The 263,258-nt window shown below is 39.8% G+C and overlaps 50 protein-coding genes and 5 long non-coding RNA genes across 67 annotated transcripts; 22 read left to right on the top strand and 33 right to left on the bottom strand.

Annotated features, from left to right (window-relative positions):
* Window positions 1–66,292: 66,292 nt before the first annotated feature.
* Window positions 66,293–82,045, bottom strand: LOC145698809 (dynein axonemal heavy chain 8-like). Its single transcript, XM_081776031.1, is given in 12 exon segments — window positions 66,293–66,533; window positions 66,576–66,808; window positions 66,854–69,103; window positions 69,106–69,274; window positions 69,449–69,508; window positions 69,578–78,527; window positions 78,815–79,398; window positions 79,570–80,235; window positions 80,329–80,688; window positions 81,006–81,230; window positions 81,811–81,876; window positions 81,961–82,045. Coding segments are annotated over 12 exon segments (13,815 nt in total). The 5' UTR covers window positions 81,982–82,045; the 3' UTR covers window positions 66,293–66,302.
* A 232-nt stretch (window positions 82,046–82,277) lies between these two features.
* LOC145698810 (lysyl oxidase homolog 3A-like) lies at window positions 82,278–85,971 on the bottom strand. The gene is given in 9 exon segments (XM_081776032.1): window positions 82,278–82,382; window positions 82,592–82,645; window positions 82,689–82,868; window positions 83,067–83,302; window positions 83,347–83,898; window positions 83,945–84,123; window positions 84,126–84,187; window positions 84,236–85,139; window positions 85,804–85,971. Coding segments are annotated over 9 exon segments (2,337 nt in total). The 5' UTR covers window positions 85,933–85,971; the 3' UTR covers window positions 82,278–82,341.
* Window positions 85,972–86,315: 344 nt separating this feature from the next.
* Window positions 86,316–88,682, top strand: LOC145696186 (meprin A subunit beta-like). The gene is made up of 4 exons (XM_081773182.1): window positions 86,316–86,491; window positions 86,533–87,003; window positions 87,047–88,370; window positions 88,422–88,682. The coding sequence occupies exons 1-3, from the start codon at window positions 86,316–86,318 to the stop codon at window positions 88,134–88,136; spliced, it is 1,737 nt and encodes a 578-aa protein (XP_081629308.1). The 3' UTR covers window positions 88,137–88,370; window positions 88,422–88,682.
* An 892-nt stretch (window positions 88,683–89,574) lies between these two features.
* On the bottom strand, window positions 89,575–90,615 carry LOC145697772 (uncharacterized). The gene is made up of 2 exons (XR_014133896.1): window positions 90,447–90,615; window positions 89,575–90,379 (listed from the first exon to the last, which is right to left on the bottom strand). It is a non-coding gene; the product is annotated as an uncharacterized LOC145697772 (long non-coding RNA).
* Window positions 90,616–90,636: 21 nt separating this feature from the next.
* Window positions 90,637–94,790, bottom strand: LOC145697767 (cyclin-dependent kinase 1-like). The gene is made up of 7 exons (XM_081774980.1): window positions 94,562–94,790; window positions 92,884–92,909; window positions 92,456–92,538; window positions 92,239–92,414; window positions 91,987–92,184; window positions 91,507–91,838; window positions 90,637–90,874 (listed from the first exon to the last, which is right to left on the bottom strand). The coding sequence occupies exons 1-7, from the start codon at window positions 94,679–94,681 to the stop codon at window positions 90,820–90,822; spliced, it is 990 nt and encodes a 329-aa protein (XP_081631106.1). The 5' UTR covers window positions 94,682–94,790; the 3' UTR covers window positions 90,637–90,819.
* A 10-nt stretch (window positions 94,791–94,800) lies between these two features.
* LOC145698520 (integrator complex subunit 3-like) lies at window positions 94,801–98,880 on the bottom strand. Its single transcript, XM_081775720.1, has 11 exons — window positions 98,725–98,880; window positions 98,337–98,655; window positions 97,454–98,295; window positions 96,803–97,406; window positions 96,326–96,727; window positions 96,163–96,284; window positions 95,917–96,121; window positions 95,664–95,866; window positions 95,478–95,619; window positions 95,040–95,212; window positions 94,801–94,917 (listed from the first exon to the last, which is right to left on the bottom strand). Exons 1-11 carry the CDS (start codon window positions 98,878–98,880, stop codon window positions 94,801–94,803), a joined length of 3,285 nt encoding a protein of 1,094 aa, XP_081631846.1.
* Window positions 98,881–99,044: 164 nt separating this feature from the next.
* On the bottom strand, window positions 99,045–101,543 carry LOC145697764 (kelch-like protein 13). The gene is made up of 9 exons (XM_081774978.1): window positions 101,275–101,543; window positions 101,053–101,230; window positions 100,746–101,012; window positions 100,501–100,700; window positions 100,301–100,453; window positions 100,066–100,258; window positions 99,811–100,018; window positions 99,533–99,765; window positions 99,045–99,460 (listed from the first exon to the last, which is right to left on the bottom strand). Exons 1-9 carry the CDS (start codon window positions 101,405–101,407, stop codon window positions 99,283–99,285), a joined length of 1,743 nt encoding a protein of 580 aa, XP_081631104.1. The 5' UTR covers window positions 101,408–101,543; the 3' UTR covers window positions 99,045–99,282.
* A 186-nt stretch (window positions 101,544–101,729) lies between these two features.
* On the bottom strand, window positions 101,730–103,459 carry LOC145697770 (uncharacterized). Its single transcript, XM_081774982.1, has 5 exons — window positions 103,333–103,459; window positions 103,097–103,271; window positions 102,498–102,517; window positions 101,994–102,452; window positions 101,730–101,948 (listed from the first exon to the last, which is right to left on the bottom strand). Exons 1-5 carry the CDS (start codon window positions 103,372–103,374, stop codon window positions 101,883–101,885), a joined length of 762 nt encoding a protein of 253 aa, XP_081631108.1. The 5' UTR covers window positions 103,375–103,459; the 3' UTR covers window positions 101,730–101,882.
* On the bottom strand, window positions 103,435–109,834 carry LOC145697766 (putative aminopeptidase NPEPL1). The gene is made up of 9 exons (XM_081774979.1): window positions 109,690–109,834; window positions 109,424–109,647; window positions 105,903–106,148; window positions 105,401–105,540; window positions 105,225–105,357; window positions 104,784–104,914; window positions 104,495–104,734; window positions 103,772–103,903; window positions 103,435–103,683 (listed from the first exon to the last, which is right to left on the bottom strand). The coding sequence occupies exons 2-9, from the start codon at window positions 109,453–109,455 to the stop codon at window positions 103,592–103,594; spliced, it is 1,146 nt and encodes a 381-aa protein (XP_081631105.1). The 5' UTR covers window positions 109,456–109,647; window positions 109,690–109,834; the 3' UTR covers window positions 103,435–103,591.
* Window positions 109,835–111,638: 1,804 nt separating this feature from the next.
* On the bottom strand, window positions 111,639–112,939 carry LOC145697771 (casein kinase II subunit beta). Its single transcript, XM_081774983.1, has 6 exons — window positions 112,766–112,939; window positions 112,308–112,495; window positions 112,209–112,267; window positions 111,963–112,063; window positions 111,811–111,921; window positions 111,639–111,736 (listed from the first exon to the last, which is right to left on the bottom strand). Exons 1-6 carry the CDS (start codon window positions 112,907–112,909, stop codon window positions 111,692–111,694), a joined length of 648 nt encoding a protein of 215 aa, XP_081631109.1. The 5' UTR covers window positions 112,910–112,939; the 3' UTR covers window positions 111,639–111,691.
* A 4-nt stretch (window positions 112,940–112,943) lies between these two features.
* On the bottom strand, window positions 112,944–115,750 carry LOC145697768 (casein kinase II subunit beta-like). The gene is made up of 6 exons (XM_081774981.1): window positions 115,430–115,750; window positions 114,605–114,701; window positions 114,290–114,418; window positions 113,947–114,116; window positions 113,728–113,901; window positions 112,944–113,550 (listed from the first exon to the last, which is right to left on the bottom strand). Exons 1-6 carry the CDS (start codon window positions 115,514–115,516, stop codon window positions 113,416–113,418), a joined length of 792 nt encoding a protein of 263 aa, XP_081631107.1. The 5' UTR covers window positions 115,517–115,750; the 3' UTR covers window positions 112,944–113,415.
* Window positions 115,751–118,685: 2,935 nt separating this feature from the next.
* On the top strand, window positions 118,686–120,527 carry LOC145697486 (uncharacterized). The gene is made up of 7 exons (XM_081774696.1): window positions 118,686–118,762; window positions 119,030–119,155; window positions 119,199–119,350; window positions 119,423–119,503; window positions 119,590–119,717; window positions 119,837–120,200; window positions 120,249–120,527. The coding sequence occupies exons 4-7, from the start codon at window positions 119,449–119,451 to the stop codon at window positions 120,332–120,334; spliced, it is 633 nt and encodes a 210-aa protein (XP_081630822.1). The 5' UTR covers window positions 118,686–118,762; window positions 119,030–119,155; window positions 119,199–119,350; window positions 119,423–119,448; the 3' UTR covers window positions 120,335–120,527.
* A 2,992-nt stretch (window positions 120,528–123,519) lies between these two features.
* On the top strand, window positions 123,520–124,205 carry LOC145698519 (uncharacterized). Its single transcript, XM_081775718.1, has 3 exons — window positions 123,520–123,692; window positions 123,732–123,933; window positions 123,999–124,205. The coding sequence occupies exons 1-3, from the start codon at window positions 123,610–123,612 to the stop codon at window positions 124,203–124,205; spliced, it is 492 nt and encodes a 163-aa protein (XP_081631844.1). The 5' UTR covers window positions 123,520–123,609.
* A 416-nt stretch (window positions 124,206–124,621) lies between these two features.
* On the top strand, window positions 124,622–127,966 carry LOC145696278 (retinal Mueller cells isomerohydrolase-like). Its single transcript, XM_081773280.1, has 10 exons — window positions 124,622–124,860; window positions 125,095–125,223; window positions 125,288–125,445; window positions 125,550–125,807; window positions 125,853–125,962; window positions 126,010–126,093; window positions 126,884–126,987; window positions 127,033–127,151; window positions 127,193–127,525; window positions 127,572–127,966. The coding sequence occupies exons 1-10, from the start codon at window positions 124,653–124,655 to the stop codon at window positions 127,821–127,823; spliced, it is 1,755 nt and encodes a 584-aa protein (XP_081629406.1). The 5' UTR covers window positions 124,622–124,652; the 3' UTR covers window positions 127,824–127,966.
* Window positions 127,860–129,916, bottom strand: LOC145696277 (uncharacterized). Its single transcript, XM_081773279.1, has 2 exons — window positions 129,663–129,916; window positions 127,860–129,617 (listed from the first exon to the last, which is right to left on the bottom strand). Exons 1-2 carry the CDS (start codon window positions 129,914–129,916, stop codon window positions 127,943–127,945), a joined length of 1,929 nt encoding a protein of 642 aa, XP_081629405.1. The 3' UTR covers window positions 127,860–127,942.
* Window positions 129,917–131,913: 1,997 nt separating this feature from the next.
* Window positions 131,914–133,461, top strand: LOC145696864 (uncharacterized). The gene is made up of 3 exons (XM_081773967.1): window positions 131,914–132,086; window positions 132,129–132,279; window positions 132,531–133,461. The coding sequence occupies exons 1-3, from the start codon at window positions 132,044–132,046 to the stop codon at window positions 133,444–133,446; spliced, it is 1,110 nt and encodes a 369-aa protein (XP_081630093.1). The 5' UTR covers window positions 131,914–132,043; the 3' UTR covers window positions 133,447–133,461.
* A 273-nt stretch (window positions 133,462–133,734) lies between these two features.
* On the top strand, window positions 133,735–136,530 carry LOC145698518 (uncharacterized). The gene is made up of 6 exons (XM_081775717.1): window positions 133,735–133,959; window positions 134,394–134,531; window positions 134,575–134,749; window positions 134,789–134,914; window positions 136,216–136,344; window positions 136,391–136,530. Exons 1-6 carry the CDS (start codon window positions 133,735–133,737, stop codon window positions 136,498–136,500), a joined length of 903 nt encoding a protein of 300 aa, XP_081631843.1. The 3' UTR covers window positions 136,501–136,530.
* A 1,586-nt stretch (window positions 136,531–138,116) lies between these two features.
* On the top strand, window positions 138,117–139,112 carry LOC145700274 (uncharacterized). Its single transcript, XM_081777524.1, has 4 exons — window positions 138,117–138,247; window positions 138,290–138,459; window positions 138,502–138,592; window positions 138,976–139,112. Exons 1-4 carry the CDS (start codon window positions 138,136–138,138, stop codon window positions 139,086–139,088), a joined length of 486 nt encoding a protein of 161 aa, XP_081633650.1. The 5' UTR covers window positions 138,117–138,135; the 3' UTR covers window positions 139,089–139,112.
* Window positions 139,113–139,177: 65 nt separating this feature from the next.
* Window positions 139,178–139,941, bottom strand: LOC145699898 (uncharacterized). Its single transcript, XM_081777159.1, has 2 exons — window positions 139,667–139,941; window positions 139,178–139,325 (listed from the first exon to the last, which is right to left on the bottom strand). Exons 1-2 carry the CDS (start codon window positions 139,925–139,927, stop codon window positions 139,179–139,181), a joined length of 408 nt encoding a protein of 135 aa, XP_081633285.1. The 5' UTR covers window positions 139,928–139,941; the 3' UTR covers window position 139,178.
* A 1,622-nt stretch (window positions 139,942–141,563) lies between these two features.
* Window positions 141,564–143,252, top strand: LOC145699068 (uncharacterized). Its single transcript, XM_081776318.1, has 5 exons — window positions 141,564–141,678; window positions 141,809–142,000; window positions 142,043–142,436; window positions 142,481–142,618; window positions 143,083–143,252. The coding sequence occupies exons 2-5, from the start codon at window positions 141,907–141,909 to the stop codon at window positions 143,165–143,167; spliced, it is 711 nt and encodes a 236-aa protein (XP_081632444.1). The 5' UTR covers window positions 141,564–141,678; window positions 141,809–141,906; the 3' UTR covers window positions 143,168–143,252.
* A 2,828-nt stretch (window positions 143,253–146,080) lies between these two features.
* LOC145698517 (trimethyllysine dioxygenase, mitochondrial-like) lies at window positions 146,081–147,988 on the top strand. Its single transcript, XM_081775716.1, has 7 exons — window positions 146,081–146,261; window positions 146,492–146,670; window positions 146,708–146,972; window positions 147,107–147,249; window positions 147,298–147,571; window positions 147,610–147,843; window positions 147,887–147,988. Exons 2-7 carry the CDS (start codon window positions 146,577–146,579, stop codon window positions 147,945–147,947), a joined length of 1,071 nt encoding a protein of 356 aa, XP_081631842.1. The 5' UTR covers window positions 146,081–146,261; window positions 146,492–146,576; the 3' UTR covers window positions 147,948–147,988.
* Window positions 147,989–147,995: 7 nt separating this feature from the next.
* On the bottom strand, window positions 147,996–150,793 carry LOC145696520 (mu-type opioid receptor-like). The gene is made up of 9 exons (XM_081773568.1): window positions 150,572–150,793; window positions 150,033–150,135; window positions 149,776–149,934; window positions 149,495–149,724; window positions 149,112–149,221; window positions 148,941–149,072; window positions 148,780–148,901; window positions 148,253–148,396; window positions 147,996–148,213 (listed from the first exon to the last, which is right to left on the bottom strand). Exons 1-9 carry the CDS (start codon window positions 150,581–150,583, stop codon window positions 148,131–148,133), a joined length of 1,095 nt encoding a protein of 364 aa, XP_081629694.1. The 5' UTR covers window positions 150,584–150,793; the 3' UTR covers window positions 147,996–148,130.
* Window positions 150,794–154,650: 3,857 nt separating this feature from the next.
* Window positions 154,651–155,864, bottom strand: LOC145697388 (uncharacterized). Its single transcript, XM_081774582.1, has 3 exons — window positions 155,205–155,864; window positions 154,880–154,996; window positions 154,651–154,831 (listed from the first exon to the last, which is right to left on the bottom strand). The coding sequence occupies exons 1-3, from the start codon at window positions 155,832–155,834 to the stop codon at window positions 154,700–154,702; spliced, it is 879 nt and encodes a 292-aa protein (XP_081630708.1). The 5' UTR covers window positions 155,835–155,864; the 3' UTR covers window positions 154,651–154,699.
* Window positions 155,865–156,059: 195 nt separating this feature from the next.
* Window positions 156,060–160,220, bottom strand: LOC145697516 (nucleolar protein 10-like). Its single transcript, XM_081774742.1, has 9 exons — window positions 160,002–160,220; window positions 159,050–159,469; window positions 157,644–158,097; window positions 157,217–157,508; window positions 156,998–157,139; window positions 156,764–156,948; window positions 156,591–156,717; window positions 156,291–156,365; window positions 156,060–156,244 (listed from the first exon to the last, which is right to left on the bottom strand). The coding sequence occupies exons 1-9, from the start codon at window positions 160,159–160,161 to the stop codon at window positions 156,141–156,143; spliced, it is 1,959 nt and encodes a 652-aa protein (XP_081630868.1). The 5' UTR covers window positions 160,162–160,220; the 3' UTR covers window positions 156,060–156,140.
* Window positions 160,221–160,433: 213 nt separating this feature from the next.
* On the bottom strand, window positions 160,434–163,180 carry LOC145697510 (N-alpha-acetyltransferase daf-31-like). 2 transcript variants are annotated; one of them, XM_081774736.1, is made up of 4 exons: window positions 162,937–163,180; window positions 162,782–162,897; window positions 160,694–160,847; window positions 160,435–160,648 (listed from the first exon to the last, which is right to left on the bottom strand). In XM_081774736.1, the coding sequence occupies exons 1-4, from the start codon at window positions 163,144–163,146 to the stop codon at window positions 160,490–160,492; spliced, it is 639 nt and encodes a 212-aa protein (XP_081630862.1). In that variant the 5' UTR covers window positions 163,147–163,180; the 3' UTR covers window positions 160,435–160,489. The 2 variants fall into 2 exon arrangements, with proteins under 2 accessions (XP_081630861.1, XP_081630862.1); XM_081774735.1 differs by having other exon boundaries at window positions 160,434–160,648; window positions 162,782–163,180.
* Window positions 161,296–163,138, top strand: LOC145697511 (ras-related protein Rab-8B-like). 2 transcript variants are annotated; one of them, XM_081774737.1, is made up of 4 exons: window positions 161,296–161,434; window positions 161,475–161,752; window positions 162,075–162,510; window positions 162,580–163,138. In XM_081774737.1, exons 2-4 carry the CDS (start codon window positions 161,698–161,700, stop codon window positions 162,710–162,712), a joined length of 624 nt encoding a protein of 207 aa, XP_081630863.1. In that variant the 5' UTR covers window positions 161,296–161,434; window positions 161,475–161,697; the 3' UTR covers window positions 162,713–163,138. The 2 variants fall into 2 exon arrangements, with proteins under 2 accessions (XP_081630863.1, XP_081630864.1); XM_081774738.1 differs by having other exon boundaries at window positions 161,386–161,434; window positions 161,482–161,752.
* A 3-nt stretch (window positions 163,181–163,183) lies between the features above and the next one.
* LOC145697509 (putative 3-hydroxyacyl-CoA dehydrogenase B0272.3) lies at window positions 163,184–170,699 on the bottom strand. Its single transcript, XM_081774734.1, has 4 exons — window positions 170,688–170,699; window positions 163,833–164,276; window positions 163,545–163,794; window positions 163,184–163,495 (listed from the first exon to the last, which is right to left on the bottom strand). The coding sequence occupies exons 2-4, from the start codon at window positions 164,265–164,267 to the stop codon at window positions 163,278–163,280; spliced, it is 903 nt and encodes a 300-aa protein (XP_081630860.1). The 5' UTR covers window positions 164,268–164,276; window positions 170,688–170,699; the 3' UTR covers window positions 163,184–163,277.
* Window positions 164,283–164,815, bottom strand: LOC145697515 (DNA-directed RNA polymerase II subunit rpb-9-like). The gene is made up of 3 exons (XM_081774741.1): window positions 164,753–164,815; window positions 164,506–164,646; window positions 164,283–164,465 (listed from the first exon to the last, which is right to left on the bottom strand). Exons 1-3 carry the CDS (start codon window positions 164,765–164,767, stop codon window positions 164,310–164,312), a joined length of 312 nt encoding a protein of 103 aa, XP_081630867.1. The 5' UTR covers window positions 164,768–164,815; the 3' UTR covers window positions 164,283–164,309.
* Window positions 164,850–168,855, bottom strand: LOC145696180 (heterogeneous nuclear ribonucleoprotein L-like). The gene is made up of 8 exons (XM_081773176.1): window positions 168,749–168,855; window positions 168,289–168,416; window positions 168,106–168,237; window positions 167,658–167,936; window positions 167,482–167,598; window positions 167,106–167,432; window positions 166,870–166,969; window positions 164,850–166,823 (listed from the first exon to the last, which is right to left on the bottom strand). The coding sequence occupies exons 1-8, from the start codon at window positions 168,786–168,788 to the stop codon at window positions 166,771–166,773; spliced, it is 1,176 nt and encodes a 391-aa protein (XP_081629302.1). The 5' UTR covers window positions 168,789–168,855; the 3' UTR covers window positions 164,850–166,770.
* On the bottom strand, window positions 168,849–170,658 carry LOC145696181 (RNA 3'-terminal phosphate cyclase-like protein). The gene is made up of 5 exons (XM_081773177.1): window positions 170,499–170,658; window positions 170,054–170,229; window positions 169,784–170,003; window positions 169,281–169,591; window positions 168,849–169,176 (listed from the first exon to the last, which is right to left on the bottom strand). Exons 1-5 carry the CDS (start codon window positions 170,656–170,658, stop codon window positions 168,886–168,888), a joined length of 1,158 nt encoding a protein of 385 aa, XP_081629303.1. The 3' UTR covers window positions 168,849–168,885.
* Window positions 170,700–170,936: 237 nt separating the features above from the next.
* Window positions 170,937–181,415, bottom strand: LOC145697505 (protein transport protein Sec31A-like). 4 transcript variants are annotated; one of them, XM_081774718.1, is made up of 11 exons: window positions 181,205–181,415; window positions 175,462–175,628; window positions 175,363–175,416; window positions 173,958–175,043; window positions 173,848–173,886; window positions 173,717–173,791; window positions 173,421–173,576; window positions 173,242–173,373; window positions 173,100–173,198; window positions 171,371–173,054; window positions 170,937–171,219 (listed from the first exon to the last, which is right to left on the bottom strand). In XM_081774718.1, exons 1-11 carry the CDS (start codon window positions 181,413–181,415, stop codon window positions 171,053–171,055), a joined length of 3,870 nt encoding a protein of 1,289 aa, XP_081630844.1. In that variant the 3' UTR covers window positions 170,937–171,052. The 4 variants fall into 4 exon arrangements, with proteins under 4 accessions (XP_081630844.1, XP_081630846.1, XP_081630845.1 ...); XM_081774720.1 differs by lacking the exon at window positions 173,717–173,791; XM_081774719.1 differs by lacking the exon at window positions 175,363–175,416.
* Window positions 175,646–181,197, bottom strand: LOC145697508 (uncharacterized). 7 transcript variants are annotated; one of them, XM_081774728.1, is made up of 6 exons: window positions 177,556–181,197; window positions 177,256–177,513; window positions 177,134–177,204; window positions 176,760–176,839; window positions 176,617–176,715; window positions 175,646–176,558 (listed from the first exon to the last, which is right to left on the bottom strand). In XM_081774728.1, the coding sequence occupies exons 1-2, from the start codon at window positions 178,353–178,355 to the stop codon at window positions 177,369–177,371; spliced, it is 945 nt and encodes a 314-aa protein (XP_081630854.1). In that variant the 5' UTR covers window positions 178,356–181,197; the 3' UTR covers window positions 175,646–176,558; window positions 176,617–176,715; window positions 176,760–176,839; window positions 177,134–177,204; window positions 177,256–177,368. The 7 variants fall into 7 exon arrangements, 6 of the variants coding, with proteins under 6 accessions (XP_081630854.1, XP_081630856.1, XP_081630857.1 ...); XM_081774730.1 differs by having other exon boundaries at window positions 176,617–176,839; window positions 177,556–177,670; window positions 177,716–181,197; XM_081774731.1 differs by having other exon boundaries at window positions 177,256–181,197.
* Window positions 181,416–181,586: 171 nt separating the features above from the next.
* LOC145697513 (calcium load-activated calcium channel homolog) lies at window positions 181,587–182,676 on the bottom strand. Its single transcript, XM_081774740.1, has 5 exons — window positions 182,526–182,676; window positions 182,140–182,206; window positions 182,011–182,094; window positions 181,781–181,963; window positions 181,587–181,736 (listed from the first exon to the last, which is right to left on the bottom strand). The coding sequence occupies exons 1-5, from the start codon at window positions 182,594–182,596 to the stop codon at window positions 181,587–181,589; spliced, it is 555 nt and encodes a 184-aa protein (XP_081630866.1). The 5' UTR covers window positions 182,597–182,676.
* LOC145697506 (heparan-alpha-glucosaminide N-acetyltransferase-like) lies at window positions 182,636–184,740 on the bottom strand. Its single transcript, XM_081774723.1, has 2 exons — window positions 184,470–184,740; window positions 182,636–184,060 (listed from the first exon to the last, which is right to left on the bottom strand). Exons 1-2 carry the CDS (start codon window positions 184,613–184,615, stop codon window positions 182,665–182,667), a joined length of 1,542 nt encoding a protein of 513 aa, XP_081630849.1. The 5' UTR covers window positions 184,616–184,740; the 3' UTR covers window positions 182,636–182,664.
* On the top strand, window positions 184,687–185,814 carry LOC145697512 (peptidyl-prolyl cis-trans isomerase-like). The gene is made up of 4 exons (XM_081774739.1): window positions 184,687–184,790; window positions 185,075–185,313; window positions 185,361–185,574; window positions 185,624–185,814. Exons 1-4 carry the CDS (start codon window positions 184,787–184,789, stop codon window positions 185,740–185,742), a joined length of 576 nt encoding a protein of 191 aa, XP_081630865.1. The 5' UTR covers window positions 184,687–184,786; the 3' UTR covers window positions 185,743–185,814.
* On the top strand, window positions 185,813–188,967 carry LOC145697507 (uncharacterized). Of its 2 annotated transcripts, none has more exons than XM_081774725.1 (5): window positions 185,813–185,994; window positions 186,142–186,429; window positions 186,648–186,865; window positions 186,913–187,180; window positions 188,426–188,967. In XM_081774725.1, exons 1-5 carry the CDS (start codon window positions 185,847–185,849, stop codon window positions 188,950–188,952), a joined length of 1,449 nt encoding a protein of 482 aa, XP_081630851.1. In that variant the 5' UTR covers window positions 185,813–185,846; the 3' UTR covers window positions 188,953–188,967. The 2 variants fall into 2 exon arrangements, with proteins under 2 accessions (XP_081630851.1, XP_081630850.1); XM_081774724.1 differs by having other exon boundaries at window positions 186,621–186,865.
* Window positions 188,968–189,987: 1,020 nt separating this feature from the next.
* LOC145696494 (putative ATP-dependent RNA helicase DDX47) lies at window positions 189,988–191,975 on the top strand. The gene is made up of 5 exons (XM_081773541.1): window positions 189,988–190,243; window positions 190,286–190,992; window positions 191,039–191,179; window positions 191,569–191,735; window positions 191,778–191,975. The coding sequence occupies exons 1-5, from the start codon at window positions 189,992–189,994 to the stop codon at window positions 191,939–191,941; spliced, it is 1,431 nt and encodes a 476-aa protein (XP_081629667.1). The 5' UTR covers window positions 189,988–189,991; the 3' UTR covers window positions 191,942–191,975.
* Window positions 191,976–192,003: 28 nt separating this feature from the next.
* LOC145696495 (uncharacterized) lies at window positions 192,004–192,586 on the bottom strand. Its single transcript, XM_081773542.1, has 3 exons — window positions 192,418–192,586; window positions 192,196–192,355; window positions 192,004–192,155 (listed from the first exon to the last, which is right to left on the bottom strand). The coding sequence occupies exons 1-3, from the start codon at window positions 192,561–192,563 to the stop codon at window positions 192,042–192,044; spliced, it is 420 nt and encodes a 139-aa protein (XP_081629668.1). The 5' UTR covers window positions 192,564–192,586; the 3' UTR covers window positions 192,004–192,041.
* Window positions 192,587–193,791: 1,205 nt separating this feature from the next.
* On the top strand, window positions 193,792–197,282 carry LOC145696493 (uncharacterized). Its single transcript, XM_081773539.1, has 6 exons — window positions 193,792–194,830; window positions 195,073–195,321; window positions 195,777–196,279; window positions 196,549–196,767; window positions 196,807–196,941; window positions 196,982–197,282. Exons 1-6 carry the CDS (start codon window positions 193,819–193,821, stop codon window positions 197,102–197,104), a joined length of 2,241 nt encoding a protein of 746 aa, XP_081629665.1. The 5' UTR covers window positions 193,792–193,818; the 3' UTR covers window positions 197,105–197,282.
* A 28-nt stretch (window positions 197,283–197,310) lies between these two features.
* On the bottom strand, window positions 197,311–198,891 carry LOC145698515 (uncharacterized). Its single transcript, XM_081775715.1, has 7 exons — window positions 198,804–198,891; window positions 198,662–198,759; window positions 198,475–198,617; window positions 198,100–198,203; window positions 197,922–198,059; window positions 197,699–197,871; window positions 197,311–197,446 (listed from the first exon to the last, which is right to left on the bottom strand). Exons 1-7 carry the CDS (start codon window positions 198,828–198,830, stop codon window positions 197,311–197,313), a joined length of 819 nt encoding a protein of 272 aa, XP_081631841.1. The 5' UTR covers window positions 198,831–198,891.
* Window positions 198,892–202,342: 3,451 nt separating this feature from the next.
* Window positions 202,343–213,681, bottom strand: LOC145697048 (uncharacterized). The gene is made up of 7 exons (XM_081774184.1): window positions 213,519–213,681; window positions 211,912–212,045; window positions 207,679–207,811; window positions 207,079–207,137; window positions 206,241–206,505; window positions 204,960–205,092; window positions 202,343–203,120 (listed from the first exon to the last, which is right to left on the bottom strand). Exons 1-7 carry the CDS (start codon window positions 213,599–213,601, stop codon window positions 202,875–202,877), a joined length of 1,053 nt encoding a protein of 350 aa, XP_081630310.1. The 5' UTR covers window positions 213,602–213,681; the 3' UTR covers window positions 202,343–202,874.
* Window positions 213,682–223,761: 10,080 nt separating this feature from the next.
* On the bottom strand, window positions 223,762–225,321 carry LOC145700035 (uncharacterized). The gene is made up of 3 exons (XR_014134139.1): window positions 225,104–225,321; window positions 223,920–224,008; window positions 223,762–223,873 (listed from the first exon to the last, which is right to left on the bottom strand). It is a non-coding gene; the product is annotated as an uncharacterized LOC145700035 (long non-coding RNA).
* A 295-nt stretch (window positions 225,322–225,616) lies between these two features.
* Window positions 225,617–227,797, bottom strand: LOC145698514 (uncharacterized). Its single transcript, XM_081775714.1, has 3 exons — window positions 227,382–227,797; window positions 226,566–226,711; window positions 225,617–225,773 (listed from the first exon to the last, which is right to left on the bottom strand). Exons 1-3 carry the CDS (start codon window positions 227,436–227,438, stop codon window positions 225,617–225,619), a joined length of 360 nt encoding a protein of 119 aa, XP_081631840.1. The 5' UTR covers window positions 227,439–227,797.
* Window positions 227,798–228,428: 631 nt separating this feature from the next.
* Window positions 228,429–229,353, top strand: LOC145698513 (uncharacterized). Its single transcript, XM_081775713.1, has 3 exons — window positions 228,429–228,702; window positions 228,742–229,257; window positions 229,304–229,353. Exons 1-3 carry the CDS (start codon window positions 228,621–228,623, stop codon window positions 229,351–229,353), a joined length of 648 nt encoding a protein of 215 aa, XP_081631839.1. The 5' UTR covers window positions 228,429–228,620.
* Window positions 229,354–229,402: 49 nt separating this feature from the next.
* On the top strand, window positions 229,403–230,801 carry LOC145698512 (uncharacterized). Its single transcript, XM_081775712.1, has 4 exons — window positions 229,403–229,521; window positions 229,564–229,762; window positions 229,946–230,116; window positions 230,343–230,801. The coding sequence occupies exons 1-4, from the start codon at window positions 229,403–229,405 to the stop codon at window positions 230,745–230,747; spliced, it is 894 nt and encodes a 297-aa protein (XP_081631838.1). The 3' UTR covers window positions 230,748–230,801.
* A 21-nt stretch (window positions 230,802–230,822) lies between these two features.
* On the bottom strand, window positions 230,823–232,038 carry LOC145698511 (uncharacterized). Its single transcript, XM_081775711.1, has 3 exons — window positions 231,511–232,038; window positions 231,174–231,467; window positions 230,823–231,130 (listed from the first exon to the last, which is right to left on the bottom strand). Exons 1-3 carry the CDS (start codon window positions 232,036–232,038, stop codon window positions 231,032–231,034), a joined length of 921 nt encoding a protein of 306 aa, XP_081631837.1. The 3' UTR covers window positions 230,823–231,031.
* A 210-nt stretch (window positions 232,039–232,248) lies between these two features.
* On the bottom strand, window positions 232,249–235,330 carry LOC145698510 (uncharacterized). The gene is made up of 5 exons (XM_081775710.1): window positions 235,195–235,330; window positions 234,879–235,150; window positions 233,954–234,122; window positions 233,508–233,792; window positions 232,249–232,995 (listed from the first exon to the last, which is right to left on the bottom strand). The coding sequence occupies exons 2-5, from the start codon at window positions 234,932–234,934 to the stop codon at window positions 232,249–232,251; spliced, it is 1,257 nt and encodes a 418-aa protein (XP_081631836.1). The 5' UTR covers window positions 234,935–235,150; window positions 235,195–235,330.
* Window positions 235,331–235,601: 271 nt separating this feature from the next.
* LOC145699034 (uncharacterized) lies at window positions 235,602–240,126 on the top strand. Its single transcript, XM_081776285.1, has 12 exons — window positions 235,602–235,775; window positions 236,078–236,387; window positions 236,865–237,134; window positions 237,221–237,445; window positions 237,869–238,175; window positions 238,310–238,497; window positions 238,540–238,708; window positions 238,752–238,827; window positions 239,112–239,283; window positions 239,327–239,433; window positions 239,773–239,858; window positions 239,916–240,126. The coding sequence occupies exons 1-12, from the start codon at window positions 235,741–235,743 to the stop codon at window positions 239,975–239,977; spliced, it is 2,007 nt and encodes a 668-aa protein (XP_081632411.1). The 5' UTR covers window positions 235,602–235,740; the 3' UTR covers window positions 239,978–240,126.
* A 38-nt stretch (window positions 240,127–240,164) lies between these two features.
* On the top strand, window positions 240,165–242,293 carry LOC145697031 (uncharacterized). Its single transcript, XM_081774165.1, has 5 exons — window positions 240,165–240,588; window positions 240,634–240,744; window positions 240,843–240,954; window positions 240,999–241,878; window positions 241,920–242,293. The coding sequence occupies exons 1-5, from the start codon at window positions 240,190–240,192 to the stop codon at window positions 241,969–241,971; spliced, it is 1,554 nt and encodes a 517-aa protein (XP_081630291.1). The 5' UTR covers window positions 240,165–240,189; the 3' UTR covers window positions 241,972–242,293.
* Window positions 242,294–243,120: 827 nt separating this feature from the next.
* On the bottom strand, window positions 243,121–243,731 carry LOC145699125 (uncharacterized). Its single transcript, XM_081776377.1, has 2 exons — window positions 243,568–243,731; window positions 243,121–243,494 (listed from the first exon to the last, which is right to left on the bottom strand). The coding sequence occupies exons 1-2, from the start codon at window positions 243,696–243,698 to the stop codon at window positions 243,161–243,163; spliced, it is 465 nt and encodes a 154-aa protein (XP_081632503.1). The 5' UTR covers window positions 243,699–243,731; the 3' UTR covers window positions 243,121–243,160.
* A 426-nt stretch (window positions 243,732–244,157) lies between these two features.
* LOC145700379 (uncharacterized) lies at window positions 244,158–244,501 on the bottom strand. The gene is made up of 2 exons (XR_014134200.1): window positions 244,414–244,501; window positions 244,158–244,377 (listed from the first exon to the last, which is right to left on the bottom strand). It is a non-coding gene; the product is annotated as an uncharacterized LOC145700379 (long non-coding RNA).
* A 5,232-nt stretch (window positions 244,502–249,733) lies between these two features.
* LOC145698509 (uncharacterized) lies at window positions 249,734–251,122 on the top strand. The gene is made up of 6 exons (XM_081775709.1): window positions 249,734–249,912; window positions 250,100–250,473; window positions 250,519–250,589; window positions 250,687–250,853; window positions 250,893–250,987; window positions 251,031–251,122. Exons 1-6 carry the CDS (start codon window positions 249,734–249,736, stop codon window positions 251,120–251,122), a joined length of 978 nt encoding a protein of 325 aa, XP_081631835.1.
* Window positions 251,123–252,037: 915 nt separating this feature from the next.
* Window positions 252,038–252,302, top strand: LOC145698508 (uncharacterized). Its single transcript, XR_014133926.1, has 2 exons — window positions 252,038–252,143; window positions 252,187–252,302. It is a non-coding gene; the product is annotated as an uncharacterized LOC145698508 (long non-coding RNA).
* Window positions 252,303–252,358: 56 nt separating this feature from the next.
* Window positions 252,359–253,199, top strand: LOC145699897 (uncharacterized). The gene is made up of 4 exons (XR_014134105.1): window positions 252,359–252,489; window positions 252,533–252,607; window positions 252,650–252,726; window positions 252,768–253,199. It is a non-coding gene; the product is annotated as an uncharacterized LOC145699897 (long non-coding RNA).
* A 6,083-nt stretch (window positions 253,200–259,282) lies between these two features.
* Window positions 259,283–261,466, top strand: LOC145698507 (uncharacterized). The gene is made up of 3 exons (XM_081775707.1): window positions 259,283–259,637; window positions 260,681–260,751; window positions 261,283–261,466. Exons 1-3 carry the CDS (start codon window positions 259,521–259,523, stop codon window positions 261,464–261,466), a joined length of 372 nt encoding a protein of 123 aa, XP_081631833.1. The 5' UTR covers window positions 259,283–259,520.
* The last annotated feature ends 1,792 nt before the right edge of the window (window positions 261,467–263,258 follow it).

The following is a 263,258-nucleotide window of genomic DNA, read 5'->3' as shown; positions in this document are numbered from 1 at the left end:
TTCCTTGATTTTTTTTTGATTTTTATGACCTTTATATCATCTGCAAACGCCAAAAAACGCATCAGAATTTTTCTTGATTTTTTTTTATGATTTTATTGACCTGAAAATCATCTGAAAACGCCAAAAAACGCATCAGAATTTTTCTTGATTTTTTTTATGATTTTAATGACCTGAAAATCATCGGAAAATGCCAAAAACGCATCAGAATTTTTCTTGATTTTTTGATTTTTATGTTCTAAAAATCATCTGAAAACGCCAAAAACGCATCAGAATTTTCCTTGATTTTTTTTTTTTGATTTTTATGGCCTGAAAATCATCTGAAAACGCCAAAAAACGCATCAGAATTTTTTAGTTTTTTTTTGGTTTTAATGAACTGAAAATCATCTGAAAACGCCAAAAAACGCATCAGAATTATTCTTGATTTTTTTATGATTTTTATGACCAGAAAATAACTTGAAAACGCCAAAAAATGCATCAGAATTTTTCTTGATTTTTTTTATGATTTTTTTGAACTGAAAATCATCTGAAAACGACAAAAAACGCATCAGAATATTTCTTGATATTTTTTTTTGATTTTTATGCATTGAAAATCATCTGAAAACGCCAAAAAACGCTTAAAAATTTTTCTTGATTTTTTTCTTTGATTTTTATGACCTTAAAATCATCTGAAAACGCCAAAAAACGCATCAGAATTTTTCTTGATTTTTTTTGAAATTTATGAATTAATAATCATCTTAAAACGCCAAAAAACGCATTAGAATTTTTCTTGATTTTTTTTTGATTTTAATGACCTGAAAATCATCTGAAAACGCCAAAAAACGCATCAGAATTTTCCTTGATTTTTTTTTGATTTTTATGGCCTTAAAATCATCTGAAAACGCCAAAAACGCATCAGAATTTTTCTTGATTTTTTTGATTTTTATGTCCTGAAAATCATTTGAAAACGCCAAAAAACGCATCAGAATTTTTCTTGATTTTTTTATTTGATTTTTATGTTCTGAAAATCATCTGAAAACGCCAAAAAACGCATCAGAATTTTCCTTGATTTTTTTTTTTGATTTTTATTGCCTCCATCTGAGTCAATTTTGAATCCAAAAGTTCGCTCGTTCGATCAACAAAGGACGCAAGATTTGCTGACTCGATCGAGGAAACATTCACACTCAAAAACCGCTCCCGTGAGTCCAAAAATGTGGCAATTTCCTGAGCACTCTTTTTACTGACACCATGATCACGTAAAAACGACTTGTTCGCTGGCTCAAGGCTTTTCATAAAGTGAGCATTAATAATAAAGTCTCTTGCATCTTGTTTATCAGAAATAAGCTCTTGACGGTTTTAATTCTTGTCAAAAATGACGAAAACTTCTCATTCATTTCCGATCTTCGACAAAGATTTTCGAGTTCGACTCCCGCCCGCTCTCGCTTTTCATCCTCAGACTCACTTCCGAAAACAGATTCCAGAAAATCAAAAACTTCATCCATATTTTCGAAATTTGCCATTTCCCGCCCATAATTATTCATAAATTCGTGTGAGCAATTATTGCGAATGCAGTCTACGACTTGTCTGTCAAAAGCTTTTTCTAAATTATTACGGTCAGACTCTCGATTGTGATCCTTAATACTTTTGTCGAAAATTTTCGCATCGCGGATATTTTGTCGCTCAAATTATTCTTAGAAATTGTAAATTCATACGACAGCATATTAGGCCGAAAAATTGACGAGAATTGAGGGAAGGAAAAGTGGCAAAAGTAATTCTTCGGGCATTTTATTTACCTTGAAGTTGGAGTCTTGCGTGTTCACCATGATACCGTTTTGCTGCTCAAATGCTCTCTAAGCTAGAATCTTGCAAAGAATGACGCCAAAATTTCAAAACGTGGCTGTATTATTTTGAGTATGGAGAGAGTGATTTTTCAAATTTTCAAATTTTAATTTCGCGTTTCGCGCAGGTGCTATTCTTTCCAAATAAGGCGCAGCGCATTTCGCGCCGATGTTTTTCTTTCCAAATAAGGTGCAGCGCTTTCGCGCATTTGTTTTTCTTCGTTGATTTCGATTTCGGTCCAACAGCCACGTGCGCTCAAATTTTATCGCAAGAAATAAATCATATCAAAAAAGTTCAACTTCCCACTATGTGGCCGTATCCCTTTTTTGATAGAATTTAATGAATTTTTATCAATACTTTTCCAAAGCCAGTTCCAATAATCGTTGTCAGTCCATTGCGTAGTCGTCGTTGTTGTCAGAGAAGTCGCCGCCATTGTTGAAGCTGCAATTCTGTCGGTTTGAGGAGAGTGGTCAGCTTTCCTAAAGCGAGCCAGAAAGGTGTTCAATCAATATTGCCTACCTAGGAGCACTTACAGACAGCGCCATCCCGAGGAGCACGGGGTCACACTGTCAAGCCGCTTAAAGCGGAACTCAGCTAGAGGATGAAATTCATGCAACAGCTCCGTCGAAGTAGTAAAAAGCCAATTGATTTTTATCGTCAAGAAGAATTGCCATCATCGTTTTGAAGACATAGAAGAGTCAGCTTGATTCATCAATAATAATAACCAGTTAATAAATTAAACAAAAGAAGTAGTGAGCACTAGAAAGAGTTTAAATAAAGAACCGCCGAAACGGGTGGCTAATGTGCCTTTGAATTGTGAAATAACGCGTACGTTATGAGGGAAAGATAGAGATTTATGAATTCATGCAAGCATCCGAGATTTGGCTCCGAAAATCGTCGGAAATTATATCTGTGAAATTCATGCCTAATCAACCTAATTGGCGAAAATATTTATGTGACTAGGATATTCAATTTTTCATTTTTTTCTTGTGTTCTTTCCTCTATTCGTATCAATGACCTAAAAATCATCTGAAAACGCCAAAAAACGCTTCAAAATTTTTCTTGATTTTTTTCTTTGATTTTTATGACCTGAAAATCATCTGAAAATGATACGGAAGCGGCTGTCCTGCAAGAATTTTGCTCGATCTCTAACTCTAGAATGCCAAGCCAAAATAACGAGAATCAAATTTTAAATTTGCGTGGTTTTATTTGTGATTTGAATGACTGAAAAAGGCGCGACGCGGGGTTAAATAGCAGCGAGATTTGATCAGTGTTTTTGAACAAGCGGTTGTTTTTGAAAAACAATTTTTCTTTTGAAAACAAGGAAGAGAGCCCGTGGCTTTCTTTAGCGGTTTTTCTTGCGGGAAATCCTTTCGGATCGATTTCTTTTCGGAAGACGAGCTGATCGAACTTGCCAAGCAAGTTATTTTCAAAGGTTTCGGGAGCCGGCGCCGCGCGTGACGAGATAAAACGCAAATTAATTTTTTCAAAATAAAAAGCAGAAAATAATAACAGCCACTTAAACTTCTCACTATGTGACCGTAGAAGTGACTGTTAATTATGGTTGAAATAAAAAAAGGATGAGAAAAGTAAAAAGAATATATACAAAATTTTAACAAATAAATTGAATAAAATTTGGTCAGGATTTTATAAAATGAATTTATCAAAATTGAAATCACAGAAGAAGCAAATTCCAAGGAACATACCCGGGGGAAGTTACTGTCGCGGTTCGCACCGTATCTTCTCTTACGGATGAGCTAATTTGCGACAAGCGGACGCCCTGACATAGAGTTTGTCCGACCCCACGGCACCGAGATGATACGACGGTTTATCGGCTCCTTGGAGTAGTTGTTGTTGAAGAAGATGTTGACGACTTTCTTGTTGTAGAAGTTGAATCGTATGCACTGTCAATAATCGAACTTTAAAAATCGCAAAGCAATGATAAGAAATATCGATAAATAGATTAAACATGCAGTTTTGCAAATAGCATATTTTTGGATGAATTGACATCAGATTGCACTAGAAAAGTATTATGATGAGAGCATATGAGCATTCCAATGATAGAACGTATAGATCGTAAGGAGATGACATGATGATAAGACAATTTTGGGTCAATCTGGCTCGTTAAAACTGACCATCTTTTCATTTTAAGTAGAATATCGTGAAATGATTTTTGCAAATATGTCTGATCAATTTGGTGATACCAAGCTGACAAGACAAATTTAAACTAACGTAGAACCGAATTGGCGTAAATATTTGGCCGTGAAATAAAAATTTTTATTTGGCTTGAGGCGTTGTTCCCTAAGGATATCACTGTGACCTTCCATGGGTCCCAAACGAGCATCTTTATCGCCCATCTTTTTTTATATTTCAGTTTCAAAGTCCGGAAGAAAAACAAGAACATTTTTACGCATTGGATGATTTGGAAATTTTTTAAGCAGTTCTGTTTCGATAGATGCCTGTAAAATTGTTTTTGAGCAGTTTCGAAATTTACAGGGTAAATCATAAAATGCGCATACAGTTTTTAGCTCGGGGACAGTTAGTTCGTACAACGTTCGCTCTTTTTGCACTCTAAAGACCGCAAAAAAAAGGAGTTGTTCGTTTCTCGATTTACGCCAATTCGGATATTCTCTACGAATAGTTTCCTTCACTTTTATCTGAAGTTTTGCCCTTGATTCCTCAAGATCAAATTCCTGATTCATTTTAAAAAGAATGAATAAAAGAGAGTCTCTTGTTAATTCGTTCAGTTTGATAAATATACCATTTTCAACATAGGTCTCCTCTATGTCGTCTGTATTTTTCCATTTATCATTAAGATGTTCGAAAAAGTCAAGATCATGATTTTCCATTTTAATTAAAATTGACATGTTTTCCAAATTATTTTCAACTGTAAATTTAGCAATTTTACGCTCGACAACGGAATCATCAGATCTTTCCCTTCTACGTTTTAAAGCAACTAGCGGATCAATTTCGGGCAATTTATCGTACGATGTCAAATTAACAGAGAGCTCAGAATCAGAACTTGATTTCTCGGAATCAAGCACAATGTCTGATCCATTTCCTACTTGATTCAAATCACGTTCTTGATTACCATTTATATTCGGTACTGGCATTTCTATCAAAAGAGTCGATGAGGATGAAAAATTTTCTGGTTCTGAAGAAGAACTAGACCGCTCCCGATAAGGTTCCGATTGTAAAGACTGATCTGACCTTTCGGAGGAGAAAGGTTCATGCGCTTTTTCCGATTCTTTTTCTGTGGGGGAATTTTCAGCAAACCGGCCGAGGGAATCCTTCGAAAAAAGACAGTTTTCGGAAAAAAATTCAAAAAACTCGAGATCGTTCTCTTGTGGCTTTGTCACAATCTTGGAGTATTTTTCAACATCATTATTCGTCTCTAAAATTGAATTTCGCTGAGAATAACTTTTCATATGTTCCGCATGTCGCCTAAATTCGTCCTTATCATTTTTAACAGCGTACCACAGACCACTCGGGGATTTAAACGTCACTTCATAAGGACCTAAAAACGGAGGAAATTTTTCGCGGAAATTTTTAATAAGAACTTTATCGCCTAAATTGTATTCTTTGAAACGGGGATTTTCAAATTTGGTCATTCTTTTTTTGCTTTTCTTGTTCAATTTTCGCACGAATTTTCTCAAAGTCTACGTCGATTTTATCTCCGTATGTTCGCCAATAAGGGTCTTGAAAATGATGACTGCTTTTTATACCAGTTTCTACACAAAATGGGGTTGTTCCGAGTACTGTGTGTAAACTACTGTTTATTTCGTGAACAATTTCAAACAGAAAAATATCCCAATTCACCCAATTTGAACGAGCCCTGAGCCTGGCTTTTATGGTTCTATTGACGTTTTCAACTTGCCCGTTAGATTGGGGATGACGCGGGGGAATATAATGTACACCAATTTTATTTTCTTTCAAAAATTTTTCAATCAGAACGTGTTCCTTCGCGTTATCTAAAACCATATATTTTGGAAATTTTGGATTTCTAAATAATACGCTCCGGAATTTTTGCAGTAAATAATCCGATTTTTTGCACGATAGGGGCTCCGCGTAAACTTTTTTTGCTAAAACCGTCAATAACCACCATTATATATTTATGACCAAAATCAGTTTCTTGAAGTGGGCCAATTAAATCAAAGTACAAACTTTCAAAAGGGCTGCTTGGTGTTTCAGATTTGCCTAAAGGAGGTTTGTTAGGCTGTAGATTTGGTTTTGAAATTTGACATTTGTGACATGATTTTAGAAAGCTCGCGACTGTATTTTTTAATCCCGGCCAAAAATACTTTCTAGAAATTTTTTCGGTTGTAATATCGACTCCGAAATGAGAGTGATCATGATATTCGCTGCAAATTGTCTCTGTCAATGCCTCGGGGACGCAAAATCTTTTTTGATAGGCTGGAGAATTTATAGCTAGCTCACCAGACCCAAGGATTTCAAGGTCAGGTCTACGTAAAAGGAATGGGTAAAGCTCGCTTGGTGGGTTATTTGGCCATCTATCAATACTAACGAAACGTCTAACTTGTGATAATACTGGGTCAGATTTTTGAAACTCTACGAATGATTCAGGGGTAAATTTTATTTGATTGATCGAACAATTTAATGTATTACGACTAAGGCAATCACTTATTTTCATTTGATGAGTTTTCCTCTGTTCAATTCGAAATGAAAAGCCCTGAAGCTCCGTAAGCCATCTTTGAATTTTTAAATTATTTGTCTTGAAGGATTGAGCGTATTTAACACAAGAGTTATCAGTAATCCAAAGAAAATCGACATAAGCAAGATAAGCCCTCCATCGTTCCATACATGTCTTCCCACTATAAAGTTCTTTTTCCAATGTCCCGTATTTCTGTTGTGCCGGCGTAAAATTAAGCGAGTGGTAAGCTATCGGTTGTAGGCAATTATGAGAATGATGGTGATTTTTATTTCGCTCCGCGCAAAGATAAAGAACTCCACCAAAACTATGATTAGATGCGTCTGTCTCGAGTACGAAAACACCGTCATTTAGTGGGGGGATTTTGAGCTCAAGAGCGTTATGGCAGATGATACTTTTGAGCTTTTCGAGTGAAATCGTCGCCTCTTTTGTCCAACAAAATGACCCTCTGTACGTTTTTGAAATTTCTACTCCCAGGGGTGCAAAATTTTTAATAAATTTTCTGTGCTGCGAAAGAAGTCCGAAAAGTGATTGTGCCTCCTCACGGTTTCTCGGAATAGACAGATTTTTAACCGCTTCGATCTTGTCCTGTGATGGCCGTATTCTCCCTTCAAAAATTTCAAAACCCAAAATGCATGCTTTTCGCTCAAAAAAACTCGCTTTGTCGATGTTAATCCGTAAATTATTTTGGTCTAAAATTTGAAATAATTTACGTAAATTGGCTAAATGTTCTTCTTCCGTTCTTGAATGGACCACTAAATCGTCAAGATAAGCGCAAATTTGAGTTTTCGGCGTGTCTCGTAAAATAACATCCATGCATTTTGCGAAATGAATAGGGGCATTTTTGAGACCCATTGGAAGCCTTTTCCAAGTAAATTGTCCGTCTTCAGTCGAAAAAGCTAGTTTTTCTCGCGATTTCTCATCTACGAGGCACTGATGAAATCCTTTTCGCAAATCAACACAAGAAAAAATAATGCTATTTTCTAAATACCCTAAAACGTCTTCAATTTGTTGCAACGGATGATGCTGCTGGAGCGTAAACGAATTTAATTTCCTGTAATCAATACATAATCTGAATGTACCATTCTTTTTCCTTACGAGTAACGCGGGGCTATTATAGGGTGAATTAATTCGCATTATCATGTCTTGCCCAAGGTAGGAGGTAGTAGTACCGGTCATTATTCCCCGCAAGGCATATGGCGTTCTGTACATATTGCTACAAATCGGGCGATCAGTCTCTAGTTCAATCGAAAATTTTTCAAGGTTCGAAACAGGCAAATTGTCGTCCTCGTCTTGAAATAAATGGGTGTATATAGCAAGAAGACCAAAAAGTACCGGCTTATTCTTTTTCGATATATTGCCTATTTTTAACCGCGAAAGAAGAAAATTAAGATCTTTTTTTGAGGGCTTGATTTGGGCGATCTCAGCTATTTCCGCTAGTTTTGCAAAGGCCGTGCCAGCAGGAATTTTAACTGTAGAATTCAGGGGATTTATAACAAGAATACGAAAGAATGGATTCTCGGGATCAACTCTCTGGAATGATTCTATTAACTCTAGCTTCGAATTTTTAAGCTGGCTTTCTTCTAAAAAAAGATTCATTGATCTGTTCAAATGAGGAATTTTTAAATCGATAATTTGCTCACTTTTGCCTCGAAATGTGTAAGTTTGCTCAGAAACGGCATAAAAACTGTCTTGCTCAATGTTATTAACTGTTGGGCTTTTTGATGCATTATTACATAAATTCGCCATTCGCTCTATAGGACCAGATTTAACTAGACGATTTCGATGAAGATTGATAATAATTTCATTAGATTTAAGTGCTTCCGAACCGAGAATTGCCTGACAATTGTCATTTACAATATAAAATCGCGATTTACCCCATTTTTCCGTTTTAACATGAAAATCACATTCGACAAAACCAAGAATTTCAATACTTCCTCCACCGTAATTTTTAGCAAAAATATCAGGGGCTTGAATTTTAACATTATCGGGAATAAATGATTTGGGCAAAAGGTTAAGTTGGGAGCCAGAATCGACGAGCATTTTTATTTTTTTTGAAAAAACTGTCATTTCTACAAAATATTGTAATCCAATGCGAAAAATTGAACAAGTCCTTGGAACTGGTGCCTGACCAGGGCTTTCAGTTCCATTTACTCGTTTTTTGAAGTTTCTTCTCCCTCGACCCGAGCAGCTCTGTAAATTCTATCGGGATTATCGGGGCAAGCTGTTTTCATGTGGCCTTTTTTCTGACAAAAATGACAGGTAATAAAGGGGCAATGCGATCTAAAATGAGTGTCTGTGTTACAAAATCCACAAAATCGTCGAGGCCTTGGCCGATCCGGGTTTGGCGCGCCCAAATTTCGACTTTGAAAATTCCGTTGCTGGTTATTTTGACGCGTCAAACTCTGATCGTTGCGGCGATCAACTTCTAATTTTGCAATTGTTGCCGTTAGTTTTTCAATTTGATCATGAAGCGCACTCGCCCGTTTTTCCGCCGCCTCTTCTGATTTTTTCTGTTCAATTTTCAATTGAGAAATTTGATCCTCAAAGGACATTGTCGATTTTGAAATTAAGTCGGAAGTCGACTGGAAAAACGAGCCAAGTTTCGCGTCAATTTCGATTTGGGCAATTTTGGGGATAGTCTCATTTCGTTTTCTTTTGTCAAGAAATTTGGATATTTCCTCGGGTGTTTTTTCAAGCATACACTGATCGCGAAGAAAATTCTGCAGTTCAGGCGTGAGCGATTTTCTAAATTGCGCGTCGATAATGTATTCTCTCGCGTCCGGTTTCTGCGTAATTTTCTCCGCGACAGTTTTAACACGTGACAAAAATATCTCGAATTTTTCATTGTTCTCGCTCTTTCGGGTGAGATTTTCCATTTTTTCTTTGTTTCGAAGGATCTTTTCCTCGGGCGATTCGTCGCCAAAAACAGACGTCAAAAAAGACAATTTTTCCTCAGCTGATTCAAATCCATAAAGATCTTCCCCGTATTCCCTAAGAAATTCCGGCTCGCATGAATTATAAACAAAAGAGCTTGAAAGGCGCGAAAATTGAGCCTCGAGGTCCTCTTTGTTTTCGGGTTTATTTTCCGCCAGAGATTTTTCAAAAATCCATTTTGCACGCTGTAATTTGTCTTTAATTGTAGAATTAATCAAATTGAATTCGAAATTTCTCATTCCTAATCTAATCATCTGATTTGGGGAAACCGAAAAAAGCGCATGACTCTTGTACAGTACCTCTTCAGGAGTTGGGGTCACCATGATACGGAAGCGGCTGTCCTGCAAGAATTTTGCTCGATCTCTAACTCTAGAATGCCAAGCCAAAATAACGAGAATCAAATTTTAAATTTGCGTGGTTTTATTTGTGATTTGAATGACTGAAAAAGGCGCGACGCGGGGTTAAATAGCAGCGAGATTTGATCAGTGTTTTTGAACAAGCGGTTGTTTTTGAAAAACAATTTTTCTTTTGAAAACAAGGAAGAGAGCCCGTGGCTTTCTTTAGCGGTTTTTCTTGCGGGAAATCCTTTCGGATCGATTTCTTTTCGGAAGACGAGCTGATCGAACTTGCCAAGCAAGTTATTTTCAAAGGTTTCGGGAGCCGGCGCCGCGCGTGACGAGATAAAACGCAAATTAATTTTTTCAAAATAAAAAGCAGAAAATAATAACAGCCACTTAAACTTCTCACTATGTGACCGTAGAAGTGACTGTTAATTATGGTTGAAATAAAAAAAGGATGAGAAAAGTAAAAAGAATATATACAAAATTTTAACAAATAAATTGAATAAAATTTGGTCAGGATTTTATAAAATGAATTTATCAAAATTGAAATCACAGAAGAAGCAAATTCCAAGGAACATACCCGGGGGGAAGTTACTGTCGCGGTTCGCACCGTATCTTCTCTTACGGATGAGCTAATTTGCGACAAGCGGACGCCCTGACATAGAGTTTGTCCGACCCCACGGCACCGAGATGATACGACGGTTTATCGGCTCCTTGGAGTAGTTGTTGTTGAAGAAGATGTTGACGACTTTCTTGTTGTAGAAGTTGAATCGTATGCACTGTCAATAATCGAACTTTAAAAATCGCAAAGCAATGATAAGAAATATCGATAAATAGATTAAACATGCAGTTTTGCAAATAGCATATTTTTGGATGAATTGACATCAGATTGCACTAGAAAAGTATTATGATGAGAGCATATGAGCATTCCAATGATAGAACGTATAGATCGTAAGGAGATGACATGATGATAAGACAATTTTGGGTCAATCTGGCTCGTTAAAACTGACCATCTTTTCATTTTAAGTAGAATATCGTGAAATGATTTTTGCAAATATGTCTGATCAATTTGGTGATACCAAGCTGACAAGACAAATTTAAACTAACGTAGAACCGAATTGGCGTAAATATTTGGCCGTGAAATAAAAATTTTTTATTTGGCTTGAGGCGTTGTTCCCTAAGGATATCAGAAAACGCCTAAAAACGCATCAGAATTTTTCTTGATTTTTTTTGAAATTTATGAATTGAAAATCATCTTAAAACGCCAAAAAACGCATCAGAATTTTTCTTGATTTTTTTGATTTTTATGACCTGAATTTCATCTAAAAACGCCAAAAAACGCATCAGAATTTTTCTTGTTTTTTTTTTTTGATTTTTATGACCTGAAAATCATCTGAAAACGTCAGAGAACGCATCAGAATTTTTCTTGATTTTTTTTTGATTTTTATGGCCTGAAAATCATCTGAAAACGCCAAAAAACGCATCAGAATTTTTCTTGATTTTTTTTTTGATTTTTATGTTCTGAAAATCATCTGAAAACGCCAAAAAACGCATCAGAATTTTCCTTGATTTTTTTTTTGATTTTTATGGCCTTAAAATCATCTGAAAACGCCAAAAAACGAATCAGAATTTTTCTTGATTTTTTTTTTTGATTTTTATGTTCTGAAAATCATCTGAAAACGCCAAAAAACGCATCAGAATTTTCCTTGATTTTTTTGATTTTTATGGCCTGAAAATCATCTGAAAACGCCAAAAACGCATCAGAATTTTTTTTTGCGTTTTAATGAACTGAAAATCATCTGAAAACGCCAAAAAACGCATCAGAATTATTCTTGATTTTTTTATGATTTTTATGACCAGAAAATAACTTGAAAACGCCAAAAAACGCATCAGAATTTTTCTTGATTTTTTTATGTTTTTTTTGAACTGAAAATCATCTGAAAACGACAAAAAACGCATCAGAATATTTCATGATATTTTTTTTTGATTTTTATGCATTGAAAATCATCTGAAAACGCTTCAAAACGCATCAGAATTTTTCTTGATTATTTTATGATTTTTATGAACTGAAAATCATCTAAAAACGCCAAAAAACGCATCAGAATTTTTCTTGATTTTGTTTTGATTTTTATGGCCTGAAAATCATCTGAAAACGCCAAAAAACGCTTCAAAATTTTTCTTGATTTTTTTTCTTTGATTTTTATGACCTAAAAATCATCTGAAAACGCCAAAAAACGCTTCAAAATTTTTCTTGATTTTTTTTTTTTGATTTTTATGACCTGAAAATCATCTGAAAACGCCTAAAAACGCATCAGAATTTTTCTTGATTATTTTTGAAATTTATGAATTGAAAATCATCTTCAAACGCCAAAAAACGCATCAGAATTTTTCTTGATTTTTTTTGATTTTTATGACCTGAATTTTATCTGAAAACGCCAAAAAACGCATCAGGATTTTTCTTGATTTTTTCTTTATTTTCATGACCTGAAAATCATCTGAAAACGCCAAAAAACGCATCTGAATTTTTGTTGATTTTTGTTTGATGTTTATGACCAAAAATCATCTGAAAACGCCAAAAAACGCATCAGAATTTTTCTTGATTTTTTTTTTTGATTTTTATGACCTGAAAATCATCTAAAAACGTCAGAGAACCCATCAGAATTTTTCTTGATTTTTTTTTTTTTATTTTTATGGCCTGAAAATCATCTGAAAATGCCAAAAAACGCATCAGAATTTTTCTTGATTTTTTTTTTGATTTTTATGTTCTGAAAATCATCTAAAAACGCCAAAAAACGCATCAGAATTTTCCTTGATTTTTTTTTTGATTTTTATGGCCTGAAAATCATCTGAAAACGCCAAAAAACGCATCAGAATTTTTCTTGATTTTTTTATGATTTTTTTGAACTGAATTTCATCTAAAAACGCCAAAAAACGCATCAGAATTTTTCTTGATTTTTCTTTATTTTCATGACCTGAAAATCATCTGAAAACGCCAAAAACGCATCAGAATTTTTGTTGATTTTTGTTTGATGTTTATGACCAAAAATCATCTGAAAACGCCAAAAACGCATCAGAATTTTTCTTGATTTTTTTGATTTTCATGACCTGAAAATCATCTAAAAACGTCAGAGAACGCATCAGAATTTTTCTTGATTTTTTTTTTTTGATTTTTATGGCCTGAAAATCATCTGAAAATGCCAAAAAACGCATCAGAATTTTTCTTGATTTTTTTTTTGATTTTTATGTTCTGAAAATCATCTAAAAACGCCAAAAACGCATCAGAATTTTCCTTGATTTTTTTGATTTTTATGGCCTGAAAATCATCTGAAAACGCCAAAAACGCATCAGAATTTTTCTTGATTTTTTTATGATTTTTTGAACTGAATTTCATCTGAAAACGCCAAAAACGCATCAGAATTTTTCTTGATTTTTCTTTATTTTCATGACCTGAAAATCATCTGAAAACGCTAAAAACGCATCAGAATTTTTGTTGATTTTTGTTTGATGTTTATGACCAAAATCATCTGAAAACGCCAAAAAACGCATCAGAATTTTTCTTGATTTTTTTTTTTGATTTTTATGACCTAAAAATCATCTAAAAACGTCAGAGAACGCATCAGAATTTTTCTTGATTTTTTTTGATTTTTATGGCCTGAAAATCATCTGAAAATGCCAAAAAACGCATCAGAATTTTTCTTGATTTTTTGTTTATTTTTATGTTTTGAAAATCATCTAAAAACGCCAAAAAACGCATCAGAATTTTCCTTGATTTTTTTTTTGATTTTTATGGCCTGAAAATCATCTGAAAACGCCAAAAAACGCATCAGAATTTTTTTTGTTTTTTTTTTGGTTTTAATGAACTGAAAATCATCTGAAAACGCCAAAAAACGCATCAGAATTTTTGTTGATTTTTGTTTGATGTTTATGACCAAAATCATCTGAAAACGCCAAAAAACGCATCAGAATTTTTCTTGATTTTTTTTGAAATTTATGAATTGAAAATCATCTTAAAACGCCAAAAAACGCATCAGAATTTTTCTTGATTATTTAATGATTTTTATGGCCTGAAAATCATCTGAAAATGCCAAAAAACGCATCAGAATTTTTCTTGATTTTGTTTTGATTTTTATGGCCTGAAAATCATCAGAAAACGCCAAAAAACGCATCAGAATTTTTCTTGATTTTTTTTTGATTTTTATGACCTAAAAATCATCTGAAAACGCCAAAAAACGCATCAGAATTTTTCTTGATTTTTTTTTGAAATTTATGATACGGAAGCGGCTGTCCTGCAAGAATTTTGCTCGATCTCTAACTCTAGAATGCCAAGCCAAAATAACGAGAATCAAATTTTAAATTTGCGTGGTTTTATTTGTGATTTGAATGACTGAAAAAGGCGCGACGCGGGGTTAAATAGCAGCGAGATTTGATCAGTGTTTTTGAACAAGCGGTTGTTTTTGAAAAACAATTTTTCTTTTGAAAACAAGGAAGAGAGCCCGTGGCTTTCTTTAGCGGTTTTTCTTGCGGGAAATCCTTTCGGATCGATTTCTTTTCGGAAGACGAGCTGATCGAACTTGCCAAGCAAGTTATTTTCAAAGGTTTCGGGAGCCGGCGCCGCGCGTGACGAGATAAAACGCAAATTAATTTTTTCAAAATAAAAGCAGAAAATAATAACAGCCACTTAAACTTCTCACTATGTGACCGTAGAAGTGACTGTTAATTATGGTTGAAATAAAAAAAGGATGAGAAAAGTAAAAAGAATATATACAAAATTTTAACAAATAAATTGAATAAAATTTGGTCAGGATTTTATAAAATGAATTTATCAAAATTGAAATCACAGAAGAAGCAAATTCCAAGGAACATACCCGGGGGAAGTTACTGTCGCGGTTCGCACCGTATCTTCTCTTACGGATGAGCTAATTTGCGACAAGCGGACGCCCTGACATAGAGTTTGTCCGACCCCACGGCACCGAGATGATACGACGGTTTATCGGCTCCTTGGAGTAGTTGTTGTTGAAGAAGATGTTGACGACTTTCTTGTTGTAGAAGTTGAATCGTATGCACTGTCAATAATCGAACTTTAAAAATCGCAAAGCAATGATAAGAAATATCGATAAATAGATTAAACATGCAGTTTTGCAAATAGCATATTTTTGGATGAATTGACATCAGATTGCACTAGAAAAGTATTATGATGAGAGCATATGAGCATTCCAATGATAGAACGTATAGATCGTAAGGAGATGACATGATGATAAGACAATTTTGGGTCAATCTGGCTCGTTAAAACTGACCATCTTTTCATTTTAAGTAGAATATCGTGAAATGATTTTTGCAAATATGTCTGATCAATTTGGTGATACCAAGCTGACAAGACAAATTTAAACTAACGTAGAACCGAATTGGCGTAAATATTTGGCCGTGAAATAAAAATTTTTATTTGGCTTGAGGCGTTGTTCCCTAAGGATATCACTGTGACCTTCCATGGGTCCCAAACGAGCATCTTTATCGCCCATCTTTTTTTATATTTCAGTTTCAAAGTCCGGAAGAAAAACAAGAACATTTTTACGCATTGGATGATTTGGAAATTTTTTAAGCAGTTCTGTTTCGATAGATGCCTGTAAAATTGTTTTTGAGCAGTTTCGAAATTTACAGGGTAAATCATAAAATGCGCATACAGTTTTTAGCTCGGGGACAGTTAGTTCGTACAACGTTCGCTCTTTTTGCACTCTAAAGACCGCAAAAAAAAGGAGTTGTCCGTTTCTCGATTTACGCCAATTCGGATATTCTCTACGAATAGTTTCCTTCACTTTTATCTGAAGTTTTGCCCTTGATTCCTCAAGATCAAATTCCTGATTCATTTTAAAAAGAATGAATAAAAGAGAGTCTCTTGTTAATTCGTTCAGTTTGATAAATATACCATTTTCAACATAGGTCTCCTCTATGTCGTCTGTATTTTTCCATTTATCATTAAGATGTTCGAAAAAGTCAAGATCATGATTTTCCATTTTAATTAAAATTGACATGTTTTTAAAATTATTTTCAACTGTAAATTTAGCAATTTTACGCTCGACAACGGAATCATCAGATCTTTCCCTTCTACGTTTTAAAGCAACTAGCGGATCAATTTCGGGCAATTTATCGTACGATGTCAAATTAACAGAGAGCTCAGAATCAGAACTTGATTTCTCGGAATCAAGCAAAATGTCTGATCCATTTCCTACTTGATTCAAATCACGTTCTTGATTACCATTTATATTCGGTACTGGCATTTCTATCAAAAGAGTCGATGAGGATGAAAAATTTTCTGGTTCTGAAGAAGAACTAGACCGCTCCCGATAAGGTTCCGATTGTAAAGACTGATCTGACCTTTCGGAGGAGAAAGGTTCATGCGCTTTTTCCGATTCTTTTTCTGTGGGGGAATTTTCAGCAAACCGGCCGAGGGAATCCTTCGAAAAAAGACAGTTTTCGGAAAAAAATTCAAAAAACTCGAGATCGTTCTCTTGTGGCTTTGTCACAATCTTGGAGTATTTTTCAACATCATTATTCGTCTCTAAAATTGAATTTCGCTGAGAATAACTTTTCATATGTTCCGCATGTCGCCTAAATTCGTCCTTATCATTTTTAACAGCGTACCACAGACCACTCGGGGATTTAAACGTCACTTCATAAGGACCTAAAAACGGAGGAAATTTTTCGCGGAAATTTTTAATAAGAACTTTATCGCCTAAATTGTATTCTTTGAAACGGGGATTTTCAAATTTGGTCATTCTTTTTTTGCTTTTCTTGTTCAATTTTCGCACGAATTTTCTCAAAGTCTACGTCGATTTTATCTCCGTATGTTCGCCAATAAGGGTCTTGAAAATGATGACTGCTTTTTATACCAGTTTCTACACAAAATGGGGTTGTTCCGAGTACTGTGTGTAAACTACTGTTTATTTCGTGAACAATTTCAAACAGAAAAATATCCCAATTCACCCAATTTGAACGAGCCCTGAGCCTGGCTTTTATGGTTCTATTGACGTTTTCAACTTGCCCGTTAGATTGGGGATGACGCGGGGAATATAATGTACACCAATTTTATTTTCTTTCAAAAATTTTTCAATCAGAACGTGTTCCTTCGCGTTATCTAAAACCATATATTTTGGAAATTTTGGATTTCTAAATAATACGCTCCGGAATTTTTGCAGTAAATAATCCGATTTTTTGCACGATAGGGGCTCCGCGTAAACTTTTTTGCTAAAACCGTCAATAACCACCATTATATATTTATGACCAAAATCAGTTTCTTGAAGTGGGCCAATTAAATCAAAGTACAAACTTTCAAAAGGGCTGCTTGGTGTTTCAGATTTGCCTAAAGGAGGTTTGTTAGGCTGTAGATTTGGTTTTGAAATTTGACATTTGTGACATGATTTTAGAAAGCTCGCGACTGTATTTTTTAATCCCGGCCAAAAATACTTTCTAGAAATTTTTTCGGTTGTAATATCGACTCCGAAATGAGAGTGATCATGATATTCGCTGCAAATTGTCTCTGTCAATGCCTCGGGGACGCAAAATCTTTTTTGATAGGCTGGAGAATTTATAGCTAGCTCACCAGACCCAAGGATTTCAAGGTCAGGTCTACGTAAAAGGAATGGGTAAAGCTCGCTTGGTGGGTTATTTGGCCATCTATCAATACTAACGAAACGTCTAACTTGTGATAATACTGGGTCAGATTTTTGAAACTCTACGAATGATTCAGGGGTAAATTTTATTTGATTGATCGAACAATTTAATGTATTACGACTAAGGCAATCACTTATTTTCATTTGATGAGTTTTCCTCTGTTCAATTCGAAATGAAAAGCCCTGAAGCTCCGTAAGCCATCTTTGAATTTTTAAATTATTTGTCTTGAAGGATTGAGCGTATTTAACACAAGAGTTATCAGTAATCCAAAGAAAATCGACATAAGCAAGATAAGCCCTCCATCGTTCCATACATGTCTTCCCACTATAAAGTTCTTTTTCCAATGTCCCGTATTTCTGTTGTGCCGGCGTAAAATTAAGCGAGTGGTAAGCTATCGGTTGTAGGCAATTATGAGAATGATGGTGATTTTTATTTCGCTCCGCGCAAAGATAAAGAACTCCACCAAAACTATGATTAGATGCGTCTGTCTCGAGTACGAAAACACCGTCATTTAGTGGGGGGATTTTGAGCTCAAGAGCGTTATGGCAGATGATACTTTTGAGCTTTTCGAGTGAAATCGTCGCCTCTTTTGTCCAACAAAATGACCCTCTGTACGTTTTTGAAATTTCTACTCCCAGGGGTGCAAAATTTTTAATAAATTTTCTGTGCTGCGAAAGAAGTCCGAAAAGTGATTGTGCCTCCTCACGGTTTCTCGGAATAGACAGATTTTTAACCGCTTCGATCTTGTCCTGTGATGGCCGTATTCTCCCTTCAAAAATTTCAAAACCCAAAATGCATGCTTTTCGCTCAAAAACTCGCTTTGTCGATGTTAATCCGTAAATTATTTTGGTCTAAAATTTGAAATAATTTACGTAAATTGGCTAAATGTTCTTCTTCCGTTCTTGAATGGACCACTAAATCGTCAAGATAAGCGCAAATTTGAGTTTTCGGCGTGTCTCGTAAAATAACATCCATGCATTTTGCGAAATGAATAGGGGCATTTTTGAGACCCATTGGAAGCCTTTTCCAAGTAAATTGTCCGTCTTCAGTCGAAAAAGCTAGTTTTTCTCGCGATTTCTCATCTACGAGGCACTGATGAAATCCTTTTCGCAAATCAACACAAGAAAAAATAATGCTATTTTCTAAATACCCTAAAACGTCTTCAATTTGTTGCAACGGATGATGCTGCTGGAGCGTAAACGAATTTAATTTCCTGTAATCAATACATAATCTGAATGTACCATTCTTTTTCCTTACGAGTAACGCGGGGCTATTATAGGGTGAATTAATTCGCATTATCATGTCTTGCCCAAGGTAGGAGGTAGTAGTACCGGTCATTATTCCCCGCAAGGCATATGGCGTTCTGTACATATTGCTACAAATCGGGCGATCAGTCTCTAGTTCAATCGAAAATTTTTCAAGGTTCGAAACAGGCAAATTGTCGTCCTCGTCTTGAAATAAATGGGTGTATATAGCAAGAAGACCAAAAAGTACCGGCTTATTCTTTTTCGATATATTGCCTATTTTTAACCGCGAAAGAAGAAAATTAAGATCTTTTTTTGAGGGCTTGATTTGGGCGATCTCAGCTATTTCCGCTAGTTTTGCAAAGGCCGTGCCAGCAGGAATTTTAACTGTAGAATTCAGGGGATTTATAACAAGAATACGAAAGAATGGATTCTCGGGATCAACTCTCTGGAATGATTCTATTAACTCTAGCTTCGAATTTTTAAGCTGGCTTTCTTCTAAAAAAAGATTCATTGATCTGTTCAAATGAGGAATTTTTAAATCGATAATTTGCTCACTTTTGCCTCGAAATGTGTAAGTTTGCTCAGAAACGGCATAAAAACTGTCTTGCTCAATGTTATTAACTGTTGGGCTTTTTGATGCATTATTACATAAATTCGCCATTCGCTCTATAGGACCAGATTTAACTAGACGATTTCGATGAAGATTGATCATAATTTCATTAGATTTAAGTGCTTCCGAACCGAGAATTGCCTGACAATTGTCATTTACAATATAAAATCGCGATTTACCCCATTTTTCCGTTTTAACATGAAAATCACATTCGACAAAACCAAGAATTTCAATACTTCCTCCACCGTAATTTTTAGCAAAAATATCAGGGGCTTGAATTTTAACATTATCGGGAATAAATGATTTGGGCAAAAGGTTAAGTTGGGAGCCAGAATCGACGAGCATTTTTATTTTTTTTGAAAAAACTGTCATTTCTACAAAATATTGTAATCCAATGCGAAAAATTGAACAAGTCCTTGGAACTGGTGCCTGACCAGGGCTTTCAGTTCCATTTACTCGTTTTTTGAAGTTTCTTCTCCCTCGACCCGAGCAGCTCTGTAAATTCTATCGGGATTATCGGGGCAAGCTGTTTTCATGTGGCCTTTTTTCTGACAAAAATGACAGGTAATAAAGGGGCAATGCGATCTAAAATGAGTGTCTGTGTTACAAAATCCACAAAATCGTCGAGGCCTTGGCCGATCCGGGTTTGGCGCGCCCAAATTTCGACTTTGAAAATTCCGTTGCTGGTTATTTTGACGCGTCAAACTCTGATCGTTGCGGCGATCAACTTCTAATTTTGCAATTGTTGCCGTTAGTTTTTCAATTTGATCATGAAGCGCACTCGCCCGTTTTTCCGCCGCCTCTTCTGATTTTTTCTGTTCAATTTTCAATTGAGAAATTTGATCCTCAAAGGACATTGTCGATTTTGAAATTAAGTCGGAAGTCGACTGGAAAAACGAGCCAAGTTTCGCGTCAATTTCGATTTGGGCAATTTTGGGGATAGTCTCATTTCGTTTTCTTTTGTCAAGAAATTTGGATATTTCCTCGGGTGTTTTTTCAAGCATACACTGATCGCGAAGAAAATTCTGCAGTTCAGGCGTGAGCGATTTTCTAAATTGCGCGTCGATAATGTATTCTCTCGCGTCCGGTTTCTGCGTAATTTTCTCCGCGACAGTTTTAACACGTGACAAAAATATCTCGAATTTTTCATTGTTCTCGCTCTTTCGGGTGAGATTTTCCATTTTTTCTTTGTTTCGAAGGATCTTTTCCTCGGGCGATTCGTCGCCAAAAACAGACGTCAAAAAAGACAATTTTTCCTCAGCTGATTCAAATCCATAAAGATCTTCCCCGTATTCCCTAAGAAATTCCGGCTCGCATGAATTATAAACAAAAGAGCTTGAAAGGCGCGAAAATTGAGCCTCGAGGTCCTCTTTGTTTTCGGGTTTATTTTCCGCCAGAGATTTTTCAAAAATCCATTTTGCACGCTGTAATTTGTCTTTAATTGTAGAATTAATCAAATTGAATTCGAAATTTCTCATTCCTAATCTAATCATCTGATTTGGGGAAACCGAAAAAAGCGCATGACTCTTGTACAGTACCTCTTCAGGAGTTGGGGTCACCATGATACGGAAGCGGCTGTCCTGCAAGAATTTTGCTCGATCTCTAACTCTAGAATGCCAAGCCAAAATATCGAGAATCAAATTTTAAATTTGCGTGGTTTTATTTGTGATTTGAATGACTGAAAAAGGCGCGACGCGGGGTTAAATAGCAGCGAGATTTGATCAGTGTTTTTGAACAAGCGGTTGTTTTTGAAAAACAATTTTTCTTTTGAAAACAAGGAAGAGAGCCCGTGGCTTTCTTTAGCGGTTTTTCTTGCGGGAAATCCTTTCGGATCGATTTCTTTTCGGAAGACGAGCTGATCGAACTTGCCAAGCAAGTTATTTTCAAAGGTTTCGGGAGCCGGCGCCGCGCGTGACGAGATAAAACGCAAATTAATTTTTTCAAAATAAAAAGCAGAAAATAATAACAGCCACTTAAACTTCTCACTATGTGACCGTAGAAGTGACTGTTAATTATGGTTGAAATAAAAAAAGGATGAGAAAAGTAAAAAGAATATATACAAAATTTTAACAAATAAATTGAATAAAATTTGGTCAGGATTTTATAAAATGAATTTATCAAAATTGAAATCACAGAAGAAGCAAATTCCAAGGAACATACCCGGGGGGAAGTTACTGTCGCGGTTCGCACCGTATCTTCTCTTACGGATGAGCTAATTTGCGACAAGCGGACGCCCTGACATAGAGTTTGTCCGACCCCACGGCACCGAGATGATACGACGGTTTATCGGCTCCTTGGAGTAGTTGTTGTTGAAGAAGATGTTGACGACTTTCTTGTTGTAGAAGTTGAATCGTATGCACTGTCAATAATCGAACTTTAAAAATCGCAAAGCAATGATAAGAAATATCGATAAATAGATTAAACATGCAGTTTTGCAAATAGCATATTTTTGGATGAATTGACATCAGATTGCACTAGAAAAGTATTATGATGAGAGCATATGAGCATTCCAATGATAGAACGTATAGATCGTAAGGAGATGACATGATGATAAGACAATTTTGGGTCAATCTGGCTCGTTAAAACTGACCATCTTTTCATTTTAAGTAGAATATCGTGAAATGATTTTTGCAAATATGTCTGATCAATTTGGTGATACCAAGCTGACAAGACAAATTTAAACTAACGTAGAACCGAATTGGCGTAAATATTTGGCCGTGAAATAAAAATTTTTTATTTGGCTTGAGGCGTTGTTCCCTAAGGATATCAATTTCTGAATTGAAAATCATCTTAAAACGCCAAAAAACGCATCAGAATTTTTCTTGATTTTTTTTGATTTTTATGACCTGAATTTCATCTGAAAACGCCAAAAAACGCATCAGAATTTTTCTTGATTTTTTCTTTATTTTCATGACCTGAAAATCATCTGAAAACGCCAAAAAACGCATCAGAATTTTTGTTGATTTTTGTTTGATGTTTATGACCAAAAATCATCTGAAAACGCCAAAAAACGCATCAGAATTTTTCTTGATTTTTTTTTTTTGATTTTTATGACCTGAAAATCATCTGAAAACGTCAGAGAACGCATCAGAATTTTTCTTGATTTTATTTTTTGATTTTTATGACCTGAAAATCATCTGAAAATGCTCAAAAACGCATCAGAATTTTCCTTGATTTTATTTTTATCACCTGAAAATCATCTGAAAACGCAAAAAAAACGCATAAGAATTTTTCTTGATTTTTTTTGATTTTCATGAACTAAAAATCATCTGAAAACGCCGAAAAACGCAACAGAATTTTTCTTGATTTTTTTTTTATTTTTATGACCTGAAAATCATCTGAAAACGCCAAAAAACGCATCAGAATTTTCCTTGATTTTTTTTTGATTTAAATGACCTAAAAATCATCTGAAAACGCCAAAAAACGCATCAGAATTTTTCTTGATTTTTTTTTGATTTTTATGACCTGAAAATCATCTGAAAACGCCAAAAAATGCATCAGAATTTTCCTTGATTTTTTTTTGATTTTTATGACCTTTATATCATCTGAAAACGCCAAAAAACGCATCAGAATTTTTCTTGATTTTTTTTTATGATTTTAATGACCTGAAAATCATCGGAAAATGCCAAAAAACGCATCAGAATATTTCTTGATATTTTTTTTGATTTTTATGAACTGAAAATCATCTAAAAACGCCAAAAAACGCATCAGAATTTTTCTTGATTTTGTTATGATTTTTATGGCCTGAAAATCATCTGAAAACGCCAAAAAACGCATCAGAATTTTTCTTTTCTTTTTTTTTGATTTTTATGACCTAAAAATCATCTGAAAACGCCAAAAAACGCTTCAAAATTTTTCTTGATTTTTTTTCTTTGATTTTTATGACCTGAAAATCATCTGAAAACGCCAAAAAACGCATCAGAATTTTTCTTGATTTTTTTTGAAATTTATGAATTGAAAATCATCTTAAAACGCCAAAAAACGCATCAGAATTTTTCTTGATTTTTTTTGATTTTTATGACCTGAATTTCATCTGAAAACGCCAAAAAACGCATCAGAATTTTTCTTGATTTTTCTTTATTTTCATGACCTGAAAATCATCTGAAAACGCCAAAAAACGCATCAGAATTTTTGTTGATTTTTTCTTTATTTTCATGACCTGAAAATCATCTGAAAACGCCAAAAAACGCATCAGAATTTTTGTTGATTTTTGTTTGATGTTTATGACCAAAATCATCTGAAAACGCCAAAATACGCATCAGAATTTTTCTTGATTTTTTTTTTTGATTTTTATGACCTGAAAATCATCTGAAAACGTCAGAGAACGCATCAGAATTTTTCTTGATTTTATTTTTTGATTTTTATGACCTGAATTTCATCTGAAAACGCCAAAAAACGCTTCAAAATTTTTCTTGATTTTTTTTCTATGATTTTTATGACCTGAAAATCATCTGAAAACGCCAAAAAACGCATCAGAATTTTTCTTGATTTTTTTTGAAATTTATGAATTGAAAATCATCTTAAAACGCCAAAAAACGCATCAGAATTTTTCTTGATTTTTTTTGATTTTTATGACCTGAATTTTATCTGAAAACGCCAAAAAACGCATCAGGATTTTTCTTGATTTTTTCTTTATTTTCATGACCTGAAAATCATCTGAAAACGCCAAAAAACGCATCAGAATTTTTGTTGATTTTTGTTTGATGTTTATGACCAAAAATCATCTGAAAACGCCAAAAAACGCATCAGAATTTTTCTTGATTTTTTTTTTTGATTTTTATGACCTGAAAATCATCTAAAAACGTCAGAGAACGCATCAGAATTTTTCTTGATTTTTTTTTTTGATTTTTATGGCCTGAAAATCATCTGAAAATGCCAAAAAACGCATCAGAATTTTTCTTTTCTTTTTTTGATTTTTATGACCTAAAAATCATCTGAAAACGCCAAAAAACGCTTCAAAATTTTTCTTGATTTTTTTTCTTTGATTTTTATGACCTGAAAATCATCTGAAAACGCCAAAAAACGCATCAGAATTTTTCTTGATTTTTTTTGAAATTTATGAATTGAAAATCATCTTAAAACGCCAAAAAACGCATCAGAATTTTTCTTGATTTTTTTGATTTTTATGACCTGAATTTCATCTGAAAACGCCAAAAAACGCATCAGAATTTTTCTTGATTTTTCTTTATTTTCATGACCTGAAAATCATCTGAAAACGCCAAAAAACGCATCAGAATTTTTGTTGATTTTTTCTTTATTTTCATGACCTGAAAATCATCTGAAAACGCCAAAAAACGCATCAGAATTTTTGTTGATTTTTTTTCTATGATTTTTATGACCTGAAAATCATCTGAAAATGATATCCTTAGGGAACAACGCCTCAAACAAAATCAAACTCTTCTTTTTCACGGCCAAAGATTTACGCAAGTTCGGGTCTACATGGTTATAAAATCTGTTTTATCAGCTTGGTATCACCAAATTGATTTCTCAGTTTTTTTGATAAAAATCATTTCACGGTAGTTTTCTAAACACGATAAAAAGACGGTCAGTTTTAACGAGCCAGACTGACCCAAAACATCAATTCGTTATCATCTCATTATCTTATTCTTTTGGTCTTTTCTATCTTTCATTGGAATGCTCACATGCTCTCATCATAATCAACGGGTCGGAAATTAATTAAGGGTTCTGTCTAGGATTAATGTGTATGTACGCATACTTCGAAAAATCTTAATTTGTTTCTGACTTTTCTAGTGCAATTCGACGTCATTTCATCAAACAAATAGTACCTCGCAATACCGTGCTTCGTTTTAATATTCGATCTTTTTATTTATCACGTCTTGCGATTTTACAGTTCAATTATTGACCGTGCAGCTTACGATTTAATTTCAACAACGAGGACGCCTACAACGCTCTTAACAACTTCTACTACTTCAACGAACCGATATATCGCCGTATCACTCGCGATGCCGTGGGAACGGGTCCTTTTCTATGTCAGAAGGCCCGCTTGTCGCAAAGTAGCGAGTCGTAAGAGAAGATACGATGTGAACCGCGACAGTAACTCTCCCCGGGTACGTTCCTTGGATTTTTTCTATTCTTTAAATTCGAAAAAAAATATTTTAACTAGAATCCTGACCAAATTTAAGTTTAAATATTTATTTCTTATTTTGTACATATTCTTTATTTCTTTTATTCGTTTTTATTTTACAGTCATTTCTACGGTCACATAGTGAGAAGTTTAAATGACTGTAAATTTATTCTTTGTTTATTTTTATCAAAAATTATAATTTGCGTTTTATGAACTCTTCACACGCGGCGCCGGCTCGAAAAGATAAACGATCATAACTTGCTCGGCAAGCTCGACAAGCTCAGCTCTAAATCGGCAAGAATACGATCCGTAAGGATTTCCCGAAAGAAAAACTGCTTTGATGGCCTTGGGCTTTCTTCCTTGATTTCAAAAACAAAAGCTTTTCAAAAGCTCAAAAACAACCGCTCGTTCAAAAACATTGATTCAATCTCGCCGTATTTAACCGCGCGCCGTGCTTCTTTTTCTCATTCAAATCACAAATAAAACCACGCAAATTAAAAAATTTGATTCTCGTCATTTTTAGCTTGGCATTCTAGAGTTAGAGAACGCGCATAAATTGCAGGACAGCCGCTTCCGTATCATGGTGACCGCTACTCCTGAAGAGGTACTGTACAAAAGTCATGCACTTTTTTCGGTTTCTCCAAATCAAATGATTAGATTAGGGATGAGAAATTACGAATTTAATCTGATTAGCTCGTCAATTAAAGACAAAATTCAGCGAGCAAAATGGATTTTTGATAAGTCGCTAGCGGAAAATAAGCCCACAAACAAATCTGACCTTGAGGCCCAATTCGCGCGTCTTTCGAGTTCGTTTGTCTACAATTCTTGTGAGCCCTGCTTTCTCAAAGAATACGGAGAAGACCTTTATGGATTTGAATCAGCCGAAGAAAAATTGTCTTTTTTGACATCCGTTTTTGGCGACGAATCGGCCGAAGAGAAAATTCTTCGGAATAAAGAAAAACTAGAAAGTCTCACTCGTAAAAGTGAAAATAATGAGAAGTTCGAGATTTTTTTGTCACGTGTAAAAACAGTCGCGGAGAAGATTTCGCAAAAACCGGACGCAAGAGAATATATTATAGACACTCAATTTCGAAAGTCTCTTACTCCGGAATTGCAGAATTTTCTTCGGGATCAATGCATGCTTGAAAAAACCCCCGAGGAGATTTCAAAATTCCTGGACAAAAGAAAGAGGAATGAAACGGTTCCCAAAGTTTCTCAAATTGAGATTGACGCGAAACTTGGCTCGTTTTTTCAGCAAACCTCCGATTTAATTTCAAAATCATCAATGTCCTTTGAGGACCAAATTGCTCAATTAAAAATGGAGCAGAAAAAATCGGAAGAGGCTGCGGAAAAGCGGGCATGTGCGCTGCATGATCAGATTGAAAGGTTAACGGCCACAATTTCAAAATTGGAATTAGATCGTCGCAACGATCATAGTTTGACGCGCCAAAATCCCCAGCAACGGAATTTTCAAAGTCGAAATTTGGGCGCGCCGAACGCTGATCGACAACGGCCTCGACGTTTTTGTGGATTTTGTAATACAGACACCCATTTCAGATCGCATTGTCCCTTTATTACAGTTTTTTTCCTTTTTTGTGGACCCCAAGTTTGTGGATATTTTTTCCATTGTAAGGCCTTTAAGTGGGACACTTTATAAAAGATGCTGTTCCAAGTTTGTGGACATTTTTTCGCGGAAAGAAATAAAAAAGACAATTTTTTTTGTCTTGAGATTAATTCTTGCTAATCAAGATCGAGTTGTTCATTGTTTACGAAAAAAAAAACAAAATTTAAGGTTGAACTAGAGACAAAGGAGCCTTTGTCAGTCTTTCAGGAGCATAAATGCAAAGTCTAGAAAACCATTCGGCGTACTCAAATCTCGAAAAATTTTAAGCGAGTTCGATGGGACATTTTTTCGGAAGACGTTGCCCAAGTTTGTGGACATTTTTCGAAAATTTTGGGACAAAAAATGTCCACAAAAGAGGAAAAGAACTGTACCTGTCATTTTTGTCAGAAAAAAGGCCACATGAAAACTGCGTGCCCCGAGAATCCCGATAGAATTTACAGAGCGGCCCGAGTTGAGGGAGACCAATCTTCAAAAAACGAGTAAATGGAACTGGAAGCCCTGGTCAGGCAACAGTTCCAAGGACTTGTTCAATTTTTCGCATAGGATTACAGTATTTCGTAGAGATGACAATTTTTTCAAAAACAATCAAAATGCTCGTCGATTCAGGATCTCAGCTTAATCTCCTCCCAAAATCTTTTATTCCCGATAATCCCGATAATGTTAAAATTCACGCGCCAGATATTTTTGCAAAGAATTACGGTGGGGGCAGTGTTGAGATTCTTGGTTATGTTGAATGTGATTTTCATGTTAAAACTGAAAAATGGGGTAAATCCCGATTTTACATAGTTAATGATAATTGCGAGGCAATTCTTGGTTCAGAAGCGCTTAAATCCAACGAAATATTGATAAATCTCCATCGTAATCGTCTTGTCAAATCAGGCCCAATTGAGCGAATGGCTAATCTATCAAATAATTCATTGAATAACCCGTCAATTTTTGGTATCGAACAGGATAGTTTATACGCTGTATCAGAACAGAACTTCACATTTAGAGGCAAAAGTGAACAAATAATTGATTTAAAAATTCCTCATTTAAATAGATCGATGAACTTATTTTTAGAAGAGAGCCAGCTTAAAAATTCAAAGCTTGAATTGATAGAATCATTTCAGAGAGTTGATCCCGAAAATCCGGTTTTTCGTGTTCTTGTTATCAATCCCCTTAATTCCTCGATAAAGATTCCCGCTGGAACAGTTTTTGCAAAACTCGCAGAAATAGCTGAGATCGCGTCTATAAATCCTTCAAAAAAGGATCTTGATTTTATTCTTTCACGGTTAAAAATAGGGGATATATCGGAAAAAAATCGCCCAATATTTTTTGGTCTTCTTGGTATCTACACCCACTTATTTCAAGATGAAGACGACGATTTGCCTGTTTCTAATCTTGAGAAATTTTCGATTGAATTAGAGACTGATCGCCCCATTTCCAGTAATATGTACAGAACGCCCTATGCACTCCGTGGAGTAATGGGAAAAACCCTTACATCATACCTTGGCCAAGACATGATTGTGCGGATAAATTCTCCTTATAACTCTCCCGCGTTACTTGTAAGAAAACGTAATGGAACATTTAGATTATGTATCGATTATAGGAAGCTTAATTCGTTTACGCTACAGCAACATCACCCGTTGCAACAAATAGAAGACGTTTTAGGGTTTTTGGAGAACAGCTTGATTTTTTCTTGCGTTGATTTGCGCAAAGGTTTTCATCAATGCCTCGTGGACGAGGAATCCAGGGCGAAGCTTGCTTTTTCGACTGAACAGGGACAATTTACATGGAAAAGGCTCCCCATGGGCCTTAAAAATGCCCCGATTCATTTCGCAAAATGCATGGATATTATTTTACGAGACACGCCGAAAACAGAAATTTGCGCATATTTAGACGATTTAGTGGTGCACTCAAAAACAGAGGAAGAACATCTGGCTAATTTAAGTAAATTGTTTCAAATTTTAGATCAGAATAATTTGCGGATTAATATTGAAAAGGCGAATTTCTTCGAGCGAAAAGCATGCATTTTGGGTTTTGAAGTGTTTAATGGGAAAATACGACCTTCGCAAGACAAAATCGAAGCGGTTAGAAAACTGACAATTCCCAAAAATCGTGAAGAGGCACAATCTCTTTTCGGACTCCTTTCTCAGCACAGAAAATTTATTAAAAATTTTGCGCCCCTTGGTGTAGAGATTTCTAAAACGTATAGAGGCTCGTTTCGTTGGACAAAAGAAGCCACAGATGCATTTGAAAAGCTCAAGAATATCATATGCCAAAACACGCTTGAGTTAAAGATCCCCCCTCTAAATAATGGAGTTTTCATTCTTGAGACTGATGCTAGTCAGCATAGTCTTGGTGGGGTTCTTTATCTTTGCGCGGAGCAAAATAAAGAGCACCACCATTCTCATAAATGTCTACAGCCAATAGCTTATCATTCGCTAAATTTCACTACGGCTCAGCTTAAATATGGGACTTTAGAAAAGGAACTGTATAGTGGGAAAACATGTATGGAACGTTGGAGAGCTTATCTGGCCTATGTTGATTTTCTCTGGATAACAGATAATTCATGTGTTAAATATGCCCAATCATTCAAGACAAGCAATTTGAAAATTCAAAGATGGTTCACGGAACTTCAAGGGTTTTCGTTTAGAATTGAGCAAAGAAAAACTCATCAAATGAAAATAAGTGACTGCCTTAGTCGTAATTTATTATATTGTACGGTAAATCAAATCAATTTTACAATGGAGTCATTTGTTGAGTTTCAGAAAGCAGATTCTATTTTATCGCAAGTAAGACGTTTTGTTAGTATTGATAGATGGCCAAATAATCCCGCACGAGATTTGATTCCATTTTTTATTCGAAGATCTGACCTAGAAATTATTAAGTCTGGAGAGCTTGTTTTGAACTCATCTGCTAATCAAAAAAGATTTTGCGTCCCCGAGGCATTGACAAAAACTATTTGTAGCAAATACCATGATCGCTCCCATTTCGGAATTGACATAACAGCTGAAAAAATCTCCAGAAATTATTTTTGGCCAGGATTGAAAAATACAGTTGCCGATTTTATAAGGTCATGCCACACGTGTCAAACTTCTAAGCCAAATCTTCAGCCAAATAGAGCCCCTCTAGGTAAATCGGAAACACCTAGCGGACCATTTGAAATTTTGTATTTTGACCTTATCGGACCGCTTCAAGAAACTGATTTTGGTAATAAATATATCATGGTTGTGATAGATGGATTTAGCAAAAAAGTTTACGCAGAGCCCTTATCGTGTAAAAAATCGGATTATCTTCTGCAAAAATTTCGCAGCGTTTTATTTAGGAATCCAAAATTCCCGAAATATATCGTTCTGGACAATGCGAAAGAACATATATTGATCGAAAAATTTTTGAAAGAAAATAAAATCGGTGTTCACTACATTCCCCCGCGTCATCCTCAGTCAAATGGGCAAGTCGAAAATGTCAACCGAACCATTAAAGCTAGGCTTAGAGCACGGACGAATTGGGTTAATTGGGATATTTTCCTTTTCGAAATTATTCACGAAATAAACAGTAGCTTACATACAGTACTCGGAACAACCCCATTCTGCGTGGAAACAGGTGTTAAAAACAGTCATCATTTTCAAGACCCAAACTGGCGAACATATGGAGATAAAATCGACGTGGATTTTGAAAATATCCGTGCGAAAGTTGAGCAAGAAAAGAGAAAAAGATTGGCAAAATTTGACAATCCTTTTTTCAAGGAGTACAATTTGGGCGATAAAATACTTATAAAAAATTTCCGTGAAAAATTTCCCCCATTTATTGGTCCTTTTATAGTCACATTTAAATCTCCGAGTGGATTATGGTATACGGTTAAAAATGATAAGGAGGAATTTCGGCGTCATGCAGAGCATATGAAAATCTATACTGAGCGAAATGCGACCACAAAAACGGAAGAGAATTTTGACACAACCCAAAAGCTTGTTACAAAAAATCACAATAATGATCTCGAGCTTCTTGAAATTTTTTCGGAAAACCATCTTTTTTCGGGGACTTCTCTTGGTCTGTTTGGTGAAAACTTCTCTGATGAAGAGAAATCGAATAATGTGCATGAATCAGTATCCTCAGAAATATCAGAAAAATCTTTTTCCTCGGAATCTTGTCGGGAGCGGTTTAGTTCGTCTTCAGAATCAGATAATATTTCCTCATCATCGACTCTTCTGATAGAATTGCCACAGCCGAATATTGATCTGAGTCAAATATCCGATTTGAATCAATTAGAAAATGGATCAAATATTGCGTTTGATTCTGAGAAATCAAGTTCTGAGTTCGAGCCCTCCGTTCATCTGATGTCCTATGATAAATTGCCGGAAATTGATCCAATAGTTGCCCTTAAACGAACGCGTGAAAGATCTGATGATTCTATTGTTGAGCGCAAGATTGCTAAATTTACAGTCGAAAATAATTTGGAAAATATGTCAATCCACATAAAAATGGAGAATCATGATCTTGAGTTCTTCAAGCGTCTTAATGATAAGTGGCAAAACACTGATGATATAGAACAAAGTTATGTTGAAAACGGTATCTTTATCAAGCTCAATGAACTTACAAGGGATTCGCTTCTATTTATTCTATTTAAAATGAATCAGAATTTTGATCTCGAAGAATCAAGGGCAGAACTTCAGATAAAAGTGAAGGAAACCATTCGTAGAGAATACCCAAACTGGCGTAAATCAAAAAACGGACAACTTCTTTTCTTTGCGATCTTTAGAGTTCAAAAAGAGAGAACTTTGTACGATTTGAATGTCCCCGAGCTAAAAACACTGTGTGCATCTTATGATTTACCGTGTAAATTTTATAACTGTTCGAAAACGATTTTACAAGCATCAATTGAGACCGAATTGTTAAAAAAATTTCCAAGTCATCCTACACGTAAAAATGTTTTAATTTTTCTTCCTGACAATGAAACAGAAATTTGAAACAAAAGAAAGGCGAAAAAGATGCTCGTTTGCGACCCATGGAAGGTCACAGTGATATCCTTAGGGAACAACGCCTCAAACAAAATCAAACTCTTCTTTTTCACGGCCAAAGATTTACGCAAGTTCGGGTCTACATGGTTATAAAATCTGTTTTATCAGCTTGGTATCACCAAATTGATTTCTCAGTTTTTTTCGTAAAAAATCATTTCACGGTAGTTTTCTAAACACGATAAAAAAGACGGTCAGTTTTAACGAGCCAGACTGACCCAAAACATCAATTCGTTATCATCTCATTATCTTATTCTTTTGGTCTTTTCTATCTTTCATTGGAATGCTCACATGCTCTCATCATAATCAACGGGTCGGAAATTAATTAAGGGTTCTGTCTAGGATTAATGTGTATGTACGCATACTTCGAAAAATCTTAATTTGTTTCTGACTTTTCTAGTGCAATTCGACGTCATTTCATCAAACAAATAGTACCTCGCAATACCGTGCTTCGTTTTAATATTCGATCTTTTTATTATCACGTCTTGCGATTTTACAGTTCAATTATTGACCGTGCAGCTTACGATTCAATTTCAACAACGAGGACGCCTACAACGCTCTTAACAACTTCTACTACTTCAACGAACCGATATATCGCCGTATCACTCGCGATGCCGTGGGAACGGGTCCTTTTCTATGTCAGAAGGCCCGCTTGTCGCAAAGTAGCGAGTCGTAAGAGAAGATACGATGTGAACCGCGACAGTAACTCTCCCCGGGTACGTTCCTTGGATTTCTTCTATTCTTTAAATTCGAAAAAAAATATTTTAACTAGAATCCTGACCAAATTTAAGTTTAAATATTTATTTCTTATTTTGTACATATTCTTTATTTCTTTTATTCGTTTTTATTTTACAGTCATTTCTACGGTCACATAGTGAGAAGTTTAAATGACTGTAAATTTATTCTTTGTTTATTTTTATCAAAAATTATAATTTGCGTTTTATGAACTCTTCACACGCGGCGCCGGCTCGAAAAGATAAACGATCATAACTTGCTCGGCAAGCTCGACAAGCTCAGCTCTAAATCGGCAAGAATACGATCCGTAAGGATTTCCCGAAAGAAAAACTGCTTTGATGGCCTTGGGCTTTCTTCCTTGATTTCAAAAACAAAAGCTTTTCAAAAGCTCAAAAACAACCGCTCGTTCAAAAACATTGATTCAATCTCGCCGTATTTAACCGCGCGCCGTGCTTCTTTTTCTCATTCAAATCACAAATGAAACCACGCAAATTAAAAAATTTGATTCTCGTCATTTTTAGCTTGGCATTCTAGAGTTAGAGAACGCGCATAAATTGCAGGACAGCCGCTTCCGTATCAGAAAACGCCAAAAAACGCATCAGAATTTTTCTTGATTTTTTTTGAAATTTATGAATTGAAAATCATCTTAAAACGCCAAAAAACGCATCAGAATTTTTGTTGATTTTTTCTTTATTTTCATGACCTGAAAATCATCTGAAAACGCCAAAAAACGCATCAGAATTTTTGTTGATTTTTGTTTGATGTTTATGACCAAAATCATCTGAAAACGCCAAAATACGCATCAGAATTTTTCTTGATTTTTTGATTTTTATGACCTGAAAATCATCTGAAAACGTCAGAGAACGCATCAGAATTTTTCTTGATTTTATTTTTTGATTTTTATGACCTGAATTTCATCTGAAAACGCCAAAAAACGCTTCAAAATTTTTCTTGATTTTTTTTCTATGATTTTTATGACCTGAAAATCATCTGAAAACGCCAAAAAACGCATCAGAATTTTTCTTGATTTTTTTTGAAATTTATGAATTGAAAATCATCTTAAAACGCCAAAAATCGCATCAGAATTTTTCTTGATTTTTTTTGATTTTTATGACCTGAATTTTATCTGAAAACGCCAAAAAACGCATCAGGATTTTTCTTGATTTTTTCTTTATTTTCATGACCTGAAAATCATCTGAAAACGCCAAAAAACGCATCAAAATTTTTGTTGATTTTTGTTTGATGTTTATGACCAAAAATCATCTGAAAACGCCAAAAAACGCATCAGAATTTTTCTTGATTTTTTTTTTGATTTTTATGACCTGAAAATCATCTAAAAACGTCAGAGAACGCATCAGAATTTTTCTTGATTTTTTTTTTTTGATTTTTATGGCCTGAAAATCATCTGAAAATGCCAAAAAACGCATCAGAATTTTTCTTGATTTTGTTTTGATTTTTATGGCCTGAAAATCATCTAAAAACGCCAAAAAACGCATCAGAATTTTCCTTGATTTTTTGATTTTTATGGCCTGAAAATCATCTGAAAACGCCAAAAAACGCATCAGAATTTTTCTTGATTTTTTTATGATTTTTTTGAACTGAATTTCATCTGAAAACGCCAAAAAACGCATCAGAATTTTTCTTGATTTTTTCTTTATTTTCATGACCTGATAATCATCTGAAAACGCCAAAAAACGCATCAGAATTTTTGTTGATTTTTGTTTGATGTTTATGACCAAAAATCATCTGAAAACGCCAAAAAACGCATCAGAATTTTTCTTGATTTTTTTTTTGATTTTAATGACCTGAAAATCATCTAAAAACGTCAGAGAACGCATCAGAATTTTTCTTGATTTTTTTTGAAATTTATGAATTGAAAATCATCTTAAAACGCCAAAAAACGCATCAGAATTTTTCTTGATTTTTTTTGATTTTTATGTTCTGAAAATCATCTAAAAACGCCAAAAAACGCATCAGAATTTTCCTTGATTTTTTTTTTGATTTTTATGGCCTGAAAATCATCTGAAAACGCCAAAAAACGCATCAGAATTTTTCTTGATTTTTTTATGATTTTTTTGAACTGAATTTCATCTGAAAACGCCAAAAAACGCATCAGAATTTTTCTTGATTTTTTCTTTATTTTCATGACCTGAAAATCATCTGAAAACGCCAAAAAACGCATCAGAATTTTTGTTGATTTTTGTTTGATGTTTATGACCAAAAATCATCTGAAAACGCCAAAAAACGCATCAGAATTTTTCTTGATTTTTTTTTTTGATTTTTATGACCTAAAAATCATCTAAAAACGTCAGAGAACGCATCAGAATTTTTCTTGATTTTTTTTTTTTTGATTTTTATGGCCTGAAAATCATCTGAAAATGCCAAAAACGCATCAGAATTTTTCTTGATTTTTTGATTTTTATGTTCTGAAAATCATCTAAAAACGCCAAAAACGCATCAGAATTTTCCTTGATTTTTTGATTTTTATGGCCTGAAAATCATCTGAAAACGCCAAAAACGCATCAGAATTTTTTTGTTTTTTTGGTTTTAATGAACTGAAAATCATCTGAAAACGCCAAAAACGCATCAGAATTTTTGTTGATTTTTGTTTGATGTTTATGACCAAAATCATCTGAAAACGCCAAAAACGCATCAGAATTTTTCTTGATTTTTTGAAATTTATGAATTGAAAATCATCTTAAAACGCCAAAAACGCATCAGAATTTTTCTTGATTATTTAATGATTTTTATGGCCTGAAAATCATCTGAAAATGCCAAAAACGCATCAGAATTTTTCTTGATTTTGTTTTGATTTTTATGGCCTGAAAATCATCAGAAAACGCCAAAAAACGCATCAGAATTTTTCTTGATTTTTTTTTGATTTTTATGACCTAAAAATCATCTGAAAACGCCAAAAAACGCATCAGAATTTTTCTTGATTTTTTTTTGAAATTTATGAATTGAAAATCATCTTAAAACGCCAAAAAACGCATCAGAATTTTTCTTGATTTTTTTTGATTTTTATGACCTGAATTTCATCTGAAAACGCCAAAAAACGCATCAGAATTTTTCTTGATTTTTTCTTTATTTTCATGACCTGAAAGTCATCTGAAAACGCCAAAAAACGCATCAGAATTTTTGTTGATTTTTGTTTGATGTTTATGACCAAAAATCATCTGAAAACGCCAAAAAACGCATCAGAATTTTTCTTGATTTTTTTTTTTTGATTTTTATGACCTGAAAATCATCTGAAAACGTCAGAGAACGCATCAGAATTTTTCTTGATTTTATTTTTTGATTTTTATGACCTGAAAATCATCTGAAAATGCTCAAAAACGCATCAGAATTTTCCTTGATTTTATTTTGATTTTTATGACCTGATAATCATCTGAAAACGCCAAAAAATGCATAAAATTTTTTTTTGATTTTTTTTTTTATCACCTGAAAATCATCTGAAAACGCAAAAAAAACGCATCAGAATTTTTCTTGATTTTTTTTGATTTTCATGAACTAAAAATCATCTGAAAACGCCGAAAAACGCAACAGAATTTTTCTTGATTTTTTTTTTATTTTTATGACCTGAAAATCATCTGAAAACGCCAAAAAACGCATCAGAATTTTCCTTGATTTTTTTTTGATTTAAATGACCTAAAAATCATCTGAAAACGCCAAAAAACGCATCAGAATTTTTCTTGATTTTTTTTTGATTTTTATGACCTGAAAATCATCTGAAAACGCCAAAAAACGCATCAGAATTTTCCTTTATTTTTTTTTGATTTTTATGACCTTTATATCATCTGAAAACGCCAAAAAACGCATCAGAATTTTTCTTGATTTTTTTTTATGATTTTAATGACCTGAAAATCATCGGAAAATGCCAAAAAACGCATCAGAATATTTCTTGATATTTTTTTTGATTTTTATGAACTGAAAATCATCTAAAAACGCCAAAAAACGCATCAGAATTTTTCTTGATTTTGTTTTGATTTTTATGGCCTGAAAATCATCTGAAAACGCCAAAAAACGCATCAGAATTTTTCTTTTCTTTTTTTTTGATTTTTATGACCTAAAAATCATCTGAAAACGCCAAAAAACGCTTCAAAATTTTTCTCGATTTTTTTTCTTTGATTTTTATGACCTGAAAATCATCTGAAAACGCCAAAAAACGCATCAGAATTTTTCTTGATTTTTTTTGAAATTTATGAATTGAAAATCATCTTAAAACGCCAAAAAACGCATCAGAATTTTTCTTGATTTTTTTTTATTTTTATGACCTGAATTTCATCTGAAAACGCCAAAAAACGCATCAGAATTTTTCTTGATTTTTCTTTATTTTCATGACCTGAAAATCATCTGAAAACGCCAAAAACGCATCAGAATTTTTATTGATTTTTCTTTATTTTCATGACCTGAAAATCATCTGAAAACGCCAAAAACGCATCAGAATTTTTGTTGATTTTTGTTTGATGTTTATGACCAAAATCATCTGAAAACGCCAAAAAACGCATCAGAATTTTTCTTGATTTTTTTTTTTGATTTTTATGACCTGAAAATCATCTGAAAACGTCAGAGAACGCATCAGAATTTTTCTTGATTTTATTTTTTGATTTTTATGACCTGAATTTCATCTGAAAACGCCAAAAAACGCTTCAAAATTTTTCTTGATTTTTTTTCTATGATTTTTATGACCTGAAAATCATCTGAAAACGCCAAAAAACGCATCAGAATTTTTCTTGATTTTTTTTGAAATTTATGAATTGAAAATCATCTTAAAACGCCAAAAAACGCATCAGAATTTTTGTTGATTTTTTCTTTATTTTCATGACCTGAAAATCATCTGAAAACGCCAAAAAACGCATCAGAATTTCTCTTGATTTTTTTTTTTGATTTTTATGACCTGAAAATCATCTGAAAACGTCAGAGAACGCATCAGAATTTTTCTTGATTTTATTTTTTGATTTTTATGACCTGAATTTCATCTGAAAACGCCAAAAAACGCTTCAAAATTTTTCTTGATTTTTTTTCTATGATTTTTATGCCCTGAAAATCATCTGAAAACGCCAAAAACGCATCAGAATTTTTCTTGATTTTTTGAAATTTATGAATTGAAAATCATCTTAAAACGCCAAAAACGCATCAGAATTTTTCTTGATTTTTTCGATTTTTATGACCTGAATTTCATCTGAAAACGCCAAAAACGCATCAGAATTTTTCTTGATTTTTCTTTATTTTCATGACCTGAAAATCATCTGAAAACGCCAAAATACGCATCAGAATTTTTGTTGATTTTTTCTTTATTTTCATGACCTGAAAATCATCTGAAAACGCCAAAAAACGCATCAGAATTTTTGTTGATTTTTGTTTGATGTTTATGACCAAAATCATCTGAAAACGCCAAAAAACGCATCAGAATTTTTCTTGATTTTTTTTTTGATTTTTATGACCTGAAAATCATCTGAAAACGTCAGAGAACGCATCAGAATTTTTCTTGATTTTATTTTTTGATTTTTATGACCTGAATTTCATCTGAAAACGCCAAAAAACGCATCAGAATTTTCCTTGATTTTTTCTTTATTTTCATGACCTGAAAATCATCTGAAAACGCCAAAAAACGCATCAGAATTTTTCTTGATTTTTGTTTGATGTTTATGACCAAAAATCATCTGAAAACGCCAAAAAACGCATCTGAATTTTTCTTGATTTTTTTTTTGATTTTTATGACCTGAAAATCATCTGAAAACGCCAAAAAACGTTTGTTGTTTGAACAAATGCTAACAAGCAAAGAAAAAACTTTGCTGTAAAAATGCGCCCTTTATAAACGATGCAACCTCTTAGATTTAAGTAACTTTATGTTAGCCTGAAACTCAAACACATAAATGTAATAAAATACAAAACTTGAAAACTATATTTTGTGATTTACTCTTTATGGACAATATAAGTTATGAGTGAGATCATCACATAAGATTTCGAATAAAAATAAATTTTTGCCGTGAATTAGAACTACGACGGGTTTGAAATATTTCTCTTCAATTATTTTTTCCTGATGAAGTACGTAGTTGTAGAGCAGCTGTTTCCCTAGTGGTATTACTGTTGGTTTTGAGAGGCTCAAAATCGACCAAAATGACGCTTTGAAGACGGCGGAAACGCTGCAAATAAAATAAGGGCGAAAAACGAAGTTTCAGAATTTCGACCTCGTTTTTGGGCGATTCATGATAGCGAAGACCATCGAAAAAATTTTTTTTTTTTTGAATTTTTTTCTGTTGGTTTAAAGAGGCTCAGAATCAACCAAAATGACGCTCGAAAGACGGCAGAAACGCTGCAATTAAAAAAAGGGCAAAAACGAAGTTTCAAAATTTTGACCTCGTTTTTGGGCGATTCATGATAGCGAAGACCATCGAAAAAATATTTTTTGAATTTTTTCTGTTGGTTTTGAGAGGCTCAGAATCGACCAAAATGACGCTTTGAAGACGGCGGAAACGCTTCAAATAAAATAAGGGCGAAAAACGAAGTTTCAAAATTTTGACCTCGTTTTTGGGCGATTCATGATAGAGAAGACCATCGAAAAATTAATTTTTTGAATTTTTTCTGTTGGTTTTAAGAGGCTCAGAATCAACCAAAATGACGCTTAAAAGACGGCGGAAACGCTGCAAATTAAATTAGGGCGAAAAACGAAGTTTCAAAATTTTGACCTCGTTTTTGGGCGATTCATTATAGCTAGAGACTTTCACGGAAAAATCAAGGTGCTCCGATAACTGTGAAAATTTATCATCAAGTACAGTTTTTTTCGCTGATTCCAAATATGTATTTATTTTTTACATATCTTCACATGGTGAGAGCGCTTCAAACTTTCGAGGATGGTACCCCTTATACTAGCCTTTCAGTTTATTTTTTTCATTCCAAAAATGGTTTGAATAAAGTTATCTTGCCAGCAAACCTTTTCTTCGTGATATTTTCTCGAAAGAGCTCACCATTTAAGCCTTTAATAACCCTGAGAAGCTCTCAGAACAAGCATTTATTTTTAGCGCTGTTTCACACCGAGCGCGCGCTAATCGTAATCAATTTACTGAGCGGAAATTAGAATAAATAGTATATTTTGATCAGTCTTAGGCAGTAAAAACAGCTGTTATTATTCAATTAATCAGAGTTCTTTGGCGATTTTTCTTCTTTTCGTTAGCGAAGACCTGAGAGGCGTTTTGTTTTCCTTCTTCAATTCTTTTTTCAGTTGTTTTCCAGATTTCTCCCTTGCAATCGATTCTCGGCGTTTTGCGGCGAATTCTTGTAGCTTGAGCTGAGTGGCGATTCTTGCAAAACGGTAGTTTTGAAAAGCTTTCTTTCCATCAATTTTCTGGCAAAGTGATTTGATCTCGGAGTCGGACAAGTTATCCAAGTAGAATTCGAGGTTGTTCTTTCTTGCGATCGTTAGCTCAATCACTGTTTCAGTTGTGGCTGAAGCCTTGTCTAGTTCAGCCTTCTTGAAGATTCCAAAAACAGACTCAGCAAATCTGTTGACGCAGACATAGTGGCCACGGACTGTCAGCGACTTGTAATGGTTGAGGTCTTTGTCAATCTTGTACTCAATTTTCTTGACTGAGGCTCTGGCAGCATCGTCAACGGCCTTACGAATGGTCGGGCTTCTTGGAGCATTCACATGAACAGCTTGCTTTCTGAAAATCGGGTGAAAACTGAAATTTGGCTTATTAAAGCCTCAAATTTGGCTGTTCTCAGAACAATGAACAAAACAGGGCAAAGAATTAATGCCCTGTTTATATTGAGAACCTTAAGTGCTTCCCGCACCGCCGCGCTGACAAATTCTTTGCCGTTATCATTTATAACAATCGAGTAACTTCCACTTTTATTTCTGACTTTCTTGATAAAAAGTTTTCTGCTGAATTCGTCTACAAAAGAGATAAATAGATTGCTTTTTCCCTCATTCGTTCTGATGTCAACGACATCCAAATGGATTTTCTCAAGTGACTTTAAAGCAGGCTCCCTCAAATACTGCTGCTTTTCAAAAGAATGTTTAGTTGTCATGCGAATCTTGCAGTACGTACAATATCTAAGGACTTCATCAATGATTCGCTGCTTATTTTTTATTAAAATCTTGTACATTCTCACTTTTGTTAAAATCTCCTGCCGACAAGCATGCATGCAACCCACATGCAAAAATTGAACGACCTCTTTCGCTTGAGATGGTGGGATCATTAGCAAATTCGCCCCCGATTTCACCCTTTGAAATAAAAGATCATTTTGCAAAGCGTACTCCTTATCTCCAATCGTTCGGAACTCGCCGTTTGACTCCTCATAAATATCCTTAAAATCTTCCCTCTGCGCCCTTATGAGATTTTTAATGTCGATCTCGTGAACGACCTTTCCAATTTCTGTCAAATTATTAACACAAGAAAGCTCAAGCTCTAAATTTTTCGGACTGAAAATTCGTGGATTTATTTCATCAATGATAAAATTGCTATTTCGGCTTATAAAATCGACGACGTTGATAACCTCCGATGTCCCTGCACAGTGTAAAATTCTAAGATTCGGAAAATCCAATAACACGGCAAACGCCTTACGAACCCTCGTTTGCCCGGCGCCTCTAAAGTTTATATTTTTGAGTACTTCAGTCAAAGACTTGTGATCCACAATAGCCAGTAAAGGCATATCTTTCGCTAATATATCTGAAAACGACTGCAAACAGGTCGATAGCGCAATAAGTTCCCTGGACCTGGCCGAGAGCAGTACCTCCTGCTCGTCCAGCTTTCTACTACAAAATGCCGCGAACTGAATATCGCTCACTTCATTATCATATAAATGACAATTTCCAAGTGCTCCCCCAGTAGCGTAAAGTGAGGAATCGCTTGCCACGAAACAATAGTTCCCATCTGTCCCGTTATAATATTTTAAATGGATCATTTGCACCCCATTTACTTTGATTCGCCTTTTTAATTCATCAATGTCCGCCTTAATCTGTTCAGTGAGCATATACTTTTTCCCTTTGCCAGATTCTTTCGCGAAGGAAGTAAGCAACTCAGAAGCACCTCGAATAAGACGATTAAAATAATTTACAGTCCCTAGCCACCTCTGTGCCTCTTTCGACGTTTCCGGATATTTTAGATTCAAAATACCCTCGATCTTTTTCAAGTCCGCACGATAACCTTTCTCAGAGATCAAGAAGCCCAAAAATTTTGTATCCGCTTTATAAAAGCTGCATTTTTTCAATGAAACAACCACATTTTCTTGTTGGAACAAAGTAAAAATCTTATCAATCGCTTTATTGAAATGTTTCCCAACGGTTATAACCAGGATATCATCCATATAACAGATGAACCGAAAAAAGTTTTTCTCTTTGACCTCAATTTTCGCGAAAAATTTACTTATAAAAGCTGTAAACGTCGACGGCGATGTCGCCAAACCTTGCGACATTTTTAGATACTCAAACTGCTTGTCATTAAATATAAAAGAAGAATATTCCCTTTTTCCTTGTCTTTAAGCGAGAGTATAGAAAGCATTACGAATATCGATGCTGGAAAAATATATTTGTTCCCCTGGAAAATCAGATTTCAACTCCGTGATATATCTCGAAATAGTGGTAAGGATCGTTCTTATTGTCTGAATTGGCCACTTCGGCAGAATTAACCTCTCATTAAGCGATTTTTGTCCCCTCGATGCCCCGCTATAATTTTGAACGATTCTAATTGACCCATCAGATTTTGGAACAGTTAGCAGAGGGGCGTTCCATCCAGAATTTCCCAATCTTCTTATCCCAGCAGTCTCCATCTCCGTTAATTTTCCCTCTACAGCTGGTAATTGACTATTGTCAATATTATACGGTTTAGCAAAAGTAGGAACCCCTGCATCATCAATAACAAGGTCTGCAACAAAACTACAACTGTATCCACAATCACTCGAATTTCTTGAATAAATCCAATTATGCTTATTGAGAACAACTATAAGCCCCGGTTTATACTCTTGAGGAGCTCCTTCTGCGGCTGCTAGAATTTCTGCTGAAATATCTGACTCGTTGACTAATTGATTACGCCGCTCGCGCCATATTTCGATTTCTTTTTCATGAACAACTCTCTCAAAATTTTCAATTTGCCCCATCTCCCTCAGGAAATTAATTTGATACCGCTCAACTATCTCTAAGATTGGAAAATTTTCGCTTACAAGAACCCCAATGCCCGTGTGATTTTCAAGTTTAATTAATGTCCTTGATGAGTCAAGTTCTCGATTCAAGTTCGCGTAAATTCCATTTTCAAGAAGCTCGAAATCTGTGTCAGTAAAAACTTTCTTTAATTGATGATTGATTCTGGCCCATGCGTGGCCATGCGGTGGAACATAAACATCTGCCCTCACTAAAATGCACTTTCCTCTTTTGCTCATGTCTGGATTATCTAAAATAACCCACGGATACTCCTCAAAATCATCTTCGACTATTTGCATATTATTCAAATACAGAACCCTCGAATTCAGAACACGTTTAAGATCAATAAATTTCAGAACATCAAACCCCAAAATCCCATCATATGAAAGATCATTATTCCAGACGTTTATTTCAACATTAATACAACAAACTGAACTATCCAAGCCTTCAATTCGGATGTCACAATCAATTTTCTCCGTTACTCTACACATTGTTGAACCCGCCGCGTTTCCGATGCATAACGCACGTTTTCTTGGACAGAATTTAATAGAAGAACCCTCAAGAAGACCTTTTTTAACAAAACTTTTCTCAGAACCAGTATCAACTAAAAAACAAAATGGCCCTTTCTCGACTTTCGATATCCCCAAAAATTGACATATCGTTACCAAAACGGTTGGCAACGAGCTCATATTGCTGATTAATCCCTCTTCTGAGCTCTTTCAGGACATTCTTGAATCCAGTGCCCTGGAACGTTACAAATTCTACAAATATATCCCGCTGGTGGGACAGTCGACTTCTTTTCTTCTTTGCGCTCTCCTTGAGAAGAGGAGTCCTTCTGAGGTCTACGTAATGGCTTCGTACTGTAGGATCAGGCAAAGGCGAGTGAAAAGTATTGAAGAAGCCTGGGGTCGAACCAGGGACCTCCGTGTTCATGAACCGGTGTGCTACCACTGCACTACTTCTCCGGGGACTTTGTCCGCCATTAGGGCCAGTTACTATGCCTAAGAGGAGGGGACCTTCTCCCACAGTACAATCCTGAACTCGGTGTGATGAATCTCCACATCTGAAACATCCGCTTTTCGACTTATAAAAACACTCTCTCGCCGTGTTATTTGCCCTTCCGCAAACGTAGCATTTATTGCGCAACGATTCAATCCCGCGACTCGTTGGTCTGTCACCCTTTTTCTCGCCCCATTTTTTCGCCTTCAGGGCGTTCGTTTCCGAATCAGTTTCATCTTTCAAATTATTCACACTTGATTCAGCGGGGGTACTGTCTATTATTTGCTGGGCAAATCGAATGATTTCTTCCGGGTTTCTATCCTCGCACCCGATTCGGAAAAGAATTTGATTGGAGATCGACTTAGGCAATTTCCCCTTGAACTCGCGTAACGTAATTGCATCAATTGCGCTTTCCCCATTCTTTCCATCAATATGATTATTCAAAAGTCCGACCAAATTTCGCAGCTCGTGGAATTGTGTCAAAAGTTGCTTTTATCTGATTATTTGGAATCGATCGATCTCCTGCTCGATGAAATTTCTATTGTAATTGAGTAGACGCAAGAGCTCCTGGAGAACATCATTTTCATTCGGTTCCCTTTTTAATTTAAGCGCCTTGGTCACCAATGCCTGGTGTGGGTCCCCGATGTGCGCCACCATGTTTGCAAGTCGCGCTTTCCGCGATGTAATATTTTGAAGATCCATAAGAAAGCAACAATTCATAAACCAGTTATTGACATCATGAAATTTGTTCTCCCCATCTTTCTTGTCGAAAAGTACTGGCAATTTCAATTTGCTCGAGAGACCCTTTGATCCAAAATCATTTCCTGCCCAGTTACCGAATCGATCATAACCATATCTTATATTTTGAGGCTGACTCGGAGTTCTCTCGTAAGCATTCCCGCGCAAATTCTCGGACCCTTGAGCATACTCCGCTTCTTTGTCACTAGCAAGATCTCTTAACCGCCTCACTTCATCAACTTCATCCCTCATACCTCGCACCTCTTCAAGATCTCGCTCATATTCATTTGACTGCTTACTCAAATTATTCATTGAGGCCTTCATCAATTTTATTCGAGATTCAGCATTTTTGCGCATTTGCGCGAGGACTTGGTTTTGCAACATTTCAGCCTCTAAATTTAACTGTCGCGTCTCTAAATATTGCTTGCTCTTACGAATATTCTCCCCAAATACTCCCAATTTGTCAACTTCATCGTCCCACATGTACGATCCCTCAAACTCAATATCATAGTCCTCATTAGTTTTGGCTGGCTCCTCGATAGACACGGCTCCTTTTCGCTTCAAAATTTTCGCGCCATCAAATTTGAACTCTTTGAATTGATTTGTTGCAGTGTAAAACTCGAGCATGACTGCACGACAGTCTTGATCTGATGTCCCATATTCACCTTGCTTGATTGAATTCTCGTCAAATCGAAAAATTTCCTTTGATTCGCCAATAGCGAATTGTTTACGCGCCTCATCTAAAGTATAATCTGTGGCATATCCTCGCTTTTTCTCATCCTCAAATTTAGTGATCCCATCGATTGGAATCAAATATGCCTCCCCATGCCGATCCTCAGTAAGCGTAACCTTGAACACAGACCCCAATTCAAGCTCCATGAGCATCGCCAAAAGTGGCTCCTTATTCACATTACTCCCATTAACCCCGTGTTTTTTCGCGAGCCATTTCAAGTAGGGCAATGTCGCCGTTTCCAATTGAACACATCTTTTCACTATGCCCGAAGACATCTAAAACAAAAACGATTAACCCCTTTCCAAAAATTTCACTCAAAAAAAAATGACAAAAATCACTTGACTCTCCACCTGAATCCGCTCCTATGCTCATGCACCTCAATGCAAGAACATTCCGACCCGCTCCGCAGCTCTTATGAATTCGCAATCAATGCGACTCCATTTCAACCCGCACCAAAATATCACTATTAAGCGCACCACGATGCGCTTCATTTTCAAAAATCATTGAAATACCACTATTCAATTTTTCTCCACCAGAAAATATTTAATAAACATGCATGTTAAAAACATTTGAATATTCAAAGCGCAATCGCCAGTAGAATTTAAATACTTAGTTACTTTTGATTGCGTTGAATTCAAAACCCGCCATTTTGGAGTTTTCATTTACAATCAGTGTTTGTATTTTTATCGAAATAAACATGATTTAAATGCCTTCAAAACATTAAATTAAAATAAATATAATTGCTATTTTAGAAAAATATTTTAATTTTTGAAGCTTGATTCTCATTGGTCAGATTCTCATAGGTCGGATTCTTATTGTTCAGATTCTCAATGGTCAGATTCTCATTCTCAGATTCTCATTGGTCGGATTCTCATGACCAGATTCTTATGACCAGATTCTTGTGACCAGATTCTTGTGACCAGATTCTTGTTGGCTTGATTCTTGAAAAATATTCTCATTCGATTGATTCTCCTTGGTCATATTCATTTTTGGTCATATGCATCATCTTTGATGCTATTGAAATGTCCGCTTTACTTGAAATGTGTATTTCTATTGAAATGTCCCTTTTTCTTGAAATGTCCCCATTTGATTTCAACAATTTTATTGTTGCGGTGTCGCAGAATGAAAACTGCTTTCCCCCCACTCAGATCAAAAATTTAAAAATAAAAAAAAATATATTTTCCATTAAATGTTTCAAATATGCTTTTTGATCGTTCAAAACGTCCATTGTAAGTAAGGCAGGCGTAGAATCTGTTAACCCCCATCGTTATTACGTGTCCAACATGGACATTTTTGATTTTTATTTTTTACGATTGCTGCTAAGAGGGATGAAATATTGAATCTTTTTAATGAAAAAGATATGGCCAAAATAAAAAATGTCCAAAATGGACACGTACCGATGGGGGTTAAAAAACTTTCTCTCAGATTCAAAGTAAAATGAATTTTGATTTTTTTTATGATTTTAATGACCTGAAAATCATCGGAAAATGCCAAAAAACGCATCAGAATTTTTCTTGATTTTTTGATTTTTATGTTCTGAAAATCATCTGAAAACGCCAAAAAACGCATCAGAATTTTCCTTGATTTTTTTTTTGATTTTTATGGCCTGAAAATCATCTGAAAACGCCAAAAAACGCATCAGAATTTTTTTGTTTTTTTGGTTTTAATGAACTGAAAATCATCTGAAAACGCCAAAAAACGCACCAGAATTATTCTTGATTTTTTTATGATTTTTATGACCAGAAAATAACTTGAAAACGCCAAAAAACGCATCAGAATTTTTCTTGATTTTTTATGATTTTTTTGAACTGAAAATCATCTGAAAACGACAAAAAACGCATCAGAATATTTCTTGATATTTTTTTTGATTTTTATGAACTGAAAATCATCTAAAAACGCCAAAAAACGCATCAGAATTTTTCTTGATTTTGTTTTGATTTTTATGGCCTGAAAATCATCTGAAAACGTCAAAAAACGCATCAGAATTTTTCTTTTCTTTTTTTTTGATTTTTATGACCTAAAAATCATCTGATAACGCCAAAAAACGCTTCAAAATTTTTCTTGATTTTTTTTCTTTGATTTTTATGACCTGAAAATCATCTGAAAACGCCAAAAAACGCATCAGAATTTTTCTTGATTTTTTTTGAAATTTATGAATTGTAAATCATCTTAAAACGCCAAAAAACGCATCAGAATTTTTCTTGATTTTTTTTGATTTTTATGACCTGAATTTCATCTGAAAACGCCAAAAAACGCATTAGAATTTTTCTTGATTTTTCTTTATTTTCATGACCTGAAAATCATCTGAAAACGCCAAAAAACGCATCAGAATTTTTGTTGATTTTTTTTGACTTTTATGACCTGAATTTCATCTGAAAACGCAAAAAAACGCATCAGAATTTTTCTTGATTTTTTCTTTATTTTCATGACCTGAAAATCATCTGAAAACGCCAAAAAACGCATCAGAATTTTTGTTGATTTTTGTTTGATGTTTATGACCAAAAATCATCTGAAAACGCCAAAAAACGCATCAGAATTTTTCTTGATTTTTTTTTGATTTTTATGACCTGAAAATCATCTGAAAACGTCAGAGAACGCATCAGAATTTTTCTTGATTTTATTTTTTGATTTTTATAAGCTGAATTTCATCTGAAAACGCCAAAAAACGCATCAGAATTTTCCTTGATTTTTTCTTTATTTTCATGACCTGAAAATCATCTGAAAACGCCATAAAACGCATCAGAATTTTTCTTGATTTTTGTTTGATGTTTATGACCAAAAATCATCTGAAAACGCCAAAAAACGCATCAGAATTTTTCTTGATTTTTTTTGATTTTTATGACCTGAAAATCATCTGAAAACGCCAAAAAACGAATCAGAATTTTTCTTGATTTTTTTTTTTGATTTTTATGACCTGAAAATCATCTGAAAACGCCAAAAAACGTTTGTTGTTTGAACAAATGCTAACAAGCAAAGAAAAAACTTTGCTGTAAAAATGCGCCCTTTATAAACGATGCAACCTCTTAGATTTAAGTAACTTTATGTTAGCCTGAAACTCAAACACATAAATGTAATAAAATACAAAACTTGAAAACTATATTTTGTGATTTACTCTTTATGGACAATATAAGTTATGAGTGAGATCATCACATAAGATTTCGAATAAAAATAAATTTTTGCCGTGAATTAGAACTACGACGGGTTTGAAATATTTCTCTTCAATTATTTTTTCCTGATGAAGTACGTAGTTGTAGAGCAGCTGTTTCCCTAGTGGTATTACTGTTGGTTTTGAGAGGCTCAAAATCGACCAAAATGACGCTTCGAAGACGGCGGAAACGCTGCAAATAAAATAAGGGCGAAAAACGAAGTTTCAGAATTTCGACCTCGTTTTTGGGCGATTCATGATAGCGAAGACCATCGAAAAAATTTTTTTTTTTTTGAATTTTTTTCTGTTGGTTTAAAGAGGCTCAGAATCAACCAAAATGACGCTCGAAAGACGGCAGAAACGCTGCAATTAAAAAAAGGGCAAAAAACGAAGTTTCAAAATTTTGACCTCGTTTTTGGGCGATTCATGATAGCGAAGACCATCGAAAAAATATTTTTTGAATTTTTTCTGTTGGTTTTGAGAGGCTCAGAATCGACCAAAATGACGCTTTGAAGACGGCGGAAACGCTTCAAATAAAATAAGGGCGAAAAACGAAGTTTCAAAATTTTGACCTCGTTTTTGGGCGATTCATGATAGAGAAGACCATCGAAAAATTAATTTTTTTTTGAATTTTTTCTGTTGGTTTTAAGAGGCTCAGAATCAACCAAAATGACGCTCAAAAGACGGCGGAAACGCTGCAAATTAAATTAGGGCGAAAAACGAAGTTTCAAAATTTTGACCTCGTTTTTGGGCGATTCATTATAGCTAGGGACTTTCACGGAAAAATCAAGGTGCTCCGATAACTGTGAAAATTTATCATCAAGTACAGTTTTTTTCGCTGATTCCAAATATGTATTTATTTTTTACATATCTTCACATGGTGAGAGCGCTTCAAACTTTCGAGGATGGTACCCCTTATACTAGCCTTTCAGTTTATTTTTTTCATTCCAAAAATGGTTTGAATAAAGTTATCTTGCCAGCAAACCTTTTCTTCGTGATATTTTCTCGAAAGAGCTCACCATTTAAGCCTTTAATAACCCTGAGAAGCTCTCAGAACAAGCATTTATTTTTAGCGCTGTTTCACACCGAGCGCGCGCTAATCGTAATCAATTTACTGAGCGGAAATTAGAATAAATAGTATATTTTGATCAGTCTTAGGCAGTAAAAACAGCTGTTATTATTCAATTAATCAGAGTTCTTTGGCGATTTTTCTTCTTTTCGTTAGCGAAGACCTGAGAGGCGTTTTGTTTTCCTTCTTCAATTCTTTTTTCAGTTGTTTTCCAGATTTCTCCCTTGCAATCGATTCTCGGCGTTTTGCGGCGAATTCTTGTAGCTTGAGCTGAGTGGCGATTCTTGCAAAACGGTAGTTTTGAAAAGCTTTCTTTCCATCAATTTTCTGGCAAAGTGATTTGATCTCGGAGTCGGACAAGTTATCCAAGTAGAATTCGAGGTTGTTCTTTCTTGCGATCGTTAGCTCAATCACTGTTTCAGTTGTGGCTGAAGCCTTGTCTAGTTCAGCCTTCTTGAAGATTCCAAAAACAGACTCAGCAAATCTGTTGACGCAGACATAGTGGCCACGGACTGTCAGCGACTTGTAATGGTTGAGGTCTTTGTCAATCTTGTACTCAATTTTCTTGACTGAGGCTCTGGCAGCATCGTCAACGGCCTTACGAATGGTCGGGCTTCTTGGAGCATTCACATGAACAGCTTGCTTTCTGAAAATCGGGTGAAAACTGAAATTTGGCTTATTAAAGCCTCAAATTTGGCTGTTCTCAGAACAATGAACAAAACAGGGCAAAGAATTAATGCCCTGTTTATATTGAGAACCTTAAGTGCTTCCCGCACCGCCGCGCTGACAAATTCTTTGCCGTTATCATTTATAACAATCGAGTAACTTCCACTTTTATTTCTGACTTTCTTGATAAAAAGTTTTCTGCTGAATTCGTCTACAAAAGAGATAAATAGATTGCTTTTTCCCTCATTCGTTCTGATGTCAACGACATCCAAATGGATTTTCTCAAGTGACTTTAAAGCAGGCTCCCTCAAATACTGCTGCTTTTCAAAAGAATGTTTAGTTGTCATGCGAATCTTGCAGTACGTACAATATCTAAGGACTTCATCAATGATTCGCTGCTTATTTTTTATTAAAATCTTGTACATTCTCACTTTTGTTAAAATCTCCTGCCGACAAGCATGCATGCAACCCACATGCAAAAATTGAACGACCTCTTTCGCTTGAGATGGTGGGATCATTAGCAAATTCGCCCCCGATTTCACCCTTTGAAATAAAAGATCATTTTGCAAAGCGTACTCCTTATCTCCAATCGTTCGGAACTCGCCGTTTGACTCCTCATAAATATCCTTAAAATCTTCCCTCTGCGCCCTTATGAGATTTTTAATGTCGATCTCGTGAACGACCTTTCCAATTTCTGTCAAATTATTAACACAAGAAAGCTCAAGCTCTAAATTTTTCGGACTGAAAATTCGTGGATTTATTTCATCAATGATAAAATTGCTATTTCGGCTTATAAAATCGACGACGTTGATAACCTCCGATGTCCCTGCACAGTGTAAAATTCTAAGATTCGGAAAATCCAATAACACGGCAAACGCCTTACGAACCCTCGTTTGCCCGGCGCCTCTAAAGTTTATATTTTTGAGTACTTCAGTCAAAGACTTGTGATCCACAATAGCCAGTAAAGGCATATCTTTCGCTAATATATCTGAAAACGACTGCAAACAGGTCGATAGCGCAATAAGTTCCCTGGACCTGGCCGAGAGCAGTACCTCCTGCTCGTCCAGCTTTCTACTACAAAATTCCGCGAACTGAATATCGCTCACTTCATTATCATATAAATGACAATTTCCAAGTGCTCCCCCAGTAGCGTAAAGTGAGGAATCGCTTGCCACGAAACAATAGTTCCCATCTGTCCCGTTATAATATTTTAAATGGATCATTTGCACCCCATTTACTTTGATTCGCCTTTTTAATTCATCAATGTCCGCCTTAATCTGTTCAGTGAGCATATACTTTTTCCCTTTGCCAGATTCTTTCGCGAAGGAAGTAAGCAACTCAGAAGCACCTCGAATAAGACGATTAAAATAATTTACAGTCCCTAGCCACCTCTGTGCCTCTTTCGACGTTTCCGGATATTTTAGATTCAAAATACCCTCGATCTTTTTCAAGTCCGCACGATAACCTTTCTCAGAGATCAAGAAGCCCAAAAATTTTGTATCCGCTTTATAAAAGCTGCATTTTTTCAATGAAACAACCACATTTTCTTGTTGGAACAAAGTAAAAATCTTATCAATCGCTTTATTGAAATGTTTCCCAACGGTTATAACCAGGATATCATCCATATAACAGATGAACCGAAAAAGGTTTTTCTCTTTGACCTCAATTTTCGCGAAAAATTTACTTATAAAAGCTGTAAACGTCGACGGCGATGTCGCCAAACCTTGCGACATTTTTAGATACTCAAACTGCTTGTCATTAAATATAAAAGAAGAATATTCCCTTTTTCCTTGTCTTTAAGCGAGAGTATAGAAAGCATTACGAATATCGATGCTGGAAAAATATATTTGTTCCCCTGGAAAATCAGATTTCAACTCCGTGATATATCTCGAAATAGTGGTAAGGATCGTTCTTATTGTCTGAATTGGCCACTTCGGCAGAATTAACCTCTCATTAAGCGATTTTTGTCCCCTCGATGCCCCGCTATAATTTTGAACGATTCTAATTGACCCATCAGATTTTGGAACAGTTAGCAGAGGGGCGTTCCATCCAGAATTTCCCAATCTTCTTATCCCAGCAGTCTCCATCTCCGTTAATTTTCCCTCTACAGCTGGTAATTGACTATTGTCAATATTATACGGTTTAGCAAAAGTAGGAACCCCTGCATCATCAATAACAAGGTCTGCAACAAAACTACAACTGTATCCACAATCACTCGAATTTCTTGAATAAATCCAATTATGCTTATTGAGAACAACTATAAGCCCCGGTTTATACTCTTGAGGAGCTCCTTCTGCGGCTGCTAGAATTTCTGCTGAAATATCTGACTCGTTGACTAATTGATTACGCCGCTCGCGCCATATTTCGATTTCTTTTTCATGAACAACTCTCTCAAAATTTTCAATTTGCCCCATCTCCCTCAGGAAATTAATTTGATACCGCTCAACTATCTCTAAGATTGGAAAATTTTCGCTTACAAGAACCCCAATGCCCGTGTGATTTTCAAGTTTAATTAATGTCCTTGATGAGTCAAGTTCTCGATTCAAGTTCGCGTAAATTCCATTTTCAAGAAGCTCGAAATCTGTGTCAGTAAAAACTTTCTTTAATTGATGATTGATTCTGGCCCATGCGTGGCCATGCGGTGGAACATAAACATCTGCCCTCACTAAAATGCACTTTCCTCTTTTGCTCATGTCTGGATTATCTAAAATAACCCACGGATACTCCTCAAAATCATCTTCGACTATTTGCATATTATTCAAATACAGAACCCTCGAATTCAGAACACGTTTAAGATCAATAAATTTCAGAACATCAAACCCCAAAATCCCATCATATGAAAGATCATTATTCCAGACGTTTATTTCAACATTAATACAACAAACTGAACTATCCAAGCCTTCAATTCGGATGTCACAATCAATTTTCTCTATTACTCTACACATTGTTGAACCCGCCGCGTTTCCGATGCATAACGCACGTTTTCTTGGACAGAATTTAATAGAAGAACCCTCAAGAAGACCCTTTTTGACAAAACTTTTCTCAGAACCAGTATCAACTAAAAAACAAAATGGCCCCTTCTCGACTTTTGATATCCCTAAAAATTGACATATCGTTACCAAAACGGTTGGTAACGAGCTCATATTGCTGATTAATCCCTCTTCTGAGCTCTTTCAGGACATTCTTGAATCCAGTGCCCTGGAACGTTACAAATTCTACAAATATATCCGGCTGGTGGGACAGTCGACTTCTTTTCTTCTTTGCGTTCTCCTTGAGAAGAGGAGTCCTTCTGAGGTCTACGTAATGGCTTCGTACAATCCTGAACTCGGTGTGATGAATCTCCACATCTGAAACATCCGCTTTTCGACTTATAAAAACACTCTCTCGCCGTGTGATTTGCCCTTCCGCAAACGTAGCATTTATTGCGCAACGATTCAATCCCGCGACTCGTTGGTCTGTCACCCTTTTTCTCGCCCCATTTTTTCGCCTTCAGGGCGTTCGTTTCCGAATCAGTTTCATCTTTCAAATTATTCACACTTGATTCAGCGGGGGTACTGTCTATTATTTGCTGGGCAAATCGAATGATTTCTTCCGGGTTTCTATCCTCGCACCCGATTCGGAAAAGAATTTGATTGGAGATCGACTTAGGCAATTTCCCCTTGAACTCGCGTAACGTAATTGCATCAATTGCGCTTTCCCCATTCTTTCCATCAATATGATTATTCAAAAGTCCGACCAAATTTCGCAGCTCGTGGAATTGTGTCAAAAGTTGCTTTTATCTGATTATTTGGAATCGATCGATCTCCTGCTCGATGAAATTTCTATTGTAATTGAGTAGACGCAAGAGCTCCTGGAGAACATCATTTTCATTCGGTTCCCTTTTTAATTTAAGCGCCTTGGTCACCAATGCCTGGTGTGGGTCCCCGATGTGCGCCACCATGTTTGCAAGTCGCGCTTTCCGCGATGTAATATTTTGAAGATCCATAAGAAAGCAACAATTCATAAACCAGTTATTGACATCATGAAATTTGTTCTCCCCATCTTTCTTGTCGAAAAGTACTGGCAATTTCAATTTGCTCGAGAGACCCTTTGATCCAAAATCATTTCCTGCCCAGTTACCGAATCGATCATAACCATATCTTATATTTTGAGGCTGACTCGGAGTTCTCTCGTAAGCATTCCCGCGCAAATTCTCGGACCCTTGAGCATACTCCGCTTCTTTGTCACTAGCAAGATCTCTTAACCGCCTCACTTCATCAACTTCATCCCTCATACCTCGCACCTCTTCAAGATCTCGCTCATATTCATTTGACTGCTTACTCAAATTATTCATTGAGGCCTTCATCAATTTTATTCGAGATTCAGCATTTTTGCGCATTTGCGCGAGGACTTGGTTTTGCAACATTTCAGCCTCTAAATTTAACTGTCGCGTCTCTAAATATTGCTTGCTCTTACGAATATTCTCCCCAAATACTCCCAATTTGTCAACTTCATCGTCCCACATGTACGATCCCTCAAACTCAATATCATAGTCCTCATTAGTTTTGGCTGGCTCCTCGATAGACACGGCTCCTTTTCGCTTCAAAATTTTCGCGCCATCAAATTTGAACTCTTTGAATTGATTTGTTGCAGTGTAAAACTCGAGCATGACTGCACGACAGTCTTGATCTGATGTCCCATATTCACCTTGCTTGATTGAATTCTCGTCAAATCGAAAAATTTCCTTTGATTCGCCAATAGCGAATTGTTTACGCGCCTCATCTAAAGTATAATCTGTGGCATATCCTCGCTTTTTCTCATCCTCAAATTTAGTGATCCCATCGATTGGAATCAAATATGCCTCCCCATGCCGATCCTCAGTAAGCGTAACCTTGAACACAGACCCCAATTCAAGCTCCATGAGCATCGCCAAAAGTGGCTCCTTATTCACATTACTCCCATTAACCCCGTGTTTTTTCGCGAGCCATTTCAAGTAGGGCAATGTCGCCGTTTCCAATTGAACACATCTTTTCACTATGCCCGAAGACATCTAAAACAAAAACGATTAACCCCTTTCCAAAAATTTCACTCAAAAAAAAATGACAAAAATCACTTGACTCTCCACCTGAATCCGCTCCTATGCTCATGCACCTCAATGCAAGAACATTCCGACCCGCTCCGCAGCTCTTATGAATTCGCAATCAATGCGACTCCATTTCAACCCGCACCAAAATATCACTATTAAGCGCACCACGATGCGCTTCATTTTCAAAAATCATTGAAATACCACTATTCAATTTTTCTCCACCAGAAAATATTTAATAAACATGCATGTTAAAAACATTTGAATATTCAAAGCGCAATCGCCAGTAGAATTTAAATACTTAGTTACTTTTGATTGCGTTGAATTCAAAACCCGCCATTTTGGAGTTTTCATTTATCTGATTTCATAATCATCTGAAAACGCCAAAAAACGCATAAAATTTTTTTTTGATTTTTTTTTATCACCTGAAAATCATCTGAAAACGCAAAAAAAAACGCATCAGAATTTTTCTTGATTTTTTTTTTATTTTTATGACCTGAAAATCATCTGAAAACGCCAAAAAACGCATCAGAATTTTCCTTGATTTTTTGATTTTAATGACCTAAAAATCATCTGAAAACGCCAAAAACGCATCAGAATTTTTCTTGATTTTTTGATTTTTATGACCTGAAAATCATCTGAAAACGCCAAAAACGCATCAGAATTTTCCTTGATTTTTTGATTTTTATGACCTTTATATCATCTGAAAACGCCAAAAACGCATCAGAATTTTTCTTGATTTTTTTTTATGATTTTAATGACCTGAAAATCATCTGGAAACGCCAAAAAACGCATCAGAATTTTTCTTGATTTTTTTTATGATTTTAATGACCTGATAATCATCGGAAAATGCCAAAAAACGCATCAGAATTTTTCTTGATTTTTTTTTTGATTTTTATGTTCTGAAAATCATCTGAAAACGCCAAAAACGCATCAGAATTTTCCTTGATTTTTTGATTTTTAAGGCCTGAAAATCATCTGAAAACGCCAAAAACGCATCAGAATTTTTTGTTTTTTTGGTTTTAATGAACTGAAAATCATCTGAAAACGCCAAAAAACGCACCAGAATTATTCTTGATTTTTATGATTTTTATGACCAGAAAATAACTTGAAAACGCCAAAAACGCATCAGAATTTTTCTTGATTTTTATGATTTTTTGAACTGAAAATCATCTGAAAACGACAAAAACGCATCAGAATATTTCTTGATATTTTTTGATTTTTATGAACTGAAAATCATCTAAAAACGCCAAAAAACGCATCAGAATTTTTCTTGATTTTGTTTTGATTTTTATGGCCTGAAAATCATCTGAAAACGCCAAAAAACGCATCAGAATTTTTCTTTTCTTTTTTTTTGATTTTTAATGACCTAAAAATCATCTGATAACGCCAAAAAACGCTTCAAAATTTTTCTTGATTTTTTTTCTTTGATTTTTATGACCTGAAAATCATCTGAAAACGCCAAAAAACGCATCAGAATTTTTCTTGATTTTTTTTGAAATTTATGAATTGTAAATCATCTTAAAACGCCAAAAAACGCATCAGAATTTTTCTTGATTTTTTTTGATTGTTATGACCTGAATTTCATCTGAAAACGCCAAAAAACGCATCAGAATTTTTCTTGATTTTTCTTTATTTTCATGACCTGAAAATCATCTGAAAACGCCAAAAAACGAATCAGAATTTTTCTTGATTTTTTTTTTTGATTTTTATGACCTGAAAATCATCTGAAAACGCCAAAAAACGTTTGTTGTTTGAACAAATGCTAACAAGCAAAGAAAAAACTTTGCTGTAAAAATGCGCCCTTTATAAACGATGCAACCTCTTAGATTTAAGTAACTTTATGTTAGCCTGAAACTCAAACACATAAATGTAATAAAATACAAAACTTGAAAACTATATTTTGTGATTTACTCTTTATGGACAATATAAGTTATGAGTGAGATCATCACATAAGATTTCGAATAAAAATAAATTTTTGCCGTGAATTAGAACTACGACGGGTTTGAAATATTTCTCTTCAATTATTTTTCCTGATGAAGTACGTAGTTGTAGAGCAGCTGTTTCCCTAGTGGTATTACTGTTGGTTTTGAGAGGCTCAAAATCGACCAAAATGACGCTTCGAAGACGGCGGAAACGCTGCAAATAAAATAAGGGCGAAAAACGAAGTTTCAGAATTTCGACCTCGTTTTTGGGCGATTCATGATAGCGAAGACCATCGAAAAAATTTTTTTTTTTTTGAATTTTTTTCTGTTGGTTTAAAGAGGCTCAGAATCAACCAAAATGACGCTCGAAAGACGGCAGAAACGCTGCAATTAAAAAAAGGGCAAAAAACGAAGTTTCAAAATTTTGACCTCGTTTTTGGGCGATTCATGATAGCGAAGACCATCGAAAAAAATATTTTTTTTTTTGAATTTTTTTTCTGTTGGTTTTGAGAGGCTCAGAATCGACCAAAATGACGCTTTGAAGACGGCGGAAACGCTTCAAATAAAATAAGGGCGAAAAACGAAGTTTCAAAATTTTGACCTCGTTTTTGGGCGATTCATGATAGAGAAGACCATCGAAAAATTAATTTTTTTTTGAATTTTTTCTGTTGGTTTTAAGAGGCTCAGAATCAACCAAAATGACGCTCAAAAGACGGCGGAAACGCTGCAAATTAAATTAGGGCGAAAAACGAAGTTTCAAAATTTTGACCTCGTTTTTGGGCGATTCATTATAGCTAGGGACTTTCACGGAAAAATCAAGGTGCTCCGATAACTGTGAAAATTTATCATCAAGTACAGTTTTTTTCGCTGATTCCAAATATGTATTTATTTTTTACATATCTTCACATGGTGAGAGCGCTTCAAACTTTCGAGGATGGTACCCCTTATACTAGCCTTTCAGTTTATTTTTTTCATTCCAAAAATGGTTTGAATAAAGTTATCTTGCCAGCAAACCTTTTCTTCGTGATATTTTCTCGAAAGAGCTCACCATTTAAGCCTTTAATAACCCTGAGAAGCTCTCAGAACAAGCATTTATTTTTAGCGCTGTTTCACACCGAGCGCGCGCTAATCGTAATCAATTTACTGAGCGGAAATTAGAATAAATAGTATATTTTGATCAGTCTTAGGCAGTAAAAACAGCTGTTATTATTCAATTAATCAGAGTTCTTTGGCGATTTTTCTTCTTTTCGTTAGCGAAGACCTGAGAGGCGTTTTGTTTTCCTTCTTCAATTCTTTTTTCAGTTGTTTTCCAGATTTCTCCCTTGCAATCGATTCTCGGCGTTTTGCGGCGAATTCTTGTAGCTTGAGCTGAGTGGCGATTCTTGCAAAACGGTAGTTTTGAAAAGCTTTCTTTCCATCAATTTTCTGGCAAAGTGATTTGATCTCGGAGTCGGACAAGTTATCCAAGTAGAATTCGAGGTTGTTCTTTCTTGCGATCGTTAGCTCAATCACTGTTTCAGTTGTGGCTGAAGCCTTGTCTAGTTCAGCCTTCTTGAAGATTCCAAAAACAGACTCAGCAAATCTGTTGACGCAGACATTGTGGCCACGGACTGTCAGCGACTTGTAATGGTTGAGGTCTTTGTCAATCTTGTACTCAATTTTCTTGACTGAGGCTCTGGCAGCATCGTCAACGGCCTTACGAATGGTCGGGCTTCTTGGAGCATTCACATGAACAGCTTGCTTTCTGAAAATCGGGTGAAAACTGAAATTTGGCTTATTAAAGCCTCAAATTTGGCTGTTCTCAGAACAATGAACAAAACAGGGCAAAGAATTAATGCCCTGTTTATATTGAGAACCTTAAGTGCTTCCCGCACCGCCGCGCTGACAAATTCTTTGCCGTTATCATTTATAACAATCGAGTAACTTCCACTTTTATTTCTGACTTTCTTGATAAAAAGTTTTCTGCTGAATTCGTCTACAAAAGAGATAAATAGATTGCTTTTTCCCTCATTCGTTCTGATGTCAACGACATCCAAATGGATTTTCTCAAGTGACTTTAAAGCAGGCTCCCTCAAATACTGCTGCTTTTCAAAAGAATGTTTAGTTGTCATGCGAATCTTGCAGTACGTACAATATCTAAGGACTTCATCAATGATTCGCTGCTTATTTTTTATTAAAATCTTGTACATTCTCACTTTTGTTAAAATCTCCTGCCGACAAGCATGCATGCAACCCACATGCAAAAATTGAACGACCTCTTTCGCTTGAGATGGTGGGATCATTAGCAAATTCGCCCCCGATTTCACCCTTTGAAATAAAAGATCATTTTGCAAAGCGTACTCCTTATCTCCAATCGTTCGGAACTCGCCGTTTGACTCCTCATAAATATCCTTAAAATCTTCCCTCTGCGCCCTTATGAGATTTTTAATGTCGATCTCGTGAACGACCTTTCCAATTTCTGTCAAATTATTAACACAAGAAAGCTCAAGCTCTAAATTTTTCGGACTGAAAATTCGTGGATTTATTTCATCAATGATAAAATTGCTATTTCGGCTTATAAAATCGACGACGTTGATAACCTCCGATGTCCCTGCACAGTGTAAAATTCTAAGATTCGGAAAATCCAATAACACGGCAAACGCCTTACGAACCCTCGTTTGCCCGGCGCCTCTAAAGTTTATATTTTTGAGTACTTCAGTCAAAGACTTGTGATCCACAATAGCCAGTAAAGGCATATCTTTCGCTAATATATCTGAAAACGACTGCAAACAGGTCGATAGCGCAATAAGTTCCCTGGACCTGGCCGAGAGCAGTACCTCCTGCTCGTCCAGCTTTCTACTACAAAATTCCGCGAACTGAATATCGCTCACTTCATTATCATATAAATGACAATTTCCAAGTGCTCCCCCAGTAGCGTAAAGTGAGGAATCGCTTGCCACGAAACAATAGTTCCCATCTGTCCCGTTATAATATTTTAAATGGATCATTTGCACCCCATTTACTTTGATTCGCCTTTTTAATTCATCAATGTCCGCCTTAATCTGTTCAGTGAGCATATACTTTTTCCCTTTGCCAGATTCTTTCGCGAAGGAAGTAAGCAACTCAGAAGCACCTCGAATAAGACGATTAAAATAATTTACAGTCCCTAGCCACCTCTGTGCCTCTTTCGACGTTTCCGGATATTTTAGATTCAAAATACCCTCGATCTTTTTCAAGTCCGCACGATAACCTTTCTCAGAGATCAAGAAGCCCAAAATTTTGTATCCGCTTTATAAAAGCTGCATTTTTTCAATGAAACAACCACATTTTCTTGTTGGAACAAAGTAAAAATCTTATCAATCGCTTTATTGAAATGTTTCCCAACGGTTATAACCAGGATATCATCCATATAACAGATGACCCGAAAAAAGTTTTTCTCTTTGACCTCAATTTTCGCGAAAAATTTACTTATAAAAGCTGTAAACGTCGACGGCGATGTCGCCAAACCTTGCGACATTTTTAGATACTCAAACTGCTTGTCATTAAATATAAAAGAAGAATATTCCCTTTTTCCTTGTCTTTAAGCGAGAGTATAGAAAGCATTACGAATATCGATGCTGGAAAAATATATTTGTTCCCCTGGAAAATCAGATTTCAACTCCGTGATATATCTCGAAATAGTGGTAAGGATCGTTCTTATTGTCTGAATTGGCCACTTCGGCAGAATTAACCTCTCATTAAGCGATTTTTGTCCCCTCGATGCCCCGCTATAATTTTGAACGATTCTAATTGACCCATCAGATTTTGGAACAGTTAGCAGAGGGGCGTTCCATCCAGAATTTCCCAATCTTCTTATCCCAGCAGTCTCCATCTCCGTTAATTTTCCCTCTACAGCTGGTAATTGACTATTGTCAATATTATACGGTTTAGCAAAAGTAGGAACCCCTGCATCATCAATAACAAGGTCTGCAACAAAACTACAACTGTATCCACAATCACTCGAATTTCTTGAATAAATCCAATTATGCTTATTGAGAACAACTATAAGCCCCGGTTTATACTCTTGAGGAGCTCCTTCTGCGGCTGCTAGAATTTCTGCTGAAATATCTGACTCGATGACTAATTGATTACGCCGCTCGCGCCATATTTCGATTTCTTTTTCATGAACAACTCTCTCAAAATTTTCAATTTGCCCCATCTCCCTCAGGAAATTAATTTGATACCGCTCAACTATCTCTAAGATTGGAAAATTTTCGCTTACAAGAACCCCAATGCCCGTGTGATTTTCAAGTTTAATTAATGTCCTTGATGAGTCAAGTTCTCGATTCAAGTTCGCGTAAATTCCATTTTCAAGAAGCTCGAAATCTGTGTCAGTAAAAACTTTCTTTAATTGATGATTGATTCTGGCCCATGCGTGGCCATGCGGTGGAACATAAACATCTGCCCTCACTAAAATGCACTTTCCTCTTTTGCTCATGTCTGGATTATCTAAAATAACCCACGGATACTCCTCAAAATCATCTTCGACTATTTGCATATTATTCAAATACAGAACCCTCGAATTCAGAACACGTTTAAGATCAATAAATTTCAGAACATCAAACCCCAAAATCCCATCATATGAAAGATCATTATTCCAGACGTTTATTTCAACATTAATACAACAAACTGAACTATCCAAGCCTTCAATTCGGATGTCACAATCAATTTTCTCCGTTACTCTACACATTGTTGAACCCGCCGCGTTTCCGATGCATAACGCACGTTTTCTTGGACAGAATTTAATAGAAGAACCCTCAAGAAGACCTTTTTTAACAAAACTTTTCTCAGAACCAGTATCAACTAAAAAACAAAATGGCCCTTTCTCGACTTTCGATATCCCCAAAAATTGACATATCGTTACCAAAACGGTTGGCAACGAGCTCATATTGCTGATTAATCCCTCTTCTGAGCTCTTTCAGGACATTCTTGAATCCAGTGCCCTGGAACGTTACAAATTCTACAAATATATCCCGCTGGTGGGACAGTCGACTTCTTTTCTTCTTTGCGCTCTCCTTGAGAAGAGGAGTCCTTCTGAGGTCTACGTAATGGCTTCGTACTGTAGGATCAGGCAAAGGCGAGTGAAAAGTATTGAAGAAGCCTGGGGTCGAACCAGGGACCTCCGTGTTCATGAACCGGTGTGCTACCACTGCACTACTTCTCCGGGGACTTTGTCCGCCATTAGGGCCAGTTACTATGCCTAAGAGGAGGGGACCTTCTCCCACAGTACAATCCTGAACTCGGTGTGATGAATCTCCACATCTGAAACATCCGCTTTTCGACTTATAAAAACACTCTCTCGCCGTGTTATTTGCCCTTCCGCAAACGTAGCATTTATTGCGCAACGATTCAATCCCGCGACTCGTTGGTCTGTCACCCTTTTTCTCGCCCCATTTTTTCGCCTTCAGGGCGTTCGTTTCCGAATCAGTTTCATCTTTCAAATTATTCACACTTGATTCAGCGGGGTACTGTCTATTATTTGCTGGGCAAATCGAATGATTTCTTCCGGGTTTCTATCCTCGCACCCGATTCGGAAAAGAATTTGATTGGAGATCGACTTAGGCAATTTCCCCTTGAACTCGCGTAACGTAATTGCATCAATTGCGCTTTCCCCATTCTTTCCATCAATATGATTATTCAAAAGTCCGACCAAATTTCGCAGCTCGTGGAATTGTGTCAAAAGTTGCTTTTATCTGATTATTTGGAATCGATCGATCTCCTGCTCGATGAAATTTCTATTGTAATTGAGTAGACGCAAGAGCTCCTGGAGAACATCATTTTCATTCGGTTCCCTTTTTAATTTAAGCGCCTTGGTCACCAATGCCTGGTGTGGGTCCCCGATGTGCGCCACCATGTTTGCAAGTCGCGCTTTCCGCGATGTAATATTTTGAAGATCCATAAGAAAGCAACAATTCATAAACCAGTTATTGACATCATGAAATTTGTTCTCCCCATCTTTCTTGTCGAAAAGTACTGGCAATTTCAATTTGCTCGAGAGACCCTTTGATCCAAAATCATTTCCTGCCCAGTTACCGAATCGATCATAACCATATCTTATATTTTGAGGCTGACTCGGAGTTCTCTCGTAAGCATTCCCGCGCAAATTCTCGGACCCTTGAGCATACTCCGCTTCTTTGTCACTAGCAAGATCTCTTAACCGCCTCACTTCATCAACTTCATCCCTCATACCTCGCACCTCTTCAAGATCTCGCTCATATTCATTTGACTGCTTACTCAAATTATTCATTGAGGCCTTCATCAATTTTATTCGAGATTCAGCATTTTTGCGCATTTGCGCGAGGACTTGGTTTTGCAACATTTCAGCCTCTAAATTTAACTGTCGCGTCTCTAAATATTGCTTGCTCTTACGAATATTCTCCCCAAATACTCCCAATTTGTCAACTTCATCGTCCCACATGTACGATCCCTCAAACTCAATATCATAGTCCTCATTAGTTTTGGCTGGCTCCTCGATAGACACGGCTCCTTTTCGCTTCAAAATTTTCGCGCCATCAAATTTGAACTCTTTGAATTGATTTGTTGCAGTGTAAAACTCGAGCATGACTGCACGACAGTCTTGATCTGATGTCCCATATTCACCTTGCTTGATTGAATTCTCGTCAAATCGAAAAATTTCCTTTGATTCGCCAATAGCGAATTGTTTACGCGCCTCATCTAAAGTATAATCTGTGGCATATCCTCGCTTTTTCTCATCCTCAAATTTAGTGATCCCATCGATTGGAATCAAATATGCCTCCCCATGCCGATCCTCAGTAAGCGTAACCTTGAACACAGACCCCAATTCAAGCTCCATGAGCATCGCCAAAAGTGGCTCCTTATTCACATTACTCCCATTAACCCCGTGTTTTTTCGCGAGCCATTTCAAGTAGGGCAATGTCGCCGTTTCCAATTGAACACATCTTTTCACTATGCCCGAAGACATCTAAAACAAAAACGATTAACCCCTTTCCAAAAATTTCACTCAAAAAAAAATGACAAAAATCACTTGACTCTCCACCTGAATCCGCTCCTATGCTCATGCACCTCAATGCAAGAACATTCCGACCCGCTCCGCAGCTCTTATGAATTCGCAATCAATGCGACTCCATTTCAACCCGCACCAAAATATCACTATTAAGCGCACCACGATGCGCTTCATTTTCAAAAATCATTGAAATACCACTATTCAATTTTTCTCCACCAGAAAATATTTAATAAACATGCATGTTAAAAACATTTGAATATTCAAAGCGCAATCGCCAGTAGAATTTAAATACTTAGTTACTTTTGATTGCGTTGAATTCAAAACCCGCCATTTTGGAGTTTTCATTTACAATCAGTGTTTGTATTTTTATCGAAATAAACATGATTTAAATGCCTTCAAAACATTAAATTAAAATAAATATAATTGCTATTTTAGAAAAATATTTTAATTTTTGAAGCTTGATTCTCATTGGTCAGATTCTCATAGGTCGGATTCTTATTGTTCAGATTCTCAATGGTCAGATTCTCATTCTCAGATTCTCATTGGTCGGATTCTCATGACCAGATTCTTATGACCAGATTCTTGTGACCAGATTCTTGTGACCAGATTCTTGTTGGCTTGATTCTTGAAAAAATATTCTCATTCGATTGATTCTCCTTGGTCATATTCATTTTTGGTCATATGCATCATCTTTGATGCTATTGAAATGTCCGCTTTACTTGAAATGTGTATTTCTATTGAAATGTCCCTTTTTCTTGAAATGTCCCCATTTGATTTCAACAATTTTATTGTTGCGGTGTCGCAGAATGAAAACTGCTTTCCCCCCACTCAGATCAAAAATTTAAAAATAAAAAAAAATATATTTTCCATTAAATGTTTCAAATATGCTTTTTGATCGTTCAAAACGTCCATTGTAAGTAAGGCAGGCGTAGAATCTGTTAACCCCCATCGTTATTACGTGTCCAACATGGACATTTTTGATTTTTATTTTTTACGATTGCTGCTAAGAGGGATGAAATATTGAATCTTTTTAATGAAAAAGATATGGCCAAAATAAAAAATGTCCAAAATGGACACGTACCGATGGGGGTTAAAAAACTTTCTCTCAGATTCAAAGTAAAATGAATTTTGATGAAGGAAGTGTGTGACGTTGTCTAAACATTGCGAAGGGCTGCCTTTAACGTCTTCATTTTTTTGCAAAGGGCTGCTTTAAACGTCGTGAACTTGTTGCAAGGAGCTGCTCTAACCATCGTCAATTTGTTGCATTGGGCTGCCTTAACTGTCGTTATACATCTTCTCGATGACAGTCAAATATAGTGATAAACATCTCTCCAAGATCCCCCGTCGGCCTTTACCTTCGAAAAATTGAAATATTTAAAAACCCAATATTTTTAAGTATATTTATAAAAGACGCGCATCTGGAAGATTCAACGATAATTTGCTGCTTTTAGCGGGTGCCCCAGAAAATAAACTACAAAAATTTTTGATTGTCTTAGGACCAGCTGATTGAATGTTTTTCCCTTACTTTTTCAAATTTTTTAGTGCAAATTTGGGGAATATCATCTAATCATTGCGACTTTTTATTCGAGGAAACATCAGAGACCATAAATAAATCAATAACTTGAATCTTTATATTTTTCAAAATTTTAAATTTGAAAAAGTCTGAGTAGGGGGTCAAAAATTTTACGTTTGAGTATGTGCAACAATTAAAATTAGAAAAAGTAAATTGTACATTTCAAGAAGAAGCGCCATTTCAATCTGAAAAGACATTTCAAGAAAAGAGGACATTTCAATCAAAACAGACATTTAAAGAAAATGGACATTTCAAGAATTTTATTTTTTTGCTTGAAATGTCTCTTTTTCTTGAAATGTCCGCTTTCTTGAAATGTCCCTTTTCCTTGATATGACCACTAATCGAGGCTAACCCTTAGTGAAACTCTTATCATAACCCTTACCGTTCTCGTTATAAATGAAGGCTCAGAATGACGCGCGAGTGACGAAATCAAGGACTTTTAAAAAACTTTTTTTTTTCAATTTTTGAGTGAACCGTAGTTCAGTTTATTTCAGAAAAATATAAATAGTTTTTGTATTAAAAAATAAATTTATTTTGTGTCACACAGCGTTGCTACACCTCGTAATGTCCACCAGTCTGGATTTTTTGTTGTTCGAAGCATCAGAAAGAAAATAAACGTCAAGTCGGTTCTGCGAGGTTTCTTGTAGACTGGACATTTGTATAGAGCTACTTGCTGGCCTTTTTTGCCTCCAACACCCGCCTGGGGCTCGGAGGTGTTAATTGCGTAGACATGCGCTACTGGTAACGCTGTGTACAGAACCTTAAACAAAGTTATAAAGAATAGCAAATTATTCAGTGTAACCTTTGGTGAAGATTCCGTGAGCCGCATGTTCTTTCTGTCCCAGCCAGCGCCGTCGACGAATAAGCCGTGAATGTAAACTCCGCCGAGTTCAGCAGGTGGAGGACTCGTTACATCTTCCAACATCATTTTGGTAATGTCGTTTGTCAATTTGACCTTATCCAGAGCCCAGCCGTTGTGGGCTCGAGTTGTTTCTTGCCTCATTGCAGTGAGGAATCCTTGAGGATTGAAGAAACCTGATTTTTACTGATAAACACTAATGTCTGTAATTTTCATCTTACCAGTGAGCCAGAAGCAATTCGGCCTTTTTTCAAAGATCCAGCTCGACAGCTGAGCATATCTATCCAAAAGTTCCGTGAACCAAAAACCAAGCGAACTCGAATCCCACGAAATCTTTGCCCAAACTTTTGGGATCCGCGCATCGTAAATTTGATTCAATGCGTCTTGCAACTGTTCAGACATGATGATTGTTCCGTCTATTGCAAGTCTCAATTCACTGCAAGTGATTCGGACAGAGGAAATGACTCGTTGAAGTCGATCGATTTCTTGGCGGAGGAAAATGTTCATTGGATCGTTTTTGCCCATTTTTTGCAATCGCGCTTTGACCTCAAATGGGGAAAAATCAGTCGGAATCTTTGCAAGCATTTCGTCCGCCTGTCTGTAAACAGCTGCCTCACGTGACTCACCGCTTCCGCCGCCGGACTCTTTCGGCTGAATTGAGACGATTGTGCTGAGTGTAGAATTGGAAGTGTTTGTTTGGTACGTGATGTCTGCGTTTTTGTGAAGACCGAACACTTCTGGTGAGTCTGTCAGCGGCAGATTATCGATATATGTGTGGTAATCGGCCACGGTCTTGCACTGCGGGACGATATATTCGCCTTTGAACTTGAACTCTGGCTTGAGCATGTGGTCGCCCATCCAAGCAGAGCAATATGTGTTGAGTAGAATCTTGTCCAAATCATCAGTTACTCGACCTCCGTACAAGATCTCCCCGAACATGTACTGAACTGCCTTCCAAGTCGGACCTTTCTTGATGTCCATGTCGTCTAGGTGGTTTTGAACATATTGAACGGCGGAGTTGTAGTCGGACTGGTTGAACTCATAAGGGATGTTCCAGCCAAGAGGACCGAATTTTCGACGCTCCTGAACGATCGAATGCAAGAAGGCGGTCGTAAATAGCATTGGCTTCCACTGAGGCATGTTTGACAATTCTAAAGTTTCGGCCGTGACCAAATTATAAGTTCGCTTAAGACCAGCTCTGAGACCCTGTGGAGGCTCGGCTGTATATTTGATCGCGTTCTGGAGCAAATTAATGGGGAACTTTGGATGCGGCTCGGTGGTGATCCAGCACCGGAAATTTTCGTGGACATTTGCATTGGTCGTCACTTGGTCCAAAAGCTCGTCCATGTAATTTAAACCCAAGTGGCAGTTCTGAAGCAAAATCCAACCGCCATCTTCGAAACTTGTCGTAAGAAGACGGCGAGCGTGTACTTCTTGTCCTTGACCCATTGAAATTGCCCGACTGGTGGTGTTGTTTTGTTTGGCGAGTTTTTCAATGGACTCTGTTGGATCAGAACCGAGAGATAAGAAGCACAGGAGAGGTATACGCTTGTCAGATTCAGCTAGCATACTATCCATGCTCAAAATAACGGCATCGGCGAAGACTGGCCCCATCGAATCGGTGATGTATTTCCTCGCTTGAGCGGTCGTCCGATCTGGCGCCCAGGATCGGATAAGCAAGAGTTTTGAGAAGATGTCAAGTGATTCTTGGTATCCGTCCGGAAGCGTTGTTTCCTCAGGTTCCGCTGAATCAAACCAAGCTTTCCAAGCCTTGTCGTTTCTTGTAACTTGTATAAGGAGTTGTGAAAAATTCGGAAGTCGAGAAAGCTGAACCAAGTTGAGCCAGGTCGAATCGAGAATCCATTTCTTTGGTTTGGGATCGACGGAATTCATGTCCAGAGAAGCACCACCCTTGATAAAGGTGTTGAATTGCTCGAATGAGATTTTGCCTCGGTTAAGATCGATTTTAAGAGTCAAGAGAAGGGCGTATAGGAATTTGTCGGACTCGTAGAATCCTCTTGCAGTGTATAAAAAGACTTTTTCGGTCAAATACTCGATTATGTTTGCGATTCGCTTTCCAGTAATTGGACTCTTTTTTGATCTTTCTAGGGCGTAGTCGAACTGGACAAGGAACTGCTTTAGCGATGTTTGGTACATCACATTCACGAGTGACATTTCAACGATGAGAAAGTACATGATCGAGCCTCGGAACGCCACCGGTCTGTACTCTTCCCGAGCATTGTTTATTTTGATTTCCGTATCCGCCGCAATGTCGAGTTTTTCTTTGACCTCAGCGGCAGTGATCTTTGAAATTCTTAGCACTTCGATGAGATCATCATCTTCAACCAGCGAGCCCTGCGTTGACGTCAAACGGTAGAGAAGATTATCTTCGAGTTCTTGTTTCTTGCGTTTGTTGGCTGTGACATCTTCAAGAAGAGAAACACGCTCAGTTTCTAGCTCGGATTTTCTCTTAGAATGACACGCGCAAGAAGCTGATCTTCTAATCCCTTCATTGTAACAGTGAAATCGATTATGGCAGTTCGTGCGTAAACTTCCGGCGTATAACTTGGATTTGCAAGCTTTGTCGTGAGATAAAGTCGGAATGTTGGGAGCACGTCGCATTCTTTGTCGCCGACTTTGCACTAGAAATGAAAATAAGTCTTTAACGGAAAAATTTTAGCCCCGTTTTGCTAAAACGAGTGATGAAAAATTTTTAATGCGTTTTTGATTAATTATTTTTGGTGCTCTTGATCTGTGATTCTTTGTGTAATATTGATTTGGTGCGCTGTCTCATGATCTTGAGATTTTAATCTTACCCGCATGACTTTTGGCACTTTATCAGTGTCACCACCGAACTGTTCGGCAATTTCCCATGGCTTTTGTTAATTGTTAGTGATGACATAGAAGAGTTTTCTTGTATAGAGACAATAAGGTTAAAATTTTACCTTGAGAGTGGAACCAGATTTGATAAAGTTCTTTTCCAAAACATTGTCAAGAGCCGGGTCGATTTCTTCGCCAACATCTTCGATCAGCAGCGGCTGACCGAGAGAAAGAGCATCTTCGAGATGTTGTCGGAAATATTTATGGTTGAGATTTGTAATTCGTAGTTCATTGTCCTTCTCCCGATTTTTAATCCAGATCTTACCCTGACCCTGAGGGTCGATGAGTAGTGGGAATCGAGTGGCGCTCGTTACAATGATACCGTTTTGGATACTTAATTCGTCCGATGGAAGACCTTGAAGGTTCCACTCGCCAATGGTTGGATCATCGACTAGCATTTTGATGAGATTGAGATCTTCAGTGAAAGGAATGTCGTGGAAATTCAACTTTTTGCGCCAACCATCGAGCAGTTTATTTCGGAATTCTTGGTTGAAAGGTCCAGAGTATGACAAAAAGCCGTTGGCAAGGAGAACATCTCCGACCAATCTTCTGATTTGGTCGGAGAACTGCGATTCTGCTTCCCCCCAGGCAATTTTCTCACCACCGAGACCTTCAATAAGCGCGGAAGCGTTATCCATTTTCTTCTGGCAAGCAGCAGCATCATCTTCTAGAGCCTTTTTGTGTCCCATTGCTGCGTCGTACTTGTCATTTGCTTTCTTCAGCGCTGCTTCTGCTCCAGCAAGTTGCTCGTTTGCTGCAGCTAGTTCTTCTTCAGCCTTACCTAGCTTGGCCTCTTGGATCGCCAGTGCTGCTTTAAGCGGAAGAACTTCTTTGTTGATTTTAAAAAAATCCGCCATTGCAAGAGTCCACGTACAGAGACCAGCAACATCTCCGGATACCTTCTTCGCATTTTCCAAGTTGTAGTCATCTGCCTTGAAATACGGCTGAAGCAGATCGATCATTTCATCCGTGATAGTATCTTTGTTGAAGTCCAGCAACATGCTCAGGAAAGATGAGTCATTCATTAGCTTCAATGACTCTGACCAAGATGGCTTGATTCCACCTTTCTCTTCATCGACAGTTATTGGATTGAGCCGTCTACCCATTAAAATGAGTACGCAATCCATGATTCGCATGATCAAATGTGGCGGCTTTCCAAGTTTCTTAACAGTGGCGATATGGGCTGGCTTGATTGTTTCCAACGCTTTTTCGGCAGCTTGAAGCGCTGGTTCAGCTTCTTTTAGTTTTCCTTCGGCAACGGCTTTGTCAGCGGCAATGCTGTCTTTCAACGCTTGGGCCTTGTCTGCGATGACCTTGACTTCGGCCTGTGTTTTACCAGCAGCTTCTTTCTCCTTATCAACTTCTTTAAGAACAAGTTCGGCTTCTGCAGAAGCAACAGCCAGGTCTTTTTCTTTCTGCTCAAGCTCGATTGAGAGCTCTCCGACGACATCTTCGGCTTCAGCAAGTTTTGTCAGACCTGTTGTCATACGATCTCGCTGATTGGACAAGTGCGCCAATTTCTGAGCATAGAGTGCTTTGTAGCCGCTGAGAAAACTCAAAAAAGATTTTGGTGTCACGTGGCATCTTCGTCTAAATCGTTCAAAGTACTGGTCGCAGATTTCTGAGACCATATCTTGAATTTGGCCCATTACATCGACCAATTGTACCTTCGTCTCTTCAGTAGCTTCGAGTTTGAAAGATTTGTCATTCATAAACGAGCCGGCGACCTGGACGAGCGCTTCTTTTGGCCATCGGAAGAACCAATCCATTGTGCAGCCTGAAAACAAACCTGGAAATTTAAGTGATCGAGTTCTAAATTGCTCGCCGACTGGGGAGAAACAAAGCACAATGTGGAGATTTGATCGGACTCGAGTAATGAAATATTCGTAAAGATTTTCTTGCGTTGGTGGATGTCTTGGGAATTCCTTCTTCATGATTGGAATCATTTCACCCAGAAGTGCATCCATTTCGTCTTTTGGGAATAGACCTGAGAGTTCACCAGTAGCAATCACGTTGTTTAAATATTCGAGGAATGACTCTTCCTTGATTTCATTATCAGTAAAGAGGAACGTTACTCCCTGGCCATCCCGACCTGCCCAGAGATACATGATCTTAAGGTCTTCGAGGAGATTTCCAGCATTGTAGGACTTTGAAAGAGTAATCTGGAAGGTTTTATATCCTGAGATGTGCGACGCAAGACGAGTAAGGGACTGTTTTCCTGATCCGCCGACACCGACAAGCATTGCTGCACCGCGAGGAGTTCTTATGATTCTTGAAATTTTGACCATGTGAGTAATAGCATCCTCAAAAAAGACGAGATTCATGTTTGCTCCTCTGATCGATTCGTTGTACACATCTTGGTATTCGAGAAGTTTCTCACCCAGTCGTTGGATCGTGGTTGCTTCGTAAACTTTAGGCGCGGAGAAATCAAAGTCGTCGGGTTCTTCTCCGGTCGGTTCAGGAGCTTCTCGCATGAAGTCGACGAAATATTTATCTTTTTGGATCAGTTCAATTGAACTCTCGCCAAATTTCTCACCTATGAGAGCATCGGCGGTTTCATCCAGCCAGTCTCGATCATTTTGACTAACAAATCTGTCAGAAATGACTCTTGTGCATTCGTGGCGCCACAAAGAGAGAATGTCAGATTTCGAGCTGCATTCGTCAGCTTTGATTGTAAGCATACCCTGCCAGATTCTGGAAAGATCACGCAAGTTGAAAATGTAATGGAACTTGTCCGGAGTCGGAAGCATCTTGATCTTTGTTTTCTGCCAGAGTTGTCGAGTGATACCAACGAGTGGCTCAATCATAGAAGTGACTTCGGCTGAAAATCCGCGTTCTCCGCAAAAGTACCCGGTACCGATCGTTTTGAAAATCTGGTCGATTGAGTTGTTGGAGGGAAGAGTACAGTTGAAGATGTTAAACTGTCGCTTAAGCCGTTGAGGAATGTCGTTTCTTCCTCTTCCAGGATGAATCATCGCAGCCACAAGTTGCAGATCAACGATTTTGATCATGTCACCGGGCTTTTCTAGATTGTAAAAGCCCTTGTTCTCCATGAGTTGACGTACAATTTCATTTGTTATTTGATCGCCCCACTCGTTGATGTGTGGCATATTGATATCATCAATGAACACTGTCATTTTCTTTCCAGCAGCGGGACCAAAAGTGGTACCCACTCGTTTTTCAACGTATGACTCGATCGATTGCTGGAAAATACCAGGAGTGGTTGTTGACGAGAAATTGAGAGCTTTTGTGACATGTTCTTCGATGTTATACTTGCTCATGTATCCCTGAATCATGACTGTTTTTGCAGTACCCTGTTCACCAATAAGCAGGACGGCCTTTTCTTGTTTCATGATCAAGCCCATAAGGAAATCTGTTCGAACATTATCTACATTCGGGATGAGAATCTTGTTGAAATCAGGAACTGAATCTGTCGGATAGTCGTATTTCTCAACTCGAACAGACCAAGGTTCCCATTCTCCAGAATCGTTTCTTGGAACGAATTCGAAAATTGTCTGGTCGCCAGTGATAACGGGGAGCATTTTGCTGATGGATTGATTTTCTCGCCAGAAAGCTTCAAGTTTTGCTCGATCTTCAAGTTCAAGAAGCGCCCCAAGCGACCACATGAGGGCGAAAATGAAGTAACTGTTCAAATGAGCGTCTTTCAATTTAGCGAAATCCTCTGTTTGAGTTGGTAGAAGACCTAAGAGAATATCCAGGGCTTGTCGAATGTACATGCAATCAAGAAGGTCCATTTTTGGGAGACAGCTTTGTTTGAGGAAAACAAGAGTTTCCTCCCAGATAACTTCGAATTTTGTTCTGAGTGAATCGCCTTGTGCCATCGGAATCTTTTTCAGCCAAGCACCCAAGATCGGTTGCCAGGTGAGAGAAGAGCTGGACATGAATACCATACCGTTACGTGATACTGTAGCTGGCGAAGCATTATCGATATTATGCGGCTCAAAAACGATCTTGGTATTTGGCGCCATTCGAATACGATCACCGTTAGCAAGTGTCAGGGTTTTACTGTCATCAAGGACAGAGTTCAGGTTTTCAATCCAAATTGCATCTACAGGACCGTCGAGTACCAACCACATGTTTTCTCCTTTCTTCTTCTTGTAAGATCGTCGCCAAAGTGTGGAGAAGATACCATCAGTCCAGTCATTAGTTGCGACATCAAGCGTGCCGAACATTTGTGGCGCTGTAATGGCTTTAGGATTCATTCTAACTTCTTTGTGGGGACCAGGATCGTTTGTTGTTCCCATGGCTTTCATGAGAGTGTGGATATTTGTTGTTTTACCAGCCCCGGAGGGACCAAGTACCATCATTCCATGACGGACCCGCTGGGTCTCGTAAAGTTGAATGACCTTGAGCTTCCATTGCGGCCAAAGTTCGAGCAAAGCTTCTTCGGTATGCAACGCAATGGCTTCTTCAAGTTTCGGATAACCAGCAACTTCAAGAACGATATTTGGGAAAAGATCGTCGATGAGCGACAAGAAGAGAGGCTCATCTTCGTCGACTAGTTTTGACATGTTCATATCTCGCAAGACGCGCATAACGGTTTTTATCTCTGGATCGGTTGGATTCTTTCGCTTTTCAGCACCAAGAGTTCGGAGTACGGAGAGAATATTTCGGAGACCGAAATCGTAGTGAACCTGTTTTGATAGTTGTTCTTCGCAGAGTTTGTATAGCGTAAAGAACTTGCCGGATAGTTCCTGGTTCTCCCGGAAACCAGCGGAGGCCAATTTGACTCGCATGATGATTTGTCGATCGGGGACCATCATAGCGCAGGAACGGAACATAATCTTCAAGTTTTCAGGAAGCTCCTGTCTACCGGCGTAACCAGGGTTCATAGTGATAAAAAGACCGAATTCCGGGTTCATCGGAACTGTATCTCCGTCCGAAAAGATAAACTGCGTCTTTTTCATTTTCTTGCATTGAAGGACAATTGCGATCTGCTGAGCTGCTACAGACAGGACAGGGAGCTCGATTCGATTAAACTCGTCAAAGCAGCCCCAAGAGCCAGATTGGGCAAGTCCTTTGTAAATTCTTCCCAAGCCTCGGAAATCCATCTGATCGGAGCAATTGAAGACAACGACGTACTTTCCAAGGCATTTTCCCATGTCCTTTGTGGTCTCAGTTTTTCCAGTTCCAGCGGGGCCGGCGGGGGCACCACCAAGATCCATTCCTAAAGCTTGAGCAAGAGTAATATAACATCTGTCAGTGAGCGGCGTGATAACGAGGCGATCTGTACATCCGGTATACTCATCGCAATATGTGAAATCGACGTCTGTGACGCTTATTCGACACTTGTCGAAATCCTCATCGTAGTAAAATCGGCATTGCTTCTGCCATTCGAAGTCATTAGGCGTCCGTACCTTCAATTGAACCATATCGTTGAATATATCTCGCTGATGGACGTGAATTGTAATCAGCGTTTCAAATTTAACACGATCGAGCTTTGTGAGTTCCTGGGTCGTCTTATCGATGAGCGTGTTCAAAAGCTCCAGGAAATAGTCGTTTGTCTTTTTCATAATCTCTCGGTCGTAGCGGCACTCGTTCAACGCGTTTTCGGCATCTCTTGTCCACAAAAGTTGGATTCCAAGAAGACCGACCTGGGCGCAGAAAGTGTCTTCAAATCGCAAAAGATCAAATCCAGTATCCCCAAGGTTCTGCCAAGCCCGACGCACGATCGTGTGGACGGTTTTGTGGACCGTTTGCATAAGAGTATTCAGCCATGTTTCTACATTTCCCGTGCAAATAACTGGAGTAACCATGTCAACCTCTTCTCCTTCCTGCGAACGCATTGCCAGGACTTTTTCGTATACTTTTGTATCGAAAACCACTTCTTTGACATTATCAAAAAGTGAGAGCAAATGATCCTGGATTGTATGGCAATTTGATGCTTGACCAAGAATTTCCAGGAGAGCTGGATCGGAAACGAAAAAGAAACGAGGGAATAAAAGTCGCTTTGCTTCCAAATATCCAGTGAGCGATTTCTGACAGATTTCGAGCTGCTCCAACAGATGCGGAAGTAGCTGTGAGTACATGTCATCGCCCATGCAACATTTGACAACATTAGTGGTTTCGTGCGCTTTCTGCATGATCTTTTGCCATGATTTATCAATATTAGAGAATCTTTTCGCTTCTTGTGGCAGTTGTTTGGCAATATCTCCACCAACAAAGACTGCTTCGAGGTAAACCCAGAGGTTCTGAACTTGAAGGAGTTGTTCAATTATTTCGATAGAGCCGGAGAGTTTTTGATTCCACTCTTGGATCTTCGCCTTGAATGGCGCGTTGTAACGGTTTGAGAGCAAGGAGCTGAGGATCATGAGAGAATCTTCAAGTTTGACAATGATTTCGGAAATATCTGCTCCTTTGAACAGAAGTTCGCCTCGAGTCTTGAATTGAGAGAAAGTGAGATCTTGGTTCTCCCACTCGCCGATTATTTGTTTTAGCTTCGACTCAATATCTCGCTCTTTTCCAGCGGAGATACAGATGTCTTCGATATCTTCTCCATTTTCCAGCAGTGGCGCATCCATGACATCTCGGAGGGCAAATGAGTCTTCTTCAACGGGGAACTTACACTTTGTCACCATTTCTATTCGATCCCAGTGTCTTCTCAGCATAGCATCGTTGCTCATTGCCTCGAGCAAAGGACAGCACTCGTTGAAATCGTCGATTTTCTTTGAAAGTTCTTTGTAAGCATCCCAAGTTTTCAGTGCTGGAGGGAGCTTTCTGCAGCGAGCTTGGAATTCAAGAAGCTGATTGTTTATATCATCAATGTTGAGATCGGACCAGAGAATTTCGTAGTACCCGTCGACTGAGCTCAGAACCTGATTGTACAAGCCGTATAGTTTCTGAAGCAAATTGAGCTCCTTCGAGATTCTTTGCAATTCAGGATACTCAGTGACCTCCATGCCGAACAACTCTTCTCCGCCGCTGTAGGTGACATATTTACGCCAGAGCTCGTCGAATCGTCCTTGGAAGACAGTGACTTTGTCGGAGGCTTCGGAAGGCTTGATCCCCTCCACCAAGGGTCCTTGAGTGTCAAAGTCGGAGTAAAACTCGGAAGTATCTCGGTGGAATTTCTCAACGCTTAGGATGAGATTTTCTTGGAATGGGCCTTGGATCTTGGCAAGACTGTCTTGTACCATCTTTGCTTGAGCTTGTGTGTTTTTCCAAGCGTAGCCGATTGTGTCGACTCTTTCTTGATTTCCTTCATTGAAGACCAAATCCATTCGATTGAGGATTCCATACGATTCTTCGATCGGCGCGATGGTCATTTCAATCCAAACTTCGTTCTCCCTAAGCTCACGCAGTGCCCCCATCGAGTTTCTAATATCATCAAGATCTTTGATCTCTCGACCCAATCGTTTTTTCTGGTCCTCGACGATGTCAAATATTTTGTCCATATCTCCAGATGCCTTTTTGTCCAAGGCCTTTCCGAACGCGCGTTTCCAGTTATTGCATTCTTGCGTCAGCGAAACATTCAGTAAATCAGTGTCAAATTTGATCGGCCCAAGTGTTCGTGATTCCGGAATTTCGCTGATTCGGCTGCTGAGGATTCCGTAGTGACGTATTTGATTGCCATAGTCGGAATAAAGCGGCTTTTCGTCCTCAAATCGACGAACTTTCTCGGCAGGGTCAATTTCCCAGAGCTCCTGGAATGTGCTGAAGCCGCGAAGAAGGTTTTCAGCGTCTGTTTTCAAGGAAGAAATAATGGTATTCAGAGGAATAACTGATTTAATCACATCTTTATGCTCCCGAAGCTGTCGATCGAAGGGCTTTGGTTCAAGAATTTGCTTCAATTTATCTTCTCCGCGCTTTCTCGCAGCTTCCTGTTCGATAGCCTGATGTTTTTTCACGAGCTCGAAGTGCTCCCAAAGAACCACTTTCTTTCCTCCTGATAAGACCATATCAACGACTTTGTTAACGGTTTGCTGGATGTCATCTAAAGACGGCGAAAACACCACTTGCGGAATTTCTAATGTGATGTCGGCAATAAAAAGTGGGAACTTTTCCAATTGACCATCCCCTCCTTCATCTGCTCCGTATCGAACTTTCGATTGCTGAAGTCGTCTTTTCAATCCATCCAAGGAGTTTCTAGTGCATCTAACGAACGCTTCTGTGTTTCTAGCGCAGAAGTAAGCGGTCAAATTATAGTACCATTCGGGATTATGTTCGGTCTTCGCAACGTGTCTGAGCTTGTCCATTTCCGCCTTTGTATAATGCGATTCTAGTAGTTCCACGAGTTCTTTCACGTAACTTTCAGCATTTTTACTGGCTTGGACAAACACTTCTTCCGCTTTGGCCACGGTAGCAGCTGTTAAGCTTACAAACTTATCCGCTCGAACTGGTTCCTCAGGCAACTCAATCATCGGCGTGTTTTCAATTTTTTTCAACATCGTATCGATTCGGCAGTCCAAAATGTCATTGACGGCCACAAAGAGTTCTCTTGTCTCAGCAATGACTTTTCCACTTTCTTGAATAAAGTTCGGAACGTTGAGGGAATCCCAAGTCAACAAAGCCGCTCCGGGTCGTAGGGCATTTTCCATTCGAATAATGAAGAATCTCAAAAAAGGCATCATCACTGGCGAAACCATTCGACAAGTAGATTCGAATCTTTCAATAAGTAGATTGACATTGATATGATTTTCGCGCAACCGTTCTTCTGAGATCAAGAGCTCGTCACTTTGGGGCGGAACAGTAAGTCCGATTTTCTTCATAAATCGACCTTCTTTGCAAAGTCTATAAATATCGGTGTTGAAGCTGACCTCGTATTCCTTTTCTGGTCCAGAGCGATTGAGGATTGCACCCTTCAGACCTTCCCGTGCAGAAGCGACGGATCCGATCCAAAGTTGATGATACATCGTCTCGTATTCAATTAGAGCGGTGCCGATTTGATTGTATGTCTTGATGCATGCCTTGCCGTCTTTTGTATCAAGTATCTTGAACTCAGCCTGCAGCGGCCGAATTACTGCCATGGGTTCGTCGATTCGTTTAAAGAGTTGTCTGTTTTTGAGGGTCGAATTCGCTTGTTACAATTACATACTCAGCAAATTGAACCATTGCGATTAGACTTGATGAAATTTCAGAGGTCAATGTCAACAAATGCCATTTTTTCATAAAAAGTAGGTTTTGATAAGGGGCGATTAACGCGTAGATCATAAGTTGTGACTGACAACAATACAAACCGTGCCGCAGATTTTCGGCATTTTGAAAAATTCCTTATCTTTGATGTCAACTGTACTTGAAAAAAATTCTCATTTTCTATTTTATAGATTATTTTCGACCCTTACCTAGCCCAAGCAACTTTAGCCGCAACAGGTGGGAAGTTCTTCGGTGCCGGCGGATCGGTCTTTTGCTTGTTGTAGGCTGAGCGGGCAACGTTAAGATCTTGCTTCAGATAACGCCTGAGCATGTCTTGATAAGCTTCTTGCATGTTCAAGTTGATGTCTTTAGACAGCGGCTGAAACATGGCCAGAATCTCCAAGACCTTCGTTGTTGGAACCGGTTTCTCGATCCAGTCCTTGATAAAGGACTGCAGGTCCGCCTCTAATCTCCCGATCGACGCGAGAAAGTCTTTATAGCCATTATCCCAGTCTGAGCGTTTATAATCAAGCTCACCAGGGCGCATCTTGATATTTGATTCAAAAGCTTCCAGGTTTTTGAGGATAGAGTCGATTCCATCCACTCTCAGAGCCTTCAGCTTGCTCAACACTCGTAGAGTAACGATAACCTTCTTAATGCATTCCAGACGGTTGCAGAAATTCTCAAGCTTTCCGAAGATGTAATTTTCAGAAAAATCGAAGTGTTTTTCTTGGTTACCAGGAATCCTATTAGATTCGTCCATTAGTTTTGCTTTTGCCTTTGCAAATTGAGTCTAGTATTCAGGGTGGGCACCTGTCTCATAAACCTTTGGTGAGTGCACCAGCTGATGGAGAAAACCAAATTTAAATTTTTACGAAGAAATTATTTTGAGAAGAGCTCAAGTCTTATGAGCGAAAAATTCCAATACAACTACTTTTTTTCTCAACAATTTTGCCACCCTGACCTGGTACTCATTCTTCAAACCGACGCAGCCGTCAATTCGCTCCAGCAAATCATCCTGTTCTTGATCCCAGACCTTCCCATTTGATCCCTGCATGATATACGCCCTGCAAGATTTGATCATTTGGTTAGTCACTTTGACAAAGAGAGAGGTCATCCTTTCGGAAGTGTTGTAGTAGCGGGAGACGGTGTGGATCATCCTGATTGAATTGATCAGGTTAGGGAGGAGCTCTTTCATTCCCATCGGATCAGAAGTCTGCAATGGCCCAAGATACTGATCCAACGTTGAGAGGTACTTGACGTTGTCTCGTGCCTCGTTGGCAACGTCGGAAACGCGCCTGTCCAAATCCATCCACACTGGGCACAACTTTGACTTGTTTTCTGCCAAAGTGGCGTAGACGAGTTTCACTCGCCGGGTTGAGATCGCGGTCAACAACGAATTAAACTTGGTCATTCGCTGTTTCCAGTGATCCAGCTCGGCGGAAGGACCGATGTCATCCGCTTCTTTGCGCATTTGCTCGCTTTCCGTCAGCACGAGCTCAATTTGCTTGCACCATACTCCCATCAACTGCTCCAATTTGGCTGCAAAATCAGAATTGCCGATTGGTGAGCCAACGCCCTCTTGTTCTAGCGCAACGTCAAGGTTGTATCCGATGTCCACTTCTTCCAACTGAAAATGCAAATCAATTAAAATGCGTTTTTTAATCACCCAAAACTTCATGCGACCGATTTGATGTGCACAAAGTTTCGATAAATATTTAACCTTGAAAGCGTTGGCAATCGATAGCTGCGCAGATTCAAGTCCCTGGTTGAATCTGTCAACCGACTCCAGAAACTGGTTGATCTTGTTCTGTCCGGCTCGACCTACTGCGTCCAATTTGCCCCAACTTTTTTGAACGCGAAGGTGTGGGAGCATCACTTTCTTCAGGTAATCGGAGATCGCCTGGAGGACTCCGCCTTTGCCGGTCGCATCAAGTTGAGTGAACAAAGCCTCATTCATGTTGCGTGGCGTGAGGGCCTTGTCCGCGTTCAGCCGCATGAAGAGCAGGCACTTTCCTCGAAGCATCTCCTCGCGCCCGGTCGTAAGGAATAACTTTGGTTCCATTGATTTTTGAACACCAGACTAAAAATATACTTAAAAATGATACAGTAAGAGCGTGAAGATATTGAAATTCACGCTACCAGATCTAATAAAAATTTGAAATAGGGGTCTTCAGGCGAGTTAAATCCGCTTTATTTAAAATCAATTATTTAAATCGCATGTTAAAATGGGGTAGTGTCTGGAACCGACAAAAAAATTTGAATGCTTCTGATTGGTTGAAAATTTCCACGCAAAATTTGTCGAAATTTTTTTGTCGGTTCCAAACACCTTCCCGTTAATATCCGTTCAAAAATACGTTGTTGTTAAATTCATAAAAATCTCTTTTGATTTTATTTTACCTGAGAATCAGATCTGTTAGCCGATCCAATTTCGCCCAATTTCGGCTCCTGATAATACCACATAAGTTTTCTGGAGCCGCCTTGCTTGAAAAATTCCTCGAGTAGATGCCAGCGATCATCAGCGATGGCGATCTCTGTGATTTGTTCCTCCGTTTTTTCCAAGGCGTGAGCGACAAGCCCGAAGAGATGCGAGTGACGCCCGTCCATATTATTCCGACGCTCTTCCTGAAAAAATGTCAGTTTGAATACGTTTTGGATTCAAGACAAATTTTGTCAAAACTTTTATTAAGAATTTTTTTGTTGTTTTTGAAAACTTGAACGTGCTTTATCTAGCAAGTTCATAAAAGTGGGATTAAAAATAAATTCGGCACAAGATTTTGCCTAAGTTTAATATTGATTCCTTTTTAAAGTTATTGAAAAAAACTATCTTTAGTGTAAGCTTCAATCCAACAATCCTCCTGACAGATTGAAAAGTCTATTGACAATAGACTATTTTGCAATAAATAAATTGAAAAAATCGAGTTTTCAGACTAAGTACGTAATTTTAGCATAGTAGACCACTTTAACCAAAAAGTTAGCCAATTTTTCGTTGAAAAATTTAAAAATTCTTCTAACAGATTAAAGATCTTACACAGATCTCCTAAGAAAAAAAAGATTTCCCCTATCATTGACATTTTCTGAGTTATTCAACGGTGAAGTTGCGGAAATCGAAGGTGGTACCCTTAATGATGCACACTTGCCTGCCCGAAAAAAGGGCTTTAAATGATACATAACAGTAAATAATGCTGTAGAAATTTAAGCTTACCTTGATGGCTTTTGCTCGCATTTGGAGGTCCTTCATCTGGTCGGTCGTGACGACGGTTTTCGCCGCCTAAAGCCAAAATTAACGAAACTGACTGAGAATTAATCCTCTTGGAAGTCGCTTTCTTGAACTTCTCAAAAGTAAGCTGCTTACCCGACCAGTTTGAGTGGACATTTTGTATCTACTTCAGAATTTCACTTGAGAAATTTCCCCCAAAGCAAGTTCTCTTTTTATTCGAACAAATGAGATTCGAAGGGTGCCTCTCAATCCTGCTCAGCAAACTTTGACGTGTTGCCATGGCGCCCGGCGCGTTTCATGGTTACTAGGTGCGTTGAATTCTCAAAGAATGGCTGCATATTATCGACTATAACTTACAACACAGTGCTAAATAGAAATTATTGCTGAAAGATCCTTTTATTAACTTAAGAAACTAAAATACTGACATGACTTGACATCAAATAATGAAAAAGTTTGAGTTGAAGAAGTATATTTTGCTGCGAATCTACATAAAAGAAATTTACAAAACTAATGCGATTAGGTTCGGGTTTCTCCACGCGCATAGCCAGTTCTTCGTCCTTAAATACTTGTACAAATATTTTGAGTTGACGAGTTAATAAATTTTTCGCTTTCTCGTCTCCTTCAGTGCCTGAGTGATGCAAAAAATCCTCCTTAGATTCATATTTACATCACTGAAGGACTGAAGAAGGCGGAAAGCTAATAAAGAAATGTAATTTTTAAAATATATAATCATTATATTAATAGTCTATTGAAAAAACAATCTTACCAACAAATGCCCTTTCAGTGTAAAATTGAGTAATATATCGTCCTTCATAGTCGTCTGAAATCGCAATTATATTTTAAATAACAAAAGACATTGTAACCTGGAATATGACAGTTGAATGCGTAGAGCCGAAGCTGCCCTGCCGAATTTTCGTAAATAATGTTGCAAACAGCGATATTGTTGTAATAGTCTGTCTCGGAAACATTCATTTCCGGGTTGACGTGTAGCCGCAAAAGGTATTCACCGGGAGGAACGTCAGTGATGTCGATCCACTGGCAATCTAGTAAATAGTTTATATTTCTAAAATTTATTTCAGAAACCAAAAAACGTGTTTTTCTCTAATCTACACTCCCTAATCGCGTTTTTGGGTTAGGTTTATTCGAAAAAAAACAGACCAGAAACAAAAGTAGAATATATAGAAGACGCAAAAAGACGAAACTCTTACATAACCGCACTGATCTATTTGAAATGAACATACCAAGCGTATAAAGATATGTATCGGCACAACCCATCGATATCCCTTGATTTCCTCCTCCAACATTGTCACAGTCGTATCTTCTCGAAGCTTCCCCTTCGCAGTCATTGTCTTCGAGACAAAAAGAAGCCTTGTGTCCTTGAGCGACTTTCGTCCTATTCAGATGCATAAGATCGTAGTCAATAAATCGCTCCATCGAGTGGTAGTGTCCGTGACATGCGTGCCAGTCCCAATTTGTCCTTGAATTCTATCTTTATCTCTGCTTATTTTTTTTCGCGTATACCTGGCAGATTTTGGCAAAAAATCGGCAGTTCCTCGATTCCAAACACGCGTTGAAAATCTGAGAAGCATTCGCTCTCGGTATGGATCCCAGTACTGAGTTTGATGATACTCTGGAAGGTAGGCAGTGTCTGACAAACAGTTTTCCTCGGCAGCACATTGAAGTTGCCCGGTCGATCGTCGATTGATATGAAGACTCTGTTCGAGAAGGACCGTGTCAACGATTAAATCAGCTGATCGCTCGTTGCAAACGATTCCGACGAATGGAGTTTTTGACTTTTTTCCACATCTCTCTGATGACGAAATTTCGCATTCTTCGATGTGATATTCATCGCCTTTGCATTTAAGACCGGTAAGGATTGCTCTGTCTTCTGCATCATCAGCTGCTGCCCAATAGGCCAAGTCTTGGATGAATTGATGAGGGTGACCGAAGCCCAACTGGCGACAAAGAACAATCGCGTTCGCCATTGAGAAGTCATCGGAGCAAATGGCTCCCCATTTACGATTCATTTGAACTTCAACTCTTCCTTCACGCATGTGACGACCATTAACAAGCCTACATTATATGAAATTGTTCTTTTGTGTTTTCTTCGATATCCTACCTTATATTCAATTCCGCTTTCTCTTCAATCTTGGGTGTATTGCAGATAACAGAAACATCGTGTCCGTGATTACAACTTTCGCGCATCCTCAATTGGTATGCGGAAATATTGATGTCCAGCTCCGTCTTTTGGCATTTGAATATGTTCGTCTCGTGGCCAGTACAGTTGACATCGGACCAAAAACAGGCCCATGGCCATTTCCAAATTCCGAGTTCGAGAAGGCATGTTTTGCTGTTCCAAATCCTTAAAAGAAATTCGAATTAATCGGTTTTTCTTGTTAAAAGAAATTACCTAGCTGTCGGCAGACAACGTTGGCGGACAGGACTGACCAACCGTTGTGGCAAACAGTGCCCCATTCCGAATTGATCATTACCTCGACTCTTCCGGACCCAAGGTTCCCTCCGGACTTCAGCCTGACACGAAGGCCTTCCGGCTGTCTGCTTCGCGTGAACATATTGTCTACATGTTGATCTGTGAGGGTTATTCTATCCGTGTAATGCCGTCCTGGTTTGCATTGAAGGACAACCGGCTGGTGCGATGTGCAATCTCTGTGATTTTGGCCGAGCTCAATTTTTTCGCACCACTGGAGATTGTTCTCACTCCCATCGCAAGTCACGTCTTTGAGGCCGAATTGACTTCGCCGGAGACGCTCGCCTCGTGTGTAGCCTCCGTAGTCGAATTCGTTGAAGCTTGAGAAACCTAACTGACCACATGCGACCCTGGAGTTCGCGTGAGACCAACCATCCGCGCAGACTCGGTACCATTTATTGTCTCGCTTCGAAAAGTGCTCAAGAAAACCGGCGGTGATGAAGCCTTTCTCGCTGATTGAGTTGCGCCTATGGCGAAAGAGAGGTTTCAATCTCAATTTAAAATCGTCATTTTCAAGTACTGCTTGAGCGTTCTTTAGCTTGAGCATGTCCCAGCCAGGAATTCGCTCGGGACTACACTCTACGGATACATCTTCGTGGTGCTCGCAGTCTGTCTCGCCCCACTTGTTCGTCCACGTACAGTTCATTACATTCATCTCCGATCCAATGCAAGAAGGCTCGTCGATCCAGATTGGTCCGTCGCCGCGGCCATATCGGGCAGAATGATGGTAGCGGATAGCGCCAGTGTAACCAGCCATACGACAGAAAACGTGACCAAGCTCGGTGGAGAAGCTGTCATCGCACACCGTTCCCCATTCTCCGTCGTGCTTAAGATATTTGTAGCCATTTATTAGATTTTATTGTTAGTTAGCAATAGTGTTTTGGACATTTTTACTCTAAAACTCTTCATCCCTTTTTTGTATTAAAAATATCCTAAAAAAATACTCGAAAATCAATATTTTAAAATTGTCTTATAATTGACCTCTCATAATAATAGATTCGTTGTTTTTATTGGGGACGCGTCTCGGCTACAAAAATGCCTTCATCAGCCCTAGTACTGATATTAACTTTACAGCTCAGAAAAAGGAAGAATACTCTTCCGTTCTCATTCGAAATTGTCGACTCTTAGGTGAGAGCATTCTTCCTTTTTCTAAGCTGTAAAGTTAATTTCTGTACTAGGGATGATGAAGGCCTTTTTGTAATCGAAACGCGCCTCCAATAAAACAACGAATCTATTAATATTTTCAAAACTATATTTTTTGAGGAATTAATTATTCCCCTGTTTCCGGTTTCGAACTACCGAATGACTAGGCAAGATACCTCCGAATCAACATATACCATTTAGGGCTGGAACGAATGAAATAGTTTTTCCCGGAACGCTCATCGACCCATTTTCGGGTGAGAGGCCCTAGACTCGTTTTTTGCTAAGATCAATGTATATTTTATCATAAAATTTATGACATAAATATGATCTTCAGACACTAAACTTACAAAAATCTCGATTCTGCCTTCATTTCCTGTTGGCCCATCCATTAACCTCACGTCCAACTCTTTCGGATCCGGAGTCACCCTCTGTCCGCATATCTCACTGACGATATTAAAAATCAAAATAATCCTCATTTTGACCGTTGATTTCAAATAATTAAAACCTCGCTGGATTCAGCCGGTGCTCGTAAATGGGTGTGAAGAGATTAAAAGTTCTAATCAAAGCCAAACGACGATCAATGATCGTAAAATCGGCAGCTTTCGTGAAATCGACGTAATCACTAGAAATTTCTAGCTATTTAGACGAACTGGAGAATCTGGTCTATTTTGATAAAACTTCTTCAAAAATTGAGCACATCTTTGAGGAAACACTGATTTGAAAGTCAAACACGCATTTTAAAGTCCAATAAAGAAACAAATTGCGGGCATTTCGTTTGTTTGGTACTTCAAGCAAATTTGCTCAATACACAAATAGCGAGTTCTGAAAGCAGCTCAACTCGGGTCCATTCAAGCAGAAAATGAAGGTTTTTCTACTTGGCGCTGCATTTGGTGCAAATAACGTCGTCGACGTCGATGACATCACGATTGAAGAGGCTAATGAGAGAGCCGGTATCGACCTAAGAGATGGGGATATAATGAGAAGTGCCTATGCTTCTGGTAACTTGCGATCTACACTAAACGATGAATATTACAGGTGCTTGATGACAACGTTCGGACCCTTATAAAATCTTTTAGGTGGAAGCTTCCGATTCCAGTTGAACTTTCCTCCGCAATGAACCTGAAAGCGCGGGGCGAGTATCTCGAGTCATTGATCGAATACGAACTCCGCACGTGCGTGTCTTTTAAGCCATGGGAAGGTGAAGATGATTTTATTTCGATTTACCCTCTTGGGGGATGCTGGAGCTACGTTGGGCATGTCTATCCGTCTCAGCAGAATGTCTCCATCGGGAGCGGATGTGAGTGGTCCGTCACAATCGAGCACGAGTTGATGCATGCTCTTGGAATCTACCACGAGCAGTCACGCCCCGATCGGGACGACTACATCTTTCTCGACTTGGAACAAGTTCAGGAGGGAAAAGAACACAATTTCAATAAGTACGATCTGGAGTATGTTTCTCCCGTTGACACTCCTTATGCTTACGATTCTATTATGCACTACAGCGCATATTCCTTCAATGTTGCGGATAAACCAACGCTGGTCCCGAGGTGAAAAAATCTTTCGCGAAATAATCAATGAACATTGCTTCAGAATTGAATATTTTACGCCAGTTCTCGGGCAAAGAAAAACTTTCTCCCCGCTGGACGCTGAGCGAATCAACAAATTGTACTACTGCGACAACCCACTTCGAAAAACTTTCAATTGCAATTTTAACGAGTTCAACATCTGCGGTTTCGTCAATGAGCACCTTGGTGAAGACAAATGGACTCATTATGATGTTGCTTCGCAATCTGTCATCGGGCAAATTGAAGACATCTCGACGGAAGATTTGGAACTTCCTGATTTAGACGCTTCCGGAGATGTGATCGACTCTGGAAGGTTTCTTTACACAGATGGAGCGAGTAGTCTTGTTTCACGTGTGTTCAACCATTATGCAAGCGAAGATCAATGCGTCGTCATCTGGAGCAATTTCAAAGAGGGCAATCTCAGCGTTGAGTTCTGGTCGGCTACGGAGGACTACGGAGAGCTGGATCAACAGCAAGATTCATTCAAGATCGAAGCAAGCGGGGGGAAATGGCGCTACAACCAGTACAACTTCAAACCAAAGCAGTCCAAATTCAAGGTCCGGATAAACTACGAAGGAAAGGATCTTGCAGCCATTGATGATTTTTCTATCCAAGAAGCGCCCTGCCGCCCCTATGGTTTCGTTATTGAAAATGTCCGAGAAAAATTTGATGCTGCCAAGCGCGCTGTAGAAGCGGCAGAAATGGCAGCGAATGGCGGAGAAATTGATTATCTCGAAATAGCGGAGAACTCGTTCTGGAGTGATGTGATGTTCGCGCCGACGGGGCATGCGTTCAAAATTCGATGGGTTTGGTTCGCCAAGCAAACAAGGAAGACCTACTCTTCTGCGTACTTGTACCTGAGCAACGCTTCAAACGATAACGAAGAGCTTTTCTGGCCGTTCATGGACCAGTTCTTCAAAATTTTTGCCCGCGATCAAAATCCAAACGTTCTCGAGCGGATGGACAACCAGTGGAGCTACGTGACCAGAATTGAAGATGGAAACAACTGGGAAATGCCGACAGGAGAAACCAGCCCGAAAGGATATGGGCGAGAAGGCTTCATTTCTCACTTTGATTTATTTACGAATCAGCATGGCTACTATGAACGTGACTAAAAGCTAAATATTACTCAAAATTCATCAAGAAAGCAGCCAATTTTAGACAAAGCATGACACTCTCATTGTTCAAGCATCAATTGAAGACATGCGGGAAACTGATAGATCGACCCCTCTCGACGACTGTGAGCCTTGCTATGGAAACGGTCGAGCATGCAAAATGAGCGGGGGGAAATCATACTGCGGCTGTAGGGACCCTCTCGTTGAAAAGGAGAATGGAGAGTGTGACTGCGCGTAAGTTATCATTAATGATCGAGTCCGTAAGTCTGAGTTAATTTTCTCTAGCCCGGGATATCTTTACGTGCCAACGAATCCCCTTCGAGAAATCTGCGTCGATGTTTGCGATCTTGACTTTTGCGCGGCTGGAGAAACTTGCAGCCATGTCGACGGAGGAGTGATTTGTGGGGAGCAAGGCTCTACTACTACTGCATCAACTACTACTTCTACTAGCTCTGCTGTTACTGAAATTCTCAGCGCTGCGTATCTTCTTCTCTCTCTGATAATCTAGTGAATCTAGCGAATACATTAATTGACCTAAATACTGAATTTCAGATTTAAGGGACCTGGGCGAGCAGCGCTGAGCCAAACTTCACGCGCTCGCCGTTCTTCTTAGAAATAAGATTTTTTGAAATTTCTTTTTGTAAATTATATCTCCAAATCTTCAGCTTTCTTTTCCGATTCTTAGTTTTTCTCTATCATTCTTGGTTGATGAGCTAGCGAGAAAATGAGAAGCCCAACTTCAAAAGGCATCAAGTCTTGCAGACTAAATTTATTCTTCATGAAACTAGCACCATTGAAAAGAGCGTTTAATTCTGAACAGATTCCACTCCATCAGCTAAACTAAGTCCGTACTTATTGGCGTGTAAGGCCAGATTAAGAAAATTACTTAGCGCGCGCAGCTGGTCGCGGCGCGGCTGGACGCTCCGATTTAGCTATTTTGGGCTTCCTGGACATAATTCCCGCTGCGCGGGCGCTAAGTTATCTTGTTTATCTGGCCTCTATCTCCAGTATGTACAGATTGAGTTTAGCTGATGGAGTGGGATCTGTTCAGAATTTAACGCTCTTTTCAATGGTGCTAGTTTCATGAAGAAAAAATTTAGTCTGCAAGACTTGATGCCTTTTGAAGTTGGGCTTCTCATTTTCTCGCTAGCTCATCAACCAAGAATGATAGAGAAAAACTAAGAATCGGAAAAGAAAGCTGAAGATTTGGAGATATAATTTACAAAAAGAAATTTCAAAAAATCTTATTTCTAAGAAGAACGGCGAGCGCGTGAAGTTTGGCTCAGCGCTGCTCGCCCAGGTCCCTTAAACATTTGCTTTAAAAGCTCTTACAGTCTCTGCGAGATATTCTTTATTCTATTCCTGACATGAAATTAATCCAACTAGAAAAAGAATGCGAGATCATTATTCCAATTGAATACTTTAATTTTCGAGAGGATTTTGGAGAATTCTTTTTATTGAAATTGTCATCGAGAAAATTGGAAAAGGGCAAGTATTAGAGGAGATGTGTATTTTTGTACAAGATCAGAAAGCAGCCTGAGAAAAGCGTTAAGATCATTGATTTTAAAGGATTTCTATGAGTGTTGGGAGTTGCCGATTTTCGAAGGAATCTGAATCTACATGAATAAAATGGGGGCTCCCCTTGTTCATCCTCTAACTTGGTTCATGGGTCCCTTACTTCATCTCGCCCACGCAGAAGTCATTGTTTTATCTTAAATAAACAAGAAAAGTAATCGACGTGCGTACCAACCAGCTATGAGAGGCTATCTTGACTTTCCAGATTTGCTCATAAACGGAAGAGGCTGCGCGGGCGGGATGAACTAGAAGACCCTTGCATGAAGATCGAGGATGAATTTAGGGACTTCCTATTTAGCTGGGTACATATTATCCCCATTGAAATATTATTTTGCGTTGAACTGAAGATAGCTTTTTCCGAGAAGATGGAAATTTTTGAAACACAAAAGACGAACAAGAATGAAAGAGTTATATGCAAATGAAGTTGAAAGTGAAAGGCGAGAATCGAAAACGGGCATTTTAATTTGTCGGATCAGCACATGCGCGGAAGCGAGCTGGGCACGTTCACTACGAGCAAGCCATCTTCGTTGTAGTAACTCCAGTAGCGTACTTGGAACAGAAAGTTTTTCACCGAGCGTAAGTGGTACTCCGCTACAAAGCGCAACAGGTCGAAGATTGAGATTTCGGTGAAAATCGGAATTCCGTCGAGCTGGCATTGGATCGTGAAGCTAATTCAATTTATTTATTTTTTTACAAATTCTAATCAAGCCGATCTATAAATATGACACGGGATACCTTATAATGGTGACGGCGCATATTTGAATGAGAGCGAAAACTAGTCTGACGCAGCGACTAGACCAATATAGTCTGACCAGTTCATTGCAAGTCGTCTTGATTAGGCCCATCTTGAGCAAGAAGCATCGATAGTTAACCTGGCATCAGCGCGGATTCAGCTCTAAAAATAAATCGATTATATTTCAGAAAATAACATCTTGGCAGGAAGATCCTAGGTTCCACGGTGGTGAGGACAAAAGGTGTGGATACATGTGGATTAATGGCAGTCAAATATAGGAATGTGAAAGTCTTAACTAGGATAGAATTCATCTGAATTTTTGTGAGATTATACTGTTTTTGTGAGATAGTAGTGATACAGTAAATACTTTTGTATTCAGTGAATATTCGTTACGTTCTTCATGATTTTCGATTTGTACGGCGGCTCGAAGCTAGAATTACAGGTAACTGACAGTTAAATATTTTTGCTTTCGAACCCTCTAGAAAAGGGTGGCGGGCGGCCCGGTTCTGCCAGAACCAGGTTCTGCAAATGCAGAACCGGTTTCTGTAAATGCAGAATCTGGTTCTGCAGTCAGATTTTAAAATTGATATTATTTGAATTTCCTCAGTATCAGCACGTTAAATAAGGCTTGCATGTTTGTTCTGACTTGTCATAATCTTGAAGTTTCTTCAAGACAGGCGCGGAGCGCACAGAAACTCTGACTGCAGAACCAGGTTCTGTATTTACAGAATCATTTCTGCAATTTGCAGAACCAGGTTCTGCTGCAGAACTGGGCCCCCCTACACCCCTAGAAAACGATGAGACCGTAAGCTACGGTCTGGTACCCTGGGGGACCAAAACTGTGGTTCGGGAACATAGACTCTCCAGTTTGACAGCATATATAAAACAGTGTCTCTGTTTATAATCTCAACTTGAGATTATACTAAAAATTATCTTTAGAATCAGCCTATCATGCTGAGCAAATAGAATTTAATTGAGCATGGGAATAATTTCAGAAACATCGCATATTTTGAAGTCAATGAAGAGGTCCTACCACAATGAGCAGATGATTAGTTGACTTACTTTTGAAAGTAGGGGTGGTTGAGCGCAGCTTTAGCGCTGAGTCGGCTCGCTGGATCGTAAATCAGGAACTTGCGAAGAAGGTCTTTTCCTTGCTCGCAGATGGGCCAGTTCTCGTCAAAAGGGATTCCGCTGCCTTCCCACTTGGGGAAGCCCTCCTTCCAGTCCTTGAAGCTTTCTACGCCCTTCCAAACCCTGTTCGAGGGTGTTCCTAGAATCCTGAAGATCCTGTATAACTGATCAATCTCGGAGTCTCCGGCAAACAGTGCTCTCAGCGTCGCTATCTCCGCGAAAATAGCTCCTACTGCCCACATGTCAATCGGAATCGAGTATCTCTAAATGGGATATATAATATATCATATATAAATATATATATATATATATATATATATATATATAAATATATGATATATATAAATATATCATATATTTACATCAAATAGATAAAAATTATTATCAACAAAACTATTTCTCGGCGCTTACCAAACAGCCGAGAAGCACTTCTGGCGCTCGGTACCAAAGTGTGACGACTTCGTGAGTGTAGACTCGGAGTGGGATGTTGAATGCGCGACCGAGGCCGAAATCAGCGAGTTTGAGAATTCCCGTCTCCGGCGAAATCAGCAAATTTTGAGGTTTGAGATCTCGGTGGAGTACTCTTCTCGAATGACAAAACGACAGTGCCTGAGTTCCGTTTTTAATAATTCTCGATTGAAACTGTTTCGGATATACGGCTACCTGAAGAATTTGGAAGGTGTAGGACTTTACCGTCACTTGGTCTAGCCTTTTCTTCGCTCGTCTTTGCTTGTCGAGGTAGTTTTTTAAATCGCAAGAGAGAAACTCGAAAATAAGAAACAGTTGTTCTTCGTCCAGCGAGACGTCGATTAGTTTCACGATGTTTTCATGTTTCAACTCTGAAGAGGAGTCAGTGTAAGCTCTCGAAATATTTGTTTACCTTTCAAAAGCGCGATTTCTCGAATGCTCGTGCTCGGAACTCCTTCATCATCGCCTTCTACTCGGATCTTTTTCAGAGCTACTGTCGTCTTGTCAGCTGGCCTCGGCATCCTGTATACAGAAACAGGACAGACACAGGTCAAAAATTATTTCGCTCGACTTTAACACAGGAAACAGAACAGGGAAGTTCTGTATCTGGGGTTGGCCGTCCATCTTTAAAAGATAGGAAAGATGGGTCTCCCCAAAGATGGGTAAGATGGTTTCAAATGATGGGAAAAAATCATTTTTCGGGGGGTCTATCTCGACTCTAACACCCTCAAAATCATGTTTGAAAATTTGATTTTTTGACTAAAAAGGACGAAAAAGTCCCGATTTCGCTAAAATTTTAGTCCTTAACTCATGTATCAGGATCCGTTACAGAATGCCGAGGCCAGCTTATCAGGCTGGTAGATTGCCTGAACAACATTAAAATATCTTGATGAAAAATACGCCCGTATACGACGGGCTGGGGTCGGCGGTCCATCTTTCAAATATGGGTAAGATGGGAAAGATGGGTGATGGGAAAGATGGGTAAGATGGGTAAACCCATCTTTCCATAACCCATCTTTTGATTCTGAAAGATGGGAAAGATGGGTCTCCCGAAAGATGGGAAAGATGGGTTCAAATGATGGGAAAGATGGGTTCGAATGATGGGTAAGATGGGTTTCACTCAGTTTGAACATCGGATTTCTATCTAGTTTTCTAAACCTGATGTACAGTAGTTTCTAAAAATAATTGAGCTGAGCTGAGTTAAAATCTGGGCTCGGCAATCTGACCTGAGAAAAACCCTGAGTCAGGCCCCTGAGTACTGAGTACGTAGGCCCTGACCTGTGTGCCTGAGTAAAATCGAGGCTCGAGAAAAAAAAACCCTGAGCCTGACCCCGACCTGAGTTAAAAAACAGGCCTGAGTTGCTCACACAGGGCCTGAGTTGTCGAAAATAAGCATATAAAAGGGTCAATTTACACGGTCAATGGGTCAATATACAGTTTTTTCCATCTTATGGGGATTTGTGATTATAGAACTTTAAAGTTATAAGTTATCTGGAAAAAAAAAAGAAATTATTTTAGTTATTATGTTTAAACTTGGTCGAAAAAACCCTGTGTTTTGGCCAAAAATCAATGTTTCCTGTGTCTTAAAACCCATCCTTTCCTTTTCCGAGACCCATTATTCCCATATTTGGAACCCATCTTCCCCATCTTTCGGGTACCCATCTTTCCCATCTTTGAAACCCATCTTTCCCATCATTCCCATCTTACCCATCTTTCGGGAAAACCCATCTTTCCCTAACCCATCTTTTATTTGAAAGATGGGTCGCCGACCCCAGACGACGGGTAGGCTTCATTTTCTCAAGAGCTTTATTTCTCCAGAGCTTCATTTTCCAAATAGCTTCATCTCCGCAGCCTGGGCAAATGAAGCTCTTGGGGAAATGAAGCCTTCCCGTATACCGTATACGGTATACGACGATAGAGGGTGCGCGTCGATCGCTACGGTTTCGGGGTTTTGCGTCGATCCCTACGATGCGTCGATCGCTACGGTTGCGTCGATCCCTACGGTTAGAAATGACTCATGCCTAGGAAAGAAAGATAGGGTCTGCAACTTATCATAAAAGATCTAATGGGTTATTGCTTTTCTATATTGCGTGATTGTCTGTTTTTACTTTGTTGGCTCTTTGATGAGAAGTGATTTTAAAGAATTGATTTTTGCTTAATTTATTTTTGCATTTTTCGTTTTTTTTGCCAGAAAAATGACAAATTTTAGCAAAATATTTCACGATATGATAAAGAGCGTACCAACCCTTCAACTAAAAACCGATTGAATTACAAGAAAATTCAATAAAATTTTCACATAAATATGTCTTTGAAAAGTATTTTTTCGTTCACGTGCAGAAAAGTTGAAGACCCTATCTTTCCTTCCTAGACATGAGTCAGTTTCAACCGTAGGGATCGACGCAACCGTAGCGATCGACGCATCGTAGGGATCGACGCAAAACCCCGAAACCGTAGCGATCGACGCGCACCCGACGATAGAATATCTTCTGATTTGAAAATTTCCAAGTATTGCCCTTACTTTGTAGACAACTCCATATGTTCCTTCTCCGATCTTCTCAATTTTTTTGTAGTTGCTGATGTTCGATGTCATGACTCGTCTGAAAACAATTCTCTTCCGATGATCTTGGGCGTACGTCATATACAGTATATGTGTCTATCTGGCAGTATTTGTACATTCAGTGTGAAGCAAGGAAAGAGCAGCAGTGAAGAGTGATCGGTGACAGAAATGGTTACTTAGCGACTTTCCGCCTTAGTCCATCACGTTCGCTTTTTCTTGGGCGGAGTTTCAGAATCGCTCTCAGAGTCGTCGCTTATTTCGATAGGTGTTCTTTTGTGTTTTTTGCTTTGCTTCTTCCCCGCTTCTTTTCTCTGCTTCTGAAGACAGAATATTTCTTGTAAACGTAAAATTTTCGCTAGGAAACAAACCTTCGAAAAAATAAATTAATTAAAAAAAATTATGTTTCAAAAATTCTCAGTCGATTTGATTCGAAACTTACCGGGGAATCGTCATTGAAAACTTCCATTTCTTCAATGATTTTCCACAAGTCGGAAAAGTCCTCTGACTCGTCATCGGGAATCGCCGACGAGTTGTCCTTCGCCGCCATTAGCACTGACAGAAAAGTGTCGTCGCCGAGAATCGTTTTAGGATCATTAGCTGCTTTTCGCATTCCTTCAACAAATTATAAGTTAACGCCGGCACGCAAAAATTTTTTCAACGTTGAATGCAGATCGTACTATTAATTAGTATGCCCTTTTACCCCTTTTTAAACCGTTAACAGTCGCGTTGAGAACTAATCTCCATGGCGCCTTTGAAGCGCTATAACAAGGACAAGACACAATTTTTTTGAAAGTTTTTGCATTTCTGAAAAATTCAATCAATTCTCTATCCGCTAGTATAATTTCCAAAAAATTCAAAGGAAAAACAGAGTTCTTACGTTTATCACCCGTGTTTGCTCTGTTCTCGACTGTCATTCGGAAAAGATTGAGGTGTTTCAAGATGCCCACGAAGGATGGCTCCTCTTTTTTGCTGCCTCCGTCGAATTGACGCTTTCTCCTTCCCCCAGCTTGCGAGCTTGACTACATAAACCTTGAATTGAGAGAAAAGAAGCGAAATCTATCACCGGAGTTTTCTTGAGACTGAGCATAAGAGTTGTGCCTATTTGCTCGTAAAAGTTCTTGCGCTTCTCCTCGCTGTCGCAAAACAACATCATCAACGCGGCGATCCATCTGGATTCCTTCGCGCAAAGAAACAGCCGGGAGAGCTCTTGGGAGGGCTTGTACTCGTCCCGCCCGTAGAAGTAGTTCGAAATCGCGGTAACTGCCTCTGCAAACAAAACAAATCAAAAGTGATATTATTATTGCCAATAGCTCTACCGAAATGAATTTCTTCGCTCAAATAGGGAACGACTACGCCCCAGGACTCAGGTTTGACATTTTTGTGCGCAAAGACCAGAACCCAGAGGGCCTGCTGCTCAAAAGACTCCCAGTTGAGAGAATCGATCAGCAGATTCTTAAAGTCGTTCTGATTCGCCGGAGTATTCGTCTTGAACATGGTCAACTCGCCGACCATCAGTCGAGTCTAAAAATCAGTCACAAGGGTGATTAATGCGCTTTTGCAACCTGTAGAAACTGAAGGTCTTTTGGCGTAATCTCAGACAGAATTATACGCGTCACTTCGTGATGATTGATCAGCAGCTTGGCATGCTCTTTGTACATCTTTGGAAGAAGCCGAAAAAGTAACTCTAAAGATCGATAATCGTCTTGATAAAAATCAACGAGCTACCCCGCTCGTGCTCCAGCAGAGAGGCGATGGAGAGTGGCAGCTGTATTTCCAGCGCTTCAATTTGCTCAGTTTCGGTAATTCTCTTGCAGAAAGTGGGGAAAAGGCTCCAGCCGTCGCTTTTGTGCTGCAAGTTGTGGCCGTAAATGTAGAACAGAAAGTGATGCACAGTTCGTCCGTCGTTGTTCTGCAGACTTACCAGCAAGTCCATCAGATTTTCCAGTTCTTCTCCTCTGTCTATGCGCTCCAGAATTTGACGAAATAAAATGTACAATGGGCGACCTAGCAACTCGTCGAACTCGTCATCGTCTGCTTTCTCGCTCGGAATACGGATCGGCTCGTACGATCCGTAACAAAGGCTGATAAAGTTAATTGACTGCTTTGAATTATTCGTTACTTGGAAGGCTTGAAATCCAAGAATAAGAAGTTGATAATATAATTATTAATTAATTTGCACATCAGTTGTTTTGCCTGATTAACTTTTCCTGTAGATACAAGTCGCCACAGGGTCGCAAATGTCGCTGTCGAAGGGCCCATTATCGAACGCGCTCACTTTCGAGAGGACAATATCGAGATGGTGAGCAAACTCGTCTTCCTCGGATTTGAACTTGATTAGGTTTTCCATCGCTTCCGCCATGTCCATGTCGATCAACTTGATTTTCTCTATCCTCTCGTCTAGCTCAACTGCGCAGCTCATTGTATCGCGTTTCAGCGCATTTATCTGCTCCAGAATTTGAAAATAGCGATTCTGAAAATCCGCCCTGCTCACTACACTTGCTTTCGAATTTTCTATCTGCCTGTCATTCTGTTCAGCTTCCCCAGTTTTCAAAAGAGGCAAACTCTCCGTTTTCGATCTTCTTACGTCTGACGCGTCGTTTGAGTCTTCGTCTTCGTCCGAGAAGCGACCATCGACAGGGTCTGCTCTGCGCGGCGCTTTCTTCCCCGGCGCGTCTATCTTTACTCGGTGCTCCGGGCGGATAAACTCTTGCAAGTTCTGCTGAATCATGCTGTGAAGGCAGGGTGTAATGGCAGCGTAACGCTGCGTCTCTATCAAAATCGGCTCGATTGACTTTGCGACTCCGACCTGAAAATGTGAAAAGGAAACGCCAAGGCGGAAAGAATGGCACTCACTTTAATGCAGCAGCGAAAGCTATTTATAATTCCTCGTTTTATTTCGTCCTCCATCGGCGGGTAGAACTCTTTGACAAGGCGCAGGAGGAAATCAAGAAGCCCATACGTCGTCTGGGGGTGAGTCTTCCTTGATTGCTGCATCAAGAGCAGCCCTGGCTCGATGTCCATGATTGTGTTCCTGTTCTCGTTGAAGAGCAGCCAGTCCCAAATGAGGCTCAACCTGGCGGAGGACGTCGCCTGCAGATTACTGCACTGGCTGAGCATGAAGCCGCAGAAGGCCCAGCGAGGCAGAACATCGGATGCGAGAATTTCGTTAGTGGGAATGATGCAAGCGACGATGAAGCGCATTATATCAGGGATCAGCGTCTGTGACGTCATCGAGGAGAGGTACTTGTTGACGAGCCACTTTTCGTAGTGGTGGTGCTGGCCGAACTTCACCTTCGCCAGCATAAACGAAATCTTGTTGTGGAGCTCGACTGTGACGTTGAGCTTGACGAATTTCGTCGGCGTGCGGATCTTGAGCAGTTCCTGGAGCCCGGTGAACTTGGGCTGCAGCGACTGGGGATTATTGAGCAGCGCCGTCCAGAACTCGCGGAAGACGTCGATTCCGCAGACTGCCATCAGTAAGCGAACAAGGTCCTTTCCGATGGGCAGAATGTCCGAAAACTTGTTGCGGAGGTTATGAATGACGAAATTGATCTCTTTATGCAAAAGACGCTCGCAGGCCGGGTTGCCGTAGTGGTCCTGGATAAGACGGAGGTAGCGGAAGGTAGCGAATTGAAAACATTCCGTGTTGCGCTCGAGCCAATTGCGGTTTCCGATCAACACGTCCAGCATCGTCTCTTGAATTTTAATGAAAACAAACGAAAACTTAAAATTTTACCTGTGAGTCTCAAGTTCTCGTTTGAAAGACTGCCCCCAGTTATCTGTCGCAGGAGAATGTTGACAATCGCATGCGCACCGAATCCTTTTTCGGCGAGATTGGCCAGAAGCCGCACTATTTTCACTTGCACGTGATCTGTAAATTTCGGATATTTTCTGGAGATCAAGTCGACGACGCGCCCGATCGTCGTTTGTAGCGAGTCACGTGACGCGTTGCAGAGCGCATTCAGCCACAGCTGCGAAACGCGCTCGTCTTTGCTGAGAATGAACACGCAGCACGCACCGACCAGCAGCTCGTCTGGGTTGTTCTGTTGACAAGCCTGCTTCAGAGTTTACAATCTTACATTCCGAATGTGACATTCGCAACTGGGAGGGGAGTCTAGTCTTACTCTGTCCTGAATAAGTAGCCGCGAAGTATCACTATCGATCAAGTCTGGATTCGGGAGCTTAACTTGCTGGAGAACAGAGTCTCTGTGCTTCAACCAGTAATCTTCGATTTCATCCCTAGCATCAAGCGCCGTCGAAACGAGCAGCCTTTCGCTCATTCCTCCCTATAACCCGATTTCTAAAGAAAACAAGCTCTAGCCAGAGAGACCGAAAGCACAGTTGAAATCGGCCGTATAGACCTCTTTTTCGTTCGATTTTGTCGCCCTGGATCATTTTGAAGTTGATTCATTTTTTTTGGAAAACCGAACGAAAAATCGACGAGTCATTTAATAAATAACACATCTTCAATGGTGGACATGGTGGTACTTAGAACAGAAAATACGACATTTACTCTCGTAGAAAGAAAAAAAGTAACCGTTTGTTTTCTTCAAGAACCAAGCAAACGGGTTTGTTCAAAGAAAATTGCATGTGCAATTATAGAATGCTTCTATACATAGAATGGCGATTTACAGAGACATCAAGAAAGAAGTTAAAGCAGCAGGAAAGTAACTAGCATTTTGCTAGGAGATGACGTCTTCGACGGAGTCGGTATCCATCAGCAGGTCAAACTGGTCGATCGATTTAGTTTTCTCTTTCTCTCGAGTCAGCATTGCCACCGTCGCATTCGGCAAAACAAGGGAACAGCAAGCGACGGAAGTAAGCGCCTCGGGAAACTCGGATGCTTTCTCCCACTCGTTCCTTAAAAACACTTTCAAATCCGATTCTACTGTTTTTATTTTTTTGGAGCTCCGTGCAGCTGCCTTGACTCACGTTTCCGGGTCATAACAAGCAACTGTTCTAACATCTTTTCTCTCCTTCCAGTTGTGTCCTCCGATGACGTAGATTTTCCCGTCGACAACAGCTGCTCCTGCTTCGGACTGCCCTTCGAAAAGGGGCCGCGCTTCAGTCCACTGGTCCGTTTTTAGATTGTAAATTTCAGTCAGCAGAATGTCTTTCCGGCAGCCGCCTGTTTTGTTATTCCCTCCAATTACATACAAATGCTCCTAAATCTCAGCAATAAATGGAAACAGCTATTTTTTGAAATTAACCTTGAAGCCGACCATGCAGTGGAGTCCCCGCTCGCTATTCAGATTCCGCCTTGGCTCCCATTTATCATCGTCTGGATTGTAGCAAAAGACACCTTTTTGGAATCCGTCCGTGGCGAATCCACCCGAGATGTATAAATTGCCGTCAAGGGAAGCTCCTGCATGCGCGCAAACAGCTTGAGGCAATTTACTCACGTATTCCCACTTGTTCCTGCCATTTTCGACGTTAAAAAGCAATTCTCTAATATTGGTGCTTACTTATCAACTCTGTATTTTTCCGCGCTGGAGAGCGGTCCACGATTGTTTCTGCCGCCGATGGCGTAGAGACATCCGTTGAGAACGCTGACGTGAAAGTCCGTCCTCGTGTCTCTCATGGACTCCATTCTGTCCCACTTGTCGAATCTCGGGTTGAATCGAAACACCGAGTTCGTCGCCGTGTTTCCGTTGTTGTCTAAATAGCTGCTTATTCTCTAGTCCGGCAAGATGCACGCACCAAATATTTCCTGACCGCCGACGACGAACAAGTAGTCGTTGAGGACGACAAGACAGTGGCAATACGCCGGCGATTCCATTTCACTCAGTTTTACCCAGTCGCCGAGCGCTTTGTGGTAAACTTGGATTTCTTTCGAAACCATATTCGTACTTTCTAGGACAAAAATCAACGATTTTCTTTAGACAAAGAGAAATTTTCACCCTTTCCGCCGAGCGCTAGCAAGCAGGGCGCACTACCGCGGACACGAGTTCTTGGAGAAGTAATGATCGGCTGTTTCCATGGAAGCATGTGGTAATTGCAGGCTTCTAGCAGGAGCTCCATGCATTCTCCTTTCATGTAGTCAACGTTTTCGACCTTCTCGTCCAGGTCGTCCGGAGCTATAAGAGGGAATCGGATATTGCTGAAGACGTTAATTAAACATTCTAATGGAACTAAGTTTTCTTACTTCATGACCTGTCGGATGTACTGGGACCTGTTCGGCAGATCATGCTGCAGCCACTTGTCCGAAGCTTTAAACAGTTCAAGCTCCGATTGGCCCCACAACGAGTCGGAGCTAAGAATGCCACACAGATCCTCGACGGGTAATCTCAAGAACTCCTCAGTGTGCACGAACTTGGCGAAATTTGTCAGAATGTGATTTTGAACGGCGTCCTCTACTTCCTTGAGCGAAAAAAAGCGCGCCAAATTTTTAATTTCCACGCAGTTTCCAATACTCAAACATTTATCGTGCGAGTTTAAAAGCCTGGCGGTACCTGATTTCTTCTTCTAAGTACTGGCAGCAGAATTTGATGACTGGTTCGACTTGGAGCATCGTGGCGGCATGAAGAATGTACTGAATATTGCGTGAAGAGAGGACGATGGAATTCGTGTAGATAAACTTCAAGATCGAGTCGAAACCATCTGACGAAATGTCTTTCAGCTCGATGTACTCTAAGCAAGTTTCTTAGTCACGTAGCACTGGACAAGAAGCAGACCTTTGTCTTTTTCAATCATGTTGGAGGTGAACATGGAGCGGAAGTAGGCGCTGGCCGAGGCGAGAACGACCCGGTGGCATTGGAAATGGAGCCCTTCCGCGACTAGAGTCACATCACAGAGATGTCCGTCCATTCGCAAGGAAGACAGACCCCGCAAGATCGTCCCTTCCGTCGGAGTTTCCGAAAACTTGCGTCCGACGATACTGTTTCCGCTGAACGTTCGGGGACTCGTCGTCGGACTTTGGCGCCCATCCTCAAAGTCGTCGTCCCGGTTTCCGTGAAGGCGAATGTTTGAACTCGGCAAACGGGCGGATTCGAAATCGACTGCGTTTTCGCTGGGAGCAGGACGAGCTCGTCCTGACCCGCTCGAGAATGTCGCTTTGAGGGATTCCAGTTTTGCGACTTTGAAATTAAAACACTTTTTTCTTAAGAAAATCAACGATTGCAACTTGAACTGATTTTAAAGCTCGAAATCTTAGATAGAAGCTGACCCACTTAAAAATGTGAAAACAGAAAAACAGGCAGTGAAAGTAATATTTACAAGAAGAAGATTTGAGAAAGGGAAGGAGAGCTTTTCTAAGGACCATTCTTAAATTCAGAGAGATGCTTTATTCCGAGTCTGAGGATTCTTCAGAGTTTGGCTCCGAGATGAGGCGGTAGTGAAGCACGGGATACTTAAAAAACTCTCGAAAAAATGTCATTTTATAGTTTTCGCTCACTCTTTGGTTGTCGACGCCTTCTATGTCCTGAAAGTCGAGCGCCAGGTTGTAGTCGTGAATGTCGCTCATCGTCAAGATGTTCTCCAGTGGCAAGTTACTCGCCAAGATACACAAGTCGTCGGCGGCTATTTCCATCTCCTTGGGGCGTCTATTATTAATCAAGTTGCACAGCGCCGTCTTCAGATGTCCAATGTTGCCTTGGGCAGGAAGACGCAAAATACACTCGGTCTTCAACGAAGAGGTCTTTTTCGGGAGCATCACAAACGAGAGCAGCTTTTCCAGCTCGAACGCTTGGAGCTCGTTTGGCTCACGCCAGTGTTCGCGCGATTCTTGCTCCGCTTTCATTAGCCCCGGCACCATCAGATAAATCAAATCACAGAGCACTTGGTCCCTCTTCATTGCTTTCGTCGGGTCCGTGTAGTGCATCGTCACTTCGCAAACCGGGCACTTCTTTGAATCCTGAAACCAGCAGCTTTAGCGCGCTTTCCGCTGAAGTCAACTTACGTGAGCGTGTCTGAGAATGCTAGGGTCGGACTTCCTTCCTTAATTTTTTGCTTACTAAGGGTCCTTTCCTTAGTAAGGTAAGGATTTTTTCCTTACCCTTTTTCGGATTTCGGCTGAAAAAAATCCTTACCATAGTTCCTTTCTTAGTTTTCAGAGATCCTTAGTAAGGATCTTCAATCCTAAGCGATTTTTCCTTAATTCCTTTCCTTACTAAGGATTTTAAAAAGGATTTTTTCGACGGCCTACACATTTCGAGAACGCTTTTATCAAAAAGCCTTTACAAAAGCCTTAGTAAGGAAAGGAATTAAGGACAAGTTGTGAAGGAATTTGATAAAAATGTCTCTTGGCAACTTACTGACAGCAAGAAAAATACCCAATCGGTCGGGTAAAGGGTCGTTGACTAAAATAACTGGCATTTTTATCAAGAAGAACATTTTTGCGAAACGAACTAAATCAAATCCTTACTAAGGTTACTAAGGCCTTAGTAAGGAAGGCCCTTAGTCCTTCCTTAGGCCTTTCTTGATTTTCATCAGTTTCAAAACCCTTACCCTTAGTAACTAAGGAAACCTTAGTAAGGGGTCCGACCCTAGTGAGAATGCAGCCGCGACAGAAAGCGTGCCCACATCCATCCAAACTGATCGCGTCGATGATGTAGCCGCTGCAGAGCGGACATGCCAGCGCCGGCGAAATGTCTTTGATTGAGACCGTTCTATACTCGGACTCGCTCTTTTCAACGCTTTGCTCGATTTTCGAGTCCGTCAAGCTGGACAGCGTCTGAATGCACCTATTCAGAACACAAGCTCTCGATATTTTAGACGATGCAGAAATACGATACCTGTATGAGAGATTGAGAAGTCCACGAAGGTAAATTTTCCATGTTAAAAAATCTAAAATGACGAATGGCTATATATTTTTTTGGGTAATGACCACTCCAAGGTTGTGTTCTGAAATTTCTCTGTAATTGAAAAGAAAAAGTTAGAGAAAGTCGAGCATAACAGCAAATTTAAAGGGTCTGGAAATTGAAAACAGAAAGTTATTTAGGTAAAATCAGCATTTATAATGGCAATGGGCTAGACATTTCTGGTAGACTTTGACTAGAACTGAGAGCATTCGAGTTGAGTGGAACTGACTGTAATTGACTCTTCTACGCGTCGTTTCTTCGCTGGAATCTCCTCCATCGATAGCTTCGGGGCTTGGCTCACCAAAATACATAAAACGAAGAAATATAAAAGACGGTTTATGAAAAAAATGTATCAACTTGGCGAGCCGCGACTGAGGAGCAATAGCTCGGATGGTGGAGTTACTGCTGTACTGTCCGAAGAGCGTGAGCAAGAAGGAGACTCCCCAGGATGTAGCTCGCTCTCCACTCGCCGCGGGACCGGCCATATCAATATGAACAGCAGTTCCTAAACGATTGGATAAATAACTTTAAAATTAGATCACATCAAGTGGCATATCCACGAGCCCAGAAATGTTGTTCTAAATATTGTATGTTTCTTCATTATTCAAAATTAAATCGCCAGCACGAATATATAAACTAACCGAAGGTTTTCGAAAATAAAAAGGCGAAAAATATTGGTTATGAAATTCGGCAAGGTTTTCACTCTTTTTCTATCAGCGACAGCTTTTGCTCCGAGCTTTTATTTAAATGAGTCGAACTTCTCGCTCTACAAGTTGATTAACAAGTGCTCGAACGGTAAGGCACTGCCCGAGCTTATCAAAGACAGCTGCTTTTAGGAGAAACCGGGGGAGAACGAGGACAGCTGATGAGTATAATTTTCAGCAAGCCAACAATTCTGTCGGAGCTCGAAAGAAGACCAAACATTCTATCTTGCGCGGATTTGGTGGAGCAAATGAACCAGATTATCGCGCTCCCTGGCACAAAGACTGAAGCGGAATCTGGCTGGGATAACGAAGACCCCTTCTCCCAAAGATTGACTTCTTCTTTCGGCTTTTTGGGCAACTTTGACTACGGAAAAAAATGACAATAAACGAACCTGAAAAGTCGAAGCCGTCTTCCAAGTGGGAATGGATAAAAATCCCCGCGCAGCTCGTTTGAGCATTCATTCGATCGTTGACCGAGTTTTTCATGTCGGCGACGTAGGAGGCGAACTCTGTGAATTGAAACTCCGGGCAGTAGATGATCGGGTACGCGTGATCGCCCGACGCTTTTCCCGAAGCGACGCAGTGACCTTCCCATTCTTCAGAGTTTGTCAAAATTGCGGCGTGGTGCTTTCCTGCGCGTTCAAAAGTTTTAGACCAACGAGTGGCAACACTCTGCGTTACCAGTTGTTATGTTCTGCGTTCCAGTCAGCGTCGCCAAATCGACGATGATGTCTGATTTGAGATCTTTGCTGGCGAATGCGACCCCGTCGCCAAGAACTAGCCTTCCTTCCGCGTCTGTGTTATTCACTTCTGTCTCGGGCTTCATTCGCGAATCGCGATACAGTACCGCCGATCCTCTTCATTTTCAAAATCATGCTAGTAGGGTTACAAGGGTTAGGGTTATGCAAAGAAAAAATATCAAATTTAATCGTGGCACAATTCTCAAAAATGAATTGAGCGAGATGAGCGTTTGAGCGAGCAAGTTTAGAGCGAAAATTGGCAAACTTAGTTTTTCTTATCTGAAAAAAAGAAAAGACAAGATAAATCAAACTCCGCTCGAATGGCTCAGCCGAACTCCTGAAGCTAGAAATTGCTAGAATTTTGTAAACGAAGCCCATTCCTACAGTCTTTCCGGAATAAAGAGTAATAACGTCGTCTGGTCTTATCGAGTCAGGTCCTACGGCGTTTTCGGCTAAGCAAAGGATGCAATGAAGAGTTTCTTTGAAACCCGTTTTTACGGCAGTTCGATATGCACCTGAATTGAGAAGTAAGCAAATAACAATTAGACGGCGTCTCGCCTAAAATTGCAGCGGCTCCGGCGCAGTCTCTTTTCATTCCTGGCATCGTGACTTTTCCTTTGATGCTCAGGCCCCCAGTGTCGTAGACAATTCCTTTGCCCACCCACGATATTGCTGTTCGAGCACCCTCGGGCTCGTGGCTTAATTTTGGTTGAAATTTTCAATTTAAAAACAGGGCTCGAAATCGCCTAGGCTACTCCCTGGCCACAAAATAAGGGTAGGGGTGTTGCGTCTTTAAAGCAGGTACTATGGTGCGACCGAATGAGAGCTCATCTATGGAGTTGAAATGACAGAACACCCGCTTATTTTTTGAACGGGAATTAATTTGCCCGAAAAGCTAGACTAATAAATTATTAGTAATAATTTTAAAGGCTGGTGTTTGTGACAGAAAATTTTCTGTAGCTTTTCAAGATTTCTATCTGCCTAGCCTACCCTAGCGAATTTTTAGTTCAATTTAGAACTGATTAATAAATCAGGGGAAACACAACGACGCGAAACATACCTGAGAACAACGAGCGCAGGAGGCCTGCTCGCAGCCTTGCCAACATTCCAAAGCCCTCCGAAACCTTGGTCTTTGAGTTCTTCCCCACTTATTAGACGCATTTTCGATTTCGTTTCCAGCGCAACTCTTTTCGCTTCTTCGACGAAGGCATCTGTGTGCATCTCGTTGCAGGGCATGTCCACGATTCTACCAACCATCCGGATCGACTCCGACAGATGCGATAGCATGTCGCTCGTTTCTGCGTCTTTTATTCGGAGAACCATAAGCTTATTTCCGAAAAGAACGAACCGTAATTTTAAGCACCGCTGATCATTCACAACATACTAGGTGCAATGATGGTTGACGATCGATTCTGATTGAAAATGACAGAAGCTTTTAGCATAGTTCACGCTGAGACCTTATAATAAACCTCTTTCTCAAATGACTACAGTGACGTGCTTTTTTTAAGGTTATGCAATTTATTTCTCCGATTTTTTCCATTATCGACCCAGAACACTATATATATTTAGAATCAGTGAAAAAAATCTAGAAACTTGACCGTTTTAGTTTTTCGAAATTAACTTCCGGTTACGATTCTAGAGCCGGAAGTTCACGAAATTTATAAGAAAAAACTGCATATTACCTATCAAATTGAAGCTCACTACGAATCTAGTCATTATTTATCGGAACCGAGTCTAACCACGGTCAAAAACCGCCGGTAAACGACCGGTAAAAATTGAAAATTTTCTCATTAACTCATGCTTTTTTCTTAGTTTTACCGGTCAGTTTAAGCGCGTTTGGGCCTGTTTCTTCAAGTATATCTATAATGAGATGACTGAGAATCTTCTGCGCATAAATTTGATAGGTCACACTTTACCATGACTCCAAAATTTCGCCTACTTCCGGCTCTAGAATCGTAACCGGAAGTGAATTTCGAAAAACTAAAACGGTCAAGTTTCTAGATTTTGTTCACTGATTCTAAATATATATAGTGTTCTGGGTCGATAATGGAAAAATCGGAGAAATAAATTGCATAACCTTAAAAAAGCACGTCAGTCTAAATAATTAGTCAAACTTTGACTGTCAAAGTTCAAGTGAAAGCAAAAGTCTGGGCTCGGCATCCTGACCTGTCTTAAAACCTTAGACAGGACCTGTTTTTGAGACCCTGTCCTGTGTACCTGAGTAAAAAGGGATATTTTTGGCCCTGTCCTGTGTACCTGACCAAAATTGGGATTAAATCTCGAAACCCTGTTTCTGTCCCTGACTAAAGACAGGCCTGTTTTTCCTGGTCAGGGCCTGAGTTGAGACAGGTTCCCGTGTAGTTAGGTCAGGAAACAGGCTTCAATAACCTACGGGGGATCTTTCAATAACGACCGGGGCGATTCCCATCATGAAGCATTATTCTGTGCTGTGATTGGTCAATCATGCAAATCAGCCCGGTCGTTGTTGAAAGACACCCCCGTAGATTGGCAAGGTAATTTAAGGCTATAACCTCTCTTTTGGCCTCTCTGGAAAATGGACTTCCCTTGGTGGATTTCAAAAATTTAAAGGGCAAACATACTTGTTTTCTCCTAAAAAATTCAAAAATGCCACCAAGAAATAGTTTTCTCAGGTAATTTTTTGCTCTAGAATCATTCAAAAATCGCCATTCGGTTTTCCGAGAAAACTGGCAGTTGTGAGGTAAAATTTATCCGATAATAATATTAGATAGAGCATATTCTATGATCCTCACGGAAAATATTTAATGAAATTGCCCAAATTTTGATTATAGTTCTCTCTTCTTTTAAAACTCTTTTGTTTATAGACTGACGCTTGAGCTCCGCGCAGCCAATCAAAGCGCGATGAATCGCTTGACTCACACGCTCGCCAACAGCGCTCTCTTTTGGCCTGGAGGATAGCACTCAGCGCAGCGCGTCCACGCGCATTTTTATCCTCAGGTGCCAGCACTAACATGGCCCTAGAATGAAAATTTGAACAGATATCGAAGATTTTTTCCGTGGGGATTGTAGAGAAGGCTTTAATCTATCAACTGATCGAAAAAATCTACCTCTGTAATGGCAAAATTCTTCGGAAAACCGAATGGCGTTTTCTAAATGATTGTAAAGTCGTAATTTCGAGAGAAAAATAATTTTTGACCGCATTTCTGAAATCTAAGATAGATTTTGAGTATAGGAGTCTCTTTAATTTTTGAAATCGACCAAGGGAAGTCCGTTTTCCAGAGAGGCCAAAAGAGAGGTTATAGCCTTAAGGGACCTGGGCGAGCAGCGCTGAGCCAAACTTCACGCGCTTGCCATTCTTGTAAGAAATAAGATTTTTTGAAATTTCTTTTTGTAAATTATATCTCTGAATCTTCAGCTTTCTGCTCCCATTCTTAGTTTTTCTCTATCATTTTGGTTGATGAGCTAGCGAGAAAAGAGAAGCCCAACTTCAAAAGGCATCAAGTCTTGCAAACTTTATTTTTCTTCATGAAACTAGCATCATTGAAAAGCGCGTTAAATTCTGAGCAGATTCCACCCAATCAGCTAAACTAAATCGGTACTCATTGGCGTATAAGGCCAGATAAAGAAAACTACTTAGCGCGCGCAGCTGGTCGCGGCACGGCTGGACGCTCCGATTTAGCTATTTTGGGCTTCCTGGACATGATTCCCGCTGAGCGGGCGCTAAGTTTTCTTGTTTATCTGGCCTTAGACGCCAATGAGTACCGATTTAGTTAAGCTGATTGGGTGGAATCTGCTCAGAATTTAACGCGCTTTTCAATGATGCTAGTTTCATGAAGAAAATTAAAGTTTGCAAGACTTGATGCCTTTTGAAGTTGGGCTTCTCTTTTCTCGCTAGCTCATCAACCAAGAATGATAGAGAAAACTAAGAATGGGAGCAGAAAGCTGAAGATTCAGAGATATAATTATAAAAAGAAATTTCAAAAATCTTATTTCTAACAAGAACGGCGAGCGCGTGAAGTTTGGCTCAGCGCTCCTCGCCCAGGTCCCTTAAAAGAAAAATGCCAAAAACGTCGTTATAATAAACTGATCGTACCGGTTTATCTTCTGGAAGTTTATTTAAATTTCAGATAAAAGCGTCGAAATTGATTTCAACCGGATTTTACCAATTTGATTCTTATAAAAGTAAAAGTGATGCTTTTAGGTTCTCACTACTTACTTACTTTCAACCCATAAATTACGAAGTCATTTTTATACATTATCTGAAATCAAGAATCGATTGCTAAGAAAACATTCGCGAAAGAATGGCCATTTTTATCCGTGCAATGAACCAAATGGTTATAATATTCTAAAAATTAGAATTTTTCTGTATTAGAGAAGAATTAAATTCTTTGATGACAAAAAATCCTGTCTTTTTCCTGACTCAGGTCCTATTTCCTGACCTGTCTGGAAAAACCTGTCCTGTCTTCCTGTGTGAAATCGGAAGATTTTTGGTCCTGTCCTCTGTACCTCTCTACAATTTGGGTCAGGAAGAGGGAAACCCTGTCCCTGTTCCTGTCCCTGACACAGGTTGCCGAGCCCAGCAAAAAGTTGTCTCCGATTCCTAGATGCGAGAGAATTTTCTCTCTTGGCAGCATGTCGAGTCCCCCTCCAGCCTCTCTTTCATTTCGGTCAGCGAAAAGAGCTTGGCTTCATCCACGACAAGAAATTCTACGCAGAGTTGCTTCACTTTCTTCATCGTCGTCCTTCTTGAGTAAAGCGGATAACTCCTGGCGATGGCGGAGGCGAGAGGGATCACTTCCTTTTTCTGACAGATGACGATTAGAACGCTAGAATCGACTTAAAGAGAAAGTTGAGAGCTGGTTTCTCACCCAGTGAAAAAGCGAATGATGCGATGGAAGTAAATGGACGCAGAGGGCGAGAGATGCCGCGAGATCTTAGATGGCAATGCACAGACGTACGCGCTCGACAAGTAAAGAGACGTCTTGTCTGTCGGCGAAGGGTTAAGCTGGTATAACGCCTAGAAAGAGTGTCATTCAGAGTACGAGCCCGAAAGAATGCTATCAATTGGGTCAAGTGTCTATCTGACCTCGGCAACTTGTGCAGAAAACCTGAGTCATGTTTTGAAAAGCTAAAATGAAAAGACTATAGGCCGCATACACGGTTTTTTGATAACGACTCCGGAAAACGGCTACGCCATTATTATAAAATAGTCTATTTTAAATAGATAACAGTGATTGTTATGCGAGTCCCTGGCTTTTCATTTTAGCTCTTCAAAACATGACTCAGGTTTTCTGCACAGATTGCCGAGTCTAGCTTTGCTATCAACGGGGTTCAGTTTCTTTCCTTTTTCCAGAGCGCGGGAGAAACTTGGGGCTCCAGTCGATGTTTGATCTGGTCGAAACTGAGTTGGTGGAGCAACTCGAGTTTGCCACAGACGGCGACAGGAAGCTGCGCTGGATTCGAAACGCGCGTATTTCCGCCGTGGCAAAAGACAACTCGACTCGACTGCTCATTCTGATTTTCTGCGAACGATTAAATTCAGGAAGGCGCTTACTTAGTCTAAGAACTGATTCTTATTGTTCTAGGCTGAGTTCTTGCTGAGATGGTTAGGATTAACGATTTGAACAAAAAAGTTAGTCGAAGCACGAGAAATGAAAAGAAAGGAAAAACGATTTCGGTCTTTTGGGAGTAAAAATTTTCGAGAAGTAAATTAAAAAAGAAAAAAATTTAAATAAAATATTGGTCAAACTTCATAACTTTGCTCTTTTCGGAAGAGATAAATATAGAAAGTACCGCAATTTTCTCTCCACAGACAGAATAATTTTCGATGGAATTCACAAACTGGAAACAATGTTTCTTAAGTAAGATTTTGCTGAAAATCAAGCACTGCGAAACAGTTATTTAAAGAAATTAATAATGATATCGAGAGATAATATAGAAAAGCCCCTCGAATCCGGGCTAGGCAACCTGTGTGAAAAACCTGAGTCAGGTTCCGAAGAGCTAAAATAAAATGCCGCGTAGTGGCTTTTTAAAAGACGAAGCTGCATAACGGCTTCGCTGATATTTGAATACAAATTGTAATAATAATAGAACCTTACTCAGGTTTCTACACAGGTTGCCGAGCCCAGGCTCCGATGGCTTAGATTTCCTTTTATTCGAAGCGGCTTCTCGGTTTTCAGGAGTAATTTAAATTTTGTAACACTTATATTTACAGGCTGTAATTTACAGCGATAATTAGCCAGTCTGAAAGGAGAAGATAAATTGGTCTAGATTGACCGCTTATTATATTGCTAGCTCTTCGGGATTCTACCCCGAAGATTGACCGCATATGTCGTGTACTTATTAAATTATTTAAAAAATTGGGTGTAGGGCGGCCACGTTCTGCAGCAGAACGGCGTTCTGCAAATGCAGAATGGCGTTCTGTAAATGCAGAACGGCGTTCTGCACTCAAAATATATGCGCTTCGCGCCTGTCTTAACCCTAGCCGGCCAAAAATGATTTTCTTCGGGTACCGGCCAAGAGGCGCCAAATATTCTTGAAGCTTAGCTGAATGCGTTAAAACTGATAAAAATCATGTTACATCGTAAAAAAAATTATCATGCAGAACGCCATTCTGCATTTGCAGAACGCCGTTCTGTTTTTGCAGAACGCCGTTCTGGCAGAACGTGGCCGCCCGTCACCCAAAAAATTTGGTAAAAATAGTCCTATAGGTTGGAAGCTGAGTGGCAGGTAAAGTTTTGCCCAACTAAGGTTTTTGGTCGCGAATGAAAATTGAGACTGTGGAAATCAAGGTCGAGAAGAAGTTCACACGGCGAAGTTAAAATATGTTCATGGGACTTTATTCAGCATCGTTTATCAGGCTAGTTCTTCCTAATGGCGCTGAAGTGCTTTTTTGTGGAGGTTCGCGTTGGCTTGCTGATCGACGGGTTTTAGGGATTTAAAGCGGCGAACTGAGGCTCGCAAGCGATAGATCAGTCTCAACCCGGTGCCTGTTGCAGCTGGTAAGCCATCGGGTGGATCTTGAAGCCGTAAAGGCGAGCGACGAACTGGGAAGTCGGCCGTTTCGGGCGATACTCTGGGTGAACCATAAACAGCATGTGCTACAACAAAAATAGATTGCGATCGATTTTTTTCTAATTACTGGAAATCCGGTGCCGAAATAGGCGCCATCTGTGTGGTGGTGTCTGCTAGACTTCGGATTGTAGATTTCCTGGCATTTTGGGCAGTAGAGCTTCACCATTGCTAAGAGCTTCGGATTAGTCGTGGAGGAGCTCGACTCTACAACCTGCAAAAGCCGCTTCGCGGCTTTTCATTTAAAGTTTTAAGAACCTGACTCAGGTTTTCTACCTATCAGGTTGCCGAGCCCAGGGGAGGAACAAGTGCTTACCTTCTCCTGGCATATCCGAGAGGCCGATCGGCAGCATTTGGTGGTTCTCGCAATAAACTCTGAAAACAATCAAACTCGCTTAAAAAGAGAGTGGCTGACCTTGGGCAGTGTCCGAAGTCGCCTTGGTGGTACTTTTCTACCATCTGTGCAATTCCTCTATTTGTCAAAATATATCGCGCGTGAATGAGCCCGTAGAGCATCTCCGCCGCCTGCTCAATCAGATCGTTTTGGTTCGGGTTGTCATCCAGGTCGTCATCCGGCTCCAGATCCAAAATCATATCCAGCGCCTGAACGAGTTCAGAGTTAAACTAGTAAATCGCGTATTGTTAGTCTGCAAACAGAATCGCTAGGATTTCTAAGATGCTAGAGCATCTTTCAACAACAAATTTACTTGTTAGGTTGGCGAGTTTAGGGGGAGCGAGAGAAAGCCTGCTCTTAAGGGGCGCAATGTTCAGTTGTGCGACCTCTGTAAAAACCAGAGTCTTTAGAGTCTAAAGTTTAGACTTTGGTCCAATTTCTGGGAATTTCATGAATTTATCATCGAAAACGAAGGGTACCTGTCTGTAATGTGGAACTTGCTCGTTAAGCCCGGTGAGGTTGAATTTATCTTGGATGTAGTCCTCGTCGACCTCGCAAAAGAACTCGTTGCCTCTCAGACCACAGAACCAAGAAATCCATGACACTTCTTCTGACGACGACATAAACCCTCTGAATCAGGAAAATGCAAAAAAAAAAAACAGTCAGCCAGTTAATTCTTTTAATCGGAAGCAACGGAGTTTCACAGAATATCGCAGCCTTCGTTTTGGCTTTAAAAGAAAGAGTTCAAGCTTTAGTCAGTTTGTTTTCGTGAGCAGCAAATTACAAGTAGTCTTTAAGGCAGATACAGTAGAGAACAAAGAGTTAAAAAGCAGTTTTCGGTTATCTTGCGCTGCTCTGAGCTCGGCAGCCTCCATAGAAACCCTTCAGACTCAAGTCAGGGTCTGAAAGATCTTAAATGGAAACCCGCGTAGCGGCTTTTTTTAAATGAAACCTAAAAACATTTGTAATCTAAAGCTAGGTGGCTTCTCATAATTAATCTTCCAGACCGAGACTGAGGTTTTCTACGGAGGTTTCCGAACTCAGGAGCGGCTATTTTGATTGCAGATTTTCGCAACTGCTTATTTGCTCATCGTCTATCTACAGATGAAAAAGAACGACTTAAAAAAGGCTACTTTGGCGGAGCGGCATTTGAATTGAGATTTTCCACAGTTTCAATTTTCAAATTTTTTTTCAAGTTCTCGAGCAGCTCTCTTTTTGCTACTTCAGTTTTCTCGACTTCTGAATTGCCCATAACGGCGATGGGGTGATCTCCGTTGCTGTGCTCGGCAACATCTGTAGAAAACCTGAGTCAGGGCCTGAAAAAGCGCCTTTTTTATCAACCATTACAATCTATTACTGAATTTTGGCGAAGGCGCTTCTATGCAGCTTTTCATTAAAGCTCCTCAGAACCTGACTCAGGTTTTCTACACAGGTTGCCGAGCCCAGCTCCGTTGACGCTGATCTGCGGGCGAATCGAGCTTGCGACTCGTTTGACTTGATTCTTCGGGTTCACCAGTTGGTCGTATTCGTCCACGATATAGTGTGGCTTGATTTTCTCTGTGAAATAGACGACGCGCGAAAAAGGCTCCTTGGGCGACATCATTCGCAGCATTTGCTACTCGCAAAAGTAAAGAGAAAGAACAACGACTTGCGTTCTTACTGGTAAGTTGGGGCCGAAGTAAGCAGAGTCCAACTCCGAGTTCTCGCAGTGGAAAAGGTCATTGCAACGGTAGCAATAGAGCTTCACTTTCGAAAGACCGGGATCCGAGTCCGGCCCGATCGGAATCAGGTTTGATCCGCATCGCAACTTCGGACAAACGCCGAAATACCCTAAAAGTTTTCTTAATTTTTAGCAATTGTGTCGGAAACCTGAGTCTGTACTACTATATTATATCTATACTATAGACTGTAACCACACTCTTTATTATATAGTTACATATCATGTAATATTTAATTTCTGTTTCAAGTGAAAACACTAAAAAGAGTCCTTCTGAAAAACTTGCCATTGTACCACTTTTCACGATACTGCTTTATCCCCATGGTGGTCGTCGCCCATCGAGCGTGCAGCATTCCATAGAAAAATTCGGCGGAGTCTTTTTCCATCTGTGTCGCATTTTTCGGAGGACGCACATCTAAAAACGATAGTAGGGGGTTATCATTCGAGCAACCCCTAGCCCTAACCCACTTCCCAGTCCGTAACCACTAGCCCAGATTCTAGAGATATTGGATGGCTCGAATCAAAGGCTCGAATGATAACCCGTCTCTTCGAAAACAGGTGATTATTATTCATATTTACAGAGCGAAGGCTTGTTTTGTACCGAGAATGATTTTCATTGCTGCTTCGTGGGTTGTTCCGTGGGCCTTCATTACTTTTTCAGAGACGTCGGCAAGAATTCCTTGGTGATTGAAGCGGTCCTACTCCGAATTCGTCATTTTCAGTCAATAAAGGCTAACAACATTGTAGCCTATAAGAATTGCAAATTTCCAAGCTTAGATCGCTTAGCTGAGCTTAGCTAAGTGACTCTCCAGCAAGGGCCAGCATAGCTAGAGCTTTATTACATTCGCCCGAAGCCAGCTAAGTTCAGCTTAAGCTACAATCGTGGATTTTTTTACGGCGCCTATGACTCATTAAAAAAAGAGGAAAGTCAAGGCCACGTTGCAGGATCGACTTTCCCCATTGGATTTGATTTCGCACATCTAGAGAAAGTATGCGTTGCGCGCGCTGGCTTTCCTTTTTTTATGAGTCATAGGCGCCGTAAAAAAAGTCCACGATGGTAGGCTTTCGAAAAATTTTGTCGGCTTAGCTCAGCCTAGCTAAATATCTTACTCAGGCTGAGGACCTCAGCTAAGCTATCTGAGCAAGACCTTTTGGCTGAACTTATTCAAAATGACTAGCTTAGTTAGGTTAGCCGAAATTACTCTCAGCTTAGCTAAGTTTAGCTAAGGTCTAGCAACTGTGACCCAGCCAGAAAGTCTGCCAGCCTAACTAAGTTTAATTCATTCCCAAGCTTAGCTAACTAAGCTAGTGCGAAAACTTTGCTGTTTTAAAATTTGCAACTTTGTAACCTATTTCTGTGGTGTTTCATTAAATTCTACTGTCACTAAAAGTGACTAAAGAAAAATTTTCAGCTTTGAATGGCTACCTTTAGATAATCGGGGTCGACTTCGACTAACAGGTGATTTCCATCTCTGCTCAGATGATCTCTAATCCACGTTCTTTTGCAGGCCATTTCGATTTCCGTCGGCACTCTACTGTATCTGCTTTCTCGACATTTAGAGTTTCCGTTTTTACGAGTCGAAAATTATTTTCTTCCTTTTCAGCGCTTCAGAGCCCTCTCTTCCCATTTGATTAAAACCAAGCGTGACGTCACTCCTCCGTGCTGACTCATACTACCCAGAAAAAGCGAAAGTCCGAGAGGGCGAACACAAATTGATTTCTGGGCGAAAAAGGGATCTCCTAATTGGGAAAACACCAACTTCGCCGGAGAAAATCGAGATTCGCCAAATTTCGAATTTGGCCCCAGGCATGATCCTTTTGGCGGCGACGCAGCGAGACGGCCTCTTTCCCCGTTTTTCATTACTAATTTCTGATAGAGTATTATGCTCTTTAGTAATTTTATATTAATAAAAATATAATATATAGTGACAATAACATTATTTAATGGTATTAGTAGCATTTTTAGGAAATCGAAAAATTCTTGTCTTTTAACCGACTGTCTAGGGTCGGCTACCAACCAATCCGACCAGGTCGAGTGTTCGATGATCATAAGTCTATCATTTCTAGAAAAAAACGGCCGGTGACAACGTGCTTTACAGTAACCAGCCGGTTGACCCGCCAATCCTTAGAATACTCAAGAGTTAGACCCACCATTCAATTTGCCCGGACGAGCTGAAGAAAACTGCAGTTAGCAGATTATTTACGATTTCCTTGCCCACAAATAGTTTTAAAATTATCACACGTCGACCATAGGCAAAAAGGCGGCTTTTCCGTGTTTGCCAACTTTGCACGAGAGAGCGAGGCTCACCTCGACGCAAGTGAAAAAGTCTCATGAAGTTCGTCCTTTTCAGGAACAATTTTCTGGAAAGTAATTTGGAAAGTATCTTCGTTGATTTCAGCAAAAAAATCAGCAAAAAGATATTTGTTCAGGTATTTGTTTTGTTTACGAATTCGCCGAAGACAAACAATGAGCTTCTGCAGATTCGAACGAAGTCCTGATTATTTCTTCCTGACAGAATCGAGCAATGAGACTAGAAAGCTTGATTGCCCCGGTTTTGGGCGCAGTAGCTGCCGGTCCGCACCCGCAAATGGGAAGAATTCCAGAGAAATCTCACCAAATCTACCCCGGAAAAAGGGTCAACGATTTTTTGAAGCCTTGGATCGAGCCCTACTACGAGTGCGTCAACCGGCAGTATGTGCGTACTGGCACCATGTGCGGCAGATCCTCGAATTATGAGCCACGAATCGAAGCTGACTGCATCGCTGGGAGATTGGAGGGCAGAAGTCCTTTTTCAAAATATTCAGGAATCTGATGACTACTCGTTCTGTTCCTCAGAGTCTATTCAATTGATTGTATTCAATATTATGAAACTGGAAAGGCATCCTATGAAAGCATGGAAAGACGAAAACTACAAAAATATCAAATACAACCGGGACTACTCTTCTGTCGATTCGTTTCTCCTTCCGCCCCAAGTCGAAGGATACCCTACTATCCGAATCAAAGCTTTCGAAGCGACATTCATGTCCACGAACGAGTTCGATTTCTCCCAAGAATTCTTTGGAATCACGGCCATCGCCAGGAACGTCGCTTCTTTTTATACAGATTGTAGTTTCAGGACTTATAATGCACATACAATTTTAAAGCGTTTCTAAAAGAGCAGGTAGAAATGGACACTGGAACATCGACAACGACGGAATTATCAAGCTAAATATGTTCCCGAAGCGAGTAAAAAACGCATTTTTTGCGATGATCGAAGAAAAAATTCAACTCAATAACACCATTCTCTTGACATTTGAATATAAACCTAGGCATTGGCTCGTGAAATAAAATAACTTTTCTGAATGGAAATCGAAGAAGCCAAAAAAGTACCGAACGTGGGGTAGAGGACCTATGCGACTGGACGTTTCACCAAGGGAGCCAAGAGGTTTTTCGTTTTCCCAACAACGCTTAATTTTTAATTCTTTTTAGCACGATTTTTTCACAATTTATGCGGAGCGGAGCGAAAAGATGATCAATTTATTAAAGTATTCTATTAATTCATGGCTGGCAGACGACAGACCAGGAAAAGAGACCAAGACAGAAGTTTTTGATCGGAAAATTGCCAATTTCGGGTTTCGTTTTTTCCAATAATTATTCCGGTCGATAAACTGCTTATTTTTATTGACAAAGATATAGATTAGGTAGAACCCAAAATTATGTACTGCTCCAAAATATGCACACTGCGAACAAGTAAACTGAGATGTGAAAAATGAAAATTAAATTTCATTCCTTAAGGAGGTATGGGGCGGTTTGGCGAAAATTCGAATTTTAAAATTTTCTTTCCATTTTTAGAAAGCCCACATCAAGAGCATCAAAAAGGTCCCTAGCTTTATTTTTCAATGTCAACAAAAGTTGGTGAAAAACGGGATTGAAAATTGACATTTCTATGAAAATTCGTGAAATTAGATTTTTTAAAGTCTCACAAATGCAATTATTTTAATATTTTTAGAAAGCTTACGACTCGCTGAGTATTTTTATTCATTACAGTGACTCACTTATCTAACTGTATTACGAGTTAGTGCAATTTTAAATCTCATCTTTTTGACAATTTGAAACCCAATTTTTGATTGAAGTTTTTAAATAAGCAATTTTTGCGAAAAAGTAAATTCTTTCAATTCAACCCTAGAACAGCGATGGAAGTTTCTTTTTATCATCTAAGTTTTAAAAAATAAAATTTTTTTCATTAAAAAAATCGCGTTCAAAAATGACGCAAAATGGTGATTTTCACGGACATGACTTGAAGCTGAGCTCTCTATACTATAGAGTCTATAGGCAGAATCCCTTAATAATTTTTTCTGAAAAAATTTTCAACTCTAGTTTAAGGTCCAATCTATAAGTAGAAGAAGAGTTTTTAATAATTTTCTTACCCATCTGAGCCTGAGGGCTGTTTGAAAATGGTCAATTTCCCGAAAACCGCCCCACACCTCCTTAAACCCGAACGAAAAATTTTTTTGGGAGAACCGAACGCCATTTTATACTAAATCGGTTTGGTTGGTAACGTAAATGTCGAAACTGATCTTTTAACCGGCGGTTCTGGCTCGATAAAATTACTCTGCTACCGATTTCGGCCGCAAAATTTGTACAGACTTTAGGGTTAGGTTTATCTGTCAAATCTTCTGCTTTCATCTTGGTAGCTAATAAAAGATACTCTTCTATCAGATATCTACTCAAGTCGCCAAAAAAGCACTCTCGAGCTTTTTCCGAATACATTTGTAAGAGGTAACGACACATTCCTTCAGACATTTCTGAATGTCTGCACATCAAGTCTGAATGTATGTACGGCCTTATGTCACATAGCCTATGTGACATAGGCTATGTGAGATGTCTGTAAATGTATGAAGTGTGATTATCACCGACTCACTGTTTAATACATATTAACGGTAATATGTAGCTAGCAATAAACTGTATATGGAGGTGACTTTGATGAATCTGTCGGTTGAGATTAATCCTCGACGACTTTAGAGGCTGAAGTGAGTTAATCTTAAGAATCCACGGCGGAGACTCGTGATGCCGAATGCCTGATGAAAGAAGACCCTCTGGGAAAAGATTACAGGGGAACGATGAGTGTTGGAAAACGAGGTGCCAAGTGCCTGCCGTGGAGTGCACTCGATGGTTAGTTATAATTTATTTACAGTAATGTACAAGCAAGAAAAAGACAATTTGAAATTCCACCCCTCCTCTGGAAAATTTCCGAATGCTGGCCTCGAAAAAATTACTGCCGAAACCCAGATAACGATTCAAACGGCCCTTGGTGCTTCGTCAAAGTCTCCCCTGAAAGACAGTTTCAGTACTGCCAGATTTCTGCATGTAAGTTATTCACGCCTCTCTACAGTCTGTTCAATGAAGCTTCATTGAAGCTTTCTCATATTTTTACAATAGGTGAGGAGGAGGAAACGGCTGCTGGAATGAGCTCTCCTCCCGCTCCCATGAAAACATCTTACAAGGAGACGCTTCAAATCGCCAAGGGTTCAAAGTTTTCAAACTCAAGCTTATTTACTTTTTTACCGCCTTTTTTGGGGCAGTAGAAATTTTCAATCCGTTGAAAGAAAAAACGCAGTCCGAAAACGGCGCAGGCTTTTCTGAAAATGCAAAGTACAATGTGAACCAAGATGGAACTCGGGAGCGTTACTTTGCTGATATCACACTCAGCCCGAGCTCAACAGAAATTCCCCCGGTGAGTTTGTTCTCAAATCGATTTGATCTGTATGTATCGCTGCTTACCAATGATAACCTTAGCTCACGTGACAATAAGATCAGACCAAAAAATAGAAACGAAAAGTAGTTATTTTTAAGTTGGAGAGCACCGAAAAAATGGAAAGTCTCCGCCAGAAATACTTGAATCATGCGATGAACTACAATCCGCCGACTTGGAGACCACCAGTGACGGCTGGAAGCAAAAGTACGCAAGGATCAACCACAACGCGGCGGACAACGACGAGAACATCGCCTCGACCGCGCCCGACAAGCGCCCTAACCACGAGAAGAAAACCAGTTCAGTGGACCCGCTACAACTGGACGAATTCTCCAACTACAGTTACAACAACAACACGCATGAGAACGACGAAGAGAACGACTAAGCCAACAACGACGACGAGAATTGACGAAAATTACGACGATTTTTACGGAGATTCAAGCGGGGCTCCGGCAACTCCTTCGGGTTAGTCTTTCTGTTATAAAATCTTTTGAAATGAACAAACGTAATCAGATTGCTTCGATTTCTATTTTTACAACGATGACGGCGTGCAACTGACACAAGAAGAATGCCTCGCAGTCGTCCAAGGGAACAAATGAAACTCATTACAGTTTAAATTACTACGACGGCTACTTTTCTGTGACTGAATAATAGATGATTTGAAAAACCTGCATATCTCTTGAAGGAATATTATATTCCGAATATACAGTATATTTCATACAGTGAATTCATCGTTCTATTATGGATTCAATTGCCTTTTGTTGTCAAATTGTTAATAAATTATCAAAAATATTATGCTCACTAAAAGTGAAGAAGTCGATCTCGCCAAGTTCTTTACTTTTTGACTCAAAGCCTCTTCCTTTCTTTCGAGAGCTTAAATCAAAAGATGAGATTTTACTGGTGTATTGGGCGATTACATGCTCGGACGCGAGACAGTATCGCTGGACACGATGCAGTGACCTAAGTTCGCGCGATTTGTCGGCGGCGCACTGGGGCACAATAAGAGTCCTCTCTATCTTGACACAGGCGCCTTCCACTGCCTTGCAAAAGCGATCTTTATTTTAAAGAATAGTGAGAATATAATCGAAAATCAAATCGGAACTGCTCAACAAGAAAGCGATATAAACATTCATCAGCAATGGGATTAAGCTCCCTCGATGACCCAATAAAAGTGATTTCGGGGTAAAGAGATAAGCCGCCTGGAAATGGGAAAGAAGACAGGCTTTTGGGCTTTCGTTGCAAAAGGTATTTTCAGTGATTGGAAAGGACACAAGAGAGAATCTGCTTTTTATGAAAAAGTCGAGTAGAGATAGATTTTTTAAGGCCAGATCAACGAGAATATTCAAAATAATGATTTTTTCGGATGCAGGACTTGAAATAAATTTCCTCTTCAAAGTTTTATTACTATTTTCTTTCATATCTCATAATTACAGTACAGTAAATAACTTGTTGAATTGATAACAGTTGAAATCAGTGAAGATAAATGAGTTTGCAAAATTAATCTCGAGTTAACTTAAAGTTTATCTTTTTTTTTATTTTAACTGCATTGACTTAAAAAAATGCATTTTTTTCAAAACAGCCAAATCGAATGCTGTCAACCGAGGCTTTTAGCCTATATATTACCAGGTCGATATATCACTGGTAATTTATCCAGCTCAATGCGCTAATAGTCTATGTTTCTTTTGACATTTTGAAAAGAAGGTTTCATTCTGCTGGTTTGTTAAGCTTACGGCCAGTTTCATTAAAAATTAAAATTAAAATTAAAATAGACTCGATGTATTTTTGCAAAAGTCTGCCAATCTCGATTTCGATTCATCAATTATTAATTTTTTATAAGTAATTACCTCAAAAAATACTCTCAAATTTAAATCAGCTCAGAAAGATATTTTTTGATCAAAGTAAAAGGCTTTACTTGAGGCTGCGAGTAGAGGTTTTTCAGTTACAGTTGGAGCTTTATTCAGTGCTTTTTTAGAACGAAGCCGTCTGAAAGATTTGAAAGAGTTTCAAGTCCGAGACATACTCCTCAGCCGCATTCACGCCCATCTGACTAAATACTCAAGAATAATATTTTCACTTTGTGCTTTATCAGGCGAGGGCTCGCTTTTCCTTTCTCATATCTAATTCATGTTTTATGACAATATCGAGCTCATTTCAAGTTATCATCGCCGTCGTAGACATCGAAACCTCTTATGCAAGAAATAATATATTATGCATTAAAATTCTTAATGGCACAACTATGTCCTGCCGCCTCGAACAGGTAACCTTATTCGTTCAATTTTGCTGCAATAAATAAAGAAGTTCCACTTTTGTGAGCTCCAGATTCTTGAGACGGATGGTCGAAGGATAACCCTTGTCTACGTAAAAATTTCCATTTGCTTTTAGTTCACTTTCGAAGATATCCGTCAAACATGCCCAAGAATACTTTTCTTCACCTCTTTTTTGAAGCTTTCCCTCGCAATCATAAGTATATTTATGAATTATGCTCTTTACCAGGAAACGATGGCCAATGAAATTCATCATCGAAAGTTCGCGAAAAAAGTAATCAAGCTTATTTTTGATTAGGGTCTGGCCATCGCGCGTCCAGTATTACACTGGGGAGCTACGCGTAATGAGAATAAAACGGTATCTCATCCGAGGCCAGACTGGCGTTCTAACTAGTCCAATGGCGATTCTATTTATCCTGGAGTGCATTCTGTGCACAATTCACATGCCTCCTGGCTTCGACGCCAGCTTCAGGAACGGTTCAATAGCAGCCACAGACAGCAGTAATGGATTGTGTATTTGAACCTAATTTTGAGGCCCGAGTGGCAGCTAATCCCAATGATCCGGCTTTATCAAGGTGAGCCACTCTCGGAGGGAGTCAAATTATACATTCATGCGCTAATCATCCCGCTCAGTCATAAAGCTGCTCAAGGAACACAACGAACTTCGCTACCACAGGTTCGCTTTTCGAGTTGCCTGCCTGACTACTGTTGATTCGGTAGACTGACGAATGTGCTTTCCTCGCTGGTGAAGATTACCTTCGAAGATACATTTTTAATCAAGACGCATTTTCTCAAACACCCAGCGCAGGTAACAAAATTGAAGAAAAACTGTCCTTTCAAAATTAAAGGTCTTGTTGGCAATTTACTTCTTCTGCGTCTTTGGTCTTGGCTACGTTGTTTTCGTCTTCGAACGGGCCAGCGATAACAGCAGCCTTAAACTCGAGGTATTTGATATTAACAAAATGCTTCTGAAATCGATAGAAATAAATAATACACGATTGCGGTTACGGGCCAAATAAAAGACGCTTTTAAAACATTTTAAGAACATGGTCTGGCTGGTCGTTGTGTCGATTACTAATCTTGGCTTTGGAGACGTAGTGCCCAATTCTTCTGGAGGCAGGATTTTTGTCGGCATCGCCTCGATTCTCGGCACTCTGTTGACCGCTCTGATGATTGGAGTGATGAGAGATTGGCTCGAAATTCCCGTAAGTAGCCAAAGACTCAAAATAAGGCATCCTGGTTTTCATCATTTTCATGATTTTCTTAAGCCGAATGAGCGGCGCATTCTAGCGGCAATTAAACGCCAGCGATTTCACAGACTCAAAATGGAAGCTGCTGCCAGGAAAGTGATTGTCAATGACCTATTGAAAGTTTTCGGTTTCAGTAGAATTAACTTAGTAAATTAATAGCCGGATATTCTCCAGGCAGAAGGAGTTCCCTTCACTAAAATGATTAGTGTCTTTAAAATTTGAATAACTTCGATCACGTCTGAAAGAGTGATCCAATGCTCGTGGAAATACTACCGTCTTCGGAAACGAGCCTCGGTGATTGGAAGTTTCAAAAACGCTAGCTTCTCGAACTCGCGAAAAAACGTCTCCTTCCGGCGAGGGATGAGCGCGATCAGTCGAAAAACCTGCGAGGAAAATTTTCAGCGAAGTTTGATGAAGTGGCGCAAAATCAGACAATATATCAGGTGCCCTTCTTTTTAATTTTGTTTTTCACTGTTGCTCAGTCACGAGTTCAACACGCAAATGGGGTCAGAATCGAATCCTGCCCAAAGAAATGAGCATCAACAGAGCGCGGAGTCGCACCAGGAGGGAACAGAGAGCCATTCCGATTTCGACTCGCCGCAGACGACGTTAGACATGGACTGCGAAAGGCAGCAACACGCGATTCAGCAACCGGCTCCGCCCGCTTTTCGCAGATGGGCAAAGGTAAGCCGAAAAAGGGCCGGGCATTGAATTATCAAAATTGCAGGCCAAGAAAACTGAAAATTTAGATTCGAAAACAGATCAGCGAAAGCGCAAGCTCTCCTCCCTGCCCGCAAAGGGATCAAGAGCTTGTTTACGAGCAGCGAGTTCCGATGCTCCAGCCGCAAAAGAGCGCCAACTCCAGTTTCAGTCACAACGACGAAAGAAACACGAATCTTGACAAGATCGAGGATCAGCTCTCTATGGTACGCCCTCTTTCGATTTTGCCAAACTAAAGGCTTCAGCTCTTGAACACGATCAAGACGGAAAAATTGAAAACGAAAAGGTGCTATTCTTGCTCGACATGCAGCTGCCAAAACGGGAAAATAAAGAGTCAATTTTGACAAAACTGTAAATAAATTAAAAATAAGCAATTTGAGAATCCACTTGATTATTAATTAATTGCCTTGCATCGAAACTAGCAGACCCTTCGCTAAAATGCGGAAAATCAGCGTTTTCTCATGCAAACAAGAAACTTATTTATCTTTGGCGAAAAGCGACCCCAGTTAACCTGAACTGGACAGAATGTTTAAAAATGGCTTGCGGGTAGTACCCGGTTGATAGTTGCCTACGCATGAGGCCACTTTCTTCCGAATGAGGGTCAATTTGTTTCGAAAGCGAAAAAATTAAGGGAAAGGACGTATTTTTCTTATTTCAAGAGTCAATATTTACGCATCGCGTAAATGTTAGGCAAGAAGGTCACAAGAGAGTCCAGGAGGGCACTCACGATCTTACGCGGTAGATGTCAAGTCCGACGGCAGCTTCCAGAAGTACTTGATTCCAAGAGAAACTCGCCCGAGATGCCAGCTACAGTGGCGGTTCACCAGCTTGTCCAGACAGTCCCGGAGCTTGAGCAGGAACAGTCAACGACAATCACAGGAGCAGTTTTTTGTTAAATTATTCCCTGATGCAAAAGAATTATATTTAATATATAATTATATTATATTTAATTATATTATATAAATAATATTATATTTATTATAATATATCATATGAAATTTGACAATCAATGCAATTCTTTCGCCATGGAAAAATTTTCGTTGCGTCATAATTTGCATCGTTTTCTTAAATAAAAATAAATAATTACAGCAAAATGAAAAAAACCGTACTCAGGAAAAATCCCAGATTGGTTAGAAGGAACAATTTTACGCAACGGAGTTGGACAGTGGGACCTGGGAGGAGAATCAGTTGTACACTGGTTCGACGGCCATGCTCTCCTGCATAAATTCGAAATAAAAAACGGCTCAGGAACTCGTGCTCGACAAAACGCTTCAGTAGCTACTAGCTACGGCCCTAGTCCTTGTTGATCGCAGCAAAGCTCGTTACTTAAACAAGTTTCTCCGCTCGGATGTTTACAAGAAGAACACAAAGTTCGACAGGTGGATTCTTTCTGGTTATGGAACTCCGACGAAATATTCAGACCCGTGCTTGTCTCTCTTCGACCGTTTCGCTTCGTATTTTCGAGCGCCCAGACAAGTAGGTTTACAAATATTGCCCACACATTATTAATAATAATCCGATAACCTGAGCAAAGTCTTCTCAGGAGACCATGTTCTTTTCGAGTCTTTGATTTTGTTCAGAACGATAATTGCAATGTAAACTTGTGGCCGATCGGCGATAAAGTGTACGCGATGACGGAAACTACTGCGATTCGGGAAGTGGATCCAAAAACGCTAGAAACAGGAGAACGCATCGCCTACAACAACTACATGACTTTGCACACGGCAACCGCTCATCCCCATACTCTGGCGAGCGGCGAGTTTCTCAACATGGGCAGCAGCTTTGGAAAAGAAACCAGCTACAATGTGATCCAAGTAGATCCCACCGGCGACTTCAACGTAATCCTCGCTCGGGAGGGTTGACTCTCTTTAGATTTAATTCAGAAAATGAAGATCGTTGCCAAATTTCCAGCCACAAATCCGAAATGTCCGAGCTATTTCCATTCTTTTGGCCTCACTAAGAAACACATTATATTTCTGGAAATGCCCTACAGGTGCTTTTCGACGAACTCGGATTAGTTTTGTCAACAACGCTTTTTAGAATCAACATGTTGAAAATGCTCACACGAAAGTTTACCAACGCTGCGCCAGCTGAGGCGATGTTTTACGACAAGAAAGTTCCCTCCAGGGTGAAAAATGGCGTGGGATATTTGTGGGATCTCGCGCGCGCGGTGAAAAAACCTCCCAGGGCGTGTGGGAGGTTTTTGGCTTCTCACAGAGCGTGGGGAGCTAAATTTTTCGCGAGGCGAAGTGACTTTACGCTTTTCTCAAAGCTTGAATGTAAAGGGACTTTCACGGTGAAAATGCTTTGCTCTTGTTGAAAATTTAGTTATAAATATAGATTTTCTAGCTGATTTCAATGATACCAAAATAACTGCAGCATCATTTCCCTCTATAAGTTATAGACTATAACTGATCTGACGTCCTGAACAAAAATTAAATGCTTGACAACATCTGATGATGGATTCTAGGGTAGAAAAAGAATTATTTTCACTGTTTATGACTGTATAACGAAAAATTTGGTGATTCTTCGCGTAAATTTCGCGGATCAGAAGTTGTTTTTCTTTTAAATTAGTAAGCTAACATGATCCATTTTACTTCCGGAATTTTTTTGTGTTAATCACCCGGTACTATTTGCATCTGATTTCGACTACATGGTCACAATAAGCCCCCACTGAGATTACGGCGCGCTTATGCTTTTGGGCTCGCCGCGCATCGCGTAAAGCACTAGCCGTAGTGCTCGTGCGCTCCCAGGCTCTCTGTGAGCTCACAGCGCGTGGGTGATCTCGATTTTTAGGTACCTCACAGAATTTTCTGTGATAATGGCGCCACCTCCCACGCGCTCTGGGAGGTTTTTTTGCCGCGCGCGCGAGATCCCAGGCAAATCACGCGCCATTTTTCACCCTGGTTCCCTCGTCGATTCGAGTTGCAGATTTCAAAAGCGGCGAAATTCTGCCAATAAAAATCAATACGGAAGGCATGGGAAGCTTTCACTTTGGAAATGCTTATGAAATCGAAGGTATCGAGTCGCACGTGGAATTTTCTTAAAATTAGTATTGTTTAGTTGACGGCGGAATTTTCTGCGTTTGGGACGCTTGCCCAAATTACAAAGCCCAGGGAGCTGCTCATCTCTTCAACATCGAGACACTTCGTTCTCGCTCTGCAGCGGAGATCGATGAAGCGGTATCGCTAGTAACTCACTACGAATGTGACGAATTATTAAGTTCAAAGAAGCGGGTGAAAATGAACTAGCGAGATTTGTTTTCCCGATCAAACTGCCGAAAAAGGCAACAGTGGGCGAGGACCTTAACAAGAGACTCGAAGGAAAATTGAAAACAAGTGCCACTGCCGTTCTCAGAGAGGACGGATCAGTCTGGCTGGAAAAAGAGTTGTTGATTGACAACTCGGACGAAAAGGTCGGGTTCTATGGATTCGAGTTTCCGCGATACAATTATGCGCTAAACGGCCTTCCTTACACGTACTTGTACGGAAACGGGTTCGGCACAATTCTGCCGGACAGAATCGTCAAAGTCAATGTCAACACGAAGGAAATCAAGGTGCTCTCAATAAGTTAAGCCATGAGATGAAATGCTCTCCATTAAGATGTGGCTCGAAAAAGACATTTTTCCGTCGGAACCGGTTTTTGTTCAAAATAAATCCGTGACGGATCCAAGTGCTCCGGGAGAAGAAGACAATGGTGTCATTTTGTCAATTTGTGTTTCCACGAAAAAGGACGTGCCCGCGTTTCTGCTCATTCTCGATGCGAAAACGTTGACTGAAATCGCACGATGCACGACAACTGTAACTGGCTTGCCCTACGGTTTCCATCACACTTTTTTGCCGTCTGACTTTTGATCACTAAAATATGTACAGAACATAATTCAATAGAGCTTCTACGAAATCGATATTTATTTGAAAAATAAACACGAAGAAAATCGCTCGCAAAATAAAAAGTTATTTTAAAGGCGATTCATTTACCATCCAAGGTCTTTGTCCCAGGCGGCACAAGCGGTGTGGTCGACGTTGGTGGCGGGCATGATGCCGACCTGGACTCGCTCAAGGCAAAAGTCCAAGTCAAGGTCGCCGAAATCGACTTGATCCAATCCCTGAATCATCAGATAGACGAGATCTTTCTTTTGGTTGCCGAGGTCTCCGCCGCTGCCCTTTGTTCGGTAAAACTGAGTCATTGAAGACGTCTGCTTTCCGTTGATTCGCTTGTGCTGGTACATGATTTCGTAGTCAGCCTCGTAGTCCGCGAGAGAGAGAGAAAGTCGACCGTCGATAGACGCGTTGACAAAGTCGATTCCGCATTTAGTTCGCGAAAAACCGAGGAATCCGGTGTAGTCCGCATCGAAAGCGCCCTCGTTGTTGTTGACGGCGAATCGAAGAATTCGAGATCCTTTTCCACGGAAAGCCGTTCGAGTCACTTTCGCGCCTTTCCAGTTGACATGCTTCGCGTTGCAATTAGTTGGAGCTTCTCTTGAACTGGGAATCTCATTCAAGCAAGAAATTGGAGCTGCTGTTGTTGTTGGCGATGTGGCAATCGTAGTCGTAGTTGTAGAAGTTGTCGTTGTTGTTGTCGTACTTGTTGTGGTGGTCGTAGTCGTAGTTGTTGTTGTCGTCGTTGTTGTAGTTGTGGTAGTTGTGGTAGTGGTAGTTGTGGTGGTGGTAGTTGTGGTAGTGGTAGTTGTTGTAGTGGTCGTCGTCGTAGTAGTCGTTGTTGTCGTAGTAGTCGTTGTTGTCGTGGTAGTGGTTGTGGTCGTAGTAGTCGTCGTTGTTGTCGTTGTAGTAGAAGGTGTGGTCGTGGTCGAAGTTGTTGTAGGAGGCTGAGTGACAGGGCACTCCATGTAGACAGCAGTGACATCACCTTGAGCACCAGATTGCTGCGCGGTACAGCTTCCAGGAGAACATCCAATGGAGGCGGCGAATGACTGGTTGAAAATATCACAACTTCCACCGTTATCGGAGTTCTCTCCGCAACTGTTGTTGACTGTGTAGGCATTCCAGGAGCTTCCTTGCCGAGTTTGAGACATCGACAGGTCTCCTCGGAAGCACTGCAGGTTGTACGGAAAGGTGTTGGTCGTGATGTATCGGTAGACGTTTCCGACCGAGGCGTCTCCATCGCCGACTCTCACTCCGCCGCAAATGTCAGTGTGTTCTTCGCTGATGTGAGTCAAAGAGCACTCGCCAGCTGCCTGGCAGTTTTCCATTTGCTCGTAGATTCTCCCAGTTGTAGCCGAGTACCACTGCGCGGGGCCATAGATGGGGAAGCCATCGTTTGCCACACCGACGATTCCAGACGGGCCTCCGTCTTCGCAGCTGTAGCTACATCCGTCGTAGTTGCCCGATGCTTGTGGGAAGAAGTGATAGTGGTAGTTGCCGTTCGCCGGGTGACCGAGACAGTGGTCCATCGATTGGATTTCGACGAAGATCGCGTCGCAGCAGCCTGAGTTGTACGGGCCGAAGATAGGAACGCCGTTAGTTGCGTAACCGATCGGTCCTTGCGGGGCAGCGGTTCTGTCGGCCCAGGGAAGAAGGACTGGAACTCGCGGGATTCGGAATCGCATAGTTCGGCTCTGGATGAAGGAGTTTCCACCAGTGAGGGCCCAGGCGTTGTGATCGGGAATTCCGCCCGCGTTGATCGCGTATCTTATTTAAATTTATCCTTCTTTTGTTTTATTTCTCTCAAATTACCGAGGAGTGTCGCCAGGAGTTGCTTCGTTCATGGACATACTACAGGAGAGCTCCGTTCTCCAGCAATTGCCGTTTTGCTTTTGGTGGCATCCGTTCCAGTTGTTGCTCGCCGAAGCCGTGTTGCTCATTTGAGTAGCTCCCTCGACCTCGACCTTGTGGAACTGGTAGAAAGTACCGGACTTGCAGCCGAAGGCGGCGACTTCTTCGGCAGTTAGAGCCGAAGCGGCTGAAAGAAAAGCGCTCACAAGTCTCATTTTTTTGACGAGAAGTGAAGAGAAACTTTCAGACAGTTGGCTAAATAGCGCCCGGGATGCGTTAGATGTCAGAGTTTTGTCGCTGTATTGAATTATTATTCGGCGCTGAGCAAGGGATAGAAGGTCCGACTATATTCAATGCGAGAAAAGCATGATAACTGCTCATTGAAGGCATGATTTTGATATCAGGAAAATTTGAAAAGGGAAACCTTATCGACATTATCAAGCACATGCTTATTAATAATGATCATCGTTATTAATTAATTTGGTGGTAGAATTTATGACGACATGTTTCGGAGGCTTAAACTTGAGTAACACACAGTGATTTACCGAAATAAGAGGCCTTTTTGGATGACAGGGGATGACGAAAAGTCCTCTTATTTTGGAAATTTTCAAATCAAGCTAGGGTGACAGAGGTTCTTTTTTTCATTTTGCTCTTCTACTACTACTAGTAGATTTCAAAGGAATGCATTCATAGTCTATGATTCATAGACTATGAATCATAGATCAAGAGAGGAGAAAGATTCATTTCCAGAATAAGACTGGTTCGCAAATTTTAAGAAGAAGATGCGGTGTTATCTTGATGATTTTATCGTCGACAATGATCACCTGAAGATCAAGGAACATGAACCCAGCGAACTTCAAGCGCTCTTGGATTAATACTGGGCTGTTGAAAGAGCGAGAGTTCAACGAGACGGTTGAAGACTTCGAGGATGTGGAAGTTCTTGCAAGCGTTCTGGAGAAAGAAGACGAAGAGGAGTTGGTCGAGCATCTCCTGGCGCTTCAAATCAATGAAACACGCGCGGCCTCAAGTTCAAGTTGCAGATGAAGCCGACTCAGAAAAGCCATCGACTTCGAAATGGCCGACAAAACAGTCATAGATAGGGCCGACGAGCAAAAAGTCAACCACTAGAACCCGTTGAGGTAGATTCCTGAAACTTTGTAAAGATGTTTATTTTGGCCCAACTAAAAAAATTGTAATTGAAAATTTTTTGGTCGGATCACGTGATCACGTGTTACACACCCTGGAAAAGCTAGAAAAGCTTGCCAACCTCGATCCCATTACCCCAGGGGATCTTAATGTAGCTCACATAAAAGAGCACAAAAAGTTCTTTCTAAATAATCCAAAACATTTTTGGTGGCAAGATCACATGAGTCGCAAGAGGGAATTGAAATGTCTAAAATGGCCCTTTTTGCAAGGTATTTTGCCCTAAGTAGCCCGTGAAACCTGGATTTTTACCTCAATTTTAGCTAGTTTTGGGTCCTTATATAGCTTCTAGCGTCTCCTGTAAATACACCAAGATTTTTTTTAACTAAGCCACTAGAACAAATTAAGACCTTTCTTTCTAGCCTAACGAGAAGATGATGCCATAAGGGGATCAAGCTTGGCAAGCTTTTCTAGCTTTTCGAGGGTCTGTAACCCGAGATCACGTGATCCGATCAAAAAAATTTCAATTACATTTTTTTCAATTGGGCTAAAATAAACACTTCTACAAAGTTTCGGGCGTTTCCATCAACGGGTACTTGGGGTTGATTTTTTGCTCGTCGGCCCTAGTCATAGATAAAAGATTTTTTAAATAGTTGCTTCACTGTCAGTTCGGTATTTCCTGATTTTTTAATTAAAATTGTCAAAAAAGTCCTCTTATTTCGAAATTTTCTTGGATGACAGAATTTGCCTAGTTTAACCAAAAGTCCTCTTATTTCGAGGCCTCTTATTTCGGTAAATCACTGCATGTAAGAACGAAGAAAGTGAATTCACTTTGACAGGGACCGGAGTCCAAGTGACGAAATAAAGAGAATTAAGCAGACGTACAGGCTGTACGGTACAGCGAAAATCTAGAAAGAGAGCGCGCGCGGTGTTCTCGAAAAGTACCGCAGAAAAATAATCGCAGATGGAGCCTACTGACTCAATTCCCCAGATCTGCTTTTCGAGAACACCGCGCGCGCTCTCTTTCTAGATTTCCGCTGTACCTCTGCGTAATTCCCAAATTAACAACGTCAATTTTTACAAACAATCGTTATTAATGTACTTTTTGTCTTTCCTAGGATAAAACTCAATTTTCCGCATCTTCATTCTGATTGGCTGGGGAATCTTTCAAAAAAAGCCAGTTTTTTTATTTAGAGAAAATGTGGAATCTACTAAAAGTGCTTTCTATTCCACAGCGGCACGGTATTCTTTTGCGCGAGATCTTTATCAGAAGTTAACTTTTAGATTTCCTGACTCAGGTGGAGATTTACAAGAATATTGCTTATACTTGTCGCGTGGAAATTGAGGAAAATAAACCACGACTTCTTGCGTATGGAAGTAATAAAATTCTCGCGATCAAAGTGATTCTGGACTTTTATAGAGACTTTATCATCAGGTCCCGGTTCTGAACAATTATTGATGATTTTTCGGCGATTGCCGCGAAAATTTAAAATGACCACATATGGCGACATTTTTGAGCGCAGCCAATCAAAATTCTCTAGCGTCGTAGTGGTGGCGCTTCTCGAGAGTTAAGCAAAATCATTGGTATATCTCCTGATATTTCTGAAAATTTATTTGTTTTGAGCGGCGATTTAGACCTCCTAGAAGTGCGAACGACGGTCTCAAAAGTTAAGAACCTCACAAAAGAAATTTCAATAAAGAAATATCTCATTCTTTCTACAAAAACGTTCTTGACCTCTGCAACTCAATTTTGGTCAGAATGAAGCGTTTCTTTTTCCAACGCGATAAGTTTGGCTTGGAGCTGCTGGAAAAGATCGGCATCTTGGCGGAATGGATCATCAAGGGCAATCCAGCGACGGCGAACAAATTTGACTTTTTCAGAAATCTGCTCCATCTCGTCGACAGCTGCGCCAGAAGCAAAGAAGTTTTTAACACCTCTTTCGAACCCGAATATTCGAAGAAACTTGGAATGCTACTGAAGCCTGGCTGTTCCTACACTGCTCGTGCGTCTCCGGCTAGACAGCATGAACTGGCAGATTTGCTCGGTCAGGAGGAGTTGGAGTGCACTGCCGCGGCATTTCAAGTCGACTGTCTCGTCCAAGAAGACAGAAATGCCCAACCGCAGTGGTTTTCGAAAGTGATGAAGACTCACAAGCTGAGCGTCGAACCATTCACCAGATTCGCGAGAAACAACGAAAAGACAGCGGATGTGATGATCGCGCGAATAGTGAATGAATACTCCGCCTGGGGCTTCCTTTCCAAAGAAGACCAAATTTTGCATTCTCAAATTCTCGAGGAACTCTTCTCCATCGACCCGCAACGGTTGAAAGACCGAAAGGCCGAGTCCAGAAAGTTCAACAAGGTTTACTTGACCATAATAGACAATCACGTGCGACGGGTTTTGATCACTTCGCAGGGAAACCTTTTCGACTGCGAATCTGGAACGATTTACCGCGAACCGCGAGTCGAAGTCTTTGAAGCCGACTTGCAATTGCTCAAGACTGAGCCAAGGCTGGTCTTTCTGATTCTGGATAAAATAGCGCCCTCTCCTGTTTCGAGCACTCTGGTAACCACTTGTCTCAGGAAGGAGATAATTGATTGAAGAAATAAGAAATAAAGAGTAATTCTGAATTTCGAATTCGCCTAAAAATCTTCTGAAAGATGTCTACTTCTGTTGGTCAAGGAAGACAAAAGAAGCGTTCCCGACAGTCCCTACCTTCTGTTTACAATTCTGAAAAACCACGAAATCTACTCGACAGAAGCTCGCTACTTTTGCGCCTGCATCCTTCTCTTGATCGCTTCGAAAAATGAAAGTGACCACTACTACGCCAGGAAAAGAGTAGGAGAGTTCCAAGAAGCGGTCCGATCAGACTCCTTCGTTCAAATTTTGATGGAGAACCTGGCCATTGAAGATTCATCGGATATCGCTTTAAAACTCAGCGGAAAAATCCTCACTCTTTTTGCTCTCTTCATTTCGAACAAAAACAACGTGCGATGCTATCACGTGGCGCGAAAACTCATCAAGCATGGAATTTTCAAGTTCGTCTCGAAATTCGATGGCAGGCAGCAAGAAATTCTGTACGATATTCTCAAGAACATCTGCATGCTCGCGATTGTTTACAACGACCAAAATATTATCATAAACGACTGTTGCGAAGCAAAGGAAAGGGAGCAAAATCATTATTTCTCAAGTAATGAGAGTATTTTTAACTTTCTGAATATGACTAGCTACCTGGGCTCGGCAACTTGTTAGAATACCTGAGTAGGCTCTGAAGAGCCTATATGAAAAGTAGCTGCTAAAGCAAGAAAAATTTCAAGAATGAAGCCAAGAAGTGGCTTCGCCAATATTTAAAGACCGATTAAAATGGTAATACCGTTGTTCTGTTTTTCATTTTAAAAAAGTAGCTTTTCGGATTTTTATATCGGCACTTCAGAACCTGACTCAGGTTTTCTACAAAGGTTGGCGAGCCCAACTTATAAGTTCCATTCCACCAAGTTGTAACTCAGTGGTATCTTAAATCCAGACGAAATCTTTGTCCTAAAATAAAGGGGTCCCGTTCTGCCGAGTTCAAAGCGGAGAAATCTGCTTATTCGATAGAAGAAGAATGGTTTTCCGATGATGAAGAAGAGCCTTGTGATGCAAGCATCTCTTCCTCTTCAAAAGCCAACGAGTTTCCAACTATTTCGGTATTTGTATATTTCTGACGGATAATTCGAAGCTGGTGTTAAGGAGCGGGACAGAATCGATACCTTGGTCGAAGCGAAATGTACAGTCTTCAAAGCTGCTGCCGATTTTGACCACGGGATTACAGATGGAGCCATTTGCGACTACGCGGCCTCGTTTCTCAACGGCGATTGTAAAGGCGAACTCTGGCTGGGCGTTTCGAACCACGGCCATATTCAAGGTTCCACGCTTCTTTTTTCCTTTCTGAAGTTTATTGTAGGAGTCTCCGCGAATCTCCACCAGCAGGATCTCTTCAAAAGCCGCATGTTCAAACTGATGAGGAGCATGTTCCCGCCCGTCCAGACGCAGCACTTTTCGATCGATTTCTTTCAAGTAAAATCGCAAGGGCTTGGCTCGGCCAGAGTTCGAAATTTCCCGCGCCGCATGCTCCCGCGAGCCCCCGCTCCCTCGAGATTTTCTCGTGATCTTTCCCCCTCCCCCCCGCTCCCGCCGTAAATTGTTCTTTTCCGCCTTCTTCCCGCCCCTTCCCGCGCCGCGAAAACTCAAAAATGCTCCCGCGGGGCTGCGGGAGCAGCGGGGAAATAGGTTTTTAAATTTAAGGGGCTTGACGGCCCTTCGGGCCGTTTCAGCCCCGTTCCTTGGTTTTCAAATTTAAGGGGCTTGACGGCCCTTCGGGCCGTTTCAGCCCCGTTCCTTGGTTTTCAAATTTAAGGGGCTTGACGGCCCTTCGGGCCGTTTCAGCCCCGTTCCTTGGTTTTCAAATTTAAGGGGCTTGACGGCCCTTCGGGCCGTTTCAGCCCCGTTCCTTGGTTTTCTAATTTAAGGGGCTTGACGGCCCTTCGGGCCGTTTCAGCCCCGTTCCTTGGTTTTCAAATTTAAGTGGCTTGACGGCCCTTCGGGCCGTTTCAGCCCCGTTCCTTGGTTTTCAAATTTAAGGGGCTTGACGGCCCTTCGGGCCGTTTCAGCCCCGTTCCTTGGTTTTCAAATTTAAGGGGCTTGACGGCCCTTCGGGCCGTTTCAGCCCCGTTCCTTGGTTTTCAAATTTAAGGGGCTTGACAAAGGCCGGGGAAGTCTTAGTTGATCAATCTTAGTTTCGTCCCCAACCCCACCCACCACCATTCAATGTGAAAGTAATATTGTTCATGTTCTTAGCTTTGTTATGGTTTGTATTAATTTTTTTCAATTTTATTTCTCAATTGTCGAATTATCTTAGGGGCCTGACTCAGGCTTCTTCCTTAGTGAAGACCTTTTTAAACCAGCCATCACGTTGATTTTTCTTTCCCGCGGGCTCCCGCGGGAGCAAAAGAGAGGGGGAATCCTTCCCGCGCCCCCCGCTCCCGCGCAAATTTTCAGGCCTTTTTCCCGCGCCGCCCTCTCCCGCGCAAAATTTTTAGACCTCCTCCCCCGCCCCCGCTCCCGCGCAAAATTTTGGACTTGCTCCCGCTCCCCCGCTCCCGCAAAAATTTTCGACCTTGCTCCCGCTCCCCCGCCCCCGCGAAAAATTTCAGTCATAGTTCCCGCTCCCCCCCGCACCCGCAAAAGTTCGCGGGAATTTCGAACTCTGGGCTCGGCAACCTGGGTAAGAAACCTGAGTCAGGGTTATAGCAAAGTTTTTAAAAAAGAAGCTCCGCGGCTTTTCCAGACCCTGACTCAGGTTTTTACTCAGTTTGCGGAGCCCTTTGCAAGAGGACACGGCCAAGTGCATCGCTCGACTGTCATTCACGCCTGATGGCCATTTGTACAGTACGCCACAGAAGCGATGCCTGGTGAGAGAGTGGAACGAAGAAAAAGGAATCAACTTCATGAAAGTTCTTGGTAATCGATTAAGCATTAATCTACTTGAACGCCCAACTGTTTTCAGATACTTCTGAGATCGTAAGCAAAGCGCTGAAACAAGAAGAGTCGGAGTACAGAATCGAGATTCACCAGTTGAAGCGTTCTCTCGAAGCGATTAAACAAGCTAAGGACTAATCTGCTGTAGAAGAAATAAATTCTTCCGCTGTTTTATTTTGCGTGCAAGTGGCATCCTTATTAGAACTATAAATTTTCAGTAATTTGAGGCAGGCGAGGTGCGAGCGCGTTGACAAGAGCGCTCTTTCTGACGGACTGAATTATGATGTGTCGCTTTTATTGAACGCTTATCGAAAAAGCCGAATTCATCGTTTTTAAGCTTCAGAGAATTCGTAACGCAGCTGCAAATGTCCTTCGTCCAGAGACAGTTTTCAGGACTTGGTCAGAAACGGACAACTTACGTAACAAGCGACCTTTCGTGACTAAGATCTAGTGTCAAGTCAGAGCAGAGAATCTCAAGGCAGAGACTCGTTAGGCGCCATGAAGGGCTTTTTCGTCATTCCAGGTTTTGTTTCTATGAATCTTCAGAATATTTGAGTTTGTTTTTATTTTGTTTTCGAATTTAAAATTAAAATAATTTATCAAAAAATGAATAAATTTCATAAAGAAACCGCAAAAAATTGAAATTGATCAGATAAATGAAGCAATTTTAACTTTCGATTTTCAGATGAAACGGAAAAAAGTCAAGCAAAGCCGAAAAAGCGCGAAGTAATAAAGTTATTTTATAGAGCGTGAAAAGTGTGTGCATGCGAGGATGCATTTGAGGTTGAAAATTGCTTTTGCTAACTTTGCACAATTTATGGATTAAGGCCGGGCAGAATTTTGAGAGTTCTGCGAAATTCTGAGAAAGCCGAATTCTGAGAGTCGCCTTGAATTTATATTTTTTATTTGCGTAGAAGTCAAAACTAGGAAAAATATGATAAACGGTCTCTAGAGCAAAGGCGGCGGAATGGAGGAGAAAGAATGGCAAGCAGAACAGGATGGCTCATCGAGTGCTTGCTGCGTGATCCTTTAAACCTTCAAAGTAATAAAACAAAATGCTACCCGTCGGTCTCCCCGCTTAACAATACTCGAGTCGTTTTCCATTTTGTACTTATTTTTTGTACATGATTCTCCCCACGCAGCCTCTTCTTTTCCGCCTAGTATAATCGCCCGGCATGATAACCAGAGAATTAATATTGCTTCTCTTGCTCAGTTGGGTCCATGCTAGACCAGGTTAGTGAGAGAGTTAATATTAGTGAGGTTTTGAAGATTGGTAGGGAACATAGAAATATCGACAATAAAATGGTAACTTGTGAAACGTGTCATCTATAAATTCGCAACGAAGTAAGCCTGAAACTAGAAAATCCGAATATTAAAAAAGACTCTTGCACAAGTATTTGCCTCTATTTTCTATATGTTCAATCAAATTGAAGATTTGAAATTTATGACCCATAAAGATTCTTTGCCTTTGAAGCCTTTAGGCTAAGCTCTTATGTTAGAGCTCAAGATATGCAAAAGTCCTCAAAATTTTAGGATTCATGGGGTCCTAACCTAGCAAACTTGGATATTAGGCCGATGAAAAGAGCTAGATAGTCTATTTATCTAAGATAGACAATTGTCCGGTCGAAAAAAGTAACTTTTAAATCGTTCGGCTAAGCTTATAAACAATCGCTAGGAGTAGCGTTCAGCTCTCTTCTTGAGATAATTCATCATTTTTGGCTCTTAGGTAAAACAAAAACTGCGTCTGCGGACGATGAGACCGAGACTTCGTCTATGCTTTTTAACGAAGACGACGATACGTCTCTAACAAATGAGCAAACTTTCGCGGATGAGATGCTCCACTTGATGGAATTCGTCGACAGCTGGACGAGTCTTGAAATTGGAGGTAGAGCTTCTTTTCGCTAAGTTTCCCTAAATTTGAAAATAGACACGAACACTTCCTTTACTGTAATTGCCTCGATCGTCCTGGGCGCCATTTGGATTTCCGTTCTCTTTTCCTACACTGTCAGATTTTACTTGACTCACAAGGGCCAGCGAAAGCTGCACAGCCAGGATATCCAGAAAATATTCGACAAGAAATACGCCGGCAGACTAGATGTAAGTTTTCCAATCAAGTTCAAACCTCTTATATTGATTAAGGATCATACGTCGATTCTGAATAAAATGTGGTCCGAAGATGCAATAAGAAGAATGCAAGAACAACCGAGTGAAACCGCCGGAAGACTAAGTAGTAAGACTCACTTATTGGGTGCTAAGGACCCTATCGTCAGCTTTTTTATTTAAAAAATAGAAATTTCTAAAAAACCTATATAATATGGGCCATATTCTTGGTTGTTGATGTGTCTGAGCGTTAAACTTGTCGAGGAAGTTTTAACCAAGAAAAATCGATATTTTTTACCAAAATTAGTAATTTTAAATTACGGCATTTCTGACATTTTCCGGCGAAAATTCCAATTTAAGAGTCCAGATAGACCCCAAAAAATGAAGGCTCAAAATCGCGTTTTGATACGAAGAACCCACGGGGGTCCTTAACATTATATTATAATTTGCTGTTTTCTGGCTCCGCTTATGACTCGGATACATGCAAGAAAACACTGGTAACTATTATTTCAGTTATTTCCCTGGCGACAATGGACGTTGCAGACCAGTGGAAATCGCACTCTGCGCGATTACGCCGAGCGCAAAGGAAGGTTTCCGCCGTTCGACAATTTCTCAAAAAAGATTGACCAGATTTTCGCCTGCATTGCACCAAGCTGCTTTTACATACATTTATAAATTGTACAAAATAAGGAATCAAAGTTTATTTTTTCGGAAAACTAGACTTGCCGCAGATGGCAGCGTGGACAGTGAAGGCCAGAGTTGTTCGAAACTGAGCAGGCTAGAAATGCCCAGCCGATCAGCGGGAAAAAGATACAGCAACAGATCGCCCCAGGGGTCCAGCCGGATCTGTAGTAAAACGTCACCTAAATTTGCGAGTTAATTTTTGTCAAACTTAAACGAAATTATATTTGTTACTAGTAGGGCCAGGGGTCTGGATTTTGACCAAAAATGAAAAGCGAAAGCGAAAATTTTTCAAAAATTTAAAGCGAAAGCGAAGCGAATTCGCTTCGCTCTGCTTCGCTTCGCTCATGAGCGAACTCGCTAAGCGAATCCAGACCCCTAGTAGGGCTCGATACAGTGAAAACCCAAAATTTGTCTGCTTTTTAGATTCGAAATCACTGAAAAGCGGCTAAATTTTGGGTTTTCTTCTAATACATGATTGTTACTGATATTTAATATGTTTTTCTTATTTTTGAGTGCTTACGTGTTGCTTGCAAAAATGACAGTAATTCGGGCCGACTTGCTGCATCACAACAACTTGGGGCTGCTGCTCCACGATCACTGCCCCTTCTGGTAGCTGGTTTACTACTACCGGCTGTTGTGTGTTTTGCTGGGCGCAGTATTCAGCGTACTCTTGCTGCTGCTGAGTTTGTGGCACCGCTTCTCCAGCGATGGGAATTCCTGAGCCATCTTTTAGGATCGAATCGTAGGCTGGAGGACTCTCGGGGCTAACTTCGTTGCTCATTTTTTGATTTTAGGATTTTGACCATCCAAACTGGAGAGAGACGCTTAAATAGGTAGCCTTTCCTTGGCAAATACTGCAATTGACGGAAACGATGATCTGTTCACTTTCCAACGTGGAAACCATTCCTACAAATTCCTATTACTAACAAGGCAATTAAGTCTTTAGCGCTGTGCAAATTCGTCCGCATACGTGCATGACGAGAACAATTTTTAAAATCAGGCGAAGTGGATTGTGTGAAATTTTAAGTACCCGCAAGTAGTACAGCTCTGAGCTAATCTGGCGCCTAATAATTAGCGAAGAGATCTTGACCTCTCTTTCGTTTGGTGAAAAATCGAGCTTTCATTCGAAATTTGCCAATTGTTAGTTTGCGGATATATTTTGGCAAAATGATCATACGAGACAACACTTTTTGGCGAAGACGAAAAAGGGGAGACGCTCGGTTTGATTACCAATTGGTATTCAAATACCAATTTTTGGTATTCAAATACCAATTTTGGTATTCAAATACCAAATTCGCCAAAGAATACTTATTTCGCCCACCAAAAAATGCGAGTGTGCGCTCCGCGCCTGTTTTATAGGAAGCTCTTGATGTGATTTACCTATTTTTCAAGGAAAAAATTGTTTCCAGTAGAAAAATTTGGTATTCAAATACCAATTTTTGGTATTCAAATACCAATTTTGGTATTCAAATACCAAAAATTTTTGGTAATGAAACCGAGCGCCCCCGCGAAAAAGGGCTGAACTGCGTTCTGAGGCGGCTCGAGCGCGGTCGACCTTTTGCGCTGACCACTCGGCGGGCGTTGTGTTATTTACTTGAAAGTACTCGTCTCTCTCCATACAAATCTGCTTCTGGCTTAGGCACCATCGTATCGGTCGTTTTGGAGACGACCGCGGTCGCGGTACGGTCAGGAGCAGACCGACGGAAAATAGCAAAAGCCACCCACAACACTAACAACACAATCACTTTACACACCACTCTGCACAGACACACTGGGCTTCTTCCTAAAACGCATTTTTTACCTAAAACATGGAACTTCTTAAAATACTGAAAACACAGATCGAAGAGAAAAATAAAGAGAATTTGAAATATCCAGGAAGAGGGATGGCCTACAAATTTTAAGACCTGATTCAGAAAAATATATAATATTTAGAAAAATTATATTATATTATATAGAAAAAAATATAATTTAAGGGGATAGAAACAGCTTTTTTTACGAAAAAGGCGATTTTTGACTGGCGCTACAGACAAGAGAATCTTACATTTTCAAATTTTCACTTCAGGTTTAGATAAATACATCTTAGAACTAGGAGCATCTCCCTCAAAATTTGTTTTAGTCATCAATTTTTTGAGTAAACAGGCTCAGAAGCAACTCATCTCTCCGAAATTCTCGATTTTCGCAACTTTTCAAACACGAATATCTCTAGTCACCTGATTTTTAAACAAATTTCATTCACAGTGTTGTGAACCTCAACCTCTTTTCTAGGAACATTTATGAGGAAACACCGTTAACATAAATAAATCTTATGTTTTCTTTAATGTAGCTTCAAACCAAAATCGAGAAAGCTGTTTCTATCCCCTTATAAAATTGATGTTTTGGAACAATAATGAATAAAGAAGATAAAAAACCGAATAAAACTGATTTTCATTGAAATAATTCATCCCTGAAAAGTCGACTCCGCAAATGCAAAATGGACCAGCCAGTTTATTAATTTCTGCCCATTCTGCCGCGTGCAGAGCTTTTTCTCGCCAGGTAAAGAAAAGAATCCACACGTGCAAAAATAACCACGCGGTTAATTTTTGCGTTTTAGCTGAAAAGCGGGTTTATAATCCTAGCGTTAATAATTTTGAAGCATTGCGGCTCTGACGCGTCTATTTTTCAGTATCTCTTGAATTGCACAAGTCCATTTGTCAAAAGACAATACAGAATGAGCTGCTGGCCTACTCGAGGATCTCGCTTGTCTTGAGCTCGATTAACGCGATGAGGGAGAAGGCTGCTACTTCAGTCAACAGTCAACTGGAGCTTCAGCCGATCGAAGAAACGGATGAAATCAAAAATGAATATCTTCCAAAAGGTATTTTTATTCAAATTTGAATTTCACTTATTTTTATTGAAGAAACGTCGTCTGAGATGGCCGAATCTCCGCAAAGCAAAGAACAGTCCAGCTCCGACCTTGAAATCAATCAAAGCGCTTCAAAAATTGAAAAGCAGCATCACGAGTCAGCACCATTAACTCCAGAAGCTTCCGGCTTACCGTTGTCTCTTTCTGTTTCAATCTTGCCGCAGCCGGTCGAAGAAAGCGTGGAACGCGTCTCGCCTCGCTCAATAGCGGATCCCTACCCGAAGAAACGGACGACCTGTCAAGTCTGCAATAAAAAATTTCGTAGTCTGGCGCAGCTGGAGCAGCACACTCGCGCTGTGCACGAGAAGTCGGCGGATACGCGCCCCCACAAGTGCCCTCTTTGTCCGGCTAAATTTAAAGTGTCCGGCACGTTGGTCACTCATCTACGGTAATTTGCACTTTGTTTTAGCTGTTCTCACTTTGAAATTGCAGAACACACACTGGCGAAAAGCCGTTTCCGTGCAGCGACTGTGGAAAGCGATTTTCGCAGAAATCAGCTCTTACAAGACACAAAATGATTCATACAGGCGAAAAGCCTTTTGAATGCATTTTCTGTCAGCAGAGATTTAGGTAAGTAAAAAACAAGGATCCCGCAAATGGGAAAATAACGATCAGATTTGGTAACTGGGGCATCGAAAACCTCGGTCTGAGGCGAGGGCTGGCTGCAAATGGTCAAATCAAAGGCCTCATCATCCTTATGCCCCCATTTGCGAGATTTGATCGGTAGTTCCGCGAGGTGTTTTTTTTCTGATAGTTTATTTAAAGATACAGTAATAAATACAGGTATCAACACAAAGAGTTGTAACATAAGGAAAACGAAAGGAAACAAGTAAATTAGAAACAAAGGAAGGTAAACTACCTTCTTAAAGTAATAGGTCGACCCCCTTGACATTATGAAGATAATTGCCAAGGTGGAGTGATGGTTACCCGTAAAAATGGTAATCCTTTGGGGAAATGTTGAGTCCGCTAAATTGCCTCTGAAAATAGGGACCCCCTTTTTATTCGCGGTTTATATTGTGTAAACAAAAATTTAGGTACAAAGATGCTCTTGCCAGCCACGAAATAAAAATGCACCGTTCGCCTTCCCTCGTCCTTCCTGCGCCACATCATCATTTTTAACGGACTCAATGCTCAGTCTGTCCTGACCATGTTCTTGCCTTGTACTGTCGGCTCATTCAGTTCCAAACGCAGCAAGTTAGATGAATAAATTCATGCCCAATCTTGTCTTGTTTTCATCTGATTGAATTGAAAATTAAACGATATCCGGAGAAAGATCAGAATTCACTTCTGGAAATGCTCGGCATTAAATTTTCAGGACGATATCAGGATTCAGGGCAACAGCGCGCAAATGAATTTTTAACGAGTCTGACTGTAGCGCTTTTCTAGTGCCATTGGAACACAGATAGAAAGGCAAAAGTAGAGTACACGACAGGAGCCTTGAAAAATGAAGAGTTTTTTGTTTTTTATTTTTCAGAAGAATTTCGCTTTCGAGAGCGAGCCTGAAAGGAGAGATTACACAGCAGCTGAGAAGCAACACTGGTCCCAACTTTGCAAGACGATTGAAAACTTGCCCGGAAATGGAAGCGGCTTTATTGAAAAACTCTACCGAGGGAAGAGTCTAACAGTTTTGCGAGAGAAACTCGACAGGGCGAAAGATCCAAACAACCAAATATCCTTCCAAGACTTGTACGATGATTCGTACTCCGGCGAAGAGGAAATTGAAGAGCCCGAAGATTTTCAATACGATCCCAACAACTACTATATGAACATGGACATAGACATGTCTCTTCCAGACGTACCAATTCCTCTTGAAGAAGAAAACGAAATAGAGGAAGAAGTGTAAGTTGCTCAAAATGAACTTCCAATCTAAGTGTCATTTTTTGCATGATTCGGGAGCCACCTTTTAATATAATTTTGTTTATCCCTTTTAATTAGTATTTTTTCTTTTGAGGAAGTCTTTACTAGGTGAATTCTTGAAACCAGAGATTTATAAATTTAATGTAAAATAAAATCTCATTTTCAGAGAAGAAATAGTCGAGCCTGAGAAAGTAACCGAGGGTCGAATAGGAGTACGAACAGTGCCCATCACACGAACGACTTTTCCTGTGACGAGTTCAACGATGAAAACAGAAACTGTCGAAGAGAGCACGCAAGAATCGCATCTTACCCCGAGTGAAATTCGCAAAAACCGTCAACAAGCCCGGGCAGAATGCAAGCGAAAATTTGTTGCCAAGTCGCCAGAGCTGCAAGATTGCCTTTTTCAGGCGAATAATCGCGAGGGAAACAGGTTGAATTGACTGTGTAGATCACAACCGAAACCAAAAACTTTAGTGAGGCGAGTATCAGAAAAGCGAGGCATATTTTGCCGGATATTTACGGAACGAAGAAGCCAGCAGACCAGTTATTTACAGTTGAAGAGATAAACTCTTGGAAAAATCAAGTCGCAACTGTTTTAAGCCGGAGGTTTTTCATTTGTCAACGGAACAAAAAGATTTGAACGTAATTTAGGAAACGAGAGGATGGAAATTTTGAAGCCGAAGACGAAATAAATGAAACTGAAATTGATAGAGAGCGAAAACTAAAATATCGAGAATATTATGGTCAAGTGAGTCAGTTTCTGTTTCGCTTCTTTTGATGATGATTGCCTCGATTCAACGCTTCTTATTTTTAGAATTGGATAGATGTTCTTCTTCGAAAGCTAGAAAATGGACTTCAAGACGCTGAACTTGCAGATGCGCTGGATAGAATTAGTCAGTTTATCATGGGACCGGATGCTTACAAAAAACTCAAAGTACAGTTTTACTAATCACCAGTAGATTTATTTTGAAAGGTGGAGGCAACAGAAGACTTCAAGCGCTACAAACACAAGTCCTGCAACGTGACTTCGGCGGACTTTTGGCTTTTGGAGCAAAATCGTCCGCTGTATCAAATGAAGAGAAGATCACGAAGTGGCGTTCCTGAGCTGATTTTGGACGAGAGGCCGAGCAAAATCAGCTCCGCGCTGGAGTTCGGCAAGATTTTGATAGAAGACGGAAAGCCGAAGGAAGTTACCTACATAAGGATTCAGGAAAAGAACCCGATCACCGTCACAAACACAATTGTCGCAATCCTTGGCTCGTTGATGGGGTAAGCTTGCTACTCCCTTGAATTCACTCCAAACATGAATTTAAAGCTTCCTGGTTTTGTGCGTGGTGGTCCTCGTAGCTCGCCACCACGGGCGCAATATCGCGCGCAGTCTTGACCCGACGCGCCCTCGAGCGAACGCCCGAAACACGCAGGAAGAGGTTGTTAATTTTTAAGGCGACGCCTGGAAGCTGATCTTTCCAAAGCACGGCTGACAACCTCCGAATAAGAAATTGAAAGTGCCCGCTCCCGATTCTTACGAAGACAGACTCGCTCAAAAAAGAGCACTGCAGGTTTGATCACTTTAAAAAGCGAATGTTGATAGTTACTTTAGCAACAGCAAGACGCAATGATCGCCGAGAAACAAATTGAGGGAACGTCAACTTATCAAAAGCGAAAGCAACTGAGGAAAAACCAAGTTTTACCCGGCGGAGCTGACCACTCCATGCCAAGACTTTCTCACTAACTTGCATTCTGTAAATATTCTCATCCTCGACAGTTCTTGAAATTAAATTCCAAATGTAAATGAAACTCAATTTCCCAAGTTATGAATCGTCCTAAATGGATCGAGCCACAATCCGCCCATTTCGCAAATAAAAACTCATCCCAGATGAAAAAATCAAGACTGTATTAGAAAGTTACTATAAGAAACCTGAGTCAAAATCTGAAAGATACTTCAGCGGCTTTTTAAAAATATATTGAGAAATAAATTTTGCGAAGACGCTGCGCGGATTTTCATTAAATATTGTTCAGACCCTGACTCAGGTTTCTTACACAGGTTGCCGAACCCAACTGAGTAAAACGCATCTAAATCACTTCTTCCGCTCAATGACAAATCATCAAAATTAAATTCTCAAGAATAAAAGAGAAATTTCGAAAGAAAACAATGGGACCACAAAATTCCGAAGACGAAGATGACAAACCGGTCAACGTCAACCACATGGAGAAAATCGACAATAGGGTGAATCGAGTGAGGAAATATTTAGTGCTATGTGCAACTTTTGTAGAGAAACAACGAATATGTAAGAGCGGTCAAAGAAAATCACCATCGCGAACTTGAATGCGAGCGAAAATTGAACTCCTCAAATTCGTAAGTGATTCTTCAAAATTTCGCTCTTGGAAAATGAGGCTTCTGGGATTAAAAATCGGATCCAGAAAATCACTTCCTTTTCTTGTGTTGGTCCGTTTCTTTCTGGCTTGCAACTTAAAAGAATTGCGAAAAACTAGCAGTTTGTTTATTTATGCTTTGGACAGTAATATTTGACCAGAGCGTCTCTCAAAAATCTCACAAAGAAAAAAAATGATAAAAAGAATTGTTAGAAACTTCTCCGAAAAAGTGCGTTTTTCCCTGAATGGAAAAAATGTGGAATTTCCTTCTTTTTGGCTTCTGGACAACGATAACTACATGACAGAGACAGTGCAGCGGCAGTTTCCGACTTTTGAAAAGTGGGGAAAAGAGTTGCCGAAAGTTCACTCGATTGATGACAACGAGGACAGCGGTTTGAAGCAATCAATAATTTCGTCATTCTTTTTCAGTGAAAATACGATGGAGCGACGGGACAACAAGGGTCTTCGAAAAATCACTGCTTTCTCAGCTTTCAAATCCAATTTCTAAACAAGGCCTTTTCGATCCGATTCACGAGCTGTGGGACCGAAACTCTGCTCCTAATCCAGAACCAGCTGATTACCAAAAACTGGTTTCAGAGGAATCTCGCGAGGAAGAACGACGCAAAGTTTTCACGAATCTTTTGAAGCACGGATTTGCTTATATTTCTGGGACGCCGACGGAACACGAGGCTGGGCTCGCCAACCTGAGTAGAAAACCTGACTCAGGATCTGAAAAAACTTAAGTAAAAGCAGCGTAGTATATGATAAAAGGAAATAGATTGAAATGGTTATTTCAAACTTCGCGGTTTTAAAAAGTTTTTTTTTCAGACCCCGACTCAGCCTTTTTACTCAGGTCGACGAGCCCAGACATGAGGGTACAGTCAGAGCTTGCCGAGCGTTGACCGTTACGCAGCCTAATTGCTTCGGAGAAGATTGGTCCTTCACAGCGGATTTGGCCAAGCCTGACACAGGTTTTCAAAAATAATTTTTGCTTTTGACCATTTTTAAATGTATTCAAGCCTACACAAATATCGCGCTCGGACTGCACACAGATGCTACTTACTACAACGAGCCGATGGGCATTCAAGCCTTTCACGTTTTGGAGCACGAAGGGGAAGGAGGCGAGACCATGCTCGGGGACGGATTCAAGGCAATCGAGCTTCTGAACGAAGAGTCTTCAGAAAGTGTTGAATTCTTGTCGAATTATCAGCTGATGCACGAGTACATTGATAAGAGCACGCCTGGCTCGCATGTCCGTTCGATCGGAACTGTTCTCTCCAGAAATCCAATAACGTAAAGTTTTCTCTTTTTCCAAAAAATGAAAAATTCAGGAAGGAAATTTTCCGCCTTCGTTTCAACAATCACGATCGGTGTCCCATTCCGGTAGCTGACATCGACGAGTTTTATTATCACTACACAAAGCTGGGAAAGATCATCGAATCTGGGGAAATAAATTTTCAGCGCCGTTTGCCTCCAGGAACAGTTTTGCTCGTCGATAACTTTCGAGTTATGCATGGAAGAACAGCTTTTACGGGGAGGCGACGGGTTTCTGGTCTTTATTTAACGTAAGTTTTGAAGGACAATTTCAAGTTACTAGCTACTTCTAAGGCGAGACGACTGGATCTCTGGCGCAAGAAAACACGATCTACTTCGACCTTACTTTCTCTGAAAATTTAAAAGAAAAGCTGAAAGTTGCAAATTGTTATGAAATTATAAATTGTTTTCTTTTAATTTTAATGTGAAGTTGAAGTAAAGGCGTTTGAACTTCGGAAGAAAAATTTTTGTAAACAAAGAGACTATTTTGGCAAAGAGAAGGGCTTCGGCTTGTTTTCTGTCTTTCTCAATAAGGAGTTCAACTTATCGTCGTTCTTGTGTGCGACTGGGAGCTGATTACAAGCATCGAATGCTCTGTATGCGGCTCGACTCCATTGGGCTCTGAAAAATAGTTTCTTCGTCATTTCTGTTGCTCCCCACCTTTGACTATGGGAGTTGACTGGTCGGATGAAACTTCATCTTTGTGTGGTTTGTGCGCCCTTCTGTTGTCCACCGGTGCCAGTCGGCGGCAGAACAGTGTCATGATCCGGACCATTTCTTCATTCACCGATTTTCGCGAAAATGCTAGAATTTTATAAACCAGGATTGTCAACTCCTCCTTTCAGAGTTGCAAATTTTCAAGCTAAGAAAGCTAAGCTGCCGGGTTAGCTAGGCTTGGCTTAGTGAATCTATTAGTTAGCTCAATATTAGTCAGCTAAGTCTGCTTAGCTTATTATCTACCTAAGCTAAGCTTTTTTGACTCAAACTTATGAAAAAATTACTACATATTATTTTAGATAGCTTAGCTGGATCTATAAAACTCAGCTAAGCTTAGCTAAGAGAAAAATTATAAAAGCTAAACTAAGCTAAGCTTGGCTTAGGCAAATAACTTTCGACTCAGCTTAGCTCAGCTGAAACTCCGCCAGCTATGATTTGCTTAGCTAAATTTCCAAATCTGTCTGCCATACCGTAAATAAAGGGGTTCATGGAGGCGTTTGAGCTGGCTAGAATTTGAGTGACGGAATTAATGAGCAAGAGAGTGTTGATGTTTTGGCTCATTTTCTCGTGTGGAATGCAGATAATATACAAGCTAGAACAAATATAAATTAATTTAACCGCGGGCGGTTACCTGAACACGTGATTCGGAAGCCATGAAATGATAAAGGCGGTGACAACGATGAGAATCGTCTTGTTGATTTTTTCGCGCCGCGCGGAGGTCATCGAAGTCACATTTTGAAGCGTCTGGATGATGTTTCCGTAGCTAAGAGTTTTTTACGGTTGTGGTCACTTGCAGCCCTACCAAAGAAGAATGAGCAGGACAGGGAGGATGTACGAGAATACCGACTTCTGCAGATAGAAGGCCACTTCGATTGACCTCCCGGGCCATCTCCACGAGCATTTTAAAGGCTCCTTCAAGTCGAAATTAATGAAAAAATCTTTGATCAAATTTTCTCCGATAGTAGAAGGGGTTAACAAATTTTGCGTTTTGCCTTCAAGAATTTTCAAAAGAGAGATGAATGTTATAAAAATTAAGGAGCGTTTTATATGGCTCTTGCCATTCACTTCTTCAACTGGTATTTGAGTATTGAATTTAACGCTCAGAGGAACCTAGATATTCAGCAAAATTCATTAAATAATGGACTTGGTTATTAAAATACCCCTTTGATTGATTAGTTGTTTTACCTCTTCAACTTCAGAAGAATTTATGCTTGCACTTTTGTTCATTTGTTCTATGTGAAAGTTCTGCGGCTTGGTAGAGCGGAAAATAAAAGTGGGCAGCGCGAGGAGACAACTGAGGACCCAGCAGCAGATGACCAGTCTTGTGGTATTTCGCTGGCTCCTGAGGTTGCGCGCGCGTACCGGATTGCACACCGCGAAGTAGCGATCGAAGGAAAGTGCGACCAGCAGCCAAACTGTCGATTATTCAATAATGTTAGTTTACTACTTCTTTCTATTCAAGTCACCGGAGGCGTAGATGCAAATGATCGTCCAGGAGGAAGTGAGTTTGCAAAGCAGCTCGCCCAGGTCCCATTCGCCGTTCATCGAGAGCGAACGGGCCATGAAGAGCAGCGAGATGCAGTACAAGAAATCGGCCAGCGCCAGATTTAAGACCAACGTATCAACTATCGATGAGCTGTTAATGATAAGCGCCGCTGATCGCCAGCCAAATAGGGAGATGAAAGGCAGAAACAGACGAATTGAAAACGATTTAAAGGTTTACCTGCAGATCCGCGCCGCTTGTTCCAGAAAATATATACCACCATTCCATTGCCAATTAGCCCAATCAGAGATATAATCACGTATATAATCGGCGACACAATCGTCTAGAACAAAAGTTAGCCCATAGAACATTAGCTGCTGCATTTTATCCTTAGGGTTGGGATAAGGGCTACCAGGGCTACTCACTGGGCCTAGTCCTCAAGCTTAGGACCCTTTTTCCTGCGACTATTGAATGAATTTATTATAAAGGATCTCTCCGTCGATGAAAATTTCAACCAACGTTATCTCCATGTATACCCTAAGAAGACCAAAAGATTTTGATATTCAATATAGCTTTGAAAGACATCTAAAGCAAAAATATGTTAACTCGGGGATACCCTTAAGTAATCGACCTTAAATCGCCAAATTAAGGTTTCAAACAGCGACATAACGCTGATACCCTAAAAACTTTCAAAATTTTACCTTCAAAGATATTCCGAAAATTTCAATTTTAGGATGCCCGAATCAATAACTTGAACCCTTTCGATCAACTGGCCTTACCAAAGGAAGCATTTTATTGTTTTAGTAGCCGATCTAGCACAACAACTTGATATTTTTCATATTTTTCGTCGTTTGGGCAATTTCTCTCCGTAAAAAACGTTACTGTCTCCGTTGGGCGAAAATCGACTTGATCTTATAAAAAAGCCCTTTTACGTGTTCTCTGTTGACTTTGTTCCATTTGGTCAACTACGTTTTTAAATATTTTTCGAAGATGTTTTTTCGATTTCGACTCTTCTGGGCGAGAAAAAGTCACAAGGAAAAATTAATTGAAAAGAAGTCTAATTTATAGAGGCAAAGATTGATGTGATGGAAGTATTCTCTTTAAACAAATACGGCAGGAAGGGCGCTTACAGTTAGATTCAGCAGGTTCATCCTCCTCCTCTTCAAAGGCCTAAGTCAGAAAAGAAGGAAAGAAATCAATCTCCTCCGAGGCAATTTGACGAGGATTAATAGTCCAATGAAAGTATAAAATGATGCTTTTACCCAACTCGATCAGACTTTCGAAAGACGCTGAATAGAAAAGAAAAGGAATAATACTCCATTCGCGAATAAGAAATATTTTTTCTTCTACAAAAGATTTCGTCTCTCCAAAAAGCTCCTTGGATTGCGCTTTTGGAGAGCGAAATATTTACGTTAACCCGTTCCAGCCCTGATAAGCCGTCATAAATCTTAAACTGAGTATTATAAGTAAATCTCGGGATTTACGAGAGAACAATACTGGACAAATTGATTTGGAAGGTTTTAAGCAGCTTCTCAGGTTGACCTGAGAGTAGGCCCTTAATCTGGGGGCCCTTAAAATTGAGTATTAGGGATCCCCCCGTCGACCTTTTCGAAAATTTCAAACAGGGTTTTCTCCATGTATACCCTAAGTTGTCAAAATGATTTAAGTATATAAATGAGGCTAAGAAAGAGTTCTAGAGCAAAAATTAGTTGCCTCAAACCCATTAGAAATCTTTAAATGGGTTTAATAATTAATTTCTCTTTTAGCATGCTGCATGCACTTTTAGGGCGGTAGCCCTGCGACAAAATTTCTCATAAAAAATTGTCGCTTAAGGGGGAGGTCGACGAGAATCGGGATTTCCGTGACCAAAAATGCGGAGAAACCCGATAAGATAGGAAAATTCTGACTTTTCAGATTGAAAGAAAAGGGTTTGAAAAATTAACCGGCGAAAAGCAGAAAAAAAATTTTTTCGAAAAATTTTCCAAAAATTAAGGTTGAAGTGGGGGTGTCTCGTGACCAAAAAATCTCGAAAACCGAGTTTTTTTTTCTTCATCAAATATAATTTATAAATAGTTTAGACCCTTAAACATTAACCGGCGATCATAAAATTAAGGGTTACTTTCATAAAAAAAATTTTCTTATTGATTAAAAATATTCGATTTTCGTCAAAATCGACATTTTTACCCATTTTTTCATGGAAATTTCTTCAAAAATTACAAAGACTCGTATTTATTTTAAATAATTAGTCAGAAATCATATTAAAACAATGCCTAGTGCATAATTATCAGTTTCAGATAGTTTTTGGACGAAATCACCAACTAATAATTTTCAAGAAATTTCAAGTTCGAGACTGAAAATCGAAAATTTTACATTAAAAAGTTAACAAATTGAGAAAAAGCTAGGGACCAAAAATACTCCTTTTTTATCGAGGAATCCTAAAATATAATCAAAATTTTGAAAAGGCGAAAAAAAATTTCTCGACGACCTCCCCCTTAACCCAGACCGCCCCCTTAACCCTGCCCCGCCAAATGCAATTTTCGAAACGGTTTTTTCGGGTGTTCAACTTAGTTTGAACTTTCACTCTCACAGTATATTAAAGATACTGAAGAGTTCTCTTGAATAAGGGATTATTTCAAAAAAATCACATCGTTTAGAAGAAATTATGAACGATTGAAAATTTGAAAAATCGAAAAATGCACCTCCTGAGGTGCATTTGGCGGGGCAGGGTTAAATTATAGGCCAACAAATTCAAGGTCAAATTTTAGGAGATTCTAGTGGAGTTAGGGCCCATATTTGAAAAACAACAAATGGGTTTTAGATAAAGAGGAATGCTTTAGAAAAATTCTAAGATTTTCTTACTTGAATAAAATGCGTTGAATCCTGAATATTAATTTTGATTTGGGAAGGCATATTTCTTTCTCTCAAAAACGGGTCCAGTCTCTAGCGAAATTTAGACTGGCGAAATAACGGCCGAGAATTTCCTTCCATTATAATGTCACTTTCTGAAGGCGACGAAACGCAATAAACTTTTTCTTCTCTTTTTGAGCCTGTCAAGCTTGAAAGCGCAGTCAAGCTGTTGCACCAAATACCTACCATTGAAAGCTCTCATTGCATTTTCAGCAAAAATGATTGAACACAGAAGCGATTCGAAATCGAAAAAATCCAATAACTGCGGTGGAAGAAAATGGAAATTTGTCCTGTTCGGACAGTCATCTAATGCTTGCTTTAGATATGGATACGTTTACAATTGTATTTTTGAATAACAAATTATTATTAATAATAGTGCGGCCCAAATTTTGAACGTTCAATGAAATATTTTGAAGACTGAGCTCGGAAACCTGTGTAGAAAACCTGAGTCAGGGTCTGAGAGATATTCAATGACAAGCTGCTTATTGGCTTTTTTTAGACCGAAGTCGCAAAGCGGCTTTTCATTAAAGATCTCTCAGACCCTGACTCAGGTTTTCTACGCAGGTTGCCGATCCCAGGTTTCAGATAATAGTTTATGTATCTAAAAACCGCTGATATCGAAGATAAATAATCAATATAAACAATTTTAACCTGACATAAGCCTTCATTCTTGATACATTAATCTCCCAGCCCAGAGAAATATTGACAAAAGAAAACTAATTACAGCTCGAAATCGACATATTCAGATTCTTTTTTTTTTTCGGGAATAAGATTCATGCATCACGTGATCATTCCCTGAAAACCTGAGCTCGGTAACCTGTGTAGAAAACCTGAGTCAATGTCTGAAGATCTTTAATCAAAGCCGTGTACCGCTTTTTTTTAACGAAGCCGCAAAACGGCTCCGCCATAGTAATTTGTAATGGTTAGATAGTCTCTTCAGAACCTCACTCAGGTTTTCTACTCAGGTGGCCGATCCCGGCTAAAAACTCAAAAACAGTGTTATCCCTGAACTATAAGTTTGTATTTCAAAATTTTCCATATTTTTTTTTGAGAAAAGGCAAAAAAATCGGAAAAAGGATCAAATGAAATTTGCAAAATTACCTCAAATATCGCTCTAGCCGATTCGCGTACTGTATCATTCATTCTTTAAGCGGAGCAAAACAGCAGGGACGATTTTTGCTTCTCTTCGATTTTCGCGAGTTGGTCAGTCGAAAGATTCTTCTAGCCCGAAAATGAATTTAAATTGGCAGCGAGGAACTATTCGCTTGTGAAAATGAGTGCTTGTTATTTCTTTAAAATGACATACGCATTTAGAAAAAGGAACAGACGGCCACAAATGGACCTTGTCAAAGAGCGCGCTCTTTTTTGGAAACTAGCGCCTTTTCCAACTTTTTTTTTTCTATTTTTGTCGAATCCGATGGATCCCTGCTGTTCTGACGTATTTTCTTCTCTGGCAGAAATCAAACCACAAAAACGCTTCCTCTATCGAAACTGGAGCGGCAAATTAAAACGAGCACAAGTACTGTATGTGTAGACCAAATAATCAAAATTTAACAGCGCGGTAAAAGCAAATTACTTATAAAGTAAATGATCGATTTGGAACAATAGACACTCTCTCTTTCTCCCGCTGGACTTAAAAGATACATTGGAAGATACCAGCTATAAGCTCTTGCAATCCGCGATTGAGCCCCTTTTTCGATTAAGAAGGCTTCAATTATTTTTTAAAGGGGAAACATACAGGGAAACAAAATGAACTGCTTGCCAAAATTAAAGGCATTTACTTTTGATTGGATCGTTTTTTTTCAAACAAATTTCTTTGAAAAAATTTTTTGAATTAATAAATTCTGGGCCTCGGATAAGAGATTAGGATTTCAATAATCGTAAAATAAAATAAGGGTGTCAGTGTAAAATAGGTGGATAAGAAGGCCTGCAAGAGGATGATTTGAGGATATTTTAAAATTCTTGTGTATTTATTTGAGATTGAAATCAATTTACACAGCTCAATATTCATGATGTCGCCATTCGTTGAGATCTTTCTGGTTGAGTCCTCGTCGGGCGACCCATGCAAGGTTGCACTGTTTCTCGCCTTCGCAGCAGTTTTTGCAGTGGGACTGCTTTCCTTCGGGCTGGCACTAGAAGGAGAAAGATAGAGAGAGGAGAGAGTAAGGGTTTGATTGTACCTGGGGATATTTTGGCTTGAAGAGGTAGTTTTGGGATTTCTTGCATTGATCGTAATCCTGGCAGCCCATGTCCACCATCGTCAGGAATGTTTCGCCATCTTGGCCGGGGCTCAGTCGCTGCAAGAAGATTAATTTCAAATACGCAGTAAAAAAACCGCGTCATTTGGACTCGGCGACATGTGTACAAAACCTGACTCAGAGCACTCAAAAAGACAATATAAAAAAGCAAAGGGTTATTTTACCCTACGCACATCTCTATTTTATCTCGCTTAGGACTCTGACTCAGGTTTTATACAGAAGTTGCCCATTCAAGAGCGTTACTTACAGTTTCGGTATAGCAGCCATTGTTTCCCTTGTAGCAGACCTCGATGTGTCCCTCGGCGACGCACTTGTTCTGCGCAGCGGCAAGACCGGCCTTATCCAGTCGGAAGTTTCCACCGACGTTGCATCGCCAACAGTATCGCGCAAAGTCAGGCTGCTGTTCTTTTCGAGTCAATTCTGCCGCTTCCTCGTCGCTTTCTGGTCGTAGAGGTCTGTTGGCGACAACAGCGTCGAGGATGGCAGCGACGACGGCATCACTGTTGTCCGGCTTTTCCTCCTGGTAGTTGTAATTTTGCTGGGGAGCTGGGTCGTAACCGGTAGTGAAGTAAACATTGGTTTGGGCATCGGTAGCTTGAGGAGCGAAAGTAGTTGTGTAGACGGGAGCTGCCTCCGTTGTAGTTCGAACTTCAGTCGTCGTGGTCCGGGCGGCGGTGGTGGTGGTGGGCTCCTCGGTGGTCGTTGTTCGGGCAGCAGTGGTAGTTGGGAAATCAGTCGTTGTTGGGGCAGCAGTGGTCGTGTAATTCTTCTTCTTCTTGTTTCGCTTTCGAGCGAGATCACCGTCGCCAGTGGTAGTAGTCACCTCGGTAGTTTGGGAAAGAGCGACGGCGAAAAGAAAAGAGTTGAAAAGCTTCATTTTTGTTGATTTTCCTCAAAGTATCTTGAGTGAAATGATTCGATGTGCAAATTGAGGGAAGCGATTGTTTTTTATACGCAATTTCTGGAGCGCCACCTGCCTGTTAATGCGATAAGAGCTTGCATTATTACGATGCCACTTTCTGGCTAAATGACCAGGATAAGCATCTACGAGACGAGCGGCCACTTCATTGAGCGGGAAAAGGAACTGGCCGCTTCTTGCCGATTGGTTAAAGGAGTCTCGATGGACTCAACTTCTCGCTTTATTGAATTTAGAATTTTACAGAAATCGAAAAAAAACACATTTTTAGGTTTTCTTCGGTCGATGCTTCTTCAATAAAGATTCTGCTTTTCTGATGTTCGTTCGGCGCTCTTTTATGTGCTTCATCGTGTCTTTCGTTCTCTGCTTGTCTAAACCAATTTTTAGAAAAAGATGAAAATTTATATTTTTTCTAACCTTTCTTCTTGCCAACTTCCATCTCAAACACTCTTCCTCCGCGGATATTTCTGCTTTGAGGCATTTCTTTTTTGTCTAAATTGAAAATTCAATAATTGATAAAGAGGTCTTATTTTTGAAATAGCTTGCCTTGACAACCTGTGTAGAAAACCTGAGTCAGTGTCTGACTTCGCGGCTTCGTTTTTTTAAAAACCGCTACGGTGTAGCGGCTACGCGACTTTTCATTTAAGATGTTTCAGACTCTGACTCAGGTTTTCTACACAGGAGGCCGAGCCCAGATCCCAGGCATTAGACAATTACCAATTCTTTTGGACATGGGGATGAGCTCCTCGACCCTGCGCTGCTCCTTGAGCTTGGTGGTATTATTGGAGTCGTAGAAGTGGCCAAGGTCAACTCCGTTTCTGACCGTCATCTTTTTCGTCTTTCGCTAAAGCAAGACTAAACGCGCTGATCGCTTCTCAACCTTTTCTTACCACTTGTTTCTTTTTCTCGGCGGCTTGATCTGCTTCACTGTCGCTCTCGCTGTCGAGACTGTCTCGCTCAGAATCTGCTCTCTGATTTGGCTTTTCTGGAACAAAAACGTCGGGAACTAAATCGTCCTCAGCCGTCTTTTCTTCGTCACTGGAAGAGTCTGCGCGTTTTCGCACCTTCGTCGACGCTGATTTAAAATTAAATGATAAATACGTTCTAAACCGGCGAAAACTCACAAACTGGCTTGAGCTGATTGTATCGTTCACTCTCTTCGTCGATTTGGAAGGCTTTGTCTGTGAAAAGATCGCCGAAACGATCGTCCACCTTTTCGGCCCCATTTTCCTTCATTTTCACATAAAGATCGGGATTAACTTTAACCTAAAAGATCAGCTTTTAACAACGGCATTTGACGTAATTTAAATTGCATAAGTATAACATTTATTTGAGAAAATTACCTTTTCAACAATGGGTGCTCGTTTTCTGTCTTTGGTTCTGGCAGTTTCGACTTGCTTGGCTTTGTACTCTTCAAAGGCAAATGGATCGGAGGCGAGTTTCGCTTTTTGGTAGAGTCTGTTGTCGATGAAGTAGCCGTGCATGTAGGCGCGTAAGAGATTCGTTCCAACGAGACTCTCCAGCGAGAGCGATTTCAGCTCCGGAAGAGTGAGGAATTTGTAGTCGTCGTAAATCACGTCTGTTTTCGATTCTTCCAGCTCTTCGGTCAACATATCCAGGAAGGAGCACCACCTTCCAGTTCAGTTGAAAATTTTTGGCTAATAGCCTATTAGTAATAGGCATTTTCTTTTTATATACAAAGAGAAAACGGACAGCTTGAGGTATATTCAGTTTTAAATAATTCAAGCGAGAAATTCTCAACTCTTCCTTGGCGCCGGCCCGAGCTCTGGAACAAAGTAAGTCTGCATCTTCTCCTGCTCCAGCGCCAGAAACATGAGTCCACTATTTTCAACACAAACTGCGTGATTTATCCTTGCTGGCGGTTCAACCGCCGTCACCGCCTTTCCAGTCTCCGATTCCCAGATTTTCACCGATTTTTGGCACGTTGAAATGATCCAGTTTTTTTCCGGCGAGATGCTCTTCCGCGTGATCGAAGTGATCGGCTTTTCGTACATGTGATCTTTGACGACCAGCGGCGCTCGTTGTCGAAGATCGTAAATAGCCACTCTTCCGTCTTCAGTGCCGGCGGCGATTTCCAGTCCGCTGAGATAGACGACCTTCGATATGTTCGAAAACACTCCAGAATCTGACTGAGGCAGTTTGACGCAGCCAACCGCCGAACGCGCCCGCGGATCCCAACATTCAACAGTTGATTCACTGCCGCCTGAAATAAGAAGTCTTTAAAAAGAAAAGCACGTGAAATATGAGTTCGGCTACTCTGGGCTCGGCAACCTGCGTTGAAAAGCTCTTTTCTGTTAATATTAAATAAGGGTATCACTATATCAAGGGAAGAAACTCGATACATCTCCAAAAATCAATCTTCCAAGATTCAAAATGTTTAAAATTGAACAACGAAGTGAGCATGTGTCATTTTGATAAGAAAACATGAATTAGAAAAAAAAGAAAAGAGGCTTATGTGTGCTCCAACTTTTAAGTTATTCTGTCTCACCAGCTCAGAATAAAATTCAAGGTTTGCTTCTAATCATGAAATCATATGACACGCAAAACCGGGGTTCTTCATCGCCGGAGCCAGCATATGACATAAAATGAATATAAAAACGCAGAACAGAAGAGTTTATTATGGTCGCTATTGAGAAGAATATGGGTTCTGATAGGAAATAGAGTCAGATTGAAAAGTTCAAACTTATGGGCCATAAGTTATGGCATTCTAAGCAAAAAAAAAAATCTACTGTAGTCTAAGCCTAGTCTAGGCCCTAGGCTTAGGTCCTGGGCTCAGCAACCCGCGTAGAAAACCTGAGTCAGGGTTTGAAAGATCAAAAAGTCGCGTAGCAAAGCGGCTTCGCTTGGATTTAAAAATTGATTGAAAAGAAAATTATTCTAGGTCGCTTCACGGCTTTTGATTAGATATCTTTGAAATCATGTCTCAGGTTTTCAACACAGGTTGCCAAGCCCAGACTAGATTCAAAAACGACTTATTTGATACGCAACGAACTGTGGCAAACTTGCCCTTCGTGACCAATAAGAAAAGAGTGCGTTCACAGACGATGTTTCATAATTAGTGGAAAGTGACCTCCCGGAGATGCTATCCAAAAGTACCCGCTCTTCGGGCGGCTAATGATGAAAGCGCCACTTAAATTCGGTTTCTCAAAAACTACCTAAGGAGACGAGATAGTGTTCTGGAGAAACGGCGATGGACATCGCTTCGTCCATCGCCATTTGGTAGGGCTGGAGAAAGCGGCCTTCCTCGAGCGAGATTCTGTAAACCTCGTTTCCGCTCGCCGCCACTAGGACTTCGCTGTTGGCCGGGTAGAACTCCAGTTCCCGGCCGAATTTCGGGATGCGCAGTTTCGCGTGTTTTCCGGATGAAGTGTGGAACTCGATCGTTCTGTCGGAGCCCAGCAGCGCCAGTTTCTGGTAATCGTCGGTTAAAATGTGCAGGTCGACGACTTCGAAGTCGACGCAGCGCTCAAACTTCAGGGAAAGCTGCGAAGTCTCGAAGCATTTGATCGTCGGCTTGTAGCAGCCAGCCGTGTAGATGTACTGCCCGTCTTTCGTGCATTTCACTCGCGTGTTCACTGAAAACTATTAGTAGGGGGGCTCTTAATTATTGCTAACAGAAGGGAAATTCCGAATTGATGGAAAAATACCCGGGAAGTTGGGAATTTGTCAGGAAGCGACAAAAATAGCGACGTTTATTTTTCGTCGCAAGATCGTGACTAAATTCAAATTTGTCAAATTTTGTCGCGAGCTTTTTGTCCACATAAAAAATTATTCAGTCCGACAGCTGATTCAATCAGCCTGATTGGCTATCTACCGGTCGGTATCCGTAAATACAGCATTCTGATTTGTTGATATTTTTCGTTGGAATTTCGTGTCAAAACTCAAATTTATCAAAATTCGTCGCTTCCTGACACCTCCCGAGGAATTTGGTTAAAAATGGTAACAGTAAATTGAAGCGTCAGTAGCAACGCTCCAATAAGTCCAGCTAAGCCAGCTGCGCGATAACGAAAATGCGCGCAGGAGACTGATAAGACTGTTAATTGAACGAATCCCTTGCGTCAGCTACTTTTCCGCAAAATTGATCGTTTCAATAAAGTTCGCTTTAACCTGTTGGCATTTCGAATCCTTGGATGAGATCGATTCTTCTTCGCAGCGAAACATCTTTTCGGAGCATTTCTTTGCGCTTCCGCATCGACAAAAAGTCGGGCAGGTTCTTTCCGCCCGACAGGTCGTAGATGTTGATGTCGTTCGGAGAGAAAACTTGCATTTTCTATTATTCGCGGGTTTTCCTTTTAAGATTCAATTTTCAGGTTTTTTTTTTCTAAAAGAGAAATTTTGAGAAATTATATTTTTAAACTCGGCGCTGTCTTTTCAAAGTTATCGACAAGAGCACTTAAAAATTCAACTCGAGAATGCCATTATCTGTGGCGACTGAATTTAGAAGCGTTAGACAACCGGCTGCAGGGTCTTGAAACCTGGAAGGCAACCTGTACACATACAATCCTGCGTCAGGGTACTGAAAAAAATTTATAGAAAACAATTTGGGGGTTTTTGAAGATATTTATTAAGCGCTCAATAGTTGAACAGTAATTCTTCTAAGATTGCGACTCAATTGGCTGTGCTGTGTTATTTTCTTCGAGCTCCGGAAGCGACTCGGTGGACCCGATCGACAGTCTCTTCATTTTTTGTTCAACTTTCTGCTCCGCGCTCGGCCTCCACGAAAACTGGAATTTCGGCGGCTTTGAATCTTTTTTCTGAAATCAAATTTTAGAATTTTTAAAACAAGAAGATAGGCCGACCTCCCAAAACTCGTCCAAATACTTTTTCATGGCGAAGGCGTCTTCTCCGTCGGCGTAGTATTTTGCTTCCACTTCCGTTTTTTCGAATTGAAGCGTCTTCTCGTACAAATTCAGAGCTGCTCTGTTGCTCACTCGTACGTGCAGGGAGACGTATCTGAAAATGCTGATGAACATCTAATTTTTAAAATTCCTGAAAATAAATAATTATTGTTTGATAAAGATTATAATAATAAAAATTTAAGGACCCCCCGTCAGCTTTTTTCGAGAAATCAAATTTCGGAATTTTTTTCATTGAAAAAAAATATCAAAAATTATTTATTTATCTATTAGTTATGTAATTTAATAAAAATCTATTCAACAAATTTGAAAAGTCATGTCTTTTGGTCCATTATTAATCCGAAAGAACTTCTTTTTTAGGATTTGTTTTTATTTATTCACGTAATTGATTCAGACAAAGTATCTGGCTTTTAACTGAGTCAGAAAGACACTCATCCTCTGGATCGACCCTAACTCGATTTCATTTTGCAGAAAACAAAAGAAAACCAAAAGAAGACTATTTTTATGAATAGCGCAGAATACAAATTTATCGAAAAGAGAGATTGAAAAGCCCCCGCGGGTTAGGTCTACCTCGCTCAGGTCACGAGATATTTAACACTTGTAGTCAGGGGACTCTGAGCACACACACACGCGCGCGCTTTTTTTCTGTTTATTCGCAAGAAAGAGACTCAATAAAAAAAGCAGGTAAAATCGCCTTTTCTATATTTTCCAATTGCAATTTTAGCTGCCAGATTTTGACATATTCTATCTCGACTAAAGAGGGTACGCTTTGCTCGGAGAAAAACAAAGGACGCGAAATTAGCGGCAAAGAAAGCCTCTAGGGAACAAAACAACAAGGATTTTGCTTGCGCTGAAATCTTCAGAGGAAAAACTTGAAAAAGAGGAACTAAGATTACTGGAAAAAAAATAAACTGAAGAATACGAAAAAAAGAAGACAAAAAAGGATCATGGAAGGTCGCGTTCTTCCTCCTCCTGATTATAAAATGCAAATCATAATTATCGGTAAAAAAATTTAAAAAATATTTCTAACGCTACAACAGCTGAAATTTATCAAACATCGAAGCCATTAATGAATTAGACGAAGCGACATATTAGTGCGACAAAAATCCGGTCGAAAATTTTGTCTCAATTGTGTGCCGCTTCGCTCGATTACCCTAAAGCGACACAAAACGACAAAATGCGACAAATTTTTCATAGAACTTTAATTTTCATAAATTTCAAATTTTCGCAGCAAAAAATAAGTCTTTTGTCGCATTTTTTGTCGCTTCGGATCGCTTACACCATTTTTTCGCCATTCAATAAATTTATAATTTTAAATTTTAAGGCGACTCCGGCGTCGGAAAAACGTCGTTTATGGATCGATTCACCGAAGGCGCCCATCGTCAGGCATATTCGGCCACAGTGGGCATCGACTTCAAAGTCAGAAGACTCGATATTGACAACAAAACCGTGAAGATGCAGATTTGGGACACGGCGGGCCAAGAAAAATTCAACTCCATCACGACGGCGTACTATCGACAGGCGAGAGCGGCAGTGGTGATGTACGATGTGACGAGGCCAGCTACCTTTCAAAATCTGAGAAAGTGGTTCACCCTTCTCGAGACGCACGCCAGAACGGACGTGAGCAAGATTCTTGTCGGAAACAAAACTGACCAGAAGGAAAACAGAGTTATCTCAACCGAACAAGGACAAAGAGCGGCGCAAGAATTCGGCGCTGAGTTCTTCGAGTCCAGCGCTAAATCCGACTCAAACGTATTCAGGTAGCGAATTCTCATCAGAGACAAATCGATGAGTAGAGACGGCCATAAAAAACTAAGTCATTAATTAAGTGCCTTCGAGTTTATTGCCACAGATGTCATGAAAAAGATGCCGATGGAATCAAATCAACTACCTCTTGGCTTTGGAAATTCGGGAATCCGCCCGAGAAACGCCGACAAGACCTCAAACCCATGTACTTGCTAATTTCAAATTTCTAAGTTCACAAAGAAAAAAAAAACAAATTTCACCGAATAAAGAGAAAAAAATGCTTACTTTGCACCAAAGTTCTCGACCATTCCTTTGCATGCTTGATCCATCACTTTCTTTGCAATTCCGAGTCGTCTGTGGCTCCGTCTCACCGCCAACGAAGTGATGTGTCCGTGAGGCGTCTGATTAAAATTGAAATCAAGGAAGAGAACTTTTCTTACGTTGTCGTCGGGGTTCTCCTGGTCTTCCATTTTGGCGAGAACGTAGCCGACGAGTTTGCCGTTCTCGTCCTCGGCAACGAAACTCAGCTGGGGCCAGCTCAATCCGTGGTAGAGATAGTACTTCAGCTGGTAGTTCTCAGGCAGGCAAAGCAAGTTGCAGTGCTGCATTGCCTGCATGTCTTCGACCGTCGCGTTTCGAATATTTATCATTTATCTTCCAGTCTTTTTAATTTTATTATCAAAACAGTGAAAAGAAAGAACTAACTATACATGAATAAATAGTGGTTTTCAGGATCAAGGGCTTCAAAACAGGGAAAAGTATAACTTCAGTTATCCTCTTTTTACTTCTTTTTGTAGCTGTAGAATCCTTCGCCGGACTTCATACCAATTTTGCCTTCTTCGTTGAGTTTGTTGAGGGTTTCTACGGGGTTGAAAAGCGGCTCGTCAGGGTACTCCTGGTGCCAGCCGTCGAGGATGAACTTGCAAGTGTCCAGGCCGACGTAATCAGCGAGCTGGAGTGGACCCATTGGATGCCCAGCTCCAAGTTTCATCGCGATATCTTTAAAAAAAATTGGCCTGAGCTCTGCTTTTTCAAAATGATCGCTTACCAACATCCTCTTTGGTGGCGTGGCCTCGCTCGACGAGTCGAATGGCTTCCATCAGGTAGGGCACCAAAAGTCGGTTGACGATGAAGCCGGGAGTATCGATGCATTTCACAGTGGTCTTGTTCATCGCCTTGCCCCAGTCGAGCATCGCCTGGAACACTTCGTCCGAAGTGTCGTTCGCTTTGATCACCTCAAGCAGCTTCATCATTGGAACGGGGTTAAAGAAGTGGAGACCGCCGAATCGAGTCGTATCCTCAACTGTGTTAGATTTAATCATCTTCGATTTTCTACCTTGAGGTTGGCGCCGATGGCGCTGACAGGTAGGGAAGAAGTGTTAGTCGCCAAAATGCACTTGGCCGAGGCGCCAGCTTCGAGATCAGCAAAGAGTTTTTGCTTGACAGCGAGGTTCTCGACGATCGCTTCGACGACCAAGTCGGCGTTGGCAGCGGTTTCCTCGACGCTGGTCGTGAAGGTGATGCGCGACATGGTGTCTTCGATGAATTTTGCACCCTCGTCGCCCATTTTCTTGGCGACGCGGCCAAGCGACTTTTCGATACCTTTTTGCGCCTTGCCAAGAGCGGCGTCGTTCAAATCGTTGAGGACGACGTTGTGGCCAGTTTGGGCGGCGACCTGGGCGATTCCAGCGCCCATCAGCCCGGAACCAACGACCGAGACGTTCTGAACCTTCAGAGATCGCAGCGAAACGGCGATCAATCGAGAGTTCATGCTTTTGCTCTGAAAAAAAGAAAAATAGAGACATTGAGGAATTCACTCGACACATGTCCATTTGTAACGGCAGATTTTGCAAACATAGAAGAGATTCATCTTCGCGTCTTTTCGCGTCGAGTAGGACTGGAAGAACACCGCTTGGTTGGCGTTGCATTGGGGACAGTTTATGTGCGAAGTCGTTGGCAGAGTCGGATCCTAAAGTCGGCTACTAGGAGGCTTAATATTTCTACCCTACCATGACTACGTCCGTGTTTATCTGCTTGACTTCGTTCAGGGTGGAGATGAGTTTGTTCACATAGATGCACGGTCTTTCAGCTTCGACGTTCAGCTCGCAGTTCCGGCACTGATAGAGCAGCACTCGATTCACTTTGTCTTCCTACAGAGAAACAGGAGTTCAAGAAATGGCATAAACTCTTCTACTTTCACAATTTTTGAGTTTGTTAGTCTTTGTTGTTGGCACTGCACGCGAGCTGAATTTATACCCGTGGGTAGAGCATATTGTTGCATTCGTTGCAAAACTGGATGCCCACTGCGTCCAAAACGCCCATTCTAGGGACGAAAAAAAGATGAAGAAAGACCTTTTAGAAGCTTTTAGTTTAATAACAAGACTGATTGAACTTGTGAGGTAGACAGTATTTGACATAAATTCTAACGAGCAATCGACACCACGCGTCGCTTGCATTTTTTGAGCGAGTCTGTTCGAACCAGCCGGTTTTTTTTAATTGAAGCCACGTGAGTTAGTTTTTTTTCGGAGTGTGGCTGGAATTACTGTAACTGGCGGCGGAAAAAGAGACTGAAACTGGCACCAAACTGAGATGAATAGAAATTGGTCTGGGAAGAAAGAGGCACTTCGAGGATTTTAGAGAAATAGGTAACTTAAAAAAACGATATCGGGACAAATCGCACACTGAGACTTGCCTCCTCAAAAGTGGTACCTTTGTAGGAAATCGGGAATTACTAGAATAAGAAGGGCAGAGAATGCTAGTGAAAAAGGGATAGTTGAAGATAGTTTTTTCTTTTTTAAAATTAAGAGGAAGCATTAAAATTTTTAGTACGTGAATTGGAAATTAATTGACTAAGAAATCAGTAAATTATTCAGAAATAGAGAGGTAAAAATAATTGGAAGAGGGACTTTTTGAAATCGTGAGAGCCGAAAAATAGTTCTTGGAAATAATAAATGGAGTTAGGATAAAGATGTGATGATGAGTTTGTGATTGTCGATCCCTAAAGAAATTTAAGGTCGTGATGGTAAAATTGCAAAAAATGTGGTTTTATGTCATGTCATGTCTTGTTCTGTGCTAGGCGGGCGCGAGCCTTCTGTGGCGGCTTCTGATTCGCCAAAGCGGAAAAGAGCGACATCTGATTGGCCCGTAAAAGCATTTGCCCGCGCTAGCGTCTGTACCCCAAGATTGTGGTTTTTGATTTTGTCATTTGAGCAAATGAAAAAAGAAAGTTCGTTTTTCTGTTGGTAATCATTTGACTGTCTGTTGAATCAGTTTGTTGTGTAAATTCAAGGCCGCGGAAGGATTTCCACGAGCGCACCCTAAATCATGCCGAGGGGTAGCGAAAGTTATAAATGGAGGATAAATACTACTGAACGGTCTTGGTGAGTCAGTATAAAATTCCAGATGGTGTTTTTGGGGAAGCGGCAGCACGCGACAAAATTTTGCGACAATTATTCTCGGCGACAATAGCCACATAATTGTCGACGAAAGATTTGCGACATAAATTTTTACGGGCGTTTTTGTCGCGATTTTTGTCGCGATTTTTTTTGCATTTTTTGTCGCTTCCGGCCGCTTCCCGGCTTTGAATGTTAAAGACTGTCGGAGCAGCCTTGTAAGTAACTGTAACTGTGGAGTTCTTTTTTTGTTTGAAATTTTTGTGATCAGCAAAATCGTTAATTGTGCGTCACCGGATTTTTTGGTAAAATCTTTTTTAAGGATAGAATTAGACTTTGAGAACTGCTTGAGAAAAAAAGAGGACCGCGAGGGAGAATAAAAAGAAAATGCGAAGTAAGTTGAATGGGAAAACTAAATGTAAGTTGGGCAAAAATGAAAAAAAAGGAAAGCTGAATTTTAAACTTAAAATGAATGGTAAAGGCGAATCAAGCAAAGAAATCATGATTTTTTAGAATCTCCAGTTCTAACTTTTCAAAAGAGAAAATTAACTGGGAAACCAGAAAATTTGAAAATTTCACGAAATCGTAGCTTTGATAACTTAAAAATTAAACTGAAAAGAAAGATAAGGAAATTAAATAAGATCGATTTTTCTCGAGATAGATTAATAATTAAAAAAGATCGGTTATTGAAAAAAACTTGATTGGAGAATTCTCTCAAAAGCGGAATCAGCTCTTTTTAGCAGGAGAGTCCTTTTTCTTCGAGAGAGAGATAGCGAGAATGATCAGTTTTGTTGCAGAGTTGGAGAACGCGTCCGAAAGAGGCGATTCTTCTTAGTTTCAGGGTTTGACAGCAATATAGGAGTTGTAGCGACGTTCAGGCAGTTATTTCGTTGAAGAAAAGCAGAGTTTCAGAATCTGGCGCCCTTCAAGTTCGACTACAATTATTTTAAGAATTCGCAGCTGTTTTGGAAAAGATCTTACGGTGATTGAGAAGAACGAGAGCCTTGACTGCTTCCTCGGTATTGCTAAACTCGACGATTCCACTGGAAGTCTTCACTTTCGAGTCTTTTGGCGGGAAAACCTGAAGAAGATTCATTTACTTTTGCAGTTTTCCTTAGATCGGCAACCTGTGTATAAAACCTGAGTAAGGCTTTGAAAAAGAAAAAATGATCAGGGTCTCGAAAAGAGCGTTGCCCGCCTGGCACAGATTGATTTACCTTAATCTGGACAGTAGTCAAGTTTTCTTTCGAGCAGATTTCTTGAATGTCTTTTTCGGAAAAGTCCATGGGCGCGTTGTAATAGTGAAGCGACTTGTTCGGTTTTTGCGTTCTGTTCATTGCTGCCATCTTTTGCGAGGTGAAGCGGTGGTTCCGCGAGCTCGAGAAGTCCATAAACGAAGGGGAGCCGTCGCTCAAGTCGAAGATCGCCGAAGAAGTGTCGACCAGGTGCAGCTGCTTCGAAGGTGCCAGAGTCAGCAAATTGCCAAAAAGACGAGTCCCGGTCAGTAACTGGCAGCAACGGTCCACTGCTTGCGGGTCTCCCAGCTATGAAAAAGCACGATATATCGTCGGACGATATTGCAGAAAAAGTTACCTGAACCATGGCGGTATTGTTCTTTGATCGAAGAAACTTGACTTTGAGCACATTTCCGTAAACGCAGAGAAGATTGAAAAGCCGCTGGCAGCTCATGTTGTCGTCCACTCCGTAAACCTGTTTAAAATTAGCTCAAGAAGTCGATCGGATTTAGACTCTAAATTTTAGAGAATTACCATGACGACTGAAGTATTGCAGGACTCTTGAGGAGGGTATCTCTCGAAGCCGGCATTGTAAGCTTGCGGGTCGAGGGGCGCCATTCCTCGCGGCGGGGGATACCTGTGTCCATCTGCGTTGTAAACCGGAAACGGAACTTGCGGCGGGACGGACTCTCGTTCGGCGGTGAAGGGAGCCGCGCCATTGGGGAGGATGGGACGGTCGCCCAAAAGGCCACACGGCTTCTTTTGCCCTTGGCCTTGGGAAGAGACAGAATAGTCCCAAGTCGTGTCGTCATTCTTAATTTTTTCGTCACCTTTTTTTTAAGAAATTGGCAGATTAGCACATAAGCTCGGCAACCTGTGTGGAAAGCCTGAGTCAGGGTGCTGAAAGAAGGTCCCGATTTTTTTGATAAAACTCTTTCGGCGCCCTGACTCAGGTTTTCATCAGAGGTTGCCGAGCCGATACCTTGTAGACGTTGAGTTTGTCCGTCCGGGCGAACTCACACTTGATGGAGCAGCAGCCCGAGTAAATGTCTTGCCCATGGAGACCGGATTTCGCTTGGATCGCCATTTTGATGTCCGAGTACTCGATCATCGCCTGTTTCGAAGAAATAAAGTCAGCGACAATGGAAGAAATAAAACACAATACCTGCAAGAACTTTTTCTTGAAAATGACGATCCTCTTGATGTCGCCGAATCGCGCTGCTGCTTTGTGAAGGACTGACGTTGTGATCGGATAGAAGGGGTTTCGGATTGTCAGAAGGATGATGTTGTGCTCTGATACGAAGGGTCATTAATAAGGACATAATGACTCATGATGAGACTCTGAAGGATAATTTCTTGCAAAATACTAGTAGAAATGGGGAGTCCCAAATATTAACCACCTTCCTTGAAAGGGGCCCATTGAGGAATATCAAATCCGATAAAATTGAGACCGCTATCTTTGAGGCTCTAAGACGTAAGGCTTTGTGATTGCTAAAATGGAACCCCTAACTAACAATTTTCTTGTTAGCCAATAATCATCGTTGATTCCGAGGACAACGATAACATCGTTAGGAATCCCAAAAACTGTCTCTTTAGGACTCTAATTAAAGAAAGCGACCCTCGACCTTTAGCTGGTTCCCTCGAGCTTCCATTGTTCTCACTCATTTTGATTTTTCACCAAATGCTCTCTCAAGTTTCAATCTAAAATAACTCCTTTTCCGAATTGAATCTGAATTTCCTCTGTTATTTTCTCTGTGCATTTTCACAGCGTAGCCTTGTTCAAGTTCTGATAGCCAACTCCAATACAGGTCAACAAAACTTTGTCGCTCCCCGTCTTCATTCCTTCGTTTTCGTTCTTTTTGTGCTTTTTGGCTGGAATGAGTTCCAGTCGAAAGGTGATCCCCAGAAAGAGTTTCATGTTGCGCAGCATTTCCACCGAGTAAGGAGTCAACATTCCACTCACGAACTTCGACACGTCTGCTTGGTTCAGCGCGCTGTACAGAATCATCAATGGCTGGGTTACTGAGTCGCATACTCCCGCAACGTTGATTTCCTGAAAAACACTTTCAAAAAGCGAGCACTTTGTTAAAATCTACAAAAAATCCGACAATTTTTGAGCTACAAAACGTCGCTTTTATCTCCTTCTCCGTTTCTTACCTCTAATAACTCCAGCGCGGCCATTTTTCCAATATCCTCCGCCGTCAGATTCTTCATTCCGTCGTCTTTCGTCCCCGACATCACTTCCGCCGCGATTCTGACGTTTTCGTTCGTCGACTCGGCGACAAGGCAGCATCCGTAGCCCTGCGATTTGCCTGATCCAGCTCCTTTGGCAGCTTCGGAGAAAATATACACGTCTGGAAGGAAACCGTTCAGAATGCTGCGCGCCGCTTCCACCATTCTCCCCGGTGTCTGCGGCGAAACCCGGGTCGAGTACGCTGTGCCTCGGATTCGTTTGATTTTACCCACGTCTGAACACAGCTTTAGTGAACCAATTCTGACTTGAGCTGAGTAGAAAACCTGAGTCAGGGTCTGAAAGTTCTTCCATGAAAATCTAACCTAAAAAAGGGGCTACGCGCCTTTTCATTTAATATCTTTCAGATCCTGACTCAGGTCTTTACAAAGGTTAACCATTAACAAGACAAGTGCTGACTCTCTTTTACCTAGCGAGACGCAAGCCCTTAATTTCTTCGGATTAGGCATGGAGAAGAATATTTCGCCTCCGCCGAGCGGCGCTGATCCTCGCTTATTCACTTTGATTTCAAACTTGTAGTCGTCTTTGTCGTATAATCCGAACTGGCGCAGAACAGGAATCACCGAGTGTCTGTAATAATCGACTGAAACGTCGCTCGAGCTGTTTGTTACGCAATTTTTCAGAGTCACCTGAATTTTTCAAAAATTTTTTTTATTTCACGAAGGAATCAATCTCTCACCATTAGCGGCTCTGCGCAGAACGGGCCGAGCGCGAGCAGCACTTCCAAAAGGTATCCGACGGAGCGCTCTGTTCTGCACTCGTGTTCGATTACGCCACCGGTGAGCATTCCCGGCGAGTAAAACAAAATAGTCCCCGTTTCGTTAACTTTGATCGTTGTGCCGTTCGTCATTTCCTCTGAACAAGGGATTAAAGTCCCAGTGCTCCGCGAAAGAAACTTCCCCCGCCGCCGCATTTCTGTGAAAAAGCGGCGATGAAGAGGTCTTGGCTCGGAAACCTGTGTAAAAACCTTAGTAAGGTTCAAAAGAGCCATTTTAATCTATCATCAACTACTTTGCTCACTAGGTTTTCTACACAGGTTGCCTGTATCCGTGACCGAACTGTAACATAAACAAATTTTTGATTTTTGAACCTTGTATTTGGCTTAAACCGTTTCTTATTTTTACCTAAAAGCTTCAACAAGTTCATTTCGTACTCGACCAAGCCCGGATCGGCCTCCGATTCTCGAATTTTCGTAATTTTCAGATTTTTGCCGGAAATTGTGGCCAAAATCAGCCTCTGCCTCAAATAGTTTGCACCGTGCAGTTTTATCGTATTTGCGCTCATTCTAAGTAGATCCACTTTTTAGATTGCACTTTTTAGACAATATTAATAATGCATGGATATTTTTAGTTAATTAACTTAATTCAAACTAACAAAGGAAGAGAATAAGACTAAACTGGGAAAAGTAAGAAAAGGAACATTGCACATTTTTGTTGTTTCTTGGGACCGGGCTTGGCAACCTGTGTAGAAACCTGAGTCAGCGTCCTGAAAGAGCTTTTAGAAAAAAATAAGCAGTCTTTCAAGACCCTGACTCAGGTTTCTGCGCAGGTTGCCAAGCCCAGCTTGGGAGTTGAAGCGAAGATCAAAATAAAATATAAAAAATACGCCCTAAGGAAAAGTTGAATGTATATTTTAAATACGCGCTAGAATTCGAAGAACACAGGAATCAAAGACAGGGTTAGACTTTGAGCTGAGAGGCGACAGTGAGCAAGTTCTTGACGCCGGGCAGAAACGACGAGACTTCGGAAAAGTTCGCTTTCTGGACGATGAACTGGACCACTCCCAGGCCGCGGCTGTAGTCGTGCTTCTCCGCCGCGTCGGAAATTTGCAGCAGAGCGTCGGTGACTGAAATCAATCGGTTTGAGCATATTCTGACTTTACAGAAAAAGTAAATCAACGATTTTACAAAACAAATGACAACGAAATTACCCGGTCTAGATAAAAAGTATCCTGAATTAAAATTTTTCCGAAAAATCATAAAAAATGGAACACTAACCAAGTTGAGAGCAGCTTCCCGCTCTGAGCTTGTCGTAAAGCATTGCTAATCGTTTTTGCGCCTCGTCGATTTTCTTCTTCAAAATGGGTTTCATCACTGGCGACTGTTTGCAGCGATCCAGCAGCGCGTCCATCGCCTGTTGAATCGGCAAGAATTGGTCCGGAAGCGGCGCTTTTGCAACTGCCAGGGCGCTAGCTTTTGGCCCGGTTGGTTCCTCGATTTCTCCTGGGTGAGCAGGAGCGGAGGCGCGAGAAACTGGAAGGTGGCTTGGTTGACTCGCCAAATTGTTCATTCCAGAAACAGGCATTGCAGAGTTCATCGACATTGACGGAATCGGCGCCGCATTTTGAGGCGCTCCCATAGGCGGAGCGGCACCCACTGGAGTCCCCATAGGCGGCATTCCCCCGAAACCGCCTCCCATTGGTGGAGCGCCACCCAAAGCGCCAGACATTCCCATTCCTGTCGGAACTGGCGCCGGTTGGAATACATTCGCTGAATCGATAGCCGTCATCGTTGGAGCTTTCTTTTTCTTGTTCAATCGCATTGACGAATCTACTGCCTTCGCGTACTCTGGCTTGCTCCTCGGATCGTTCCAGCCAGGAGTCGACTCTGGTTTTTCAGGAGAAGGGCCTTTCGGAATATGCGAAATATCGGCGGCTGAGAAGTTGTTGTAGCCACCGCCCATGGGGGGCATCGAAGAGCCCATAGGAGGAGCCCCGAAAGAGTTAGCACTTGCTGGCTGAGAGGGGGAGTTGATAGGAGGCATAACAGCGCTGCTAGCGGGCTGGAAACTAGGAGGAGCTGACACTTGCGCTGGGGTTGGCGCAAATCCAGAGGACGGGACTGGATGAGCGAAACTGCTCGGCGCAGAGGCAGGGGTGAAGGGAGATGACTGTGGTGGAGTAAACGGCGCCGGCGGTTGAGCTGGGGAAGGAGTGAAGGGGGTTGGGGCGAAGGATTGCGGTTGCACCGGTGTTGGGGAGAAATGACTAGTCGGGGTTGGAGCGGGGGTGAACGCCGTAGCTGGAGTGGGTACATGGTTGCTTCGTGGAGTTTTGTTTCGTCGCAAATTGGAGCGCGGGCCGCTCGGAATCGACGAAACCGGCTGAGGCGCTGGCTGCCCGTACTGGTTAAAAGACGAAGAAGCTCCTTGATTGTACTGATTGTAGTTTTGAGTCTGCGCGGGCTGATTCTGATTCTGAGCGGTGTTCGTTCTGAGAATTCGGTTTCGCAAACGGGTGAGTTGTTCGCTCGCGCCGCCGCAGAACTCCATCGCCGCGGCAAATTCTCCTTGGGCGGCGAGGAGCATCGCGTAAGACTCCAAAACTGAGTTCGATTCGTCGCCGATTGTCACGTTTTGCGTTTGTCGGAGAATCAACACTTTCTCGACGAGCAGTTGCAGTTCCGAAGCAGCCGCGCCGGAGTAGAAGAATTTTTTGAGGCAGGAAACAAGCTTGTCGACGTTGCCCGACATAATGTACGCCGCCGCCGCTTCTTCAGATTTTCCAGATGATTCCAAACGGCCGGCGATGATGTCGAGAAGGGAAGGAAGCTCCGCGTCGGGGACATAAGTGAGAATGGAAGAAACTGCTTCTTTCCAGTTTTGAAGGTCACTTTCCTGGGCGATTCGCTGCCAGTTCTGGGCGTAGATGGTTTGGAGCAAACCGGCGATCGGAGATTCGTTCTGTCAGAATAGGTTAAAAATATCACCCCAAAAGAATGATTCTACCTTTTTGTGATAGGTTTGAATAGTTGACTCGAGCAGCTCGTTTCCGCCGATTTTCGCGATGATCAGTGCATCCGAAAATCGTTTGTTCTCGATACAGATCTTGATGAATTTCGTGAGGAAAAAAAAATTTAATTAAAAATACCTTGACAGCAGTTTCGATGTTGGAAACCAAAAGAGCTTCTGCGATTTGCGAATCAATGGAGCCGTCAGTCGGAATGTTGAAAACTGGATCTGGTAAAACTGATTCGGGAGCGATTTCTTCCTTGATTTCCGACTGAAAAACGAGTAGAATATTTAGAATGATTTGAAAAAAAAACTCACGGTTTGAGCTGGAGCAGGGACTTCGGCATTCGCCTGAGAAATATCAGCGAAGGGGTCGGATTCATCGACCGGGGCAGAAGCGACGGGCGGAGTGACCGGATCGACGATCGAAAAACCCTCTTCCGTCGATGCTTCTGTTTCGGGCTCTGGGGTTTCCTGAAGCGGAAAATCAAACTTCTTGTAAAGACGAAAATGTCGTAGAAATAAATTAGTCGCGAAATAAGGATGATCTTATCGAGTTAGCAAATGGAAAAAAAGGCTTGTTCTTAAAGCAATCTACTTGATAAAAAAATTACCACTTTATCGACGACTTCGTAGCTATCATAAGAGCTCTTGCGATTGGTAGCGCTAGAGCAAAATGAAGAGCCCAGCTGGGTTAGAAATTAGAATTGTTAGAATTTTGGGTTTTCGGTGATTTTTAGCCTACCTCCTGTGCAAGTGGTAATTCCACTGATTGCTCTTCCTTCTAATTATCATTTTTACGGATATTTTTTTAAATAACAAAAAAATTAGAAACATCGAAAAATGAAATCAAACCTTTTTGATGCCGAGAAGATTCAAGAAATTCGCCCTGCTATCAGCCTCGCTTCTCGCGTGGATATATTTCCAGACGGATTTTTCCTTTGGATCGTTCGCAGCTTCGAGCTTTTTGGCGCAGTATTCTTTCGTGTCCGACTCCAGCGACTGCAGCAGCGACTTCGACTCTTCCACCACATCTGGCTCCGTGATAATCTGCCTCACTTCGAGCGTGTTTTTTCCTTTTCCGAAAGAAACTAGTTTCCCGCCGAAGCCAAAAGCGGCGCCGACTCTTCGACCGAACCAGGCTGGCGGCAGCGAGCAGGGCTCCGGACACGGCGCTTCGATGGGCGCTACTGGCGCTGGCGCAGCCTCGAACGCGCCAAACGCATCGTCCAGGGCGGCAGTTTGCTTCTGGCTTTGAAGCTTTGGCGCGCTTGGCTGACCCATCATGTCGAAAACCTGCGCGCCTCCTTCGGCGGAAGCGACAGTCACCAAATCGGGATGTCTTCTGTTGAACGTAGTCGCAATAACGAATCCCGGCTGTTGTGGCATTTCGCTGACGAGGGCTCCGTCCGAAACGTTGAATATGAGCGCTCGGCCGTCCTTGGATCCGCTCAGGATCAGTCTCGGATCGTCTCTTGACCATTCTAGCGTCGTAATTCCTTTTTGGTTTCCTGCAATCACTTGGTAAGGCTGCTGCGCTTGTCTCACGTCCCAGAGTTGGATCACTGGTCTCTCGTCATCCTCGCTGCCGACGGCGAACTGAGTCGGGTTGTTTGGATTCCAGGCCATCGAAGACGCGGACAGCCGCGAACTCCTGTCGCTGATTTTTATGATCGGCTCGTTTTTGCGCAAGTCCCAAATTACCGCTTGCGTTCCACTGGGCAGTCCGATGAGAGAGCCAAGAATGTGCTGAATCTTTGCGTTCCATTTGACGTCGCGAACTGGCGAAAGCGGCTGGATCTTTGCGCCAGGCGTCATCGGCTTCTCGGGCGCGTTCATGTCCCAAATAAAAATTTCGGAATTTTGAGCGCCGGAAGCGAGAAGATTTCGTTGGAAATGGTTCCAATCCAGCGTCGACACTGCTCCTGTGTGCCTCATGCACTGAGAAAATCAGTTTTAATAGAAAATATAAAGTAATTGAAATTTGGAGGCAAAAATGAAAAAAGGGGAAGTTAGCATGATGAGATCCGAAAAGGATGAAATCTTGGTTCGACAGACTGTGTGGAAGACCTAAGTCGGGGTAAAAAAGAGCTTTGATAAATGTCGTTTTATATTTTAGAATTATATTTAAGCATTTTTACCCTGACGCAGGTTTTCTACTCAGGATGTCGAACCCAGGATGAAATTATGGATGTAAGTCTTTGCTGTTGCTTATTTGATGATTTCAAATTAATCAGCAAACAATTCGATTATTTTTTACCTCTTCGTTTTCGCCTAACACTACTACTGAATCTGGGTCTAATCCGAGACACTCCTCAATCTACTGTCATTACTTTCCCCAAGAAATATATCAACTTACCTTTCCAGTAAGCGCCTGAGAGCCGTCCAAAATCGCATTCGCATCGTACATGTTTATCAGCCCATTATCAAGTCCTACCACAATTCTGCCCAGCGCTTTTTTGCTGTCCACCCAGCAAAACGAGTGAGCCGGGCCGGGAAGAGGTATTCCCGCAACGCGAGCGAGCTTTTTCCCGTTACAGAAACTGAACCTCGACTCGGGTTGAGTCACTCGGCAACCTGTTGTAGGGTGCTTACTTCTACTATCTCTATACTATCTCTGCAATTGCATATAAAAAGATAACAAAAGGGGTTACAGTAAAAAAGGGTACTTTATTCTTAATCTTATCTCAGTGGGACACTCAGTCCGGATGCCCATTTCAGGCGGTTACGCTTCTTTATATACTCGCCGCAGGTGCGTGCTCGCTAGGGGCGACGGTGAGCCGGAAGCGCTGCGCTTCTAGAATTCTCCAGAACTTTGCCCTGCAACTTGTATTGCATAATAGTAGTAGCACCGTTACACTCTCCCCTGCCCGCAAAAGAAGTTTCAGCCCGGCCGCTTGGAGTCGCACTGTTGTAGCCGCAAGGCGCTCGAAATCCAAAAAAAATATGTTCGGCGCGTGACTGAAGCGCCAAGTTATAGCATGATGCAAAATGGTTCCGGTTATCTGATTCAGTGCGGGAGGAGAGAACTTTGTGAACCAAGAAATTTGTTTCTTTCTTTTCAATCAAACAGGTAGTTGGTTTACTGGTTTTGTTTCATCTCACATTCGTATTGCGTCTCGAAAATAATGAGGGTAAAAAAATTTAAGTTTTTGTTTTTGAAGGATGGCTTGTGAAGGCGTTATGATCTCAAAAACAAATTGTTGACGAATCGCATTCCAAGTCTCGTCGAAATTTTCCTCAATTTAACTTATCGCAAAATAGTGTTATTCTCTACTTGTCATATAAACCCTTCCCCACCAATATCTCGTGAAGAATTTCGGTATCGAATGACAAACTGTACCTCATCAGATCGATTTCTGCTTTATTCTTACGACTGGTGTTGGCAGGGTAAACTTACAGCGAAAACAATCTTCATCATTTTCCTGTTCTTGTTGATCTTCTTTTGTAGTTCTCCTTTAACAACAAATATGACTAGGCATTCTATTGAGACCCTTCCCCTTGGGAGGAGTACCTTTACAAAAAAGACCACTGTTGTCGGTACGAGGTTACTTCTTTCGGACACCCGGTGGGTTTCTCTCACTCTCGTTTGCTTCCGACTCGTTCTTACATCCTAGACTTTGTTTTGACTTTGTAACGACCACCTCTCATTCTCACTGTCGACAGATTTCAGTCTCGTCATCGTTGGGGAGGCCATTTGAAGTGTCCTTGATCGCAAATGAGCCGTCGATTGACATCTAGGTTCTGTTAATTAACCGCAGCGTTTATTATCGCTTGCCATATCATTGTTCTAAAACAACTTTCTTCGGATCTGTACAATATACTTACTTGAAAGAACCTTCGGAATGACTTCTACTGGACGTATCCGTTTCATGCAAAACAAAAAAGAATACAGATCATATTAAGTAGCCAAAGCCATTCTATTCGTTCGGAGGGTAAAAAATTTATCTCTCGTTGTGTTCGTTAAACATGTGAAAAAAAAAATTGACTTTGATTGATAAACCTAGGATAATCTTTGTCATTTTTGTCACCTGGCTCGGTTTACTCTTGGTGGCTGTGAATCCAATTTCCAACTCGTTGGACTGACTCACCACCCAGTATGCTAGTTCAAAATCGTTATGATTCCTGAATTAAGATTGTCAGATCCGGTTACCTTTATTTTGACAGCAGCTCCCTGTCTTCTCTGTCATCAAGGTTATCTCAACTGATGAAAACGACTGTCGGCATTCTAAACATTTCATCGCTTTAAATTTTGGAACAAAAAAATCAGTTTATTCGTCGTCTTTGATTTTTCGGTTTAAGGCAAAGCGATTTCAATTGTTTCGTATGCCGTTGTTTTTGGAATTCAGTTTGCATTATTTTTTTCTTATGTTCGTCTTCGCTCGGTGAAGTACTTTTCTGTACCGTTTTTCTTTAAAAGGTTTTGACTTTAAATATCGCTTACAATGCTTACTCAATTAACTTTTGATGATTTTTCAAAAGGTCATCTGTTTCTTCGTCGGTTCTTTCCTCAGTGATGGTTCTTTTCCAAAATTCGAAAAAGTTATTGACTCTTTGTTCTTCCGCTTCTAAACAAAATTCATCTTCAAGCTGACTGATTTGACTCGTATTACCAATTTTGGGTCGATTCGGTCGAGAAGAGTCCGCTGTCTCTTCATTATCTTTAATTATTCCTGCTGGTTCTGAGTTCTCTTCTGAAGTAAGGCCTTTGCGTTTTATTTTTGTAGTTGAATACTTTTTGTCCATATTTTTGAAAGCAGCCTCGATCGAACGAAGGCTGAGATTCATGCATTCCTTCCAGTCAAGTTTTTTAAGTCTTCTTGATGAATTGAATGCTTCAACAATGCGTTGATCTCGTCGAGCGTTCAAGGGAAGCCAGCAAAAGATTTCCTGACGAACGAACTCTCCCTCTTCTAGGTTCTGGGATGCGATTTGAAGAATAAGCAGCGCGGCGTAAAAAATTCTCATTAGATCTTCGTTTTCGGGAGTTTTTTCCAACACGATTGATGTTACATTCAGGAGGATTGTTTTTCTTATCGTAGTATCATTTCTTTTAATCAGATCTCTTATGGTCCAGATTGAATCTGGATTCATATAAATAAGGTTATTCAGTTGAGAATGGGTATCGATGATCTCATCAATATCACTTTTCGGTGGATACCACGAAATATCAATTATACCTTGATTCTTCAAACTGTCGCTCATGGCTAGTAATAGTATTGAGACTCGCTGGTTCTTATCGTTCCGAGTCATTCTTAATAAATTAAGATCTTATTCTCTAATTTAAAATTGTTTGCTTCTTATCGAATCAAATTCGTTAAATAATCGTTGTTGATTTTCATGTTATTTTTTTCCGGTGTTTACTCTTCTTCGCCGTTATTCTCCTCGTCTAAATTAGTTTACACGTTGACAAATTTTGAATTTTATTACCGCTTGACTCGCTTTCTAACGCTTCATTATCAAAGGTTCTTATTTCGAAAATTCCGGGTTCATCTGTTTCTGTTCTCAGTTTCTGAGCAAAAATGCATGCGTCCATTAAATCTTGTACAGTTAGGGTTAGGTTCTCCAATTTTTTCTCACACGACCTCTTTATTTCCACCTTCGTGGCATCGCTTGCCACTGCCATAATACGATGATACATTATTGTCGCATCTCCTGAACTAACATTATCATTGTTGGCAAGTTTTATCATAAGGTTAAGTCTTGAAAGAAAGGCAATCAAGGATTCGCCAGGCCGTTTAATTGTTTTATGGATTTTTCGGCTGAGGTCTGAACGGGACACTCCTAAGAAGGTCATCAATGAGTATGTAAATCTTGTGAAGCTCGTTCGCTCTGTCTCTGGTATCAGCTGGTCGATATAGGAAAATTTGCCAAGCAATGTCGTAAGGAGCAGCGAACAAAGTTGTGATTCATCTACTCCTTGGGCTCGTGCCGCTTTGAAGCATATCGCGCATGAGCTTAAATGGTCCAAGAAGGAGCTTTCACTCGGGTTCCATTGAGATAGCCCGAAAGAAGACGCTTTAAGACCGACGGGCATTTTTGAATTGTCTACTTTCTCCTTTACTATTCTAGGTTCTTTTTGAGTCTCGGGTTCCTTTATTTGTTTCTCCAGATTCTGAAATGCTTTCTTTACTGCCTCATCCCCTTGTTTGTTCCTGATTGCGCGCTCCATTTCGGCCAATGCTTGTTCAATTTGCCTTTCGGTATTTATTTTATGTGATCTCAGTCTTAAAACAAACTTCTGGTTAGAAAGTAAGATAGCAACAACCGATCTATCCCTCGTTCTTCATTTGTTTTTGCGTTGGCCGGTTGGTGACGTCTTCACGACGAATTTGACGTCGCGAACTGATGATCAGCGAAATTTTGGCAACAAAAACGATAATGCCAGCCAGACCAAACTTAAATTAAGATTTATTGCCACTTATCCCCTTTTTTGTAAAAAAAACTCGTGATCAAGCGGAAGCTTTATTGGCTTCGCGCGTGTGTGTGAGCTGTGTAATGGACAAACATGATCTTTACTGATGGGGAGTATGGTACTCGTGATCAGAGGAAAGACCGAGATATCCGATTAGTGTGCTTTGACACTCGTGCGGTCAATCAAGATCCGATCTTTGATGTAAAGAGAATTTCTTTTACTTATAGGAGACTTATATTAACCAATTATATAGCCTTTTCACCCTGATTGTAACGCCGAAGCCTAGTTCAGAAGCTAATCAATGTATAACTTATTATAAGCATAATTAGTGGATTCCCGGTTTGACTTTTGGCACTTACAAGCTTGATAGAAATTACGTATCGGGGAGTCTGACCTTTTCAGGACTTTCGATCTCCCACTACCCGTCAAGTGCTTGCATGGCTCGAGTCAAAACGAGGGTAATTAAGCATAATTAGGGGGTTCCGATTTGATTACGGCACGCATAGCCCGGCGGCATTACAACAGGTATCCCTGCGACCGCTCAGGTCTTACAATGGCCTCATGTCAAATCAGAGGGTAATTAAACATAATTAGGGGGTTCCGATTTGATTCCGGCACGCATAGCCCGGCGGCATTACAACAGGTATCCCTGCGACCGCTCAGGTCTTACAATGGCCTCATGTCAAATCAGAGGGTAATTAAACATAATTAGGGGTTCCGATTTGATTCCGGCACGCATAGCCCGGCGGCATTACAACAGGTATCCCTGCGACCGCTCAGGTCTTACAATGGCCTCATGTCAAATCAGAGGGTAATTAAACATAATTAGGGGGTTCCGATTTGATTCCGGCACGCATAGCCCGGCGGCATTACAACAGGTATCCCTGCGACCGCTCAGGTCTTACAATGGCCTCATGTCAAATCAGGGGGTAATTTAGCTCCTAAACGGGTAACATCGATATAAGGTCAAAAACTGTCACCTGTTCAGGTGTGAGCCACTAAACTTGGGGCCAGAATTCTGGATGCAAGATATGGCAATGACTCAGGGCTGAAATTAATAGTAAGGCCTTTAGGAGTGAGTTATATACTGTCTTATTTGTTTACTTAAATTCCTATTTACTTTTTTGTTTTCTCCCAATTTACATACCTGTTAGATCTTCTCGGCTCGGGTTCGTTTAATTCTTCTGACACCAAATGTAGGGTGCTTACTTCTACTATCTCTATACTATCTCTGCAATTGCATATAAAAAGATAACAAAAGGGGTTACAGTAAAAAAGGGTACTTTATTCTTAATCTTATCTCAGTGGGACACTCAGTCCGGATGCCCATTTCAGGCGGTTACGCTTCTTTATATACTCGCCGCAGGTGCGTGCTCGCTAGGGGCGACGGTGAGCCGGAAGCGCTGCGCTTCTAGAATTCTCCAGAACTTTGCCCTGCAACTTGTATTGCATAATAGTAGTAGCACCGTTACACTGTGCAGAAAACCTGAGTAAGCGTTCTAAAAAAGTCAACTGAAAAGCCGCATAGCGGCCTTATTAGAAATGAAGCCGCAAAAAAGCGGCTAATAGGCTTTTCATTTGATTCATCCAGAAACCTGACTCAGGTATTTTACACAGGGTGACGAGCCAAGAACTGAGCTTTTTAACATGAAAAAATAATTTTTTTTAAGTTTCCACAACAGTCCCTGATCATCATTGAGTGCATAAATATTGATCTCATTTTTGGAATTTCCTAAATCTTGCTGGTTGGCATACGAAGCCGTGCCCAGATAGGAAGGGAGCTGCGACTCGGGACACCACTCGCAAAGAACTGCTTCCTCGATTCCCGTTATAAGTGACATGACATTAAGCCAACTCTTTTTCTGTCTAAAATCGTTATTTTTACTTTGATTAATCATGACAGGTTTTATTCTCGTTGAGTTGAAGAGATTTTGGAGGAAAGAAATTTTGAAAATTTTTCATTAAAAAATGGTTTTCGTCGATTCTCAGAAAATTGCGAAATCGCTATAAATTATAGGCTATAATTTATAGCCTATAATTATAGTGAATTTTTCGCTGAGACAGATAAATTAATAGGCGCCGGAGCCGTAAGTATTCTTGGCGTCGGTAAAGGAAGCTGGCTGCATTCCAGCGTTGGAAAGTTTCGAAGCCGCCCGCGAAGGAGCGAAGCCGAGCAGCTTTTGAATCGGCTGTCTGACAGACATCGTCGACAAAATGTACTGGGAAAGGGTTGGAAAACGAACTCGGAAAAGGCTTTGCTTACGATGAAGATGAAGCTGCAGTCAGTTGGCTTCGGGTTGATGAGTCCTCTTTGCGCGAACGACTTGAAAAACCAGATCGGCTCAAATGGCAGCTCGGCGACGCTCTGGCCCTCGTAGATCGACGAAACAGTTGACACGATCGTACCAAACACAAGCATCATCGCAAACATCGACCCCAGCTTCGTCTGAACAGAGTTTTAATTTTCCACTTTTCTGTCCCTTTTTAACTTACGGACTGGAGTTCGCGGGACATGTCTTTGACTTTCGCTTCTTCTTTTTGGTACTTTTTGCTTCCCTTGTCCATTTCCGCTAGTTTCTAAAAATTCTACTAGCTGGATTGAAAAAGCTTGTAAACCCCCACCTTAGCGGCCTTTTCCATCGAAGAGTTGAGTCTTTGATATTTTTCTTTCCGGTAAACCAAAACATAACTAAAATCAATTCAAAATTCAGGCTTCAAAAAGCGCTAGTGGCTTAGATTGTAAAAATTTGCGAAGAAATTAGTGAGGGTGGCTACTCGGCTGATGATTGGCTTGTTAGTAAAATACAGACTTTTTATTGGCCAAATAACTTCTTGTATTGACAATGGTAGTTTATCCAACAACGCAATTTTACCCAAAATCTTTCAAGGAAAGCCAATCAAAAGCCTGCATTTGACTAACTGGCCAATAAGATGCCGAAAAGCTGCCAACGCAAATTTCGTCGCAGTTTTTTTTGTCGCCTGAGCCCACAAAGAAAATCGCTACTTACCTAATAAATTCCGACAAGGAGGCAGTAAAAATCGCTGTACAAAAAATCAAAATACAATCACTGACTGCCATTCTATAAAAAGAAAAATCATTGAGTTGTTCAAAAAAAGATCGAAGAGGACTGAAAATCACTTTTTCAGTCACGAAGAAAAAGATTCAAAAATATTGCCAAGAACGAGCCATAAACAGGTCGCGAAGAGGTTTTCAGAAAAGATTGAAGCGTGCGTAGGGGGGAGTGAAGAGTTCCAGGAAAAGGGAAAGTAGCCGCGGAGAAAGGTGTGACCGACGTAGACAAACATCGATCTTCTTCCGAGTCGGGCGAAAAGGGGAAAAGAAAAGTCGAGGAGAAAAAGGAGCGCTAGGAAATTGAAGCCGGCGGTGAAGAAAACGAAGCTGTCGGACCAAAGGTTTTTGTTGAAGGGAACAGTTGATGCGCGATTGACGCCAATGAGGATTAAAATTGAGCCGATTCCCAAAAGAAACGTTCTTCTTTGAAAACTCTCCATTTTTCGAAGAATCTTTACAGCCACGAAGCCGAAGAAAACGGTTAAAATCGACGAAAAAGTGCCAGTAATTCCTTCTGGGTCAAAAACAATCGGCTGATTTTTAAAGTGTTCTTCTGGGTAAAACACTCCTTTCGCAGTTGACCATTGATACAGGTGGGAATTTCCGAGGAAGAAGCGATCTATCGCTCCTGAGGATCCGCCGATACAATGGAAGAACTGCGAATTACTGGAAATTCCACCAGGACCGTTGTAAGAAGCAGGGCAGGAGGGAAGATCAAAGGGAGTCGCGAGAAAGTAAATTGACCACCAGAGAAAGTAAAAAAGCAGAACCCCTGTCAAAAGGGCGAAATTTGAAAAGGAGAGGACAGAAACGATGAGTTCACAAATTGCGATTCGCTGCAAAACACCCGGAATTCTCCAGTTCGCGAAATCGAAGTTCAAACTGAGCAGCTTTCCTTTGTTGCTGACAATCAGCCCAAGAAAGAAAGTCTTGACGAATCTCTTCAAATTCCTCCTCTTCGTTGATTTTTTCCGCAAGGCGATAGAAATTCCGTTCAAAAATAGAAAAGAAGGCATGACCAAATCGGCGAGAGTGATTCCGTCCCAAGGCGAGTGCTGAAGCCACCAGTAGCCCCCACCGCCGTAATTGACAAAAACCATGAACGCGACGTTTATTCCTCGCCAGGTATCCACAACTGGCTCTCTTCCTCGATTTTCGGCGTCGAGAAAAGAGTTCAATTTCCAAATAAAACCTGCAAAAATCGCCAATGCTCCGATTTGTTGCAAAGAAGAAGAATCTTCGCTTTTTTGAGGTGATTCTTGAAAAGCGAAATCACTATTTTCTCCGATTTTGAACGAGAAAATTGTGTTTTCCGCGAAATTAATGAAATTTGATTCGCGAATTTCTCCGTCTTTGAGCTTGAACTGGAACTGAGAGGGCCAGCGAGTGTCGATCCAGCCGATTTGGGAGGTGGAATTGATGATTTCGAATTCGCGAGTTCGTAGAGGTAGAAACGCGCAATCTGAGCATCTGAAATATTTTTTATTTCAAAATTTCTCGGAATTTTCAGAAAATAACGATGAACAATAAGATTTCTACGATATTTTCTCAGAAAAAAAAGATGGTCTCCCTTTTAACGGATTCTTAGTTCGGCATATTGTGTTAAAAACCTGAGTCAGGGTTCCAAAAATCAATTGACGAAAAGTCTAGAAGCGTTTTTTTTTAAAACGGCTTTTCGGCTCCGTTTTACAAAAATAAAACGAGCCTTTTCGTAAAAATCGTTGGGACCCTGACTCAGGTTTTAAACACAGGTTGCCGAGACCAGATTTAAAACCGTTAAAAAGGTCTTTCAGTGAGAGAATCCATGAAAATGGAGAACTCAAAGAATTATTCGCCCGATAAAAATTTTATCCATTATGGACTCCACTATTTTATTTACCTCTGAGATCTGACAAAAACCGGCAACTCAATTCGCTCCCCAATTTCTTCCAGCACCAAAGAGGCTCTATCCATCTGGTCCTCCCATTTTCTCGCGAAAACCTTCTCTGACAAAAATACGCAAGCTAAAACGATCAAAGTCTTCATTTTCCTCTCTCAATTCTTCTCCCAGATTTTCCCATTCTTTTTCGACGTGGCTTTGAGAATTTCTTCTTTTGGCCAATCGCCGGCGGCCAATCCCAAAAGCCAAAACTCGCGCGCAGCAAATTCTCCTTTTGATCATTTCTCAATTCTTAGGAGGAAGATCCCAGAGAAAATATGGCTATCGGATCAGAAAAAATACTGTTTGTTTTAATGAATTTATAAATCATAAAAAATAGAGAAAAGTAAAGAAGCCACGGAAATCGCGACATTATCATGGCGGAGGATCGAGTCCAAATTCAACTCTGTCGATTTTTTTCTTGTGCTTTTTCGCATCAAGAACCGATTGTTTCTTCTAGATCTGTCAGCCGATTGGCTGCCTACCGGCGGGTATCAAAAATATCGTCCATTTATCGCGTCATTATTTCGTGCCAAATCTAAAATCATTCTGATCCGGCAAATCAGGCCAAGGAAATTCAAGCGCCACTGCCTTCAAAGAAGCGGATGTCTCCCCCGGTCCAAACCCTCACTGTTTCTTCAACATGTCGGTAAACGGCCAACCAGTCGGAAAAATCACGATGGAGCTGCGAAAAGACGTCGTTCCTCGAACGGCAGAGAATTTCGTTCAGCTCTGCAACGGAACCCCCGGCTTTGGATACAAGGGATCGCCTTTTCATCGCGTTATTCCTGGATTCATGGCGCAGGTAAGCTTTTTGACGGATTTTGAAGCAGTCATATTTGAATTTTCCAGGGCGGCGATTTCACGAACCGAAATGGAACGGGCGGAAAGTCGATTTACGGGCGCTCCTTTCCCGATGAAAACTTCAAGCTGAACCACATGGGCCCTGGAACGCTTTCGATGGCGAACGCGGGCCCAAACACCAACGGATCGCAGTTTTTCCTCTGCACTTCGGAAACGCCCTGGCTCGACGGAAAACACGTCGTTTTTGGAAACGTCATTGATGGTGATTCATTTTCTCTATTAAAATTGGTGTTTGACTTGTCTCTTTTCAGGAATGGACGTTTTGAGAAAAATCGAGTCGGTGGGCTCCCGATCCGGCCAAACCCGCTATCCGGTGATCGTCGAAGACTGCGGCTGCTACAATCCCGAAGAAGAAAAATCTTCTCGCTAGTTTCAATTTTCTGCCTTTTTGTCTTCAACTTTATTTATTCAGAGCCAAACACGCACACCTGTCAATCTTTTTCTCCTTTTTTTTATTTCTCTTGAATTTCCAGAATGCCGGTGAATTTTAAAATAGACGACTACGCCGGGCTCCTAGCTGCGCTGGAGAAGCTAAACTCTTCGGAAGAGTTCAAAGATCTCGAAAAAACGAAAGACGGGAGGGAAATAAAGAAGAAAGCACTCAACTGGCAGCGCGCGATCGGTACTTTTCCTAAATGTGTAGAAACCTGAGTCAGGGCATGAAAAGGCTTTAGCTAAAAGAAGTTCTTCGGGATCCTGCCTTAGGTTTCTTCACAGCTGGCAGAGATCAGTGTCTAGCAATTGAATGAAGCTTTTTTACCATTTTTAGAACGAAAAAAGCGGAAGATCGACGCGGAAAATAAAGAAAACCAGCCGATTCAAAACACTAAATCGGGACTGGCTCCTTCTAAAGAACTGGCGATCCCACCGGTGGCTCCCCTTTCCTCCGACAGCGAAGAAGACGGAAAGGCTCCTTTTGAGAAAGAAGCAAAGGACGAAACGGTGGTCAATCTTTCTTCTGATTCGAGCACGCCTTCGCCGCCGAAAAACGAGCAGAAATCGGCAAAGAAAACTGATCGCAAGCGGAAACTCATCGAAGACAGCGACATTACTCTTAGTAAGTTCGACGAATCATTTCCTTTTTGAAAATCAGCAGCACCCAGCTATTAAATAAGCTATTCTAAAAGGCTCGGCTGTTTTTCGCCTATCAAAGCCGCATGCGGTTTCTTGATCCGTTGGTGTTAAATATATCAAGTTTTAATACTTCAATTAAAACTTCTAACAAATTCGGTGTTTTCTATTTTCCAGGCTCTTTTGACCAAGACCTAACTCAAGAGCGGAAAGAACGAGAGCGCAGTCCAACCAAGTCGCCGGCATATTTCAATAAACCGGTGAAATTGACGAAATTTGGCGAAAACGAGCTGCAGCTCGCCTGCAAGAAAGGATCTCTTTCCGAGGTGATGAAGTTCGTCAACGAAGACCAAGATGTCAACCACAAAGATTACAGTAACTTGACGCCGCTTCACGACGCGGTCAATTGTGGAGATATCGAGGTTCAACAATTTCTCGCTCCTTTCCAATAAGCTTCTTGCATTTTCAGATCATCGAGTTTCTGATCAAAGAAAACGCGAACCTGAACGTGGCCGGTGGTCCAGAACGCTCGACGCCGCTTATCCTCGCCGTTTCCGAAGATCGCTTCGACGTGGCAAAACTGCTGCTCGAATACAACGCCGATCCTCACCGCTGTGACAAAAACGGGAAAACCGCTTCGGATTTGACGAAAAATCCCAAAATTCTGAAACTGCTCAACAAGGCGAAAGAAAAATTCGAAGCGGACGAAACTTCATTTGAGCTGACTCTTTCTTCCAGTAAGCTAACAGTATTTGCTCGAGAACCTATGTAGAAAACTTCAAAAAACTCAAGTCAGGGTCTTCAAGACCTTCAACCCCCGTAGTAGTTTTTTGTTGATTTAGTTGGTAATTTGGCAAGCTAATTCAGAACCCTGAGTCAGGTCTCTACACTGGGCTCGGCAGCCGATGCAGGGGTGACCATTTGGGCAAAAAATCATCGTCGGGCCGACCAATTGCCCGCCCAATACCAAAAATCAAGACCCGGGCCGACCAAATGCCCGACCAGTCCAATGTGCCCAGAATGCCCAATCGGGCAATTGGGCAATTTTTCGGGCAAAAATTTTCCCGACATTTCGGGCTTGTTAAAACTTTAATTTTTTAAATTTCTCTCAATAATTTATTACAGTTGAAGATTTGGAAGGTTTGAAATATATTTAAAAAGCGGTTAAAAATAATTTTGTAAAAGATCGATCAGGTTGTCAAGAATAGACAGCTAACCATTAAGGTCCACTTCACACACTCTTGCATAACCGTCTCGAAAAAAAAGAGGTTCAAAAATGGGGTTGGAATTTACAACTTGGAAAAATGAGGGATAAAAAGGATCTGGAGGTCAAGGGTAGACAGCTAACCATGAAGGTCCACTTCACACACCCTTGCAGAACCATCTCCGCAAAGAAGGGGTTGGTTGTTAAGGGTAGGGATAATTTCACAGAAGGATCAAGAGGTCAAAGGTAGACAGCTAACCATAGAGGTCCACTTCACACACTCTTGCAGAACCTTCTCCTTATATCTTTTTTCTGAGCTTAACGACCAATAAGCGGACAGGAAAACGCCCACGTTCATGATTTCCCCCGGTGGGCATTTGCCCAACTGCCCGATGGTGCCCAACTGCCCAGAAAATGCCCAAATGCCCGACTTTTCCAATGTTGCCCAGCCTATTTTCAGGCGTTGAGCCGACCAAATGCCCGCCCAAAAGCGTTTTTGCCCGAAAATTGCCCGATTTGCCCAAATGCCCAATGCCCAAATGGTCACCCCTGGCCGATGTGAAAAGCCTGAGTCAGTTTCTGAAAGATATTGAATGAAAAGCCACCTAGCGTCTTTTTTTAATAAAGAAGCCGCGAAGCAAAGCCGCTTTGCGGCTTCTGGAACTTACCATTTCTGCGGTTTCGATCTTTCAGACCCTGACTCAAGCTTTTCACACAGGCTCTGCATGGTCGGACCCAGAAGCCAGAATTTTGATTGAACAATGACAAATTTTTGTAGACCCGAAAGTGTTCATCCACAAATCCGGCTGGAAAAAGAAAACGAAAATGACAGCGAAAGAGATTCGCGAGCTGCGAAAAAGCACTTCGATGAACATTGTCAATTCAGCAAAAGGAATCGACATCCTCGTCGCGCGAAAAGAAATCCTCGAAGAAGAAGATTCAATCTTCGTTTTTCTCAAAGCGCTGTACAATAATGTCTGGATCGTCTCTCCCGACTATCTCGAGAACAAAGAAGCGAAAGACTGTTTTCTCGACGTCTGCGGCGGGAGCCCGAAAAAAGCGATCGAAGACGAGGCACGCGGCGAAAACCAGAAGCTGCTCGAAGGACTGAAAGTCTTCATCGGGCGAGATCTGAGCACGGCAGTCGGCAAGAACTTGATGGAGATCTTCGTGGACGCGGGAGCAGAGACGCTGCGAAGAGAGCCCAAATTCGACAGCGACGCTGTTCAAGGAAGAGGAACCTCTCTAGACACTCTTATTTCTTTTTTCGAAAAGAGCCCGTTAGATTCGGGCGTAAAAAATTAAGCTAAATAACGCGTTATCCGCCGCCGGGGACACTCAACCTCAGATTGCGGGTCTTCCTTAGGCGGCGCCCTGGAAGCCCCCGAGCCTCCCCGAGGTCGGGAGGGTACATTGGTTAGATGGGTTAGGGTTGAAAGTCAGAGGCCCTAGACGTAGTAGCAGCCCCAGAGAGCGCCCCGGCGGCGTTTTAGCCAACTTGCAGTAGCTGATGAATAAGAAAGTTGGGGTGCTCAAGTTAAAATGGATATTACGGTGTGTACTTAATCGAAGGATTCGATCTCGAATCGATATACGGTATATCATATAAAATAGGTGGTGGTCTAAACTTTGAAGTTGTTATGTGCGATTAGAACTTCGGGTGGCCTAAACTTTGATCGTTCCCATGTGCGATTCTTTGAGAAAGTGGCCTAAACTTTGAATTTCCCCGGAGGCGGTTCTGCCATCGGTGACTAGAGCACTGCCCGCTAAGGCCACTACTCTTTATGCAGACCAATAAGGATAACGGTTTTCATTCAAGGTGATGACACACATGGTACTAGTCAGAGTGCCTAGGGGGAAATTCAAAGTTTAGACCACTTTCACACATAGGAAGAATCAAAGTTTAGGCCACTTTCTCAAGGAATCACACATGAGAACGATCAAAGTTTAGGCCACACGAAATTCTTATCGCACATAACAACTTCAAAGTTTAGACCACCACCTATTTTACCGGTGGAAGTCATCCATTCTGGGTATTTTTGTCTAATATTTTGAACCTCGAAAAAGCTGACCAATCGATAATCGGAATGGACCCCTACTTCCAATACACCCACTGGATCGTGACGAACAAGAAGACCGACAAGAAGGGAAAAGTCGCCTGCGTCCCCGTCAAATGGGTGCTCGAATGCTTGAAGCTGCGAAAAATCGTTGATTTCTGAATTTTCCGCCGCGCTGCTCAAATTTAATACTGCCCATATTAGATCCTGATCTTTTTTCAATAAACGGAAACATTTTCATTTTAATACAAGAATGAATTATTCAATCTAAAATTTCGAAAGCTAGAATGTCTAGTTCGGAATCGGAGCACGAGCAAGACGAAAATCAAGAGGAGGAATTCACTCTTGAAGGACTGGAAGCCTGGCAAAGTCTCGGCGTTTGCGATGAAGTGGCACAGACGGCGGTGGATTTGAAATGGAGCAAGCCGACTCCCATCCAGCAGAAGAGCATTCCCATCGCTATCGAGGGAAAGGACGTCATTGGCTTGGCGGAGACCGGATCGGGAAAGACAGCTGCCTTCGCCATTCCCGTTCTTCAGGTAAACCCTCTTGTCGACCACAATCTAAGGAGCTTTTTTCAGAGTCTTTTAAAAACGCCTGGCGGCGGGCGCCTTTCATGTCTAGTTTTGACTCCGACTCGAGAACTGGCTTTTCAAATCCGCGAACAATTCCAAGCTCTCGGTAGCGCGATCGGTTTGTCCTGCGCCTGCATCGTCGGCGGCATCGAAATGATGAGCCAGCAATTAGCGCTGGCCAAGAAGCCGCACGTGATAGTCGCCACGCCCGGTCGACTGGTCGATCATTTGGAGAAAACGAGGGGGTTCGGACTCAAAGCGCTCAAGTTCTTGATCATGGACGAGGCGGATCGCATTTTGAACTTGGATTTTGAAGCAGAAGTTGACAAGGAAAGGATCTTTAATTCAAAAAAATATTCATGCATCGATGAAAATCTTGCTTCCAAATTTGATCCTCGAAAAAAGATTCTACGCGCTATTCCACGAGAAAGACAGACTATGCTCTTTTCAGCGACAATGACCGCAAAAGTAAAGAAACTGCAGCGAGCGGCGCTCAAAAACCCCGTCAAAGTGTCGATCAACTCGAAGTACAAAACAGTCGACAAAAACATCCAGAAATACTTGTTCATTCCCGAAGCGCACAAAGAATGCTACTTGGTCTCTCTTTTGAACGAATTGCAGGGCTCCAGTTTCATGATTTTCACTTCTACTTGCGCCAAGACCTCGCTCATCGCCAGACTCGTCAAGCGACTCGGCTACGATTCTGTTCCTTTGTAAGTCCTTGCCAAATCAAGTTTACGTTCCTTATCATTAATCTAGACACGGGCAAATGAGCCAACAAAAGCGACTGGGCGCCCTGGCTCGCTTCAAAGCCAAATCTCGCTCGATTCTGGTTTGCACCGACGTCGCCAGTCGCGGTCTTGACGTTCCCCACGTCGATGTAGTCATCAACTACGATGTGTAAGAATTTGATCTTGGCTCGGCAATCTTTCTTGAAACCTGAGTTAGGGTCTTGATTCCTGCTTTTGGGCCTGACTTCCTGTGTGAAAGTGAATTTCCTTGAAACTGATTAAATTTCATTCAGAACCTGTGTAAGGATTCAGGGTCTATAAAGAAACCTGAGTCACGGTTTAATTCTTGTTACTCAGATTTCTACGCAGACCCTGTGTTCCCATTCAGGTCATGAGTCAAATATAATCAGGGTCAAGGAAATCCGTTTGGACCTAACTTTCACACAAGAACACAGCTCACGCTCCCAAGAACACGAATCAAGGCCCTGACTCAGGCTGCTCAAAAGACTGTCAAGCCCAAAATCTTCCTTGATTTCAATTTTTCACTACAAAATTTAGGCCGACAAACACGAAAGATTATATCCACCGAGTGGGACGAACTGCCCGAGCTGGACGAGCGGGAAAATCAGTCACTTTTGTTTCGCAATACGACGTCGAGTTGTACCAGAAGATCGAAGCCCACATTGGAAAGAAACTGGACCAGTGGCCGCACGAAAAGGACGAAGGTACCTTTGAGGAGAATCAACTGGCTAACTACTGAATTTTAGTGATGGCTTTGAAAGAACGGGTGGACGAAGCGAAGCGAATCGCCGTCCAGGAAATCAAGGAAGAAGACGCGAAACGAAAGAGCAAAAAGAAGCGACAGTTCGACGAAGAAGGAAGCATAAAAGACAGAATCGGAAAAGTGAAGCACAAAAAGAGACGAAAATGAAATGTTTTTTGAAGGAATAAAGAATTATCACGGACTGTGGAATGAAAAAAGAACTCGCTTGATTGGTCTTGTTCTTGATTTATTTTTTGGAGCAGGAGTTTTAAAGGGCAGTGACCGCAGTAGCATCCTTGAGGAGCATTACGAGGCCGAAGAAAAGTCCGACTTGAAGAGAGTAGGAAATGAGCAGGATCCAGCTCAGGCGCTTTCGGATCGCCTGAAATAAAATTCGGAAGGGTAAAAAGCGGAGTACTTACGGCAGGTTTCGAGTTATTCTGAGTTTGCGAGTAGGACCAGGCAGCCATTAGCGAGGCGCTAAGAAGTGACATGACGGAGAAAATAGCGGCTCCGACGAAGCCGTCCGCCCAATTGATCTTCGAGGCGACTAGCGTGATCACTGCTGTGGAAATGTAGAAACTGGAAAGGGCGTTTTATAAAGTATTTAAAAATTAAGGCGCTTTTGGCGAAGTGGCACTCACACGTTGACCACGATTCCGACCATGGGCAAAAAGGCGACTTCTCCGTGTCCGATAAATTTGCAAGAGGCGGCGAGGCTCACCGCCGCGCAGGTGAAAATAAACGCCAAAATCGGCATTAACATTTGGCCGATTGCGATTGTTTCCATTGTTCAGTGGCTGCTTCTCTCTCTTTCTGAAAGCGTGGAGTTATTTCTCTTTCAAAGAAAATCGGGACGTGTGTGAACGAAAAAAAAGAAGGAATCTCTTGTTCGGGCGAACGTAGGAGCGCGGGGCTAAGGCAACGCTCCAATCAATATCTGAACTTTCAGTTGAATTCTCTCTTGAATAAGTCTTAAAAACCCTTAAAAAAGAAATTTTCTTCAAAAAATATAATTTATCAACTTTTCTTAAACAATTTTTATAAAAAAAAACAAGTTGAAAAAAGAAATTTCGTTTTTGACAGATTCTGAATCCTCGCTTAATTTTCTTTTTTGAGATGAGAAGTTCTCTGGAATTTAAACAATTAAGAGTATCCAAGTAAGGATAGGTGGCAAAGATGGTTATCGCCCTTTTGGACACGCACACTTGACCCCGGGATGATGTAAAACATGCAACAGCGAAAATCCTTTCAGTCGTGAATAGCCCTCTGAACTCTTTAATTTAGCTAACTTGTTGAAAATCAATTATTATTTTTATTTTATGGGCATGAAAAAAGCGGAAATGAAAATGCAAATCCTAATTTTTGAAAATGGTTAATCTGATCTGAGAGCTTCTAAAATATGAGAATTAATACTTCACTGCACAAAGAATTAATTGTACGAGAAAGTGTGTGTATGGCGATTAGCTGCCAATTTACGATTATTATACATTTGGAAAGTAATTGTTCACTGCACTAGGAAGGTAGTTCTGGTCCACTGGAGGATGAACGGATAGAATTCATTTTCTTTTGATGAAAACGAATCTATCGCCCATCCACTCGCTTTCCATAAATACCAAATCCAGCCGAGGCTTTGGCAGGAAGCACTGGTCAGTTACTAGACCAGCACACTTATCCCATGATTTTCATTAAAAATCATCAATCGATAGCAAGGCGGAAAGGCGGCCAGGGCGGACTCTTCTAGTTCGAGTCTGGTTTGTTGCGAGTGTACACAAGGGATCGCTTTCTGGTCGTGCGGTTGGAAGCAGCCAGCGATTAACCAGCGACCGAGCGCGGGACCTGGCCGGCCCCCTGGCCACTACCACTTGGTCCAACGTGGCCGAATTTCCAAATCGGAAAAAGAACGGTCGGTCTAGTCCCTAACTCCTTCACTTCTATCCACGGCAGTGGAGTGGTACCTGCCACTAGTGGTACTGCGAGTGTGAGTTTTCGGGCGGTCGCGGTTTGTCGGTTCAGTGGGGTGGCCCCAAACGAGCAGAATCGTGATGTGCGGCGGCGTTCTCCGCCACTGTCGCTGGCGCTACCACACTCACCGCTCGTCGCAGCGTGGCCAGAGCCTGGTCGGTGTGGTGGTCAAATTTGATAGTCCCGGGCCCGAGTCACCGCGTCACTGGTTGCGACTCACAGAGAACGAGAAACAGAACGAGAGAGACGCACACACACTCACACACAGTCGGACACTTTCTCCGTCATCACGAGAGCACTCATTTAGAAATACTAAGAAGATGCCGCGGCAGAAGGCGACTCCCAGCAAACATGCAAATGAGAGTAGTGCAGCGCGAGAAACGATTAATAAAGAAGCGGCGGAAAGTGCCAAGTTTCCGCTGGCGCTGGATTTGAAAAAGGTTGAGCGGGAAAGAGAAGAGGACGAAGAAAGCGGAATCACTTCCGGCTCGTCCGGGCCGAGGTCGATTTCCGGAACGATGACTCCGACCACAATCGACGGCGGCGACGATGAAGACGACTTCGACCAATCGGACCAGTCGCTCGGCCTTTCTCCGAATCCGAACTTCAGCTTCGAGCCCAAAGTGGCCCAATGGCTAACGGAGCGTTTCGTAATCTCGAAAGGCGCCTGCTCCACCGTCCAGGACATCATAAACCAGTATCGATCGGAATTTCCCAAGGATTTCCTGTTCGCGCCGCTGCAGAGCTACCAAGTGGGCAGTCTAATTAGGCGATATTTTCCAACAATTGGGCGGACGAAAATCTCGGTGGCGGGCCGGCGCGTTTGGGTTTACAAAGATCTCGGGCAGCGTGCCAGCAGCGCTGCTGATAACCCAGCACCAGCGACTCCAATCGTTGAGCAAGCACAAGCAGTACAGAAACAGGCAGCTACAGACACCTGGAGCAGCAGCGGAAGTAATTACCGAAAGGCGAAAATGATGGCGGAGAGCGGCTTGCCAACGATGCTGAGCTACATGGACCAAGTTCAAGACGAGGCAATGCCGAAACGGCCAAATTCTTCAAACGATTACGACAACTACGCGCATGTCTCCGGTTAGTCCGTCTTAATCCAGCTGACATTTTTTGGTAAATGGGAAAAGAGGCAAAACCAGAGTGGTCGCGTCTTACGCCGGGACGTTTTTACGCTCACCTTTTCGGTGTCTTCTAGAAATTATCTACTACACACAGGCAAAGACCTTTCTGGAGAAAAACCACTGGGACCCTAAATTTAAAAAAATACCCTAAAATTTATGGCCTAAATAACTCGTAAATTATTGTAACCGCTTAATTTGTAGCAGTCACTTTGCAAGCGAAAAGACGAAAAACGATGGGCGTCAATTCGCACACGATCGACAACAACGTCGTCACTTGGATAAAAAACAACTACGAGCCCGCGGAAGGCGCCTATGTCAAAGCCCTTGAAATGCTGGCCCATTACAACACCAACCATCCTCGCAAGCCGCTTCAAAATCTCTCTCAAGTCGGACGGCTTCTCCGCAGCTCGATAACGCAAGAGTGTAAACACCTTCGCCGCTATTTTAAAGGTTATTGCTGAACCTTGCCTGAAGACCTTGCTGAAAAGCTATAATTATCAATAGAATCATAATGAAAAAATGAGATCTTAACAAAGCAAAGTCGTTGAGATTAAATTTTTGAAAATTTTCTACGATTTTTGCTTATGCATAAAACTGTATTCGGGAACATGTGTTGAAACCCTGAGTCAGGGTCTGAATGATCTCAAATGAAAAGCCCCGTAGCGGCTTTTTTCAACGACGCCGCAAAGTGGCTTCAACAGATTTAAATAGTGGTTCGGGAAATTAATTTTGGGAAGCCGCTAAAATAAGTTTGCGGCTTTCCATAATGCAATTTTGAGATCTTAGTCCCTGACTTAGGTTTTCTACACACTGTGCTGAGCCAAGTAAGGAACCCTTAGGGTTTCTACATAAACTGAGCCCAGCCAAACCCTAGGTAAAAATATATCAATAAATATTTTGCTCAGACTCCGGCGGAAAGCGGGAATGGGTCTACACAAACATTCAAGTGAAAGAAGACTGCCTCGAGAACTTCGAAGCCGCCGTCCGCGGGGACTGGTACGCGACCAGGCGAAAGTCGCCGGATCGAGAAGGAAGCTTCGAGGAAAGCAATTACTCCTCGCTTTCTGGAAGTAGCAATTCTCAATCGCTCGTCACAGCGAGTGACGTAGCCTCAGAGTCTCAATCCGTCGTTGTTCAAGCGGAGAGCCAAAGTCCGAAAATCGAGGCGACAGAGGACGACGCCTCTGCAGTCAAGGAAAGCAACTCGAGCAGCGAGTTCCTCCAGGGCGGACAGCAGCGAGCAGAGCAGCAGGGAGAGAACGAGCCAGCGGAAGGCGATTTCGAACGGAACACCGGCAGCGTCAACGGAGATAGCAGCGGCGATCAAAGAGAGATTAACCCGCGCTCTGCATTTGAGAGAATGCCGCCGAACCAGGGCGGCCTCTCCCGAAACTTGGAAATTCTCAAGGTAAGCTTCTTACTGAAAGTATAAATGACAAGGTCAACATTGTTTCTCATAATGATAATTATTCCGTGAATTATTTTAATAATAATATATAATATAATTGATAGTAACAAAACATATGATTTTAAATCTAAAATTTTTGAATACTTTTATTTAATAATTTGATTAAAATAAAAAATAAATCAAGTAAAGTTTTTTTTTTCAATGATTTTTAAAAATTTTAAGAAAAAAAAAATCTTTTCTTTTATTAAAAATGTAACTTCTTCTTTTAGGAAACCCAAGCGGAAGGATGGTTGCTAACGCACTGCTCGAAAAAGTACTGCGAGTGGATCAAGCTAGTCGACGACTTCCTAATCGACCAGCGACGAATCGTCATCGAGGTCCGAATTCAGTCCGACTGGGACATTACAGTCAACGCTAACGGGCGCAAAGTATATCCAGATTCACTCCAGCTCACTCATGTCGAGCAAAGCCCTGCCGCAGTTTCTGAGGTAACAAGAAGCAGCGAGACATGAAAATAACGCTTTTAGTTTCTGAAAACAGTGGCAGGAATCAATTTCTGCCGAGGTTTCCCGGCGCCGTATTTCCGAAAACTGGAAATTCAAGGCCACATCGTTTCTTATCCAGAAATTTGGTCGATTCGGTCGAATCCGGACAACGAAGAGGTACTTTGCCATAAAATTCCATTTCACCGAAAACGCCTAGATCCGACACCGGTCTGTCCACTGCAACTTGCTCCACCGCTCGGAAGGAGTCTTCTGCCAAGCTTGCTTCCACGGCTGCAGAATGCACATGCAAAGAATCAAAACACCGCCCATCGAAGACTAAAAAACAACTTCTGAAAAAACAGCCGAATTCTTCCTTACTCGCCATTTTTAGCCCTCAAGTTCATACTTCTATTGTTATACAGTTTGCCAGGAAACGAACTAAGAAAGTGTGCTTCTGAATTAGAATTTCTGTACAGATCATTGTTAGAAAATTGGTGCAAAGCATGCCAACTGCCCGAATATACTTCAATACTTGAAAAGAACTTTTTATTGAAGATATGTGTTAAAATGCCGGGGGAAAATTTGATCATAAGAAGAACTTCTTTGTCTGTTGAAAGGTTTTCCGGGGGAGCTGTCTCGAGACGCGGTCAGAATGTTTTCGCAACTTCTCGAGTATTTTCTCCTTGAAAACAGCTTCACATATTTTCATCGGCTAGAGGGGCTATCATTCGAGCCTATGATTTGAGCCATCGAATATCTCTAGAATCTGGCTAGTGGTTAGGGTTAGGGTTAGGGACTGGGAACTCTTAACGGGGGTCCCTGGTTTAGGCCTTAGGTGGGGGCTCCAGGGGGCGTAGCCCCCTTGGTTAGGCTTGGGGTTAGGGGCAGCTCGAATGATGACTCCCTACTACCACTTTGATAAAGGCAAACTTACTGCGCTCGTGAGGCATTCTGGTGCGAGGAGTAGGCCGGTGGATCCTCGAGTCTTGCAATTCGGAAGCGCGGGTTCGGGACTGTGAGGTGATAGGTACCGCCATTAGCGTCGGTAAAAACATTCGCCGCCCGCCCAGCAGTACTGGTTGGTCCATCAACTACCATAATAGGTGTCTAGACGATTCAAGCGGTTATTCTAGTTCTGGTTATTCTTCCTTTTTTACCTGCATTCCGCTTATGTGAGGACTCTCGGGAACTAAATAAGCGCCAGTTAAAATCGACCCGTTCGGATTTTGCTCGATGTTCTCTTCCTTGTTTTTTCCCTTCCAAAATGGCTTTTTGTTACTTTCTTTCGGCTGAGCCTGAAATCGTGGATTTCAGTGTTTGTCTTTTATCTCTTACCTTCATGTACCGTCTCCTGGCGGAAAGAAAGCCTCCTCCTCCACCGCAGAAAAAGCAGCAGACAGCTAAAAGAATCATCCAAAGAAGGCCAAAACCAGCTGTTGCTCGTTTTCGAGGTCAAAAAAATGGGTAAAACCAATTTTTGAAACAGATTTTTTTGAAAAGGTTTTTGACTGGCCGGTAGGCCAAATACAGCAAACTTATTGGCTATCTAAAAATTCACTTCCAAAAATTGGTTTAGTCCAAAAAGATAGCTTGCGACAAAAATAGCGACAAAATTTTCGTGAAATTTTTTAGCCAATGAAAAACCTATATTTGGCTAACTGGCAAATCAAACGAGAGCCAGCCACGAAAATTTTTTTCGCTATAAAAAACCTTCCCAAATAAACGCTTTGCTAATTATTTTTAACCTTGTTCCTATTGAGCACTCAGAAATACTTGTAGCTGTCAAGTTTGATTTGCACTGCGCCAGGGTTGATGATAAATCGGTGTGAGATTGAGTCAGCACTTCATAATTTCTAAAAAAGAGAAATAAAACCCAAAATGTCGACTAAAAACATACAAATTTGAAGAATTGAGTTTCTGCTCGCATTCAAGTTTAAAATCGCCAAGTTGCTGGTGGCAAGTCTGGCTTTCCGCTTTAACGTTTTCGTTGTTGCTCTACAAAAGTTTCAAAAACACTCATTTTCAATGAAAAAACATACTTCTAGTAAATTCAGTTCAGAATTCATCTCTTCAATGGTAAACTGGCAATTGACCAAATTATTGCGCGAATATTTTTGAGAACAGTCCAAATTCTTTTTTGAGATTTATTTTTTCGAATTTCAAATTGAAACTTTCCTTCAAGAAATTTATTTTTTCTTCCGTGCTTATGAGTGTTTTTTGGCAGTTGATCTGCTCATTTTCTTGGCTGGGCTCGGCAACCTGAGTAGAAAACCTGAGTCAGGGTCTGGAAGAGCCACGCGGCTTTTTAGGCTTATTTTAGGGGGTGGTGTCTGGAACCGACAAAAAATTTCGACAAATTTTGCGTGGGCGCCTGCTCGGCTGCTGATTGGCCGATTTGCCAAATCCAGGCTTCTGATTTGTTGAAAATTTCAACGCAAAATTTGTCGAAATTTTTTTTGTCGGTTCCAGACATCACCCCCTAAAATAAGCCTAAAAAGCCGCGTAGCTCTTCCAGACTCAGATTTTCCACACATGTCGCCGAGCCGAGTTTCTAGTGTGGCACTAGAACAATCGATGTTTTTAATTTTTTCGCAAATGTACGCGTCCCGCGATGTCAAATGACATGTTTTGTCGCCGCAGTCGACATTGACCATTCTGTAAAAAAATTAGAATTTCAAATCTCCTTCCAAAGAGCTCTGGCAAGTATTAATCCTTTGACTGGTCGAGTTGCAGACTAAATTTCCACAATCAAAATTCACATTTTCGAGCACTTTTTCGATGATTTTTCCCGCGTGGTCGATGTTCACCAATCGCTCGTCTTCTTCATCGGCATTTCGCGATCCCATCGACTTGAAGAAATTCTTTTTCTCTGGAGTTTCTCTATTTTTAACTTTATAAAAATATTATGATTATTTTTTGATCGAGCGGAAAAGAGTGATTCAAATGCGTTTCTCTCAATTGCGTTTTAACTTGTCTCTCAGCCTTGTGAGTTTATTTTTAATTCTTTCGATTGATAAGCTGCGTGTTTGGAAATCAACCGGTCGATGAGAGACGACGATTGATGGCGAATTCCAACGATTCGTTGATTCAATTATATTCGCAGCAATCGAATGTTGTCTCGAATAAAACAGTATAATTGACAGAGTAGGGCCGATTTCCAATGATTTCAATTTCAGCAATTTCTTCTTCGACCAGATCTATTCTCTGAATCGGAAAATCGAGACAACTTTTCGTTTTTGTTTTTCGTTCGGACGTTTTTTTATGACAAGGACGTGATAGCTAGGGTCGGCAACGACCCGCAGGGTTCCAATTTTAGTTGAGCGGTGAGCGGTATTTGGTCGTGAGCGAGCGATGAGCGAGCGGTGAGCGGTCGCTCGCTCGCTCAGAACAAAGTCTGATTATTGCCGGTCGCTCACCCGCTCGCTCAATTGAGCGAAAGCAGTTGAGCGGAGTGAGCGGCGACTAAGCATTAGTGGCATTCTTCTCGCAATTATATTGGTCGCCTGCGAGCGCATCGCGAAATGATCACTCAGAGCTATTTCATGCTCTGATTGGGAGAAGCCAAAAAGCTCCTTTTCTATTGTAGGAATACCAGAGAAAAAATCAGAACTCCTTTTTACAGATTTTCGACCCTCTTTCCCGATCCCGTATAAGAAAGAAGATTATCGAAGGCGACGATGTCCGAATATTAGCTAGAGAAGGTTTTCAAAAACAAACAGAACATGATGATTGTCTTTGGAAGAAACGAGAGCAATTGCTCGATTTCTTCATCTTTTTTTGCGCGGACAGATCTCGGCCCTTCGTACTGCGGTCAAATCTACTGACCTTTGTCGAAATATTATCAAACGGAAAGAAATAAAAAAAATTCCGCTCAAAGTCCGCTCACTCGCTCAATTTTTTTTCAGCCGTCCGCTCAGCCGCTCGCTCCGCTCAAATATTTTTTGAGAAAAATTGGAACCCTGACCACCCGACCAAAAAAGCCGACCTGGTCGGAAATGGTCGGATTAATAAGGGCACCGACCGGACCGACCATGGATTATGACTTTTTGAATTGGTTGGTTGGTTTTTGGTCGGTTTTAACCTACGAATTTGTAAGAGTTATCCAATTTTCTCCGGCGAATGAAGAAAAAATTGACGTCGAGTTCGCGCTAAAGCTCTTGAATATCTTACTTTTCACTGCAACAGTAAAATGCTTCGATTCGAGGGGCTCGAGCGCTGTCTATAATGTGCCTTTTTTGCCTTGGCACAAGCTAAAGATAGACAAAAATTAACTGAATCGATCTTTACAATCTAAAAATAAATCGTAATCCTCGATCTACCTCAGTTCAACTCAGTGATTTTATTCAAATTAGGTCGGAAAAGGCAAGCTAAGCTCTCCTCAACTCACATCTTTGTCCCTCAAAATATAGTTTTAAATAGCTTAGCTTGGCACAACTCAGCAAATTCACAGTTTAACAACCTCGGCTCAGCGAAAAAACAATATTTAAGGAGGGGTTTATCAATATGGAAAATTTTCTAGTTGGAAAATTTTGACCTTATCTTTGAATTCCTCATCAAAAATTAAATCTTGTTCTCCAGATTTTTTTGATTGGCCCACGTGAAACCTGATTAAAATCGAGTTAAACATGTAAATTATATGATATAATATGTTACATATTTAATGAGTGCACGGCTGGAATTTTTGACCGATGAATACTGACTTAATGTAAAGACTCTCGATCTGTAAAAATAAAAATCGTTTATCCTATTGCAGTGGTTAATGTAAAGAGCAAAGCTTTTTTCGTCAGTTTGAGCCTCAATGAAAAGCAAAAAAAAAATCACTCTTTTAGGAAAATTTTTATTTTGTTTTGCTACCGCTTTTCAAATTTTGATTCGCTTTGCTTTGCCACACGATTGCATGAGAAAAAAGAAGATCAAGTGTTTACATTCTCCTTCTCTGGAAGGGAGTGCCAAGCAGCGTCGGGTAGACCCGGGCGCTGCCGAGCACAACCCTCCATCTTATCTCTCTCTCGGAGGGGAGTTCACTCTTGCCCGAGAGCCACCCATTCTCTACTCCAAATTTTCAGAATAACGTTAAAAAAACGAATAATTCGTTAAATAACGAGTCAAAGTCCTATAAAATGATAATCTAAATGCGTTCCGCGCCTTATTTGATAGAGTAACTCATTTTTGTCGATGTTGTCGGAATTTTTTTACCGAGAGTAACGAATTCGTTGCAACTAATGATAATCACCGGCGACAGTTTTGTTTTATCCATATAAAATTTCGGAAATATAAAGTTTTCCTAATAAAAAATTCTCTGAATGTCACCATCGACGAAATAAAAATAAATGCTCAATGCATCTCTGGTTTTGCTTTTTATCGGATTTTATATCCGTTACTTGGAAGTTATTCAAATTTTCGCCAATTTTTAGAATCATGATCGATCGTAGTATGAGTGTGACGGGCGTTTTGTGTCTGCAAAACTGGTGTTCTGCCAAAACAGACCGTTCGTCTGCAAGTAAGATCTAATTTATCGTGTGATTGGCCCTGTTTCGGCCCAAAACGGTTGAATATGGAGTGATCTTTATAATCAGATTATATTTATTTGTTTAAAAAAAAAATTGGGAAAGAAGATTCTGAAACCTCATTCCCCAAGGCACCACTTCATTGATCGTTACAGTAATAATGGTCAGACTCACAGAAAACGATGATGAATAATCTTTGATTATAATAATTTCTAAGGTACACTCGCGTCCCTCGCTTTCAACCCCCCCTATTGCACTTCTACTTTCACCCTCTACGGGCGATCTTAGCTCGTTGCGATCAAAGGCCCGCCGCCTGAAATCGTCCTCTATTATCACTCTCGCGCGGCGAAGAAGGAGTTGAAAGCGAGAGACGCCACTGTACCTGATAAATTTTTTATTGCTCATGATTATCTTAAGCCAAGCTCATTCAAGATTAATCATCTTTCTGATAAATCATTAATATTTTGCTTTGTTAATAAGTCGTTTAAAGTGAGCAGAAAAGAGAAAAATCAAAACAAGAACGGCTGTTGTAAATCAAAATTATTATGCAAGAGAGATAATATTTGAGAAACAGTATAGGAGAAAAAACAATCGAAAATATAATTAAGAGCAATCAACAGGACTCATTTCTATATCGTCCTTATACCAAAACGTTGATTCATGATAGCAGTAAATCTTGTAAGGAGCATCATTGTAATGATTTCCATTTCTGCATCTTGCTTTACATACAGTTTTTCTTAATGTTGTTGTACACACCCACTCATGGTCTCCTGGAGGGAGAATCAACGGATCGATTGCATCCAAAGCACAATGATCAGTTATATCCTCAGCACCAGCGCAGTTCTCGATCTTAATAAATGATGGAGAACAATAACATTATAATAAGAATTTTATAAAGTTTTTTAATTAAAGAGTTTTTTGCATTAAGGGTAATGGTATACATCGGCGCGGCGCCGCTCGCTCGATCCGCGCTCCGCAAGAACCTATTTCTCACGAGGCCTTAAAATCTGAACGGATCGAGATTTTTTCGAGATTTAAACAGATTCGGAATTCTCAAAGTCTCTTCTATAAACTGATTGAAAATCAAAACAATTTTCAAAGAGGAACAATGTGAAAAGTGCCAGTTTCCTTCAAATGACATTTTCTCCATAATTTTTCATCAAAATTTTTTGAAAATTAGACTGTCTTGTAGAGAATCGTCAGCTCTACAATTCCTGTGTTTCACATTTTTGTTTTAAGCTTTCATTAATTTTACATCGCAATTTGTAAAGAGCGCAGCGGGAGCGCGCCGCGAGAAATAGGAAGCGGAGAGACGCGGGCGAGAATAACTCTCTTTTGAAAAGAGCCGACATAATTTTTGAAAGCCCAAATAAAAAATCTGAAACACAGGAATTGTAGAACTGACGATTCTCTACAAGACAGTCTAATTTTCAAAAAATTTGGATGAAAAATTATGGAGAAAATGTCATTTGAAGGAAACTGGCACTTTTCACATTGTTCCTCTTTGAAAATTGTTTTGATTTTCAATCAGTTTATAGAAGAGACTTTGAGAATTCCGAATCTGTTTAAATCTCGAAAAAATCTCGATCCGTTCAGATTTTAAGGCCTCGTGAGAAATAGGTTCTTGCGGAGCGCGGATCGAGCGAGCGGCGCCGCGCCGATGTATACTTTTACCCTTAAGGGTGTCCCCAACGATTTTTTTAAAACGGGCCATAGTTTGAGCTAAAATTTATAGCACTTCCTAAAGACTTTTTGGTCAAAAAAATTATACCAATTATTATTCAGACCCATTTCTCTGCATTAAATTTGGCAGAATTTCGAAATTGTAATCTTTTAATCCATTACCGCTTCTTCAAAGAAGTCTGACTTTTCTATTCTGACCAATCTTTGAGATCGTTTTTCTCGAGTTCAACAAATTCAATTTTCAAATTTCGGGCAGATCCGGATTCCTTGAACACTCCTCTCTGCATTAAATTTGGCGGATTTTGAAAATTCAACTGCATGCATCTGAGACGATGCATTATCTAAAGCAACGATTTTGCTAAAGTTTGTGCTCGATTCTAGCGTAGTTTCTGAAATTGAATTTTCCTAATTTTTTCAGGGAAAATAGTTTCATCTATTGACAATCTCCCGGTACGCTCAGATTGCGCGCTGATAAGTCCCTTAATCTCCTTTCTCGGCGCCAAAGTGCACGTGTTTGCGACTTTTGGCGCACTGTTCGAAAGTGAAAAAATGGTGTTATCGTGTCGATATGGGCATCATTGGATAGAAAATTTTTCAAGCTTTCAGAAAATATACAGGTTGATATATAAAATCGAAAGTTTGAAAATGACACATTTTACAGTGCATTTCTATCGAGCCGTAATGCATAAGCGCGGTCATAGAAACAGTCATATCTCGAGAACCAGATGAGATATTTCAAATCTGAAAGAAGCTTTAGAATCAGCTTCCCATAATTAACACTAAATAGTTTGTTCACCCGACTAAGAAAACTCGGGCCCGATCGTTGGGGACACCCTTAATACCGGTGAAAGCAAGCCTTTACCCGGGTTTTCAAACATGTCTCCACCCCCTGTAGACATCTTTTTTCCATCGACCAATCACAAGATTGGAGGGCCTAAGTGGCGGCTTAACCCCGGATTTGAGTCTGCTTTCACCGGTATTTAGTGAGAATAATTTGAAACTTACTTTTTCAATATTGTTAACGATAAAACTTTGAGTAAGTGCATTTCTAACTTCCATTGTTCCATCGACTGTTACTTGTTTTCCAGCAATTTCGAATGTCTCATGCAAATCATATTGTTTCGTTTCCCTCGATACACTAAATAATAAGAAGAAGATTATTGCTTTTTAAATTTCATTTAACAATACAGTTTTTTTCCTCTTTTGTAGACCCCAATTTTGTTGACATTTTCTTCAAGACAAAAAAAGGCGTTTCGATGATGAAATTTGCCACTTTTCGAAGCAATATTTATCGAAGAAAAAACATTTTTTTGGAGACTCTTGCCCACTATTTTGGACATTTTTACGAAAAATTGAGACAAAAAATGTCCACAAAAGAGGAAAACAACTGTTCTTTGAGTTTATTCAAAAATCTGAGTTTATGAATGGCTTTTTTAATAAATGACCAAAATGAAACAATTTATCGCAGAAATGCTGCGATTCTTTAAGTGTCATTTTCGGGGACCCTTCTAATGCCTGGAAAAATTGAAAGTCCAGGCATTCGGAGGGTCTTATCCGAAATGTTCTAGAAATTATCCTGTAGCTGTTTTTATGTCGATTCTTTATATAAATTTTCTTTAAAAATTGGTTAGGGTAAGCAGCGAAACTGTATTAGCGACGGTGTAATGGTTATGCATTTTCATAACCAGGTTATGCATGCATAACCTGGGCGCCATACACCCGTTTTTCCTCTTTTATTTGGAAAAAAAATGACATAAAGTTTTTAGCTCTTCTAACGAGCTTTTACAATCTTCAAAAAAATATGAAATTTCCGATTTTTTCAAAACCGTGGACTTCCCCCATTATCGCCTATCAAAGACAAATAAAGGAGATGCGTAACGTCCTTGAAATTCAAAATTTTTGCAAAAATTTTTTGTTTCGTTAAGGACCCCCCCGTCAACAACTTTCCCCAAAAAATCGAAAATTTCAAAAAACCCATATTTTGGCTTCTTAGTGTTCCTGGAAGTTCAATTAATCACAAAAAACTTGTTCGGAGCACTTTTTGACCAAGAAAAATCTGAAATTATAGCAAAATTGGCACTTTTTCGTCAATTTTCGTCAAAAAGTCCGATTTTCAAACGCGATTTTGAGGGTGTTAGAGTCGAGATAGACCCCCAAAAAATGAAGCCTCAAAATCGTTTTTTGACCTGCAGAATCCATTTCCGGGGTCAAAATTTTGAAATTCCGAAAATAGATTTTTCGAAATTTGTTGACGGGGGGGTCCTTAAATAGCCTTCTATAATTTACCTGATTGTTCCGTTTATTTTCGAACATGGTGGTGCTTCTAATGTGAATTGGAATTTTTCCCAAACTGTTCTCGACCTTGAATTTCCATCAGTTGAGCTTGATGAAACGCCAGCGTTAATGCCGATTTCGACAGACTCAGATGTTTTTACAAAACCAAATTCTTCTTCTGCTTTGAATGAGTACTTTTCAGAAATTCCCCAATTCCACGAATTCGTTGTTGTATGCGTTTGTGCAGTCATTTTGACGATGTCTTTCTCAATAGTTACTAAAAAAATATTCAAAAATATCCTTTTTTCTTATTAATTGACAGCGACTTGTTTGAGAGAAAGATTTCTTGTCAGGAAATCAGGTCAATAGATAGTTAATGACGAAACAAGATATAACCTCTCAGAAGCAAAAAGCTTTTCTGAGTCTGAAGCGAGAAAACAAATTGAGATATAGAAGCGTTACAAATTACGCGCCAAGAATGCGCAGTCAATTATCATATCCTTTTTAAATTAATTTATTGATATTTTAGGACACAGCGTTTTTATAACAACTATCACTTTCAGTAAAGCAATCAAAAAAAGCTCACGTCAAAAGTCTTAAATAAACAATATTAGCTTTTTCGAGCTTCTGATAGATCCTCGACTCGCAATAATTCAAATGTTAGAAGCCCTTATCCGATATTCAAACATTTAATTGTTATAAAATTTTTTTTTGTGATAACTATCGCTTGAATGATTAAAAATGATGTATCGAAGCAGAACGCGCTTGTGTAAACCGATCAGGCTACTACATCGCAATTGCAAATGATATTTGAGGAAATTAATATCCCTTAAAATTGTATCTTACTTACCAGTTTGTGGTCCATTTGAATTGTTTACAATCTCTTGAACGGCGTAAAACTCGTCAGAACTTAAGAAAATATAGCAGATAGCTAAATATTTGACAGAATCGATAAATCTGTAAAGAATGCATCATTTTTGGCCAGAATCTGCCTCCTTTATGATTTTTATCGTGACAAATGCTATACATTATATTTTTATTTAATCTTGGATGGCATCATTTTCCGATACTATCATTTCAATTTCGATATACTAAAGAAATATCAAATGCCTCAATGCATTTATATATTCATCCTTTAACGAAGATCCAACTAACTAGTTGCAATGTCGGTTAACGATCATTATATTAATAAGAATCGAAAAAATACTAATTCTTCAAGAGTATGAGTTTATTAGACGCTTCCCTGGGCGTCGGGGACTCGCAGTACCAAAGCTTTTTGAAAAAAAGGTGATGATATAAAAAATTTTATTCAACAGCTTAAATTTCAAATTAAAAGAAAAAAATTTTTGCATCAATATTAAATTACTCAATTAAAGAAAGGTCTCATAAGTTTTTATATTATTTTGTAAAAATAAGATAAATCAATATTTAATTTCCTTTAAATACTTACTCTTCTTGATCATCCGTCCTGGCAGATAGGCTCTTTGATTCCGTTTTGTCGATACTAACGAGAAGAATCGGTGCGCGGATTCTATCATTGTCGAGAATCGCATTCTGTGTGTTGATAAATTTTTGGGTTGTATCTAAACAAAATCTTGTTATTCTCGAAATTCCGAAAAAAATATTTCTTAAAAAATCTTTAAAATCTTTAAAATTAAAATATTGAAGATTGACAATATCACATTGTTTGTGATTCCTCGTTATCAATAAATAATTTGATCCGAAAAAAAATTTTTGAATTGGGTTGCAATAGTTTTTTCCGAAAAAAGCGATTTTTGTCATGCCCGCAATTAACCCCACGAGTCTAAGTCGACATTTTTTGTCGAAATCCGGTTTTTATTAGCTGTACTGATCTATCTGTGATCCGGATCGAGCTGAAAAATGTAATGTGTATTCACACTGGTATAAAGCACCTCTGACCAAAAAAAGAGCGCGCTAATCCCTTTTGGTGGCGCTTGGTACCGGATTAATCACTTTCTGCACCAACGTGAAAGTACGTGCGATAACCTTCCGACAATTATTTCGGATCAAAGAATCGGATTTACTACGTTCAAAAAGGTACATATAGGTTTTCAAATGCGTAGAATTTAAATAAGATATTTAAAATTAGATAAAATGAAGAAAAGCTAGTCTGGGCTAGGAATCGAAGTAATGACTTCAAATGGTGAAAGTTTTAAGAAGGCAGACAGAACAATTCTTCTTCAACTTTTTCAAGAAACTCTGTGATCTCTTAATCGGAAAGAAATCTCTCAGCTTCATTCTCATTATCATTTTCGGAGTCAGACATTTTTGAAAACAAGCGCGTAAAGAATGCTAATACAGGTAGCAAAAACGGAAGCATTTATACATCATGCAGTAATCCTGCTAAAACCCTGGCCTTATTAATTGGTTCAGTCTATTTCCACTCAAATATTGTCATGAAGATTTTAAAATTAGCGCGTCGCTAAAAATAGATGGAACGGTGATTATAAAATTTGGTCAGACCCAATTAATCGTGTTCTGCTCATGATAGAGAAAAACAAAGACCACCATGTGAAAGAGCACGTTTTAATTAGTATAAGTACAAATTTTCAATAAGTTATCTAATCGGGAAGGCCATTTCGACAAAAAATGTCGACTTAGACTCGTGGGGTTACGCCCTCCGATTGGACTCGTGGGGTTAAATGAAGCCTTCGCATTTATGAAAAATGTATTTTAACATGAATTTTGCAATAAATGGTCTAAAGCTGAACTTAAAAACTCTATTTTTTATTAAACAATCAGAAGTATCGATTTACAGTTGGTTTCCAAATTTCCGGAGTCCAAATTTCCGGACATTTTTCAGATTTTAGGGCATCTTTGTGGGACACTACAAAATCGACCATTGTCCAAATTTCCGGATTTTTTTCAAAACTTTACTGATTAGGGATCATTTTCTCTAAAAAAGGGTTCAATTTACGGTTAAATTAACTTCTTTTTGGGCGCCAACTGAGCTTGTTCGCGAGGTTGAAGAACAAGAGTAAAACTTAGGATCATTAAGTGGTTTTTCTTTCACAATCTCTTTGTATTTAGCCTGTACTAACGTTTTTTTTTAAGAATACTTGGTAGGACATAAAATTTTTTCCGGTGGACCAAATTTCCGGACATTTTTTTGGAAACCAGGGAACAAAATTAGTCCGGAAATAAGGAAACCAACTGTATATTATATTTTTTAGATTAAGCGATTCGGCGAACATGCTGTTTTCAACCGACTCTGATTCTTTATAAAAACATTCAAATATATACTTTTACAAAAATTCCTATATCTTTTATTGAAGACATATTATGAAAGAAAAATGGCTGACACTGACTATGTCGCCGAATGTCGCCGAATATCGCTGAATGTCGCCGAATGTCGCCGAATGTCGCCGAATGTCGCCAAAAAAAAAACAAAAACACCATGTTCTAGAAAACTTCGATTTTTGGTCATAAAATCGTTTCTTATAGAAAATAATATTCTGATCGTTAAAAAATGTAATTTTAACAGAAATAAGCATAAAACTAGCCATAAGAAACCTAAACTAAATATTCCTTCAAGAAATCTATGTGCGCTTCGCGCCTGGATAGAAGGAAACTCAAAGAGTGAGCCTGTCAATTTTTGCGCCTCCGTCATTTTCTAGAACGAATTTATTTTGATGCCGAAACGTTTTTTTTATTTTGAGGCTATTTTCAACAAAATGGCGACATTCGGCGACATTCGGAGACATTCGGCGACATTCGGCGACATAGTCAGTGCGTCCCAGAAAAATTTGAGAAAATATTTTCCTCGAGAATCTTGAATTAAAGTTCTTACGCGGCCGACAAAAGGATATCTCACGCGCTGATTCCTTCAATGGTAATAACAATGATTCGAGATGGCGTTAAAAGATAAAATTGGCCCTGATCAAAAGCCAAATCAATTTATTTTATTTAAAATTTTTTAAAATCGAAAAAATGATTAGGAGAAATCGAAAAGAATGTGAAATTTTATTTCGTAAAAAATGTCACGCGGTGGTCAACGTCTTTAGCCAGGTTCGCGGCAATTAGTCGTAAAATTGATGAAGATCTGAAAGCTACAGAAGATAACTTGATTATTTGACTTGATGACCCCTTACAATAATTTATTAAGGAAAAAAAATATGAAGATGCTTCATGAATCCGTCTTTATCGACATTAAAAATAAAGAGATCTATGGTTGCTATATCACAATTAGTTTAAACGCTTCATTTCCTTAACAAAAAGTTTCTTTCTTTTCGGTTTGCTTTCTCCTCTCTTATTTTGTCTCAAATTTTGCCCTATTGTACCGCGATTTCATTTTGAGTGACTGCACTCTCTTTTTGGTGACAGAAATCAAGCCTTTTCTGTCACCAAAAAAGTGAACTCTTTTTTCTTGCACCTCCTTTAACTTTCCGCGCCACCTAAGAAAATCGACGGAGTCGGCGCCGCGCGAGTTCTCACACGACCATCGCGGATCTCGACCCTTTTCAACCAGCGACAACGTTAATCCCCCTGACCGATTTTTTATTTTTTAAAAATATATCTATTATACTTAAACGATCTTTTAGAAATAAAGATATGATAATTTTCCTCAGCGTGATTTCAGCTTTCAAATGATACTAATAACAAGATATCGATCTTCGGGAGTAAAACTGGGCCATGATCTCCCGTCGAGAAAATTAGGAAATGTCAAATTTTATCAAAATAAACAAAAATGGATCGAACTTGGGTGGAGGGTTGCAATTAGCCTGGCCACCGTGGCCAGACTTCGCCAAAGATTTCTAGTCTGGTCACCCTGGCCAGAGTCTTGCCGGCAAACTTCGCCCGAAACCCCTAGTCTGGCCAGGTTGGGGTTGGGGGCACTGGACAAATGACAAAATAAACTCACACGAGAGGAGGCTAGGGTTAGTTAGGATTAATTAATGTACCCTAAGTAACCCTAGACTAGACCCCAGCATATTAGGACCTAGGGGGCGGAGCCGCGAGATAAGAGACAATTGGCAATTGGAATAACTCAAGTCTGGTCCACTTGGCCAGACTAGGAATTTCGGTCGAAGTCTGGCCACGGTGACCAGGCAAATTGCATACTTCCACTTGGGTAGCTAGTACGCACATAAATACTCGCCGGAAACCTCAATCATGTCCGTAAGTGAATAAAATTCTGAATTTTGCCCAAGAAAATCCGGCGCTTGTCGAAAATCACCGAAAATCAACGATGACTGGTATCAAAATATTCGTTATTCAATGAAAAGACGGATTCCGAAAAATATTTTCTGAACTAATTTATTTCTCATGAAACAAATTTTTGGGTTATTATTTAGACGTAAAATGGAAGCGCGGGATCACTTTGAAGGGATCAGCGCCCGACGCCGGAGCAACGTTCCGCCCAGAGCGAGAGTTCGAAAAGTCCGAAAGCGAAATTTCCCCTGGGCCTTGCGCCCGAGCGCCCTCACCCGCTTGCAGTCAGTCCGAATGAAATCGCGGTATGTTCCATCTTGGAATCTATAAAACTAAAAATTTGACATATTTTTGCATACTATGAAATCACGTTTTTGGCACAATAAGGGTAACTGGCGCTGAGATAAATGTCTCATTATTCACCAGTTATTTTCGATTTAAAAGAAAATCAATGCGGAAAAAATCTCGCAATTGAAACATTCCCAAATTAAGAACGAAAAAATTCACTTACTTGTAACAATTTTTCTCTTGCATTCATTAAAAGGAAAATGTCTCAGGGCATTGATTAGCCCTTCTGTAAAGAAATTTCCAAGAAAATCCGCTCGCGTGTCCAGAAAGTCCAACCATTGATCCGGATAGTCTAAACTAAAAAAGGTGTTATCTTTAAAATAAATTTTTTTTAATATTGATTTCAATGTGATTAAAGAAATTTTGATCTTTACTTTAAATTCTTCTTCTCTCAAAAAAAAATTTTAAAATTGAGAGTATCTTCAATTTTGATGCCTCTTAAATGAATGTACTAAGTGCGAATAAAAAGCGCTTGAATAAGACTGCGTATAAAATGAAGGTGCTCAATTCAAGAAACAAATTTGTTATATTCAATGCTGCAAAATTCCCTTTAAATCAACCATCACATCTATTTTATATGATGAAAAATTCAAATGAATCATTTCTTATTGATTTTCAACAAAAATTTCAGTCAAGTCTTCCGATTCCGGGAATCGCAATTGCGCACAAGTGACCTGTGAGTACTGCAATCTTAAGGGACCCAGTTAGGTTGATTCAGGCGCGGGTTCAGGGCTCCCCTGATGATCAGTTCTCGAGATTTTTTAATTTATCTTCTGAGACTTTCTCCTTAGACTCTCAGGTTTCATATGTTGTAATCTTAATTTCTATAAGGCTTAGAGCTATATCGCTAGAACTGATTGAAATGAATAAACTTCATTAGCTATCTTGTTTTACAATTTTCATTATATCAAATCAAAGTTACTTTAAGTAAAAAGCGGAGAAAATTCTCTACAAATCATACCAAGTTTGCAACTTTAATGAGCTCATTAATGATAAGAATCATGCAGAAACTGATAACCATGAAAATTAACCACATCTAACGCGGGCACCGTGTCACAAAGCGCTACAAAAGACTTGTTTGCGATGGAATTCCACCGAGCGCGCTAAGTACTTCCAAGAATCGCTTCCTGATCACAATCAGTGTTGACATTAAAATTGCATACTAGTGGGGATTTTAAGAGAATTTCCTTCGCTTTCAACTGGTAGTAATTTTGATTAGGTAAAATAGAAATTGGAGGACAAGATCATTTTTGAAGTAAATAAATTTTGTTCAGTTCTGGCGACAAAACTCTTAGCTGTATAAAAATTCAGATAACAGCAAATAAAAGAGAGTCCGAAGGTATGATTTGCAGAAGAAAAATTCAAAAAAATCTTGAAAATTGAGCATCAGTAGGAGAACCGGTAATTATTTCGACTTTTTTCTGGGGTTGGGTAGGGAGGTTATCGATGCAGTTTTTGAATGCTTAGATCATGCGCACCATTTTGACAATTGATACCATGGGGTCATTTTTTACCATGAGGGCTTCAAGGGCCTTCAAAAGACTCAATATCCAAGTTTTTTTGGAAAGCCAGTAATTTTAGGGCTAACTGGGTCTCTTACTCCGTTAACAAGTCCGTGGAGATTTTATCTCCACGCGTGGAAATGAGTAGCAAATCCCATGTTCGGATTCATAATTTGAGTCAATCACCGACGGGCTCTTGTGCAGGCAAAAGCCTACTGCCCCTGCTATCGGGTTAATTTTCTTTTAATAAAAAATCTACTTGCTGTACCTGTGTCCTTGAAAATAGCCAATAAATGACATATATTGCGTTATTTCTGTCATATACTGGATAACCAAATCTGAAGTAAACATCGAGCCGAATGCTTTTTGAATGTCTTCTTGTTTGACAGCAATTCTGTTATCGAATGCTATTTTCGATGGACCTTTTCAAAGATATTTAAATCATAAGAAATCTTATAAGAATTTTTAACAAAAATACATTTTATATGTTAAAAAATTAACTTTAAGAGAAACCTTATCTTGAGTTTCCTAATTCCGATAATATCAGTACCATTTAAGCATCTTAAGACCATTTAAAATTCAGCTCAAGAGAGAAGTAATCAGGTTATTTTATCGCACTTTCCCGATATTCAATATTAAAAACATTAAATGTCAAAAATGAATAGTATACTGTTCTAAGATAGCTCCACAATTAGTGCCGATTTAAAAATCATATTGATTTGGCGCTTCTCTAAAAAAGATCTTTTTCGCGATATTCGTTAAATGGTCCATAAAGCGCAAGTCAGCTTTTATTTGAAAATAGAGTCTGTTAAGGCGCTTGCAATAAATAGAAACTTATAACAATATTATTGATAGTCAATAGTTTGTTCTATCTCATCCTTCATAATGAAATTGAGCATTATTACAGGAATACTCTCCAATGTCAGCAAACTTGTCCATGAGCGCATCTGGTAGCCTGTCAAACAAAGAAACGGATCTTTGAATCGAACTTTGAGCGATTTTATTCGAATCAGATGAAGGAAGGTTTTCCTCTTGAGGAATTGGATCGCATAGAAATGATGAAAGGAAGTAGGCGGAAAGCTTCATAGGTTACACTTGTTTATCTTGGCTAGAAATAAATGTTTAAAATGATGGTTTGCCACGTAAACTTCGAAAGAATGCAATAAGCTTGCCCCTGTCTCCCTCACCTAAATCCTCGCACCTAAACCAAGACTCGAGATTCATCTTCAAGCGTGCCCTCGTGGTCAAGATTATCTTAAGCTCCCAATCTTGTCCTCAAACGTCAAAATTTACCTTATGAAAAGGTATATTTTTAATAAAGATATTTTTTAATAAAAATGTAAATAATTAATGTAGTTATCTTATTAATGGGGTGGTGGTCGAGACTCAGATTTTTATCAACCTAAAAAACTCAAATTTTTTCAAAAAAAATTTTTTCTTTCAATGTAAATAGGCTAAAAAGGGTCTTATTTATGTGGGCTGCTTAATTCGAAAAAAAAATATTTTTTCGGGAAGATGGTGAAAAATTTCGTCGAAGTCGACCAATCGTGACCTTAAAAACGCTATCTCCTTATCATTGTTTTTAAAATAAAGTTTTTTAAAGGGGGAGTTGAAACACTTGAGCACGTTGGCCACTAAATTTTATGAATTTCCATCCACGTCTTCACTTTTAAACAGATGATTTAAAAACTCAAAATATGGCGCGCGACGACAAATCGACCCGCTTTGCCTGAATTTTCGCTCGGCGCGCGGCATTTTTTCCCTCGCGCGCTCTCAATTTACTTTTTTAAATTCATTTTTTGCATAACGAAGTTAAAAATGCAAAAAGAAGTCAGAAGGAATCCAAAAATACGATTGAAAATTGAAAAAACATCAAATAAAATTCTTAACCAAAAGCCCCTTAAATCAAGATTAATTCTTTATCCAAAATACATAGGCTTATTAATTTCATTTTGGTGATAAAAAGTAAAATCAAAATGGTCCTTACCTACGGGCTCTGCCGGGGTCTAGCCCAGGGGGAAACTTATGAATGCGGCTTAAAAAAATAATTGGATTCGCTCATGGCAAAACAATTTTCTCATTAATATTCTCTAAGAAAAGACTTCACTTCACATAAATATTGATGACTTTTTTCTAAAAAATGGATTCTGGATCTTCAAGCTCTTTAAATTAAAAAAAAATGCTTTCGTTAACAAAGATTTTCATAAATTCAATTGGTATTGAAAAGTGCTTTAATAGAGAAGCTTGTTTATCTTCTTATATTCATCTTTGGTTTTTTTTGAATGCAAAATTATAAGAAAAACTCAATAAATTGGAAGCAATTTTTAAGGCAGAATGTCGAAGATTTATGTTGCTTAGCGATTTTTAACTTTATTTTTTGGACATTTTTTTCGGGGGCGCTCGGTTAGATTACCAAAAATTGGTATGAAAATACCAAATATTTCTTCTGAAAACAATTTTTTCCTTCAAAGACAGGTAAATCACATCTTAAGCTTCCTTTAAAACAGGCGCGGAGCGCACACTCGCATTTTTGACGGGCGAAATAAGTATTCTTTGGCGAATTTGGTTTTCGAATACCAAAATTGGTATTTGAATACCAAAAATTGGTATTTGAATTCAAAAATTGGTATTAGAATACCAATTGGTAATCTTATCGAGCGCTTCTATTTTTTGAGAAACCCTCACCATCCAATACCTATATCTTTAGTTAGACCTAAGATAAAATAATCTTGAAGTAGAAACGGGCAAAAATCGGTCATCCCAAAATTTTTTTTTTACCTCATCTCTTTTCCGATGTCAAATACTCCCTGAAAAACCATAAAAATGAAGATTTTCTTAAATATGATTCAAAATTAAAAATGATTATTATGAAAATAAATTTTTTTTTATAAAAATCTTCTATTCTTATGTTGGCCATAATAAAATCGTCCAGCTGAAAAGAACTTTACAAAATCTGATTTTTGTAAAGGGTTAACACCTTTAGAATAAGGAATTTTTCAATGTTACAAAAATAAAAATGTACCAAGCAGGGATTTGATACAGCGAAGATCTCCCATCAAAATCGCTTAAAAAATTTTTTTTGAGGAAAATCATCCTGAGTTTTCTCCATCTTCCAAAGACATAAAATACTCTAGGGGTACGAGATCAACCTCCAATCTTATCTTTCTCAAAGAAAAAATAAGATTTTTGATAAGAAAAGACGTCATATCTCACAAAAAACAGAAAATTAAAAATTTTGGCGTAGAAAATGTCCAAAAATTTGATACAAGCACTTCTTAAAAGCAGGGGTCGAAATCCGTTTTAAAAATTGAAAGTCTAGTCTAGGCTGGGCTGGGCGATTTTCCAGCCTTTTTAGGCTGCAAGTCTGGGCTGGGTATTTAGGGAAAATCAAAAGTCTAGGCTGGCCAAGGCTGACAGACTTAGTCTGTTTTAGGCTGAAAGTCTGCAACCTTAAAATTCATAGATTTGGTCAAGTCTGCGACTTTAGTCTGGAGCTTTCCTTTTTTAAGGCTCGTTTAAAATAGGGTTAAAAGAATCTTTATTTGTCGAGGATTTTTTTAAAGTAAGTACTAGGTAGAGAAATGTCCGAATTTTTCATAAAAGTAAAAATTTTTTTCATTTCGCTAAGTTATTCGTAGAGAAATTGCCCGTTAAAGTCTTTGTGGCGATTAAAAACTCGCCTAAAAGATTATAGTGGTCTGCGCAGTTCAGAGTTGTACATTTGCGTAGCGAAACTAGCGGAGATAGCGGATATAGCAGCGGATATATCTCCGTTACGAGAACATTTTGTCAAATGTACAACTCTGGCGCAGGTAGTGCAACCCTAAAGAGCGGGTAAAGGGTGCACCAACGCCTCAATCACAAATGGTGCAAAATGTTCGCCGGCATTGCGAAAGTCTAGATAAAAACCAAAAAAATCTAGAAATAGACAATTTAAGTCTCCGCTAGGCTGACAGCCTCAACAGCCTAATTTGATTTAGTCTGTAGTCTGCAGACTTTTAAGTCTAGGCTGGGCTGAAAACGAGCCTAATTTATGATGGGATTTTTTGGTAGTCTGTTATTCTTGCAGCCTTAACCTAGGCAGACTAAGACTTTAGGCTGGACAGACTAGTCTGTTTTGACCCCTGCTTAAAAGTGTCCCAAGAAAACCCCTTAAAATTGCAAAAATGTCCGAAAATTTGATGTCCAAAAATTCCATAAAAAACTGTAGCTATGCTAAGTTCCGGCAGAAACTTTGACGCTCGATTTCAAGTGTACATAAGTACTCGAAATAATCGGATTGAGACTTTTAGACTAGACTCATTGGAAAGCCCGTAGTCTCTTCTTTAAAGATAACGCTGTGAGGTTATTTGAAAAAAATACAATTAATATAATCGACCGATTAGTATAGGGACATAGCGGGGGCCGCGCGCTTACAGTGTAAAAAGGGCGGATATCACGCCGAGCAATCCAGGAGACCCGCATTAATCCCTCGATAATCAGATAAGAATACAATTCTTGGAAATCTCACAGCGTGACCTTTATAGAAGAGACTACGGGCTTTCCAATGAGTCGAGTTTCAAAGTCTCAATCCGATTATTTCGAGTACTTATGTACACTTTAAATTGAGCGTCAAAGTTTTTGCCGCCACTCAGCGTAGCTACAACATATGATAATATTTAAAGATGGAGATGAAAGAGAATAAAAATTTTAGTTTGGTCCTAAAGCTTCAAAAAAATCGAAGAATATTGTCCCAATGGAAAGTGAGAGTGAAAAAGAGCGAGCCTGGCGCGCGGAGCTGCGTCGGCGGAGTCCCTTTAGCCCGTTCCGCGTGTACAATGGTAGAAAACCCCGAATTTGCTTAAATAATAAGATTCTTGGTCTCGAACTGCAACTTATTGTAGTCTTTAACTTTGAAGAAACTCTTTCTTACGATAAATTGTATCTCTTTGAAAAATAATCAGAGAGCAGGGGAAAATTTGATGAAAAATTGTCTGCAGGGTCTTCCGAGTTTGCCGAGTTAAGGTCTTTCCGTTATAAAGCTCAAAAAACCCAGGTGCGAGAAAAGGCATTTACGCGTAAAAAGAATCTTTTATATTACCTCAAATATCGAACGATTCGAATTCTCTTTCGTCTTATTTTGAGAAGAATAATGATAAGGCAGAATAAAAGTAACTTGAATTTAAAGCATTTTATATGATGGCGCTCTTGCTACGGTAAGAGGGAATTTGCTCAGTAAAAACACGCAAAAAAGGAACGTTGCAATAATAATAAAGAGGATTCTTTTTATAAAAAAAAATCGAAATAAATATCAACAAAATGTTTATCTTTTCATAGAGCTGATGAAAATCGCTTGAAAAGCTCGACTTTTGTCGATGCTTGAAATGATCAAAACAGAAAATAATTTATCTCAAATGAATCAAATATTGTAGAACATTTTTGCGGAGCATAAGGTTGTTTTGTTTTCTTAATAACAGGCCTTGTTTAGGAAAGTCAATGTAATTGATTTAAATATCAGCATAATTGCTCTGCACAGACAGATCGTTATTATGAGCATTTTTTGGTCAATAAATTAAATGTTCACGCTAATAAAGGATAATAACTGAACAAGGTTTAAAATCATGCAGTGTAACAAAAATGCATATTCGCTCCATTTTGATTTTGTTTGTTGAGCATATAGCATCAAATCGATAAAATAATTTTTATCAAATATTTCCCTAGTCTCAATTAATAAAAACGATCATTTTAACTATTACAAATTTTTTTTATATAAATGGTTGAAACTCTTGCTCTGTTTTTTTTTGCCCAAATTTGACATTTAACCTAAAAAAAAAAATTTTTCGACCTCAATTCTGTTATTCTCGAAGACTTTAAGTACCATAAAAATAAGGTCTCGAGTATTCTTATCCTCGAAAAGTTGAAGATAATGAAGGAGAAAGGGGCTTTTCCATAAGCTCTGTGCGTCGTGCGTTTGCGCATATATATAGTTTTAAGCATAATTTAAAGAAGTTTTATAAGTTTTGAATGTTTGATGTTATTTTGGGACGCGTTTCGGCCTCAATCGGCCTTTGTTAGCCCATTGCACAGACTTTAATCAGAGTTCAAAAAATATGTGTTAATTGCTTTCTTCTTGCGCTCCATTACACCTTCCCGCGAAAGCGAATAATGTTTTTATGTTTTCAATTTTTGCCTGCATTCGAAATTGTGCACTCTAGGTGAGAGACTGTTTTTCCTGTTTTTTAAACTTTCAAAAAATTAAATAAATCTTAATCTGTGCTTAGGGCTGACAAAGACCCATTGAGGCCGGAACGCGTCCAAAAATTAATTTCAAACATCGATTCATGAGAAGCCAACTTTGACAATTATATCAGTTCTTTAAAATTAAATTTGAAAGACTTGATAACGTGCTTACGACGAGAATTTATAACTTTTTTTGGTTTGTTCGAAGTATTATTCAGCGGATGGCAAAATATTAAGGATTGTTCCAGCGAAATGTTATTAGTCAATGATCAATGGAAGGTGACTATTATTTAGGATACAACAATTTTTAATGAGTTTAGACATCAGAGAGCATTCATGTCAAAATGGTTGATTAAAATCAAGGGTCATGCAACCTGGGTTTGTATAAAATCCGATTAGAAAATAAAGAAATATTTTTTAGACCCATGTTAAAAATTCTTTTTTGATAAACGATCTTTTCAGAGACATTAAGAGCCGCTTTATTTAAATGAAAATTTCATAATCATCTCTTTTAACTTTCCACGGCGCATTTTAAAATCGACGAAATCGGTGCCTTGCGAGTTCTACCTCGACGATCCCCCGTCATGCTTCTGGGTAAAATCCCGAAGAACTTCCATTAGAAAGATAGATTAATTTAAGGGTGTCGACAGAGAGATTCCGGCCCTAAGAAAACGTTTTTTAATGTTTTGTGTTAATCTTTGCAACTCTCAGATTTTCCGTCGGCGTTCTGCATTTCAAAGGACGTTGTTTCGCATTTTTGTTGGAAACAACGTCAAATAGCCTACAGTTTTTCCTACAGGTATGATATTTATTTGCTTCATGTTATGTATTTTCTGGCGCCTTAAAGAAGCAACTAATTTTTGAGGAAACCGTTTACGCAAAAACAATATCTTACTTTGTTTTGCCTGCTTGAATGTGTGTTTTCTAAACTGAGAATTCGAGAGGCAATGTGCACCTCTAACACACATGTTCGCTTTACGGGTTCTTTCAAAACTAAACCATAATAATTTGAATTATTTTTCTTGTTTGATGAAAACAAAAGCTTCATTTTTGCCTCTGTTTGCTGCTTAAAGGACCCCTCCCATGGTTTGGATGTTGCGGATTTTCAAATCGCTGTAGAATCCTTGTCCGACATCATTCCACTTTCATTTTTCATGAACAGATTCTTTGCATATGGCCCTTGTCAGATCTTTGTTAGGAGATAATCTATCGCATCTAGTTTAGCCGCTAGACGGCTTCAAAATTCTCGAAAAACCGAACCGTGGAAGGGGTCCTTAAGGGTAAAAAAGAATTCTCTTGAAAAGATTTTTGAATTCTGATTTCAGATTTGAAAGCAGGAGAATGAATAAGGGGGGACACTAAAAATGGTTATTTGTTATTAACAAATTGTTAAGCATTTTAAAATTATTTTGGTGCCAATCTACGCGCGCCCCTTACGCGCTATTTCTCATACTTACGAAATCTGATGGGATCATGATACTCAAAAATTTTTTTCTTACAGTAAGCTTAAAATTTCATTAGTTTTTCACTTTTTCATTTCTTTCTCATTATCTGTTTGAGCTGCAACTCGTTTTCCGTGTCACCTGTTCTTTAGATATTTCCTCCTAGACAATGAAAAGTCCAGTGTTGAGAATACTGTTCTAAAGGATTTTTGAATTCGATAAGGATAAGCTAACATGATTCGCCTAGAAAGTCCAGGATTTAAAGACGTCATACCTTTTATTTGTAAACTAACCCATTGTGAACCGGCGGGCGGCCAAGTTCTTCCAGAACGGCGTTCTGCAAATCGGTCACTACAATTTTTTTATTGGATCAAGTTTCCTTTAGAAAATATCGATTTTAGGTCGGGAATTCACGATTTTTCGAAAATTTGAAATTTGATTTTCCATGCTAAGACCGATATTTACATGATTTTTGCTTCGAGATATTATTAAAATATAAGATTTTATTCATAAAAAGGCAATACTTGAGAATAGTTATGATTTTTTTCGAAAAATTAAATTTCAAATTGGGTGAAAAATGATGATTTTGAAGATAGCAACATTTTTTAAATCAGCTTTTGCGACCTGAAATTGTAACAGAACCTTTTTGAAACTACATTACTAATGGATACTAATGTATTTTGCCCACATCCTTGAGGGTCTTAACTATCTTCACAATCAATTTAACTTTGAAAAAAATTTAAGGGTTTCTTCACAATTTTGTCACGAGATAGGTCCACTTTAGAAGCATATTTTGAGCTTTTTCCGAGAAAAAAAATTTTTTTTTTAATTAAGTCGCCAAAACAATTTGAACCCTTTTAAACCCATTTTTGTTGAGAAAAAAAATTTTTTTTTGAAAAATTTTGAGCTAATTTTGTTGAAAAAAATCCGATTCTCGTTCACCACCCCCTTAAACACTTGCCGTGACTTTCCAGCCGCTTTTGATCTGTACCGGAACGCTCCGGACGCTCTTTCTATCAATCAGCTGACTATGTTCGTTCACATTTTAATATTACTAATATGATAAAAGTCACACTTCCCTGCACGACTACCGTAAACACTGCTTATTTTGATCTTTTATGATAGAACTGTTCAAACCCACCATCAATTATCAACTCAACTTTCACCTTGTTGACCCCCTGTAATCTTATTACAGGAATTTAGCAATTGACCCACTGTTCTATGTAATACTGAGTCGATTGAGTTTCCCGATGAGAATGGATCGTGAGAACTAAGCTATACTTTAATTAAAATCATGATAAGAAAAGAAAGAGATCAAAAATGTTCGACCTTATTATCTTCGTAATTTTCTTCGAAAATCGTCGGTTCACGCCGCTAGAATCTTGGTGTATGTTTTGATATGTTGGAAAGAGATTCCTGCACCTGTTCAAAACCTGTCTTTCGGCCCAGCGCCGGTTTTTCGGGAGACCCTCGACTCGCCGGGATTTTCGCCCGACCCTCGACTCGCCGGGAAAAACTATGCAGAGAGAATCCCGGCGAGTCGAGGGTTATCCACCCTATCCCTAATTCGAATTAGAAACAACATTTCTTAACACTAACCCTAAACCCTAACCTAAAACCCAAAATATAACCCCCCACTTAACCTTTTGTTTTGGAAATATTGATTAGGAATGAATGATTCCGAATGATTGAAAATATAAAATATTAAAGCGTTAAAAATCGGTATAATTGATGATTCTCGCGATCTCTAGATCACCCTCGACTCGCCGGGAAAAAATTTGCAAATCCCCGGCGAGTCGAGGAAATCCCGGCGAGTCGAGGGTTCCCGGGTTTTTCTGTTCACTTCTTATTACGAAAACCTCCATTATATACATTTTTTTTTTTTTGAACCCTAAAACTTGAGTTTTCTCTCGTCTCATTACAAGCAAAGGTGAACCTCAACATGTCTCTTGTTAGAACTTCAACTCAATAAGTAGAAATCCCCTTTGACAATGCCGGAAGCTGCATTTCGAGCAAAATTCTTATGAGAAGCGTAAATTGTTAGTTTGGAAGTTTCTTCGTCATCTCCAGAAAGAATGCAGGGATCGTTGACTTAAGGCATCAAAACCAAAATAGCAGTTTCGCTTTAATTGTACAAATGATCAGAATCTCGATTTCATATTAATAAGATTTATTGGAGAAATGGACGGTCTAATCGTTACTGTCGAAAAAGCAGTAGAAACTTCCGAGCCATGGGAGATCGGATTTTCACAGTTTTCACACCCATTTGGGCATTTTTCTCCACAAGGACATTCGTCCAGACAATCTGCAGTAATAAAAGTAGTAGGGTGTTATCATTCGAGCTGCCCCTAACCCTAACCCTAACCCAGGGGGCTCTGCCCCCGAGACCCTCTCCCAGTTCCTTACCCTAACCACTAGCCCAGACTCTAGAGATATAATATCTTAGATATTGGATGGCTCGAATCATAGGCTCAAATGATAACCCCTCTCTACGGTAATAAATTTCACCTTTGAAGCTTCGTTCGCAAATAGAGAGACAGTAGTCGGACTCGCACAGAAGTCGACAGTAGGCATAATCAACTCTGCAAATGTCATTGCATTCTTCTTGCAGATTCTCATCTCTTACCAGCATTAAATTAAAAAAACATAAAATAAACTTACATGCATTTGCCTTTTCTCAATTGATAAGCTTCGATTTTGCAAGAAAACTTTGCTATAAAAATGAAGACGAAATGATTTATCGAAAAAATGAGCAATTTTTGCCGTCAGCTTCACTTTATTTCAAGGCAAATATCCCGCTATAAATGAAAAATCATTCGAAAAAGAAAGATACCAGTAAAGAGATTTGTCCTTTATTTGTGCTGATGGAAGAAATTATAAATTTTTGAAGAGAAGTCAGTAATTTTTTTCATAAGAAGCAGCTTTTCGTTGTTTGTTGGGATATTCTCACCACCGATTCGTACTTCAAAATCGCTCTTATTTCATATCAAAAAGACGTTTAATTTTACCTTTGGAGGAGGTGAACTAAGAGCAAGAGTATCGTACGCTGGCGGTTTATCCGACTGCCCGGGAACTCGTTCAACTTCTTGTACGTAATCTAGAATCAGTCTTAGCTTTAGGTGATATGCGGTCACGAGGAGACTTTTCTCCCAGTTCGTATTTTCGCGAACGAGGAGACTTTTCTCCTAGTTCGTCAGAATGCGAACGAGGAGACATTTTTTCTCCCCGTTCATTTCTCAACTGAATCGCGGTTACGAGGAGACTTTTTTGAAAACATTTTCCGTAGTTATCTTGATTGATAATATGACTCATTTTCTACGAGGTTTTCTAAAAGACAGGCGCGAAGCGCATAGACACTCTCGGGCTCGCCAAATCCCGGCTTTTGAGGAATAATTTGCAGTTGGGAGCATTTTCTTATATTTGAGGTTAGGGTTAGGGGGCACTGGGCGAAATGACAGAACAAACTTACCCGAGGGGGATAGGCTAGGGTTATTTAGGGTTACTGAATAAGTCTTGTCTTCTTTTATAATTTTCTCCTGCCAAGCCTATTTTCTTCCTTATCCTCTGAAAGTTTTTTCTCCAGTTATCTTTTGTAGACAATCAGTCGAACATTCATCTTCGACGGCGTAGAATCTACGCAGTGAAACTCATCTAGAGAAAATAATTGCAAAAAGTCTCCTCGTTCAAAAATTCTCAGAACGTGGTCAGTGGGAGAAAAAAGTCTCCTCGTTCGAATTTCGGCGAACTGGGAGAAAAGTCTCCTCGTTCGCGAAAATACGAACTGGGAGAAAAGTCTCCTCGTGACCGCCTACAACCTTAGCTTTATATCAGAGTTGCAAATATTTCAAAATTTTTGCTTAGCCAAGATAGATGGGAAAAAGATAGCTAAGCTAAGCTAAGCTGACCCTTTTCTAGGAATAGCCAGCAGCTTAGCTGTCTTAGCTAAAAACATAAAAGAAGATAGCTAAGACAGCTAAGCTGAAGTTCAAGTTTAGCTAAGCGAAGCCGAGGTGAGATTTTAAACGAAAGCTAAGCTCAGCTAAGCTAAGCTGACCCTTTCTTGGGAATCGCTTAGCAGCTAAGCTAAGAGGCTAAACTTAGCTAAGCCGGCAGCTTAGCTATCTCCGCTAGCTTCGCTATCTTAGCTAAGAAAATTTGCAACTCAGCTATTCATTTGTTAGTAAAAGCTTACCTTCGTCTTGCATGAGCTGCTTTCGCCAGTAAATATTATAAATCGAGAAGCAAGAGAGGATAAACAACATTCCGAACGTCAACATAAGCGATATTAGCTCAGATTGGATTAGATCCCTTGTCGCCGAGGCTACAAAAATGGGCATTTACTAATTTAATCCTTCCTTTTGGTGCAGCTCCTTTTCTTTGGGAGAAATCTTCTCTCTAATGAAACAAGGGCTGATGATGCCTGATAATGAACTCAGTACTTTTTGGAGGTTCGTTTTTTGTAATATAAATATTTTTATAATGAAAATATTTATAAAATTTATAAAAAAATTGAAAATTAAAAAAAAAATAATTAGAAAATTGAATAGTTGAAATTTCAATTAATAATTTTTGATAGCAAATAAAAATTAGAATAATTTATTAGAATAACAATTATTTATATTGTCATTTAAATTAATCTCTCATAAAAACTAATAAATAAGCTAATAAAATAATTATCTTAATTTTTCAAAATAAAATTTTGCAATCAACGAGGACCATTCCCTGAAATGAGCGTTAGAATCGTCTGAAGCACCCTAAAAACAACCACATCGTAGCTAACAGTAAGAAAGAGCCAAACAAAGCCAGTAGACATGGCGATCGAGCAAAAGAGGAAGTAGAATAATAAAAGACTGTTCTTCGTTCTGAAAAAAGGGATTATTAAAAATCAAGGAAGATTGAGGCGGGGATTAAAAATTAAGCTCCTTTTTAGGGGCTGACATAGATTTTATTTCTCTGTAGAATAATAAAAAATGACGAAAATTATTTGCAAGTTCAAAATCTGAACTGCGATTTCAGTTTTAAAATGAACTTGTGAAAATGCAATTTGCTGTCTTTCTCCACAAAATAACTTAATTGCCCCCAAAAGAGCACATGCATAGAAAATGCGGCTTATTTCTGGAGATATCTTTTCTGCATAATCCAATCGACCTTGAAGGGTCTTAGCTGACGTCAAGCGAAAGTGCTGCATTAGCTAATTGAGCATCATCTCAGAAACTGTCAATATTGGTCACTCATAATTGCCTTTAGGTTTTTCTTTGAAAAGGTATTCAAAGTGTCAGTCTGGGGTCTGGCCGCGCGCCAGACACAATAAAATATAAATCGACTTAGGCGCTCGTGAAGAAAAATACAACTTTCGAAACTTGGAAAACTATCGAAAGAATGGCGTTGGAATTCTTGAATAAGGATTTTTCATAGAAAATAACTCTGAAACTTTTCATAGGGACACCCTTATTTTTCTTGTAAAGATACAGTATAAATACTTATCATGGTAATATGAAGACCCTAATTTCAAATTTCGGAAAAAGTGAGTTGGTCAATTATTTTTGAAGGTTACGTCGCTCAGAAACGGTCGCTTTCTCATTTTTCTCCAAAAATTTGATCAAAAATGTCCAATTTTGCCGCTATTTTGCTCTTAAAATCTCGAGTTGACTTACCCTTCAGGAAGATTAATGAGATCACGAGTGCGCACTTCTCCATTTCTCGTTTTCATCAGCGGGCTCTCCAGAAACGTGTAAAAGTCGGAGACGAGATAGAGCAGGAAAGAACCCATTCCGATGTACAAAATTGAAATCAGAACTGCCTAAACATTCATTTTCAACTTTTGCTCGGAAATTATTAATTTTTACATGTCCAAGCTCAAGGGTTCAAAATTCAGCAAATCCAAAATTTCGAAAAATACCTGATTTTGAACCCTTTCTAGCGCGCTTGCTCGACGTTCTCGTATAGAAACCATCTCTTTTTAAAAACTTATTATAATTTTCTGGCCAGTCTGAGCGTGTTTGTCAGAGTTTTCATGACCTGTCAGGTGGACGGTCCTTATACACACGCTATAAATGAACGTAGTAAACTCGAATGAAAGGTCACGCGCAGAAGGTTGAAGGCTTTTTCAGTAAAAAATAAATTATTTGATCGGATTTTTTTATTAAGAAAAAAACTTCAAAATCTTCTGGTAGCGGCGCGGGTCAACAAAAAGAAACGAGAAAAATATCCGGAATTTTGGCGACATTTTTTTCTGAAATCTGATTCGCCTACTCGCCGAATGCAGAAGTTTGATTCTTCAAAAAACTTGGTTGGTGTCAAGACCTGACAAAAAATTTCGACAAATTTTGCGTGGTCGGCTTCTCGGCTGCTGATTTGCCGATTAGCCGAATCCTGGCTTCTGATTGGTTGAAAATTTCCACGAAAAATTTGTCGAAATATTTTTGTCGGTTCAAAACACTTCCCCAAAAAATTGCTTTTATCCGACTTACAGTAAGTTTGAGCTGGTAGTACTGGGAGTAGAGCCTGCATGACATCTCTCTCAACATCTCTTCTCTATTTTCAATTTCTGTTTTTGGCCTTTTTCCGAAATATAAAATTCAGGCGATCCATAAACTTCCATCAATCATAAATCTCTCCGCAAACTTGGCCCAGAATCATCAAACATCATTTTCGCGCAAATTTTACGATCCAAAAATTTGAAAAGAATTTTTCTGAGTGAATATATATTAGTTATTTTTTGTCAGATGAGCAAAGAAATATGTCCTGTCAAAGGCGAAGGAGAAGCGTTTTGCATTATTAAAAGCGACTTGGACGAGCCCTCTAGCGGCGATTTGCGCGATTTCGATATTCAAATTGAAAGTCGCTTTCGCCACAGATCGAACATCTTTTTTCATCATGTAATACCATCATCATTCGAAGGCGAAGGATCGATAATGCATATTCAGATACTCGCTTACTGGATTTACACTGTAAATTTTTACTTACTTCCCTTGCTAGGCTCGGAAACCTGTGTTAAATGCCTGAGTCTGGCTATGAATCAAAAGCCGCGTCGGTATTATTTTCTCTGTAAATTGTATTGCAATATTTTAAAGACAATATTACAAGACTATTGGGGTGACCTACGGTTCGTCAGGAAAAAAATACCTTCCTGACGACTATTGGCTATTTTAAAGTTCCGGCTAAAATTAATAGTAAAAAACCGCTACGCAGCTTTTCATTGCGGCTCTTTCATAATCAGACTCCCACAAGATGCCGAGCCTAGCAAGAAGGGAAGTCAAAAACCCAATTTTCATGGAACCCTATTTGTTTCTATCGGCAAATTACGCTGCATTATATGTGAAAAAAAAAATGAAAACCTCACTTTCTGTTTCAAACTGACTCGTGTCGTAAAATTGATAGAAACATTCATCTGACTTGCAATAAATGATTTCTTCCTTCGCATCCATAATTCAGCGAAGATGTCTCTCCACGATCCATTCTCCATTATCCAAGCGTAAAAATAGACGGCGATGAATATTTCATCTGATTCCAGCATTCGTTTTTCGAGGCGTCTTTTCCTCAAAGCTCAATAATCATTTCGACCTTTTCTGTTGACATAGTAGCGTAGAAAAGGACTCTTCAGTTTTCTCCCCGCCGCGCTTACTTTTTCGCCACTTTAATTAATTTCTCAAAAATTGAATGTAAAAAAACAGAGAAAAATCGGAAAACAGAAGAAGTGCAAGATTGATATGAATGGAGGATTTCCAATTTTTCCATGCAATTTCAATTTTAATCGAACGACGCTTTTTTACGTCGTTTTCGCGATGACAGGTATGATTTTTGAAGTTCTTCGGGGACTGACGATTTCAGTTCTCTTTGGCATGCAAAGTTTAGAAAATGAAGAAGAACAGTATATTCAAAAGATTCAGTATGCTGTCGCCACCTATCGAGTGACAAAAACGACACAGGAAATTTCAACAACGGGAATTTCAACAACAACAACTGTGAAAACAACAACGACGACAAAAACGACAATCCAAAAGTCACCGAAAACAGCAAAATTTAACTCATCGACGGGGAAAAATGACACAAAAAATTCAAAGAAACCGAAAATTTCTGAAGAAAAAAGTTCTCTGAAAACGCCATCAAAACTCAAAGACAAAGAAGAAATTGAAAATGATCTTTTTGGAAACGAAAATACGACAGTCATTCCTGACTTTTTGCAGAAATCGCATGAAAATTCAAGCATCTTTAGGAGGGCCACCGCGATGTACGAAAAATGCGAAGAATTTTACAACGAAAAGCCGAGAAATTGGAAATCTCCGAAATTTTGCAAAGAAAATTCCGGCTATAGGAAAAGCTTTCACATCATTTTTTACCAAAAAGGTTTTAAGTTCCATATCCATATTTCTATTAAATAATCAAAAATTAGTGAATTTCAAATTGGAAGCTCTAAAACAGCTCATTTTTCATCTCGAGTGATTTGATGATCTCCGTGCCTAACAAATGCGCGTCGCAATACATCTTCCAAATGGCCTTCAAGTTGCTCGAGCTCCCGAAAAACCTGATCGAAGAAAAAAAGCCCGGGCAGCCGTATTCTTACAGATCTGCCGTTCGCTTCGTCAACCACAGGAAAGGGGGCATCTTTCTGCTTGTCTTATTTTTTTTTCAAAAAACAATCTCCTTTGGCAGAATCAAGGGGCAGAAGCTGGTAAACGACTGCCGTTCCGCGTTGAAAGTCTTAGTCGTCCGCCATCCGATTTTGCGCTTAGCCTCGGCCTGGAACGACAAGTTCAATATTAAAAATAAAGGCGGCCCAGGCATCCGCTACGGACTTAATCTCCTCCTCCGCGCCAAGTCCTTCAGATATTTCGTCACTGAAAAACAATTTGTAAGTTCTAAGATAATTCTATTGCCACAGAAGCTACAGTAATGAAACCTAGCTCAAGTGTGTAAGAGCCGAGTAAATAATTGATTTACAGAGTTTTTTCGCTGTAATCCAAGCCAATTTTATAAATTTTTCAAGCTCTTTGCTCTATTCTCAAGGGAGGAAAAAAACTAAACCTGTTTTCAGATTATGGAGCAGCTTTACGACAAGTATTACGTTCCAGAGACAACTTACGGATCGACACAGCAGATTCCCTGCTACCCTCTAGTACGACACTTTGGTGCGAACAACAAAAAAGTGCCAGATAGCTGCTTGGAGTTTGAAAATTTGAAGCATATTGGCGACGAAGATCATATTGTAAGCATTTTTATTTCAAATTTTCATAGCAAAATTTAGCAGAGTGACACCCTTATTACCTGGGCTCGGCAACCTGAGTAGAAAACCTGAGTCAGGATCTGAAAGATCAAAAATGAAAAGCCGCTACGTCTAATAGAAAAAATAGAAAAATCATAATTTTGGCCTTCAGAGAAATTAATTTTAAGCTTTGTGTAATTTATTAAATGATAATTATTGTATTCTTTAGATCAGTTTCCCCCGATTCGTGAAATTCATTCTCCAGCACGATCTGGCGACTCTTGACCCTCACTTTTCTCCAATCACCGGCCCGGCAACAAAAGGAGGAGTCCGCAACACCTGCCTTTTCAACAAATACGACGCGATCGTGGACGTGGGAAATCTCTTCTCCGAGCTTTCGGAAGTCTTCGACGCTTTGCCTCAAATCGAGATTCCAGCTGGCTACGAAGATATTCGCCACCAAGCTGTAGGAGGCTTCGCGAGCACGGACGAGAACAGCGCGATTCAAGAAAGAATCGACGCTCTGATGAAAGATATTTCGATTCCGACGAGAAACAAACTTTTCAAAGCATACGAAAGAGACTTTACCCTTTTTGGTTACAAGTGGAACACTGAGACAAATGAAATTTTCTGAAAAAAAAACTGATACATTTTTATTCTCTTTGTATTTTATCAAAATACAGATAAATTCTCGACACTTAAGCTCTTTACGATTCAAATAGTCTCTTACTCAGTCTCTCTAGTTTTTTTCGAATTTCGCTTTAAAATACGTATCAGTTTTATTTACAGTCGATTTTTCGTAAGATTTGAAGTAAAGATCGGTAAGTGGTTTATGAAGCGAGGCAATGTGAGTATTTTCCTTTTGGAACTAGTTTGGAAAGAAAACAAAAAAATATAAATTTACAGAAGAATTGAAAATTACAGTTCGTCTCTTTGAGTAGCTTTTTTCTTTTTCTTTTCGATGAGGCTTCGATATTGCTCGTGCGCCAAATTTGCGAAGTACATGTATCCGCCCTCCTGAAAACGGCATCAGAAATCAGCTTCATTTTCCCTCTCTTACCTCGCACCGAGAAGCAGTAGTCCCATGCAGCGGCCCGAGCAAATGGACACTTTGGCCTTCTTCCGAAAAACAAAACAGTCCTCCGCCTGAATCGCCAGCACAACTGCTGCTTCCTTCGAAACCCTTGGCGCAAATGAACGGCGAATTATTCGGATCGATGTTTTTCAACTCGTCTGGATCGATTCCGGGATCGTTGCTCAGGCCGTAAATAGGGTCGTCCCGGCATTCTTCGAAGGGAACCACTTTGACGTTGATGAAGTTGGATTTTTTCGGAATTCCGAGCGTCATATATTCCTAAAAAAATTCATGTCTTTATTAAAAAAGAAATGGTACTTACATCTTTTTTATGACTGCCCCATCCAGCCAAAAAGCACTTGCTTCCGTAATAATCGCTGATCGAATCGACATTTCTGATTTGATTGAAATTGTCGATTCCATTGACGCAGCTGTGCCTGACGTTGTGCTGAAGACTCTCTCGAATTTTCTGCCTCATTCTTCCGTTCAAATAAAGAATCGCGAAATCGTCTTTTCCAGTCGCCGACGATCCCATTCCAGTATTGCAGCCATTATTCAAATAATCATTTTCAGCGCCCATTTGCCAGTGATCAATCGTCACGTCGACGTATTTTTCTGGGCCGAGGTGCGCTTCAGTCAGGGCATCCAATTTTCCTTGGTAGAGATTTAGATGCTTTGTGTTGTCGATGATGCCGATTCGGACGAGCCATTGACCGATTTCTTGCTCGGCGCAAAAGCAATGGGCGGCTGTGATAATGAAGTCCTGGCCTGACTGTTTGTTCCCAGCGATCAGAGTTCCAGAACATCTTTCAGAGGGTTGGTGTGCATAATAGGGGGTGGCCTTGTTCATCCTTAAACCTCTTGCATGTCACATGCAGCATGTGTGGCCTAATTCCGAATAAGTTATTCGTCCCTTTTTCTAAGTATGAAGGAGACGAAGCTTTAGTGGCCACTGCTTGAGCTACTAATGCGTTGGCGCGATGAACAAGGCCAAAAATGCTGGAATTAAGAGGATGAACAGCCCCCCCTTTTCTAGCAAAATTAATGATGCCTACAATTATTAAAATCCGGTAAATACGACCCCCGGTACGAACCCGTCCCTGTGAGTGTCTGTTCCTTTCATCTTGTCTTTCTCAGTAACTTTTTCCTCAATCTTTGCGTTTGGCTTTTTAAAATTCTTGGAAGGATAGTGGTTCAATTCGACGACCCAGGGAAAGTAGCCGAAATCCGTTTGCGAAATGAACTCATTTCTTTCAATTTTGCTACCAATCGCTCGTCTTTTTCGCCAAGTCTCTCGTTCAATATCGTAGTCGCAATCCCACGGTTCATTCTTTGGCCTCAGTGAGGTGCAGAGAAACTGGTGGTCGACTGGAATCGTGTCTCGAAGTTCCGTCATTGGATTGTCCGGCGTCGCGCCTCGGGCCATTTCGTATCTCTTTGCGTGCCTGAGGGGAGAGCACGAGCCTTTTGGAGCGTCGACTTTTGTTCTGTTGCAAAGTTCGGAAACGACCATTGGATCTGTGTTCGATGAGACGACTGGTTCGTAATCCGGCTGGCACTGGCATTCATAAACCCACTTTTCGTCATCTTCATTCGCCGTCGGATCTTTGGCTAGTTGACAGACTCCATTTTCGTGGCTGCACTTTCTAGCGCAGTCGGTTTTGTCTGTCATGCAAACTCGCAAAAACGCCTTTTGTAATTCATGCCACCAGCCTCTGAACAACCGGTCTGGCTTCAACTCCATTTGCCATTTCTTTTTCGAGTCCTCGTCACTTTTCACTTCTTTTCCAGCGAGTTTGCCCATGACCTGAGCCTAGGGTTGCAAATTTTGTGCAAATTATTGGTTAAAATTAATTAAAAATAAGCGGTGGGCTAAGCTTGGCTAAGCTCAGCTGAATTTCTCTTATTTTCTCTAGAAACCAGCTGAGCTCAACTGCGTTAAGTTTAATAGAATTATTTCATCGAAGCTAAGCTTCCTTAGGCTAAGCTGCCTTTCGGCTTAGGCTTAGCTAGCTTCTTTTTGCATTTCTTTTTTGGCAAAATCAGCTAAGCCTAGCTAATGCTTGGCTCAACTTATCGTAAAGGAAAAGTCTTACAGCATGTGTCGTAGGTTGGCTAAGCTCAGCATAGGCCTTTCAATTCCGATTCGACTTAGTTCAGCTAAGTTTTACTTTGCTAAAAAATTCCTCATCATTTCCGACATAAGTAATCAGTCTTGCTCAGCTAAGCCAACTTCTTAGTTGATTAGCTTAGTTGAATAAGCTTAGCTGGCAGCTTAGTAAGCTCAGTTTACTAAGCTTATAAAATTGGCAACTCTGCCTGAGTCATTCTCCTTCTGACATGTTCCATGCAGCGATCATACTTTTGTTTCCTCACCGAATTCAGCTTCGTTTCAAACTTCTTCAGCGATCCAAAATTCTTCGAGAAAAATAAACTGTCGGATTCTTTGCAAAAGTCGTTGACAAAAGCCCGCTTCTTTTCTCGACAAGTGGAAAATTCGTTGTCGCCGAGTTTTTCTCCGTCGCAATATTCTTCGATGGAAACTCGTTCTAGCGAGCGCTCGAAGAAGCCGCCGAATTTTAGCACGGAGAAGGACGTTTCGGTCTGAAAGATGATTTTCAGTGAACATTCAGAAATCTGGGCCCGGGCTCGGCAAGTGTGTCCATTTTCTATTTTTTTCTATATTAGGACGAGCCCAGTCAGAAATTCAAAAAAATAATCAAAATCTTCCTTGATTTCAAAATCAAAAAAAAAAAATATTTTACCTTCAAAAACTTGTTCGCATCTTTTTTTGGAATTTCCGGCAACTTGCTCAGATCAACATCGCCATTTTCGTTCAAGCCATTGAAAAAAGCAAGTCTTGAATTGTGGCAAAAATAGCCGTCAACGGTTTTGTCGTCCCAGTCAAAAAAGCTTTTGCTTTTTTCGGCTTCTTTTTTTCGGGCTCAGAATTTTTGCTTTTAATAAAAAAAATGAAAGACTGGAATCGGCAACCTGTGTAGAAAACCTGAGTCAGGGTGCGAAAAGAGGTTTAATAATAGCCGCGCAGCGGCTTTTTTTAGAAAATAAGCCGCGAAGCTACGCGGTTTTTATCAAAGCTCTTTTTGGACCCTGACACAGGTTTTCTACACAGGTTACCGAGCCCTGACAAAAGAACAACAGTCACTGGGCCAATATTTACAGTTTGATTATTACGATTGACGATTGTTTGTTGAGTACAATCAGGCCGAGAAAAGGGATAAGACTGAGTCAATTAGAATTGTACATTTTTGCAGCTGAAAGATGTGTTCAGATCAAAAGCGCTAATAAAATACGGAAATGACTAGCGACGGATTTTTTCGTACTTTGGAGCCGAGGCGACGTAAATTTTATGTTTGAAAAGGAGTTTCTTCTTGACAGCGTGGCATTTTCATTCTCACGAAAATTTGGTCGAATTTTAAAAGACAAAAAATGTTTCTAAATTTCGAAAACTTTTTGGAATGGTATGAGGAATCGACAAAAAGTGCGACAATTTTGACCTAAATTTGGGTTTAATTTTAGACCAATCAGATTTGCGGATAGGGCGGATAGGCCAATCGACTTTCAGAAAAACAATTCGCAAAAAATCGTATTTTTTTCGTCGCATTTTTGGTCGATTCACGCCAGCACCTAAAATAACCCAAAAATCTTTAAATCTGAGCCGGTTTTCCTGAATCCTGAGCGCGCACAAATCCAAAAATCGATAAAAAGAGCAATTTTCTTCGCATGCTTCCGCCAATTTTTCTTTAGTTCTCTCCTTTCATTTTCCTTCTTTCTTCCTTTCAAAACTCTGAGAAATTAATTTTTACGAGACGGCGACGAGATTTGACGTTTTACGAAAAACGGAGACAACTGCGCTGCGGAATGGCTTTCTGTTGGCTTTGACCAATCAGCGCCAGCGTAGAATCATCCAGAGTTTTATTTGAAGAAAGGATTTATGGTGCCTAAATTGAATTTTCCCTTTTTTCGATCATAATTGGTAGTCTACCTCTAAGAGAAAATCGTATTTTTGAGAAATTTATCTTTTTGACTCAAATTTTTTCGATTTCAAAATCTTGCATTTTCGACTAAAAATACAATTTTTCTTTCTAAAAAAAGAAACTAAGGTGAGAAGGCTCGAATCGACAAAAAATACGACAAAATTTTCCGTTAGCTGATTAGCCAAATTCAGACTGCTTATTGGTCGAAAATTTTCACGCAGAATTTTGTCGAAATTTTTGTCCTTTCGAGTCGTTACCTCGAGAAAACTGCAAATTTATTGAGTTCCTTCAGTTTTATTTGTATTTTTTCGAGACAAAACTTGACTTGTCTGTCTCAAACATATTATTTGCCGTAAAAAAGCTCTTCCAGAACTCTCTCTTTTTACGATAGAAACTCGTGACTTTCATCATTTTATTTCAGATTGCTGATTTAGACATGCCGAGGTCGATAAGGTTCTGAAATAAAGACAACGCCTATTCCGAAGTCTTTCTAGTGTATATTTTATTTGCAAGAAAAACAACGAAAACTTGGTGAACAAAGAAATTCGCGGAAAATGGAAGTTGCGCGAAGAGAAATTGACCCATTCAGGTTTGCCTCGTTTTTTACAGTCGCGTTTGCGCGAAATAATTCGCGACAGAAATCCGGTTTCTTAGGCCGTATTACACGAAGCGACAATTTTTGAGTGACTAAATTTTCAAATAAAAAATCAGCCAATGAGAAATTTGTAAAAAAGAATAATTCCATCATTTTTCGCGACAAAAGACGCCAGGATTCGTGCGACACTGATTTTGCGACATAAAATCAACGCTTATTTTTGTCGCTTCGGTTCATCTCTTTTTTTTTCTCCGCAGCTTTCGTCGTGCACCTCCCTTTCTTATCCTATTGTTCAGATGGAACTTCAACATTCCAAAAGAGCTCTACCGAGTTCCGCTCTTCATCATGATCGAAGCTCTCGTTTCGGGAAGAATCCTTCACGACTCGACCCCGACTTGGATCAGCGTCCAGCTCTGGCTCGGCTCCATTATTCCGCTTTTTCTTCACGACGACAAAATCCCCCAGTACTACCGCCTCGTTCTCGTTTATATTGGCCATTGTATGCTAAACCTGGTAGACGCCTTTTTGCTCAATTTGACGCGACCCGATTCGCCGCCAATTTACGGACTCATCGGTCTTGCCCCGATGGAACTTCCCGATTTTCAGGTTTGCGATTTTTTTGCGAATTTTTCTTCTAAAATAGCCATTTTTCCTGGGAGTTGACTCGAATAGACAAAAAAGTCGACGATCTTGCCCAAAAGTTTAGTCGAATTTTAGACGGGATTGCAGCGCGAATCGGAATACTATTTTCTGAAATCCGATTGGCCTACCCGCCGAATGTGGCAATCTTATTGGTCCAAAATTTTCTTAAATTCTCGCTAGAATTGCCGGCCGAAAATTGTCGCCTCGTGCCGCCTTCCCGATTTCCGCAATCGCCTAGCCGACCAATCAAATTTATGAAAAATTTGTCGCAAAAATCGAACTTTTTGTCGACATTTTTTTATGATGCCGCCTTATTTAGGGAATGTTCTAGTGTTAGCTTTCCATCGAACATAGAATAATCTTTCTTTCGGTGAAATTAAATAAGGGTGTTATTATAATAGCTTTGGAAGAAAAATTCTATTCATTATTTTGAATTTGCAGTACCTGGTCCGCGTGGCGTTTATGCTCTTCAACCTGATCTTCTTCCGCGCGACGCTTTCAAATTTGATGATCATCGAGCCTGAAGACGAAGATTCGCGCTGGTCCTTCTCCCAACTGCCCGCCATCGCAGTGGGAGTAATAATGCTTTTCGCGAACTTCGAAAGCGCGGCGTATTACATTCTTCTTGGAATCAGAATCATGTGTCTCAGAAATATGATCATTCCGATTACCAGAGAGATTTTACGGACGATTCATGATACTGACATAGCCAGGGTTTAAAATTTGAAAGTTAGTTTGAAAAAGTCTTTTCTACCTCGAGTACTCGAGTTTATCGATTGCTAACCCTATAAACAGCCGAACAGTACAACAACATTTTCGAGGAAGAAAACACCGATCCGGAAACTCAAGTTTACGCGCACATGCGAACCGGCCTCCGCCTGATGCTGGAAACGCTGATGAACAACAATCCAGCTTTTGGAATCATTCTTAAAATATTGCTCCATTCGATGATCATCAAGAGCGTTTTGCACGCGATTTCGACTTACACGCATTTCGGCAAATCTGTAGAAAGCCTTATTGAGGTAAAAATGGGAAAGCGACAAAAATTGCGACGAATTTTGCGTTGTCGACTTTTCTGGCGCTGATTGGACAGAAAGCGGAATGCAGGCTTCTGATTGACTATGAATAAATATATTTGGCCAATCAGAAGCCCGTATGTAGTCAGCTAGCCATTGGCTAGTAGCCAATTAGCAGCCGGAAAGCCGCGCTGCGACAAAAAAAAAATGCGACATAGACCCTTTTCTGCGACAATTTTCTCGAATCAGATTTCTCTATTCACTTGGCTGCCCAATCAGATACCAGTAAAAGAAAGTCGTGAAGTGGGTTTTCTGTCGGATTCATTTGTCGCTTCCCGGCACTGTCTCAAAAAGTCGCCCGCGCAAATTTTGTCGCTTCGCGCCTCTTCTTCGAAAACGGATATTTGAATAATCTAAAGTTATATTCAGTCGAGTCCTGACATCGAAAAGCTCTCAATAACGAGTCTCAACTCTTCCGGTCTGGCAATGATGAACATGTCCGCTTTTGGCCTCCACGAGTTTGTCGAAATGCAATATTTCGGCGACTACATGCCCTCCACAATCGTCAGTTCCATCGTCTTGATTACTACTGATTCGTTGTTTTCCGTCTTTGCAGTTGCGTATTTTCTTTCTGGGCCGGGAGTTTGGCTCGGCGTCGCTATTCAAAGATGGCTGGGAAATGGAGAAGAACCGAATGATCCCGAAGAGAGGGGGCAGCGGATGGGACAGTTTCTTGGTAAGGAAAAAATAGGAGCGACAAAAATAACAAAAAGTAGATCGTGCCGAAATCTCGCGATTTTCTGTCGCTTTCTCTTCGCGGCAATCTAAAAAAATCTCGCAAATAGACTATCTTCCTAACTAAAAAACTAGGAATGCTTCACGGATTCATGGCGCTGCAAACAGGAATCACCTTCATGAGTCCCGAAGAACGATTCGAGCGCGCTTACAAAAACAGCTGGCTGGAAGTGGTCGCCTGTCTCCACTACCTCCACGAAATCGTCGACGCCGAACTGAACAGCAACCATGTCGACGGGCGCTCTGTTTCTCGTCCTTTACAGGTTCTCTTCTTCTTTTGATCTTTTTGACAACAAAATAATCAGGCGATGTTTGCGTTGTTCCTCATTCCGCTTTGCATCGAAATTGAGCTGCTCAAAAATCATGAAATCTCAACTTGGTCGATTCCCGTTTTTGTCTTTACGCTGGAACTGATCGTCAAAGCGGTCACGTCTTTCGCCGTTTACTGGTTGAATCAAAATGACGCTGATGAAGGTTTTTCTTTTAATTGTTCATTTCAACTGATATTTGTTCGTAGATACGATTTTCTGGACAAAGACGGCTTCAAAAGGAGTAGAACTCCTCGGCGGAATCGTTATGTTGATAAATGCCATGTAAGTCCCTCCCTAGGCTCGGCAATCTGAGTAGAAAACCTGAGTCAGGGTGTGAAAGAGCAAAAATGGAAAGCCGCGCAGCGGCTTTTTTGAAAATGAAGCCGCAAAGTAGCTTCGCAAAAATATCATTCAATCTTATTTTAAACTTCTTTGCGGCTTCGTTCTTAAAAAAGACGCTACGCGGTTTTTCATTTTTGATCTGTCAGACCCTGACTCAGGTTTCCTACTCAGGTTGCCGAGCCAAGAGTTCCTTCCCACTTTCTTTCATCCTTTTTGAATTTCAGCTATGTTCTGATCTTCGAGCGTCCAATAATGACCGTCGTCCGAATTCTGATGATGACTATCCACACCTATTTCAATATCTACAGAACTTTCACCAAAACGGCGAAATCGATCAAGCTCCGACTTCAAACCGCCGATTTGCTTGACAAGCTCAAGGTCGTCGACGTTTCGGAGGTAAAGACAATCGCCATTTTAGCGTGGCTTTAGATTTGTTTAGATTCCTGAGCCGGATAGATTATGCGCAATTTGCTACGAAGATTTTGCCGTTCAGACTTGTTCCTCGAATCCCGTCGTGGAGACAAGTTGTCAGCATAGATTCCACAAGTAAGGACAAAATTATCAGAATTCTAAGGTTCATTTTTGACCAGCTATTCAGTACTTAATAAGGGCTAGGCTTTGTGTGAGGATTTTTTTTATTCCAAGATATAAAGATGAAATAACCAGGTTAATTCCGAATTCCGAATCGGGGAAATCCAAATTGGGGTCCCCAATTTAAAAAATTAGAAAATTTTAAGAGATTTGTTCAGAAAATTATCTTTTTCACTCACTATTTTGTTTGATAAAAAAGGCTCGAACTTTTTTGACGATAAGTTTTCGCTAGAAATTTTCCTATCTCGATGTCTACCCCCTAACACATGATTTCAATCTAACTTTTTTTTTCAGGCTTTGTATAAAGAAATGGCTGCGCTTGAAAAACGTCTGCCCACTGTGCCACCGTCCCGTCTTCACTTCTGCTTCACAACCTGGTGGTAAGAAAGTTTCTTAAAGAAACTCCTCGAAAAATTGAAAATTAACCAATTTTTCAGCCTCAGATGACCAAAATCAAAATGCCCTGATCCTCGACAACGACGACGACGATTTATTTTAAATTTTACTTTTTCAAAATTTTGTACAAAAAAACTGAAAGATAAGAAATCTTCTGTATCCAACACTGCAAAGTAAAGTGTATCTATGCTGCTTCAACTCAAAAAGCGAGCGAATTATTTGAAAAATGAATGTTTAAATAAACCACATATTGAAATGTAAAAAGGGTCTAAAATTGAATTTCTAGTGATCCAAAAAGTAAAAAAATCGGCTAAAATGGATGAGTTTCGTCGCTCAACTCTAAGAAAGATGCTCGATTATCCGCAAATTTTGTCCGAGCTGATTTTTGAGCGAATGCCGATGGATTCATTGACTCTACTCGCCCCTTTTGTTCTGGAATCCGATGATCGATCTTTTGATGATCTGACGAGAACGCTTTTTTGCCGAAACTTTCTCAACTATCATTACGAAAGAGACACAATTCTTGATCTCGTTGGAAAAGAATTCGAAGCAGAGAAAAAGGGAAAACCTGATCGTCTCTCTGAAATCATGAAAATTATTCAAAAGCGAGAAGATCTCAAAAACAACAAGAAGAAACTGATTCCAAAAGCGACGATGGAATTATTTACAGAACATGAGTTCTTCGGTTCTTCTGTCAAATTTTCTGGCTCATATGTAAGAAAATATAACTTTTGAAACGTTCACTCTCAATTTGCCTAGATTTTTACTAAAGACCGGGCCGGAGATCGTATCTTCAAGATTAATCGCGAAAATGACGAGCGCTCACCGATTATCGAACCAATTGAATATGATCCACAAAATTTTATCGAGGAAAGAGTTGCAAATGAAAAATAACAGTCAGCTTGCCTCTTGTGAAAATCATCTAAGCAAAAGAGAAATTTTGAAAAAAAAATGCAACTCCGATTAAGTATTATGACTTTGAACCTGAAGATTCAATAACCATGCTCGAAACAGTTTTTTTGGGGCACCGTCACGAAGATTTGCCGGCTTTCTTTGATTATGAAACATTAAAGTTTGCAGGTTTAATTCTACTCGTCAAAAGTGTATCAATTCAACTGTTTTAGAATTAGGACGCAAGAGACATTTTCTGCACGAGAAAATTACTTATTCTCCAATAAACCGAAATTTCTCTCGGCAACGATCTTGGAGAGATTATAAAACTAATCCTTGTATGAATCTACATCCTGTACTCAACTTCAAAGATACTTTTTATCAAGAAGATACACCCATGCGTCGATATGTTGTCGATTTTAGCAGTTTTTCTGGTGGACAAGAAAAGATTTTTTGGAGCTTCGATTTCAGCCTTCCAAGGGGTAGGCATTCGATTTGGGCAAGATTCATCGGCGAATCTAATTGGCTCGTGGTCGTTTACCCTCGACTTCCTTCTTTGTCTGCGAAACTTTTTCATTGTGATTTGAATACGAAAGAAGTTCGTCATTATTCTCTGGCAATCTGCCCGAAAACGGTGGAACATATAACACGTATAAATGATGACCGATCGGGCGTACTGAGACTGCACTCATCACATCCGGATCCATTCGAAGAAAGATATTTTGGAATTTGCGATTCTATTCTGTACTGTTTAAAGCGCTGCGATGTTTATAAATTCGATAGTACAGGATTGCAAGTTCCGTTGAAAGAACCTCGTGATAATGGAAGATATTTTGCGCTGGGAAGCATTGGAAGATGGCTCGGTTCTGATGAACCAAATGACGATTTGACATACTTGTGCTTCTTGAAATATCGAGGAGAATGCAGTGTATCGGTTAAACTTGGCACTAACGGCGTCATCCATCTTGTTTTAAATTTGAAGAATTATACTGATGCATTTACGTTTCAAATCAAAGCCGTCCAAAGGAAAATTTCTAAATCTCAAAAAGCTACAGTGTTCATAGATAATAACGACGCTGAAGAAACTACCCTGCCAGTTATCAACCTTGTTAAGTATCATATTTTCTTTTTCGGCTTTTAAATTGCCGGTTCAGAGGATTTCTGCATTCCGGAATACCGAGATTTGAGCGAAAGTCTCGAGCCTGACCACTGCGATGTTGGATACGTCGAAGGAAACAAGTTGCATCTTCTTGTTTGAAATTATCCGGTTTTTTAACTCATCATTGATGAGTCATCAATCACTGTCATTTTTACATCTTTTCTGCCTATCTCAATCTGGGCTTGGCAACCTGTGCAGAGAACCTGAGTCAGTGTCCGAAAGAACTTGATTATTAGCCCTGACTCAGGTTTTCTTCACAGGTTAACAATCCTACTAGATCTCAATGCTGCCCAATTTACCTTCTCTTTCTGTGGTGTCCATATAATAAGTCAATTAAACTTGGTGATTTTTTATTCAATAAAGGTTCGGTGAGAAAAAACGGCCACTCATTTATTCATGATTTATTTAATAATTGCAAGAAGCAAAATTTGCAGGTTCGTGTTGTTTTATTTTTCTCTAGCAAGTAAACTCTCCAGTTATTCCATAGAAAAATAAGTATTTATGAATCGCCATCGTCGCTTCAACTTTCACTTTATCTCCCGTGTTGCATTTGATCGGAAAAAGGACATCATCAGTGCTTTTGATTAAATTATTCGAATGCGTCAAATAGTTCGACTGGCCGGAAAACCCTTCGAAGCCATTAGGAATTTCGTCAAATTCAGCACCAGTCACTCGGAGAAGCAGTCCTTTGAATCGTTTTGGCTCATTGTCCCCGTTTTTGAAGATCACTGTTCTCTTGGACTCGTCGTAGTAGAAGCTGAGGTGATGATGGGTGGGTCCATATTTGTCTCTTTGAATCCAAGTTTTTGAATGGGGACTCATCAATGTTGGGCTCAGGTCTTGCGGGCTGGACTCGGCAACCTGTGTAGAAAACCTGAGTCAGGGTCTGAAAGATATTTGATCAAAACCCCCTTGCTTTTCTTTGGCAAGCTGATTTGGCGAAACTCATTGGAAAAGTGACGCTACAGGGCTTTTCTTGAAATATCTTTGAGACCCTGACTCAGGTTTTCTACACAGATTGCCGAGCCCAGCTTCCAGGACTCTTGAAAATCCCGGCGCGCCGCCTGGGTAAGAAAACGAAAAAGGAAGGAATAAAATTTTGAGTTTCATGATTTTCAATCTGCTGAAAATTTCCTCTTTCATTTAAAAATTTGAGTGGCCCTGCGGCTTCGATTACGCTTGAAGATCATTCTAGCTGTTGACAGTTTATTTCAAATACCAGTCAAACAAAAAAAATCAGCACTGAAATTCGCCGACGAGATCGAAAAAGAACTCGTTGATTTTGATCGCCATCGTCGCTTCGACTTTGACACTGTCGCCTGGATTGCAGGAGATCGGGAAGCGAACATCGGCAGTGCTTTTCAAGGCGGGAGATGAGTGCGTCAAATAGTTGCTTTGGTGGGGGTAGCCTTTGAAGCCGCCGGGAATGCCGTTGAACTCAGCGCCAGTCAGTCGGAGAAGAAGACCCTTGAATGTTTTGGCGTCGTTGTCGCCGTTGACGAAAACGACTTCGCCGGAGGACTCGTCGTAGCCAAAGCTGATGTGGTGATGGGCAGGGCCAAATTCTTCTCTGTAAACAAAATTGTGAATATTTTGAAATACTATTTTCGAAAAATACGAGTTTTAACCATTCTCTATCTTACTTGGTCGCCCACAATCTGGCATGAGGTCCTCCTGGCTTCAAATTTTGCAGAATTGGAGTATATCCTGGAGCTCCGCTGGATCTGGCGGAAATTGAACCAGCGAAAAATGCGAGAGCGTTGAAAAATTTCATTTTTTTATAATTGATTTTCAATTTTCTCCTGAAATTTTCTAGAAGATTGAGACTAGGTGGGGTGTAACGACCGTTTTATGCAGAACGAAACCGCCCGCGGCAGTTGTTTTTCGCATGAATTGAGGGAAATGGAAAGCTCTGGACTTTTATTGACGCAAGGAGTTTTGGTCAGGAAAATGAAATATGCAGAATTTCATTAATTTTTAAAAATAATTTATTATCAAAGTTGCATCAGTTAATTAAAGTTTGCATGAAATAAAAAGCTAGGTTTAAAAGCTTGGTATTTCGAAAATTAAATGTGTCTGAAAAAAAAAAAGAATAAATAATTAAAGCTTTTTTCTATTTTTTTTAATTGAAAATTGATTGAAAAAGGTTTAAAAGAATAGGTTTAAAAATAATTCGCGACTAGAAATTTCAACAAAGATAGTTCTTACTAGTATTTGCTGATGAGGAGCGCGAATATATTTGAAAATGAAGTCTTTGCTTTAAAATCGATCATCATTTTATATAAATTTACAGAATTACTTTCTTACAGTAATATTCCAGCGGACATAAAGTCGTTCTCCTTTGAGTTTGACCATTCCTTGTGAATCCGGCGTCAACTTCTTCGCCGAGTTGTAGCTCTTCCCATCATAATGGTCAATATCGTCCGCGTCGGCTTCAAAACCGACGCGTTTTCCTAAAAAATAAAAATCTCAAATTCAACAATCAATACCGTTGAAAAGAAGCCACATTTTCCAGAAGCCGTCGCCGCCGTAGTTTTTGCTCTTCGATTGATGTCGGATTGTCCAGCCAGCTTCCGATACTTCGAAATTGTCGTTGAGCCAAAACTTAATTTTGGATGAAAATCGCGTCGAAACAAAAATCAAAAAACTAAAAATGTGATTTTATCCAATTCCTTCAAATTAAAAGTCGTCAAGCCAGAAGCCATTCCTCGAAGCACTTTTGGCACATCATGTTCGTAGTGCTGAGATCGTTTGTCGTCGCCATGAAAAAGACCAAATCCATCATGTGGTGATCCGCAGAGAAACCCGACAGTTTTTTCAGTTTAGTGTTTTCAGTTTCGAGCTTTGAGATTTTGCTTTGAGCTTCCTTCAAAGTCCGCTGGGTTTTTCCCATAAAATCGACCATTTTCTTCTGCGTTTCTTCAAGTTTCTTCTGCAACTCCGCAATCAAATAATCCTTAATAACATCCTTGGTCTCCAATCGATTGAGTCCAAAAACGAGGTTTTCCGGTTTGATTCTATTCTTGAGCTGCTCAACCAAACTCCACAAAAGAGGCTGTTTCATCAAAGAAGTCACGCTTTCGACTCTTTCGCCGATTTCGACGACCAAACATTGCTTGATCAGACTTTCCATGACCGGAAAGGCGACTTCTGCTGGTTGACGGATGTTTTGGGCGATGTTCATCATTGTTTGCAAAGGGTCATCCGTTGCGAAGGGATGTCTTTTTCAGTTTTCAAATTTTCATAAAGAAAATCAAAAAATCTTTGATTTTAAAACTATTCCTGAAAGAACAAAGCATCTGCATGATAATTCCAAATGGCCACAAATCTCGTCGGAAAGAGATCTGCTCAGTTTCTTGATTTCTAAGCGTTTCGGGTGGATAAAAGTCCATTGTTCCAGCGACACCGGTGTTTTTGGTCGCCTCGATCGTTCGGGAAATGTTGAAATCGGCCAGTTTTGCCTTAATTTTCTCAAATTTCTGATGACGTTAAAGTTTGTTTACCGTTTTCTTATCAGCAGAAAGCAGGACGTTTTCGGGCTTGACGTCTCGGTGTATCACATTTTGGGAATGGACGTAGTCTATTTTAAAATTACGATTTAATTATTCAAATTTGTGCAAACCTAGAGCAACAGCCAGTTGAGCAGTAATCCGAAGCGCTTCATTTTCATCCCACGGTTCTTCAGTTTCTTTTCCTTCTGAAACAAAAAAGCAATGGAAAAATGCTTCTGCTTGATCTTACCGTTGAGAAGTTTCTCCTTCAAATACTCGGACAAGTCGCCTCCTGGAAGATATTCGAGAATCAGAGCGTGGTAGGTGAAGTTGTTCGGGTCAGTAAAAACGAAATCGTCGAGCAGTTTTACTACATAGTCATTGTCTTTTGAGAGGTTTTCATTAACTTGTAGTTCATTCCAGAAAGTTTTAAGATCTGGTCAATAAACCCTTTTCCTAGTCTTCGGAGCAAAGCAATTTCCGATTTCGCGTCTTCTTTTTGTTGTTCATTCAAAAGCGCGATTCCCTTGAGCATTTTCTGCTCGTTGTCTAAACACGATCACGTAACCGCTCCTTCCACACTTCTCTTTACCATTTTGAGTATCCTCGACGAGAAAGTAAATCTTCCCATCTCTCGACTCTTTCAATTCTCTGATCGCCTTGTAGCGCTCGTTGATCATTTCACCTTCCATTTTTCGTCAAAATTCGATTCTGCTGAATGAAAAAGAGAATTTGCAGCGCGGCCGGCTTTTTCTGTTTGCAAAGATCGCCTTCTTCAAATTCTGCAAATATTGCTCCGAATTCGCCACCGCCCAGCAACTGTATTTATTTTGTCTATTTACAGGGCTTAGGGAAAAAACGGTCCGTGATTTTTCCACGAATATCTATTCGGCAGTTCATTTTCTGATTGAGCTAAATTTATTAAATAAAATTAAATCCGTATGGTTTTGTTTATTTCAGTAAAGCTTTCGGATGCTGAGATCCATCTTCAGTACTAGAATAAAGTGTAAAGAATACGAAAAGAAGTGAAAATATTTTGAGGGCTAGACTTTGAGAGAGAGTAGCGCACTGAAGTTCAAATGAAAGATTTCAAGAGAAATAAATTTGGTCTAGAGAATTTTTGAAAGAATAAATGTTGAACTAGAGATTTTTGAAAATGATTAATATAATCGGGCTTCGGATCATTTTCAAAAAGTGCCCGACTATATTATTGTTATAGATTGGTGTTGACGTTGTCTGTTAAGGGAAGGTTGGCAGAAATGGATATGATATGATTCAATAAAAGTTCGTTTGAAATAATCGAAGACATTGTCTTTTAGAACAGTAAAATGAGATTTTAGGTACTGGAAACGTTGAGATGGAGTTGGTTTGGAACCAAAGTTAGAAAGAAGATTATTTTTATAATTATTGCAGTTAAAAATATGGACTCCGACTTCCGATTTTCGACTTTTTTGACCATGTTCTGAAATACGAGTGTTCAATTGCCGCTTTGTGTGGCCGATATAGTTTTGAGAGCAATCGCATACGAAAGAGTAAATGCACGCCTTTCGGTTTTCCGTGTCTTTTCTAGGTTTAGTAAGGGGAGTTAATATTGAATTCAATCTGATGCATCGCCAACTAATTGTTAATTTGAATCGCGGGAGATGAGTTTGGAAAATTTTTAGGATGTTTTTGTGTATTGTATTACATCGTTCAGAAGTAAAATCTAGCGATAAAAATAGAGAGGAATCAAAATCTTTATCTTTAGTTTTGTTTGAGTTATTTTTAAATTTATCAATTTCATTTTTCAAAAATTGTTTAGGGAAATTGTTTTTGATTAATTTAGATTTAAGTTTAGAAAGACCTTTGTCTTCATCTTGTTGATTTGTGCATGCGTTTCTAATTCTATTACATGATCCTAAAATTGTGTTACGTTTATGAGACGTAGGGGCTATGGAAGTTTTGTAATTCATTGTAACGGAACTTTTTGACTTTTTCTCGAAATGTTCCATCTCTAATTGGCTAGTTTTATTTGAAAATTTAATTGTGGTGTCCAGAAAATTAATAGATTTATTTGTTGAATGTTCAATTTTATATTTCAAATTTTTGTCGGCTGAATTTAAAGACGCGAAAAGTTTCAGTTTACTTGATTTTGTGCCAATAATTATGGAATCGTCGACGAATCTGTTATATAGAATAATGTCATTATTTCTCAATAATTTAGTAATAATAGGGTTTTCAACTTTTGCTGCATAAATATTCGCTATGAGTCCACTTATTTGTCCTCCCATGCTTATACCTTGTATTTGTTGATAGTCTCCCACAAGGGTCTTAAAACTTGTAAAATCTGTAAGGGTTGCTTTCAAAATAGACTGAAAAAGTGATCGTGGTGGTATGTTTGAATCAAGATTAGAGTAAGGGTTATCATTATTATTATCTTTTTTGGGAAAAAACTTATTAGGAAATGCATAAATTTTATCACAAATAAAATTAATTGCTTCGAAAACATTGATATTGTCGTACATTTTGACGATATCCAGGCTGTAAATACAGTGAATTTTTGGGTCAAATTTATTTCTTATATTAGTCAGATTAGTTTTAAGTTGTTTAGTGTCTCGAATTTGAAATTTACAGAAGCCTTCTAACTTTTTCAGAATTGGTAAAAGATAGAATTGTTCTATATTTGATGAAATAGCATTTCTTCCGCTAACAATTAATCGAAGGGGTTTATTCTCTTTCGATTCTTTGCTTATGCCGAAGCCGATTCTGCTATTGAAATTTGGTTTAATTTGTTTTTCTAATTTATGACTTATGTATGGTTTAAGCATTTCGATAATATTATTCATTCGAAAATAATTTAGTTCTGTGTGATCATGTGTAATTGGTTTATAGTTATTTGTAGTGAGAATTTCCAAAAGTTTATTTTTGTAATACTCAAATGAGCAAAATCTCAAATTTTCAGATTTATCTACATTAATAAATAAGTAATCGGGGTGTTTCGCGAGAAAATCTTTTAGGATTTTAGCGTCATTAGATGATGAATAACTTTTTCGTAAAAAATGAAATTGAGTTTTTAGCTTTGTTTTGATTTCATCTATTTCTAGCGCGTCCAATTTTAAATCTTTGCAATACTTTAACACATTGTTAAAAAGATACTCAAAACTCTCCGTAATTCTAACTGTTGTGGGCGAGCCACCGATTGGTCGTTTACTTGAAAATTTAAGAATCTGGATAACCGAATGGGGTATTTCAATATTTGTGTCATTGAAAATATGAATGGATGCTTGATCAGATGATGGTGATGACAATTGTTCAAATTTTCGATTAAGAATTTTAGTATGAGATGATTCATGCTCATTTGCAAGTTTGAAATGGTATTCGATGGATGAGTCGGTAAATGTATCGGAGGAATTATGAAAATGTTTTAACTTAAGATGATGAAGCTGAGAATTAAGATGAGAAATTTTAGCTTGATTGTTAAATATAGCGTTTTTAGTGATCTTCGTTCGTTTTTGGTGGATAACATGCGGCGACCAGTTTACCTTCGATAGGAATTGACAAGAAAAGGCGGTGAATTTAGGGTTGAGTCCAGCAGTTAAACATCTCTCGAGGAATAAATTGTTACTTCTTGTTCGTACGATTTTACGGGTACATTCGTATATTTCGTAGATACGGTGATGTCTGTTTTCCATTAAGATAATCTCTTGTTGTTTGACATCGGTGAAATTGGTATGGTTTTGTTTATTTCAGTAAAGCTTTCGGATGCTGAGATCCATCTTCAGTACTAGAATAAAGTGTAAAGAATACGAAAAGAAGTAAAAATAAACCTTTGAGGGCTAGACTTTGAGAGAGAGTAGCGCACTGAAGTTCAAATGAAAGATTTCAAGAGAAATAAATTTGGTCTAGAGAATTTTGAAAGAATAAATGTTGAACTAGAGATTTTTGAAAATGATCCGAAGCCCGATTATATTAATCATTTTCAAAAAATCTCTAGTTCAACATTTATTCTTTCAAAAATTCTCTAGACCAAATTTATTTCTCTTGAAATCTTTCATTTGAACTTCAGTGCGCTACTCTCTCTCAAAGTCTAGCCCTCAAAATATTTTCACTTCTTTTCGTATTCTTTACACTTTATTCTAGTACTGAAGATGGATCTCAGCATCCGAAAGCTTTACTGAAATAAACAAAACCATACCAATTTCACCGATGTCAAACAACAAAAAATTAAATCCAAGCATTTTTCATCAAAAATCGTCGATGCATTTCCGGCCGGAATTAATCATTGAAATCAAATCATTTTTTCATCGCATCCCTCTTCGCTGATTTTCAAAGAGATAAAATGCGACTTGGTATTTGCCTCTTTGCAGGCATTTCTGCCCAGTTTTTTGATGAAAAGTTCGGAACTCTTTGTCATGCGACTGTGGACGATATGAGTGCACTGGATGGTCTGAATGAGACGGAGAAAAATGAAATAAAAGATATTGCTTTTGGAGTTGCATTTGTCAAGGAAACCATAAGGTGAATACAGTAGTAAGCCCAAAATTGTCGGAAAAACTGTGGTTTGGGCCCGAAATAGTCGATTTTCTAGTCGAATTTGAGAGTAGGTGACCGGAACCGACAAAAAATTTCGAAAAATCGAATTTTTTGTCGGTTCCGGACACTACCCCGAATTGGAGCCTGAAATTGAAAATCATGTTCCTTTCAGACGGCTTGAAGAAGATGTTAACATCGCCGGGCTTCTGTTTTCCTCCAATTTCTCTGACGCAACTTATTTGGACACAATCACCATCGCGAAATTCATCCTTTTCAAGTGGGACAACGACTGGTGCAAAAGCGGGATTGAAGTTTTTTCGACTGAGCGCGAGAGCATCGAATTGGACGTCGCCGCTATTCGAAAGTTCATTTTTGATATATTTGCTGAAGTTAGCGAGTCTTCAACGCGGGAAATCGAGGATATGATCACTTCCGTTGCCGCGTTTCTTTTGACTGAAGTAGAGGGCGAAAGCGCGAATAATGTGTTTGAGTATATTCTCCAGCCACTGGCTCCGTTTTTCAACAACGGGTCTTCTGAACTTCCAGGTAAAAGATTTTATCAAGAAAATGACAATCAATTTGTATTCGAAGATCTTACTCATGTGACCGATATCATCGCTGTTTTCTTGCAGGAAGGATTATTACCACCATTTTTTTTGAAGGCGCCCTTATATTTGTTTTTATCCCTACATTGAATACCTAACCCTAACCCAAACTGAGTAACTCTACTTAGTCTTCTCCCCCTACCCTGACAGTCAGGGCCTAACCCTAACTGAAACCAATATTCCTCTCAAAAAGCGATCAACTGTGCCGCGAAGCTATGCCAACGAAATCTGTTCTGGAGTCAACGATGCTGTCAAACAATTCAGCAGAGCTATTAAACCCCCGATCGAGAAATTCCACGCGTTCTACTTAAAATACTTCAGGTACTCTTTCGATTCATTATTTTTTAAAACGCATTTCAGCGGAAATTTTACTAAAATCGACTCGATCGGCAGCGATGTTGGAACAGCATGGGCGTTCGTTCGTCTCGTCGCTTTGTATCCCGAAGCTTGTGACGGTAAAAATTCAGTTGTGCGACAAAATTTTCGTGCAAATTATAGATGTGATGGAAATGCTTCAATCCGTCGAGTTCTACAATGCAGTCTCGGACGCTACTGAGTTGACAGAACACTGGGCTCGGCAACCTGTGTAAAAACCTGAGTCAGGCTTGGAAAGCCTGAAATGAAAAGCCGCGTAGCGAACAAAATTACTTTTATTTATTTAAAAATATTGACTAAGCGGCTTTTCATTTTAGTTCTTCAAAACCTGACTCAGGTTTTCTAAACAGGTTGCCGAGCACATGCGGAACAAGTTATTCCTATGCTCCAAAACATCATGACTTTTGAAAATACAATCGGCCATCCTGAGGAACAAACCTTTTACACTGGCGTTTTGCGATGGTTTATTTACAGGTTTTTTTTTCAAATGAAAATTTTCTGAAAGAAAAATTTCAATTTAGCGCCCGATTCAATTTGATGCTAAAAGAATACATTCCTTTTGTCCAGAAACACGGTAAAAAACACTGATTTTGTCTTCTTTGGACCATTTTCTTAGCGAAGAAGAATTATTTTTTCGGCGCTATTTGGGGCGGCTTTGAAGACAGTTTCGACGGGAATCTGCTCGAACAAGCGAAGGAACTCGACCGATCTGCTCGAAGCATTGAAGCCAACCTCTTCTGCGATGCGCCAAATAACAAGACTCAATGCGAAGAGCAGCTTGAAGAAATTTGGGAAAGAAATGGACTGCCGCTCAACAGAGATTCTTCCGCATCCTCAGCTTCAATTTCAATGGCTTTTGCTTGTTTGCTTTTTATTTTCTTCTTTTAGTCAATAAAAAAATAAAACTTAATAAAATATTATGAATTTTTGTTTTCATTCTGTCTCTTTTAAAAATATCCGGGAAATTTTCATTTTCGACGAAGACCTGTAAATAGACAGAACAAATACAGTTGTTGGGCGGTGGCGAATTCTGAGCAATATTTGCAGAATTTGAAGAAGGCGATCTTTGCAAATAAAAAAGCCGGCCGCGCTGCAAATTCTGTCTTCTCATTCAGCAGAATCGAATTTTGACGAAAATGGAAGGTGAGATGATCAACCAGCGCTACAAGGCGATCAGAGAATTGAAAGAGTCGAGAGATGGGAAGATTTACTTCCTCGTTGAGGATACTCAAAATGGTAAGGGGAAGTGTGGAAGGGGCGGTTTCGTAATCGTATTTAGACAACGAGTTGAAAATGCTCAAGGGAATCGCACTTTTAAATGAACAGCAAGAAGAAGACGCAAAATCGGAAGTTGCCCTGCTTCAAAAACTAGGAAAGGGGTTTGATTTTGTTTGAATAAGTTTTTGCTTGATTCATTATTTCAATTCAATTTTTAACCTCTGAAAAGACAACGACTATGTCGTGAAACTACTCGATGATTTCGTTTTCAATGGCCCAAAAAACTTCACCTACCACGCGCTAATCCTCGAATATCTTCCTGGAGGCGATTTGTCCGAATATCTCAAAGAGAAGCTTCTCAACGGTAAGATTCAGCAATAACATTCTTTCTTTATTGATTCTTTCAGAAGGAAAAGAAACTGAAGAACCCTGGGATGAAAACGAAGCGCTTCGGATAACGGCTCAACTGGCTGTTGCTCTAGGTTTGAGGAAATTTGAATAATAAAGTCGTAATTTTAAAATAGACTACGTTCATTCCCAAAATGTAATCCACCGAGACGTAAAGCCCGAAAATGTCCTTCTTTCTGCTGATAAGAAAACGGTAAATAATCGATGACTTCACAAAATAAATGCAAAAATTAGGCGAAGCTGGCCGATTTCAACATTTCCCGAACAATCGAAGCGACCAAAAATACCGGCGTCGCAGGAACAATTGACTATTACCCGCCGGAAACACTCAAGAATCAGGAACAGTGTTTGAAAAAGAAGGTTCCGAAAATCAAAGACAAAACCAATTTTTGGAATTGAATTTTCGGATAACGAATAAGATTGCTGTATTTGGTCTACCGGCCAATCAAAACCCTTTTCATAAAAATCTCTTCCAAAAATTTATTCTACCCAAAATCATTGAGCGGATATTTGCTTGAATTTTAGCCGACATTTTTCCGAAAAAATTGGACGGTTCTTCCTCAGACCGGTGTTTCAACAATTTTCAAACACTGATAAGGAAACCGAGCAGATCTCTTTCCGACGAGATTTGTGGCCATTCGGAATCATTATGCAAATGCTTTGTACTTTTAGGGACAGTTTTACCAAATTTTAGAAAAGTTTATTTCTTCTCTTATTTTTTATTTTCGAAAATACTTTCTCACAAAATAAAGTTTCAAAACTGAAAAAAGACATCCCTTCGCCACGGACAACCATTTCCAAACAATGATGAACATCGCCCAAAACATTCGAAGTCCAGCCGAAGTCGCCTTCCCTGTAATGGAAAGTCTGATCAAGCAGTGTTTGGTCGTCGAAATCGGCGAGCGAGTCGAAAGCGTGACTTCTTTGATGAACCAGCCTGTTTTGTGGAGTTTGGTCGAGCAGCTCAAACATCGAATCAAACCCGAAAATCTCGTTTTTGGACTCAATCGACTGGAGACCAAGGATGTTATTAATGATCATTTGATTGCGGAGTTGCAGAAGAAACTTGAAGAGACACAGAAGAAAATGATGGATTTATGGTGAAAGCTGAACAGAGATTAACAAAAACACAGGAGACTTTGAAGGAAGCTCAAAACAAAATCACAAAGCTGGAAACAGAAAATAAAGGACTGAAAGAAAAGGTTGAATTCCTCGGCGCATCACCACTGAACGGATTTGGACTTTACAACGGCGACGACTCTTCATCTGTCCGAAGAGGACACGAGGAAGCAGCAGTGCGAAGAGTGCTTCGAGCAATGGCAGCTGGGTTCACGACTTTTAATTTGAAGGAATTGGATTAAATCGCATTTTTCAGTATTTTGAGTTTTGTTTCGACGCGATTTTCAGCCAAAATAAAGTTTTTTTCAATGCAAAAATTTGGAAGTGTCGGAAGCTGGATGGACAATCCGACATCAAACGAGCAAAAAAGACTACGGTGGCGACGGGCAATTCTGGAAAATGTGGCTCACTTACAACGGTATCGATTGTTGAATTTGAGATTTTATTTTTTAGGAAAACGCGTCGACTTTCAAGCCACCGCGGACGATATTGGCGGTGATACTGGGAAGAGCTACAACTCGGCGAAAAAGTTGACGCCGGATTCAAAAGGAATGGTCAAACTCGAAGGAGGACATACTTTTGTCCGCTGGAACATTACGATTCGACAATAATTCTGTACATAAAATAAAATTTCCTATCTTGATTTCGAAAAACAGCCTTTAAAAATATTCGCACTTCTCATCAGCGAAAGAAAAATGAATGAAAACTCCTCGTTGATTTCGATGCGCGAATAAAAATCAAGCGCTCGATTTTTTAACAAGTGAGGTAGAATTGAAATTTTCTTACGTAATTCTGTTTTTTAATCATATTTTTTATGAAAAAAAATTCGAAAATGATTTTTAAATTGGTTCTACTGATTCAGTTGTTTCTGGCGAATCCATACTGCAGAGAAATGCTAAAGCTAAAAATGTGCGTTTTTAGGGGCTTTCTCTAAAAAATCAATTTTTTGATACATCGTAATTTACTCAATAAAAGTGCTGCTGATTTGATTGTACGTCTTGCTGGCCGTCTTGGCGTCCTTGGTATCAAGTATCTTGAATTCAAGCTGAAGTGGCCGGATGACGGCCATTCGCTCGTCCATTCGTTTGAAGAGCTGCCTGTTTTCAAGGGTCAAAATCATGATTTAGCGGTTACTTTCAATTATTTTCAAAAATAGCTAGAAAGAGTTGAAATTATTTATGACTCATAATAATTGGCCAAATGATTTGGAATGCCGATTAAGAAGTATTTGCTCTTATTGCCGACATCGCATTAGAAATTCCCCATTCCGATGATTCCCAGTTTTTGGATGACACCCAGTGAACCGTGAACAAGCTTGTTGACAATCCTTTTTATCGGGAGGAAAGAAGGTTGTTCTACAGGAACACCTCGCTCTTGTCAAAAAACAGCAGGTCGTTGAGAAAAACGATGCCAAAAAGCGCGGTGAAGATAAGCCCAAACAAACTATTGTTGAAAAAAAAGTCCTTTCAATCAGCGAGTTTTTGGGCACTAGAACTTCTTCCAAATGTGATGTGACCCTGAAAATTTGGTAAAAAAAGGGAAGAACTCTGACCCTGCTGGATCTTGTTTTGCTTATTGAAGGAGAGAATCGTTCAGATCTTGCTTCGGATAACGCCTGAACAAGTCTTGATAAGCTTTTTGCTTGTTCAAGTTGATGTTTTTAGAGAGCGGCTGGAACATGGCGAGAATCTCTAACACCTTTGTCCTTGGCACCGGCTTCTTCGATCCAATTCGAATCTCCAAATAATTTATAGAACCTTCGTCATTCAAATCGGCGCCGACAAAATCGAGCTTAACGGGGTTGCCTCTAAGATGTAACATCTTAATGTTCGTTTCAAAAGCTTCCAGCTTCTTCTTCTCGAGGATTGAATCGATCCCATCTTTTCTGAGAGCTAACAGCTTGCTCAGCACTCGAACAGTGACGAGAACCTTCTTAATACTTTCCAGGAGGTGGTTGAAATTCTGAAGTTTTGCAAAAATGAAATTTTCTGTGATTTTTTTTTGCCCAAAATCGGACTCTTCGAAGTTCGAAATCAATTTTTTGGACTCAAGATTCTGAAACGCTGCTGACCCTTCGATTATGAAAAAAAAACAAACAACTTCTTCCTCGAGCTCTTGAACACGCTCATCGATAAAGCACCGCAGGAACTCAACAAGCTCGATCGAAAATCGTGTCAAGTTTGAGACGCTTATCACAATTGACGTCCATCAACGGGATATTTTCAACGATATGGTTTAATTAAAAGTCCGCTTGCCGAACGATCCTTCCCATTCCTTACCATTCCTGCTTGATATATACGGTATATAAAATAACTGAGCTCGGCAACCTGTGTAGAAAACCTGAGTCAGGCTTTGCGGCTTCGTTCGGTGCGGGTTTTCATCTTACCTCTTCAAAACCTGACTCAGGTTTTCTACACAGGTTATCGGGCCCAGATATACGCCCTTCAGGATCCGATCATCTGATAAGCCACCTTGATAAAGAGTGAAGTCATCTTCTCAGAAGTTTTGTAGTTTCGGGAGATGGTGTGGATGATCTTGATCGAGTTGATCGGATTCGGGAGGAGCTCTTTATTCCCATTGGATTCGCGTTTTCAGAGTCAGGGCCCTCGTTTTCTAGCGCTACTTCTAGTAGTTTCTCCCCGATGTGGACTTCCTCCAACTGAAAATACAAAAATTAAAAACGGATACGTCAAGCCCGGAAAGCTTTACGTGACAAATTTGACGCAAAGCTGCGCCAGATTCGCCTCTCTAAAACGCGCTGTTTTTAGAAATTGCATAATTTTATCTTTTCAAAATTTATTTTTTTTTTCAAGTTAAAATTCGCAAATAGGCGGAATGTGCAAAAGATCCTTGATCGCAGGTTTGGCAAGTTAAAATGAGAAGATCATCATATACAAAATTTATATCCGAGTTAAAAATTATTCCGAAACGAGTTTCGATAATTTTTCGACTAAAATTCGCGAAGAAATATTCTTTCTTTCCTCAAGATAACAGCGTTATCAATAATTTGAAAACCTGAGTCAGGGTCTGAGAATATTTAAGTAAATAATAAAGGTTATTCTAGCAAATCGAGTGATAGGGGAGATGCCAGCGATCATCGGCGATGCCTATCTCCGTGGTCTGCTCCTCCATCTTTTCCAAAGCCAGAAGAAATGCGTGCGACGCCCGTCCATATTATTCCGACGCTCTTCCTGGGAAAAAAAACAGTTTTTAACGCTTTTTTGACAAGTCAAGGCGTTCTCGGATACATAACAAGTTTAACTCTTATCTAACAATAAAAAAGGCGAAAAGAATATTTTTTCAATCGAATGAAGATGAAAACCTGAGTCAGGATTTTAAAAATACAGGTTTTCTCCATATTTTTCTGGTCCTGACTCAGGTTTTTTACACAGGTTGCCGAGCCAAGTTTTAGCCAAAAGAGAAAGTGGTGGCGCAAGCCAGTTTTTTAGCCAAAAAGAAACCCGAAAATTTTAGAACTTTTTTTTTGTTTGTTTTGGTTTTTGAAAAAAGTTGTCTTTTCGCGTCCCGTTAATCGAACAAAACAGCAGCTTATGAAACACTCATGTCGGGGCGATTGAAAATGCACGAGGGAGGTTTTTTGAACTTGCCAAAAATGTCGCAATATCCGGCGGCGGCTCAATTATCGTGTTTTATTTGATTGAAATTCGTGGTGGCGAAACGCGCCTAATAAAATATGCTAATTCTAGCCAGATACAGGCGCGCTTCTCAGTATTTTATCAACGAGTTTTTCTGTTAGACACGGTCACTTTTTCGAATCTCAAAGGAAAGAACTCCTTTAGTGGGAAGACTCCAAAAACGATTTGAAACAAAATAGGGGTCCCCATTTTAACGAGTAAATAATTCTGTTCACTTTTAATTTTAACCCGTTTCCGAGCGCTAACTGTGTGAAGGCAGTACGCCAATAGTAAGGCTGGATTTCGAGCCTCAGGGCAGGTTGTAGCATCCTGAATGCTACGCGCTCGGCAACGGGTTAAGGGAGTAGATATCGCAAACTGGATTTTCGAGATGATTTTTCTTTTCATGGTTACCCAAAACATGGTTAAACATGGTTAAAAAACATTGTTACCCCCATATTTTTTCTGCTCAAAATACGTTTTAAGATATTATCTAAAATCTGTGAAAGCCAAAATGTTAGAACTGTCAATATTTCTGCACGTTTCTATGCAAATATGGCATCAAAGAAAAAACAAAAGAAAATTTTGTGAAACTTTCATTTTTAGGGTTCAAAGTTTCTATTTAAAAGATAAAATAAGGGTGTCAATATTTTAATTTTTGGCGAAAAATTATCTTGAAAATCACCATTTATGATGTTTACCCCCTTAAAAAGGATTATGCCAATTTATGGAAATGCATTTTTGGATAACCAGTAAGAGTCTTACTGTAAGACTGCTATATTTGGCCTACCGGCCAATCAAAACCCTGATCCATAAAATCACTTCCATAAATTTTTTTAACCCCCTAAAAAGCAATTTTATCACGAAAAAAAACTGTTTTTTTTATGAGCACTTGGGTTCTGATATTTAAGTTGACATGTTTACTTCCAAAACAGCGAAGAAGCAACAAATTATCACAGCTCATAAATTTTCAAGAGCTCAAATCTCCAAGAAAAATAATTTTGTTTTTCGCTGACGCAAGAGTGGCATTTGCTCCTTAGCCGCGCTTTGCCGGAATAATTTTTATAAACAAAGAATCCTGATTTTAATCATCGCCGAATTCACTATCACCGGCTTGGAATTATTATTTCTCCCTGGGGTGATTAAAGTTTTTTTGTTTATTGCCATTTCTTACGCTGGTTTATTTTTTCTAAATTATGATTTGACAGAAGGAGATTTATTTATTTACAGTTACAGAGAAGATTCAGTAAAGATTCAGTCCCTAGAAATAAGGAAAGGAATGAAAAATTTAAAAATACCTTTGTTGCAATGGAAAGTCATTAAGGGCTCGTCAGCTTTTTTCAAAAAAATCAAATTTCGGAATTTTAAAATTCTGACTCCGGAAATGGATTCTACGGGCCAAAAAACGATTTTGGGCTTCATTTTTGGGGTCTATCTCGACTCCTTCACCCCCAAAATCGCGATTGAAAATTGGACTTTTTGCCGAAAATTGACGAATTTGCCCTAATTTTGGCAAAAATATTGATTTTTCTTTGTCAAATCATTTGCATCAGATTTGTATATATTTTCTCAATATTACGAGAGAATATTCAGAAAACTTGACTTGAAATCGACATTTTTACGACTGGACATGGCATCATAATTATTAGTCTCCACAAAGTCACACTTTTTCAAGGAATATAACGTTACCTGTAAAAACCGACCAAATTCCATATTTTATCAGTTCAAATCTTATAATTAGTATGTCTCCTCCGATAGATAAAAAAGGAGCTACAAAAACTGAGCTCAAAAACCTGTGTTGAAAACCTGACTCAGGCTCTAAAAGACCAAAAATAAAAAGCCACGAAGCGACTTTTTTTAAATAAAGCCGCGGAACGGCTTTTCATTTTGACTCTTTCAGATCTTGACTCAGGTTTTCTACACAGGTTGCCGAGCTCAGAAAAGATAAAATCACGTGTTTGAGAAAGCGAGGAGCTCAAAGTTAACGATCCTTTATTTTTCCTTTGATGAATAGGCTGATCAATAACTGTAAAAGCAGAAAGAGAGCCCTGAAAGTGATTTGTTTTGGTAAACACGCATTTTCACGAATTTCGACAAGAATCGATAAATCGCCGAAATAAAAATTGCCGCGTTGATTTTTTACGATCGAAAATCTACAGCACCAATTTGCGAATAAAAGTCTTAGACAAAAGGCTTATTTATTCCTCAATCAGAAAAAGAAAAAAAAAAGAAGATGAGAAGCAGAGGAATGACTTACAGGGATTTGCAGAAGGCATTTGTCGGATGTGCAGTGGTCATTACAGTCATTGTTTATGTTTGGGCGTTCAATATCATTTCTTCTTCAAATCAGGTAAAAGAAACTGGAACTAGAATCTTCTTTTGGTTGAAATTTCATGGTGATACTCTTATTTTCTTAAATGATAAAGCACATTTGGCAAATTTACTCATCATATTTTCGTTTGAGAAATCCTAACCCTAATCCTAACTGAAATCAGCAATTAAGCAAAAAAGATTTCAAGCTCAAAGGTATCATTTTGAAATCTTCAATAAGAATTATTTTTCAAGAACCGCGTTAGCGATGATTTTCCCTTAAAAATACCTGTATTTTATATTGAGTTCGTTTTATTGCAGGCTTAACGTTTTCGGAACAGAAAGTCCATCATCAGAGCCGATTGCTTGTCTTGAAGAAAAGAGAACTGTTTTATATTATGTATTTATATACCTAGGTAGTATTCTTTTTAAGGTGACCGACATCGTTCACCCAATTTTAGAGCTAATTTTTGAAATAAAACCGAGTTTTTTTGCCGAAAAATAAAAATTTTTCTCAGATTTTTTTTCTTTTTTTTCACAAAAACCCTTTTTATAATGAAACTTCAGTGACAGATTCCCTGAAAAACATTCTAAGGGGACGATTTGCCAAATGTCTTAAGAAAGATCCAGTTTGAGCTTGGCAACCTGTGTAAAAACCTGAGTCAGGGTCTCGGCTTTTATGTCTGTTTCAGAGAACCTGACTCAGGTTTTCTTCACAGGTTGCCGAGCCAAGGATCCAGTTCTTGATATTGAACTCTATTTTTATCCCATTTTTTGAGTAAAAAAGTACGGTAAAAGGGAATTATCAATTTGGTATGCTCCACGTGCATTTTAAATAGACTCCTACCAGTTCTCATTAACCGCAGTAGGTCCATAAGTAGGTGGGCCGAGCAACTATTCTGTACCACGCTTGTTTGTTTATTTCGCAACTTTCCGCGTTTTGCGTTTTTTCGGCGTTTCTGAGAACGTGTAAGAAAGCTGGCAAATGCGAAATGACGGGCTCAGGGCGCAAAAATCCGAAAAATGTTACACTTGGCGCAGAAAAAAAGAGCCTTTTGCACGTCATCTTACCGTACACTTTAGCTACACGTCCGCGCCAAAACCGCTAATCAACAGAATCAAAAGCCGCCCTCGTTAACGAAAAACGACAACAGGTGAGAGTGCCTGATTCTAAAACCGACCGGTCACGTTCAAGGAAGAGCACATTTCAGAAACGAAAATTATATGAAATTTGGAAGTTCCGAACTTCGAAAATTAAATATTACAGGGGTCCCCGGAAAAGGGAAAACGTGGTGCAGTTTTCGGCTCGGCAACCTCTGTAGAAAACCTGATTCAGGGTCTGAAAGATCCTTTATGAAAAGCCGCGTAGCGGCTTATTTAAATAGTAAGCCGCTCGGCATATCTTACCTATCTAATCAATTTTTAAATTTTTTATCTTTCAGACACTGACTCAGGGTTTCTGCACAGGTTGCCGAGCGCAGGTACAGGAAGAGGATCGAATCGACAAAAAAGCGATAATTTTGACCAAAAATCCAACCAGACAAAATCCAATAGAACTCTCTTTTGGCAATCAGTTAGGGCGGTGCTCATCCGCTCTTACAATTTATCAGTGGAACTGTTCAGCCGATAGTTGACTTTATACAAAACAATTGTAAAAGAAAACACTTTCATTTTCCTTTATTCAGTGAGCCCGATAGTGATAAGGAGTCCTTATCGCCTGAAAACGTTCCTGCAGCGAAAACGGCCGAGCAAATCCCGGAGCAGCCAAAGTCGGATCAGTTCAGTTACAGAAAACAAGTTTTGAAACGTGCTTGTTCTGTTTTGCACTCAAAAACGGCTCAAAATATAGTTCGATACAGTCAAAACTAATTTATTACAATGGCCAGAGTTTATCAAGATTTTAGATTGCGACACCCTTATTTTTTCGCTATTTTGGATATTCTAGGAAAATTTTTCAATTTCGAGTCAAAATTTTTGTGAAAATATTTTCGAATAGAAAATTCTGGCCTTCAGAAAATAAAGATGAATGTTTAAGCCTTTCATTGGCAAGAGAAAATAAGGGTGTCACTATGTTAATACATAGCAAAAAAGTCTATCCCCTTAAACGTGGCAATCGCCAAGTTCTTACTCAAAAAGCCATACCAACACAGGATTATCCACGCAACTTTATACCGTTACGGTTTTGCGGCACATATTCAAATATTTTATAACAGCGCAAAATATTTATAGTATTACAGAACACGGCCATTAGTGGTCTGGAGAAAAACAAACGCATACGTCAGTTCAACGGAAGCGATCAGCATTTTTCGCTAAATTTTCGGAACAAACAGTTTTTGACCGAAATAACTGCAAATTCTGCTTTTTTTGAAAAAAAAATTAAAAAATCAAAGAAAAAAAGAAAATGAAAAACTAATTTTCTAAGATTTTCTAGATTTTTTTCGCCAGGTGGCGCTGTTTGTTATTGGCCAATCAGAAGCCAAGAAATTTTAACGAAAGAAATAACTGCAAAAAACCAGACTTACTGTATAACAAGGCTCTTCGTTTAAGAGCCTACCTCTTATTCGAAATCTAGGGTTCTGATTGGTCGATTTGAAACAGCGCCATCGTCTGTCGTCATTTGCTTATGGTCGGGTCTTTTGGTATTTTTTGTCGTTTTTTGACCCAAATAAAACTGTAAATGGCTTTTTTCTAGAGAAATGATAATCCAAGAAAACATTTTTTCCCATCACGATGCAATTTTTAAATTTCCAAATTTTGACAGTTTGATTTTGAGCCAGATTAAAGTTGAAAGAGTGAAGAAAACGGGAACGTTTGAGGAACTTGTCGCGCTGCACCGACTTATACAAGACGTTCATGTCAAAATTGACGGACTGGCAGCGACGGACGACTGTATCCCCGAGCGCTATGGAAGGCGAGGCAATCCTGTTTTCAAAGTTGAGGGGCCGGCTTTCAAGAACTCAGGAATGGATCTTGATTCGCGGAAAATGCCATGATTTCATTATTCTCAAATGGTGGCGCTGTTTGATTATTGGGCAATCAGAAGCCTTGAAAACCATAAATGAGAGAAGTAGAGAACAAAAATCATTACAGTAAGGCTCAGCGTTTGAAGCGAAAAATTAGACCATTTTTAAATTTCTTATCTTCTGATTGGTCGAAATTTCAAATGCGTGAATCGACCAATAAGAAGCTATAAAATTTTCAAAATTTTTTTTAATGATAAAAGATTTGAAAACTTACGATTACGGCTTATTTTTACAAATAAATTCGCTTTAAAGATTTCCAGGCTTTTGATTGGCCAATTTTGAAACAGCGCCACAACGTGTCAGAAAGTGGCGATTACTACTTTTTCACGAGTGAAATCAGTACTTTCGAGTATTTTCGCGAGTCAGAAATCCAATTTCTTTTGAAATGCTGGGCGATGTGTCGGAAATCGCACTTTTGCGCTTCATAAAATCGAAATTGGCTCGACCTTTTAACTCGACCGCGGATTAGATCCAGAAGAAAGGTTCAGACGGGCTGCTCGTCTGTTTGCCTCCCAAGTGCGGAACAACAAATTACCAGAAAGCGCTGGCTCCGTTGAAGGTTAATTTCGATGGAGCCGCGATGAAACCGGTAAGTTAGAAAGAGGTGGTCTCGCTTTATCGCTAGCAATCTATTCAAG

The sequence above is a fragment of the Oikopleura dioica genome, chromosome 2 (genome assembly GCF_907165135.1).
Source record: "Oikopleura dioica chromosome 2, OKI2018_I68_1.0, whole genome shotgun sequence".
Lineage (NCBI taxonomy): Eukaryota > Metazoa > Chordata > Appendicularia > Copelata > Oikopleuridae > Oikopleura > Oikopleura dioica.
This window is presented reverse-complemented; position numbering and strand designations above follow the sequence as displayed.

Excerpts from the sequence above, each read along its gene's own strand:
- LOC145697048 (XM_081774184.1), bottom strand. The coding sequence starts at position 213,601 with ATGTTTACTTCAGATTTGGTTATCCAGTATATGACAGAAATAACGCAA. Across the intron at positions 206,506-207,078 it reads TTCAAATGGACCACAAACTG|TAACTATTGAGAAAGACATC; the intron begins GTAAGTAAGATA and ends ATATTTTTTTAG. Across the intron at positions 205,093-206,240 it reads AAAATAAACGGAACAATCAG|TGTATCGAGGGAAACGAAAC; the intron begins GTAAATTATAGA and ends CTTATTATTTAG.
- LOC145696277 (XM_081773279.1), bottom strand. The coding sequence starts at position 129,916 with ATGAGACTTGTGAGCGCTTTTCTTTCAGCCGCTTCGGCTCTAACTGCC. Across the intron at positions 129,618-129,662 it reads ACTCCTGGCGACACTCCTCG|ATACGCGATCAACGCGGGCG; the intron begins GTAATTTGAGAG and ends AATTTAAATAAG.
- LOC145698519 (XM_081775718.1), top strand. The coding sequence starts at position 123,610 with ATGAGCGCGATCAGTCGAAAAACCTGCGAGGAAAATTTTCAGCGAAGT. Across the intron at positions 123,693-123,731 it reads AAAATCAGACAATATATCAG|TCACGAGTTCAACACGCAAA; the intron begins GTGCCCTTCTTT and ends ACTGTTGCTCAG. Across the intron at positions 123,934-123,998 it reads CTTTTCGCAGATGGGCAAAG|ATTCGAAAACAGATCAGCGA; the intron begins GTAAGCCGAAAA and ends CTGAAAATTTAG.
- LOC145698518 (XM_081775717.1), top strand. The coding sequence starts at position 133,735 with ATGGAGAACCTGGCCATTGAAGATTCATCGGATATCGCTTTAAAACTC. Across the intron at positions 134,532-134,574 it reads ACGAGTTTCCAACTATTTCG|GAGCGGGACAGAATCGATAC; the intron begins GTATTTGTATAT and ends GCTGGTGTTAAG. Across the intron at positions 136,345-136,390 it reads CAACTTCATGAAAGTTCTTG|ATACTTCTGAGATCGTAAGC; the intron begins GTAATCGATTAA and ends AACTGTTTTCAG.
- LOC145696493 (XM_081773539.1), top strand. The coding sequence starts at position 193,819 with ATGTGCGGCGGCGTTCTCCGCCACTGTCGCTGGCGCTACCACACTCAC. Across the intron at positions 196,768-196,806 it reads GCCCTGCCGCAGTTTCTGAG|TTTCTGAAAACAGTGGCAGG; the intron begins GTAACAAGAAGC and ends TAACGCTTTTAG. Across the intron at positions 196,942-196,981 it reads CGAATCCGGACAACGAAGAG|ATCCGACACCGGTCTGTCCA; the intron begins GTACTTTGCCAT and ends GAAAACGCCTAG.
- LOC145697513 (XM_081774740.1), bottom strand. The coding sequence starts at position 182,596 with ATGGCAGTCAGTGATTGTATTTTGATTTTTTGTACAGCGATTTTTACT. Across the intron at positions 182,095-182,139 it reads CGATGGAAAAGGCCGCTAAG|AAACTAGCGGAAATGGACAA; the intron begins GTGGGGGTTTAC and ends TAGAATTTTTAG. Across the intron at positions 181,964-182,010 it reads TGTCCCGCGAACTCCAGTCC|ACGAAGCTGGGGTCGATGTT; the intron begins GTAAGTTAAAAA and ends AACTCTGTTCAG.
- LOC145697515 (XM_081774741.1), bottom strand. Across the intron at positions 164,466-164,505 it reads TAAACACGGACGTAGTCATG|GATCCGACTCTGCCAACGAC; the intron begins GTAGGGTAGAAA and ends AGCCGACTTTAG.
- LOC145698510 (XM_081775710.1), bottom strand. The coding sequence starts at position 234,934 with ATGCGAAGAAAATTGCTCTTTTTATCGATTTTTGGATTTGTGCGCGCT. Across the intron at positions 234,123-234,878 it reads TTTGTGCGCGCTCAGGATTC|AGAAGCCGAAAAAAGCAAAA; the intron begins AGGAAAACCGGC and ends AGCCCGAAAAAA. Across the intron at positions 232,996-233,507 it reads TCAGAAGGAGAATGACTCAG|GTCATGGGCAAACTCGCTGG; the intron begins GCAGAGTTGCCA and ends CCCTAGGCTCAG.
- LOC145697506 (XM_081774723.1), bottom strand. The coding sequence starts at position 184,615 with ATGAAGACTTTGATCGTTTTAGCTTGCGTATTTTTGTCAGAGAAGGTT. Across the intron at positions 184,061-184,469 it reads GTTTTTGTCAGATCTCAGAG|ATGCTCAGATTGCGCGTTTC; the intron begins GTAAATAAAATA and ends AAAATATTTCAG.
- LOC145698507 (XM_081775707.1), top strand. The coding sequence starts at position 259,521 with ATGAGAAGCAGAGGAATGACTTACAGGGATTTGCAGAAGGCATTTGTC. Across the intron at positions 259,638-260,680 it reads TCATTTCTTCTTCAAATCAG|CTACACGTCCGCGCCAAAAC; the intron begins GTAAAAGAAACT and ends CGTACACTTTAG. Across the intron at positions 260,752-261,282 it reads TTAACGAAAAACGACAACAG|TGAGCCCGATAGTGATAAGG; the intron begins GTGAGAGTGCCT and ends TCCTTTATTCAG.
- LOC145697511 (XM_081774737.1), top strand. The coding sequence starts at position 161,698 with ATGGAAGGTCGCGTTCTTCCTCCTCCTGATTATAAAATGCAAATCATA. Across the intron at positions 161,753-162,074 it reads AATGCAAATCATAATTATCG|GCGACTCCGGCGTCGGAAAA; the intron begins GTAAAAAAATTT and ends TTAAATTTTAAG. Across the intron at positions 162,511-162,579 it reads TCCGACTCAAACGTATTCAG|TGCCTTCGAGTTTATTGCCA; the intron begins GTAGCGAATTCT and ends TCATTAATTAAG.
- LOC145696864 (XM_081773967.1), top strand. The coding sequence starts at position 132,044 with ATGTGGAATCTACTAAAAGTGCTTTCTATTCCACAGCGGCACG. Across the intron at positions 132,087-132,128 it reads TTCTATTCCACAGCGGCACG|ATTTCCTGACTCAGGTGGAG; the intron begins GTATTCTTTTGC and ends GTTAACTTTTAG. Across the intron at positions 132,280-132,530 it reads TATAGAGACTTTATCATCAG|AAATTTCAATAAAGAAATAT; the intron begins GTCCCGGTTCTG and ends ACCTCACAAAAG.
- LOC145697766 (XM_081774979.1), bottom strand. The coding sequence starts at position 109,455 with ATGCTGCCAAGAGAGAAAATTCTCTCGCATCT. Across the intron at positions 106,149-109,423 it reads GAGAAAATTCTCTCGCATCT|AGACGCAGAAACGAGCGACA; the intron begins AGGAATCGGAGA and ends TCTCCGAATAAA. Across the intron at positions 105,358-105,400 it reads CGGAGCCGCTGCAATTTTAG|GTGCATATCGAACTGCCGTA; the intron begins GCGAGACGCCGT and ends TTCTCAATTCAG.
- LOC145698514 (XM_081775714.1), bottom strand. The coding sequence starts at position 227,438 with ATGTTGAGAGAGATGTCATGCAGGCTCTACTCCCAGTACTACCAGCTC. Across the intron at positions 226,712-227,381 it reads ACTACCAGCTCAAACTTACT|GCAGTTCTGATTTCAATTTT; the intron begins GTAAGTCGGATA and ends ATGAATGTTTAG. Across the intron at positions 225,774-226,565 it reads CTCATTAATCTTCCTGAAGG|AACGAAGAACAGTCTTTTAT; the intron begins GTAAGTCAACTC and ends CCCTTTTTTCAG.
- LOC145698512 (XM_081775712.1), top strand. The coding sequence starts at position 229,403 with ATGGCCTTCAAGTTGCTCGAGCTCCCGAAAAACCTGATCGAAGAAAAA. Across the intron at positions 229,522-229,563 it reads AGGAAAGGGGGCATCTTTCT|AATCAAGGGGCAGAAGCTGG; the intron begins GCTTGTCTTATT and ends CTCCTTTGGCAG. Across the intron at positions 230,117-230,342 it reads TTGGCGACGAAGATCATATT|ATCAGTTTCCCCCGATTCGT; the intron begins GTAAGCATTTTT and ends TGTATTCTTTAG.
- LOC145697510 (XM_081774735.1), bottom strand. The coding sequence starts at position 163,146 with ATGATAAATATTCGAAACGCGACGGTCGAAGACATGCAGGCAATGCAG. Across the intron at positions 160,848-162,781 it reads GTCGAGAACTTTGGTGCAAA|ATACGTCTCCCTGCACGTAC; the intron begins GTAAGCATTTTT and ends CAGCATTTTCAG. Across the intron at positions 160,649-160,693 it reads ATTTGGACGAGTTTTGGGAG|AAAAAAGATTCAAAGCCGCC; the intron begins GTCGGCCTATCT and ends ATTTGATTTCAG.
- LOC145696520 (XM_081773568.1), bottom strand. Across the intron at positions 148,902-148,940 it reads CTTCCGAATCACGTGTTCAG|CTTGTATATTATCTGCATTC; the intron begins GTAACCGCCCGC and ends TATTTGTTCTAG. Across the intron at positions 148,214-148,252 it reads GTCAACTCCCATAGTCAAAG|AGCCCAATGGAGTCGAGCCG; the intron begins GTGGGGAGCAAC and ends ACTATTTTTCAG.
- LOC145697768 (XM_081774981.1), bottom strand. The coding sequence starts at position 115,516 with ATGGCCTGCAAAAGAACGTGGATTAGAGATCATCTGAGCAGAGATGGA. Across the intron at positions 114,117-114,289 it reads TCGTGAAAAGTGGTACAATG|GGTATTTCGGCGTTTGTCCG; the intron begins GCAAGTTTTTCA and ends GAAAACTTTTAG. Across the intron at positions 113,902-113,946 it reads ACTTCGGCCCCAACTTACCA|CAAATGCTGCGAATGATGTC; the intron begins GTAAGAACGCAA and ends TTTTGCGAGTAG.
- LOC145700274 (XM_081777524.1), top strand. The coding sequence starts at position 138,136 with ATGCTTTTTAACGAAGACGACGATACGTCTCTAACAAATGAGCAAACT. Across the intron at positions 138,460-138,501 it reads AATACGCCGGCAGACTAGAT|GATCATACGTCGATTCTGAA; the intron begins GTAAGTTTTCCA and ends ATATTGATTAAG. Across the intron at positions 138,593-138,975 it reads AACCGCCGGAAGACTAAGTA|TTATTTCCCTGGCGACAATG; the intron begins GTAAGACTCACT and ends CTATTATTTCAG.
- LOC145697509 (XM_081774734.1), bottom strand. The coding sequence starts at position 164,267 with ATGAACTCTCGATTGATCGCCGTTTCGCTGCGATCTCTGAAGGTTCAG. Across the intron at positions 163,795-163,832 it reads CCATCGGCGCCAACCTCAAG|GATACGACTCGATTCGGCGG; the intron begins GTAGAAAATCGA and ends AACACAGTTGAG. Across the intron at positions 163,496-163,544 it reads CGCCACCAAAGAGGATGTTG|ATATCGCGATGAAACTTGGA; the intron begins GTAAGCGATCAT and ends TTTTTTTTAAAG.
- LOC145698513 (XM_081775713.1), top strand. The coding sequence starts at position 228,621 with ATGAATGGAGGATTTCCAATTTTTCCATGCAATTTCAATTTTAATCGA. Across the intron at positions 228,703-228,741 it reads CGTCGTTTTCGCGATGACAG|TTCTCTTTGGCATGCAAAGT; the intron begins GTATGATTTTTG and ends TGACGATTTCAG. Across the intron at positions 229,258-229,303 it reads CATCATTTTTTACCAAAAAG|TGAATTTCAAATTGGAAGCT; the intron begins GTTTTAAGTTCC and ends ATCAAAAATTAG.
- LOC145697505 (XM_081774718.1), bottom strand. The coding sequence starts at position 181,415 with ATGATTAATCAAAGTAAAAATAACGATTTTAGACAGAAAAAGAGTTGG. Across the intron at positions 173,887-173,957 it reads ATCTTCTCGGCATCAAAAAG|AAGGAAGAGCAATCAGTGGA; the intron begins GTTTGATTTCAT and ends AATGATAATTAG. Across the intron at positions 173,577-173,716 it reads ACGAAGTCGTCGATAAAGTG|GAAACCCCAGAGCCCGAAAC; the intron begins GTAATTTTTTTA and ends TTTCCGCTTCAG.
- LOC145697512 (XM_081774739.1), top strand. Across the intron at positions 185,314-185,360 it reads TTCCTGGATTCATGGCGCAG|GGCGGCGATTTCACGAACCG; the intron begins GTAAGCTTTTTG and ends TGAATTTTCCAG. Across the intron at positions 185,575-185,623 it reads TTTTGGAAACGTCATTGATG|GAATGGACGTTTTGAGAAAA; the intron begins GTGATTCATTTT and ends GTCTCTTTTCAG.
- LOC145697031 (XM_081774165.1), top strand. The coding sequence starts at position 240,190 with ATGGATGAGTTTCGTCGCTCAACTCTAAGAAAGATGCTCGATTATCCG. Across the intron at positions 240,955-240,998 it reads TGAAACATTAAAGTTTGCAG|AATTAGGACGCAAGAGACAT; the intron begins GTTTAATTCTAC and ends CAACTGTTTTAG. Across the intron at positions 241,879-241,919 it reads CCAGTTATCAACCTTGTTAA|AGGATTTCTGCATTCCGGAA; the intron begins GTATCATATTTT and ends TTGCCGGTTCAG.
- LOC145697388 (XM_081774582.1), bottom strand. The coding sequence starts at position 155,834 with ATGAAGCTTTTCAACTCTTTTCTTTTCGCCGTCGCTCTTTCCCAAACT. Across the intron at positions 154,997-155,204 it reads ATGGCTGCTATACCGAAACT|CGACTGAGCCCCGGCCAAGA; the intron begins GTAAGTAACGCT and ends ATCTTCTTGCAG. Across the intron at positions 154,832-154,879 it reads TCAAGCCAAAATATCCCCAG|TGCCAGCCCGAAGGAAAGCA; the intron begins GTACAATCAAAC and ends TTCTCCTTCTAG.
- LOC145697770 (XM_081774982.1), bottom strand. The coding sequence starts at position 103,374 with ATGGAAAATTTACCTTCGTGGACTTCTCAATCTCTCATACAG. Across the intron at positions 102,518-103,096 it reads GCACGCTTTCTGTCGCGGCT|GCATTCTCAGACACGCTCAC; the intron begins GCATTCTCACTA and ends AGTCCGACCCTA. Across the intron at positions 102,453-102,497 it reads GCATTCTCAGACACGCTCAC|GATTCAAAGAAGTGCCCGGT; the intron begins GTAAGTTGACTT and ends TGCTGGTTTCAG.
- LOC145696278 (XM_081773280.1), top strand. The coding sequence starts at position 124,653 with ATGTTAGGCAAGAAGGTCACAAGAGAGTCCAGGAGGGCACTCACGATC. Across the intron at positions 125,808-125,852 it reads ATCCCACCGGCGACTTCAAC|AAAATGAAGATCGTTGCCAA; the intron begins GTAATCCTCGCT and ends GATTTAATTCAG. Across the intron at positions 127,152-127,192 it reads CAGCGGAGATCGATGAAGCG|TTCAAAGAAGCGGGTGAAAA; the intron begins GTATCGCTAGTA and ends CGAATTATTAAG.
- LOC145697516 (XM_081774742.1), bottom strand. The coding sequence starts at position 160,161 with ATGCAAGTTTTCTCTCCGAACGACATCAACATCTACGACCTGTCGGGC. Across the intron at positions 159,470-160,001 it reads AGGATTCGAAATGCCAACAG|TGAACACGCGAGTGAAATGC; the intron begins GTTAAAGCGAAC and ends AATAGTTTTCAG. Across the intron at positions 156,718-156,763 it reads CCGAGAAAAAGAAACAAGTG|CGAAAGACGAAAAAGATGAC; the intron begins GTAAGAAAAGGT and ends GTCTTGCTTTAG.
- LOC145697771 (XM_081774983.1), bottom strand. The coding sequence starts at position 112,909 with ATGTCGTCGTCAGAAGAAGTGTCATGGATTTCTTGGTTCTGTGGTCTG. Across the intron at positions 112,496-112,765 it reads AAGTTCCACATTACAGACAG|GCGCTGGATATGATTTTGGA; the intron begins GTACCCTTCGTT and ends GAACTCGTTCAG. Across the intron at positions 111,922-111,962 it reads ATTTCGGCACCGGATTTCCA|CACATGCTGTTTATGGTTCA; the intron begins GTAATTAGAAAA and ends TTTTTGTTGTAG.
- LOC145699068 (XM_081776318.1), top strand. The coding sequence starts at position 141,907 with ATGAGGGAGAAGGCTGCTACTTCAGTCAACAGTCAACTGGAGCTTCAG. Across the intron at positions 142,001-142,042 it reads AAATGAATATCTTCCAAAAG|AAACGTCGTCTGAGATGGCC; the intron begins GTATTTTTATTC and ends TTTTTATTGAAG. Across the intron at positions 142,619-143,082 it reads TTCTGTCAGCAGAGATTTAG|GTACAAAGATGCTCTTGCCA; the intron begins GTAAGTAAAAAA and ends ACAAAAATTTAG.
- LOC145697764 (XM_081774978.1), bottom strand. The coding sequence starts at position 101,407 with ATGGACGGACATCTCTGTGATGTGACTCTAGTCGCGGAAGGGCTCCAT. Across the intron at positions 101,231-101,274 it reads CATGATTGAAAAAGACAAAG|AGTACATCGAGCTGAAAGAC; the intron begins GTCTGCTTCTTG and ends AAACTTGCTTAG. Across the intron at positions 101,013-101,052 it reads TACTTAGAAGAAGAAATCAG|TATTGGAAACTGCGTGGAAA; the intron begins GTACCGCCAGGC and ends TAAATGTTTGAG.
- LOC145697507 (XM_081774724.1), top strand. The coding sequence starts at position 185,847 with ATGCCGGTGAATTTTAAAATAGACGACTACGCCGGGCTCCTAGCTGCG. Across the intron at positions 185,995-186,141 it reads CAACTGGCAGCGCGCGATCG|AACGAAAAAAGCGGAAGATC; the intron begins GTACTTTTCCTA and ends TACCATTTTTAG. Across the intron at positions 186,430-186,620 it reads AGACAGCGACATTACTCTTA|GCTCTTTTGACCAAGACCTA; the intron begins GTAAGTTCGACG and ends TCTATTTTCCAG.
- LOC145696186 (XM_081773182.1), top strand. The coding sequence starts at position 86,316 with ATGAAGGTTTTTCTACTTGGCGCTGCATTTGGTGCAAATAACGTCGTC. Across the intron at positions 86,492-86,532 it reads CTAAACGATGAATATTACAG|GTGGAAGCTTCCGATTCCAG; the intron begins GTGCTTGATGAC and ends AAAATCTTTTAG. Across the intron at positions 87,004-87,046 it reads AAACCAACGCTGGTCCCGAG|AATTGAATATTTTACGCCAG; the intron begins GTGAAAAAATCT and ends ACATTGCTTCAG.
- LOC145696180 (XM_081773176.1), bottom strand. The coding sequence starts at position 168,788 with ATGAGTGAGAACAATGGAAGCTCGAGGGAACCAGCTAAAG. Across the intron at positions 168,238-168,288 it reads TCAAGAAAAAGTTCTTGCAG|GCGATGATCGAGTACTCGGA; the intron begins GTATTGTGTTTT and ends TCTTCGAAACAG. Across the intron at positions 166,970-167,105 it reads TGACTACTGTCCAGATTAAG|GTTTTCCCGCCAAAAGACTC; the intron begins GTAAATCAATCT and ends AATCTTCTTCAG.
- LOC145697767 (XM_081774980.1), bottom strand. The coding sequence starts at position 94,681 with ATGACGTACGCCCAAGATCATCGGAAGAGAATTGTTTTCAGACGAGTC. Across the intron at positions 92,910-94,561 it reads CATATGGAGTTGTCTACAAA|GCAATCTACCAGCCTGATAA; the intron begins GTAAGGGCAATA and ends AATGTTGTTCAG. Across the intron at positions 92,539-92,883 it reads TACCAGCCTGATAAGCTGGC|AGTAGCTCTGAAAAAGATCC; the intron begins CTCGGCATTCTG and ends TGACAAGACGAC.
- LOC145698520 (XM_081775720.1), bottom strand. The coding sequence starts at position 98,880 with ATGAGCGAAAGGCTGCTCGTTTCGACGGCGCTTGATGCTAGGGATGAA. Across the intron at positions 98,656-98,724 it reads GGCTACTTATTCAGGACAGA|GCTTGTCAACAGAACAACCC; the intron begins GTAAGACTAGAC and ends ACTCTGAAGCAG. Across the intron at positions 95,213-95,477 it reads AGCAAACACGGGTGATAAAC|GAATGCGAAAAGCAGCTAAT; the intron begins GTAAGAACTCTG and ends AATTTGTTGAAG.
- LOC145698517 (XM_081775716.1), top strand. The coding sequence starts at position 146,577 with ATGACAGAGACAGTGCAGCGGCAGTTTCCGACTTTTGAAAAGTGGGGA. Across the intron at positions 147,250-147,297 it reads TTTGGCCAAGCCTGACACAG|CCTACACAAATATCGCGCTC; the intron begins GTTTTCAAAAAT and ends AATGTATTCAAG. Across the intron at positions 147,572-147,609 it reads CTCTCCAGAAATCCAATAAC|GAAGGAAATTTTCCGCCTTC; the intron begins GTAAAGTTTTCT and ends TGAAAAATTCAG.
- LOC145699125 (XM_081776377.1), bottom strand. The coding sequence starts at position 243,698 with ATGAAATTTTTCAACGCTCTCGCATTTTTCGCTGGTTCAATTTCCGCC. Across the intron at positions 243,495-243,567 it reads GCCAGATTGTGGGCGACCAA|AGAAGAATTTGGCCCTGCCC; the intron begins GTAAGATAGAGA and ends TTTTGTTTACAG.
- LOC145697508 (XM_081774726.1), bottom strand. The coding sequence starts at position 178,355 with ATGACTCGGAACGATAAGAACCAGCGAGTCTCAATACTATTACTAGCC. Across the intron at positions 177,514-177,555 it reads AATCATCAAAAGTTAATTGA|AAAAACGGTACAGAAAAGTA; the intron begins GTAAGCATTGTA and ends AACCTTTTAAAG.
- LOC145698515 (XM_081775715.1), bottom strand. The coding sequence starts at position 198,830 with ATGAATTCTGAACTGAATTTACTAGAA. Across the intron at positions 198,760-198,803 it reads CTGAACTGAATTTACTAGAA|AGCAACAACGAAAACGTTAA; the intron begins GTATGTTTTTTC and ends AAACTTTTGTAG. Across the intron at positions 198,618-198,661 it reads AAACTCAATTCTTCAAATTT|AAATTATGAAGTGCTGACTC; the intron begins GTATGTTTTTAG and ends TCTCTTTTTTAG.
- LOC145696181 (XM_081773177.1), bottom strand. The coding sequence starts at position 170,658 with ATGAGCGCAAATACGATAAAACTGCACGGTGCAAACTATTTGAGGCAG. Across the intron at positions 169,592-169,783 it reads AAGGGCTTGCGTCTCGCTAG|ACGTGGGTAAAATCAAACGA; the intron begins GTAAAAGAGAGT and ends AGCTGTGTTCAG. Across the intron at positions 169,177-169,280 it reads CCGCGCTGGAGTTATTAGAG|GAAATCAACGTTGCGGGAGT; the intron begins GTAAGAAACGGA and ends AGTGTTTTTCAG.
- LOC145696495 (XM_081773542.1), bottom strand. The coding sequence starts at position 192,563 with ATGGAAACAATCGCAATCGGCCAAATGTTAATGCCGATTTTGGCGTTT. Across the intron at positions 192,356-192,417 it reads GTCGGAATCGTGGTCAACGT|TTTCTACATTTCCACAGCAG; the intron begins GTGAGTGCCACT and ends CGCCCTTTCCAG. Across the intron at positions 192,156-192,195 it reads AGAATAACTCGAAACCTGCC|GCGATCCGAAAGCGCCTGAG; the intron begins GTAAGTACTCCG and ends ATTTTATTTCAG.
- LOC145699898 (XM_081777159.1), bottom strand. The coding sequence starts at position 139,927 with ATGAGCAACGAAGTTAGCCCCGAGAGTCCTCCAGCCTACGATTCGATC. Across the intron at positions 139,326-139,666 it reads GTCATTTTTGCAAGCAACAC|GTGACGTTTTACTACAGATC; the intron begins GTAAGCACTCAA and ends TCGCAAATTTAG.
- LOC145699034 (XM_081776285.1), top strand. The coding sequence starts at position 235,741 with ATGGAAGTTGCGCGAAGAGAAATTGACCCATTCAG. Across the intron at positions 237,446-237,868 it reads CTGTAGAAAGCCTTATTGAG|TCGAGTCCTGACATCGAAAA; the intron begins GTAAAAATGGGA and ends AGTTATATTCAG. Across the intron at positions 239,284-239,326 it reads AGGTCGTCGACGTTTCGGAG|ATTCCTGAGCCGGATAGATT; the intron begins GTAAAGACAATC and ends AGATTTGTTTAG.
- LOC145696494 (XM_081773541.1), top strand. The coding sequence starts at position 189,992 with ATGTCTAGTTCGGAATCGGAGCACGAGCAAGACGAAAATCAAGAGGAG. Across the intron at positions 190,993-191,038 it reads GGCTACGATTCTGTTCCTTT|ACACGGGCAAATGAGCCAAC; the intron begins GTAAGTCCTTGC and ends TCATTAATCTAG. Across the intron at positions 191,736-191,777 it reads GCCGCACGAAAAGGACGAAG|TGATGGCTTTGAAAGAACGG; the intron begins GTACCTTTGAGG and ends ACTGAATTTTAG.
- LOC145698511 (XM_081775711.1), bottom strand. The coding sequence starts at position 232,038 with ATGAACAAGGCCACCCCCTATTATGCACACCAACCCTCTGAAAGATGT. Across the intron at positions 231,468-231,510 it reads GGGGCAGTCATAAAAAAGAT|GAATATATGACGCTCGGAAT; the intron begins GTAAGTACCATT and ends GAATTTTTTTAG. Across the intron at positions 231,131-231,173 it reads CTACTGCTTCTCGGTGCGAG|GAGGGCGGATACATGTACTT; the intron begins GTAAGAGAGGGA and ends TGCCGTTTTCAG.
- LOC145698509 (XM_081775709.1), top strand. The coding sequence starts at position 249,734 with ATGCGACTTGGTATTTGCCTCTTTGCAGGCATTTCTGCCCAGTTTTTT. Across the intron at positions 250,474-250,518 it reads CGGGTCTTCTGAACTTCCAG|ATCTTACTCATGTGACCGAT; the intron begins GTAAAAGATTTT and ends TTGTATTCGAAG. Across the intron at positions 250,590-250,686 it reads TACCACCATTTTTTTTGAAG|GGCCTAACCCTAACTGAAAC; the intron begins GCGCCCTTATAT and ends CCTGACAGTCAG.
- LOC145697486 (XM_081774696.1), top strand. The coding sequence starts at position 119,449 with ATGAGCTCTCCTCCCGCTCCCATGAAAACATCTTACAAGGAGACGCTT. Across the intron at positions 119,504-119,589 it reads CAAGGAGACGCTTCAAATCG|AAAAAACGCAGTCCGAAAAC; the intron begins CCAAGGGTTCAA and ends ATCCGTTGAAAG. Across the intron at positions 120,201-120,248 it reads GGCTCCGGCAACTCCTTCGG|ATTGCTTCGATTTCTATTTT; the intron begins GTTAGTCTTTCT and ends AAACGTAATCAG.